Genomic DNA, 248,774 nt, shown 5'->3' on the forward strand with positions numbered 1-248,774 from the left:
AACAAAATTAATTTACATTTTGCTTTAAAATAAGTGCTTGTGTCTACAGTAGAACAGATTGATACCTAATAGTCTAAGAATTAGTTCTAAAGAAATAATGAAGCCACTCTGTAGAAAAGCGGTTGAGGGAGGCTGGAAAGCTATCCTAGATGCCTGCATCCAGTCCTTCCTCCCTGCACCCTACTCCGTGTTGAGAGAGGTCCTTTGGACTGTTACCAAGTAAGCATGTGATCATGCAGCCATCTGTTAAAACTGTCGTAGAGTAAGGAAATAGGCAAGGTTTCACAACCTTCCCAGGGCGTTGAAAGCTGTATTCAGAAGTGAATATGAGGGCTGGAGATGGGTCATCTAAGTCCTTGCCATTCAAAGTGTGGTCCATAGACCATTTGCACAGCCATCCCCGGGGAGCTTGTTAGCAATGAAGATCTCAGGCCCCACCCAGGCCTAACAGTGTTCCCCAGGTGATGTCTGTACCTATTAGAAATTGAAAAGAATGAGTCTATGTAGGATTAATTGACTACCAAATCAGAAATGAGGTTCTCTATAGATAAAGCCAGTTTCAAATATAGCCTAGTGTGAGCATGTTCTAGTGGGTGATGGTAACTGCAGTTATTGAAAGCTTTCCGTGTGTGCCCTCTGTTCTCGGCAGTCCACATGCATTAGCTCCTTCAGTCCTCAACAGACTACAAGGTCTATCTGCTATGAGGTGCTGTAATTACCTCCTATTTTATAGATAAGAGAACTGAGGCATAGAGAGGCTGTGGTTAGTGCCCTCTGCAAAAAACAACAAAACATACTCGTGACTGGATAAGGGGAAATTTTTGCCTTATTAGGTAGAGCCAAAAAAATAAAATGGGGTAAGAAACTAAGATCATTTTTAGTTCCTCAATAAAAATTATGAGAGGCAGCCGAACAAGAGGAAATTTCTTTTAATCTTGTGAACCTTACATGTTCTATTTTTAAAATATCACTTATAATCCATATCCCATATGTCCCAACTATAGGAAATACGTGATCTGAGTCAGTTATTTTAACCTGCCAATACCTGACTCCAAAAAGATGTCTGAAACTCTTTCGCGTGGAAATCAATTAAGTGAATGTGGACTTGATATGTAATTGGTCAACTCTAGAGATATGCTAAAAGCCAAGTTGCAATCTGTGGAGAAAAGTTTTGCTTGGAAAAATAAGTTTCTCCCTGTATTTCACCTGGTGTCTCCGCACTACAGCTCTTCCTGGGCTGCAGGGGAGGGGTTGGGAGTCTCTGGCTGCCAGGGCCAGCAAGGCAGCAGGGTCAGAGGGGAGCCGGCCTGGCAAAACCCTGGCCCACCTGGTTCATTCATGGCTATTGTTGTGTTGACTGTTGTCATTTTTTCATTTGGCAAACTAAGGGGAAAGAGATCAGTGCCCCTGACTAAATAGTCATGCATTTCCTGTCCTAAAAAGTTTTTGCAGCACACTAGTTGAAAATTGCTGGAATGTAATACTGTGTAGAGTTTAACTTAGAATCAACTTTGGTCATTTAAAAATATTGGCACCTCTTTTTTCTCCTTGGTAAATGCCACTTACATTTTTAAAAATTTACTTCGTATTATGTTATTTGAATAATAATTTGAGTTTCTTATTACAAAAATATGATCCAGTTTCATTGTAAAAAATCCATACACATACACACCCAAAAAAAGAAAGGAAAAAGAAGAAGGAAAGATGACCTATAATCCTACTGTTCAGAGAATAACTGATAAAAACACTTTGGTGGATATCTTTTATTTTTTCTAAACAGAATCACTTAAATATATTTTTCAAAAAAATTTGATATACATACAATATTATATTAGTTATAGGTGTACACCATAGTGATAAGACATTTATATACCTTACCAAGTGATTACCCCAATAAGCCTAGTACCCATCTGACTCCTTGTATAATTATTACAGTATTATTAACTCCAGGCTGTACTTTACATCTCCATGACTATTTTTATAACTGGAAATTTGTACTTCTTAATCACGCTGATCTTTTCACCCAATCCACAACCCCTTTGCCATCTAGCAACCATCAGTTTGTCTGACAGAGTCATTCTCTACCTAGAACTTTGTGACTTGTCTTCCCTATTAGTGTATAATATGTTACTGTTAAATGTTCTCTAGGAGAACATTTTAAAAAGTTGCATAATATTCTGTTTATGAATGGTACTACACATTACAGAAGTCACCTATCAGACATGTAGGATTTGTGTGGAGTGTGTGTGTGTGTGTTCATGTTGCCATTGAATATGTGATGAATATCCTGGGAGTTATTTTTTGGCATATATCCATAGTTCCTTGGAGTAACTTTCTAGAATTGTATTAATAATCTAGAGACAACAACAACATGAATATTAATGAGTGTTTACCATGTGCCAAGCACTGTGCAAAGTACATCCTCCAACAATCATGTGAAGTAGGAATTATTGTTATCCTTATTTTATAGACAGGAAACTGAGGCTCAGAGCGCTTGCTGTCGGGTCAGGGTTACAGCCATGGTACATGCTGGTTCCAGGGCTTGTGATCATATTCCACTTGCTCTCCAGCGTGGCTTTTATACTCTTAAGTCTTCTTTGTGCTCCTTTTCCATGTATTTTTTCCCTTGGTGGTGTCTTCCTCTGCCAACACCATATGCTCTGGCTTGGTTTTCATTCACACCATGTGTGAGTATTTTGCCCTTGTGTGCACCACAGCTTCCTCAGAACATCCATGGCCTTCCCACTTTTTCTCCTCAAGACTTGCCATTTCCTTCATTTCCCACTTCTTCTTCACCATCTGTTCAAAAAAGACTGGGCACCTTTCCTGTCTCCTGGTTTCTGTATTTAGCCTGTTCCTGATGCCTGCAGTCAGGGTGGATTCTCTCGTCTGCTTTTCTTGTGATCTGAAGTACTACATGGAAGCTAAGCAGATCTATACCCGGAGCTCTTCCTGCCTCACTTTTCTCCTGAACCAAGGACCCCGGGGTTTTCATTAGTCCACAGACCAGGACACTGCTCAGCCTGTCATCTTCATGAGCACAGTGCATGGGAGGGGCAGCAGCCACGACGGTCTGCATGTCAAGCCCCATCCCCCAAAACATAATCATCTGCAGTAAAAATGTAATCGGGATGAATGAAAAAGGAAGGGAAGACTTTCTGCCAGACCTCAGCTTCTGCTCTTCTCCAAGCTCTGGCTCTGCGCAGGTCCCACACTTTTCCGACTCCTTTGTTTACTGGGTCCTTGCCTCCTAAAACATCTTTATCCATCATTTCTTCTGGGTCAAGTCCCCCTTCGTCTTTAAGACCCATTAATACTGCTGCCTCTTCCAGAACATCTGCTTTCATTTCCATCTCTATACATTGGAAGTCATCGGCCCTTCCCAGAGCTATTATGCAGGTTCCTTACTCATCTCTTATCATTATGTACAAGTCTTCGGTCTTACTCTTAAAGTCAGAGGCCAGAATTCATGTCTCATTTATTATTGTGTTTTCCACAAGGCCTAACACGAATGTATTCATTGAGTAAATTAATGAATAAGTGAATAAATAATAAACTACAAAAGCTTGTCCTATTATATACAATAGTAGAAAAACATAAAATCATTTAACAAAATTGATATATAAAATTCATATATTTTTAAATAATTTAAGAACTGAGATATAAAATATTTGAGTAGAAGTATAACAACACGTAAGCTATTTGGGTGAATGGAAACACCATTTTTTAAAAAGCAAATTCTAAATAATCATTTCTTCAGATACAGTGAAAACAAAAATCATTCAGCAAACAACAAAACAGAACACAACCAATTAGGCCTAATTTTTTGGAAGGAGAACAATTTAGTAAGTAATTTTGGGGCTAGGACTTAACATGGTAATGGCTGAATCTCTTTTAAAGGAAACTGAGATACGAGATTATTCAGTGGGATTAGTAAGCCAAGGGACTTGGGTTCTCAATTAGCTGTCTAAACCTTGCATATACTTCCAAGAATGTGTTTACAAAGGAGGAGACCATGTTTCATGTAGGAGAGAATGAGAGAATCCACCTTATAAGTTTGTGGTGAGGAGTAAATGAGTTAATGCATGCAAAGCTTAGTGTCTGCAATATTGCAATCATTATAGAAAGGTTAGATGCTAGGTTTTTTCTCTTCCAATGGAGTGGCCCTCATCCTCCCTTCTGTAGTGGCAGGCAAAGGAAACATGTGCAGAGGTAAATCTGTAAGTCCTCACTTAGCATCATTGATAGGTTCTGTGACTTTAAGTGAAACGACCTACAACAAAGCCAATTGTACTATAGGCTAATTGATATAAACAAGAGTTAATCTAGTTCCCATGGCATCTCATCAACATTATAACAAAACTAGAGGCCTGGTGCATGAAATTCATGCATGGAGGGGGGGGGGGGGGTGTCCCTCAGCCCAGCCTGCACCCTCTCCAATCTGGGACTCCTCGAGGGATGTCCGACTGCCTGTTTAGGCCCGATCCCGGTAGGATCAGGCTTAAACGGGCAGTCGGACATCCCTCTCACAATCCAGGACTGCTTGCTCCCAACTGCTCACCTGCCTGCCTTCCTGATTGCCCCTAACTGCTCTGCCTGCCAGCCTGATCCAGTGGTTGGCAAACCGTGGTTTGCGAGCCACATGTGACTCTTTGGTCCCTTGAGTGTTCTAACACCACTTCTTCAAAATAGACTTGCCCAGGCCGAAAACCACCTTCTGCACATGGGCCATGAAGTTTCAATCGCACTGTACATGTGCACCCGCATGTGGTATTTTGTGGAAGAGCCACACTCAAGGGGCCAAAGAGCTGCATGTGGCTCGCAACCACTGCCCTAGCCACTCCCCTGCCAGCCTGATTGATGCCTAACTGCTCCTCTGCCAGCCTGATTGCCCCTAACTGCCCTCCCCTGCAGGCCTGATCACCCCTAACTGCCCTCCCCTGAAGGCCTGGTCACCCCTAATTGCCCTCCTCTGCAGGCCTGGTCCCCCCCAACTGCTCTCCCCTGCAGGCCTTTGTCTCCCCCCAACTGCCCTTTCCTGCAGGTCCAGTTGCCCCCAACTTCCCTCTTCTGCCAGCCTGATTGCCCCTAACTGCCTTCCCCTGAAGGCTTGATCACCCCCAACTGCCCTCCCTTGCAGGCCTGGTCCCTCCCAACTGCCCTCCCCTGCTGACCATCTTGTGGTGGCCATCTTGTGTCCACATGGGGGCAGCCATCTGGGGGCAGCCATCCTGTGTGTTGGAGTGATGGTCAATTTGCATATTACTCTTTTATTAGATAGGAAGACATTGAGTAAAAAGATGTTATTCGAGGACCTGCTGTATAATAAAAATTTTTCTTAGTGTCTTATTTATACCTAAAAATTACACTACTGTTTTCATAAAACCTCAAGGCAAATAGCCAAGCATTTGTTTTTTATCACAGAGGGCCAGTTTACTGAAAACAAGTGACTGAAGCTGCCAGTGTTTAAAGCATGTTAGTTGGGAAGAGAGTGGAGCATGCGAAGCTAAGAGAGCAGCATGAAATCAGTTCCACAATTTTAGAAGCCTGATTCTTGGCTCTTTCTTTTATCTGTAATTATATAGTGAAGAACAAATGACAAGTCACCTTTTTGCCTCCAAGTGATCCCATTCCTATTTATAAATGCTGAGTGATAGTTGAAGGGTTTAGAAATGTTTTAGATGAGGCAAACTCTAGAAGACTAAGACACTGATTTCTAACTTCCAAATAGAAGAAGACCCTGGGCCCCTCAACCTCTTTCAACCAGAATGCTCTTCTTATCTCACACTGGGTCTTTGTATGAGCTTTCCTTTGGGAAAAAGGTTTGAATGAATGAAAGTTGCCATTTTCTACAGTACAGATTCCATTTGCAATGAGGTTGGCTTGGGATTTAGGCCAGCAGGATGCTCTTCATTGCCACCAGAGCCCTAAGCAGCATGTGCAGATGTAGAAACTGTGTTTTCATACTTCCACACGCTCACGCAGTGCGCTGTGGGCTGCCGTGCTCTCTGACTTCTGCATACACTTGTGCAGACTGTGTACTGCACAGTTCAGAGGTCACCAGCCCCATCACACTTGCATTACAATAATGTTCAGTTAGGTGTTTTGAGGAAGAGAGCCCCCTTGGAGCTGCATACTTCCCCCCAGCTGTCCACTGCCTCACACCCACAGGCCTGGTCTGTCTCCTCTAAAATGTCTCCTCTGGCTTCTTCTCTCCCAACTTTTAAAATGAAAATAAAGTGTAAAATAAATCCATTTAGGTAGGAATGTCTGCTGGGGATTCAAGTTGCCAAGGGCTTTTGTGTTTTTAAAGAATGATTGATTAATCTAAGTTAATCTAACACAGAAGGCAGTGTATGCCTAGTGCCCTTTGTCCACTCTGAGCTGTCAGCCCCCCACTCAGTGGTCACATGTGAGGAAAACTCAGGCCGCAGCCAGCCCCCTTCTTGTAACAGACTGCCCAGCTTTCACCTCAGTAGGGTTCTAGACTCATCTGGTTGGGTTTGTGTCGGTAACACATTGAAAAGGTGACTTGTTCAATAGAAGGGACAGGAAGCAGGGACCGGGATTCCCACAGCAGTTATTCTTATTTAACTACAAGATTTTCATGTACTCTACCTCATACTCTAGTAATCTGTGTGTCTTCCTTATTCCAACTACACACTTGTAAGCTCCCTGAGAGCCTGGTGTCAGACTTGTACCTTCTCCAGAGCATGCTGAAGTTAGGCCCAGGTTGGGTAGAGGATTACTTAAAGTTGCATGACTTGTAAATGGAAGGGTCAGAAATATAACTCGAATTTCCTAAGGCCATATACCCATCTAGTGATCTGTCCATGCTACCACTTTTTCAGTTACCTGTTGCTGGACAACAAACCACTCCAGAAGTCCAGTCCTCAAACAGCTGCACTACTGCTTCTCCTAGGGTGATGGGTCCAGCATTTGGATAAGGCTCGGGTGGGCTGTTCTGTTCCACAGGATGTTGACTGAGTTGACTGGGTCACTCAGTGGCTGACTTTACATGGGTTGAGCAGAAAGGTCCAGTAAGACTTCATCCCCATGTCTAGAACTCAGAGCTTCTCTTGTGGCCTCTTTCTCTCCACATTTCCTCTCCTGTTTCAGTATTCTAGCCTGAACTTCCTTACAACATGGTAGCTATCTTCTTCCAGTGAGAGCGGAAGTTAGCAGGCCTCTTATACTAGTGCCAAACTGGCCCCTTTTGACTTCTGCTGTATTCCCTGGATTAAGGCAAGTCACAAGGTCAGCCAGGCTCAAGGGGAGGGAACAAGGTGTACAATGAGAGAAGGACTGCACGGTGGCCATCTTTGGGAGCTAACCACAGCCATCATTAACCAACCTGCAGTGTTCTCTCTCCTGCAGTGTCCTGATAGAACAGGGAAACTCAGCCAAAACAAAGGGAAAAAAGAACAATACCCTGAAACACTCATCCTTTTCCACCTAAAGCCCAGCCAAAGAGTCGGGAAGGTGGCACCAACCGTCCCACAGGCCCCTGTCATCATCCGTTGGCTGAGCTTCTTCTGGTGGCATTTGTCTGTACTCGGTGGGATATGTAAAGACATGGTTAGTGCTGGTGTTATCCTACAGTGGACTCTTCTCAATAATTTGTTTTTAAAGCTACTGCTCTATTTTCTGTGTCAAGCTTTCAAATACATATTCCTAAGGGCTTATTCTCCAGGCAGCAGTTAGAAACGGTACTTTTCAGTGCTGTATATGTGTGTTGCTAAAATGGAATACACCTACAAGTAACCTTTTCAACTGTTAATTTCCATCTATAAGTCAAATTATACGCAGTCACTAAGGAAAAGCAAAGCTCAGTAGGTTTCTTTTTCCTTCTTTTTAATGACACGGGATTTTTATGTGAAAGGACAAGCATCTAAAACTGAAAAATCAATTTTCTAGCCTGTTCCAGCTCCAGCAAAATATTTTCTTTGTATTATAGCTCACTTGGTTTAAAGTATCCTACCTAATGAGGATAATTCTCTTTCTCTGAAAAAAACTCCCTTAATCTTCTAAATATCCGGGGGAAATTTTTTACGTGTATCATTTTTCTTTAAAAAAAAAAAAAAAGGCAACAGACTTTTCCTTTTGTTATAGTTAGATTGTCTTTTACCATTTAGATAATTACTCAACCCAGAGTATTTTTCCTAGAAACAATCAAATAAATAAAATGCTCTAGTGTCATATCAAGAGAGGAAATGTAAGAGCAGCTATTTATGGGCTGCAGGGACAAAACTTTTCCAAGTGCTTTGGGGAAATCTCACTTTTTAAGAGATTATCATTGTCTGGAAAGTGATGAGATGTGTCTTATATAAATGGAAATCTTCAGTTTCCCAAATGTGTGTGAGAGAAAATGTAATTTTTTTGTACCAGCTGCCTGGGGAGTATGGCTCACTGAAATCCAATTTACTCTCCCGATTTGTGGGACTCAGTAGTTATAGAAAATATTTTATGTACTTTTCTATATGGGTAAACATTTACGCATGGCACAAAGCTAGCATTCAATTAGGAAAAGTCCAGATTTTTTCAGCCTCTATTTTACCCTTTTTCCATCTTATTGGTAGTGTCAGTAGTTCGTTTGCTCGTGTTTACTTGCTATTTTCTTATGCCTTATCTAGGATTAAAAAGACATTGTACTTCTTTAAAATAGTCCAGGTCATTGGAGAACTTTGAGGATTTTATTTGATTTTTACAAATTTTCCATATCTTTACTTGCTTCATTTTAGGAAGAAGAATTAGAAGCCCAAATTTCCTTCCTTCAAGGACAGTTGAATGACCTGGATGCCATGTGCAAATACTGTGCGAAGGTGATGGACACTCATCTTGGTGAGTGAACTGCTTTGGCCCTGGGAATGGTGATGGTCATAACAACAGAGCCACTAGGCCCTTTGTTAAGCTCTTCACATGAATTATCTCATGTAAACCTCATATCAGCCTATGGCAGATATACCGTTACTGTCCCGATTATACAGATGAGGAAACTGAAGTACAGAGAGATTAATAAAATGTCCCAAGCTTATATCTCTAGGAAGTGGAGTAGAAATTCAAAATCAAACAGGCTGACTATAGTTTTCAACTCTTCACTGCTACACTGCCCTTTGTAAGTATCTGTCTACCTCAAGCCAAAATAAAATGTTGCGCTTTCAAGATCAAACCGTCAGTCTTTTTGTGCCAACCTGGCTGTAATCACTAATGTGATTGTTTGGACAATGCTTTCTTTATTTTTTAAAATACATGTTTTAACCAGCTGCCTGAAATACATGTTAGGACCACATGACCTTTTCTAACTCTGACTGTGCTTAGAGTCTAAGAAATGTCCTAGTGTACACATGAGTCATATGTATGTCACATCAGAAAGTCTTTGGCCACTACTCTGTCTCCATTTGTAGAGGTCTGTGTTTTAAATGGTCTCATGTATGTATTAACATGAGCAACTCCACGTTGCTTGCAAAAGCTTTTATAATGCATAGTGTTACTGTTTATCAGCGCACTTATGGACATTCTTTCTTTCTCCACTCTGCAGTGTCTAGCATCTGTAGTTTGGGAACAAATTGGGAAAATGAGACATGTACTCTAATGGGAGTGGCCTGTATGCTTCTCTATGAGTATGGAGAATGGCAACACCAAGTATTGTAAGGAATCATGATGCATCCCACCTTTGAGGCTCCTTCCCTCCAACCCTGGGGCCATCATTGAGGGTGGACTCTCTACCTCAGACTCCACTGGTCTCTCAGCCTATTAGGTCACGAGTCCAGTGCATGTGGCCGGAAGGCTGTCACTTGGGCGTTGTCTGAACCATCCTTGCCTCTGGCACGTACTCTTAGGGATTTGGAGAGCTGCTGCCTTAGGTGGCTGACGGCCTGTCAATATCTGATTAGGCGGCAGGATGGGCCCTATTTTAGCCTCCGCCTTATTTCTACTCTCTTGACCACTCCTTCGGAGAAAGAGTTCAAGAAGAGGAAACAGCAGGAGAGACCCGGTCACATCTGATTCCACCCCTTCAAAACTCTGTTTATTCATGTGTTTCTTTATGACCATTTGTATATAGAACTAAGTTTACATGAATATCATAGCATCATACTTTAAAATGTATCCAAAAGAAGTAATGAAGAGATAGTTTGTATATAAATGACTGATATGTATTATATGACTAATTTTAGCTAATTAATTTGTCTTAATTCTAAAGTGTGTACATATGTGTGTATGTACACATGTGTTTTTGTTGTTGCTTTGTTTTGGTTTTTTTGCTTCTCTGGCTACATAGGTGACCTTTTCACTACTTGATTTTGCTTTTGACCAAAGTAGGAGAACAAAGAAGTAACTGAGAGAAAGATTTACTAAAACTCTAGAAAATCCTGCTAGGAAATTTCCAAGCTGTTTGGTCCACGTAGCAGCTATTAAAGCAGCTTGACTTAAGCCTCAGAATTTTCCATGGGAGGGGGAAACACTTTAATTATAAAGGAAAGCCCATACCAGCTGTGAGTTTTCAACTAACCACAAAACTAGATTTGTTTTTGTGTTTCACTTTCAGCCAGAATCCTGCACACAGCCGTGACTTCTGTTCACCATATAAATGTCCTGGCCATGCTTTTAAAGGGGGTTTCAGGGATGCTACAAAGAATTCCTGGCCCCAGGACCCACAGATAAATTTCCTTTCATCTGCATGTTATAACATTCGTTTATTAGAGGGTTTTTCTGTGTTGTAGGCAATTTTGATTCTAAGCAGAAATTTTAGGAAAACATCATTAATTAAGGCAAAGCTCTTGATTTACTTGACTTATTATAGTTACTTTAAAAATGGCTTTAACACCCTAGTGTTTTTTTCCATTTAATGTTTTCTATTTTTCCTGATTATTGAAGTATTCTAAAATTGGAACAACTGAAATATCCATTAGAAAGTGACTGAGTATAGTCATTTAGATATGCAATCTCTATAAAAATTAAAAATTCTAATAAATTTTATTTATTAACATAAGGAAATGTTCATGATATATTATTAAGTGAAGAGGGCAGGTGGCAGACTAGTGTGTATTGATATGAAAATAACTGGTAACAGTGGTTGCCTAGGTGAGGGAAGATTATAGAGGGACTTTCTAAGAGACAATCTTCTATGCTCGGAAAATGCAAGGCCGTCACTGGAAATCTGTAGACAGTTTAAGTGCATGTAACTAACACCTAGCAGGGGAGGTCAGTCTTTGTACTGCGGCAAGAGGCAGCTGTCAGAGCAGCTGAGTGTATCTGAGAAGCAGAGACGGCCTCCTGGCATCAGACAGACACCGGTTATACAGGCTCTGTCCCTTCTCAGCTCGGCCAGGTTGCAACTGTGTGCTCTTATATAAAATGGAGATAAAAGTATATATCTTGCCAGTTTGCTGCCAAGATAATATATTTTTAAAGTCCAGCACATGGCCCAGAGTGGGTATCAACACAAATCTTCTCCTTGTTCCCCTTAACTCCTAACTGCCCCTTCTCAGGGAAGACCCTGAGAGACCCATCCCGCCCGTGACCAGAGAGCTGAGTGACTGTCTAGTTTATGGAAGAGCTGGGGCCAGTGGCACATTGCCCAGCACCTAACTGACTGAATACTGCTTTTCAAATGGTGCGGAAAGATGGTGGGCTTGTGGATGTGCTGATTCTGAGATTGTGTGTGTGAGCTCTGTGATGAGAACGCTTTCTCAGAACTGAATGATGGATGTGCACGCATTGACATGGTCCAGACGCGCGTGGCCACAGTGCAAGCTGTGAGCACTGCCTCAGGAACTTCTTCTAACGACAATGGTCTGCACCGCGTTCCTTCCATTTCAAGGGAGTTCTGTATCACCCTATGTTTTCATCGGACATGCAGTAATATCTTAAAATGTCAGGTATGGCTCAAGGCTGTTATTATAGCTGATAGAACAAATATAGAGAGAAGCCTCTCCGTTAAAAGTTATAAAAAGGCATTTGTTCAGATTGTCCTTCAATTACAAAGGCAATAACATTGACAGGTTGGCAGTATTTCCTTATGAATCTGGAAGCCAAAACTGAAAGAGTATTTGTTTTATCAAAATTCTAATTTTATTACCGCCACAGAATTGAACTATTTGAATTCAAAGATTTAGAGACAGGAATTAAAAATAAGTGTTTTATTAAATCTAAACTTTTCCTGACAACTTCAGAAGACTTTCTTTATGTGTTCATTTTTCTGTTGCTATAGTTACTCCCCTTCTTGTCATCCTGACAGTTGAGTTGAAAGCCATTGACAGCGTGGTATAACCCCCGTGGCTGAGCTCAGGCTATTTTTAGATTTGCCATACTTCACATGTAATTGCACGTGGGCGAGCAGCCTGCACTTTTCTGATCTGTGAGCAGCTGGGCTGAGCGGCCAGCTGTTTACAGGGAGTCTGAGCCGCTCACCCTGCTGGCCTCTCATGCCCACACCTGCCTGCTCCCAGTGGAGGTGTTTCCATCGTTTGGTATTTAGACACTGGGTTCCATCAGCTTGGCCCTTTCATTGGTTGTTCATATAAACAATGGGAGGGTTAAATGCAATGGATTCAGAGAAATTAGGTTTCCTATGCTCTTTTTGAGAGCGCTGGAATAGGACCTTGGACTAGTAAAGATGTAGGAACCCTAAAAGCTATCTCAGCTACTCTTCATTCCCCAGACGAGGAAACCAAGGCAGGGAAGGATGAGTGCCATGCAGCTAGCGGGCACCAGGGGTCCAGACCATCCAGTCCCTGGCTTCTCGTTCACTGATGCTTCTGCCGAGGCCACACTTGAATCCGTTGCTGGATTTCAGACCTCCTGCTATTTTCTTGCACATGTCATTACTGATTTTACACTTGTCATAATATTTATGCAAGAATTAGCTGTAAGAGGAGGCCAGTTTTGAAAATTAGTTTATGTGCCTCTGTAAGAACTTTATAAATCTGATTTCTAATGTTTATAAAAACCACTTTCAATGGGTGTCTTTGAAAATGTTCAATAGGGCAATTAACTAATGACTTTTGAAGAACAGAGAGAAGATGTGATCACCAGACAGCTCTCTCCCTGTCAGCCACGCTGTGATAAAAGCTCTCCACAACCATTTTAAGAACTTGAAGTCCTGTGTTTAATTGTGTGATACTGCATTTCCTCCAAAGAAGGAAATAGACACTTTGCCGAGGATCCTGTGAGAGATGCGGATTCTGACTCAATGGGTCTGATGTGGGGCCCCAAGTTCTGCCTTTCTAACAGCCCCAGGTGACCTGATGTCACCAGCCCTTGACAGAGTAGAAGCAGCAAGGAGCAAGAGGGCTTAGAATTATTTGGGCTCAATTTAATGATGTGTTCCTAACCCCACACTTCAGGCAGGTGTGCAGCTAAAATCTGTGGGCAGAGGGCGCACAGCCTCCCTGACAATGGTTGTAGCCTTCAGCCATCGGAAATTCAGTTCTTTTTTCAGCCTTTCTGAAACTGTTCTATCCTAGGTGAAGTCCCCTCCCCCCGCTCCCGGTTTTATCATCGGAAGACTTGGAACTATTGGTCAGCATCTTCCTTGTGCCCACCCTGTGCCTATTTAGGAAAACTTAGCAAACCAAGCACCGTCGCCTCCCTTTCCAGACTAAGACACCACAACTCTGACCACATGACCTCAGTGCAGACTGTCCACCTTTCATCACTGTATTTTCACTTTCTGGCTCTCATTTCCCCACAGGCTTTTCCCCAGGAAGAACCCAGGTTTTCCATCTTTCTAACCTGTCTGACCACATGGTCTGTTTTCACCGCTCCATACTAGGCTGCCTCCCCATCTCTTCCAGTCCCTGTCCTCTCCAGCTAATGACTCAGTAAACAAAAGACGCGTCCACCCCATCTTTGTGGAAACAGGCTTGCTGTCAATTGCGTGAAAGCTCCAGGACTTTTGTGGCCACCCCAAGCATCTCAGGCTGAGCTTCACATCTTGTGAGGAGGCGGAGGAGAAGCCAGGATAAGAAGGCTGATGTTCATTGCCAAGGGCCATTTCTAAATCCCAGCTGAGGAGTGGCACTTAACTTTCACTAGATCCTTATATCAGCGAAAGCCGTATGGCCTGAAATTCACAGAAATATATCCATCTTAAACCCAACTCAAAGGGTCTCACTTGACTAAATGATGTAACTTTACAACTTATCCAAACTGCTGTCCTATCTCATTGCTCCAAAGTAAAGGGAATGATGGCAAAACCCCAGGATTTTCCTATTTATAAGACTCCCACTATGTTTCTTCTTTGATTTTATAAGTACATATTCTGGCAAAGGCATCTAACTGTTATTGGAGCTTAGAGCTTTTTAAGTTTATAAAATATACTTAAAGTCTCTTCTTCTGGTTGACCCTATGGTGCCAGCCATGTCCTAAATGTGATACATTTTTTTTCCTGTGAGGAGTGATTCTTCTGTCCCTCTGGCTGGCAGGATGGTAAGCCCTGCGAGAATAATACACCTTGAAGATCACAAGCTCTGTGCTAAGCACACTCAGTTTACTTAAGACAGTGGTGGGCAAACTGTGGCTCGCGAGCCACATGCGGCTCTTTGGCCCCTTGAGTGTGGCTCTTCCACAAAATACCACGGCCTGGGAGAGTCTATTTTAAAGAAGTGGCGTTAGAAGAAGTTGAAGTTTAAAAAATTTGACTCTCAAATTTCAATCGTTGTACTGTTGATATTTGGCTCTGTTGACTAATGAGTTTGCCGACCACTGACTTAAGAGAACTGTTTGTAGCCTGAAGACCATTCTTAAGTGTAGTGCACACATCTGCCTAGTCTCCCCTGGATTCTCCCAAGTGATCTTCTTTCCCAGCGCCGAGCTTTCCCAGTGCTGAGTTTAGGATTTTCAGCCATTCTGGCAGCTGGATACAAAATAGGACCCTTGATTAGATGTTCTGTGTAATCTGCTTTTTGCTTTTTAAGAAAAAAACTGAGCATGAAGTGCCTGACTCAGTACTCGGCTCTTAATAGACCACTAATGAATGCCGTTTCCCTTCACCTCCCCCTCCCACTTCTCAATTTAGGATCTGGTTGGTGATGTTAGTGTCACTTAATACTTTATCTGAGAAGTATCTCACCTACATCTGTTTCTCAGGAGATAAAAATCAGCCCTGATGCTGCTGGGAAAGCCTCCATTGGCCATTCAGCCAGTACTTACTAAGTATCTGTTCTCTGATATAAAAATAGGTTCTGGGAGGGAGAGGGGGGGGGTGAAGAGGAAGAGTGGTGATCTACAATTGAGCTCAGTGTTAGGAAAGGTGAGTAAAACTTCAAAGTAGGGAGAGAGAGAGCGAAAGAGAATATACCTCATCAGAAATACTGAAAGTGACACATATCTTCACAGGAAGCAAACCAAGGTCCTCCCAGAGCACTAGTCAGTGATCTCAGAAACACTGGTGGGGACAGGGGCGTGGAGCGGGGGACTCTAAAGTAATAGAGATATAGTGAGCAGAGCACCCCATTGGGATCCAGATGACCTTGGGTCCAGGATTTGCCATGTAGAACTGTGCAGTTTCAGGAAACTTTAGTCTTTGAGCCTCATCTGTGAATTATAGTTCCAAGAGTAAAAGATGAGAGTCCAGCAATAGATGCTTTCAGAGGGAAGACTGTTCACAGGAAGCTGATGCTTGGATACAGTTTTCAAAGTGGACTTTGAAAACAAGGAGGGGGGTGTGGTGTTAGGAGAAGAGGAAGGCCTTCTAGAAGGGGAAGGCATTTGCAGGGACACACAGAAGTACACACCTTGTGTTAAAAGGTGAGCTTGATGCCTACAGTCTTCTCCTAAGCCTGCCTTCTCCCAAACTCTGGACAAGTATGGACACACTCTGTGAACAGAAATCCCAGTGGCCCAGCCAAAGTCGGTAGTGACAAATGACAGGTCTGCCCCCCACTCCTTGTCTAATGGCCTCTGCAGCCACTACCACCCTGGGCATGCATGTGGCCCTCGGTCAGCCACATGTGAGCCCTCTGTTTGTAACAGCCTGCAAATTTCTTGTTTAGTCTGGGACAGTCCTTATGTGAGGTTGTCAGAGGTCAGAGGTCAGGATAACTAATCTCTACCAGAGATGAGAGAGCGTCAGAGAGCAGAGTCCACTTTCTGGGTATTTGAGATATTGGAGAAGGAAAAGGAAAACACATACTAAGCAGTAATAGTAATAGTGAGGCAGGATGTTAGAAGGGGGCCACTTTGATTATCTTGTCTGATCCTCCGAAACAGCCCTCTGATACAGGCACTCCACATCCTACTGCACACACATCGCAGCACAAAAGCGCCCGAGCTGATGGATGCAGTGCCCGTACCCCAGCAGGTCAGCCCCACCACCAAATAAAGGGCACTAACATCCCAAGGCAATCACATCAGTGTCAAGACCCCATCCTGTGCCTCTTCAGACCTCGGGCCCTCCATCATTGCCGTCAGGCCATTGTGGAAGGAGGGCCCGGATTCTGGTGACCGGGAATGGAATCCGAGCTTCACCACTTCCAGTGGTGAGACCTCAGGTGACAGACCTGGCGTGTCTGAGCCAGGCTGCCTTTTCCACTCCGGGATGGTGGCACTAATCCGGAGTGGTTGTTGGGAAACTCAGATGACATAATGTGTTCGTGTGGAAATGAAAGCTACTGCAGTGGGGCAGGTGCTATGCTCCTGTCTGTGCTCTTCCCAGCCGTCCTATGAGGGAGGTTCTGTTATTACCCATCAGGCACCACAAGGTTAAATAACTTGCCCAATTCCACCTCCACTATAATAGATGATAGTTCTGTTTTTGTTACCATTCCACTACCCCTCATAATGAATGCAGGCTTATGTTAACCTTCTGTGCCAGCCATTCCAATAACAAACGGAAACACTTTTCTTCTGGCATTGAAGAACATAGGATTTAAGAAAGGGAAAAAGTAGCCTGTGTGCCATTCCCACTACCCTCGGAGGCAGAGATCTAGTCTTGTGATGTCGACATTTCATCAAGATTAGTGGAATCGCCGTAGACTTTTGTGTAATTCCCACAGAAGTGGTTAGTCAAGTGAGGTTTTCCCTTCAGTTCCAATGTGCCAACATTTATAATATATAGCACTTAACTAGAATGAGATTATAAAGAAGGTAATCTTCCTGCTACACAGAGGTAAAATGAAAAGCCTTTACATCACGATTTATTCTGCTTTTTCCTATAAAGAAAAATGTGCATTACATTGGAAATTTAAACATTTCAGATTTCTGCCTGTAATATTTTAAAGCATGAAAAGACATCATTATGTTCTATTTTTACATGCAGCTGCAACTTACTTAAAGCAGATTTGTTGCTGAGAGGTTCTATATGGATGGAATGTTCATAAATGCTACCTTAAATCACTATGTAGTGGTACTGGTTAGGCAAAGGATTTACATGGACAGTACTTAGTAAAATGGAAATTCTTGCAATCAAAACGTTTAGCAGCCTCTGAAGATGCCCTTTTGTTTTCATTTGGATTTCTATACCCCGGATTTCTTGAAGTGAGACTAGTCAGCTTAGTTGGTTATAGCAGAGGTTTTCTCCCTTAAAATTAAGTGAACATTTTACATGTAGGTGGTTTTTCAGGGAGACAGTCCTGGTTTTCATGGGATCCTAAAAGGTGATCTTTGACCCCATCCAAAAAATAAGGCCTGAGATTGCTGGGTGAGGGTACATGCTGATGACACCAGGCTCTGGGCTCTTCTCCTGCCCCAGGCGTGCCCTCGGCCAGCCACATTGTGCGCGGCAGAGCCAGCCTGGACCTGAGTCACATTCTGTCTGCAAGAGGGGACTGGTGGGGCCGCCTCGGACCCCTTGCATCAGAGGAAGTGGGTGATGTTCATCTGTGTAACGTGCGATTTGGCTACTGTCTGTGTCCAGTAGTGTTCCCACCAAATTTGGGTCTACCTGGAACCTATAAGTGGGACCCTGTTTGAAAGTAGAATCTTTTAGAGGTATTCCCATTGAGATGAGGTCATACTGGGTAGACCCTAAGCCAATGACGGGTGTCCTTATGAAAAGAGGGAAATTTGGGCACAGACACAGGGAAGATGCATGTGGATGAAGGTAAAGCCAAGAGCAGCAAGGGTTGTGGAACCTCCCAAAGCTGACGGGCCCGTGAAGAATGCTTCCCTACCAACACCTTGACTTTGGACTTACAGCCTCCACAAATAAACCTGTGAATAGATTTTTGTTGTTTTAAACCATTCAGTTTGTAGTATCTTGAAACTAACATAGATGCTAATAACAGAATTTTTTTTAAAAAGTAAAATAAACAAAATTAGTAGGTTATTGCTTTCTAAAATAAAAGAAGCCAGAGGTAGGCAGTCTGAGCAGGTGTAACAGCTCCAGGATTTACCCAGTGCCCCAGGCTCCTGTGGCTCTCCACCCGCAATCCTGACGCTGCGGTCCTCCTCTGCATGTTTGCAAGGTGGCCCGTGGAGCCCCTGCCAGCACTTCAGCAGCAGAAGCGAGGAGTGCACAGGCCCCAAAGGTGCAAACCGAGTCAGGCCCCCATGAGAACTGGTCCAGTAGCTCCGGCGAGGGTCTTATCTCACACCTCATTGGCCAGAGCTATGTCACATGACCGACCTTGACTGAAAGGACAAGTGTGCGCAGCACTGCCCTGAATGAAATCTGGGACATGTTGGTGACAAAGGGGTGGAGGTGGAGTCAGGGTGCCCACCAGGAGCTCTGCCACCTCTTTAGACCCAAAAGACAGGGCAGCCGTGAGGATCTGGGCGTGTTGGCTGCTCATGCTCTCATCCAGAGAGAGCACACGGGGAGTGGCCTTCAGAACATGGAGCTTTATTCCTGCTTAGGCCTGTAGTGAAAGACAGCCCCGTTCCACTTCCCAGCACACTCAGACCTTCTGCCTTCCCCGCCTTTCAGCCTCCTCCTTCGAGCATCACCACACCTCTCTTGGCAGGCTCGCAGCTAAACAGGGCATCCAAGAGAGGATGGCTGGGGCAGCTTGGCTCAAGGAACTTTTAGGCAACATGGCCAGTATGGTGTTGTAAGATCTCAGGTAGACACTGAGACTTCTGTAATGGGGTAGTAAATCTATACACCTCAACGCAGGTGTGTGCAAATCTTGTTCTGAAGTTCCCTTCCAAGGCTTAAACTTGCCAATTAAAGGCAACTCCCTTTCTTACAGGTTAACTCTGCTCAGTTTCTCCACTCCGTCTCTTCTCCTTGCCAGATGGTGTCAATGTCAAGTTTCGGGGACGGCTCGCATGTGTTTGATGTTTGAGGAAGGCCTCTGAGTGCTCCGGGTCCTGCTGGCCTCTAGGAGAGCTCAGCTCCCATATATTCCTGGGCCTTTGTCCCCACTGGAGCTGCTGACTGCCCTATTGGCCTGTAGCCCATGACCCTCAATGCCTGTGGTCCTTGCTGCTGACCAGGAGCCCCACCACTGCTTTGGGGGGCGGGCACCAGGCAATTTGGCCAAATGCTTTGGCTTCCACAGCAGACCATCCAAGTGGCAGGCAGAGACATCACACTTGCTTTGTTTTTACTTTTGTTTGTCAGATTTGCTCTTTTCCTGCTCCCCGCTCCCAGTTTGCTGGGTCTAGCCTCCAGAGGCCTCCCCTCCATTAGTTCCTTGGACCCAGGAAGCCCCCGCGCTTCCTGCAGATGTGCTAGTCTGCCTGCATCCGTTGGTTGAGCTTCCTCTCAGGCTGGGAGCTGGGAAATCTGTCCCACCTTCAGCTCAGTGGGGCAGAGCCCACTCTACCCTTGGCCTCCGAGCTCTGCCTTAAACACCAGAGCAGCCATAAAAACAAAAGTAACCTTTGCAGTCCTCTCAAAGCCCACAGAACTGTTTCTTGTTAATTTTCTGCAGTTGGTTGTCATTAATGTCTTGTTGAGTGCATTTTGTGTGTTTTTTTATTGAGAGAGAACAAATTGTTACAGGCTTTTAAGGAAACCAAAAACATTTGCTCTCTAATTATATCTATTATTCCATTCCCATTCATCATGCTTTCTTGTTTTGGAGCAGGCCTTTCATGAGAAAGTACAGTCACGTTTTCTGAATAAAGAAAAGCTTCTGATTTTCTGCTACAGTGTGTGAGAGGGCTTGTCAGCATGGTTCAGACTTATTCTTATTGAAGATTCTAATAAATTGTCAGCCTGGACTTCTGTTGATATCAGTCCTTGCCTTGGCCCTTCCTGGAAATGCTTTGGGGAAATAGTTAGAATAGCAGTGTTTTGAAATGCAAGTCCCAGGAGTTTTCCTGCATGTTTGTTCATTCATCCAGTCAGTCAGTCAATACTCATTGTGTACTTGAACACACCAGGCATTATTCTAAAGGCCGGGGGTTTATGTTCTATTGGGGGAGACAGACAACAAATAAACCAGCAATCAGATGGCGACAAGTGCTTACTATCAGTATAGTGAAAGAGGTGATTCTGTAGAGAGCAGAGGGGGGCCTGGGCTGCTTCAGTTGGATGGGCAGGAAGACTGCTCCAAGGAGGCAATGCTGGAGCAGAGAACTGAGCCAGGAGGAGAGGCCAGTCTGCATGGATTTGGGGACAGGGCCTCCAGGCCAGGGAGCAGTGTGCTGGCTCTGCCTCTCCCACTGGCGGGCAGAGAGCAAGCCAGGAGTGATACACAGCTCGCTTCACTGTCAGGGGCACTCACGGAACTAAGGAGGCCAGAGCAGAGGATGGGACAACTTCAGAGGGAGTGGCTAAGAATGTGGCATGTAAGGTCTTATGAACAGGGCATGTTTTAAGGCCACAAACACTAAGAGAGCAGTTTGGCAGAACATCCTTGGTGGGAATCGTTGCTGCGAAATTTGGCAAAACAAGCTTGTCCGAAGTTAGAGTATGGCAGCAGATAAGTTACACTCAGAGCATTAGTTATAAAATGTCATTCTTCTATTTTCAGTAAATATTCAAGATGTGATATTACAAGAAAATTTGGAAAAAGAAGATCAAATTCTGGTTTCCCTGGCAGGATTAAAACAGGTATGTCCACAGATCTGACTTTGTGTCCCACAGGCGTCCGTTTTAATTTCTGTTGGGGAGGGCACCCTCGGGCATGGAGTGCCATGACATTAGAGCCGTGTCACCCCAGCCCCTCACTTCCTCCCAGACAGAGCCCCTCCTGGATCTCCACCTCCTGTGCCTCTCACTCCTCCTGGTGATCCTGTCAGATTAGCCTGAAGCCCAAACTGACTTTCCATTTCCCATCCCAGCCCCTTCCTCACCAGAGCTGTGCGTGTGGTCCAGCATCACATTCAGTCACATCCATAAATACCAATGCCCTTGGAGCACAAGTCTTACTCACTCCCTGCAACAGGCCTCAGACCTCTAAGGGCTACAGTTCAGTGACCCTTAGGACCCGTACAGGGCTACAGGGAATGTAAATGTCAACGAAATCTGTGCTGCTCTCAAATGTCAGCTGGAGTGGAGCCCGTGAGGGGCCGAGGGCTGTTCAGTGGGGCTCGGTGTGCAGGCAACTGGTGCTTCCCGCCTTGAGTTAACCGCCAAGGAGGTGACACCCAGGCCTGACCCTGTGAGGACCTGGCCACTGAGACACTTCCATTTTCCTTGGTCATTAATAAGTCGATGGCTGTGATAGAATTGGATTTTTCTCTGCTACTTCTTTCTGATGGAAATACATTCATATCCATACTATAAAAAATTGTCAGTGACAAGTCTGGTTTCAATGTATCAGAGATTTAGCGAGCATTTAAAAACAAACTAATTTATCTTTCTCATTTATTTTCTTCTTCTCTGAAAATAGATCAAAGACATTCTCAAAGGTTCCCTGCGTTTCAACCAGAGCCAGCTGGAAGCCGAGGAGAATGAGCAGATCACCATCTCAGACGACCACTACAGCGGTCAGGGCCAAGGCCAGGGCCAGAGTGGCCAGCTGCCCGGGGCCACCAAGCAGGTACAGAGCTCTGACAAATGGTGTCACATCGAGGGGGCACAGTCACCTAAGTTCTTCAAAGCTATGAATTATAAAATCCCTACTGAAGTCCCATGTGCGAAGTTCACCTGGGCAATACCACAGATGGCCTGGGCCCAGGTTGCTGTATACAACCTTGCAGGCTGTACACTCTGGTGCCCTCGGGCGGTGCCAGTCACAGTGACAGCAGTTAGGCTCGTGCCTCCCGGAGCTGTGCAGTGCACCCCACACACCTTTACGCAGCAGCCTTGGCCGGGCGCCTGCCGATCCCATGGTGTGGGGCTGGAACGCCAGGTCTCTGCCTCCGTCATTGGCCAGGTGATGCCTCAAGACGTGCTGCCCATGCCTTCCTAAAGCTGTCCTGGTGTTTCACTCGGCAGAACCCTTTTTGCCGTCATGGGGAAGGACTTTGCATTAACGTCCACCCTCTGAGGCAGAGAGGTCGGCAAACTTTTTCTGTAAAGGGCCAGATAGTAAGTATTTTAGGATTTGCAGGCCACATAGGGTCTCTGTCATATGTTTGGTTTTGTATTTGGTGTGTTTGTTTGTTTGTTTCTACAACCCTTTAAAAAATGTATAAGCCATTCACAGCTTGAGCTGTGCAAAAACAGGTTGCAGGTGGGATTTGGCCTGTAGGCTGTAACGTGCTCTCAGGTGTCTACATTGTGTATGAGTTATTCTAACATAAAGTCACAGAATTTTCCAGTTAGAAGAGATCGAAGAGATTCCTCATGCACTTAGTACTGCCTGCTTGTTTTTCCAGTGAGAAAATGAGGCTTAAGAGGCCCATGGCTCACCAGACATTATGTTTGCAGAACTTGTCCCAGTGCAATAAGCTTCCTACTCCGCCATGCTGCCTCACTGTCATCATCCGACAGGACTGAAATCCCTAATAATACTCTTTTCAAATGGCTTACAAAGTTTCAGCTTAAAAAATGAACATTAGCAAAATCTCATCTAAGTTACTTTCTCAAAAACTAGCATCCAGATGCTTGTAAATTATTTATTTTTTATGATTTTAAAAAAGCAAAATGATACATTAGAACAGGAGTTTTTTAGTTTTAAGAGTACTCTTCAAGAAGAGAGAACCCTGTGTGGTTAATTTCACCAGCTCTACGGGAAGTTTTCATGGAGCATTTTGAGTTTGCATTGTAGCCACATGAATACATTAAAATTGCAAGTTTAACTTGATTAGTTCCTCCTAATTCTCTTTCCCTGCACAGATGTTTAGTTTTTCAATAATAATTTATTTATTCAAATTTTGTTGAGCCCCAACCAATTTTAATTGGCCATTTTATTGAAAAACTTAGTGTGGTTCTTTTAGTTGAATGTGTAAAAATACTACAGAAAAAGACCTTTCAAACACAGTCATGAATTTGCTACATTGAAAACTTCATTATACTTTGCAGTTGTCATTCCTGGTTTTCATATTTGTAAGAACCTACCTGTTACCAGCACAAGTTTTCTGTTTACAGTGCAGGACAATGGTCATACGAACAAAGTGTCCCCACGTGGGAGCCTGGAGGTCAAGGTTCAGGTCCATGTGCACACGTGTGGGAGGACAAGCCCCACTCAGACATCCCTCCTAGCGACACAGCCCTGAGCAGGGGCACCTTGCAGAGGGACAGTAATGGGATGAAAGGACAGTCTTTCTCTACCGACTGCCCTAGTGCCATATGTGGTCACATTACATCTACCAGAGTGCCGGGTGCTGTGCTCTCTTCCATTTTGAAAGAATTAATATGTTGATGGAATAAAAACAGCTTCAAGAACCTCAAGGCCTGTTCTTCCAACACTGTAATTTTAAGGGCAAATCCTGTTTCTGTCCTCCAATTCAGTATCTTATAGGTAGACAAATGTCAGGGGAGCCACCAGAACCATTATTTAGCCACTCACCCTGCACCCACCCATGTCACCAAGGAGAACAGGAGATTCAGAGAGGGGCATGTCAGTTAGCCCAGATTCCCCTTAGAAGCGTTGCTGGCTACCTGTCCGGGCTCTGCCCACAGCTCACAGGTGGCCTTGGCCATGCCAGTCTTGAGGCCAGAGGACCCAGAGGAGCCCTTCTAGCCAAGGGGCTCTACATCTATTAGACTTCAGCCCCCTGTGCCAGTCCCTCCACACTGTGGGGCATGGGCAGGCCGGTGGGAGAGCAGGTGTGGGCACCACATAAGCTCCCATCAGCACCGGGGTAGGTGCGCTTTCTGCCAGGTTGGCTTTGGAACATGTTTGATTAGACTACGGCTCTCCTTCCTTCTCTGGTCTTAGCTCAAAACATTTACTGATGTTCATGAATGTCTTCTTTAGCTAAAAAACTAAACGCTAGTCATAATTGCTTAGAAAGAAAGGAAAACAATTGCAAAGCAATCCCATCTCTATGCTTTTGGGGGTTTGCTTTGCAATTCCACGCCCGTTTTTCATGTTTGTAGAACCTACCAGTTACCACACTGTCCCAGGGCCCCCCGGTGCATTCCCAGGAGGCGCTGGCTGAGACCAAGTGCCCTGGGCCCTCCTAGGGCTGTCCTCAAGCAGGTAGTCGTCCCTCCGGACCTGGGCTTAGTTAGGGAGCCAGTCCTGTGTGATTCACATCCCGGCACGCCATCTCCCAGCTCTGTGACCACACCCTGGGAACAAGATGCCGTCCTTGTCCCCACTCACAGGTGAGGGGTTAAAGCTGAGGAGGATGAGTGACTTGCATGGCAGGTGCCACGAGAAGCTGATAGGGATCTGCCTGTAGCCTGCTGGCTGCTTCCCGAACTGCCCCTCCCAACAGCCTCTGAATCAGCAGGTCCACTCTGTTCCCCCGGGAACCAGCATTCAGCGTCAGAGGGAGAGCACCGGGTTTCCAAGGAATAGCACAGGGCGAGGGGGGCAGTTTCCTGAGGAGCGCACCCCAGCTCCTGGGCCCCACTCAGCTCTCTCGTCCGCTGGTGTCTGCTCTCACCCCTGTGCTCCTGACTGTGCTCCACAGGCCTCTTCGGAAGTGCCCGGGCACGCGGATGAAGGCAGCTCGGAGGACTTCATCCTGGTTTCCAAAGAGGACGGGGGAGGCAGTGCCAGGGCGCCCCTCTCCAGCCAGGCCCAGCCGCTCCGCACCCTCAGAAGCACATCTGGGAAGGGCGAGAGCCTGGCCCGCTTCCCGCTGGTGTTCTCCGACCCTCTGATGGGCCCGGCCTCGGCCTCCTCCAGCAACCCCAGCTCCAGCCCCGACGACGACAGCAGCAGCAACAGCAAGGACTCCGGCTTCACCATTGTGAGCCCCCTGGACATCTGACACAGAGCCCCGCCGTCCCCCTCAGCAGCCTCAAGGCCCAGCTGAGGCCCCCCCAGTGGAGACCCCTCTGAAACCAGCGCTTCTTTCCCAGCATGCAATGTGGCATCGAAGCCACCATTCAGAACCTTCAGAGAAAAGCAAATGATGCCACAGAGCATACAGACTGATGGTCACCAAGACGCAGACAGGGCTTTAGGCTCTTCCCTAACCCCTGCCATCCCCCTCCCTGAGGTAGAGCTGGGTTAAGGGTCCAGTTCCACACTGTTCTGTGCTCCCCAGCTATGGTGTGGCAACTCCACCTGTTATAACTGGAAGGAAGAAGAGTTGGTTTCCAGTCTCCCCTCCCTCAGAGCATCCGGGAGAGAAAGAGGTTGATAGCAAGGACACACTCTCTCTGGAAAGCTGTCTCGGCCGAGTTCCTTTCTCCTTTGGGCAGTCATACAACAAAGCCCGATGCAACAGAAAGGACCGGGGTTCCTGGGCTGGAAGAAAACATTACTCACCTCTCAGTAGTTCTGGTGATCTTTAGAAACTGGGTCTGAACTTAGGGCTCAGTTAGGTGCGGTGAGTTTAGGTTTTTTCATTGTTAAAGGATGCATTTCCAGGCCTTAGTCCAGATCCCTCTGGCCATCCCTGCCCCTCCCCAAACAATCATGCTTCACCCATGAAAACAAGGTCGCTGAGCCCCCTGGACATCTGACACAGAGCCCCGCCATCCCCCTCAGCAGCCTCGGAAGACGCTGAGCAGCCTGCCGGGGGGACTGGCTCTTCGGGCGTCTCCTCTGAGGTGGCGAGGCCTCTGGCAGTGGGTGCTTTCCTGGCAACAGGTGACGAGCTGCGTATGAACGAACAGACACCCTCTCCATCCCGCCACTGCGACCATGGTTCCTCTACACCAGTGTGATGGCAGGCCCTCCCACTCCTGCTCCAGAACATGGTGGTGACTCGGGAGTCAGAGGGGCTCCTGATTGGCTCTGCAGTTAGTTCTTAAACTCTAGCAGGGCCATCTCCTAACACATCAGCCTGCAGGGTGAGTGGTACTCCAGGTCTGAGAGGCGCTGGTGAACGCGGCCCGGCCCTGCGTGGTCCGCTCAACCCCTGTGCGGGGGACTCGCTGAGCAGGTTGCTGCCAGTGTGTCCCCTTGACACTTCCTGAGCTCGGAGGTCCCTCGGGGAGGGCCTGGCAGCTGTGCAGGGCCTGGCTAGGGAAGGTTCTAGAGTGCAGCGCTGTCCTCGCTGGGCCCATGGAGCTGGCTGTCTCCTAGCGGCAGAGCAGGGTCGTCTGCTTACTCTCAGCCTTTCTTCTGCCTGAGAGCAGAGTGTCACTGGCCCCACAGTGGCCACCAGACACCACCCCTCCGAGGGGCTCTGGGCTGGTTCCTGCGTCAGGGTCCCTGAGACCTCAGCCCTGCCCGCATGCAGGCGGGTCCTCCATTCTGGGCTTCCATGTCGGTGCCACCCGAGAGCCATTGGGGACCCTCAGAGGCATTGCTCCTGTGGCCCCAGCAAACTGCTCACACCTCAGAGGAAGGAAACCCTTGGGGAGGGGAGGTGCAGACAACAGCCACCCTCTAACTCCCATAGGGTTATGGGGTCTGAGACTCGAATTACTCTTATCTTTTTTAAGTGACTTGTTTTTATTCTTCATAATTGAGCATTGTTTGCATTTTTATTAGTTGCAGTGCTGTTAAAGAATTTATGTTCCTTTTTATTCTTTTATCAGGTACTTACGTGTAATGGCACAATTTTAAAATCCCGAATATATTTTTTTTTCTTTAACAAATGTGATAATCATTGGAACCCTCTTGTGTTTTGATTATCAGCAGTTAAATTTTATATACGTAAAGCTTAGATTAATTCTCATTGTCATCTACCTTTTTTATACATGCCCCTCCCTGTGTTCATGCATTCCTCTCTGATCAGTGTGGAAATCTGAGTGAGATTATATGTGTACCTTACCTGTGGAGTTTCAGCTTAGAGAAAGGAAGTCCTGATGACCTTGCCTCACCTTGTGTGGCTGCCAAGGGGTCATACAGCACTCTGAACTCTTAGTTATACTGGATTCTCCCAGAGACGGCCTCCTGCGAGTATCCTCCGCTAAGGGCAGTGGTGAGAACGAAGGTGACTGACAGTAAACCCAGCCTCCCCTGCATACCACTGAGTAGGATCTCATACATCATTGCGGGCAGTGGGGAGGGGGGGGGGGGGGGAATTGTTCGCCATTAACAAGAACTAGATGGCAAACAGTTATAAAATTCTGTGGCAGTTCTGTTGTCTCCTAATGATAACCTGCCAGAATTGACCCAAATTTATTCTTTTTGTTTCTATTGTATTGTTTCTTTAAAAAGCCACCCCAGGGATCATTACAGAACAAGAGTGGATGGAGGACTTATTCCCCCACGCGGAGTGGCTGTCCTGTGGAGCCCACCACGCAGCCGCGCCATCCTCCTCCCGCTGATGTGCATCTGCCCTGGCCCCGCACAGGGCCCAGGGTCCGTGGGGCGGGAGAGGCGGCCGGGATGAACTGGGGCTGCAGCTGGCAAGCCAGGCTTCCTTCTCTCAGGCCAAAACCCTTCCTCAGTATTCCTTTCAGAAGCTCTCTTTTTATAGTGTTAGAGTGAAATATAAGGTTCCTATAAACAGGCTTGAACCACTTTGATGTAAAAGTTGTCATAATAATTTTCTCACAATGGCACAATTCGTTTGATTTATGGGTACTCAGCCGTGCCATTTATATCTATTGCTTTTTTCTCATTCATCTTTATGCTATAACTCATACTGACTTAAGAAATGACTTATCCTGTTGGCAGAGTGATCCCATTCACTACGGTTATAATAAAAGGCTAATGTGGAATGAGAACGCAGCTTGACTTGTTCCAGGCGGGGGTTGGGGGCACAGGGTGCTGGCCTGGCCTCACCCAGTGGTGCTGTGGGTGCCAAGCAGGGGATGGGGGCGTGGCGCCCACCCCAACTCACAGGGCCAGGGGTACCCAGGCCTGACTCCGGGCTCGCTCCCAGCGCTACCATCCCTTTCTCTCCAAGTGAGGCAAGTTGCTTAACCTCTGGGGCCCCAGCCTCTTGATCTGCAAACGCTAATCCTAAATCGCCTACTTCATAGGGTGCGCTGAGGATTAAATAGGGCAACTCGCTTAAAGCACGCAGAGCAGAGACACGTGGCGAAGGGCAGGACAGTGTCACAGGTGATGCTCACTCCCAGAGAGCCCCGGAGGCCGTGCAGCCCCACCTCCCACTGACCTGGGCCCCGGAGGCCTGGCCATGGAGCCCAGGGGCCCACCCTGCAGCAGCTCTGCTCAGCCTGCTGGTCCAAGAGGCCATTAGGGGGTGGCCCGACAGGTTCCACCTCCCCACACTCCCCTCAGCACCAAGGTTGTCCTGGGTGTGGGCCTCACTGACACCAACTAACGGGGGTTTTGGAAAGAGGCCGGCAGGGGGGGGGGAGGCTGGTGCACTCCAGGCCATACGTGACAAACTGGGAAGGTACGGGGCAGCCTGGCAGCTTCCGCAGAGCCGGGGAGCCAGCGGCTCCTTCCACAGAAGCTGTGCTCGGGCCCATCCCTAACGGGCCTCTGTCCCAGGCCCAGCCCAGGGGCCTGCCCTCCCATGGGTCACCCCACCCCCACCCCAAGGGACTTTCTTAACCAGAGGCTCTGCCATGGAAAGGCGGAGCCGGCACACGTCTCTGATGGCTCGTGCTGCTTCCCTGACCGGTGCCCACATGGGCACACCCCACTGGCACAGGCCGGGAGCAGAGGCCTGTACAAGCCTGTGTGCCTTGAGAAGACACCTCGGGCCACCCTCCCGGAGCCTCTACCTGAGACCCCACCCCCATCCCCCACCAGCCCCAGAAAGCTGCTCCGCTGCCAGGAAGTGGCGGGAATGACACCTCTGGGAGCAGCTCCGACCACGGCTGACCTTGCCTCCCCTGGCTCCCTTCCCCACCTGCTACTGCTCTGCCCTCCCCCCACCTCACAGCCACGCTGGGGTCTCTCAGGGCTGGCACTCGCACTGACACCTCCGCCCTGGCCCCTGGTCAGCAGAGGGAGGTGTGACCGGCCCGGCTTGTTCCCAGGCCCCCGCGTGGCCAGCTCCTACAGGGGAGGATCTGATGGTGCGGTTGGAGGAGCTGTGGGCGGCTTCGTTTCCCTGTAACTGGTCTCACAGCCAGCAAGGATGTGCACGGCACCCGAGATGTCTGCTCTCTGAGAGGCACGCCTGCTGGTGAGGAGGGACGGGGCGGGGGGGACGGGGGGGATGGCGGGGGTCGCCCAGAGAATTCGTCCAACGTTGGTTCACTTGTTCCTTCAGCAGATCCAGCGGAACCCCTCAGAGGGAGGCTACGTGGTGCAAATGCCCCTCGATTTGCCAGGAAAGGATGGAAAGAGCCATGAAAGGGTTTAAACTCAAAGCGAGCCCAGAGGGAGTCCTCCCTGCAGCCTGGGAGGCCCCGAGGCCCAGAGGTGAGCCTGGTGGGCAGCGCCGGGGGGTCAGCCAGGCCTCCCTGCGGCGAAGTGAGGGCTCCACCTCCTGCTCCTCGGATGCTGGCGTCTGAGTGCGGCCCAGCCAGCTGCCTGTCCCGCGGGCGCGGGCTGTGACGGGCCGGCCCCGCACTAAGGCCTCGGTGCCGCCCGTCATTCAGGGCCAGCCAGAAAGCGTGCCCAGCGGGGGCACCCCAGAGGCTTCCCGGGCCTGACCTCAGACTCGGAATGGAGGGATATGTCACCAGGCACCACCGCAGGGGTGACGGCCGCAGGGGATGCCCCCTCCCTCCCCTGGGCTCCTCCAGGGGAAGGACAGCCGGCGAAGGCCAAGCCACAAAGAGGAGGGCACCGTCCACAGCCCTTCCAGCGACGTGCTCCCCTCAGCACGGAATCCCCACCTCCTGCCCCTCGACCTCTGACCCCGGGCCCGCATCCATCCAGCTGTCCAGACACCACTGGTCCCCACACAGCCTCCGGTCCTCGTCCCACAGCTGGACAGACCCTTTCCCCACTTCCCACCACAGCGGAGGCCTCGTCCCCACGTGGGCCTGGCCAGTGGCCCCGCTCCTCTGACCGCCCGTCCCACCCCATCAGGAAGCAGATCTGACCAAGGGCCGTCCTCCGAGTCCTCAGATGGAGGGAGGCTCCCTGGACCGCCCCATGCCAACCCCACAGGGCTGTGCCCCAGCCCCCCTGGCCGCCTCCTGCTGGTCCCTTTCCCAGCTCAAGGCAGCGCCCAGCCTGTGTCCTCTGTCCCAAGCGCCCTCGCCGCTCTCCGACTTGCACCTGGTGAACGCCGCCTTCAGTGGCCAGGCTGCTCTGGGGAGGTTCCACCTGCCCCCTCGGCCATGGCACCGCTGTCGGAGGTCCTACTGTTAGATTTCACGCGGCCCACGGTGCCAGTTACTGGGGCTGCACTTCAAATTGCCCACAACGTGGTGGCACAAGCAATCACTATGCTCAGGGGCCGTGTGGGTCGGGAACACAGAGAACACGGTTGGGACGGTTTATCACGGGGCCTCCGGTGTCCGGGGCCTCAGCTGGAAGACTCCAGGGCCAAACCCACTGCAGCAAGCACGGAGGCTGGGTCCCTGGGTGTGCGCCTGTGGGCGTGTGGCTCACCGAGGGCTCCTGTGGCATGGGCAAGGCTGCTGCTGGCTTCTCAGAATCCGATGCCTCAGAGAATTCAGAGAAACTCAGACTTTCAGAGGAAGGCTGGAGGGGTGCTGCAGAGATGTTAACCACAGAGCCGAGCGGGGCAGGTGAGAGCTGGTTCAGCAGGGCCAGGAGGAGGTCACCCTTCCTGCCCCAGCTGTGGGTGGAGGCCCCCCAGCAGAGCCGATGTCAGATCTACGCCCGAGGTGCGTGCGGAGGTCGGAGGAGCACTGGACCACGCGTCCGCAGCCCGGCGGTCATCTCTGCCCCGTCTCTGTGCACAAAGCCTGCCAAGACCTCACGGCCTTGGCCCTCCTGCTCAGGCAGGGTTTGGCCCCAGCTCATTCAGGAGACTTTGGGGAGCCCCTCACCCTCTTTGACACTCGGTTTCTCCATCTAAAAAACAAGATGGTTAGATTAGATCAGGTGCTTTTTTCAAACTTTGACCATACCCACGTTAAGAAATACATTTCTCAGTGCTATAATTCACAGGTCCCAAGACTTAGTGGCTTAACAAGGGAAGTTCATTTCTCACACACCTGCAGTGCGAGGTCTCCTGGTTTGTGGGTGGCTCTCCTCCATGTGGTGATTCAGGGACCCAGCCACCTTGACCCAAAAGTAAATGTCACTTTCAACCACATTAGCAGAAGCCAGTCACCCAGGAGACCACTCTAGGGACCCAGCTATGCAATAGGAGGAGCCAGCTACCTGCGCCACACCCTGGACACACACACACACACACACACACGCACACACACACACACACACAGAAGTTTCATGAAACAAACTTGCTCATAGTATGTGGGATGCTTTCTGGTTCTAATTCCTTCTACCTTACTTTATTAGCACTGGATTCCTTAGAGAAGTGACCACAATATTATTCAACTCTGTAGTGTGTGAAGTTCAGTGGCCACGTCTTGAAGGACTTTTTCAGTCAAGAAGGAGAGTTGCTTGAAGCCATAGCTGTCACTCAGAGGCAGATGCAATGCAGGCAAAGTGGCTTTTAACCCACAGTAGATTCGGATGTCCTCCGAGTCCATGCAAAGAAGTCAGGCCTGGTGAGGTGTCCAGGCCAGGAGGTGGCCCTAAGGGCCCAGGAGGATGGTTTCTGAAGCAAATAACAACCAGGTTTGGAGGTGGGACATGCTGGCGCCAAGCCTCCTTCTGAGAGATGTGGTTAAGTGCTTTTCCCAGAATGCAGTTGACTTTGGACAAAATTCCAAGTAGGTGGCAATGGTGAGTCACCATTAGCACCTGCCATGAAACTTCCTGGTGTTCCTACAGATCACCCCATTCCCCCCCTGCTGCCCTCACCCCTGGAAAGGTCTGGTCTACCCACCTCATTGCTGATGTTCCCTCAGATGTGCCAGGTCTGCAACACATCCTAAAAGCTGGTGCTCTTCTCTCAGAAACACCTGGGAAAGTGCCCCACATCTGTCCGGGACTCAGTTCGTGACGTATGACCCAACGTGACACAGGCCCTTTTCTTGGAACAGACAAATCAGACTTCAATGAGTGACCCAGAGTTTCCTATATAGATCTGACTTTAAATGTTCCACCTGGTTTTGCTCCATATGCCGCAATTTGCAACTCTCTGTGATGCACCCAGAGCAAGGAGCTCTCCTGGGAAAGGTAGGCGACAGCAGGAAGGTGGGTTCAAGAAGGGCCTCTCCACACAAGCTGTGTGCCCTTGAGAACTTGCACAACCTCTCTGAACCTCCATTTTCTTACCTGGAAACCAGATACATCGCCTGCCTCTTGGGACACACGTGAGGAGCAGATGAGTTAAAGAAAGCAAAGGGTCTGGCTCATGGAGAGTGTCCCTGCCCGCCACCCCTCCCCCCCTGCACGAGGAGGGGCTGCATAAACATGTATACTGAGGGTGTAGACATCACTGCCCTCCAACACGTGGTGACAGGCCACACCAGCCTTTACCGGGAGTCCACAGGCGGTGACTGCGGTGTGTCCTGAGAGCAGCCCAGCCCAGGGACTGTCCCAGAGGAACTTGCCACCGTGGAGCCCCTGGGAAGTCTGAGTGAGACGATTTGTGAGTCTGGGAAAGGTGGGCTCAGGAGTGGAGGAGGGACATGATCCGCCCTAGTCTAGGAGGAAGGGGTACAAACAGGTTTCCCCAGGAAAGTGAAGTCTTCAGCTGAAACTTGGAGTTGACAGCGGGCGGGGGTGGGGGTGGGGTGGGGGGGAGGCAGTGTGTCCCAGGAATCGGATTGGGGTTGTCTGGGGAGAGGCCTATGGAAGCATCTGCATTACAATAAATACCCTCCTCTCCCCCCATCCTCCCTGTCCCTTGACCTCTCCCTCCTCCCTCCCTTCCCCTCTTTCTCTTTCCATAAAACTGTGTTCACATATAGTTGGTAGGATCCAGGAAAAGGACACTTGCATATCTTATGGTCCATGGACACACCCTTCTGGGCCCGCTGACATGCGCGCAACAAATGTGTACTGAGCGTTTCAGACGCTGTGCTAGGCCCTGGGGAAGCGGCGGGAAAAACAGCGCAGAACTGCCTATGGACACCACAGGCCAGTGTCTGCATTCCTGCCAGCGCCCTCCCCCCCCCCCCCGCCATCCTGGCCTCCCCTGAGGTGCTGTAAATCTGGGTCCCTGGTTTAAGTAAATGAAAGACTTCAGATAAAGTCATGATGAATAACAATTATTTTTATAATTAAAACAATAATGGGGAAAAAACAGAAAAGAGAACTCCGGGGCGGGGATGATGTTAAAGGCATATGAAATCATATTGCAACGTTATACATACACGGAAAACTGACAATTGGAGGGAAAGATGGCAGAGATCATGAGAACACAAGGTAAGTCAGAAATGGTTTCAAGTGGATTTCTTACACAGACTTAAAAAAAAAAAGAAATTTAACTTTTTATTTTGAAGTAATTTTACACTCACATAGAAGTTGCAAAAATAGTGTACAGAGTTCCTTCCTACCCTCTCCCGGCTTCCTCCAATGATAGCGTCTGACTTACCCAGAGGACCGTTATCGAGACCAGGAAGTGGATGTCTGTACATTATTATCAACTCAACTGCAGGCCCTACTCGGGCTTCACCCCTTTCTCTGTGCACTCTCTCTCTCTCTCTCTCTCTCTCTCTCTCTCTCTGTTTTGTGTGTGTGGATGGTTCTGTATAGATTCGCGTAGCTACTGCCACGGTCAGGGCAAGAGCTCCCTGTTTCCGCCTCCACGGCCGCAGCCGCCTCTTACCACCATTCTCTCATTCGGGTGTGTTACATACATGAAATCAGTATGCATCCTTTTAGGGACTGCTCTTTCGTGTGTGTGTGTGTGTGTGTGTGTGTGTGTGTGTGTGTGTGTGTGTGTTTCCACTCAGCTAATGCTCTTGCAGTGCATCCAAGGGGTACTTTTCAATAATGCGTTCCCTTTTGTTGCTACGTAGTATTCCACGCGGTGGATGTGCCCCCGTTTGTTATCCACTTACCAGCTGAAGGACATCTGGCTGCTTGTAGTTTGGGGCCGTTACCACTAAAGCTGCTAGTTACATTTACGCGCAGGTTCTTAACTAGCCTTCGATGCATGAACTTTATTTTTTCTGCTCGCCTCCAGCCAGCAGATCTTCCTCCTATGACTCCATCCTGTGCAAACCATCGCTTAGCTGGCTGTGGTCCATGCAGCAGCTCAAATGTCTGGAACACAACTTTTGGGAGGTGGGACGAAAGCAGACAAGACACAGAGGAGCAATAACAGTGTCAACGTCACAGAGTCCCCGCAGAAGGTCCATCAGCCACCGCCCAAGTGTTTAACGCATATTCACGCACACATAAAAGGTCTGGCCGTCTCGTCGTCTCCTCGCCTACAGCAGTGCGGGGCGTGGGGACGGCTCTGACAGCAGCTGGCCTTCCAGAGGATACTGTAAGGGGGGAGGGGGTTGAGGCTGAAAAGCATCCCACGGAGCTGGAAACGGGGGCCCTTGAGTGCAGAGTGAATAGTCCAGTACATGTCAGGAGTCCAGGGGGACACCCGTGTCGCCTTCACCACAGTTCCCAGAGTCCTCCAGGGAAGACGGAACTATGTATGCCCTTCAACAAGGCAACATGCATTTGAGAGTCGTTTTCACCTCAAACCATTGACAATGACAGAATGGAAATGCCTCAAGAGGTAAGCTTAGCAAGTTGACTTGAAGGTGGAATACCACCTTCCCTGATGCCAGATAAAGCATCGTTTTATTCATTTGAATGAACACATCCCAACAGAAGATGGGCCAGGAGCCCCGCAGATGATTTATGCCTGTAGCCAGGGCAGAGGCAAGAGCTGGGTCGAGCTTTCCCCACAGAGCATGGCCCGCAGTCACACAACCTGGATGCGATTCTCAGCAGAGCGACCTTGGTCGAGGCGTTTAATCTCACTGAGCCTGGGTTTCGCCGTCACTAAATGCGAGTGGCAGTCCCGGCCTGCTGGGTCCCAGTGGAATGGAGCAGGAGGAGGTCTGTGGCACGTCAGGGTCCCTGAGGCTGTTCATGTGAGAAACAAATTTCACATGAGAAGCAACTTTCCCCTGAAGTAGTTCCAACTCTCCGAGCTCCTCGTGGTGTGAAGAAGCAGGTGGTGGCGGCAGTGGGGTCTCTGTTCTCAGCCTCGTCCTGACTTGGCTCACTGTCCCCCACCCCCTTACACTCTCCTCCCCCCTGCCCCCCACTGCCAACCCCAAAGGCTCTGAGTGTCATCGGACTCACACACTGGGGAGAAGCTGGCTGGCCTGGCGAGGAATCTGACCCAGGATGCCTCTCCACGCCCCCTCTCTCCATTGCAAGCACCACCCTCCTCTCTGCAGAGCTGAGGGCGGCATCTGTAAAGACCGCAGCCCCTTCTGTGAAATGCTCGCCCATCACCTGTCAACTTTTCAACCTCCCAATGGCAGTCCTTCCACTCCAGACACAACCACCTAGGAAGATTCACTGGGGAAAATGTTTTCCTGAGTCTGGTTCCCCGCCTCAGCGGGGACATGTGGAACCTTCATGCCTCCTGGAGGGGATGGGTTTTGTCCTGGGGAGTGTGGTTCCGAGACAAACTCTTGTCTGGGGAGAAGCTCAAATCCCAAGCTCTGATCTCAGACAAGAGGCAAGGGTCCTGGTGCCGCCGTCCAACAGGACGATTGGGGTGGGGGCCTCCGTTTCTTCATCTGCAAAACGGGATGGCAAGACCCTCTCCTAAGATAGTGGCAGGAATTAAAGATATAATTTCTGTGAGGCGCTTTCCACCGTCACCGTCCCCGGACCAGCCAGCAGGAAGCAGGGGCACGTTCTCCTCGCGGGGAGGGCAGGCCTGCTGTGCGCTTCCATCACATCTCGGGCTTCCATCACATTGCCGGCTCCACACCTGCTGACAGCAGAGCAAGTCACCTGGCCACGCCCCGTGTGAGAAGCAGGAAGTACGCCACCCCTGGGACGAGGGAGGAAAGCGCTAGAACGAGTCTCCAGTTGGCCACAGGTGTACCTCGTGGAGCTGGGATTTGCACCCACGTTCTCTTTGAGGGCGAAGCCTCCACACAGTTCACCTGCAGTGACTCGAACTGAGAAAGAATGCGCACTCTTTCTACTTACAGGAAAGGGAGTCTCTATTACCATCCAGCTGTCATTGGCCTTAAATTGCTTTCTCAGTGGGGAAAGGCCTGCTGAGGGAGCATTCATGGGCTAGGACAGTGCGTACTTTGCATGTACTAACTCCTGTTAACCCGGTGAGGTGCTATTAGTGCTGTCCTTCCTTTGTGACCACCTAGGGGCAGATGAGCACTAATCGATCGGGTGTCCTGAGGCCAGACCTCGGCGTTCTGGGCAGACAGGAGACGTCTAACCCTGCGTGTGTGTCTCAGGCGCCTGGGGCGGGGAGGCGGGGCGTGAACCAGGTGTGCTGGAGTCAGACCTCCCCTCTCGGCCTCTGAACTGCCGCGTGGGGCCCTCTCTCTCTGGGGCCCCGTGGCTGCTCCCCAGTGGGCATGATGGTCCCCACACCTAAACGCACAGGTAAGTGCGAAGGCCACCTTTGCTCAAATGTAAGTGACCCCAAAATATAAAGTGTTCCCAAGAAGATCTCTTGAGTTGTTTTATGACCATCTAGACATTAGGGATGGAGCTAACCTGCTCAAGTGTCCTGCATAATAAATAGTGTATTAATTGGTTGCACGTGAATCTAAGCATCTCCCGAAACTGGAATGTCTTGTGCCCCTTTCTCCCCTGTGACGTCTGGCTCAGGCTTGGGAGTCGGCTGCTTTGTGTCCCAGGGCAGCCCCATGATACGGGGGGGAGGGTTGTGCTGTGGCAGCTGGGACTGAAGTTCCCCAGAGGGGCCCAAAGGGCGGGTGAGGCCAGGCCCTGGACAGCATGTGTGCCCAGGTTTCTCCCCAAAACGTAAACTGATCGCTTCCCTTCAGATGGACCAGCCCCGCCTGCTTTCCCTGTGGTCTCCAGTTGCAGCCACCTTGACTCACCCGTGTCCCCTGCCAAGGACTCTAGACTGGGCCAGAGCGAGACTGGAAGACAGAAGCAGAGAAAGACAGAGACAGAGACACAGAGAAAGAGAGAGAGACAGAGACAGAAACAGAGAGAGACAGAGACAGAGACATAGAGACGGAGATACAGAGAGAGACAGAGATAAGCAGAAACTCACAGACTGAGACAGCCAGACCACAAAGGAGAAAGCGGCCCTGGCCGGGTGCTCAGCTGGTTAGAGCGTTGCCCCGATACACCAAGGTTTGGGTTCAGCCTCTGGTCAGGGCACATACAAGAAGCAAGCAGTGATGCATAAATAAGTGGACAACAAACCCATGTCTTTTTATTTTCTCTCTCTCCCTCTCAAAGAGACACACGGGGGGAAAAAACCATAATGAGCCCCCGAGGCCGATACAGAGATGGAGGGGAGAGGAAACCGCTAAAGAGAGAAAGAGAGGGTAAGGCACTTGACATCTGCCAAGGGGTGAAAACAAACAAGACAGAAAGTCCTTGGCTTTGCCCAGGGAGCTAATCACCAGGGCTCATCTGGCCTTTCTGTCTGGCGACCTCGAATTGCTGCAGGATCAAAGGCAAGCAGCCCTTCCTGAGACCAATGACCTTTTCACCCCACCGCAGAGCCTGGCCCCAGAGTGCTTGCTGGGAAAGCGCTTTGAGAAACTCAGTTAAAGGTCTGGCGGTGAGGGCCGGGGACACCCGCCCCCACCCCGAGGCAGAATAAGGCCACGTGGCTGGTCCCCAGCCGCCTCCCGTAAGGTAACACGGCTGAGGCCACGTGGAGCGACGACGACTAAAAGCTGCCCACAGACACCACACGCTGAGTCTCCAGGGAAACAATCTGATGCCCCAGAAACCGCCCCTGGTTGGGGGGAGGGCATGTCTGGGCCACAAGGAATGCCAAGACCCTCGAGCTGTGCCTGCCACCTCTGCCCCCGGTGGTCCCCGCCCGCAGCCCAGCCCCGGGCTCCATCGCCACGGCAAAGACACGGAGAGGGACGACAGGGGTCATGGTGCCAACCGGGGCATGGCTGCACTGTGTCTCTGTCCACAGCAGTCCCCTGGGAGGAGGGAAAAAAGGGACACACACGCCTCCAAAGGGTGGGTATAAATAAACCGTGGGTTCAAGCCGGGAGAGGCGGGAGGGAGCTATTTCAGGATTAGAACAAAATCTGGCCCCCCCCAGGCAAGAGAAATTCCGCCACCGGCACCCAGCACGTCCCTGCAGCCGGGGGATTAAGTGTTTTTCTCCAAGTCCAAGGCAAGCCAAAGCGGGCTGTGCTGGCCCGGGGCAGGGCCCACAGACGCCCAAGTGACACCGCGGTCCAGAGGGCTGTGGGCCCACGGATCCTCCCACCTCATCAGCAAGGGGACACTTCTGTGATTGGCTGACCAACCATGCCAACAGATGCACCAACAGCCCCTGAAAATAGATCCCAGTTGCTGTGCCTTTGCAAGAATAAATAATCAAAAACGTTACAAAAGGCTGCCCAGCCATGTGAACGCACTTAAGGCCACAGAGCTGAACCTCTAAAAATGGGTGAAGTTGTACATTTCATTATGTATACTTTACATTTTTTACAATAAAAATATTTACAAATTTTGACAATTTTTAAAAAATATATTTTTATTGATTTCAGAAAGGTAGGGAGAGGGAGAGAGAGATAGAAACATCAGTGATGAGAGAGAATCATTGATCGGCTGCCTCCTACACCATCCACACTGGGGCTACAGCCTACAACCCGGGCATGTGCACTGACCAGGAATTGAACCGTGACCTTCTGGTTCATAGGTCAACGCTCAACCACTGAGCCACGCCGCCAGGTGACAACAATTTTTTAAATGAGGGTTTTAAACAACACCACCAGGACCTCTCACGTGGGCTTCATTGGAGAGCAGTTTCTCCCCACCCGGAGGGGAAATGCCAGGCCACCTGGTCGAGCGCAGCAGTGCGCACACAGGGGGATTGCTCCCCACCCACCACACCAGCCAAATCCTCAGCCTCTCAGGCCACGTGCTGCCCAGGACCCTGTCCTGTAGCCAGTGGCCTGGACGCGGCGATGGGCCAAGTTTGGCTCAAACCGCCCTGATGTCCATTCTCCCGCTGATGACTGCTCCTGCCCGCTGACGTCCTGGGGAATCCTGTCCGCACAGCAGCCTCGGGAAGAGGGGGTAGGCAAACCAGCAGCAGCTGGGGGAGGTTCGCCCACAGCAGCCAGCCCTGTCCCGTCCCACCCTCCACCCCTCCACCCCTCCAGTGTTTCCTGGGGTCACCTTCTAAGTGAACTCCTTGCCCTTGAATCCTTGTCTCTGAGTGGGCTTTCGGGGAACCCAAACCAGACAGAGCTCCAGGGCTGCTGGGAGAGAGAGAGGGCAGTGGATCTTGGGAGGCAGACCTCTCCTTCCCTGCTCCCCCTCAGACGGGCTCAGCTCAGGGCTGGGGTACAGCTGGGGGGCAGGGGAACCAACCCCAGGCCCTGTCCTGTGTTTCCCCCTCCTCCCAACTAGCCCTCTGTGCCCCGGGGTGAGGTCCGCAGGAAGAGTTCCTGCTTTAAAAACAGGAGGGGGCCCTCCGGGTAGACTTTTAGACGCGCTCAACATCAGTCACCCACACGGCCACAGTGGACGTAAGCAGAAAATAATAATCAAGCAGAGATTGGGGCAGCGCACTGGTGCGGGGAGGGCCTGGGGGAGCGCACAGGGAAGCCACGCTGCAAATTGCTTCTTCAAAGTGGACCTGTCACTCCAGAGCCAGTGACTCAGCCCCAAGTCACCTTTACTCTGAGCCCAGGTACCAGGGAAGGCGAATTAAGGGATCAGTGGCTCTGAGGAAATGGAATCTCCTCTTTTTTGTAACTGTGAGGATTTAAGGGGATTTCATGCGAGAAAGGATTCCTGATGACTTATTCGGAGCACGGAGAACTGGGACGGTCTGCTCTGCAGGCCCCTGCGCTGAGCCTTCTGCCCACGGGCTCAGTGTCTGCACTGTGGAACCCTCAGGGTGGAATCCTGCTGCTCCGGGCGAGGAGAGTAGGACCCGGCAGGCTCAAGGGTGTCCATACAAGCAACTCTGATTTATTGAGGGTTCATTGTCAGGACTGCCCCTCAGTGGAGTCTCACAGCAACCCCATGACCCCATTACACAGATGGAAAAACTGGCACAGCAAAGAATTTGTCCATGATCCAACAGCTGTGAATGGTAGAGCTGGGATTTGAACAACCCAGGTGATCTAGCTCCAGTGACCCCTTCATTGCTGTGGGATTCTGCTTCCGGGCATCAGGGAAGTCGCTGAGATGGAGGTAGGGATGGTAGAGACATACAGATAGAGGCGCACACACACTCGCACAGCACCCCAAGCTAGGTCCAGCCATTTGAAGGGACCTCTGGGTGGTTCTGCATGACCCTGGGGACACGCAGGCCAGCCTGGCACACTGGCTGGCCCCCCTCCTGGTTCCGGGACTTGCTGCTCTGCATCACCTGAGGGCAGGCACTTCCGCCCCGCCCCTCGCCTCAGGCCCACTCGTCACTTCCGGCCAGAGAATACCAGCCTTCCCAGCAGCACCACACAGCCAGCCGCAGCTCCTGCTCCCTGCATCCCCAGGAAAACTAGGCCCCTGCATGGGCACCGAGGGCAGTGCACAGAGCTCATCCATCGCATCCCAGGAGAGATGGAGGGTGGACCTGCTGGAAAACCGGGTAAGTGTGGCCGCAGAGCCGGTCACCCCACACAGCGTCCCCTCTTCCCCCGACGCAGCCAGGGTGCGGTTGACGAGGCCTGCTGTTCCCACAGGAGCGCACAGTACGAAGGGGTCTTTTGGGCCCCTCACATGCTGCACGCCCCCCCCCCCCCTCACTCTAAGGGTTTGGCCAAAGCATTCTAACACCTCCTTTCCCCTCTTCCCCCCAAGGCTGCATCATTTGGGGTGGAGGGTGGAGGGTTGAGGCAGGCCCTGTGAGGTCCACCCCAAGGACCTCTCCCTTCCCCTGATTTCAAAAACTTGGCTTATGCAAAACATCTCAAGTAGTTCCTCAGCAAACACTGCACTCTCTCTGCTCTGTCTCCAGGATTTTACCGTTATGGGTTGTCCTGGAGCCTATAGGGCAGGCGTCCTCAAACTACGGCCCGCGGGCCACATGCTGGTGTTTTTGCCGTTTTGTTTTTTTACTTCAAAATGAGATATGTGCAGTGTGCATAGGAATTTGTTCATCGTTTTTTTTTAAACTATAGTCCGGCCCTCCAACGGTCTGAGGGACAGTGAACTGGCCCCCTGTTTAAAAAGTTTGAGGACCCCTGCTATAGGGGCTGGTGGCAATGTTGCCATCAATCTATGCTCTACCACAGCACCCCTCCCTGCAAGGCAGTGTAACCCAGTAACTAGCTCCCCCCGCGGGCAGCGCCCTGAGGTAGGTGCTTCACCTGATGACCGGGTTTATTCCCCCCAGGTGTGTGGTGGGTGAGTGCTGCTCTAGTTAGAAGTGGATTCAGCTGTGAGTGACAGGCTCCTCTCCAATAGCAGTAGCTCCAACCTGTGCTTCTCAAACTTTGTTTTGCACACAAATCACCTGGGGGTCTTACTGAAATGCAGGCTCTGATTTAACAGGTCGGCGGTGGGGACGGAGATGCTGCATTTCTAACCAATTCCCAGGTGACACAAATGCCCCTGACCAAGCACCAGAAGCTTAGATGAGACAGTGGTTAATTTCCCTGCCAGGTACACGATATCCAAAGGGAAGGCGCTCTAGGCTGGCATATGTTTTGATGGTGTCGCTTTGCTCTGCCATCCTCAGTAGCGAGTGTCTCCCTCCTAGCACAAGGTGGCTGCCCACGAACCAGCTGTCACAGCCAGCAGGAGGGAGGAATCATTGAAGAAGGGCACCCTTGCTTCCTTGGGACACTCCCCAAAAGTCGCACATGACATTTCGGCGTGTATCCCTTTGCCCAGAACTTAGTCATATGCCTTCAGGAAGCCTGGGCAATGTACTCGTTATCCCAGGCAGCATGTGTGCAGCTGAAAATTGGTGATGGTGGAGGTTGGTGGAGCGGGGGGGGGGGGGGGGGCGTGGAGAGGAAGGCTGATCAGAAAGGAAGAGATGCAGAGCGGATGTTGGGAATCTCACCCCCATTTTCACAGAAAAGGAAATCAAAGGACAAGGAGCTTAAGTAATCTGAGCATTAAATGAGTTACTATACGAGCACATAGCCGTCACTAGCGGATGTTTCTCTCCATGAGTCTGTTTGTAGTGTTGAAAAATAGCCCGGCCGGCATGGCTCAGTGATCGAGTGTCAACCTATGAACCAGGAGGTCATGGTTCAATCCCCAGTCAGGGCATTTGCCCCAGTTGTGACCTCGATCCCCAATGTGGGGTGTGCAGGAGGCAGCTGATCAATGATTCTCTATCATCATTGATATTTCTATCTCTCCCTCTCTCTTCCTCTGTGAAATCAAAATATATTTTAAAAATAAATAAATAAAACAAGTCATAAGGGCATTGAGAAGCCAGAGAAATAGGCTCAACGGCCTGTCAGAGCAAGCATTTGGCGGAGGTGCCAGGAGGTCATAGGTTGCTCTGGTCACTGAAATGGGGAGCTGGGTGGTGGTGGTGGGGGGGTGGATGGATGACCTGCCTCAGCCCCTAGGCTTCCAAGTCCAAGCTGGGAGTTGCAGACCAAAGGGAACAGGAATGGGGGAAATGGGCTTTTTACTCTGACACGCTCCCATAAATGCCAGCTCATCTTGATATCATTCCTGCGTGCCAGACCCAGGGGGCCCAGCTTCCTGCCAGTGAGTTCTCTACCTCACTCAGCCAGGCCCCAAAGGATGGTCCAGCCATCTGACCTCACATAGAGAATGCCCTGCAGCCTGGCCGGAGACACCTGACAGGCTTGCTGAGAGCTGCTCCATACTCAACTCCTTCAACCCAAGGCAGCCGTTTCAGGAACACTTGTTCTATCCCTAAGTTACTTGACAATTTCAGAAATACAGGGTTGGAGGGTAACTCTGATAGCTTCTCTGAAACTAAGTTTTAAATAAAAGTTACTACAAGGCAAAGAGTCCTTAGAAGGTATCAGTCCTGGTTCCGAGTCCCCTAAGCTGAGTGCCCCTCCCAACCTCCCCGCGGTGCGAGGCAGCCCTGGTGGAGGGTCCGCCAGGGGAACCGGAGGGGAAGGGAAGTGGCCCTTTCCTGCCCTGGCTGGGAGGGCCAGTCACTCACTCCTGCTTTGTGGCTGGTGGAGTGTGGAGGCTGCAGCCGAGGAGTCCAAAGGCCCTAGCCTTTTGCACTCAGTTGTCCAGTGTGACTCGACACGGTTAGCATTAGAATAAAGGAATCAAGAAAAAAGCAAGCGAGTGCAAAGGGCTAGGCCCGTGGTCGGCAAACTGCGGCCCCTTGAGTGTGGCTCTTCCACAAAATACCACGTGCGGGCGCGCACGTACAGTGCGATTGAAACTTCGTGGCCCATGCGCAGAAGTTGGTTTTTGGCTCTCAAAAGAAATTTCAATCGTTGTACTGTTGATATTCGGCTCTGTTGACTAATGAGTTTGCCGAGCACTGTCCTAGGCGATTGTGGACCCAGGTAGCTTTCTCTGTTGGCCCCTCTGTGTGCCGTAGGCACTCATTGTCCCTGTACATACTGCTCTCAGCTCCTTACCCCAGGCCTGAGGGCTCTCACCGGCCACAGGGTCATTTCATGGGGCAGGCCCTCCACCGCTGGTGGGTAGGAGGTGGTGGATGACTCAGGCCTGTTCTAGGCTCCCAGGCCCCCAGTGGGATGGAGCCCAATTGCCCACAGCTCATCCACACCTCCTGGATGTGCCTCTTTTCTCTGCTTCACTCCTCCTCCCGCTCCCCGCCCCCCACAGGGCTTCCTGGGGTCCTTCAGGATCTGCTTCTGGGAAATGTAATCTACATCCCAACAGGAGATGGAAAGAGATTCCTTTCACCTCACACCTCACACGGGAAGGGCTGCCTGTGGACCCAAATGGGTGTGACAGGAGGGAGAAACGAACCTTTCCAGAAGGACCAGCGGTCTTTTCCTGAAAAGGGCACAGGCGTTATATTTTAGGCTTTGCAGTGCATAGGGACTCTGCTCCTACTGCTCAACTCTGCTGTCGGCACAAAAGGAGCCAGACACCGCACAAACATGAACGGGCGTGGCTGTGGCCCAATCAGACACTTTACACAATGGTTCCCAGTGGCATGGGCTGATCTCTGCCTTGGAGCAGGAAGCCACTCCAGAGAGAAGGGGTAACATGTTCCTCTGGTTGCTGCTCCCCTGCCCCCATGCCTGCCCCTTCAGTGGTCTCAGCACAGAGCTCTATGGGAGCCCACTCCTGGCTGCCCTCTTGGACAGCTCGGAGAACCCCGCTCTCTTAGATGGCCCACCTATAGCTCACGAGACACATAATGTAAATTCTTCACCTGTTCTTGGTGGTATTGCACGTTCCAAATCAGTCTCTGACTCCCTCCCTCTCTACCTGGTGACTGTTTGGGAGCCATATCAGCTCCTCTTAAAGGTTCTTAGTCATGTGCAAGAAATTAAATCCAATGTTCCCCCATACCCACGCCATTTTAAGCTCCCTGAGACTCTTGTAAAAATGACCACGATTCTCCACCCCCTCCCTGTGGCCACATGACTTTCCAAAGTGACTCTGATGATTCTCCCATCAAGAGGTGGAGATTATTTTTCCTTCCTTGAATCCGGGCTGATCTAGTGACTTGATTTGGCCAATACGATGCATAGAAACAAGAGTGAGCCTTTCCCAAGCCCAGACCTACTTGAAGAGACCTGGTACACTGTGCTCGCTCTCTCGTACCCCTGCTACTGTCTTGTGAACCTAGTCTGGTCTGCTGGGGGAAGAGAGACAACATGAGTCAAAACTGAGTCTACCAATTCACCCCAGACTCATGAGGGAGCTCAGACAAGATCAGCAGAACAGATTCGCTGACCCAACAGTTGACTACACATGCCTTAGTAGCATCACCCTCGACGAGCTGATCCCCAGCCAACCTGCATGTGAATTTGTTAACTTTCTGAGAAACTGCTACACAGTGTCCATAGGGGCTGCACCAATTTACATTCCTACCAACAGTGCCCCAGAGTTCCCTTCTCTCCACATCCTCACCAACACTTGCTATCTCTTGTCTTTTTGATGATAGACTTTATGACAGCCTCGAGGTGATATCTCATTGTGGTTTTGATTTGCATTTCCTTGATGATTAGTGATGTTGAGCACATTTTCATGTACCCAGTGGCCATTTGTGTGTTTTCTTTAGAGAAATGTCTACTCAGGTCCTTTGCCCATTTTTTTAAAATCCAGTTGTTGTTGTTGTGTGTGTGGCTGTTGAATCATTTGAGTTCCTTATATATTTTGGATATTAATCCCTTATGAGATGTATGGCTTGCAAATACTTTTCCCATTCCAGAGGTTGTTGCTTCACTCTGTTGGTTATTTCCTTTGCTGTGTAGAAGTTTTTAGTTTTTTTTTTATTTTTATTTTATTTTATTGATTTTTCACAGAGAGGAAGAGAGAGGGATAGAGAGTTAGAAACATCGATGAGAGAGAAACATCGATCAACTGCCTCTTGCACACCCCCCACTGGGGATGTGCCCGCAACCAAGGTACATGCCCTTGACTGGAATCGAACCTGGGACCCTTGAGTCCGCAGGCCGACGCTCTATCCACTGAGCCAAACCGGTTTCGGCGAGGTTTTTAGTTTGATACACCTCCATTTTTCTACTTTGTTGTTGTTGACTGTGCTCCTGGGGTCATTTTTTTAAAAAAATCATTGCCCAGACCAATGTCAAGAAGCTTTTCCCACATATTTTCTTTCAGTAGTTTTAGTTTCAGGTCTCTCACATGTGGGTTGATTTTTGTATGTGGTATGAGCTAGTGGTCCAACTTTTTCTGCAAGTGGATATCCAGTTTTCCCAGCACCATTTATTGAAGAGATTATTCTTTCTCCATTATGTGTTCTTGGTACCCTTGTCAAACATCAGTTGACAGTAAATGTGTGAATTTATTTCTGGGCTCCCTATTCTGTTCTATTGATCTATGTGTTTATGTCAATACCATACTGTTTCAATTATTATAGTTTTAGAATATATTTTAAAATCAGGAAGTGTGGTGCCTTTGCTTTGTTCTTCTTTCTCAAGATTTTGGCTATATGGGGTCTTTTGTGGTCCTATATGAATTTTATGTTTTATTTTCTATGAAAAATGCAATTGAAATTTTGATAGTGATTACATTGAATCTGTAGATTGAATCTTTATGATTTCATGGTTATTAAATTACTAGAGGCCCGGTGCACGAAATTTGTGCATGGGTAGGGTCCCTAGGCCTGGCTGGCGATCAAGGCCGATCTGTGGGGCCACCAGCGGGGTGATCAGGGGGCCCCCTCTGGCACCTGCCTTGGCCAGCCTGGTGCTGCCTTTCAGCCAGCCCCACCCCCAGATCGCCCTGCCACCACCAGTCACCTCCCTCTGTGGGGGAACCAGCGGGGTGATCACAGGGGGCCCTCACTGGCACCTGCCTTGAGGCCTGCGGGCTGGGGGCAGCTCCTGCATTGAGCATCTGTCCCCTGATGGTCTGTGCACATCATAGAGACCGGTTGTCCGCCATTTGGTCGATTTGCATATTAGGCTTTTATTATATAGGATGATGCCTTGGTCAAAATAACTTACATTGTTATATATCTAGAAATGTGTTTGTTGGCTTAACTTTTGCTTTCACTTAACTTATGATTGCCAATGCCTGACGGTTTCTGCCTCATTACTGTTCATGTAATTTATGAATCAGGTGTCTAGAATGACCATTAGAAGCCAGCAAAGTTACTCACTTATTGGAATGCCAAAAATCAACCTACGAAGCAAGTTTTGTCCCTTTCAAAGTATTTCATACCTAATACCAGGTCTGTGTGAAATGTATGCAGGGAAGCTATTCATACCCTTACTTAACAGATAAGAAAACAGGGGCATTAAAGGAATGAGTCCAGTTGGCCACGGTTAAAGTATAGGGCCTAAGTCTGTGGCTCCTGACTTCTGGCCAAATTGTTTCCTGCTTCCCTCTCATTTCACCCCATTCCAACTTTCTGGACATGGACTTTGTGACTTTGTACTCTCTTAATCAAGAGAATGCAATCAAAGATATAGACAGGTGCTTGGCTTGGGGCTTTGCTTACAAAATCTGGGCTGTCCCACGATTTAAACTCCCTCAAAGGCAAGGACCAGACATTCTCTTCAATAAACAGTAAACAAGCTGATGATAAAAAGAAAATTACAGTCGCATGGGGTTATACAGCCTAGTTATTTGGATTTCAGTTGTTGTTACAAGAATTTATGGTATATTTATCATCATGAAAAGCATTTATCTTTGGGCAACTAAAGCAATAAGAAAGCCGTAGCACTTAATTTTACCCACAATATTTCCTTTAATTCAATCTGACACCACAAAAAAAAAGAATCAGTTAGAATTTACTGGCTCAGGATAATTCCTAATTCTCGGATGGCAGCTGCCAGAAAAGCTAATTAATTCAGATTGACTGCTGGGATTCGTTTTTATTTGGACTTTAAAAAAATGAATGGGGGTAGCAGATCAATAGCATATGTGCAGCCTGGGCTCACATTCTGAGATGTTCTCTGCTGGTTGAGTTTGGTGCCCTTCTGAACTTTCTGGGAGGATGGGGCCTTTCAAATATTAGCAAGAGCCAAAGCCGTTGGGGCAGGGTTCTAGAGCAAGACAGCTGGAGAGAGTCTGAGCACTGAAGTGAGACAGGTCTGGTTTTGCTTTCTCACTTGCTGTGTGACTGTGGGCACCTTGATGCACCATTCTGATCTTCCATTTCCTCCGTAACAGGATATAATGCTACCTGCTGCACAGGCTGTGAAAGGGAATTCAGTTGCATAGCGCATCATTATCGGATAGTAAGAGCATTGCATACATGCCATCCCACTACAACAGGTCTTCTTTGTACAGTGTGGTCTATTAGAAAAGGTTCCTTCTTTCATTCATTTGTTTAACCAACATTTACTGAGCACCTCTAATGGGTTGTGGCATCGAGTGCTGGGGACATACCAGTGAACTAGATGGAGAAGTCCTGGTCGTGATGGTGTTAACTTTCTCATCGGGAGCGAGAACTGGTAGACAAATAAACAAAGCATCTTTGGAAGAAATCAATCAAGTCGATGAGCTGAAGGGTGAGGAGTGAGATCGCATGGCCAGGGAAGGCCTGGGGGATGTCAGTGTTGAGCCTGGAATGATGAGAAGGGGCCAGTTCTGTCCAGTGCGATGGGGAGCATTCTAGGCATAGAGATGGAGGGGGCGGGAGGGGCAGTGCATGTGGCTGCAGCACCTGAAAGGGAGACAGAACCCGGAGAGGAGGCTGGGCTGGGCAGGGGCCATATGTCTGGGACCTCCTGGTTAGGGGTTAGCAAACTTTTCCTATAAAGGGGTAGATCACAAATCGCAGGCTCTGTGAACCATATGACTTCTGTCACAGCAATGGTTGCAGCAGAAAGCAGGCATAGACAATATGTAAATATTGGGCGTGGCTTTGTCTCAATAAAACTTTATAGACAAAACCAGTGGATGAGCAGGATTTGGCCAGAGGCTGTGGTTTTCCAACCCTTGTTGAAAGTAAGGGCGGAGTCTGAAGTTTATTCCTAGCACAGTGGGCTGCTATTAGAAAGCGTTAAGCAGGGGTCTGATGTGGTTTGACCCATGTTTATGACTTTGATCTGGGCTTCACACCAATAATACAGTAAGTCCTCACCTAACATTCTCAATTGTTGTTTTGGAAATTGTGGCTTTAAGCAAAGTGATATATAACAAAGACAATTTTACCATCGGCTAATTGATTTAAACACAATTTAAGTTCTTATGGCATATTTCTGGTCACAAAAAAAATCACCAAACGTCTAAATGAAGACCCCAAACTTGTCTACCAGTAAACATGGAGATAAAGGTGAACTAGACATTCATTTAAGAAAATCATGCGTACATGGGGAGAACATGGAAACTCCAGACAGCGGCCCTGGCAAGAAATTGATTTTTGTTTTCTCATCGGTGTTGAAATGACACGGAACAAAACGATGTGGCTGGAGGCACCTGTCTGCTAAGTTACAGCCGGGCCCAGGTGCTGTGCAGACTCTCCGGAGAGTCCAGATGCTACTCAGGCCACCAGTGAGAGGAAGTAAAGGCTAAAGAGGGAGGAGGAGCAGGCGGGGAGTGAGAGGGAGAAAGGGAAGGGGTCTTCTTTGTGTTACTGAGAGTGGTCTTTGGGTCTGGCTCCTTTCAGGGTGCACCTTGAGATACCTAGTGTGGTGAGTTGTGGGATTTTGTTTATTATCATTGCTCTAAAGTATTCCGTTGTGTGGATATATTGCAATTTTTTCACTCATTCTCCGCTTGGCTACATAAAAAGGAGCATCTGGGTATGTAGGAAGTCTCAAAGGTTTAATTCAGCTGTCGGCACTCAGAGCTGGTCCCACAGGCAGCCCTGGGTCAGCATCCGGTTCTGTGGGTCCTAACAGAGGTGCAGAGGCCTGGCCCAACCCCTACTCTTGGAACCTGAGGGATTGACTTCAGATAAATGGGCCTCAACAGTTTGGATTTGTGCCCAAGGAGTGTACACGGGGGAGGTGGTGACGGAGGTGGGGTACCCTCAGTGTTTGGCTCCTTTGTCCCCATTGGGCGGAAGGGCAGCAGACACATACCGAATGGTCACACCTGGTGCTAGAATGTTGACGTGCTTCCATACGAGTGGGAAAACAGGCACTGCCATGAGGGTCCCCTGTACCTCCCTTCTCCCCACCACCCAGGCCAGAGCTGAGGCTCCCCTGGATGTGCACTAGCCTGCCAGCCTGTACCGCTCCTGTGCCCAGCCTCTGCCCCTCGGCCCAAGCAGGCCTGACCCTGGTGGGAGGACAGGGCACCTGGTACAGGGGTCACACCCTGGCCTGCAGACACCCACCAGTCCCCCGAGGTTGTGGATGTCTTGCATCACTGCAGTACCCATAGTGCGTTGTGTCAGTTGTTAAGCATTTGGAATATCACATCTGCCTCCTGAGACCTATTTTCTGCCTTGGACAGTTGGAATGAGAATTGCTTTGAAGGCTAACTTTGATCCTTGATGAAAGAGCTACAGTGAACGACAGTAATAGTCATTGTAATAAAGATAATGGGTAGGACAAGGCTATCCAACACTGACTCAGCTCGAACGATGTTCCAGGCATAGTTCTAAGCATGTTACAAGTGTGAGCTCATGAGATCCTGACATCACTCTGGGGTAGGTGCCCCAGAGATTTCTATTTCACAGATACAGAAACTTAGGGCAATGAAGTTGCCCAGGGCCTCACAGTTGGTCAACGGCCAACCTGGGCTTCAAACCCAGGCAATCTGACTCCAATACATAGAGCGTAAGAGGAAAGGGGAGAAAGTACGTGCAGTGTGTCCTCTGCATTGTTTCCCTGGTTCCCAGACAGTGGAAATGATGTATGGGGGAGACAGAGCTGTAACCGGAGTCGTGGTGGCATAAAATACCTTTCCTTACCTGCTTAGTTGTCTTTTATTATTTTACTAGAGGCCTGGTGCATGAATTCGTGTACCAGTGGGGTCCCTCCACCTGGCCTGTGGGATTGGGCCCAAACTGGCTCTCCAACATCCCCTGAGGGGTCCCAGATTGTGAGAGGGGACAGGCCAGGCTGAGAGACCCCACCAGTGCACAATCAGGGCTGGGGAGGGACGTGGGAGGTTGGCCAGCCAGGGAGGGACCGCGGGAGGGCTCCAGGGAGTGTCTGGCCCACCTTGCTTAGTCCCAATAGACCGGACCCCAGCAGCAAGCTAATCTACCAGTTGGAGCGTCTGCCCCCTGGTGGTCAGTGCACATCATAGTGAGCGGCTGAGCGGTCTTAGCATATCATTAGCATATTACACTTTAACTGGTTGAACAGATGACTGGACACTTAGCATATTAGGCTTTTATTATATAGGATCATGCATGTGTTCATATATTCATTCAACAGCCATCTATTAAGTTTGAAAATGGTGTTAAGTAGGAGGCATTCCAGGTTCAGGTGATAGCTTTATTTTTGGTGGGACTGAATGTCAGCCAAGAACAGACATGGAAGTGGAGATGTCCCAACCATGCTGGTGGCTCTGGGAGACTCAGGTGCAGGTGGGAAGTTTGCCCCCGCCCTACATGCTCTGGGAGACCCAGGTGCAGGTGGGAAGTTTGCCCTCCGCCCTACATGCTCTGGGAGACCCAGGTTCTGGTGGGAAGTTTGCCCCCGCCCTACATGCTCTGGGAGACCCAGGTGCAGGTGGGAAGTCTGTCCTCTGCTCTACATGCTCTGGGAGACCCAGGTATTGGTGGGAAGTTTGCCCCCGCCCTATATGCTCTGGGAAACCCAGGTGCAGGTGGAATATTTGCTCCCGGCCTTACCTGCTCTGGGAGTCCACCCATGCTCTCTTAGGCTATGGTTGAGCTGGCACCTTGCCAAGGGCATGTCCATGTGGGATTGAGCCCAGTCTAGGACACAGAGTGCTGCCCTTCTTGTAGGACTTGAACCCTGGCTGGCTGCTTTGAAATATGGCCACTGATTCTTTGACATCCCTCCCATGGAGAGGTTGGGTCCATGTCACTCTCCCGGCCTCGCCCCCCTGTGCCTGGCTGGGCCTGTGACTACTTCAAGGAGTGAATTATGCAGGAGCACTGCTCCAGACTGCTGGGCGAGGTTGTCACAGGCCATGCAGCGGCGGCCTTGTCGTTTGGGAAGGGTCCTATCGGAGCTTTGAGCAGTGCCAGCTCCCTGACCTCCGTGCAGACGGGGTCACCTGGAGGCGCTCCATGCGCGGTCCAGCCGGCCCCGCCTCCCTCCATCCAGCCCCGAGCCAGGGGGTGTGAGGAAGCGTCTCAGGGTTGGGTCCCCCAGGAATGGCTTTGGGCTTTATTTTATTGTGTTGATTTCATGGACACCCACACCTTCCCCTGCCTCTTTCCCTCAGCAAAGACGACGAGGAAAGGCGGTGAACAGCACAAGTGGAGCCAATAACACCCAGACGGTGAGTACCCCCGCTGCTCCCCGTCTCCAAGATGATGCACGTGGTTCTTCACAAGAAATATCTCGCATGCCGATTCCAAGTATGTGGGGCACACCTCTGGACGATCGATGAAAAACATTAGCACGAAAGAGAGGGACCTAGATAAACAGCCAAAGGAAATGATACAGGGACAAGCGATGCACTTAGGAAGTATCTATATAGGCTCCTTATCATAGCCACAGAGCAAGACCACATTACTCCGTAATTACTTAGAATAAGATCCAAGCTCCTTGCCGGGTCTGCAGCGTCCCTCCTGCTTGCCTCTCAGCCTCATCTCCTCTGATTTTAGCTTCACTCACGCGCTCTCCAGCCACCCTGGCTCATTTCTGTCCCCCACTGAGTGTGTTCCCACCTCGGTCCTTTGGGGCCAGGCTCCCTTTATTGTACGTTCTTTCCCAGATCGCCATGTGGCTCCTTCTCATGATTCAGGGCTCTGCTCCAAGGCCACCTTCCCAGAGAGGCCCCTGACACCCTCAGCGCAAGCACTCTTCATCCTGCCTCAGTTTATCATCACCCCCGTCCCTGTTCTATTTATCCTTAGTACTTGTCAGCATCTGAAGGGGTCTCATCTATTTTCTTGTTTATTATATTGCCTACTCCCCACACCTGAATGTAACCTCCACCAGCACAGGGAACTTACTGCTCTGAAGTAGAGCTGCTAGGGTTTCCTACAATCAATATTTATGAATGAATGAATGAACGAACTTACATATCACCACAACATGTTAGAACAGAAAAAGAGAATAAATCAAAAAAGTTCCCAGGAAAACAGGCTACCTGCAAAGGGATAGAATCAGAACAGTCTGCCTTCCCATCAGCAGTAGTGGCGCTAGAAGCAAATGCAGTGCGGCTTCCCTGTCTCAGAGAAAAGGGGTGGAGCCTAGAATTAGACACGCAGCCAAACTTTCAGTCAAACCCGAGAACAAGGTCAAGAATTGTTGAACATGGAAAGACTCAGAAAATTTGCCTTCCATAAACCCTCTCTGAAAGAATTACAGGCATCCTCAGCAAAAATATCAACAACAAAAACAACAAAACCAAAAAGAACGTAAGAAAGCAATAGATAGTAAAACTAAGTCGTCATTGTGATCAAATGATCCCAGAATTAAGTCTGAGCAGCAGACCAGAGAAGCAGTTAGTCCAAATTAAGAACAAAAAACTCAGAGGGATCAGAGAAAATAAAAGTATTCAAAATAGTCTGTAACCAATTATATCATTAAGAAACAGGAAAGATTTTACTGATAAGGGAAAAGCATGAAATAATAACAATATATCATGTTCCCTCTTCCCATTCCTACTCCCAATTGTTTTTCTCCTAGTGTTTAAGTTAGTCTTCTCTTTTGATCTATAATAATAAAAACAGAATATGCTAATTAGACTGGCCATCCTTCTGGGCGGCCGGAGGGAAGCTCAGGTCCTGGGTGCCGGAGGGAAACTGGTGTCAGCAGCCGGGGGAAGGAAGGCTTACTTTTGCACAAGTTGAATGCATCAGGCCTCTAGGTATAAAATAGAATTTGCTGAAGTATAATTTACATACAACGAACTGTAAGATTTCACATATGCAATTCAATGATTTTGACAAATGGCTAGGACATTGTAACTACAACCAGTGTAACTGCAGGTCAATCAAGAGACAGAGTGAGGTCTGTGCCACATGTACATCCCTGCAGGAAGTTCCCTTTGCAGTCACCTCCCACCATGGCCCTTTCTATCACTGGATCTTAGCTTTACCTATTCTAGAGCTCCCGATGAACGGAATCGCACAGTAGGTACTCTTGCGTGTCTGTCTTTATCACTCAGCTTGACGTTTTTCTAGTCAAGCACATTTGTTGCAGGTAACAGCAGTTTGTTCTTTTTATAGCTGAGAGATATTCAATTTCATGACTCTAACTCAATTATGTTTATTTTCCTTTTGATAGTCATTTGAAAAACGTTTTTGAATATTAGGAATAGAGCTACCGTCAACATTCTTGTGTGAGTCTTTATGGAGGGTATAAGTTTTCATTTCTCTTCAGAAAATTTAGGGTTGGAATTGCTAGTTCATAGATTAGGTGTATGTTTATTTACTTATTTTTTAATTCTTTGTTGTTGAAAGTATTACATATGTCTCTATTTCCCCCCACTAACCTTTCCCGTCCACTCCCACTCCCCAGCACAAGCCCCTCATCCCCCTTCTGTCTGTGTATATTGGTTATATTGGTTATGCTTATATGCATGCATACAAGTCCTTTGGTTCATCTCTTATCCCCACCTCCACTTTCCCTTACCCAACTCTGAGGTTTGACAGTCTGTTCGATGCTTCTGTGTCACTGGCTCTATTTTTGTTCATCACTTTATGTTGTTCATTATATTCCACAAATGAGTGAGATCATGTGATACTTTTCTTTCTCAGGCTGGCTTATTTTGCTTAGCATAATGCTCTCCAGGTCCATCCATGCTGTTACAAATGGTAAGAATTCCTTCTTTTTTATAGCAGCATAGTATTTCATTGTGTATATGCACCACAGTTTTTTAACCCACTCATCTGCTAATGGGCATTTAGGATGTTTCCATATTTCAGCTATTGTAAATTGTGCTGCTATGAACATAGGGGTGTGTATATTCTTTCTGATTGATGTTTCTGATTTCTTGGGATATATTCCTAGAAGTGGGATTACTGGGTCAAATGGGAGTTCCATTTTTTATTTTTTAAGGAAACTCCATACTGTTTTCCACAGTGGCTGCACCAGTCTGCATTCCCACCAGCAGTGTACAAAGGTTCCTTTTTCTCCACATCTTCGCCAGTACTTGTCATTTGTTGATTTGTTGATGATAGCCATTCTGACAGTTGAGATGGTATCTCATTGTCATTTTGATTTGCATCTCTCAGATTATTAATGACTTTGAGCATTTTTTCATTTGTCTCTTGGCCTTCTGTATGTCCTCTTTGGAGAAGTGTCTATTTAGATTCTTTGTCCATTTTTTTTTATTGGATTGTTTGTCTTCCTTTTAAGTTGTATGAATTTGTTATATATTTTGGATATTTACCCTTTATCAGATGTTTTCCCATACAGTGGGCTCCCTTTTCATTTTGTTGATAGTTTCTTTTGCTGTGCAGAAGCTTTTTATTTTGATGTAGTCCAGTGTGTTTATTTTCTCCTTTGTTTCCTTTGCCCTACGAGATGTATCCATAAATATATGCCTATTAGAGATGTCTAAGATTTTGCTGCTTATGGTTTCTACTAGGATTTTTATGATTTCACAACTTACATTTAAGTCTTCTATCCATTTTGAGTTTATTTTTGTGTATGGTATAAGTTGTTGATCTAGTTTCATTTTTTGCATGTATCTGTCCAATTTTCCCAGCACCATTTATTGAAGAGACTGTCTTGAGTCCATTGTAAGCTCTTGCCTCCTTTGTCAGATATTAATTGAGTATAATGGCTTGGGCTGATTTCTAGGGTCTCTGTTCTGTTCCATTGATTTAAATGCCTATTCTTGTACCAGTATCAGGCTATTTTGATTACGGTGGCTTTGTAGTATAACTTGATATCTGGTATTGTGATTCCTCCAACTTTGTTCTTCTTTCTCAAGATTGCTGTGGCTATTCAAGGTCTTCTTTTGGTTCCATATACATTTTGGAGTATTTGTTCCAGAACTGTGAAATATGCTGTTGGTATTTTAATAGGGATTGCATTAAATCTGTAGATTGCCTTGGGTAGTGTGGACATTTTAATGATGTTAATTCTACCAATCCGTGACCACGGTTTAATCTTCCACTTGTTTATGTCTTCCTCTATCTCTTTTTTCAATGCCTGTAGTCTTCCAAGTACAAGCCTTTTACCTCATTGGTTAGGTTTATTCCCAAGTATCTTAATTTTTGTTGTTGTTGTTGCAATGATAAATGGGATTGGTGTGTGTGTGTGTGTGTATGTGTGTGTGTGTGTGTGTTTAGTTTCTCTTTCTGAGAGTTCATTACTTGTGTATAAACATGCCATTGATTTCTGGAAGTTAATATTGTATCCTGCTACATTGCTGAATTCATTTATTAAACCTAGTCATTTTTTGGTTGCATCTTTAGGGTTTTTCTATGTATAATATCATGTAATCTTTATGCAATAATATTAGTATAAAGGTGGCTATTGGTTTAATTGTAGAACCAAAGATTGAAAACTTATAGCTACAGGACAGAATATTAATGCTACCCAGAGACATTGCCAATGTGACCAGCAGTGGTGTGGTGACTGGGAACTGGGGGGTGGGGAGGTGGGGGGAGATCGTAGAGAGAACATGGGGAACACTCACTGGCTGATCAAACGTGGTGGTGGATCCAAGTATTATAGTCAACAATTGATGTTTCAGGAAACAGTTTTAACCTTTTGCACTCGGATGTCAAGTGTGACTCGACACGGTTAGCATTAGAATAAAGGAATCGAGGAAAAAAGCAAGCGAGTGCAAAGGGTTAAATAGGTTACTAAAAGCTATAAAGGTAAACCAACAGAACTAAAATGAAAATACTCCAAGCAGGGCTTGGGAATGGAGTGGGGGGGGGGGTCAAAGGGAAGGAGCAGTGGAATGAGCCATGATTGCATTTTCCCCAGCGTGCAGTCACGGGTCTTTCTAAAGTGGGTCAGGCAGAGGCAGGGACCAGCCTGTCTGTAGCTGCTCTGACCGTTAGGGTAGCCACTAGCCACTTGCGGCTATTGAGTTATTGAAATGTGGCTAGTGTGACTGAGAAACTGAATTTTTAAATTAAAATTTTATTAATTAACTAGAGGCCCGATGCACGAAATTCATGCAGGGGAGGGGGTCCTTCAGCCCGGCCTGTGCCCTCTCGCAATCCATGACTCCTCGCTCCTAACCGCCCACCTGCTTACTCCTTACCACTTGGCTCGCGGCTCCTTAGTGCTGCCGTGGAGGTGGGAGAGGGTCCCGCCACTGCTGCTGTGCTCGCCAGCTGTGAGCCCAGTTTCTGGCTGAGCAGTGCTCCAGCTGTGGAAGCACACTGACCACCAGTGGGCAGCCCCTGCGTTGAGTGTCTGTCCCCTGGTGGTCAGTACACATCATAGCGAACGGTTGTTCTGCCGTCCAGTCGATTTGCATATTACCCTTTTATTATATAGTACTAGAGGCCCAGTGCATGAAATTCGTGCACAGAGGTGTGTGTCCCTCAGCCCAGCCTGCACCCTCTCCAATCTGAGACCCCTCGAGGGATGTCCCTGCCCGTTTAGGCCCGATAGGATCGGGCCTAAACGGGCAGTCGGACATCCCTCTCACAATCCAGGACTGCTGGCTCCCAACTGCTCGCCTGCCTATCTTCCTGATTGCCCCTAAATGCTTCTGCCTACCAGGCTGATCACCCCCTAACCACTCCCCTGCCAGCCTGATTGATGCCTAACTGCCCTCCCCTGCAGGCCTGGTCCCCCCCAACTGCTCTCCCCTGCAGGCCTGGGTCCCCCCCAATTGCCCTTCCCTGCAGGCCCGGTTGCCCCCAACTTCCCTCCTCTGTCGGCCTGGTCACCCCTAACTGCCCTCCCCTGCAGGCTTGATTGCCCCCAACTGCCATCCCTTGCAGGCCTGGGCCCTCCCAACTGCCCTCCCCTGCTGGCTGGCCATCTTGTGGCGGCCATCTTGTGTCCACATGGGGGCAGCCACCTTGTGTGTTGGAGTGATGGTCAATTTGCATATTACCCTTTTATTAGATAGGATATGCAAATTAAGAGTCAGTGTGCCTAGTGGCTATTGCATTGAATAGCACAGATATAGATGTTTCCTTCATCATCAGAAGTTCCACTGGACAGCGTTGGTCTACAGTTTGAGTGACAATTATCAGAAGAATCAAAACCAGAAATGATCCAGCATTAATTCTTGGCTGGGGAAAATGGAAGGGGGCTTTTACTCTTCCTATCATACCTCCTTTACACTTTGAGTATTTGTCATTGATATATTTTCATGTATGTTCAGAATGCTCATCTCAACCTGTCATCTCGATGGCCACAGCAGTCCATTTCCACAGGAGTTTTATTTTGTTTTGAGTAAAAAAAAATCTTTTTAAAGGAAAGATATTTGTTCTTGTAAATTCTAATAGTCATAGTTAAACAAATGTCATTGTTAATTCCTATTTTCTTCTGCCTAACATCCGTGGCTCTGATAAAACACCAAATTATTCTAGTTCATAAAATTGAATTGCTATTTGTCACCTTCCCGGCCACAGTTCTACTTCTTAAATACTCAATTATTTGATTCCTGTGATCCTTCAAGAGAGCTATGCCTTTTCTTGGAGAGAGGAGGGCAATGTTGGTGGCACCTGAACACGTTGGTGTGCAGAGGGGCTGCCCAAGCCACTTCCCAGGGGAGCGGGAGGGGCAGTGTGAGGGGCACTGGCACTTTTTAATTTACCTTCTTCAGCACTTGACCTTTTTGGCAACAAGGAGCATATATTCCTTTTGTAATTAAGTGAATCCAATAAAAAGTGGATTAGATATAATAAAACTAAATGTTTGGCACTAACCTTTTAGAAAAATGAGACCAAATCCTTGAGGAGGCAGCCAGCGCCCTCACCATCTCACTCCGCACCTCCCTCTTTCACTCAGCATTCCGGGCTCAGTGTGCTTCCTTTAGTCCTCAAGCAAGCCACCCTGCCTCCCACCATGGGCTTTGCAACCTGCTGGTTTCTCTGCCTAAATTGCCTCACTGGCTTCACCCTTCTTCACCATTTTTGCCTTCAGGTCTCAGCTAAAAGCCCACTTTCTCAGGGAAACCTCCATGGCTGATTGTATTTTCCAAAGGTGGTCTTAACAATATCTCCTATCCCGTATCCTATTCTGCAGCATGACTTTGCCACTCACCCATCAAGAGGAGGCGTCAAGTTCTCCACCCCCTTGAGCCTGGGTGGACTTAGTGACTTGCTTGAACAAAGGAATGCAGGAGAGGTGACCTGGGACTTCCGAGGAGAGGCTGGGGAAGACCTGCGGGTCCCTTATGGGCCATCTGGGATGCCGACTCCCTCTTGGAACCCAGTGCTGCTATAAGAAGGCCAAGCCACACGGAGACCACGTGCAGACACTCTGATCAACAGCCAGGGGAGGGAGCCATCTCACGTGTCCAGCCCAAGTGGACGACCGCGGTCCCTGCTGCCAGCAGCTGCACGACAGACCCAAGAAGAACCACGGAGGTGAGCCCAGCCCCACAGAACCCTGAGAGGCAATAAGTTACTGGTTTAAGTTTTGGGGGTTGTGTCTAGGAGCAAAAGGTATCTAGTCCATCTTCCCAGGAGGGTGGGGCCCCCATGACACTCTCATGGACCCCCCTTTCGAGAATAACGGGAATAATACAGTGCGTCGACTGTGAGCCAGGCACTGGGCCTAGTGCCTTACAGACACTATCTTATTCAGTCCCTCAAAAGGTCCCCTGAGGGAAAGAAGCACTTTCCAGTCCTTCTTAAGTGAGAGAGACAAGGCAGGTTGGGAACATTAAGATCACTTCCCCTCTCTGCTCCGCCAGGACGTGAACCCAAGTAGCCTCTTTGCAGCACTTCCCATGGTTTGTCCTGGTCCCTCTAGCTTTAGGATCGTTTGGATTAATGTCTCTTCCTTCCCAACTAAATTGTGAGCTCCGTGGGTGTTGAAAGCATGCTGTTTTTGTGTGTGGTGAATCTTTGGTGCCTAATATGTGTGCAATACAGTCAGAGTGAATACATTTCAGTGGCTTCCAGGGGGCTCGCGTTCAAGGTAAAAGAATAAAAGGCCAGCCCTAGCTGGTTTGGCTCGGGATAGAGCATCGGCCTGCGGACTGAAGGGTCCCAGGTTCGATTTCCAGTCAAGGGCACATGCCAGGTTGTGGGCTCGATCCCCAGTAGGGGGCGTGCAGGAGGCAGCCGATCAATGATTCTCTCTCATCATTGATGTTTCTATCTCCCTCGTCCTTCCTCTCTGAAATCAATAAAAAAATATATATATTTTAAAAAGAATAAAAGGCCACTTACCTCATTATTCCTTATGACCTCTACCCACCTTGTAGTTTAGATGGGAAATATGTATTTGGAATGCAGAGGAGTATGGATATAGTGCTTGGGAACATAGGCTTTGGAGCAGACAGATCTGGGTTCAACTTCTGACCTGAGCATTCTGTGACCTTGGCTAAAGTTATCATCTCGTCACCTGTAATATAGAGTACATACCGTGCTGGGTGTAGAGAGGATGAAATAATAAAATAACATGCAGAATGCCTTGAACACCGGGCTTGGCATGCGATCCCAACAGAGTCACACACAACAGATAGAAAATTCTTCCAAGTCATGGCACAAGTGAGGTCTGCTCACATCACACCTTAGCTCAGACTGAAATGGCGGAGAGATGCCTAGCTCAGGCATTCTCATTCCCTGGGTGGTATAGGGGAGCTACGCGGTGACTACACTGACATTTGCATTTATGGTTTTTTAAATCCTTGATTAAAGATTCAGCGAATTCAAAGTATTCAATATACGAAATTGGACCTCATCATGAAGACTACGAGCTGGACGACCTTCCAACTCCACGCAGATGGACAGCACCCTCTCTAGGCGGTAGGACATGTGGCCAGAGAGGAACTCTACCCGGCCCGGCTCCTGGGCCACACAGCCCTGAAATGGAGGAGGTGAGCATTTGGGGGGTTAGAGGCTTTCTGCCCCTCCATTCAGAAGCCATAGCGGCTAAAAGCAGAAAATAGGCCAACACCTGAAATATGGCTTAAGAGGCAGAGAGGGCGGAAGTCCTTCTGTGTCAGAGAGGCCTCAGGACTTGCCCCTGCATGGGGCCTGGGCACGGCTGCTGGAACCGGACAAGGTCTCCATTCACACGTTGCCCATGTCATTTCCCACTGCACTGAGCAGCTCTTCGCTGTAGTCTCCGTGCATTTTGCCCAACTCTTCGTTTTCCTGTGTTCTCGGCAGAGCTTTCCCAGTGTTTTTATTTTCTTTTTTTAAAGCCATCTTTTTCTTTCTTTTATTTGCAGGGGTGACATTGCTTAAAATTATATAGTTTTCAGGTGTACAATTCTATAATACACTAGAGGCCCAGTGCACGATATTCATGCACAGAGGGGGGTTGTCCCTCAGCCCAGCCTGTACCCTCTCCAATCTGGGACCCCTTGAGGGATGTCCGGTGGGATCGGGCCTAAACGGGCAGTCAGACATCCCTATCACAATCTAGGACTGCTGGCTCCCAACAGCTTGCCTGCCTGCCTTCCTGATTGCCCCTAACCGCTTCTGCCTGCCAGCCTGATCACCCCCTAACCACTCTGCTGCCAGCCTGTTTGCCCCCAACTTCCCTCCTTTGCCGGCCTGGTCACCCCTAACTGCCCTCCCTTGCAGGCTTGGTCCCTCTCAACTGCCCTCCCTTGCAGGCTTGGTCCCTCTCAACTGCCCTCCCTTGCAGGCTTGGTCCCTCTCAACTGCCCTCCCTTGCAGGCCGGGTGCCTCCCAACTGCCCTCTCCTGCTGGCCATCTTGTGGTGGCCATCTTGTGTCCACATGGGGGCAGCTATATTGTGTGTTGCAGTGATGATCAATCTGCATATTACTCTTTTATTAGATAGGATAGAGGCCTGGTACAGGGGTGGGGGCCAGCTGGTTTGCCCTGAAGGGTGTCCCAGATCAGGTGGGGGTTCCCTTGGGGCATGGGGCGGCCTGAGCGAGGGGCCTGTGGTGGTTTGCAGGCCGGCCATGCCCCCTGACAACCCAAGCAGAGGCCCTGGTATCTGGAATTTATTTTCCTTCTACAATTGAAACTTTGTAGCCTGGAGAGGAGCCAAGCCTGGGGCTCCCTCCGAGGCCGGCAGCCATTTGTGTTGGGGTTATAATTGAGATTTTGTTGCCTTAAGCGGGTGGGCCCGGCCAGGGTGTGCGGAAAGCTTTGCTTCCCCTGTTGCCGGCGGCAACCCTGGCCTGCTCTCTCAAGTTCCATTCTGCAGCCATTTGTTTGAATTTGTTTACCTTCTATAATTGAAATTTTGTAGCTTGAGTGGAGGCTTAGGCCTGGCCAGGGCAGGCGGAAAGCTTGGCTTCCTCTGTTACCTAGGAAACCATGCTCTCTGTGGCTGTAGCCATCTTGGTTTGGGTTAGTTTGCATACTTGCTCTGATTGGATGGTGGGCGTGGTTTGTGGGCATGGCTTGTTGACGTGGGTTGTGGTGTGTCGGAGGTATGGTCAATTTGCATATTTGTCTATTATTAGATAGGATTATCTATATATTGTATTGTGTTTACCACCCAAAGTCAAGTCTCCTCCCATCACCACTTCTTATCTCTTCTTTACCCTCTTCTACCTCCCCCAGCCCCCTTTTTCCTCTGGTAATCACCATACTCCTGTCTATGTCTGTAAGTTTGGGGTTTTGGCTTAATTCTTTCACCTTTTCACCCAGTGGTTTTCATGTACTTCCCATTAGACATTGGTCCTAATTAGGAGTGATGCACCATGTGTGCGTACGATGTGACATTGTACGGGGGCATTGTTTGTATTTACAGTAACTCACACCGGTGTTCCCCCATTTGAAGAATGTAATGACGGCAGGAAGCCAGCATGCTACCCCACGGTTACCACAATTTACGAACCCAGAGGTAGGTGTCTCACTTGTTTGACCAAGTAGGGGTTTTAAAGGCCTCTGCAGGTTCAATCCAGAGTGTGTCTACAATGTTTTCTTTGCAAGAGAGAACAGTTTGCAACCTTAACTCAAGCACATTAGAATGTAAAGGACAACTGAGTAAAGGAATGGTTTTTTAGGAGGATATTTAGGAGTTGGGCAGAAATAACTTAAGATATGTTCAGCCTAAGCATTCTCCTGATTGAGGAATGACTGAGATGCCAAGTTGAAGGTTTCAACACTTACCTGACCACATACCTGAACCATTGAAAAGAAAATGGGAAAATCAAAAAGGGGTTGTTGAAGATTTAGACACATCTTTTACTCTTCCAAAATCTGGAAGCCATTTTGATTTGGGAGAAGTGGTAATTAGGTTGCAGGGTTTGTTATTGTTTTTTTCAAAAATAGCACCAAGTTTCACTGATTTGAAAAATAAAAGCTTGGGTTAACAACCCAGCTGGCCTTAGGGAAGCTACATTTTCTCTGGCCTTGAAATTATCATTTGCACTATTTTAGGGCACACTCTCTCTGGTGTGAATTAAGAAGTGGAAGGGGGTGTCTCAGCCCACTTTGTAGTCAGGCAGTTGCCACTGTGTGACGTTGTGAGCACCTCAAGGTAAGCTAGTGTCAAGCCAGACAAGCAACCCATTTTTTGACAAAGCTGTTTACCAAGTAATGGCTTACTCTTAAGAGCGGAATATTTGAAACACAATTTTTAAAAGTTAAAATTTCATTAAATGCATGTACTGCTATTGGAGAAATATCATAAAACATCTTTTTTAATGTGAACACTACTTCATACAATGAAAAACTATTTACAATGTGTTGCTTCCAGATTGGTTGCTTTTACATTGTATATATTATACCCAGCACATGTCTCCAGCCGGGGAGCTTCAGTCCAATTGCACGTTCTCCTTGTATTGGATGGTGCTCCAAAGTCCCTGGGGATTCAGGGGATCTGTCCACTTACATTCTCCTTAGTAATTATGGCTCAGCAGGCATTCCACCAAAATCATCTATAACCCAGAGACTCTGGCAATCACACATGTAAAATGCGTAGATTACGTTTTTCTCCAATAAATACTAATTTGACAATACAATCCATTTCCATCGTAAGAAAGTATTTTCTTTCTCAATGGAACTAGAGTGAATAGTCGGTGGTTCACACTGGAACGGAGTGATGGTGTCTTTGTATACAAATATAGCATACTTTGGCCAGGAATATCATTTCTTGTTAAAGAGTTTATTTGCCTTCACACGCCGGATTGCTACATACATTCACAGTTTTAAGAGACTGTAATTAGCTATTCCAGTTGTGCTTTAAAATCCCAAATATTATTTTCATCAGTGAGTGCAAAGTGACTGCTCCACCTGACTACGGTTGGTCCAGAGCTATAACCTCCATGATGACGACGAGGAAGTGCCTCACTCTCCAGACTCATCGCTGGCTTTTTCAGGTATGACTTCCAGACTCCGGCGTGGCTTCACGTCGGAATTTTCTGTCCCTGGTTTATTCAGTCCACACGAAACAGCAGCATAATGGATTTGTTTCAAGTTCTCCAAAGTCTCGTTCTTAGCATATTTTAAAAGATCCGCTTGTCCCTGTAACAAAACATGCAATGAAACATGTTAGATATGACCTGGTTTATTGTCACGGTTTGACTACATAGGTCTTCTGCTGCAATAGAAATATTTTCATTCCTCCAAGGGGGCATGTGCATTTCTTACTGGCACAGCATTAGAATAGGTCAGTTTTAATAATGAGTTTACCAAGACTGTGCTGCCTTTTCAGTGCTTTCCATTTATAAATCTGAACAGAGGTGTATTACATCTAGTAATTTGGCCAATCTTGTTTTTCTTAACCTTTATATTCTGAAATACATATAAACTCACAGAAGGATGCAAATATAGTACAGATAGATCTTGTGTACCCATATTTCCCCCAATGCTTACATCTGTAGTACAGCAGTATCCAAGCCAGGGACTGACACTAATACCATGTGTATAGTTGTCCATCACTTTAGCCCACGTGTAGATTCATGTAACCACCACTGAAATCCACACACAGGGCTAACCCATCACCACGAGGATCTCCCTGGTGCTGACTCCACAGTCACACCATCCCCATCCCTCAACAACCACTAATCTTGTCGAGCTAGCCTGTGCCTCTGAGGGTACTCAGCAGCATCCCTAGAGAGTAGCAGCAATGACTCCGTTGAGACGATCAAAATGTCTGCAGACATTGCCTAATGTCCATACAGCCAATGATTTCAAGATGATGTGGTGCCAATTGCTCCATTGTTATAAATTTCAACACTCCCGCTTTAATGTTTTGTTCTGTTTTTCCTTCCTATATTTAATTGCTTCCCACCAACAGTTCTACTTATACTATTGTCTTTCCTTCTTTCTTAGTCTCTTTGCTCATGATTTCCCCCCTTTTCTCAGGCTCTAAATTTCTTCCATTACTCTGTGATTCCTCTGTAGTTTGAGTTTTCCTTTGCCATACTTACATCCTTAGTACCATCCCTTCTTTCTCCCTTTCTGCTTTTCATTTGTCTTCAACTGCCTCCCACTGTGCATCCTGCACAGATAAAACCCGGGGCCACCTGCAAAGGGTGACAAGGGCTGACTTTGGCAGACAACAGGCCTATAATCAAATCTCAGCCACTAGCGAGACCAAATGGCAATTTAAGTCACCATGAGGTGGGACTGCACAGAATGGTTTGCTGTTTACCACGTACTGTTCATGATTTTCCTGCTTTACGGAGATCTTTAATTAGTTACTATAAATAGGTGTTCCATTATTTAGTTTAACTGCACATCTCCCAGAGGCCTCAGGGGTACCCTCAGCGTCACTTTAAGATGACAGCACACGGTCTAGGGTTCCTCTGCAACCAAAACCAGAGAATGAACACAGGCTCACAGCCAGGAAACACAGCCTGTATCTAGACTGTTACTAGCAGGTGGCCACAAACACAGTGCCCTTTAGTAACTGTGTGTGATTAGTCATTGATTTGGGTGATGTGAGACTCACCTAGAAACTGAATACATTTCAAGCCAGTATTTCATAAGTTTTCAGCATCACAGGCCAAATGCACAAACCTCTTCTAAGAATGCTATGGAAACTATGTTGCATTCCTTAAAACTACAATTCAAATTAGCATAGAGGGCTATGAATGTAATTATAGTCCTAAATTTGAGACCACAGAGCCTACAATATGCCAAAAATCAGATATGCAGGAATGTATATCAGCAAAGCCTTCTGGAAACAATAGTTACTTATTGAGTGACTACTGTATACCAGGCACTGTCTAAGCTCTTCACAAAGATTATCTCATTGGAGGTTCAATTACTACCATACTTTAAAGAGAGGAAACTGAGTTTAGGGAGGTTAAAGGCCTCACCCAATGCAGAGACTACACAGCAAATTTTACTTAAACAAACACAACTTGAACAAATGGGACTACATCAAAATAAAAAGCTTCTGCACAGCAAAAGAAACCAACAAAATAACAAGAGAACCCGCTGCATGGGAAAACATATTTGCCAATGATATCCAGTAAGTGGTTAATCTCCATAATATATAGGGAACTCATACAACTTAACAAAAGGAAGACAAATAATCCAATTAAAAACTGGCAAAGGAGCTAAACAGACACTTCTCCAAAGTGGACATACAGAAGGCCAAGAAGCTTATGAAAACATGCTCAAAGTCACTAATCATCCAAGAGATGCAAATCAAAATGACAATGAGGTACCATCTCACACCTGGCTACCATCAACAAACAAGTGTTGGCGAGGAGGTTCAGAAAAGAAGACTGGGGCAGCCTTTGTTGAAAACAATATGGAGTTTCCTCATAATATTAAAAGTGGAACTGCCATTTGACCCAGTGATCCCACTTGTAGGAATATATCCCAAGAAATCAAACACCAATCAGAAAGGATATATGCACCCCTATGTTCTTAGCAGCACAATTTATAATAGCTAAGATCTGGAAACAGCCTAAATGTCCATCAGCAGATGAGTGGATTAAAAAGCTCTGGTACATCTACACACTGGAATACTACTCTGCTGTAAAAAAGAAAACTTACCATTTGCAATAGCATGGATGGACCTGGAGAGCATTATGCTAAGCGAAATAAGCCAGTCAGAGAAAGTTAAGTATCACATCATCTCACTCATTTGTGGAATATAATGAACAACATGAACAAAAAATAGATCCAGAGGCATAGAAGCATCGAACAGACTGTCAAACCTCAGAGGGGAGGGGTGGGGTGGAAAAAGATCAACCAATGAACTTGTATGGGTTATCTGCATAACCCATGAACACGGACAACAGGGGTTGAGGCGGGCTGGAAGAGGTCAATGAGGAATAAAGGGCACATCTTACCTTATAATAGACAAATATGCAAATTGACTGCACCTTCGCTATGCCCAAGCCCCGCCCACCAGGAAACCATTGCAGGGACGTTGGGGTGTGGCGGAGCCCAAGGCTGGGAAAGCCTCGGGCAGAGGTTTTCCTGGCCTTGGGCACCAGCGGGGAGCCTGCACGGATCACAGGCAACGACCAGGGGGTCGGCTCCTACGATCCGTAGCAGGGACACTGGGTGCGGCCGAGCCCAAGGCCAGGAAAGCCTTGGGCACCAGCGGGGAGCCTGCACGGATTGCAGGAAACCACTGGGGGTCGGCTCCTTCGATCCTTAGCAGGGATGTTGGGTGTGGCCGAGCCCAAGGCCAAGCCCCGACCCTGAAAGAAGGCAGAAGGCGGTGGCCACAGCCAAGGCCTGGGTCCCCGGTGCCGGCAGAAAACTGGTGCAGGCAGCCAGGTGAATGAAGGTCTATTGCACGAATCTTCGTGCAAACGGGCTACTAGTATGTAATACTTCCAACAATAATGATTAAAAAAAGTTAAGTAACATTTTAGAATATAAGATTCAATTTCATTCTCAGAAACAACTTCATGTTTTACTCAACAAAGATGGAGGTAGGGGCTCACAGGCAGCGCCGGCGAGGAGGGGGGTGGCTGAGCTGGGCCTGGACCGAGGGCAGGAGAAGATGTCAGCCGGCCGGCTGCGGGGGACACTGACCTCCACACGTGGCTCCAACAGGTGATGCCTCTGGGCCTCCGTTGTGTAGTAGTGCGGTTTCTATTCTACAAAGCTTTGTAAGTTCCCCCTGTGACGGCATCTCCCTGGGTTACAGACCTGGCCATAGGAAGGGTGAATCTTCACTCTGGCGGTGAGTGCACCCCTGCAGCAGCAGAGGGGCCTCTCCTGACAGAGGAGCTTGCTCTGGTGGCAGAAGTGGGGTGAGGTCGCGGGAGCAGCCCTCTCAGTCTCCAGATGGAGTGTCCTCAAAACCCAAGCACAGAGGGCAGGAGGTTGAGCCTGGGTTCCAGGCAGAGAGGAGGGGAGTGCAGCTCAGATGCACAGAGAGGAAGTGGAGGGCGCGGGTGCTGAGAGGAGCAGAGCCAGGACCACGAGTGAGCTCCTGCAAATGCAGTAAGCACCGTGCAGGCACAGGACTTCTTCCCCCTGTGAATCTTTTCAGCACACCTGTCCCTGGTCAAATGGTAGCCGAGGATCACAAATTCCACATTAGTGGGATCCGACTGTCTGAGGTTTTACTGTGCTCAGATGGATCAGAAAGTACAGTCTGTCTAATGACAAACACTATTGTAGTTTGAGTTTCTGAGCCATCTGAGCAGTTTTCACACACTAAACAGAAATGGCTTCCAGTCAATTACAGCTTTTCAGGAAAACAGGCAACATAATACATCACCTATAATAAAAAACATAATTAAAGGATACTGGCCTTAATAAAGGAAATAAGTTACACGTAGGCTACGGAAGTCATTTTCCGAAAGGAAACAAATGTAGGCTTCAGGTTGTCAAGGTAAGCACTGCACCTCAAGTAAAAGCAATTAAAATCAAGATTAATGTCTTACCAGGTGCAAAATCTGCCTGGTTTAATTATTTATTTTGTGGAAGTCTTCTGTTCCTACAGAGAACAAACCTTTAGTCACATGCAGGGTCTAGTTTTTAGTCTTATTTGGAGGGTGGGATGGCACAGGATGGGAAGGTCGCTTGGTAGCAATTCATCTGGAAAACATCTTGGGTTGCAAAAGGTTCATTTAAGTCCAGGACTCAAGTGCGATCCAATCCAACATAACTTTGGCCTCTATTAACAATAAGATAATTTTCAGGCTACGAGCAAAATCATACCGAGTCTCCCTCTGGGCTGCTGAGCCCAGCACATCTGAAGTATGGGGATAATTCTGGTCGCCCGTTTTATGAACACCGACACACCAGAGCCCTCAGAAGGCCCAGGGCCAGGCGGCAGGGACCACAGCCATCCCATCCCTCACGTCTGTGGGAGGATTGAGCATGTCTGAGCTGAGTCAGGCGGGCCTCAGAGAAGATGGGATCTTTCCCAGAGACGTGAAGGGGTGTCTGAGAAGAGAGAACAGAGGGATTCGGTGCTGCCTTAAGGGCATGACTATCACCAGGGGGTGGATTTATTTTTATAAATCTATGAGATTTTACCATCTTAGAAATGGTAATAAATAGAAATAGGAAAATTATCACCAGGGCAGTGAATATTTCAGCAAATGGAAAATAAAGGGAGAGGAAGGTCTTGATTAAGCTGGTGGGTTCAAAGTGCATTCCGGAACTTACTTCCCACATTCCTGATGAAATGAGCAAACACAGTAACAAACATAAAACCACAAACAGCAACCAAACAAAGAAAAGGATATACCAAGATGTAACCAACTTCTAAAAACTCACCGAATTCATACTGGCAAGTCATAAAAATCCTGAAAATTCTAACATCCAACCAAACTGGAGGGAAGCCAAGGGAGGGAGTGGGAGCGACGACCGGACTGAGGGTGCGATGAATCTCAGAAGCATGACACTCAGTGCAAGAAGCCAGGCACCAAGCAACATGGGAATTCGTCTTGGGATCCAATGGGACAATGTAAAAAGAGCACTCTGCCCAACTCCCTACCTAGACGTACTTGAGAGGACTCATATTCTCATCTTTCACAGCAGAAGGTCAACCAACAGAGCTTAGAACTGAAATGTGTAGCTTTAAAAAACCCAACAAGATGACTCCTACCAACATTTTTCATCTCTCTTGTTAACCTCAGAGAGATTTAGAAGAAATAAATACCCCTTACAGTAGACATTGTTCAGCAATTCATTTAGCTTCTCTATGGTTTACTTTTCTTCTGTTATATAAATTTAAAAAGAGCAATTAAGGCAGGATTCTATTTATTGATATACCTTATTTTTTTAATATCTGAGACACAGTGCTTATGAGACCTATCATTTTTATAGACTGCTAAGAAAGAAAAATCACCGCCAACTTAACTAGGATACAATGCACAGATGTCATGGACTATAGATACATACCATGTATCTATAGTCCAATCCAACATAACTTCAAAGATGTCAAGAATCAATAAAATGACTCTCCATGCACCCATCCACATGCACAATAAAAAGTGTCCTGGAGTGAGGTCACCTACATTTAATACTAGTTATTTCTTAGAGGGAAGATCTGAGGTCATTTTTTAACCTTTCTTTTCTAACATTAAAAACTTCTTTCTAATGAAGACATAAATGAATGATTGCTATTCAAAGAAAAAAATGACTGGGAGTAAGTATGCTGAGATGTTAACAGCGGGTCATTCTGGGTGGTGATCATGCATGACATTTCTTCTTTGTTCATTTCCATATTTTAAAGCAATTCTTAACACTGCAAAACTAAACAAAGCCAGTCAAGATTCATAACAACTGGGATGGCATCCTTAGATGAAAGGAGTTTGTGGCAGGTGCCTTGTCTCAGGAACTCGCTGTCCGGGGGTACCCAGGCCTGTCCCAGCTTTCACACTGGGAACCCACCTCCCAGGATGACTGGTCACCCTGCACCCTTTACTGTTCCAACCGGAGGGAAAGACACTTGATTTGACTCTGGAGACTTAATACTTGGTATTTTTTAGGAAGCCTCAGAATCCCCAGAGAAGTTGTTAAACAAGCAGATTCCTGTGTCCCGCCCCTGGAGATTCTGATGCAGGACCAGGAGGTCTGAGAGGGCCTCCGGAGGCTGCATTTTTAAGGACCCCAGGTAATTCCTATACACGGCTTCAAGCTTGCTCAGTAGGGCCGCCTCCTTCTCTCTCCACATCCAGTGTCCTCTGAACCCTTCCCCGGGCGTCTGTGCCACCCGCTGCCAACTGCACAGCACGCGGAGCCCACCTCCCCATTCACCGCGAAGAACAAGCCATGACAGAGCTCCTGCCAGGAAGAGGATAGCAGCTCAACTCACATCCAAATTCACATACAAGAGTCCAGGAGCACTGATTCTTCTAAAGAAAGTGTAAGCCGTGAAATACACAGGAAGTCCTCCTATTGCACGGAAGTGACACACAGATCTCTCCAATCCTTCTCCATTCCTCGCTTAGGTTCTACCATGCTCCACACCATCCACAGCAAATATTATCCTGGAAATTTGAAAACTATCTGTTACCTTATCCTGTACATTTCTTTCCATGTGAATATAAGTCTGGGGTGTTAATTCTCGCTCCTGGGCATAAGTCTGTGGACAAAAAGGATGGTATGGGGAGATCTGAAGGTGGTGGTGTAGGCAAACACCAGTACTTGCCGCCTCCCACAACTAAAATACAGAACCGCTGGAGAGCTGGCTGAATGGAAGTCCTACAACTAAAGAAGTAAAAAAGAAAGCACACTATGACTGGGAGGGGCCACTCGGGAGGAGCAAGGGGCCCCAGCCCAGGGTTCCAGAGCTGGGAAGAGAAGTCCCTGTAACTACAGGCTGTAAAAACCGGCGGGGATTGTGGTCGAGTGACAAGGAGGCTGCTGGAGACCCAGGTGTCCCTCTTAAAGGGCCGAGCACAAACCTATACGGATCAGCTTCTTCCGAGCTCCAGCACCAGGGGACCCAGACACATACAGGGAGGAACTGGATTGTCTGGTATTGGGGCAGGAACTCGGGGGTGGCTTTCTCCCAGACAGGGGTGTTCACAGGAGTCACTGTTCCCGTGCTGGGACCTTCCCCTGTCGCAGAGCTGACTGGCAGCCATATCCAGGTCTCAAGCAGCCTGGCCCACACTGTTTGCTCTGCCCTGGTGATTCCCTGAGGTCCCACCCCATCCAATTTGCAGCCCCACCCAACCTGTTTGCAGCAGCATTTCCATATGAATGACCTGCCTGGCTCAGGCTTCAGACTTTGGTAAAATCTCTCAAATAAGCTGCAGCTGGTGTCAGCCTGCCCCAAACCTATCAATAAAAGGCCCAAGACTAGGCACCAGCACCAGCCTGCCTTGCTTCACAGCAGCTCTCCCACTCTGTGCCAGCTGGTCCTCACAGCCAAGTGGCCTGGAGGTCAACTCCTCACAGAAATGCCAACAGCAATCAAGGCTCAATTATAAGACTGTGCACACAGCCCACACAGGAGTGCACCTAGAGTGCCCAGCTCGGGTGACTGGGGAGGCTGGGCCACTGGGCCTTACAGAACCACCTGCTACACAAGGCCACTCTACCAACTCCAGGAGACATAGCAGCTCTACCCAATACATAGAAACAAACACAGGAAAGCGGCCAAAATGTGGAGACAAAGAAACATGTTACACATGAAAGAAATGGAAGCAAGCAAACTACTAGATACAGAGTTCAAAACCATTGATATACGGTTATTCAAGGATCTTCATGAGACTTTCAAGGATTTTAGTGAGAATGTCAAAGACATGAAAAAGGACCAGTCAGAAATTAAGCATACACTAACTGAAATAAAGAACAATTTACAGGGATTCAACAGTAGAGGATTCTGAGAATCAAACCATTTGGAATATGAGGAAGCAAAAAAACACCCAATCAGAAGAGCCAAGAGAAAAAAGAATCCAAAAATAGGAAGAAAGTATGTGCTCCACCCTCAAGGGAGCACATAATTTGTTAACTATCCTGGAGCTTCTGGGACAACTTCAAGTGTACCAACATTTGCATTATGGGGGTGCCAAATGAGGAATCTCAGTGGGAAGGGGGAGGGAGGGCAGGAAGAGATTAACCAAAGGTCTTACCTATGGACACAGACAGTAGGGTGGTGAAGGCCTGGGGTGGGGCAGGAACCGGGTGGAGGGGGGCAATGTGGGGGAAAAAGGGAGACATCTGTAATACTCTCAACAATAAAGTTTTGTGTGTTTTTTTAAAGGGGTATGTATGAGTTCAGTGACCTAAGTAACATCATGGGGGTGGGGATGGGGTGATATGATCATAAATTCCTAACCGGGAAAGGCATGATGGGTAGTTACAGTCCTATTAACTTCTGTCCTAAAACGTTTAAGCAAGCCCTGTCCATTGTTCTTGTGCATCTAGGTAAACACACCGTTGGAATGCCAGAAGCAATCTTCTTTTACAGACAGACCCCTGGAAGGTGTAACACCCTCAAGGGAGCACAGAGTGTGTTCACTATCCTGGACCTGGTTTTCTCCCACCTTCATTTAATCTTCCTTACTTTCCCTCTTTCACTCTAAAGGCATAAAAGAAACTGCAAACCGTCATCTCCACAGCATCTGAGATCTTGCTTGCCAACAGTGTCATCAGTTTGGCTCAAATAAACTCACAAAAAAACCTCTATAGGTTGGACATTTCCTATGTAGACAAGTCAAAAGAAAATCTGTTACCTCACGGTAGCTATTTGGTTCAAGGACTTATTTCTAAATCCCGGTACAATCCTTATGTCACCTGGTTTTCATCAGTATGTGAGCCAGGCTCCAGTTTTGGTGCTTCTCAAACTTTGATGTACATAGGAATGCCCTGGAATCTTGTAAAAACAGAGCTTCTGATTGGCGGGTGTGGGGTGAGGCTGGGCGCCTGCAGGTTGAACAGGCTCCAGATGACGCCCAGATTGCTGGTGCCTGGACCACAAATGAGTGGCAAGGAGAGCTGACAGAGGGAAGTTGGCTCCCTAAGTCTATTTTTACTTATAATAAAAAGCCAAATGAGCATTTATTCCTATCACAGGGCTGTGAACCACTGTGCTATTTTTTCCTGAGATTTGCAGGAAATTTGTAGTGTAACCCCCACCTCTGGTGGGAGTGAGTTGGCAAGTAGTAAAGCCAAATTCCTTTTCATTGTACATTCTTATCTCTGCTGTTTACTGAACTGCAAGCAATCAGAGTTAAATACTAAGCAGAAGATCTAGAGATTTAAAAAAGTATGTGTGTAGGAAGGGGAGTGTTTGAAGAAGAAAATGATTTTAATTATAAAAACGAGTTAAATGTGAGAAACGCAAGCTGGCTAGCTTTGGAAGGGCAACTTTTGTTAAATCAACTCGGAAAACGGTCATCAGCTGCAGGGATGGATCCTTTAACTGGAAGGGGAGTGGGGAAATGAAAAGAGGCAGCATGAGAGTGCCTTTAGATTTGAACCCAGCTGAGCAGAAAGTTTGGCAGGTGAATACCAGAGTAATTGTACATTTTGCTGTCTAAGATCCAGAGTGAAATAATGTTTTCTGTGTTATTATTGAAGTTCCTAAAAATTCAGATGAAGAAAAGTGAAGATCACATTGAGATAAAATTCAAAAAATGTTTCACGATACATACAAAGCATTATTTTAAAAATCATGTCATATTATATATTATTAGAGTAAAATACTGGGAGAGAGTACAGCCCAGGGCCAATGGCATTGTCTCTGGACAGCAGGACTTTGTTTACCTTTGGTTATGATATTTTGACATTTTCTAAAAATTTTTATTTTTTATAATAAAAAATAAAAGTGCTTTTTAAAAAAATGGACAGGCTGAGATAGATGGAAGGAAAGGAGGGAAGAGAGAGAGGGAAGGAGGGAGAGAGTGAGAAAGGGAAAGGAAGGAGGGAAGGAAGGAGGGAAGGAAGGAAGGAAGGAAGGAAGGAAGGAAGGAAGGAAGGAAGGAGAGGAGGGAAGGAAGGAAGGAGAGGAGGGAAGAAAGGACTGAAGATGGCTTTTCCCTTGAAGGAAAATTTCTTTCCAATAGCAATTCCTTTACATATTTCTTTTGATTATGTCCTCAGAAGTGTCTCCTATGTTTTTCTGGGATCATATTAATATGAAGGCTGTCATTATTACTGAAAGTATTACATGTAATTCAAGTAACTAGAATCTTTAAAGTCCCAATCACTCTTCTGTAATCAATATGTTCTATTTCACACACAGCACCTGGCATTCATGAAGTTCACAATGCTTCAAGGATAAAATGCAAGGTCCTTTCACTTCCTACCAGAATCCACAATGTGCCAACCAACCGTTAAAGTCTCCACATTCTGCCTCTGAGCCGCGCCGCCCAGCCACGGTGCCTGCAGACTCTCGGAGGGCAGAGGGCACTGGATCCCTGTGAGCATGCAGTGGTGGATAATGGGCACGAAATGTCCCGGCAGAAAGAAACACGCTGAAAAAGTCTGCAAAACCACTAGCACCAGCACCAACCCGCTAGGTACCTTCAAGATGGTGATATTCCAGGTGAAGCTCTCCACAGCTTTCTGTAGTTTTCGCTCCTTCAGACCTTCCCTGGTGCCTATGCTGTGCAGGTGTTCGTGGAACTCCATGGCTGAAAGAGACAAAAGGCAAAGCAGATCACTTCTCCCTCCAGTCTGTGCTAACGAGCCAGCAGTGTTTCATTTTCTAGGTATTGCTATATGATTCCAGCGTCCGATGGAATTTCGTGAACATGCCTATTTAAGAATGTAACAGTGGGGGAAACACTCAGAATTCATGGTATCAGCCAGCCGGAAGGGATGCATGTGAGAAGTCTGTGGTTGTTCCACATGGTTTTGAAGGGCGAACAGGACACACGGGTTGGGTTCATTCTCCTCCTCGTTTCAGAGGTGAGGAATCTGGGCTCCGCACGGGGCAGAGCTTGATGCCTGTGGAGGGAGCAGGAGGAAGAGCTGGGACGAGAACCCAGGTTTTGGGAATCTCAGAGGACACAGTGTCAGCAACTGGGGATGAAATGAATGCAAAATGTATTTCCTGTCACAGGAGAGTCAATCTGAGATCAGCCACCAAGCCTGTTGTAAAGGGAAGAGGATGGGGTGAAAGACCATAAACTCTAACTGGACATTTATATTATGACTCTATAGAACTTACATAATCCGATTAGTATTCCCCGCTGTCATTCGGAATATAGAGGCTCCTCATACAGTGACACTGCAAGAAGGCGGGACTGGTATGATGGCCCTTTTACTGGTCTAATAAAATTAGGATTCATTGATTTTTTTTTTTGCATATTAAATTGCAATCAATTATCCCATCTCTGGCCAATGGGAATCCTTCAGACAGGTTTCTGTGTCCTTTTGAAATGACCAATTGGCCTTTGATATGTTCCTTGTTTTCTTGCACAAGATGTTCTAGAACTGCAGTCGCCAACCTTTCGGCCCTCACGGACCACCAGTGGTTGGCGACCGCGGTTAGACGACCAAGTCCACTCCCCACCTCACACTTGGAAGCAAGCACTTCTCTGGATCCTGTCAGGGGGGAATATTTAAAGGCCACATCTATCTTTTATTAAAGGAAAGAGTAAGATCTTGCTAAACTTCCAATTCAAATTTAAGTATACAGGATTTTCACATACTATATATATTTTTAAATTTATTCTTATTTCTTATCTGTTAGGGGGGAAGGTTTTAATTCCTAACCACCTCAACATTACTATTACTAGTAAAATTGCTGAATCTAATTTAAACTATTTTGGCCTTAGAATGTATCTTACTAAGAATGTTTGGTAAAAATATTGTATTCTAAGATCAGTCAGAATAATTCTTTTCTCTACTTGGTTATGTCACTCGCAAAGTACAACTAGATTCACTTGTTTCTTTTTCTTTTTTCATTTTTTTTTTCTGATGTAATCTGTGTTATAATTATCTCAAAACTTTATTCCAAAGTCAAATTATATACCAAGGTGTATTCAGATAAGTTTTGCTTCCATCCTGGTCTCCACTACCCTGACCCTTCCCTCCCCCTATACAGTTTTATTTTTTTATTTTTTTATTATATTGTTTCTCCTCGAAAATATAAGCAAATGTGTACATATATTCATAATGCTCCTTTCTTGTACAAACGTAGCATGCTATGTGCACTGTTCTGTACCTCGGCTTTGCTTTTTCCCCACGTGACTACACTGCTGGTGACCTGGCTCAGTGGGCCACATACCCTCTATCTAGTTCTGACTTTCACTGGATGTGCTTAACACACTGCAAAACAAACAGACAAAAACCAAGCCAACAAAATAACCATGGATAGGTGGCAATCTTTTAAAACCCAGGTTCTTTGCTAGAACATTAAACCACACACACACACACAATTTTTTCCCAGGTTACATGTTGGAGTCTCCCTGGTATGTGCTATACTTCTTAAAAAATGGCCAGGTGAGGTCCTAACGCTGAGACCCCAATGTGCTGGGGGGGGGGGGGGGGGTAAATTAAGAGTTAATACTGGACTTCAGCAAGACCTGGGTTTCAGGGCCTGAATCATTAATACTCATAGTGTTTATATTTCTGGCAGTCGGGAGGCACACGTATCACGGAGGTGTGGTAGACAGAGTCCATGACTGGAATACAGGAAGGAGAGATGCACAGAGTTGTGGGCAGGGGGTAACTCTCTGTAAACAAGAAGACATACGCCTGGATGGTCTTCGAGGTGCACAGGACGGGACATGGGGAGGGAATGGAAGTGATGTTACCACTACAATTGCCTGACCAGATGTGGGGTATAATGTTGCTTTTTTATTACAAATTTCAAAACTGGCGCAAAGGTGTGACACAACAATATGGGGGATTTTTCAACAACAAAGTTATCTGCGTGGAAGCCTCACTCCACTAGAGACGGACTGTTTGCCTTGCTGAACAGGTCATCACTGTAACTGGGTAGACACTTCCTTCCTTTAATATGGCCTTTCCCCTTTCTTTCCTTTGATTCAAGCTGGGCTCACCCAGGACCCTGCCTCACCTGCCTCCTTCTCCCTTGCACAACCACTCCCTTAAGCATGAAGCCCCCAGGACGAGATTCTGATCGGCATCAAATAATAACCTTTAGAACAAAGCCTCCGGTCTGCTGACCACAGAGACTAGAGATAACACTGAGGCCTCCAGGCCCGGAAAAGCAGTGAAACCAGACAGACAGATGCCACGGCTGACATCAGGACCAGATGATCAGCTTACCCTCTTCCCCAGCGCTGACCAATCAGTAGCAACCTGCACCCTGACCACAACCCCAGCTCCCTTAGTCACCATGACCAGGGATTTTCCCCCTGTATGGCCATCCCCAGGAAGCCATGCGAGCCAGGTCTGTGAGCATTAGCTAACTTGTCTCTGGGCGTGGGCCACATCCTAAAAATAAACCCATACTCTGCTGTAAGCTCCTGTTGGTGTCTTTTTGGGCTTTGATGAGCACAGGCAAATGGACCCCTTTAGTCCGATAACATCACCCGTAAGGTAATGGGCAGTGACAACAACTGCTCGCTGGGCTTCATTCCAACAAGGAAAACCCACAGATAATACAAGCACGGAAGAGCGGACCCGACGGAGGCAGCCCCGCTTTGACCAACGTCTATCCCAGATTTAAAGAAAGCAGCTCTCGGAAAGTTCAGAAGAACACAGGCCAGAGGCAGTAACCAGGCAGGCTGCTCTGAGAAGGACCGAGGACTCGAGGGGGAAACAGTCAAGATGGTGAAAATGATACCGATAAGGAAGAAATGGGAAATAAGCGTAGCTGTTTTAAAAAGCTCATATTTGACATGTTTATTAAAAAGACTAGAGAGTTCCCCTTTAGCTTCCCCCTCTTAAAATATCTCTGCAGTCCAATAAAAGTCTATAGGGAAGTGCAAAATGTATTATTAACAAAGCTCTTTAAAAATGGGGCAAAAAAGGCGATGAGTTGAAAACTGGAAAAGTTATGTTAAAAAGCTTAAAAAAAACACCCAATTTTTAAAGTGACCATTGTCATTGATTTCATTATGCTGCACAACAGATGTGTTTCTTTAAAAAATATTTTTATATTAACTTACAGACTGATCAGTGCAAACATGTTGCTCATCTGCTGATATGAAGCATATGCTGATTTTATTTTCATGGGAATAAAGGATTCTCACCGTGGCCCATGCAGCATGCTTGCTCCCTCACGCCTCCCCTGTCCCAGGCCAAGCCGAGGGCAAGGACTTAGGCACACAATGGCGGGGAGCAAGAGGCAGCTCCCGGGTGCTTTACATACATTGCAGAGGAGACAGAGAGGGGCACAGACCCTGCCCAAGGAAATGGTGAAGAAGGACTGGAATACTGGTTTGCCTGAGCTCAGTACCCCAAGACTTTCCAACTACCATGCATTATTTCTGAATGAGAGTCCCTGCCCTTATAGGAGCGTATGCTGTAGTTACGTGCATCAGATAATGATGCTGTGAGGAAAAACACTAAGGGCTATTGGAGCCAGTTCCAAGGGAATACAGAGGGAGCAGAATGAGATTATGCATTTGAACTGGGTCAGTCCCTATATAACAAGAAAATCTAATTATATATCTAAGATACAAACTGCATTATTCCCTTGATATTAAATTACCAGGAAACCTATTCTAACATCACAGGGGTCTTTTTGGTTCTTTACATCAACAGTGAGTATAAAGGACTTGTCTGGGGTAGATGTTAACTTTCTCCCTACTTCCCAAATTATTTTCAGCAAAGAAACATGAACCCAATGAAAAAGTCCTTATCTCATTAAGAATCTTAAAAGTATCTCTCTTCTCCTTCTGTGAGTCTTACCATACTGTCTAAAGAGCAGATGAAAGAGTAGCTGGTGAAAATCAGATACGGAAAAACTTTAAGACGAAGTTACCACCGTCCCATATCCCCCCCACAAAACCCCATGTTGTTTGTGCTTTAAAACTCCTGGTTCTACAGTTTCAGTTTGAGGTGGTGGGGTTAGGAGCTGGTGGAAGGTGAAGGGATCTGGAGCTCCCACTGTGGGGACCAGGATAGGACGTTGATCAGCTCTTGGGGGAGCCCAGGGTAGACAGGGAGCGCGTGTGAATCCAACTGCAGCTGGACAGCCAGAAGTGGGGGAGGCAGGGAGTTAGGAGGTTGCTCCAGTAATCCAGAGAACTTGAAGGCCTCTATTGTTTGAGAGAGCTTGGAGGAAAGGTAACTCAGCAAAGGATTTGGGGGAGGGAACCTATCAGGGGGTCCTGGGGGCAGGCTTCCCAGAGAGGGGATCTCAAACCTCAGTGTACAACGGAGTCCCTGGAGGTACCTGTTTAAAAGGGGTTTCTCCGCCTCTCCCCAGCACTCTGATGCCCAGACACGGACATTTCTAGCAAGCACCAGATTTCCAGGCCAGAGGGCTAGGGATCGCTCTGAGGAAAACCAGAACAGGAGGATGGGGAGATGGGACTGAGGCAGGAAGTCATGATGAAGATGCAGAGCAAGCCCAGGAGGTGTCAGAGGGCCACAGGAGCATTTCAGAGACCTTAGATTTATGACACAGCAACTGCCTATCCTGAAAAGGGGAAGGACAGAAAGGGGGGTGAGGAAGACAAGGCTCTTCCTTTTTTAAATGACTGGCCCAGCTCATGTGTACAAATATTTATTTCAAACTTATTTTATCTTAAATAAGATTTCTTTCTTTGTTTTCTAAGTTTCTTATTCATTAAAATGGACTCTAATGTGAAACATCAGGAATATCTACTTGAAAAGGTAAAACTGAACCATTACCCAAGAATTTCTTTATATGTGGATTTTTCAGAATAGATCTCCATTTCTGTAATTAGTAGTCAATCTCCATAATATTGAGGTACAAAAGGTTGCATCATTTTGGATAATGAAAGGAATTATTGATTCATGAAGTAATAACACTAATTGGTCAGCCAATAACAGCCATTGATCACACACCATGTGCAGGCCATTTGACCATATGCTGTGCTGAGTCCCATCTGTAAAAAGCTACTGATTTCTAGAAACACAGGGGAACAAGGCAGGTTAAGAGAACCAGTACTTCTATTATCAGCTCACTGACAATTCTTTCATAAAGAGATCTTTACAGTTTTGTTCTGGAATACAATGGCGGTGTTTAGAGGCATTCGTTTAGCAAATAGGGCAATAGCATTAAAATTATGACGTGAGATACATAACAATTGCTGCTTTTTAAAAATCAATGCCAAAATAAATTGTGTAGGTACACTATCAAGCCAGGATTTCTGTACTAGGAAAAAGAAACTATATATGGGAGATCTGGCAGGCATGTACGAACTATATACTATAATATGAAAGGTTACAAAATAAATTACAAACAACTGGTAATTTAGGGTTAGATTACCTAATCTCAAAAAAATACACTGAAAAGAATAAATTTCTGAAAACCTGAGGAAGTCGATCTTGCATTTTCACTTAAATGTCTAGATAGAACATGAGAAGGTAGCAAATACTCCTAATGTGCAGTAGATTGCCCTTGCACCTGTTATAAAAGTGTAAGCAATTATATTGGAAAGTTACATAACAAGGAAGATAAGGGCCATTTGGATATTTATAACATCATTCTCGGGACACAAAAATTTATCAATTGAAAAATTAGCCTGCTCCATTTGGTCAAACATTTAATTAACTCACTCCTAATGTCTTGGCAGGGCCAGGCCAAATGATTTTGTGGGCCTTTTACAGCTGGTGGGCCAGATGTTGCCCACCTCTGCATTAGGCGCTGAAATAGGGGCTTTCTAGTGCCAAAGCACAACTACTTTTCATTGATGAATTAATTATAGGTAAGAAAAATCTACAATCTTGAAAATAATGAGAACTTTAATGAAAATTTCTTTTGTGATGACTAGCTACAAAATCAATTATTTAAAAGTTTAAAAATTACAGATTTGAGCCAAAAAAGATTAAATGTTGTTACAGAATGTGGCTGTGAGCTTGCATGGCCCGACACTGCCTGGGGACTTACAGAGAGCTACGGCCAGGCACTGGTGCCAAACGAGAGGGAGGCAGGTTCTTGACTGAGTCGCTGCTGCTTAGTGACAAGAATTCCCACTGTGAAAACAATCTTCAGGTTCAGAAATAGAAACCAGGACAGTAATAATGAGGGAGTTAAGTGGGGTTGTTTTCTTTTTTCAGGAACAAGTTCTACTTCCCTGTATATTTCTAGGATCTTCATCATAAATGTGTATATTTTAGAGCCACGTGTAGATGTTACATTACCTTAAAGTTAGTTGTTTAACATAAATACTTGTATTTTTCTATTAGTTAATGGCCCAATCTAGTCTGTTTTGAACTAAATGGCATTATAAGAGCCTCAAATAAAGCATGGCCTTGCCCATGATTTTTAATGGTGAAACGTAACATTTTGGGTCAAATACCAGTATTAAGAGGTAGGGGTAGGGGAGGGAAGCAGGAGTCCTTGATTCTACTAAATCATTGCATCAAAGTAAGACATGAGGTAACAGTTAATTCTGGCCAAAGAAATGAAAATCTTTGTTAAGTTTTAGTAAACTTCATTTGAAAATCAATAATAATTAGGTAAATAGTCTTTTGAAAAGTGTGACATGTTATATAACTGTGATGTGCCATATTATTTAACAGTCAAAATATACAATGTGTTTAAGGGCATTAAAGTTGAAGGCTGTGAGCATACATCCACATCCAACGATGCACATGGGAACATGGCCTAAAGCTTGGGGTGAGTGATGTCCAGAAAGCAGAGAATGGTTATGTCTCACACACAGGCCTGGCTGGGCCTGGCTGAGGCTGCTCTTCTGCCAGAGGGTTCTCTCTGAGCCTTTCCTGCTCTGGGCCCAAACCCTACAATGACCCCATGACCCCAAGTCTCTGTTCCAAGTGAAAAAGCTGTGGGTTATTTTCCTTCTGGAATGTTAGCCAAGAAGAAAATCTGCTTAAATTCCTTTGTGGTAATGAACTTGAGAACTAAGTAGATAGACAGCAAACCATGAAACAGCAGGGAAAGGACAAATGGAAAATCTATACTCATGTGATTTCCACACGAGTTTAGCTCAGTCTGGTCTACAGGGAATGGAAGACACAGGCCATGGGACCAAAAAACAAGGCCTGGCAATGGGTCCACGGTGGGGATTGCACCAATCATTTAACCTTTTGGTTTAGTTATAATGTTAAATTTCACAAAAGTTTATTATTTCGCTTTTATGTAAAGAAGTATATTTTAGAAAGTTATTGCTTCTTTCCATGTCCTCTCTCAAAAATCTAAACAGCTCAGATTTTTTTATACTGGTATGTGTTGGTTTCATGTAATTTTTCAATTATTATTTTAAAATAGTTTATAACTTAAATATTGTAAAGGCTTTCCTTGGAGAGGCTTAATGACAAAACAATGAAATGTAATGCTGACACAAGTAACATGTTTTATAAAAATTAATAAATGAGTGTAAATTTTCTAAGATGATGTAATTAAGAATGTTAGTACAACTGCATAAAATGGAATGTAGTGAAGAGAAATTTCCACTTCTCATCAAATTTCCTGCTTCTCATCACAGATAAACTTAAATAAAAACCAAACAGCCATATCCTATCCTAACCCTAAAACTATTACTAGCACAAGAACAGGCATTTATATAAATGGAAAATAACAGAGACCCCAGATATCGACTTGCACCACAATGGTAATTAATATTTGACAAAGGAGGTCAGAGAATACAGGGAGTAAAAAAGTCTCTTCAATAAATTATGTTGAGAAAATTTGACAGGTACATTGCAAAAAAATGAAGCCAGACCACCAACTTACACCATACACAAGAATAAACTCAAAATCGGTAAAAAAAATTAAGTTTAAGTCACAAAATAATAAAAAATCCTTGAAGAAAATATATGCAGTAAACTCTCAGACATCTCACTGATACATCTCCTAGGGCAAAAAAAAAAAAAAAAAACAAGGAAAAAATAAACAAATGGGACTACATCAAATTAAAAAGTTTCTGTACAACAAAAGAAACCATCATCAAAATGAAAAGTGAGCCCACTGCATGAGAGAACATATTTGCCAATGAAACATCTGATAAAGGATTAATTTCCAAAATATATAAAGAACTCAAAGGAAGACAAACAATCCAATTTAAAAATGGGCAAAAGACCTGAATGGACACTTCTTCAAAGAAGACATACAGATGGCCAAGAGACATATGAAAAAATGCTCAAAGTCACTTATCATCACAGAGATGCAAATGAAAGCCACAATGAGGTGGAGGAGAACCAAGATGGTGGCTTAGGTAAACGCCTGTACTCGCTGCCTCCCACAACCACTTCAAAATTACAACCAAAATACAGAACAACCATCATTCAGCCTGAAAGTTGACTGAATGGAAATCCTACAACTAGAGAAGCAGAGAAGAAAGCACACTGAGACTGGTAGGAGGGGGGAGGCATGGAACAGGCTGGTCTGACACCCACGTGTGCTACTTTTTAATTGGGCGGGAGATGGTTTCTGCAGAGGCCGCCTGGAGGAGCAAGGGATCTCAGCCCCACACCAGACCCCCAGCCCAGGGTTCCAGAGCTGGGGAGAGAAGTCCCTGTAATTTGGGGCAGTAAAAACCAGCGGGGATTGTGGCTAAGAGACCCCGGTGTTCCACTTAAAGGGCTGGCGTGTGAATTTACCTGGACTCCCAGCACTGGGTGGCTTTGGGGGACCCAAAGATCTTACGTATAGACAGTAGGGTGATGAAGGCCTGGGGTGGGGAGGGAACCAGGTAGAGGTGGACAACGGGGGGAAAAGGGGACATCTGTAATACTCTCAATAATAAAGATTTTAGAACAGTAACAAAAAGTATAATGAGGGCCTGTCCGGCATGGTTCAGTGGTTGAACGTTGACCTATGAACCAGGAGGTCACGGTTCCATTCCCGGTCAGGGTCCATGCCTGGGTTGCAGGCTCGATCCCTAGTGTGGGGCGTGCAGGAGGTAGCTGATCAATGATTCTCTCTCATCATTGATATTTCTATCTCTCCTTCTCCCTTCCTCTCTGAAATCAATAAAAATATATATTTTTAAAAACTACAATGAAGTATCACCTCACACCTGCCAGAATGGCTACCATCAGTAAATCAACAAACAACAAGTGCTGGTGCAGCTACTATGCAAAAGAGTATGGAGTTTCCTCAAAAAATTAAAAATGGAACTGTGATTTGACCCAGTTATCCCACTTCTGCAAATATATCCTAAGCCTCCCGGAACACCAATCAGGATGAATATGTGCACCCCTGTGTTCAGACAGCCTGTGCCCATTAGTAGATGAGTGGATAAAAAAGCTATGGTACATTTACACAATGGAATACGATCTATAATAACACAAGCATAATATGCAAATCGACCGAAAGGCTGAACAGCAGAATGACCGCCTGGACGACCATGCTATGACATGCACTGGTGCCAGGCCAGCCAAGGCGGGTGTGATGTGATTGGTCGGGGGGGGGGCCCCCACCATTGCCCCATGATCACCCTGCAGAGGGAGGGCCAGGCCACCGGCTGGTGGGGCAATCAATGTGGGGGAGGGGGGAAGAAAAGGGGATGGCGGCAGACGCAGGTAGCGCCAGGCCAAGGTGGGTGTGGGTGGAGGGTGGGGCCAGCTGCTGGCAGCCAGGGGAAGCCTGCTCCCGGGTGCCAGAGGGAAGCTGGTGCCGGCAGCCAGGGGAAGGAAGGCCTACCCTTGCACAAATTTTGTGCATCGGGCCTCTAGTACAGATATAAAAAGGAAGAACTTCTTACCCTTTGGGACAACATGGATGGACCTGGAGATTATTATGCTAAGCAAAATAAGCCAATCAGAAAAAGACAAGTATCACGTGATCTCACTTATATGTGGAATCTAATGAACAAAATAAACTGACAAACAAAATAGGTCAAGAGGCATAGATGCATGGAACAGACTGACAGATCTCAGAGGGGAGGGGGCGAGGAGGACGGGAAGAGATTAACCAAAGAACTCCTATGCAATAGTGTGGTGAAGGCCTGGTGGGTGGGGCTGTGTTGAGGGAGGTAAAGGGGGAAAAATGGGAGACATCTGTGATACTGTCAACAATAAACAAAAAACATATGACCTATATAATACTAAGATATGAGAGAGGCTTTTGCTTTGAAGGGAAGGGGGTTTCAGTCAGAAACATGGCATCATTTCCTCTTCAATTGAAACGGATGCCATTTATTCTTGCCAAACATAAAGCAGATAACCTTTCAAACATTCTGGTTGGGATTTTCTCTACCAATATAAATGATATGAACCTAAAATATACCATGTAGCATTTGGCTAAAAATTTTTAGAAGTATAATTTTTAAATATACTCATAATATATATTTAAAATTTTAATTTATTTCAAATGTCCCTAATTGGTGTAGTGAGCTAGTTTCTGGAAAATGAAATATAACACAGGTCTATTTGGGATCTCATTCAAGAGGTCAGTTTATCAACAGTATCAAAAGTACTGCAATATAACATGGTCTGCATGTGTCTTGTGGCACAACATCAAAGTATCTTGAAAACAAAATATGGATATCTCATCATTTTTCCAACTAGTTTACATAAGTCCTTGTTAAAGTATTCATCCTCCGTAAATTATCCTTTGCCCCAGAATGCCAGCGGTTGAAGTTTGGGGTGCCGCGGAAACGTGGGTGTTTATACCATAATCCCATGGAACATGGAAATGCCTAATTAGTTTGCATATAGTTCCAGTTGGTAGTCTCTTTTTCTTGGCCTTCTTCCCAAACAATCTTGGCATTAACAAAAACCAAACTATTTTAAGATGGATTTTGAGCTGTTAAATCCCGTTCCACATGAGGTGGAAGAGATAAACCAGGTCTCTTAAATATATCCACGAAACCCAGATGGATGGCACGCTCCCTGAGACGCCACAGCCACAGCAGTGTAATTGTGAATGGATTATAGGGAGAATGTTCTACTTGCTCTGCCAGCAGGTTCCACCTGGGTAAGTCTAGGTAAGACGAAGTAGCATGACTTGTGGTCTTTTGTGGTATCTAATCACCACACCACCATTCCAAGCACATGGCCACGTGACTCACCTGATCACAGAGGAAGAGTGTTTTGCAGGACCCTCCTCACTTCATTTCACTGAGAAATAAAAAGGCTTCTTCACCCCCGTTACACTGTTAAATCGACTCCTCCTCGGCCAGTTGGGCATGGCCACCATCACCAAGACTCTCATGACCTCACTGTTCCTCATCTCCCTTTCTTTTTACACCTCTTCTTACCTTACGAAGACAGTATAATCATGTGGCTCAATACTTTGAAAAATAGAAACGGGTATACTTTTATTTTAATTATCTTTCTCTTCCCTATCTCTCCGTCTCCTTGCTCCCCTCCGGTCCGGCAACCATTATTCCCTCTTACATATCCTTTCAGAAAGGGAGGCACTGACAAGCACGCACCCAGGGCTCCGTTCTCTCACCTCTTACACCAAAAACTAGTAAAGAGCACACACTGCTTGCCTTGCCTTTTAAAACTACATCTTACGTATACACACAAGTAAGATATACATGTTTACTGTATATTTATATACTCTTTACTTGTATATATACTAAAGATCTGCCATATATCTGTATATATGTTGTGTGTAGGTGAATATATATACAGGGTGGGGCCAAAATAGGTTTGTAATTGTGAGTATGTGAAACACAGAGCTTATTCTTGTATTATTATTAATTATTGTATTATTTTCCATATGAACAACTGTAAACCTACTTTTGCCCTACCCCGTATTTCATTCTTTTTTTTATGGTAGCGTAATGTTCCATTCTATGCAGCTATCATAATGTATTTAACAAGGGCCTCCTACTGAACATTTAGGTTGTTCTAAGTGTTACAGGGAATCGTGTACATGTCTTTCCCCAAGTACATGATCATATCTGCATAAACTCTGAAAAATGGAATTGCTATTTCAAAGTGTCTATCATGTGCAATTCTGAAACTTACTGCCATATGGCCTTCCCTGGGTGTGAACCCAAAGTACAGCAATGTGCCAGTGTCGGTTTCTCCCATATTCTCACCAACCCGTCATGACCTGTGTGTGCTGGAGCTTTGGGGTCCTTGAGTCAAAAGTTTGGAACTGATGCATGAAAAAATGCTCAAAAAAGGCATCTCCTTGAAATACCTCATTTACTCAACTTCTGACAACCACCCAAGCTGCAGTCACTGTTCGGGGTGTGTGTGGGGGGGGTGTTGTACAAGACTCCTGCGGGGTCTTCCAGCATCTGCACTTGCCCAGACCCCCGCCCCATGCTGGCGTAGCCACTCCTCTGCTCAGACCGTCAGAATGACCTCTCATCTTCCTGAGCACAGGGCCAGCATCCTCACCAGGGTCTGGCCTCCCCGGCCACCTGGCCCTCCCCTCCTCACAGCACCGCAGCCTCACTGGCCTGCAGGTTCCTCCTGCACACCAAGTGCTCTCACCTCAAGGCCTCGCCTCAGTGGCCCCTCTTCCCGGGACAAGCCCTTTCCAGATGTTTGAAAAGCTTGCTCTCCACCTCCGATCACATCTCAGCACAAATGTCACTGGTTCACGGAGGTCTTTGTGGAGCACTTCATTTAAGAGGCCCATTCTGGCACCCTATCTCCTTATCTGCCTCACTGTTTTCAAAACACTCATCGCTGTCCGATACACGTCTCTGTATTTTTTTTTTTAATCTCCCACAACTAGATTTCAGCTCCATGAAGGCAGCAATTGAGGCTTTTTGTTCATAATTGTATTTATTTCCTATACCTGGGACAGGTTTGCATCTTTTAAAATGAGGCTGAACATCTTTTCATTTTGTTTAGAGTCTTTTGAATTTCCTTATCATGAACTGTGTTCCTATTCTTTGCAAAGAAAACGAACATTGGGGTTGTTGGCCTTTAGCTTACTGATTTTTGGAGTTTCTTACACATTAGGGATATTAGCCCTTTCTGGTATGTATTGTTAATAGTTTTCTCAGTTTTTTTTTTTTTTTTTTGAGACTTTGCTTGTGACAGTTCTGCCACCAAAATTCTTTTCATGCAGACTAAGACACACGGCTGCTGGCTCAATGTCATGTTAAAGCTTCTGGGTTTGTGCTGTTCCCTTGCCTGCACCTCCGACCTCATCGCTGCTCTTTATCACAGCTGCTACTAGCATGGGTCACGACTGGATGGCACCCTGAGCGGTGACAGTCTCCCACATGCTCACCTCCCACATCCACCCCCCGAGGGCAGGGAAGTGAAGTCCCCAGCTTCCGTCAGACTGAGAGTAAGGATCTAATAAATGTCTGGTGAATGAATGAATGAATAAATAAATGCAACATTTGATGTTCAATTCAATTCAAACTATATTTACTGAGTGCCAGCTTTGTGCCAGGCTAGCTTTCCTGGCATGTGGGACATGTTATGCATAAACTCAGATCCCTGCCCTTAAAGAGCTGACATTCTATTTGGAAGTAGATGCTCAATAAGCAACAGATGTAGGCAAACTACAGGGCAGGTTAGAAGGTAATGACTGCTTCCCCAGTCCCTCCCCCTAGCTGGCCAACCTCCCATGGTCCCTCCCTGGGCCAGCCAACCTCCTGTGGCCCCTCCCCCTCTGGCCAGCCTGGCCCCGATTGGGGACGGGCCAGCTGGCCAACCTCCCGTGGTCCCTCCCCACCAGCTGGCCCCGCCGGGCTGGCCAGGCTGAGGGACCCCACCCATGCACGAATTCGTGCACTCGGCCTCTAGTAGACTCATAATCATATCTCAGGATTTTCTCTATTTCCTCCAACCCTTTCCTCCTTGGAGAACTCATCCAATCAAGTGAGTTTTCATTTGGATGACACCAATTCTATCTCTGTCTGTAAGCCTGAATCCATCCCAAGCTTCATTAGAGTTGCCTCAACAACTTATTAGCTATTTCCATTTGACCACCTGCTATGTTCTGAATGTTTTTGTGCCTCCCCCTCCCCCCAATTCACATGTTACAATCCTAATGCTGAATGTGATGGTATTAGGAGGTGGGGCTTTGGGGAGGTGCTTAGGTCAAGAGGGTGGTGCCCTCATGAATGGGTTAGCGTTCTTGTAAAGGGAGCCCAGAGAGCTCCCTAGCACCTTCCACCAAGGAGGACGCGGCGAGATGTTGCCGTCTATGAACTAGGAAGTGGACCCTCACAAGCCACAACAGCAAACCTCCTGGCACCATGACCTTGGACTTCCCAGCCTCCAGACCTGTGAGAAATAAATTTCTGTTGTTTATAAGCTATCCAGTCTATAGTATTTTGTTATAGCAGCTAGCACGGACTAAGACACCATCCTCCTATGATCTCATACTCACCACACCTACATCAGACCTTCACAATCAACTTCTTCCTATTCTAACATTGCAGGCATCCATGTTCCATTGCTGGGAGAAGTATGTGAATAGGGAGGGTAAAGGAGACAGACAAGTCAATCAGTGAGTCTCCAAGCCTGTCCCTAACTCTTTAGTGGCCCCACTACCAATCAATCACTCAAGCGAGTGCATGTCTGAGCATGAACAATTACTTGTTCCCTTTGAGGGCAAAGAGCTCCCAGATGAGCATGAACCAGGAGAGGGCCTGCTGTGCTCCACCCTCTACAGAGAGGTTCTCAGCCTGAATGTGCTCATTCAAATGCATATTCCTGAGCTAGACCCCCAAAGATTCCATATTGGGGTGATACAAAAAAATTGCATTCCATAAGGAGAATTACTATTAGTAGGACAGCTGACTGGGGAATCTGGAAGCAGGATGGGTGATGGGCAGAGAAGGTGGTGGGGTGTGGGGAGACAGCGTGGGTTTCTAAAACCCTTTGCTTATTTTGAAGTTTTGCCCTGGATTGGCCTAGTTGTCACCTTTGTGACCATTCCCTCTACCCTCTCTTATGAGTGATGGAAGTTCCTTTGGGAGAATCCAGGGGGAAGACAGGCTGGCCAGCCCTGAAGACCTCCATGCTTCCTGGCTGCCCATGGCTTCACTAACTGTGTGCTAGGAGAGCACCTAGGGAAGGATGTGGTGACTCGGCACCTGGTCCTTAAGAACAGGGAAGATGCCGAGGGCTCCAAAGGAGTTACGGGCACCCGGCTTGGTCCTTAAGTCTTGCCTTCAGTGGTCACTCTCCACCTTCAAACTCAGGCATTAACTTTCCTCCTTGAAACTCATGTTGCTGGGCTGTAATTTATGTATCCCATGCCGCTGTATGGGCTCATTTCTTTAAGCTGGTGGTCTTTTTAAGTAACTGATGAAGCCATTCCAAAATTAGACATCAATCTCAGATCACTGCATTTTAGAGCCGATGGGGCCAGTAGGGAATCACAATCCCATGTCACCTGGAAGGAGGAAAATCAGGCAAGAGAGGAGTCAAATGACTAACCTAGTATCATACAGCAGGACATGGACGGCACAGAAGGCACAAGAACATGGGAAGAACCTCCTCTGGCTGTAAAATGGAGCTGAGAAACATCCCGACATAAATGAAAACAAAAGTTATAGGCTCCCAGGTCTCCTTTTGTAAACATTTTCAAACGGAACACTTGTGCAGTGCTCTCAGAACAAATCTTCCAGATGATTTATGTTTACTCTGTCGGGCAAGATAATGATGTGAGCAAACCAAGTGATATATGGTGACAGGTTGCTTATCTGGTAACCCCCGCTCCTAAAAACACACAGAGATCCAAGGAGTTTGCAAAATAAAAAAGGTCTCTGAGCAATCAAATCCAAGTCTCGTAGGTCTGCCCAACAGCCTGCTTCTTCTCCCCACAGGGGAAGGCGTCAAGCTCTCATCTGCTTTTAGGTAAAAGAAATCCATCAAGCCTGGTCACAGGGGAGATGCCAACTGCTCCGCAGACTAGAAGCAGTAAATTAGTAGGAAAAAAACAAGTGGAGTACAACAGACAGTCGGAAATGCAGTACCAATTAGCAGTAGGAAGTGAAATTTGAATGAGATGGAATTTAACTATTAACCCTGGGTATGGAATCTTAAGAGACAGAGCGAGGCCATTCATTGGCTGTGCAGGTTAAGGGTATCCCAAAATGTAAAGGCTCTCAGGGAAATGGCCACATAATAATAATAATAATAATAGATGCCCCTCAAGATGACCCAGAGTCATCGAAAACTCAAATTAGTTTTGGCAAAGCAAATTTAAGAAAGCAGGGATGTACGGAATCCATTATAGAAAAGTTCTCATTAAACTGATTAAAATGGAGGGTAATGAAAGCTTTCATTATTTGGAAAGTTGCCTTATATCCCACTTTCCTCCTCCTCCGTAATGATGCAACCCTGCCACGCATGAGACTGACTGCCTTAGAACTTCTAAAAAGAAGCTTCTATTTAAGTGGGTCGGGGGAGGGAAAAGCTGGGTTTTCTTTCATTTGACCTTGACTTTCCTTCCATCATTTGTGAAAGAATGAGAACCAATTCTCTGACCAGATGAGGAACCAGGCTCTCACCCTCATGGCACACAGACGTCCCCTGGGCACCGGGCCTGCCCACAAAGCTGGCGAGTCCAGCAGGGGTCCTGGGCAGTAACCTCGCCTAACACCCAACACTGTCCCGAAGCCCTGTGAGTACGGCCCCGGACTTCTCTGGGGACATCTTTAGTCAGGGATTCCTGTGGCAGCTTCTGTTTCCTGATTCCTTCCATCCTTTCTTAAATTTAGTAATTTAATTTTTATCCGAATTCTGCATCACATCGTTTAAAGAGCCAAATAATTGTCCTCATTCCCCATCTCCAGGAGCAGTTACATTCAACCCCTTTGGCTGAGTTTTGTTTCCTTCTTTAGTCTACATTTCTAAGTAACATGCTTATATTGTTTAGCTTTCTTTTCAAGTGTCACCTATTAAACTCGCATACGAAGGTTGAGAACTTTGCTATTTTTAACCTCCCTACTGGCAGGACACAGGCAGTCTCTCGGGGTCTCATTACTTCCTAACCCGGCCCTGGGACAGCTCTGGTATCCCCGCCTTTACCCTCAGAGGCACCTGGTGCCACGGAGCTCTGGGCTGGTGGGGGTGGTCTGCAGTGTGACTCACATCGCTGGTCAAACCCCATCCCCCCAGTGTGAGTCTCTTTCTAGATCATCTTCCTATCCTTTATGAAACAGATCAATAAAGTGACTAAAAAGCAAATTAAAATTCAATGATAGTCCACTTTTTTTGGTGAGAGAGAGCGAGCGAGAGAGAGAGAGATTGATTGAGATTAGAAAGTGGAAAAGACTTTTCTCCTGAGAGAATCTGGCTAATTTCTGATGCTTCTCCCGCTGCAGCTTCCTTATCGGCTGCCCTGCACATGCTCCCTTCTAGTCACCTGCTTTGCTATTCCTTGGAAGAACAGGCATTTGCTGGGTTTCGAGTGAGTGTGGGAGTGTATTTGACTGCGCTTGTTAATTTGTGTACACACTCTCGCATAGCCATGCCACTTATTACTTATTTGTCTCACTCATGCGGCGGCCCAGACCCACTCATCCTGCATCACCCTCGCCCCATCTAACTAGTCCCTTTACTGGCACCTCCGACCTCCGGCTGAACAAGGGCTCCCTCCCACACTCTCGTCCTGTCCTAGTTCCCTCCGTTACCTCCGCAGCCCGAGGCTGTATTCTAGGGCAGCAAGTACTTCCTTGTCCACCTTCTCAAAGGAAAGCACTCCTCTCGTCCTCGGAATCCCTCTGAACTATAGCTCTCCGCATTATCTGAGAGATAATGGTCCCTCTTCCTAAGGTCATGACTGTACTTGATGCCTGCCTCCTCGCTTTCTCCATCCTTCATGCCATCTCATCTTTTAATGTCTTCCTCTTCACCTCTTCACTGGATCTTTCCTGTTCCTGGGAACATGGTTCTCTTGAGCCCTCTGACCCTCTGCGCTGCCATATTCTCTTCTTAAGAGAGAGAGCTGCCGAGACTTCCCCAACTGCCCACCGCCTGGCGGTTCCCTCTGTCCTCCCTGCAGTCTGTCCCTCTGGGCCGTCTGCTGGAAGGGTCCTCGCCTGCCTGGGCTGGAGACCTCTTCTCTATCTTCCTCTCCTGCCTCACTCCCACTTCTCAGTAACACCAGCACACACGTTTCTATCTCCAAAAAAAATCAACTGCATAGTCCGGAGTCTGAACCTGTCCAAACCGGACACATTTTTTAACAGTGGACCTCTTTGTTTGTACTTAATTGTTTAAATGACGGTTAATCAGTAAGAATGAAAATTAGTGTTTGAAAGTTTGAAATGCTTCTGAAATAATCCTCTCTTGCAGCACTTTGGTGACCCATATCTTCATTTTGTCATTGCAAGATTAAAGTTATGCAAGCAGAACAGCAATTACTTACGAAAAGTAAAATCTTATGCAAATGATTTAAGCCCAACACAAATGAGCAATTCTTCATATGACTAATAACTGTATGCCCTATGATAACTGTAAATGTGAGAAACAAGAGATCAGGGCCTCTAAAATAAGCACTGGGATAGTACAAGGGCTGTGTAGGCGGTCAGCAGCAACTACGAAACCACAAGACCATCATTAAAGACGTGGTACAAGTATACAAGGGAACATTGCTCAGCCATAAGAAAAGATGAAATACTGTCATTTGCGACAATGTGGATGCAAAAAAAGCTAAGAACCATATGATTTCACTCATATGTGGGATATAAAACTGAAACTCATAGGCACAGACAACAGTATGGTGGTTACCAGAGGGAAGGGGGCGAGGGGTATAGTAAAGGGAAAAGGGAGCCAAGTATATGGTGTCGAAGATGATTTGACTTTGGGTGGTGGGAACACAATGAAATATGAAGATGATGTATCTTAGAATTATACTCTTGAAACCTATATAATCTTATTAACCAATGTCACCCCAATAAATTTAATTAGAAAATAAAATAATTGTTATATGCTTCTAAAGATCTTTAAACCCAGAGCAGCACAAACCATTACACACTGGTGATTCTCTGCCCTGCCCACCAAGAAAAAATCCTTCATAGATTTCAGTTTTTTAAATACAAGCAAATATATCCCTTACTGAAATCAAATAGAAGAACAACATAAAGCTGCTTTATGTTAGAAATTATCAAACTTCATACACCAATGAAGTTGCAAAGAATTGACATATCGTTAAATAAAGTTATTTTTTCTGATAAATGTAGTTTCAAATTCTAATAGTCCACACTTCTCATAGCATTAAATACATGCATTTAATAGAATCGAATACTTAATAAAAGTCAAATCACAGTCAGTTAATATTGGAGCAGAATGTGAGAACAGATGTCATGGGTAAAATCCGGAGGGTAACTCAATATGCAAACCTGGTGCCACAGGAGGTTACTATCCTATCTGGAAGGTGGAATACGTGAGTAGAATACACAATAACTGAAGAAGCTCTATCGGCTGAACAAAACCCTGTATTCATGTTTGAAGGGCTGAACAGAATGGTTAGGTAACATAATCCCGGACACATGAAAGGTCTCCTGGAAGACCGTTGAGACAAAAAGAAGCAAAGCACCACCAGGCAGAGAGGAGGGAGAGGGAAGTCCTACCAGAAGGGTGGCTCATGAAAATTCAACTAAACAGAAACACACAGGGAATGGAGAAGGGGTGGCAGCCAAAGGCCAGGCTGATGGGCACCATCACTTCCTTTCTTCCTCTCTGCTCCCAACCGCCTCCCCATCAGGCTCTGCCCACGAAAACGCTCTGCACACAGCTATGATGATCATCATCTTACAGCTCAATCTCTCTCCCATGCTGCTAGAAAAACAGACAGACAAAAACCAAAGGCTCCCACTGCCTCACAAACCGAGCTCAGACTCCCGAGGAAACAGTAAGTTCTCAGCACATTCAATTGTGTGTGACTCCTTTCATCCTGTCCAAATGGAAGGTTCTCGAAGGCAAAAACGAATCTTGTTCATTTTTTGATAAGCAAGTGCTCTTACAAGTACCTTAAAACATATTTATCAAATGAGCAGATGATTGAATGAATGACTTTTCTATAACATTGCCAAAATGGGTGGGTAGATGACCTTGTGTGGAAGTCAGAAGTTTAGATTTGATTCAACAGACTCTCCAGCAAGCTTCTAGATATTCTGTGTAGTGGAGTGGAATGATAAAAATACTGTTTGAAGTAACTTGTTTGAGTTGTGGCTGTAGGGAATATTACCCCAGAAGTAGAAAGATCATTTTGCTAATAATGTTTTGCTATAAAATGAGTAAAACGAGATGAGATTTTTGTCTGTTCATTAGTTGCTAATGTGTATATTCCTTCAAAAACACCAACAAAGAAAAATGTATCTTTAATGTATTTTAAATGAGTTCATTCTGATATGAGAGACATATTTTTCAGGCTAGGTGTTATATTTCTTAATTTTAAAGAACAGCAACCAAAAACCTTAGAAATTAAGGATGGATATTCTTATTTATGAACTAGAGGCCCGGTGCACAAAATTCGTGCGGGGGGGGGGGGGTGTCCCTCAGCCCAGTCTGCACCCTCTCCAATCTGGGACTCCAGGACTGCTGGCTCCCAACTGCTCGCCTGCCTGCCTTCCTGATTACCCCTAACTGCTTCTGCCTGCCAGCCTGATCACCCCCTAACCACTCCCCTGCCATCCTGATTGATGTCTAATTGCTCCCCTGCCAGCCTGTTTGCCCCCAACTTCCCTCCTCTGCCAGCCTGGTCACCCCTAACTGCTCTCCCCTAGAGGCTTGATTGCTCCCAACTGCCCTCCCTTGCAGGCCTGGTCCCTCCCAACTGCCCTCCCCTGGCTGGCCATCTTGTGGTGGCCATCTTGTGTCCACATGGGGGCAGGATCTTTGACCACATGGGGGCAGCCATCTTGTGTGTTGGAGTGATGGTCAATCTGCATATTACTCTTTTATTTGATAGGATTATAAATATTCTCCATACTAGAATCTTCCAAACTGACACTCAAACAAAATTTGTCTGTTCTTATTACAGTGCAGAACACTTGATTTTGGGGTTTTATCACAGCTAAAGGTAGATGGTTTATGTGAGTACGATTTTCTAGCTTAACACTTGGATGTTAAATTAATGAATTCATCAGCATTTGAAAATGTCAGTGCATTAAAAAGTGCTAAGAGGTTGTAACTGGTGCCTATTCTCCTTTCTAAGAACCCGTTCTACCCCTGCTCGAGCCTCACCCTCCCTACCATGTGCTAGACAGTCGGGATGACAGGAGGGGCTGGCAGCATGGGTACACAGGCGAAGAGATTAGTGCAGAGGTCCTCAATTTTGGCTGTTCATTAGAAAAATCTGGGAGCTCTGAACCATTATGACACCTTAAACCACACTCCAGGCCAATGTCAATACATTTTAAAAGGCCCTCCCCCTGCCCCACCAGATACTTTGTTATCCAGGCTTGAGAACCAGTGAATCAGAGGCAAAATATATGATGCTACTGATTTTATTTTTAAAGGGAAGACAAGCTTTCACTTACCTGCCTTCTGACAGTGCACAATCTTTTCATACACAGCATCTGCATTTTCAAGCAATGCCTTGAGGGACTGCATCATCTGCAAAGGGAACATCCAGACAGGAGTTACACCTGACAGCGACACACCAGTCTGCACATGTGCACGAGGCTCCTCCCCCAAAATCAGACCAAGGCTCTTTCCTCTGACTTCCCACTACTCAAGTTCAAATGTGTTTGCGAAAAATGATAAAATCACGCATCACTGTGAAATGGTTTAAGCAACCATTTCAGGTAAGTTTCAGGTATAGTTAGGCTTGTACAACACTGAACTTGAAACTGGAGCTAGTATTGAACTAAGGTCATTTCAGTGTGAAAAACTACAAATAAATGTGTGCACACAGTGTTTAAAATCATATTTTCAGTCATTCATTTAAACAAAATCCTCCACTCCATCTTACAGGCAGTTTCAACACCTACACACCTTACTCATTTCAGCCCAAATGCCTTCATCTGAAGATCAGTGTAAAACTTACGAGGATCAAAAAACAGCTTCTATTTGATGCATCACTAATGATGAATATTTTTAATGTTCCTATCAACGATTTTAAAATATCTAATCTTGAGTTCTTGTTCCAAATTGTATATGCTTGCTTTAGCTTTAAGAGCCAAGCTTGAATAAAAAAGGGATTGGGGCACAGCGGATCAATCATTTTACTCACCAAAGTTTTGGGGAAAGTAATCGTTTTGGCTCTAACATTACTATGGAAATGGGATAGCCAGATTCAGCTCTCCTGGCTCAAGTGGGTATAATTATTGATGCTTACCTTAAGGGTAGATTCTAACTTTTTGTACTTAAATATTTTGCGTTACAATATTACTCATCTATATTTCATGACATTCTAAATAACAAATACCAATCCATCATTCTTTATTCCTTTAAATTCTGCGTTGTTTTTCTTTATAGTATTTATCACTGGCTGACACAGTAATTGTTTCATAGAAACAAAATATAGGTTGGATTATTTGTATAACTCAAAGAACACCATATTTTGATTGATTGCACTTATTTAAACTAAAGCATAATCAATATGCCTCTCAAGAAGTGCACCAGATTCTTAAAGTCAGTCACACAGCATTTATCAACTTCCACTGTTGCAAGAAAATTATCGTGAGTACCCAAAGGTTTTCATACCGGCAGCCCTGAGGAGGAACTAGGGACACAGTGACCTACAGGACACAGACCATATTCAAGGAGTTCACAGCCCAGCGGTGGGGCTTGCACTTTGCAATTTAGCGCTTTCACATTCACTCTTCAAGATTTGAGTCATTTCTGTAAATTAAAATAGTCTATTTTACAGCTTGACATATTGAACAGGCAGTGATGAAAATGAATAGTCAAGAACTCAATTATACTGATATCAAGTCATTTGTACTATTACATAATTCGCATACTGAAAAGGTTCATCTCGTCACTGGTAACCTTTTCCAGCTTTGATGTCAAGCCAAATGAGAGATATAAAGAAGCAAGAACTTATTCAAGCAAGGATGGTGGCTGTCACAGCTCAGTATCAAAGAACTGGCAACTGTGCCTCCTTCATTCGACTAGAAGAAAATTAAAAAATAAACACAAGCGATGAAATGAACCTGGTCATGGCACAAATGGGCAGGAGAGGAGAGGTAACAGGGAGAGTGGAAGAAAACCAAGCAGCAGCACTAAGCACAGGCTCAGGCACACAACCTGTGGGGGAAAGGTGTTCAAAACAGATTTACACCCAGGGTGGAGCAGGGGCAGAGAGAGTCAAGATTTATACGTGTTCAAATCCTGGTTCTGCTATTCATCAGCTGTGTCATCTAGGACAAGATATTAAACATCACGGAGCCATAATTTCCTACCTGTAAAGTTGCGAGAATTAAATGAAATGATGCAAGGGACTGGCACAATGAAGACACTGTGACTGGTTAATGTCACAGCTGACTCCTCATTTACCCAGGGGTCTGGCAGAGCATTTTCTGGTAGCCCGATATGAGCTGGATGAGTATGACTTCCTTTCAGATGTTCACTGGCAATGCTTCAAACACACATCACTCATTTTAGTTTTACTTAAAAAGCCTGGTTGATGAAGCTCCAAAAAACAACCAAGTGCATTCTTCTTTTTATAATCCTCACCCGCGAATATTTTTTGATTTTAGAGAGAGAGAGAAAAATCTTGATCGGCTGCCTCCTGCACTCACTCCGACTGGGGATTGAACTCGAAATCTAGGTATGTGACCTGATTACGAATCAAACCCACAACCTTTTGGTTCATGAGACAATGCTCCAACCAACTGAGCCACCTGGCCAGGGCTGCACTATTATTTTTGAAAGCATCTTCCAGTTTAAATTACCACCAAAGGTTAAATAATTATGCACCTTTTAGCTGTAAAATACAGGCAAGGCTTAAGAAATGCACATCCATCAAGGGGCTGGACAGGGAAGTTCATGGCCTCCTGTGCTCTGTAATACTTGGAGGATCTGTCCTTTGTTCTTGGGACAATCATCTTCTGAGGCCGTGTAAGTGGGATGCTGAGCTAAGTGCCGAGAATAAATAAAGAGCTGCTGGCCCAGGACTATGAGCAACAATAGTCACTATAGCATGTGGCATTGTCATTGTCATTGACAACCATGGCAGGGTGGTGGGATATTTAATGGTGGTGACCTGGTGTCCATGGTGATGTTCCTTTTGTGGCTTGGACTTCAATACAGAAGCTCTTCTCCCAATAATGGGAGTGAAAAACATCCCCTCCTGCCCCATTCTTACTTATGAGTGACATATAAAATATGAAGATGGCTAATACACCAGGTGGAGAATGCACGCATAGTGAAAATCCAGTCCTCTCAGGTTTGTGAGTAAACAGCAGCAGGTATTGGCAGAGTATGTGTATGTGTGTGGGGGGGGGGAGGAGGGGGGAGGGGCGCGGGGGAAGCAGAGGTCTAGGGGAGAGTTCCAGAGGGAACCAGCCTAGGAGAAAGTAGGCACATAGCTAGCAAAGCTTAGACCAGGCAGGAAGAAACATCCAGACCTTAGCAAAAATGATTCCCTTTGCCACACCTGTTATTAAATGTTTTCACCACTTCCTTTGGGAGTAGGTACTGCCAATTTTTGTCTTTTTATAACTTTAGGGTATATATTTATAGTTAGGGTGCACACATAATTAAATGAATGTATGGCAGTTTGTAGTTCTTGTCCATTGCATGCATTCATGAAGCCTCAACTCTTGCATCATTTCTGTAAGTTCTTCCCGAGTGAAAGAGCCCCTCTAGCTATTCTTACGGGAGTTCTCTGGACTGTGAGCTCCTTCCTGCAAATGTGCTAGGTAGGTGAAGGGTCCAGCATGCTGAGTGGGCAGGGCCGGGCAGTGGACTCTCCTGCCTGCCAACCGGCTATGTCTTGCTTCATTCAGCTGACAATATGAATGAATGTAGAGCAGCACATAGTACTGAGGACAGCAGGAACATGATGGGGTGCCGTTAGATCTCGTGGGGACCAATCTCTGTCTGGGTCTGCTTCTTTATAACAAGTTATGATTACAAATAGTACAAGTGTTGGCTGAGTGAGTCAAAACGAAAGTAATTCAATGCCTCCTCTGCATCAGATACATACTTGCTGCATCTATTTCACTGAATGCTCACCAAATCCCTGGGAGGGGAGTTTGACCGACGTGAACACTGAAGACCTGAGACTTAAGCAACTTTCCCAAGGTCATCTGGCATTCAGGACAAAGGAACTGTAACTAATCAACAATGGAACTGGTATTCCCCTTGACCTCAAAGCCCCTGCTTTTCCCACAGCACCATGATAGACCTTGACATATGAGTGGCATCTGCACAAGGAGAGGGAAAGCACTGCAACCAGAAAGATGTGGGAAAGAAAGCTTAGTAACTTCCGATGGGTACTGTGGCCCCTGTGAAAGACCATACCTACTGAGAAGGGCTCCTGGTAACTAACGGGGCTCGAATTTTAAAGACAGAGCCTTGCAGCCATTTCTACGCAGGGGCCTCTCACACAAACTGCCCTTCAGAGAGAAGCCTGCACTAGGCTGCCTGCCTCCTGCCCTGAACTGCCTTCCTGCACTGTGTTTCTGCTACCTGAGCCAGCCCTTAAAGTAGTGCCTGGAATCCTATTTCAACCAAGAGGACTGAGACTTTCCCTAGCCACTTGTATGTAACTAACATCTTCCCCAACCAAGCAGAGCACCTCTATTCTGACCAATCAGGAGAGTGTCCTTGGGACCAATCAAACTGGGAGACTCTGGAGTCCTCATTTGCATGAGGGATCAGGGGTGGGGACTTCTGTCTTTATAAGTCAATTCCCCTCGGCTCAAAGAGCTCACTTTCCCTTTCCACCAAAGATTGGAGATTGTTTCCCCTGCTGGAGCTGAAACAGTGAAGATGAAACACTGAAGGTGTCTTGCCCAAGCAGTGCTGTCTAGCCATGCTGCTTCCCAGGAGATGTCACACTGCTGAGCTGTTCCACGGCCAGGCTGCCCTCACAGCCGTGCTGGATCACAGTTGAGCTGTGTGCACTGAATAAAGTTTCTTTCTTCATTGCAACCCCAAACTGGGGATTCCTGTTGGTGTTGAATTGACACCAGTGACCATGGGTTGACGGTACTATACAGTATGTTCGTGTCCTCTCAACTATTGACACTGTCCCAGAATTGTTTTTAAATAATATTTCTATGAAGCACTTGGGAAACCATTTTTTTAAAAATGACAACAATAAACAATTTGCTCTGGCTGGTGTGGCTCAGTTGATTGAGCATTGTCCAATGCACCAAAAGGTCGTAGGTTCGATTCCCGGTCAGGGCACACACCTAGGTCGCAGGTTTGATCCCAGTTTGGCAACCCATTGATGTTTTTCTCTCATATCAATGTTTCTCCCTCTCACTCTCTCTCTCTCTAAACATCAATAAACAAATAAATAAACAATGCACTTGGCTCAAGAATTCATTATTATAGCAGATAAATCATTTATATTTAATGTAAAACTACTAGAATAAGCATCTCAGACTAGACAAAAACAGACGTGGGGAAGGACATCAAAAGATGAGTCAAAGGGGAAACTGTTTTAAGTTATCTTATTTCCTCGGCATATATTACATTAATATGCCAATACCACGCAAGGCTCATTAGAGAGGTTGGTTTTATCAGCACAATTTGCATAATTGCAAATGGCTTAACTTCAACAATCCCCTTTAAATGCACAGGTATAACTCTTGGCATCACAATCAGGCATCCTGCTGCTTGCCCAGTAACTCACCATGTGGACACTCACACTGCTTATGAAGTACAAGATGCGTTTATGTAACTGTTGCTAATGGAGTTTATATTAGTGTCTAATTACTGTACCTCCCAAATTTCTGGAATAATGCATTAGAAAAAAAAATCTATGGATTTAACATAGATTTGATAAACTCTAACGTAAGATTTTAATGTAGGACTCAGCAGATCAAAAGCAGGAAGTAAAGGCAAATAAAAATTCCAATTCATATTTTACTAAGGTTGGAAAGAAACCAGAAATGCCTTTTATAAGAATGCTCTGCTTTGAAAATAACTCCCCATGTTAGTGTAAGGCAAACTTTTCTGCTTGGAGATGTTATGAGCAGGACAATTACTATATTAATATATTTCATATTACTGGATTTCTATAGACTGCATCTTTATTTTCTGTTTTGAAATTTGCATATCATTTTGGAAAATTCTGTTTTCTGAATCAGCAAGGCCATGGTTTCATGTAGGAACCTTATGTATGATTTTGGACAATACACTAAATCTCCTTTCATCCCAAGAACACAGATTTTGATAACTACAAAAGTAATTTGTCAATAATTTTAAGTCTTTGGGTGAAAGACATTTAATAATAACAGGAACAATATATTCTAAAGTCTATGTTTTCCCCCTTTGACCCTCATTTTCAGATAGAAAATGCCTCTCTCTCAAGACCTCCCTTTGCCTTTCCCCATCTTCACACCTGGATGCTGCTGCTACTCCAGTGCAGCTGTTTCTAAAGAAGCTACAAAGTCTGAGAGGTGCTGAAGTTGTTATAAAAGAGAACAGCTAGAGAGCAAAAAGGGCTTGTTCTTACATACAGGTTCTGTGACTGTGTGACACATAACAGGTAAATATCTTCCCCAACTCAAGTAAGTATCATTCTCAAACTTCCCAATAGACTTATAAAAAGGATTCGCCTGGTCCTCACTGAACACCCCCAGAGTGCCAAGTCCTGGGGATGCATGTAGGCCTTGGCTGACAGAGCATGACCAGGCAGCAGGCTGGCAGGTACGGCCTCAGGTACCACCGAGCTCAGGAAAGACCCTGGGAAGACCAAAGCTGGACCTGCCCCTCAGGGCTCCAGGGATGAATAACAAAACAGCAAATGTGAACCAAGGATGGAGGTCTTTAGAAGATGAACTAATTGAATTCAAAGCAGTATTCTACCTCCAACGAGAGGCAGTCATTGGAGGATTGTCACCCTTATGCTACACAACCTTACAAAGCAAGTTGGTTCACTAATGCTGAGAACAGGACAGAAAATAAGAACAAAATACCCTCAGGAATCTGTAAGCTTCGATGCTTTTTTCTGTGCTCCTGAAAGTAACATCTGAGTTAACAACATGACCTTCTTTTTAAAAATATATATTTTATTGATTTTTTAGAGAGAGGAAGGGAGAGGGATAGAGAGTTAGAAACATCGATGAGAGAGAAACATTGATCAGCTGCCTCCTGCACACCCTCTACTGGGGATGTGCCCGCAACCAAGGTACATGCCCTTGACTGGAATCGAACCTGGGACCCTTCAGTCCGCAGGCCGATGCTCTATCCACTGAGCCAAACCAGTTAGGGCTACCTTCATTTTTCTTAACACTCTGCAATAATAATTAGTATGTGAGTGAAGAACTTTAGAATCAAATGCAGAAACACCGAAATTCATAGGGGACATTTTCTTTCACTAAACCTTCCGAGTACATCAAAACCTCTCAAAGTTGAACTACTGGAAGAAAAACCATTTAAAGTTATTGATGAAAAATACAACATAGCTTTTAATACTTGAAAATAATATAAAAATCACACATTTGAACTGGGGTGCGTAAGTTATATGGCTGTGGGGGCTCTTTGCCCAGCTGCGTGCTATAATTAAGCCTAGCCCCCCTTCCCCATCCAAGGCAGCGGCCACAGTGCTGTACAGAGCCGGAGGTACGCCCAGTCATTGATCGCGGTCACCATCCCTTCCAGCAAGGTCACTATGAAAACACGTTTAAATAACAAACCGTTTCCCGAGTAACCTGTCCTAGTTATCTCACTTCTGCTTCCACATTTTCCACTATGCAAATTATAGAAAATTATAGAAAAAAACCCTACATAATGGAAAAATTACAGAAAGAACCCACAGCCCTGACAGATTAAAAAGCACTGTGGAATTACTAACAAACATGAAGAGAGGAGCATATTTTATGTGGGTGCTACCCCATATGGGAACCCACTGCGGCATGAGGAGGAGAGGCGGGATATGAACCAATGTAAAGTATCCTTAAGCTCTCTAGGCATTTCCATTCCCATTGGAGGAAAGTAGAAAAACATGTCCAATTCAACGGATTTCCAGTTTTAAGCAGAGATGCTCTGTGATCCAAGTGGAATTTCAGAAGGATGAACAGGGTGAGGGAAGAAATGAAGGTGGGGCCTGAAAGTGGGAAGGGAGCCCCTGCTCTACGAGGGACATGGGAGGCCGCAGAGGGACTGGGGACAAAAGGGTGGGATGGGGAATGTGCAGGAAGAAAGGGCGACAGAACAGGACTGGGTGGTTTATGTGCTGTGAGCACAGGGAAGAGCCAAAGACACAGAGGGTCAGCTGGGCAGATAAGGAAAACCAGAGCCCACCCACCAGCTGTAAAGCATCTCACAGTTTACAACGTGTCTGGAACACGTTAACAGCTCCAGGCGGTGGAGCTCCCCCTGAGATGAGCTGAACTGGTGGTTACAAGGGGGCAGCCTTGAGAAAAACCTGCAGCAGCAACCAGGGCCCGTGTGATGCTTGGTTCCGGCTTTGGAAACTGGGAATTCCTGCACCGGGGTTGCAGCTGAGATGAAAGGTCTCCATCTCCAAGGGAGGAATTGTAAAGAGAAGTGAGATTAAAATATCACAGAGGAGCTCCGGAGAATACTAGTGCAAGAGACAGGGAAGTGGTGCGAGAGGAAGGAACAGAACAAGGGTTTACTGGTGTGCAAGCAGGGTTTCTGGAAGGGGGTGGGTCTACAGTGTGAGGAGCTCTGGCGTTGGCCACTTGGTAATTGTGGAGAATGTAACTGTAGTCTCAACAGTTCTGCTATAATGTGACGAGCATACGGGTTCCTGAAAATCAGTGCGCTATAGAGAAATATGCAAGAAAACCCAGAAGGTTTGTGGGGGAAATGGGGTTAGGGGAACACCATTAAAAATTTTTGCAGTGGCATTAAACAAAGACAGGAACTGAATAACAGTGAGAGCACATAGGGCTGCATATATGTTAAACAGTTAAGGAATGCAAAAATTACTCCAATGAATGTGGCACTTGACCTTGAAGAAGACCTGAAATCTGCTTGTGGAAATGGGTGTCAGAAGTGTTGCAGCTTGTGAGTTACTGTGAAGTGGGAGGAGGACAGTGAGATCTGAAATCTGATGAAAAGTTGTAACACAAGACATGGATGGGCGTAGCTCCTGACACACTTGGTGAACTGAGTAGCTGGTAGGTGTCTGAGGTGTGAACGTGTACATCCAGTTCACCAAGGTGCTGTTTGCTGTGTCCACTAGTGTTTCTTGTGGTCAAAACTGTGCATAAGCACACACAACATTTGCCTCAGGCTAAAATTGTTCACTAACGTGTCATTCAAATAAATCTGCATTTTCAAAACAAGTGTTGTAGCAGAACTGACTATAAAAGGAAGAGTATTTCAAAATATTTATGAGGGTTGTTTTTTTTTTATTTTATTCTCCTATGCAATTATACTGGGAAGTATAAACTCTCAGTTCCAATCATATTCCACCTAAGTATGGTTTTGGCATCATATAAGCCTGCCTCAACACCGTCTCAACTATTTTAACAATTGTTTCTTGCCAAAGGAGAGATGCCAAGTGCTGTATGAATCTGGAGTGAATTATGAATTTTGAGTGACCCAGGTCCAGATCCATCCAGGAAGCCAAGAATTCTCTAGCTTTTCAAAATGCTCTAACTTCTCATAAAGTTCACTTCAGGGTGAGGGTGGTACATACCTATAGGATGCATGTGGTTCTCCAGGGACATCACTTTCATCTAAACACTGGTGCCATCTGAATCTTACGCACTATATTCCAGATAAAATCCTGTAAAGCAACATCCCATCTCATCTGTAGGTGTCTAGTTGAGTTTTCACAGGACCAAAAACCTCCTCTACCACAATCAATGTGTCCATCTATAATTTCTCACTCTAAGTTAATATACTGCCATATTTACACATGTGGAAAGGGCTGCATTTCACAGAGCAAATTTCAAGTTTAATTAAACTGCAATTTCTGAGGTGAATCACCATGAAAAGATAAAGACATTATGCAAATTATGTGCAGAGTAATAAGGCTCTCTCCTGTTCTCACCCAAATCACCACTTGGATACAATATAAAAGTCATAAAAATAAATAGAACCACGTAGTCAGGTTCTTACCCTCTACCAGCTGCACTGGCGCTCAGCGCATGTGGATGGACTGAAAGTTTACACTTATGGGTGCTTCTGAGAGGCACTTCCAGTGTCAGCCACTAGAAGTCCTTAGCAACACACAGTTGTTAGGCTGGAGGAGAGGAGAAAGGAGCAAAGAGAGAAAACACCACCAAGAGGAAATTTTGGGTGGGAGAGAGCACCAGGTGGGGGAATAAAAGAAAAAACAAGTGACAAAATCAGAGGCAGAACTTAGAATGCACCATGGACTTATCCAAAGATAAATTTTAAACCAGATAAGGCATTTTTATATCCTGCAGACAACTGAATAAGCTATAAGGCCATGACCAAACCCTTATTCACTCACATTTCTAGATTAATTGGAGTTTAGCATAACTAGACGTCTCCATATGTTCCCAAATATATTTAAACAGACCAGGGGCTGGAGCAGCTTCATTCTGTGCACCAGAGCTGGAGGGAAAGAGAAAAGTGCTCTGGAAAAAACAGGGGTTCCTGTTACCAAAAGATTAGTCATGAAGTCAGTGCACAGGTTTAAAATATTCATCCTCCTGTAAATCGTTGGCAAGGTGTTAAAACTTCTGAACAGTGTTAGTTTCACCAAGTACACAGAATTTCAAAAGGCCGAATAGAATTGTGGTTGATCCTGTACTATTTCTGGTCCCGTACAATACAATATTCAGAGAAAACATTTTTGTTTCCCGTGAAAATTGAAAAACAAAACAGAACCCAAACTACCCTAAAAAGGAACTCCAATGCAATTATAAAACTATCCAGAAAAATGATACAATAATTCCTACCAGCTCCTGTACAGGTATCTATATCATGTGCTTTTCTGTGTGGGGAGCATGAATACAGTAAGTTAATTATAATAACCCTGTTATTTCTCCTTTTTATGACCAACCTCATAGGATCGGACGTCTCCTTAGGGAAGCACGTGGGGTGCCATGTGTGTTTCTACATGATTACTGCGGGAGGCCTCACGCGACTCCCCCACACTCAACAGGTGACTTCGTGGCATGTGATGAGTTGTGCTCCATGGTTACCTGATGGATGTGGACACACACACACCCATCCTCTCTGGGGCCTTTGGCCATGTCGGCCTCCTAACATTGCAAAATGCTTCTCTGCTTTTCTAAACTGTAAGACCATGTACTTACATCACCTCTCATACCATCCCAGGTGGCACCTGTGCTCACGTATCCTCTCTGGTGACGGGCAGGGAGGGATAAGTGAGACTCTCAGCTACTTGGAAAGGAACTTTCAATGGGGCCTTTGGGCAGCCAGCCACTCACTCCTGCCTCCAGACACTCACTCCTGCCTCCAGCCACTCACTCCTGCCTCCAGCAAATGCCCGGGAAGAGGGAAGAAGGGCCAGGGCACTGCTGTGACTCCCAGGTCTTAGCGGATTTGAAGATAGTGAGTGCAGAAGCTACATCAAGGTGAGGCTGGAGCCTGCAAATACTGTGAGTTCCAAAGAACTGATGAGAGTGGCTGAAAACCTGGCCTGAGCCATCCCCGCAGGAAGAAAGGGGAACTTGAACTTGTTACCCCCAATTATTCAGTGAGCAAGCTACTTCTGGAAAGTAGATCAGGAACTTCAGGATGCTGCACTTACTCTTCCAAGTCACCAAGGACCATTTAGAGTTCTGACATGCTCGTGTAAAATGATTATTACTAAATTAATTGGATTTCAAAAGATGCAATTTGAATTAAACATAGCACCTCTTTTATTACTGTGTATTTATATCAAGCCTTTTCTCCAAGGGGATCAAGGTGATTTAGAAACTCCTAATTAACGGAAGGTAATTCAATCACAGTGTTACTGTAAGGTATCATTAGCTTCTCTCGGGTCTGTGATAACTAAGTATAGATGTTAGGTAAGAGAGAAAAGCAATTTGAGATTTTTCTGTAATGAAAAGTAATATTTTTTTAGCAAAACGAAGTGTCCACAGTATTCCAGGGATGACAGAGCTGGAGGACAAGAATGCACAGGCCAGCCACTACAGTATTTACAGTATGAGCCCAGGCATTGCTCCCAGCGTTGGCCACATAACTCACGTGTTCCTCTGTCTTCCCTTTTCAGAGCAGCGAGCTTAGCACAGTGATGTGAAACCACCTTCTGCTTTTCACTTTGTAACTTTAAACGTGCCTTTATGAAATGGAGTGACCATGCTCCCCACACGGCAAGGCTGCTGCTGCGAAGTCTGGAGTGATGTTAAAATATACACACGTAAAGGTCTTAAAGCTTCAAGAGCTACAGGTTTCTAGCTTTTGAAAAGTAATAATGATTAGGGTTTAGGGTTAGGGGAAAAAGTAATAATGACATGATAATGATACCATTTACTGAGACTTTGTTATGTTCCGGACTATTTATGTACTCTCATACCTTCTGAGGGGATGATACTATGCCCGCCCTTCAGATGAAGAAATGGTCTTGCCCACAGTCGCAGGACTCGCTTGTGACCAGGGCTCAATTCTTTGCTAGCACCACCCCCTGAACAGTCCCACTCACCTACTTCCTAGGGCAGCGATTTGCAACTGGTGTGCCCCAAGAATATTTACAACAACTGGCTATCTGGTCAGGGACACTGACCTCTTTTCCCTTAGGTTGTCAAATAAAAAAAAAGGCAACAGCCAACACAACACTAGCTGCCTAGTGTGAATGAATCGAAATTATGCCTATTTTTTTTTTTCAGATCAGTAAAAAACATATTTTGTGTTGTGCTGCCAAATTTTAACAATTAGTTTAGGTGTGCGTGAGAGGAGAGAGGTTGAAAATCACTGTCATAGGGTACAGGCAGGTCCCTCCTTCATCCCCCAACTTCTAGTCAGAGTGTCTTTGTATGAGAACAATCTTGTACACAGTATTTACACTCCATGCACACCTGCCTGGATGGATGGTCTGTGTGAATGCACAACTGAACTTATTGACATGGGCCTTGGCAAAACACACCAAGGCATGGCTTCTGTTGGGCACCAAGTGCCCTAGGAGTCAGCTCAGGATGGCCCATGAAATGAAGACAAGGATTTCTCAAGGCGAGGTTGGACCTGGCGGATGCTGTGTGGCTCAAGGTTTCTTCCCCCAGGAGCACAGGAGTGTGGCACGGCTCACTCAGCAGGGCCAGTTGAGAGTCAGAGATGGGGCGGGTATAACGATTGAGAGAAGGTCACTGTCTGGCACTCAAGGACTTCTCTGCTCAGCCCAGCAGGAGCCCGTGCCCACCTATTAGCTCACATGACAATCGGTTTATGAGCATGACTCAGAAATCATAAAACATTGCACATATGTGAGGGATGTTCCCATCCCCTGGTGGCTGCACTGAATCCGGCTCCTCTCCTGGCCAGGTGAACAAGCAGGAGCCTCACCTCTTCCTCCTCCTCTGCCCTCTGTTCCTCAACCTGCTCTGATTCCTTACTAGCACATATCCATCCTTAAACAGGAATTTCACACAGGGCAAAGGATTCCCTGGTAGAGGGTAGGGAGGTATCGAGGGCAGAGGTAAATGATCTGGGAACCTGGGATCCTCACGCCTGCCCTTCCTCCCACCTGTTCTAAGCCCAGCCCCCTCTGCCTCTGGCCCCACGTTCCCCACAGGTGTCTACGGATCTCAGGTGCCCTCCTCTTCCTGGACTGGCAAGGCCACCACTCAGTGCCTTCGGACAGGAGTGCGACCATCTAGGCTAAGACTCCACAAGCCACCTCCTCACCAGCCCCCAAACCTAACCCTTCCAAGGGCTATTTGTGATGACACAAATCAGTCCAGTTCAGGGACCTGTAGACACTCTAGGACAGAGATAGATGGTAGAAAGAACACCTGATACCAGCAGTGGAGATCAAGGTCACTTTCACTCATTCATGCATACACGTACTCTGAGTGCCTGCTCTGTGGTGAGAACCCAGTGGTGAACAGGACACACACTGTCCCTGCAGTCCTGGAGCTCAGATTTGGGGGAGGGGGAGGGAGGCACCTTACTAAAAGGAATCAAACCAATGAATGTATAGTTACAAGTTGCAGTGAGCGCAAGTAGGAAATGAACAGCATGAAGAGGGGCAGGGTGTGGGGATAATCCACAGAGGGGCCTCAGAGCAGCTTCTCCAACCGCTGGTGGGAGAGGACCTCACAGGTTTTGTCTCCGCCTCCAGCACCCTTTCTAATCCCTCCCCTCATAAGACAGCTTTAAATAGAATGTGGTCAGCATGGCCTGGATGCCATGATCTGAGAAAGCCCCCTCCTCCCTGTGAGGGAGGGTGAAAGGAAACTAGGGGTTTTTAGAGAAGACACAGAGCCTCCACCCAATTCCCCTTTCTCCACCCAACCCTTACCCTCCCCTAACAAGAACTACTTGATGCGACGGAGAAAAGGAGCCCCACTCAAACTTGTTTTTTTGGCTCGTTTTTTAACGCCTTCTTACCAAGCATGATTATGCATCTCACTAAATCCGAGTGAAGTTAGTTACAAACTGTATTGCATTATAACACAACTCTGCTGACAGAGCGTGCTCACCTGGGTACACGGTCAGAAATCAGAGCAACCTTTACTCTTCATGGCCTTCCTCTTCCAGTTTCCGCTGCAGGGTCTTTGGGCTCCTGGCCATCAAAATGCTAACAGCGAGTAAGACTGCTTTAGGGGCTCGCTGCCTAGCCCAGGACAGGAGCTTACAGCACTCTCCTCCTACTGGGCTAACAGGCAGACGGATGTTCGTATGGATCAAAATTCAAAATGCACTGAGTGCATAATTTTAGGGGGAAAATATTTAAAATCATAACCGAAGCTGGCAAAAGCAAATCAGTGCATCGAATGAACTACCTTAAGGCCCTTTTCTCCCGATCCTTTTTGTGGGGCCGGCAAACTTCTGCCTGCGAAGGAGCAGACAGCACATACCTCAGGCTTAGTTTCTGCTGCAACTGCTCAGCTCTGCCGCTGCAGTTGAATATGAAGGGATGAAACTTCATTTATGGACACTGAGGTTTGGATTTCACAGACTCACAAGAAAGATGGGGCTCAGTTTTAGGAAACCAACTAAAAAGTATTACGTCCCATTTACATTTAGCTAAATACTCAAGAGCCATTTGTACTAACAAGGATTGGTTTTTGTTTTGCTTTTGGCACAGATAACTGATTTAAAAGTTAAAATTATTTTGTGCCATATAATGATATAAATGAGGGTCTAACTCCATATGAGCACTCTCCAATATAGAATGGTAATGATTACAAAGAAAACTAGAAGTATCAACACTGTTTTCAAAATCTAATTATCAACCAAAATTGAATTAAATATTTTATAAGTAGATAAAGGATCTCACATATAAAATCTCCATATAAAAATCTGTAACATTTAGCGCTAATGATCTAATACTAAGTCTAGTAGGGAAATAAATATTTTAAACTACTTAACATGTGATCTTTAAATTAACTGATAATTAAGCTTGTAGAGTTAAATCTTAACACATCACATTGTCCACCCACTCAGTTTACTGTGAGAGTAATTTTTTATGGTTAAGAATTTAAAATGCCCTAATTAAGTTAGAATATACTTTAAAACCATTAAGTATTACTGTTATTTCTGATAAATCTGTGTGGTAGTAAAATCGGATTTCTGGTATTAAAGGTGGATATTTTAGTGGGGTGAGTGGCATTAATTATGTCACAGCAGTCTGGGGAATATAAGTGACGAGAATGAAAAACAGTAGCTGTTAAAATAGAAAACCAAGGGACAGTTCCTGCAGCCCCCACGGAGGGAAGGCACCACCCAGGCAGGAGCTGATTAAAGGCTTGGTGAGGGTGAGCCTTCCCATCTATGTGACAACAAGAAACAAGGAACCTGTGGGCAGTGCTGAATTTTTTCAGTCTTATGAACATGAGGCCAAATGTAACATATCAACAAAATAGGCTTCAAAGCTTACACCGCCCCAAATGTTATTTATAGGACTATGTCTAGCTGCAGAGAAAAATCACTGCCTCGTTACTCAATAGGCTGTGGCAAAACACCTTTACAATTTCTTTCCCCAGTTCATGATTAGGGACATAACAGAGAGGAAAGAAAGATCAGAAATCAGTATAGCCTACTGCTCATAAAAAAATGCCAGAAGGTAGCTCAAGTGCCTATAATTACATTTTCTCAAAAACAATTCTGAAATATATGATTTTTCATATAAACTGGTTATTTCAATAGCTTTATTTTATGAAGGTGATTCCATCCAAATGATCCTATTTCCTAGCGAGTTGTCTTCTAAAATGTGATTGTACATCCAAAGAATATGTATCCATGAAAATAGAAGAGCTCATCATTGCATTTACAAAATGATCGATTTATATACCATCACTAACAATTCTGTACATGTATCTAATGTAATTTCAATCTTTTTAATACAACTCCAAGTTGGACTTGCAGACTGGTGAATTTCTAAATGGAAAAGCATATGCCATTCTAAACCGCACAAGAATGGGTGGCAATAAATCAAGTTAAGCCCTAGCCAGTTTGGCTCAGTGGACAGAGCATCGGCCTCAGACGAAGAGTCCCGGGTTCAATTCTGGTCAAGGGCACGTACCTTGGTTGCAGGTTCCCCAGCCCTGGTCAGGGTGTGTGCAGGAGGCAACCAATTGATGTGTCTCTCTCACATCGATGTTTCTCTCTGCCTCTCCCTCTCCCTTCCATTCTCTCTACAAAGAAAAAAAAAAAATCAATGGGAAAAAATATCCTCAGGTGAGGATTAACAACAAAAAAATGAAATGAAAGGAAGGAAGGGAGGGAGGGAGGGAAGTTAATCTGTGATGAATGGGTCTTGCATGTATAAAATGATATAGAGAACATCAAGATCCTGAACAAAAAAATTACATTATCACTGCAATGTACATGCTTTCTAAACTTTAACTTCAATATGAGCAACAATGGAACGGGATGAAATAATAAACAATTCATCCTTTAATGAATCTTTAACAAAAAATACTTCGGAAAAGAAATTCACATTTGTGATTCTTACTGGCTAACTGTAGCCAGCACTTTAAAGCCAGCACAGTTAAAATAATCACTCAGGCAAATTATCTCCATTTAACTGGAGAGCCTTCAGAACCACACACGGAGCCAGACACCAGGGCAAACAGCAGGCTCAGATGGCAAAGCAGCCACCTTTGCAGGTGGAATGTAGAAACACTATAGGCTTCACATCCCCAACTCCCCATCTGGGCAGAAGTTGCCACCTTTAGGGAAACTAAGTTAAACAATGAAGGTGCATTATTGATGGGATGTTCCCAGAGAGTACCTGGGCTCCAAAGTGGAGCCCTACACTGGGGGGTTCCAGAGTTTTATCCCAGTCTCTGCAAGCTCTCAGCGATGGAGATAAATACAATGATTTCTCTTTCAAAGTAGCCACCAGTAGCTGGCACAGCCCCCTCTGTGCCAACCCGCACACAGGAGCAAGGAGAGACTTAGCTCTCCCGAGTCCAAGGCGAGCGGGAGCCAGAGGGCTGGCGCAAACAGTGGAGAAGCCGGCCGCATGTATTAGTGAGCTATGAAATGCGTGGTCTAGGTCAGCTCGTCTTCATTTTGGGGAATCTGAAACGATTTGGAACTCGGGCTGCATCAAGACATACTGGTTCAAGTTATCACACACTGAGAACCAATTAGGCTCTTTGTGTCTCTGATCATCACTTTTCTGTTTGAAATGGATTTCCACAAAGGAGGACAATCACATCCACAAAATGAGATGTAGAGATGATTCCACTAGACACTACAGAAATGATTTCAACCATTAACGTCAAACAATTCTGGATGCTGTCAAAACTTTGTATTTTTAAAAGGCGGTATAGTATTAATAGTGTTTGATGCATGTTTTGAGAGCAAATAAAAAAATTCTGATTCTGGAAAATATGAATTGCTAGAGGAATACAGGCATGAGGTTCATGTCCTTAAAGTTATTCCCACGCGCCCCCCCCCCTTTTTTTTTTCCCTTTCTTGGCAATTAGGCTTGACATACATTCTTTATCCATCCAAACCCACTGAAGGGAATGCCACTGTTCCAAAACGCTTCAAGAATATTACTCACCTAACAACAGTCAAGGTACTCTGCCTCTATTTGTCTTGATGATCACAATATAATCCCTTTAGCTGGTCTAGTTCTGAAAGTTGTCACATTTCATTGTACCTCTAACTCTACCTCCTGGCTCCCCTCTGAGACATCCAGGTCTTTCTCTAGGGGGAATTTTAGGAAGTTTGTCTTTACCACAATCCACAGGACAAATGCAGGGGGGAGGGAATGCCGTACTCTGGTGGCCACAGCAGTAACAAAGGTGTATGGGGATCGTGTAAAGCTATTTTCCCACATATGTTGCCATATTTTAGAAATCATTTTGCCCTGGGGGCTTTCCACCTATTCAAACAGCGAGTTTCAGAGCCTGGGTGAGGAGCAGCTACCTTGTAAAAACAAAGACACTTCTCAGATTTAAAGGTCAAATTAGATTTTCATTCAGGTTCCCACCAAAACGACAGGCGTGCAAGTGAGGCTCTGTCAAGGAGAAACAACTTTCTGAATTATTTTAACATATCAAACACCAACTGTGGAGCTTCGTCCTCTCGGGCGGGCAAAACAGCCCCTTCAGCTACCAAGGAGGCACCACGGGTTTGCAGCTCCAGAACGGAAGGGGGAAGGAGCAGGGCAGGAAAAGGGGGAGGCCACCTCTGGCATCCTGAGTGATTGGAGATGGAGCTGGGAACTTCCTCCACCACGTGGACCAAACTCAAGGTGAATGGGGAGTGAGAGGTGAGGACACAGAAAGGAGACAAACAGACGTCTGCACCTGTTCTCCTCCAGGCACCCAGAGGCCGCTTTGCAGAGGAGCAGAGGGAAAGAAAGTCTGAGAGACTGAGCATTTTCCCTAAAGAGCTAAGCATTTAGAGTCCAACGTGGACATTGTAAATTAATGCAACAGATCAAGTTTACCAAACTAAATGAAAATTTAGGAATACCCATCTCCCCCTATGAGAGACAGAAAAGCTACATTTCCTTTGCCATCTGAGTTAACTGTGAATTCTGAACTCAAACTGGTCCACACAGACCTAAGGCGATGAGAAGCTGAATTAGGATGATGGCCACAGAATGGAAAGCCAGCCAGCACTGCCTCGTCCGCTCAATTAAAGTTTATTTATTCAAAGTCTAATAGGGACAAGAAGTTAGTGAGTAAACTAGGATGAGGAAGCTAAGCGCTTCCTCACAGTTTTGAAAAGCCGCCAGTGCATATGGTGACTGACCGAAAGAACTGTGTAGAAAACAGAGAAAATACAGAATTTGAAAGATGTAAATGGTCCCTTTTTTTCATCTTCTCTAGGGGTCCTTGACAGAAAGAAGAACTTAGCAAACAACTCAAGGAAGTACCCTTAGCCACTGCAGAAACAATAACAACAACTAATACTTGCAGTCAAGCAGAGAACATATCAAAAATAAACTTTGAATGATATAAAAGCAAATCCAATATGGAGTTTGGTGGGAACACAGGAAGTGACTCCTCTGCTCTTACAGAGCAAGAAAAAAGGTTACAGCTCTGTAACGATCTTATTTTATCAAAGATGCAATAGTGTTCTTTTGCCTAACGCATAGGTTCAAAAATAAGTTCCCTAACTTTTCTGAAGCTTTAGGTTTCAGACATACTTTATACATATTTCCTACCAGATACAGGGAAATAAAGTGTTCTAAAAACAAGCAAGCTTGCTCAATCTCTTTAAAAAGCAATAGCAAAGCTCTAAACAGAAAAGTAAAACAGTGGAGACCCCAACAAACACTTGGCCCCAAACCACGTGGCCTTGGTTCAAATGAAGTCCACCCACAAGCTGAAGTGATGCCACCAGGAGGCGCCCACTTCTCATTCACCAGCAGCAGCACCTCGCTGTTATGTCTGGCTTACCAGGACTTAGAAAAGTTAAATCAGACTTCATATGACAGATGGCACCGTGGCTTGCTTACTACCATTTATCATCTCTTGTCTGAAGACAACATCGGACAACATGCTGATCCCCACTGAGGTTTTCGTCTCTGTCCTCCCAGAGATCTTAGAACTGGGTATCAAATTTAATGTGAAAAACAGCTGTATGATGACGTCTCTTTCCAGAGGCCAGCCAGCCCCAGATGCTCCTCTTCCCCCAAATGTTCACAGCATAGTATTGACACGCGCGTTTTGTGCGTGCGTGTGTGTGTGTGATGTGTGTGTGTGTGTGTGTGTGTGTGTGTAGATGTGTTTCTCATTGGTTTCCGTGGAGACATGTACACCTAGAAATCTGGATCAGAGACAAAGTCTTATAATCACCACCATGTGCTCACCCTGAAGGACTATCTTCCAAAATTTCCGCATCTCCCGCATCTGATTCCTGAGAGGCGGCCTACTACGCCTGATCTGATGATACACGCGATGCTATCATCACATTCCTTTGAGCATTCCTTTCCCTTTCCATTGGCTTGGCAGCTGTTCTGGAGCGGCTCCGCTGCATGGTTTTGATGACTCCAGAGAAATTGCTTTTGTTTTTTATTTGTTTGTTTGTTTCCATTGGAAAATATTTTGTATTGAGACCCCACCAGCTTCACAATCTGTTCCTGCCACTAGGCTCCTTCTTCCTTTGCAATCAGTCTTCCCTAAGTGGTCCCATGAATGCTCTCTTCCCCACCACTGTCTGGTAGCGGCCATGGCCAAACTTGGAGGTGCTCTACCCCTTTAAAAAGCAATAGCTGGAATAAGACTGAGCTAAAAAAAAAAGGGGGGGGGGCTATATCCTGCTATAGAGGGAAGAGCAGAATCCCAAAGGCTGTAGCTTAATTCGGTGAAAGGGGAGGTCCAGCCAGTGACGCTTCTATTTTGAAACGTCATTCCCTCCCGCCTCCCCGCTTTTTAGCTCAGTCTTATTTCCAGAGCATAACATTCTATCTTGCCTTTCATTTTATAGTTACAAAAGTTGGGAAAGTTGACACCTCCAATTAAAAGAAGCTTTAATGTCAGGTTCTGAGGCAGGAGAGTGATCAGAGGCGTCACAAAGGAGATGGAGAGCAACAGTAACCGTATGACAGATCATCTCTGGTTTGGTCCAGATGGGCAGACTCCATCAATTATGACGTATGATTTATTTCTCCACTGTATTAAGCAAGACAAAACACACAAAACCACAAGCGACAACATAAAGCAGAGTGTTCCTGATGTTGTATGCCGACTACCAACAAGTCTATCTAAGAAAAAATCCTTCATTTCGCATATTTGATTGAAAAAACCTTGCTTCTATTTAAGTAATATTTAAAGTTATGAGTTAGAAGGGACAGTAACTTATATAAAAAAAAAATCCACAAAGAGCAAATAACATCCTCTTAGACAAAGCATCTTGCTCCTTTTGAGATTAAAAAAAAAATACTGTTCTCTATTGGATAAGTAGATTTCCCCAGAGAACAAAGAAAGGAACTGCAATCATAGGAACGAATTCATGTATAATCTCTGAACAGATGGCAGCTGCCCGGGAGTCCACCACTGTGTAGAGGCACAACCAGACTGCCTAACAGAGGTGGGCATCATTTTCTTTCCCCCTCTCTCCTTTTCCCTCCCTACAACTGCATCTTCAATTCAATTATAATCACTAAAGCATATTACATGAAAATTATAGAAAATCAAGAAACAACTATTTTTCCTTTTAAAAAAGCCTTACAGAGATACGAATACAACATGAGCTCTACCCTCTTAACAAATTGTCAGTGTACAACACTGAATGGCTTTGTCACCTGCCTTCCTGAACTAGGTGCCAGGCCCACACCTCACCACTTCCAGGACCAAGAAGGTATCACAAATAGGGTAAGACCACCGTTGGGGCAGCTGTGAAGATCTGTTTGTTGATGGCAATCACAGGAGCCATTAGAACAATCGAGGGGCCACAGGAATGGTGTACATACAACTAATGATCTACATAGAGACACTTTTAAGAGCTAGAGGGAGAGTTATTAATAATGACCCTGGGACAGCAGGTGTTTTGACAGAGTCATCTCAGGAAAATTGGGATGTGTGGCACTCGCTGCCTGGGCATTCTTTCTAGTCTCCACACGGGCTTACACGTTCGCGTTTCCATCATCAATTCCTTCTCCGCAGTCTCTCTTCTCACAGACACTGGCGTATTCCCGATATACAAGCTTATTAATAAGAGTTTAGACTCTGAACAGTCATCACAACCTCAATAGCATTCGCACACATCTGTACCCCGAGGAGACACCGGCCCACCCTCACGGGAGGCGAGGCTTGAGCGTGCAGATGGCAGGGACAAGGAGCTCTGCAGGGGATTTCCTACGCTGCCCTCACTTCTCATTTGCAGTCTCCTAATTGCAGATGGGAAGTCAACAAAATGAAATAAGATCTTATTTCTAGGGTTAATTTTGGGTTAAGTTCAACACACCATTACAAAAATAAAGAGCTATAGTTAACGTTACAGGCTGTGCCAGACCATAGCACATTTCCCATCAATATTTAACCATTGTCACAAGGTGAGAGACCATTAAGTCACTAAAAAAGGACTGCAAAATATTGCAAGAGTTATAGCAAAATTCCACTTTTTAAAGTTGGAATCACAATAATTTGAATTCATTGTAAATATTTTATAGCTTAATTTATCAGATGGAATTAAAAACAGAGCAAATCGATAAAGCTAGGGGCACTAGGCAGCACAGCGATTTCGATTAGAGATCACATAAGAGTCATTTAACAATTTAAAAATTAAACAAGCTAATACCTTCTGTCTTATCACTTCTACAACAATGTACATTGTTAACATGATATGCAAATAAGAGTTACCTAATAAGTGTTATCAAGTACCAGTCCAGGAAGAGGAACCGAGGAACACTGAGCGATTCCTCTGCCCAGTAGTGTGGTGGGTGCCCTACGGAGGCGGTAACAGGGTAGACTGGACAAGGGTTAGTACCCAGGCCCAAGAACCTAGCGCCACCCTCCCGCTCCCGATCGGCACTCTGTCCCAGGACCAGGTCCTGGATAATGACCCTTTTCCAGTCTATCCTGTTATCACCTGTGTAGGGCAACCCCCACCCCACTCACAGGAAGCTCTCGTCAGGAAGGTTCCCATGAAGAAATGTCCCTGTGTGACTGCCACAGCAATCAGTGAAATGCCTAGGGCGGTAAGTCATGTCAGATTTGGGTCAGTGAAATAGGTCTGTAAAATGTCTCGTGGCTTAAGATTAAAAAGCATTTATAAATATAAAACTTAAAGAGTTGGGAACTAACTAGGTAGCCTGGGTCACAGCATGAAAGAGCTCTTCAAACTTTTCCACATTTACCTCTTTTCCCTATTACCCCCACCCCGTCCCTCATGCCCCCACCTCCCTACAACTGTGTCTTTAATTCAATTATAAGGAAAAAAACACCTTAGGTCAGCGTTTCCCACAGTGCGTTCTGAGGAATCTTGATTTTTTTAGGATGTTAGTAAATGTCACATGGGATCTAAGGAATCTTAGCATAAGCTTCCTGTGTTGATTTCACTCCCAGGGGCCTTTTCTACCTTCCAGTAGACCGGACGTTCCCTGAGGACAGGGCAGCACGCTGCTCCCCCAATGTTTATCAGGTACATGCCCCTGGCCTGCCCTCCACCTGCTGACTCTCAGAGGTTGGCTGACTCTCTGGAGTTTGCCTGCAGTGTGCAGTGTTCAGTCCTTTATAGCTCTTTTACGACCATGAACTTTAAGCTGGAAATAGCAGGGATAAAAAGCATCTGCTACGAAGTGTGGCTATTGTGTAAGAAAAAGATCAAATGAAAGAGGTCAAATACCACTTTTTTAAAGGTATGAACTGATAAGCTATTTAAAACATTCCATTCTTCTGACTTTTACTTCCAAGAAGTGAAGAAAATAAAGAACAAAAGTTCTTCGGAAATTTCGTGTTTGAATATAGTACCCCATGGTCAAGTCAATTTGTGAAATAGGGCATACTATGTCCATCACCCTCGCGGGAATGCATTGTAGCAGCAAATAAAAGCCCCTGAGAAGCCCTGCAATAAAGGCATCTGATTAATTTATTCAAACCAGTATTTCCCCAGATTGTTTCACCATGGAACCTTAGATCCCATGTGACATTTTCTAACATCCTAAAAAACCAAGGTTCCTCAGAACGCACTGTGGGAAACGCTGACCTAAGGTGTTTTTTCCTTTCCCTTGAATTGTACAAATCCCTCTGAATTGCAGCTTTCAGATCAATTTACAAAACACTTAAAACTGTTTTTGTTGAAGTACATGATGGCCATCTTGTTTTGGTTTTGACCGAGGCAGGCTACATGGGAAGAAGCCTAGTGCTCTGTGGACTTAGCTTGTGCATTCAGTGAGGAGGAGGGGAGGCCTCCTGCCGCTGAGCACCCTGAACAGCAAAAGCTGACAGCCCGGCCCACCTGGGCGGGACGGGCCAACACCAACCTTAGCCTTGACAGGCTGGCGAGCAGCTGCCAGCACTCATGAGTTCGGAGAGCTTCAACTACATGGTGAGCTTAAAATGGGTGTAGCTCACCCACTAAATTCTCCCTTTGAGTTACAATAAGTCAAAAAGTACAATAAGAGCAGGATGTAACTAAGAAAATGGCAGATTCACCGTAAGAGCAAATCTGTACTATCCCAGGTCTCCCGAGGACATCGCATTAATGTTCCGCTGGTTACAGACTATAGGTGTCTCGGAGCACCTGCTGTGCGAAAGAAAACCACTGCACCGGACAGAGCTTGTGACGGAAGCACCTGCCCCTTACGGCACTCAACATGTACTTTTTTAGGCATTAAATTTCTCACCTTTACCAGTTTGAAAAATGAAAACAAAACAAAATGTGTGAATCCATGGCTGGTTGCAGAGGAAGATAAAAAATACTCTTTACTATATGTATGTGGAAAATAGTGTATCCTTTAGAAATCTATTCAGATATTGTTACTAGAAAGCAATCTATCATCTAATCCAATTGAGGCAAAAGTCTCTGAATCCTGCTTTCTAAAACAACTCCAAAAGACTAAACTCCTTCCAATCCCGCAGGTCAGAGAATAGTTTTTCCAGCATAGGTCAATGAAGCATGAAATAGGAGAGCACACCTTAGCAAGAGCTCTTAATTATCTGGAGTATTAGCTTAAGACACCCCTCTCACGCAGGCTACGTGCAAGTACACAACGACTCACCGTGTCGTAAGTTGTTACGATCTTCTTTAAAACCTCAGGCACGATCCCCTGCAACTCCATCGTGGGGTACTGCTCGTTGAGATTCAGGACCACCAGGGGTGTGTTATCCGGCCCCAGAAAGCGGGGGGACACGGCCACCATGCACTGCATGAGGTTGGCCACGGAGGAGAGGCCACACAGCTCCTTGAAGGACACCACTGCATTCTGTTAAGCAGTAAGGAAGGAGGCACTTTGTAATTAATCAGCAGTTTTAATTTCTCATGGTTATACTTGATTATACTTGAAGTGCCTAGTACAACAGTTGTTAGCAATGCCGTGACAGAGTTGGCTATCGATTATTTCATCCTGCGAAAACTGGCTGTTTTCCAAAGTAAATACAGTTATAGATATCTATAATACCAATTTATCAAAATTACAGAAACTGCAAACAAGTTAAATTCTTCCCAAGGGCAAAGCCTCTTTTCTGATCAAAGTTCAGAGCAGTGCTGAGGCTGATATGCAATTACGAGGAAACAAAAAGAATGGCGTCTGCATTCAGACAAGGTACAGATTAAGAAAAAGAGTATCAGGCTTAAAATAAGTATCAAGCATGCCAGCCATTCAAGAAGGAAAGGTATTTGTGAGACAGGAGCTTGAATCTCTCTCACCTGTTTATACTGCTGGTTCCAAACCTACAGGAACTTGGAGGGTGCTGCAGTTCTTGTGAGGTCTGCCCAGCGGGGGACCTTGGTTACCCACGGCCTTCCCAGCTTAGTGCCTCCAGGGACCTCAATGCTTCTCCCCACTGCCCCTTCTCTTTTTCCTACTCATCAGAGGCAGGCCATTAACATACCCATTACAGAAAGCCCTGCAACACTGTCCAACGCCATGAGTTGGCAAGTTGGCAGTCTCTGGGCACTTATCCAGTGCAAGGCGATAGCAGGAGTATTTGCTACAAATCACCTCATTCACTCCTCTCAACAAGCCTGCTGTGGATGAGGAAACAGCCTCCGCTGTAGCCTCTGTTATTTGTCTAAGGCCACACAGCTGGTAAGTGAAAGAGTCAGTATTTTACTTAAAATCTGTTGATTTTAATCAGTATGCTATAAAAGCAGGTAAATTCTAATCAAAATGAGTCAGGCTATTATTCCAGGCCCACTGGGCATGGAGGCCAGTGGCGGGGGTGGGGGAGGGGGTGGGGAGAATCTGGGCCTGCCGACCCCTGTGCCTTCCTCTGTCCAATTCTCCGGTTCTTAGACCTGAGCGGCACACTTTAGTTTTATCTTTTAAAAATGTTTTTAAACGTTTTCTTTTTATTAATATTGCTTTAAACATGGACATCACACTATATGTCATCTGGCTCAAAAGCACTTCAGTGCTGACTGCTTACAGCAATAAATCACAATTGTCATGTCTGAGGGGAGTCTCTGCATCACCCTCACCTCCGTTTACTTTCTTCACGGCCCTTGCTGTGGCGGCAGTTGTCCTGCTTGTTTATTCATCTGCTAACAGTCTGGGTCCATTTCCGTTCCTGGCCCACCCCAGCTAAAGTCTCTGTGTGTTCACTGTGCATCCTCGAGCCTAGGCTGCGCGTGGTGTTCACGGCACATCACCACCAACTGCTCTGTCGGGTCCAGAGCAGACACAGGTTCTGGAAAGATGACGCCCCAGCTCTGCCAGGTCCCCACATGCACCACAGCAGCCTTCCGAGGGGCAGGGGACAATGTGGCTTGCTCAGAGCTCAGAGTGTACCAAGCCACTCTCACCCTCCGAAATAGGGGGAAACCCTTCCCATTTCTGGTATGCTTTTACTTTGAAAGAAAGAGAATAAAATTTCTCTATTGAGGGAAGGTCTCTTTATTAATGAAGTATCCATAGAATTGGTAGAAGAGTGAAATATATTGAATTTTCTGAGTTAGATTTTACTTGCTGATGGCATTCTTCTTATAATAGTTATATATAGGGTGGGGCAAAAGTAGGTTTGCAGTTGTTTGGATGGAAAATACAATAATTAATAAATAATAATACAAGAAGCAACTGTATTTCATGTACTCACAGCTGTACACCGACTTTTGCCCCACCCTGTATACACACACACACACACACACACACATATAATCAGCTAATATATTATATATGTTTATTAAATAAACGCACGCTGAGCAGCTGTCATGCTCATAGCACTTTGCACCCTGGGACGGATTAGGGCTGGTATCCCTGTGAGATGCCCTCGCTGCCCACTTCTGTGTCACTCATGGGTCCTAGTATACTGCTAGACATGTGGACGATCCTTACTTATATACATCATTCCTGATTGCTTTTAGCCATTATATAATTCATTAGACTTATAATTGATATACACACCACATGCCTTTTACTTAAACAATTAAATAGCTGTCCTCTACAATCAAGAGGAGGCTCAAAAGGCAAACACATTGGCTTATTTAAGTGCTTGCTATTTTCCCCACAGAACAGCTCCATAAAGAAGAACTGGAACACATCCCTTTTATTCTAATAGGTCATCAATGTGTGTCCCAGCTAAGGAATATCCAGAAAAAAGAGGTTCCCATGTACACTACCAGAAAAATAGGGGGTACTGTTAAGCATTAATTAAAAGGGACAGGGGTCCTCAAACTTTTTAAACAGGGGGCCAGTTCACTGTCCCTCAGACCGTTGGAGGGCCGGACTATAGTTTAAAAAAAAACTATGGACAAATTCCTATGCACACTGCACATATCTTATTTTGAAGTAAAAAAAAAAAAAAAATGGCAAGAACACCCGCATGTGGCCCGCGGGCCATAGTCTGAGGACACCTGGACTAAGATGTGGAGTGTTAGACAACAGGGAGACTGGTTGATTTGAACATGTTATCAATATTCTCAATACCAACTATGATTTTGAAATTTAAATGATAAAGCCCTCCAATATATTCATGAACTACGTGCATGCACTAAGAAGGAAAACCACTGGGTAAACACTGAAACACAAGCACGTACCTGCATGTTCTCTCTCAGATCTGTGGCATCCCGTATAGGGGGCTGGGCATTCTTGAATACCTCGTCTACAGTTTTAATCCACAGTGTTCTCAAAGATGCATATTCCCTGGATTTCTTCCCTTTCCTCACAGAAAGGCCCCTTTTATGAGGTTTCCCTCCTCCTCTTCGGTTAGTAATAGCCACGTGGACAAACAAAGAGGCATGAGCTAGGACCTCTCCAGTCAATGACTGCAGGGGGACGTGGCGGTAGCCCGTCTGTAAACATTCAAAGGGAATCGTGTACTGGCCGATAAATTCATCCCCAATGTAGTCATCATCTAGTACCACAAAGCGCACCATGGCCAGTTCCGGGAGGTTGATTTGAAATTCAAAGCTTTCATCAAAAATGGGAGTGTCTCCATTCTGGTGCACTGTTTTTGTCCTTTGTTCTGCACAGTCGGCAGGGATTCCATGAATTTCCACATAGACATAAGGATCCACCACGTCACCTTTGGCACCTGACCCCTTGGGTTTGGGAAAGTTCTGCCCGCTGATGATTTTGATGTGAAGAAGCTGAGGTGAGACGCCTGGGACCGAGTCTTTCGTGTTGGCGCTGAAGAAGGAGACTTCCTCCCTCATGATGGCTGGCCGAAGGACGTAGCCACAGTTCCCATTCTGACTGAACCAGCCGATGTTCAGATCCATCATCAGTCCCGGCGTCTGAAAGTTCATGGCTACGATCTGGCAACCACATTTCCAAAAATCTTGAGGGTTCATGTTGCTCGAGTCAATCCTCATGGGGCTGGGGAAAACCCGAGCGAGAAAACGCTTGTTGTAATTGACAAAGTCCCCCGGATTCTCGTTGGCGTACTTGCTGGCGAGCACTTCGTTAAATGAGCAGACTTCCCAGTACTTCTGAACCTGAAAGGACACCTGGAATTCTTTGAACTGGACTGACTTGCAGATGCTCACCAGCTCGGACAGTTCTTTGCAGAGCTGAAACCGCTTCACAGGCGCACTGCTGGGCTGCTCCACGTTCTCTTTTCCCATCCTCTGAGACATTTCCGCTCCTTCGTCTTCATCGGTCACGTCTCCTTCCGTTCCGGAGCAACTGGAGGACAGCTTCTTTGCTTTTATTAATATCTTCCCTTTCAGGACATCTGGGGATGGTAGATATGTTTCCTCCACATTGGGGGATGTTGTATAGAGCTTGTCCCCTAAAATTTTCTTCATGTGCTGGACCATTACCTTCTGCTGCTTAATGGAACAGTGGTTTTCTAAACACAAGATGAGCGGGTACTCTGAAGCGAAGAACGCGTACTTGTTGATAATGTCAATGACGCTGCGGAAGACTATCTGCGAGGTCATGGTGTGGCCCGTGTAGATGACAGGCTCGTTGTCTGGCCCATCCCATACGTCTAATTCGACACTCCGGCAACCCATTTTAAGAGCCCGGATGTACCCTGTGATATCAGAGGGGCCTCGGAACTGATCCTCTATTAAGTATGTATTATGAGATGAGTTTATAAAGTAATGAGACAAAGGCTGCTTCATATCCTGGCAGACCTTCTTATGTTCCGGGTCAAATATGTAACAGTCGGGTGACATAAGGTAGTTAGTGAACCCGTCTATGGAGAGCCAGCCCTTCTCCTGGCCCTCTTTGGATGGCTCGTATTTGTGAATAATTTCAAGGCTTATTTCCTCATTTATGTGTGCCACACCCTGCTCTGCCTCAAGAAACATCATAAGGTCCTTGGTATCAAGGAATTCTTTATTGCTTGAAAACTGAACTAAAAGGAAATAGATTTCGGGTCTAGTACAAAGCTCATGGAAAACCTCAACAAATTCTTCCCTTGTAACTTCAGTACCAGCTGTGTCCTTGGATTTGTGCAATTCTTTGAACTTAAGCTCAATTTTGCTGGTTTTTAAGCCAGGATTGAGGTTTCTGATACACTGCACCGCATTGCACAGAGTTATGTGTCCAAGGTTATCTACATCAATGTCACTAAACATTTGTGAAACCCAGGAAGTCCTCATGTTGTCTTGGCTACTTTCTAACATATCAAGTGTATGCTTTCCATAAGAAATTAGGTACCGCAGTCCCGTAACCCAGATGTTCGCAACATCTGCAGAGTTGGCAACCAAATCAAGTGACTCATAATTCTCGCCATATATGACGGAAAACGCACAATCTTCAGATATCTGGTCAGAAATGCCATTGCTGCGGAATATGTCTGTGTTCTTTCCTGTTCTCACTTCCTTGATGGATTTAATATCAATCTTGGCCTTCTCAGAATCCTTCTTTGATGGTTCCCACCTCAGGCTCTGCATGTCGGCATCCAATAAAAAATACCTATGGTAAATTCTAGAGTTGGAGCGAACCTTTTTGAGCTCTGAACCCTCAACCATTGAGTTGATACAATCACTCGCACTGCTGATCTTCTTCTCTGTTGGCATGCTGCTGAATGAGACTGTCTTTTTCCGTTCTCTCTTCTGTTTTGTGCCATCCTAGGAGAAAAAGGAATAGTGTATCAGAATAACATAAACATAGGCTTCTATGTTCAAGACTAGGAATAAATATTTGTCTTGAGAAAAAAATCATACTATTAGGATTTCCTGTCCTATGTCCTATGATGAATGATATTCATTGACTTCTAAAGTTTAGAAGTGGTCTTGGCATTTCAGCTGAACACAAACAGAGAAGAAATCATTATTGAATAATTGCAATTCATGGGTACCAAGAAACACAATTTCAGTAACACCCAATAAAATCTTGTATAGAGAGCTGGCTACATAATTTGCAGGCCTCAGGGAAAAATGGAAATGCAGGACTGCTTGTTCAAAAATTATTAGCAATTCAAGAAGCTGAGAGAAGAACAACAAGCCACGTGCAGGGCCCTTCCGAATGGGGGGCCTACGTTTGCACAGGTCAGACACCCAGGAAGCGGCCTGCCTGTACATACGTTTTCTACACTAATGTTTCTCAGAGGATTGTCACTAGACCACTTACCTCAGAACTACCTGGATAAAATGCAGATTCCCACGCTCATGGTGGTGCCAATCCCATGGCGGTGCCCAGGAATTTGCATTTTAGGCAACACTCTAGGTGATGGGGATGTACACTAAAGTTTGAAAACCACTTCCTGACCACTCTGACTCACTACAATGTCTGGGCTATTTCTGGAAACTATACAGAATGACCGGCAAACCAGCTCAGTACGAACCATGTAATAAATAAGTAGACACTGGGATTCCAGCAGAAATCCCTGGCCCTCCAGAATCTCATATTAGACTAACAGGTCCTAAATATGTTGATAGATATGGCTGCAGTTTTGTCAGTTTTGTTGAGTGGGACGCCTCGATTACAAGTGCAGCAGGAGGTGCCTCTAAAATTCCAGAGTTGATTTAATAAAACCGATTACCACGAACCAGGCTAATGCGCAGAATGTGTCAGCTAAGTACTTCCAATATTAACAGATTATTAACACTACCAAGTGAAAAATTACAGGCAGCATCTCTTTCTAAAGAAGTTTACACCACCAGTAACACCATCCTCAACTTTCCTACACAATGGACACCACATCTATGTGTGGATGTAAGTCCTTTCATGTAGGGATGCCTTTATTATCTATAATAAAAGCGTAATATGCTAATTAGACCGGACAGCCAAATGACCTTCTGGATGAAGCTGGGGCTGCAAGGGCTGAGGCAAGCTGCCACGGCTGTGAGGGCCGAGCCCCTTGCATGAATTTCATGCATCGGGCCTCTAGTTTAAAACATAATTGCTCAAATGACCTCACAACACCTTTCACAATTTGTTGTTGTTGTTAATCCTCACTCTAGCATATTTTTTCCATTAATTTTTAGAAAGAGTGGAAGGGAGGGGGAAAAAAGGAGAGAGAGGGAGAGGGAGAAAGAGATACATCAACTGGTCGCCTCCCGACTGTGCCCCCACCGGGGCAGGGATCAAACCTGCAACCCAGGCACATGCCTTTGACTTGGAATCGAACCCGAGACCCTTCAGTGCACGGGCTGATTCTCTAATCACTGAGTGATACTGGCCAGAGCAACACCTTTCACAATTCTAACCTGATACATGATACTGCCTTTAAGAATGGGCATGGAATTTGTGATAAAATTTCAGTAATTGATTATATCCATAAATAAAGAGGAAAGATGGAGATTGGGATTATATAACTCTCGTGGCAATAAAGAAAAGAGTATGGCCCTAGCCGGTTTGGCTCAGTGGATAAGAGCGTCAGCCTACGGACTGAAGGGTCCCAGGTTCGATTCTGGTCAAGAACATATGCCCAGGTTTCGGGCAAGGTCCCCAGTAGGAGGTGTGCAGGAGGCAGCCAATCAATGATTCTCTCTCATCATTGATGTTTCTATCTCTCTCTCCCTCTCCCTTCCTCTCTGAAATCAATAAAATCATATTTTTTTTAAAAAAGCAAGAAAATGTTATACAAAGGCAATGCTAACTTTCCTGCCCTGGGGAGAACATATTTTTAATAGAATCTCTAAAAAGCAATTATGCTATTCTCTATGTCTCAAATTTAAAACCACTTTTACTTTTTGACTACCTAGACTCCAAAAGCAATTTGCAGAAGGTAATTAAGCTTAAACTTTAAATCATATGGGTATCATTTCCCTCAAAGTTTCAAAATGAACCATAGAGGCTTTTGTGATTTGAATGCCAAGATAAAACATAAAAGCCACAAGGCGGAGTACTCCTTTACAACTGCAACCTCAGAACAATAAAGTGCAAAGACATAAAAACTGTGGTAATTACATCCATAAGATATATTGTATTATAACTGCTCCAAAACCTAATGCACAGATTTTATTCTACCTATTCAAGCAAGCTGGCATAAAATCTGTAACCAGCCAGGCATAAGGGCATGAAACAAATGTCTACATTTCCTATTTTCTGAATGAAGGCTGTCTTTATCTTTAAAACATGTACACAACACTTACCTTTAATAAGAGCAACATAATAATTAAGGAAATTTTATCTTTATAAATTATACCCCAAAAGTGCTACCAGAAAAATACGTTACAAAGATAAATGCTTATCTATTAAAATATAGATCTCATTTTCAACACTGTAATCTTTCATTCTGTTATTTTAAACATATTGACCAATATTCAACTACCACTTTCTAATTTATTACAAATGATGTATTGTAATTTCATAGGTCTCTTTGTTATTGAGAGGGAAAAAGCCAAATTGCAAAGTAGGTTAATAACATAACATACATGCTCACACACCCACATCCGTGGGGAGGGCAGTTGGCAGCTTAAACACCATGCTTGTAGCTTTAAAAACATTGCTTTGCTTTTCACAAGCCAGCCCAGGCCATGACCAGTGACTTCAGACCATTGGTTGCAGACACGTGAACATGCCGGTCACCCTAGCACATGCTGCTGCAATGACAGCAGGGTCTCCCCTTACCAGACACTTCCTATCTCTTCTTCCCCTCGGTCTGCTGTTGCCTAGAGCCACCCTGTCCTCTCCACAGCAGCGAGGCCTGAGCGAGGAGGTTTGTACCTCCTTGTTCGCTAGCAGATAAAGCTATCAGGAAACACTGCTAGAGGAGTGTGCTTGCTTAGAGACCAGAAAGAACTCATCATTGGATGGACCGGAATCACTGGGTGGAAGCAACAGTTGGGTGGGAAGGCAAGCTGGTCCTCACTGCCAAGAGGAAAGGGAAGAGAGGCAGAGGCAGTGGTGTGGGAGGGAAGGAGAATTGAGGTTCAACAGCAGGAGATCCAGGCCCTCAGAATCCTTATCCCACTCCTGCTCATCTGCCTGGCTTTCACTTTTTCACCCAGTGGTGATCGGCTAAGCAGCTGGTCAGTAGCAAAGCTGGGATCTATTTTCTATGTTGCCTCTTAATATTAGTTTAAATATAACAATGAAAAATGATTCAACTACATGTGCTCTACATGTAGTATTTTTAACTAAAAGAAAACTAAGTACATATAACTTATATGCATTAATCACTAAAACCAAAGGAAAAAATAACCCAAGTTTTTGCTAAGATGGAGGTGCTTCAAAATAATTATATAGGGTGTCCCCCCAAAAATGTATACACACTTTAATAGCTGATAGCGCAATTTTAAAAACGAAATGTATTTTAATAAACACTGCCTTTTATGAGTGGCTTGGGGGACACCCCATAGAAACAGTTTCAGAGCTGACTGTTATATTATAAGTACTTGCCACCTAAACCTTCTCAGTGGTGAGAACCACAAAATGTAAACTTGGTCCATGGGGGGCATTTCTGCTGCTCTGTTGGCGCTTACTACCGTCAACAGGTTCCGTCTGGACCAAAAGAACCCGCCTCCATAGCAACCCTGAAATTTTGAATTCTAGATCAAGATAATCATAACATTTTGCACTGGAAAGAGGTTTAACCTTTTGCACTCGGATGTCGAGTGTGACTCGACATGGTTAGCATTAGAATAAAGGAATCGAGAAAAAAGCAAGCAAGTGCAAAGGGTTAAAGATTCAGCTATACATTTAACCGACACTTATTTACAGAATAACAATTTTGTACCAGGAGTGACTTTATGAAACGAATGAGCTAGAAAGAGGCTGAGCAAACTTACCACAGCAAATTCATGAAGACTTAACATTTTACAGGACTTATATTTAACATCAGAAATGGAAGTAGCCATATTGAGCTCTATGGAGAAACATACATATTTCTAACAAGACTGCCCACTTTGTGTAATAGAAGCTTATCACTACCTTTTGGGCATTGAAACTGCCATCTGGGATAGTGAGAGGTAGTAGCAATTTCACAAATAGGTGTGGGCAATTTCATAGATTCTCACCCCGAAGTGAGGTAACCAATAGGTGCGCCTCGCTCCTTCTGCTGGGAACAATGTAGGTGGCACTGAGCCAAGGGATCCAGCTCATCCTGGAGCCGCGGAAACCTATCTGAGGGTGGAGCCTCGAGAATTACCTCCTGTATCCTACTGCTCTGCTCTTGCATTTCAAAACTGACTTGTTTCCATCTTCTGTGTCTTATTTCCCTGTAAACCTCATGAAAAATGATGAGTCAATATCCAGATTCAATGCATTGGCAAAAACAGTGGAGGAGTCCAGGCCCAAGTTCAGCAAGTAGTGCATGAGGGTGATCCTGGTGAGGGGTGGGGACCTAACAATGGGGAAGAGGAGGGGAAGGAGATGTGCTGTGGGAGCAGGAGTGTTTCTCCTGCTTTGTTTTGAGTCCAGTTATTTACTTTGATTTATAAATAGCATCAAAGAAGAGTATGAGATCTTTATGTTTATTGAAGGAGGTTTAGGATAAAAGAGACTGGAGAAACACTGGGTTAAGGAAATTTATATCCTTAACAAACAAACAAAACCAAACCAGAAATACTTGAGGCTCATTAAAGAAGCACAGCGAGGCCTGACCTTCCTTCAGCTCAATAACAGTAACTCTGAATTGAAAGAGTAAGTCATGCCGGGCACATCGGGGTTGCTTTGCAAGGTTTTTCACACATCTTAAAAACTCTGATGTGCTGTCCATGATGAGCAAAAAGGGGGAGCGGGAGATCTGGAGCAAAAGCAGTCTCTCTGAAGGTCATTTTATAAGATCTGATAAATTGAAAAAGAATAAAATAACTTGAAGAAAAGCTAGGTATGGTCCAATACTGCTTTCCACTCACGTGGAAGGGCCTTTACTGCAAATATCAGAAAGCCACTTGGCCCACGGATGCCTCTCCTTGGGGGTCTCCTCTTCCATGATGCCCTCTCCTGAATTCCAAAAGCTAACTCCTCCTCAGATGATGGCTTCCAACGCAGAAGGCCAACAGAAAACGTCACTCCCACGCCAACAAGAAAAAGCCAGACTACCTACAAGATCATCACTTTTCTTGTACCCAACAGAGAACTGTGGTCACAAGGCAACCAAGGGAACTGATTCCAGAATGATGAGCCCTTCTAAGCAGAGACAAGACAGAGAGACCATTCCACGTTTACCAGTAGCAGAGCATGGGAGGAAGGGGCCAGGTGGAAGCAGGTAAGAAAGACATTAGCTGAAATTTTTAGGAATTCCTAAAGGCCAATTGTGAACTAGCAGGGTTAAGTGATCAGTTATCAGGTTAACTGATAGTTTAGAGCAGTTGGTCCTCAAACTGCGGCCCGCCGAGGACATTTATCCGGCCCGCCGGGTGCTTTTGCCGCCGCTGCCTGTCCTGCTTAGCAGCCGACTTAGCAGTGTGCATAGGAATTTGTTCATAGTTTTTTTTTAAACTATAGTCCGGCCCTCCAACGGTCTGAGGGGCAGTGAACTGGCCCCCTGTTTAAAAAGTTTGAGGACCCCTGGTTTAGAGCAACTGGGCGCCCCAGACACAAGGAGAGTTCGTGCTTTTTTGTAAGTCTCCATGGGTGCTCCTGAGAAAGCTTGGGGACAGAGCAGATGGGAGAGGCCCTCTCTGGGCCCGGCCATGCAGCAGGTGATGCTGCCGCTGGGGAACAGCATGAAACTCTGCCTACTTCCCCAACCATCCTCTCATGTGGCAAAAGCCGAAGTCACTAGGGCAAGGACAGCAAGCCCTCTCTCTCCTGGGGTTACTAGGGGAAGGGTAGAGGCAAAATCCATCTACCTGTTGGACTCCAGGGCCTGCACCACACAAGCAGAGCTCTGCTACCACCAGGAGGGAGCCAGAATGCTGTCTCCTGCCCACACTCACCACAGATACAGGCAGAGCTAGGCTGCCTTGGGGAGCAGGGCAGGAATGCTCAGAAGGTCCCGCCCCTGAGGCCCAGGTGCACAGGGCAGCCTAAGACCGTAACTAGACCAGGAGGACCAATGGCCCCGGATTCCACCAGAAGCCTCGCACCAAGAAGCAAGCAGTGTACCTGGAAGAGGGGCGAGAGCGTGGAAGGAGATGCCTTTCTGACCCAGGCCTGCATATGAAAGCTGAGGGCAGGCCCCGACTGGTTTGGCTCCGTGGATAGAGCGTCAGCCTGCGGACTGAAGGGTCCCAGGTTCGATTCCGGTCAAGGGCATGTACCTTGGTTGCAGGCACATCCCCAGTAGGGGGTGTGCAGGAGGCAGCTGATCAATGTTTCTAACTCTCTATCCCTCTCCCTTCCTCTCTGTAAAAAATCAATAAAATATGTAAAAAAAAAAAAAAAAAAAAAAAAGCTGAGGGCAGCACAGAGACAATGAGTACTAGTAAACCCTTTCTTTTGCAGAAACACTTTCACTATGACTGAAGTATTTACTCAAAGTAAATTTATAAAGCCATAATGTACATCTGTGTCCAATGTAAACGGCAATAAAATCCATCAGTTTTCTCCAGTAATGAAAAAATGGTGAGCACTGAGCTCCTATAAACTACACTGGTGCTACTTTACATCCCAGTGAAAACGTTGATGCTAATGAATTTTAATTTATGATCTATAATAATGGTACTTAAGTGAGCCCCTTTAGTGTGAAAACTGTCAGTGCCCCTCCGCTGTGTATGTGGTAATTCCTCATCCAGCACGTTATAAAGCCCGCTGACTTCCTAGACTGCAGGGCTCTTTCCAGATGTGGTTACATAACTTTGTTAATAACCGTCTGGGAAATCAAACTTAACTTCACAAAAGGTATGCAAGTCAAATCGCATAATGTGAATTTTTAGCTACAAATATGATCAATTCTAAGAATAACTGCACAATCACAATCTTCCCTCCACCCCTCCCCCCAAATTGTACTGGTTCTTCACTATTTCAGGATGGCTTAGGAGGAAGAGTTTATTTTTTCTAATTTTTTATCTTTAAATCTTCCATTGCTTGGCACTGAGAGAAAATTATGACCACTCAGGGGCAGTCGGGCCTCAGAAAGACAGCTTGCAGAGAGATCTGTGCAGAGGCAAAGCTACTGCCTCAGGCCACATCCACCCCACAGAAAGAACAGTAGCTCCTTCAGTCAGAAATTTTAATATTTTCAAAATCATTCTAAAATTAAAAAATTGTGTGTGTGTGTGTGTGTGTGTGTGTGTGTGTGTAGGGAAGACAATGAAATAATACAAACAAAAAATAAACAAAATAATGAATCATACAAAGTGAAAACAGCTTTCTGCAAAATATTCTTTTAAGTTCCAAGCCATTCATGAGCCTGTACTAGTCCAGCCCTCAATTGCTGCCTCCCCTCCAAACTCACACAGTATTTATAGTCTCTACCATGTAATTTAACTCTTAATTATTGTCTTACTGAGTTCTCTAATTGTTTTAAGATAAAGTGAACTTTTTGAGGGAATGAGCCATGTCTTACTTGGCTGGACGATGCAGTCAGAACAGTAGCCCCTTTTGATGACCTGGTAATTTCAATGCTAAAGGGTTCAATCCAACAAGAGAATATAACATTTGTAAATACTGATGAACTCAACATAGGAACACCTAAATATATAAAGCAAATATTAAGGAACATAAAGAGAGAAATAGAAAGCAATACAAATAACAGTAGGGGACTTTACTACCCCGTTTCTATTGGTGGATAAATCGTCCAGAAAATCAACAAGGAAACATTGGCCTTAAATAACACAGTAGGCCAGATGGACTTAATAGATACATACACATTACATCCAAAGCAACAGAATACACATTCTTCTCAAGCGTGCATGAAACATTCTCCAGGATAGATCATATGTTAGGCCACAAAACAAATTCTAATAAATTTACAAGGACTGGAGTCTTACCAGTCATCTTTTCCAACCACAATCGTATGAAACTTATTAATTAACAAGAAGAAAATGAGAAAATTCACAAATGTGTGGAGGTTAAACAACATGCTACTAAACAACCAATAGGTCAAAGAAGACATCAAAAGAGAAATCAAATAATAACTTGAGACAAATGAAAATGGAAACACAATATACCAAAACTTACGGGATGTAGCAGAAGCAATTTTCAGAACAAAGTTCATAGCAATAAATGCCTACATTGAGTAACAAAAAAGATCTCAAATAAACAAGTTTATAACTTGATTAAACGGCACACAATAATGCCATTTATTTAGATGGAGAAGATTAAGCAATAGTTGTGTGGTGGAGGAAATCAATAGTTTTGTTTTGAACATGGTAAATTTGAGATGCCTCTAAATATCCAAGTGGAGATGTCAAGTAGGCAGTTGACTGTATGAATCCGGAAATGAGGAGAGAGGTCAAGCCTATAGATATAAATTTGGAAGCCACAGCACGTTGGTAGCCACATGAGATTACCTAGCCAAGAAGGAGAGAAGAGAAGATGGCCTAGGATCGAATCTAGTGCATTCTAACATTTTAGGTGAGGTAGAAAAAGAGGGACCAGCAGGAGGCAAGAAAGCTGAAGCCAAAGATGTGACGGTGACTCCCGAAGGCTGTGGTGTTACAGCCAAGAATAAAGTGTTTAAATACGAACAGACTAGCCAACATGCTTCTGAGAGCTCAGGTCAGAATTTAGCGTAGCCTCGCCAGCTCTCCTACAGTTGCTGTTTGTATGATCTATCTTTTCCCATCTTTTTGTTTCCAACCTATTTGTATCTTTGAACCAAAAGTGTAGACAGCATGTAGTTGGGTCTTTTTTATTTTTTTTAAATCCAGTCTGCCAATACCTGCCTTTGATTTGATTACCGAATCCGTTCATATAATATTATTAATATAGGGAATTCACATCTGCTACTTTACTTTTTCTTTTCTGTGTCCCATATCTTCTCATTCCTTTATTCCTTCCGCAATGACTTCTTTGATGTTAAGTTAGTGAGGTATGTTTGAGATTTGACAGCACAGAGTTCTCTGATGACGGTGGCAAGAGCAGTTTCAGGGTAGTAAACAGGGGCCTTCTGGAGTGAGCTGGAGAAGAAAAGGGAAATGAAGACTGGAGACAGTGAGTGAAGTGAAGGCTGTGAAGAGGGAGCCAGGGAAAGGAACTGGCAGAGAGGAAGACAGTGTTTCCTTGCATATTCATATTGGAGATATCAGAGCAGGTTTCTATGCTGAAGGAATGTGTCCAGTAAAAAGGGGGTAAATTAATGATGCACGAGAAAGAGAACACATCTGTGAAGGAGCAAAGTCCTTAGAAAAGCAGGGGAGGAAATCATCATTAACTTTCCCCAAAGGGTGACTTTGAACTGGATCCTGAGGGAAAATGAAAAGGAAGGGAAGGCTAATTAACCAGGGAACAGCATATGCAAAGACATGAGATAGGAAAGAGCCTGTAACATTTGAAGAAGCTCATGTGGTGGGGCAGGGTGAGGGAGGCAGGCAAGCGGAGGCTGTGGGCAACACGGTGGGGTGAGGCTGCCAGCCTCCGTGGGAGAAGAGCTGGCACCTCTTCTGAGAAGGCCTCCGCAGCCGTGGGGGGGGGCTCATGTTCCTGTGCCACAGGCAGAAGAAATACAAATATGTACAAAACTGATAATCATGTGCATTTTCCTGCGTGTGTAAATACACCTCACTGCCTGTTATGAAGGGTCAACAAATGGATAAGGTCTCATTTGTTTTATAATTTTAAAAATCACCAGCCATTCATGTAGGTATTTATTTTGTTTCTGCCTCAACAGTCTAATAACACTGAGCTAAAGGATATATCATGTTTAACTATTATACAGTTTACTGACACCTCCCCCCCCCCCGTAATGAATGAATGAACTCAAAGATTACTACTTGAAGGATCACCATTTCTAACATCAGAGAGAAACCTGAATACTTTAAAAATAACTTTTGAATAGTTATAATTATCTCCAAATGTTATAAAACACACTGTTAAAATCCAAAAATTTTAATTATTGAACAATTTAAAAATTATAGTAAATTATAAACCCTCGGCTTTTCTACTTAGAGGTGTTATACACAAATGAAAGATTTTCTAACACAAACATCACTGAAGTGGCAGACATATACCTTCCCAATCATTGTAGCTACTGGACTTACAGCAACTACATACGCTTTATGTCATACCCACGGGAAGCCCCATGTTTTTTTATTAAAAGCCACACTTGGGTTAAGAAATCAATAAAAATGCCAATGCCTACATGGCAGGAATCCATAAGACTCGAGTGATTATTCTAGAGCATTTACAAAATAGAGCAATGCCAATCTGGATTGCAGGAGGTCTGGGTCTGCCATTTTCCTGAATCATCATGTACCCTTTTAAAACCACAAGTCCCTTCAAATTAATTAGCTCATCAAACTGAAATGAAAAGCAGTTTTAAAAACCAGCACAATCTAATCATTAATGCATTTTAAATGGTCTAAGCTGCCAGTGACTAAAGCAATTTAACTGCCTCAGTGAAATCTTGTGTCACCATTTCCAGCCCTCATTGCTATAAACTTAACTACTGGGAGGAAAGTACAAGTAGCAAATGTACAATTAAATCCATGCAACAGGTACAAAACTCATTCTGAATACAGCTTCCTAAACCTGGCTCATGTTTTAAATAACACAGCACAGCAAGCACCATTAGTAATTGTATAGGACGTAAAACCAAGCAGCTCAGGCAATCCTACAAAGACATGCTGCACACTTTAGTTTTGAGAGCTAGATATAGATGGGCTTTTTATTAATATGCTTCAAGATACTGGTGTGAGAATGAACTATAGGCACTGACAAGGCATGGTAGGTTTTATAGAAAGGTATTATAATGTAAGCTTAAAATGACACATTTAATTTATACTGTATTTTATTTCATTAAAGTCATCCAGAAGCAAAAAAGGGGCTCATTCTACTTGCAAACTATTCACTAAAAGACCTTACAATGCAGGATGTTGTCCTTATTCCAAGAATTGGGCTTCTATAATAACAACCACTTTTAAACAGTGCTCTGATTTCTGAGAGATCTGAAACTGACTCTTCCGTCCATTTGTGTAACTCTGCACTGTCTTGCTAAGGCCCACATTTCTAACCAAGGAGATCTTCAGAGAGTCAGAGAGAGAGAGAGAGAGAGAGAGAGAGAGAGAGAGAGAGAGAGAGAACGAACTGGGGAATGAGGGAGGGATGGTGGGACCCACTACCAACTGGTAGACCATATTCCCCCAAGCAGAGTGACATCTAAATCGGGGCACTTTGGGGAATGAAGGTGGAGCTTATTAATAAAACCACCACAACAACAGGGACTTTTCTGGGTAAATTGAAACATATGGTCACCCTCCTTGAAAGTGACCGTATTAACAATGTGCAAAGCCATTACTAAGTGGCAGGCACTGGAGATAACCAAAGTCTAATCTCAGCTTCAGGGGTGTTTCCATGCTGAGTGGCAGGCAGGCCTCACCTGTCCCATGTCTACCTGCTTGTGAGGCCTGGATAGTCTTCTTGCCCTGAACCAGTGGCCTGGGCCTATAGCTACTTTATGTTTATTTCCCGAGGCTGCTCCAGTTCTCCCCACCATCTGCCTCTTTGTGGGATGGACCCTTGGCCCAATCCCGAGCCTGCCTGGCTAGAGCTGAGTTCTTGCCCAGCTCCCAGCGGCAGCTCCCCTTTGATCTGCATGGACCTTGTTGGGAACATGAAGAGACTACCTGTTTGGCTGTGCAGAGTCCTGCTCTCCTATGAGTCCCATGAGGTGAAGCCCTGCAGAAATCAGCCTGGGTCCACCAGGCACCCTTGGACATTGCAAAACAGGTTCCCCATTCTCAATTCCTGCCTCTCCCACCATCTGATCTTCCTGCAATGTCTGTGCAGCTCACAAAAGGAGAAGCGATACACACATAGGGGCTGTGATCTGCTGGATGTGATTAACAGAGGTGTGGGTGACACTGTGGAGAGCAGGCAATATGCCAGGAAGACCTTCACAGAGAAATACAGTTGTTAGAAGGGGATACCGAAGTGTGAGGTCTTGGAGCTGGAGCACGGAAGTGAGGTGCGAGGCAGGGTGAAGGAGCTGATGGAGATCAAATCATGCCCGCTCCCCACAAATATGCATGTGTATTTCAAATTTGAAAAAATGACATGTATTACACACATTATCACTATCATATGTGTCACCACTAACAATCTAGGACTCTGTCCCACAGTCACCTCAAAACTCAACTTTCCAAGTTTAGAAACCCTTCAGAAGGTTGCTGAATTGAGTTTGTGGCTCATAGCATTTAATGCATCTAAACTGTTTAATGCAGCAAACAGTTTCTCTTCTAATCTGATTTTATGCATCTCCCTTCCTTTCCCAACCTAAATATGATGTAAAGTTCATTTGAGTTTACAGGAAATTTTAATGGCAACACAGAAATCACATTTTGTCCTCTGAAACTTTTAGCTGAAGCGTGTCTATTCCAATTATAACGTTTTTCAAATAATTTCATTGTGCTCTTAAAAGCATTACTGTAGAACTTTTTTTTTTAACTTAATAAGACCAAAACTTGAGATAAAAGGCTTTCCAAAGTAAGATAGGACTGGGAATATGGGACAACCTACATGGCCTGTATGAGCTCCTTCTGAGCAGTCTTAGCTCTTATAGCCCATGACCCCAGGACAGCACGGGAAGTGTCCTTGACTTAGATAATGTAATGGATTTCTTTATAAATCGAGAAAGACGAAAATTCCAAAAAGGAATAAAGAGAATAAAGTGTGGAAGGGACTGGAATACTCCATGATTGCTCACAGTGCTCAGCAAGATGGTCAGGATGCCAGTTCTCAAGCTTTCTAGGCCACATGGTAACTACTGTCCACCTTAACTGCAGTTGTTCCCATGGAAAGGAGAGGTGGGCTAGCCTTTGTTAGGAACAGGCATTTTGTAAACATTATCTCTTTGAATTCCCAACTCTGTTAGGCAGGGCCTATCACCCCCCACCCCCCTTTCAGAGGTAAGAGTTTGACTAGGCAGATCAGTTCCTCTTGCAACCCTGTATCTGCTCTGTATGACCAGCGAGCTGGTCCTAGCAGCAGATTTCCTCTGATCCCAAGTCAGCTGGATGCCTGCTGGGTTACGCCCAGGAGGCTCTGGCAGAGGACTGGAAGTTGGGCAGGGGAAAGAGGGAATCTGGATGGTTTTTCCCTCCTCCTCTCTCTGCAGGGGAGAGGCTAGCAGGGGTTCATCCCCTTGGATATTCCCATGGCCACTGGGCTCCCTATCTCTCCATCCTGCAGGTAGGGATGTTTAACACAATTAAATTAGCTGCTGCTAATCTCTGATGGCATCACCAGTCCCCTGTTTGGCCTTGTGGGCTTCCAGCTGCTGTAACAATTCCCTAGATTTAATTCTCCAGGAAAATACTGTGGGGGTTTTTCTGGTTGGATTCAGTACTCAAAGTTATAGCTGCTAAGCGCAAAGCCAGGTCCTGAAAAGCTGGCTTGGCCTGGTCCCCCCACTGCCTGGTTGGCCCACTCTGCCAGCCAGAGCTGAGTTCTCCTAGATCCACGGTTACTGGCTGAGCAGTCTTGGGAAGGTTAATAAACCTCTTGAAACCTCCACCACTAATTGAGTTTCTGGCCTCATTTTATAAATGAGGAAAGTAATTACTTGCCCTTAATTACTTTAAAGGGCCCGGTAAAGCACGGATGAGGTAACAAATGTGAAAGCACTGTGGAGGGTGACTTAACTATGACTGCTACACTACATTATACGTCTTCAAGTCTTATTTACTGGGATTACTGGACAGTGATAAAGGAGTTCACCTGAAATTAACCCCCAAATTAATCTCACCGATCTAAATGGTTAAAGATTGCACAAAACTGCCATCTAAGAGCTCACTTCCAGCTACCAACACTTTGTTCTCTTGTAACAAAAGGGAAGTCCGTTGGCCGATGTTCTCCACGGCCTCCACAGCATGTCTGGCTGCAATAGCCGTGCCTGACTCGGCACCACCACTTCCTGTGTAGCTAACCCTGGCCTGATGCTACTGAAACATGGACTATGATGACAGTATGTCTTCTAGGGCCGTTGCATTAAACAAGATCATGTAGAAATGCCCACTGAAGTTCTTGATGCCCTTAATAAATGTCAAACATTCTAGTTAACATGGTTGATCTTATCACTATTCTTATTAGCGTCATAGTTCTCTCCTATAAAGAGCACTTTACAAGGGTTTAACCAGAGCTTTCTCTTCTGCCCACATCATTCCAAGACAAGTGGCAATCTCAGATATGCTTCCAGAACATCTTAACGTACTTCAAGCAGTCCTCGTTATGCATGGATGGCCCTCCCCGAGCCCGTTTCTTTCTTTTATTTCTATTCTAAGCACCTGGGAACCTAGATTTCAGTATTTTTTTTTTTTAATCACACTGTGAAAGAAAAATCTGTGCTATCTAGTCATTTATTTACATAATAATGGGCTAACTACAGGGTTAATAAATCATATATTCTGTTATACTTTGTTGTGGTTGTAAATGTGAGTATTTATGGGAAAAACACTGAATCATCTTCAGGAAGATGAGTCTTTTCCCTTAATGACAGCATTGGAAGGAAAGCAGAGATACAATCAGTGCTGCCCAAAAAAGTATGCGAGTCACATATATAATTTAAAATTTTCTAGCAGCCATCACAAAAAAATGTACAAAGAAACAGATGAAATAAATTTTAATAATTTATTTTACTTAACCCAAAATACTATTATTTCAACATGTGATCAATATAAAAATTATTAAGATATATTGTCTTATTTTCTTAGATACTAAGTCTTTGAAATTCAACCAGAGTGTACATGCGTAGCACATGTCAATTCCGATTAACCACACTGCAGTGCTCAGTAACTCCGGGAGTCCAACTAATGTACAGACAGTGGAGGTCTACATGACAAGCTGTTTAAGGGGAGGGACTTGTCATACTTTAATTCCAAACTCCTCCTGACATTTCTAGTGTGGTGCTTTGCCCAAAGCAAGCACTCAACAAATTTCACCATTGAACTTGGAAATGGAAAGAAGGGCTGACACATAAATGTAAGCAAGGGTAGTATAATGTTTTTGAAGAAATGACATTTTAAGGGTCTTACACTTGAAAAAATTACAAATGAATACGCTAAAATATTCCATGATGTTCACTCACCCTCATATCACCCCAAAAGCCATACTATCTGTAAAGAAAAAGCAAGGTTAACTGTTCTCCAAAAGAGGATAAAAAGGGGGAGAGAGAAATAAAAAAAAATGGCCCTAATTAGATCTCCATAATAAATAACCACAATGAATCATCAAATACTATTTAAATGACCTCATATGTCTGATATTATGTAAGAAGCTATAATGTATGCTACAACACCGATATATCTTGAAAAGGATTTAAAAACTAATGCTGCAACTAGGTAATTTATGACAATGTGTGTGTTTTTGTGTGTGTGTGTGTTACTAAAAGCATATTTTACTTGAAGTTTAGAGGCTCCACAAATGCAAATTAAGTTAATTTTCACCTAGTTGATACAAATCAACTTTCTCTAACCCAGGCGTCCTCAAACTACGGCCCGCGGGCCACATGCGCGTGTTTTTGCCGTTTTGTTTTTTTACTTCAAAATAAGGTATGTGCAGTGTGCATAGGAATTTGTTCATAGTTTTTTTTTTAAACTATAGTCCGGCCCTCCAACGGTCTGAGGGACAGTGAACTGGCCCCCTGTTTAAAAAGTTTGAGGACCCCTGCTCTAACCACAGAATTACACTATCTATACAGACATAGCCGAAGGAAAGATGGTGACTCCTTTCATCCTGTGGCACCGATGCCATCAATGTCAAGTTCCTTTTGACGACCAAGGCTGCCTGTCCACTGAAAGACGACCCACACTGCTGCCACTGTTGTCAGCAACAGCTTCTTCGCACAACTCAAGAGGCATTCCATCCGCCTCAAGAAAACGAAACGGTCAGCCTCAACGCAAGTTGTAGGAAACTGCAAACTACTTGGTGGATCTTCACTGACACTGTGAAATGAACTTCTAAGGAAAAGTCAACCAGCACTAAAGGCACTTCCTTGGGGGGCGGGGGGAGCTTTCTTCTTTACCGGGACAGGATTGGTTTCTGCTCGCTCTAAATCCACAATGAATGAAAAGGAAAAGGCATCTTGATGTATCTGGCTGTCTGGCTGTCCTAGTAGAGCTCCTACCTGCTGGGGGAGGGAGAAATGAGGTGTAGGGGGAAGCTCTAAGGCCGTAGCAGCTGCCTACCTCTAGTGAAATATCTTCGTTTAACTAAAACTTGACTTATTTAGCCAATTAGAATTCCCACCAGATCCCAGGCTCGATAAACCGTGGTCCTATGGTTACTAATAAAATGCCAGTTTAGCTAGCCCTTTACATTATCATCAAAATACTTATTAAACATACAGCTAATAGCTTCATTTATTTGGTCAAGAACTGGCATAATATTCACTTCCTAAATTTACTTCTAATTTTCAATCTGATTGAAAGTTGTGCTTTCCTTTACATGAAAATAAATAGTGTTCTTTAAAATCTCCATAATGTCAACATTGGAACATTTAAACTGTAGGGAAAAGAAATGGAGAATGCATGAATCAGAATTTATGTCATTACTTTTTAAAAGATATTTTTAGGCTTATCAGTTTACTTTCTTCCAGAGCCAGCGTGTGCCTCTTTAGTCATGTAAAAAATTGTTGACATCTTTTGAATTTTATTTTGTGTCAGTTTTTTCACGCATTGTCTAATTCCAAACACAGATCTTTTAAATGACTGCAAAGCCATTTGAATGGCGTCTGTGTTAATAAATGTCACATATTTTTCGGTAATTCAGTAATGTTGATGACAAATTTCATATTGCTGACAACCTGCCACTTGCTGAAATACTTAGTTTTCTACCTTCACTTGTGACTTTCCTTCACTCAGTAAATATTTACGGAGAGTCTGCCAGGGGCCAGCCGTTGCTGGGCCCTGGGTTTACCAGCAGGACCCCAGCCTTCCAAGAGCCCACAGCCTTCCAGGTGCCCCCAGTGCTGTCTTTGAAACCTCTCCTTCCAAGCAGTTGTTCTGCATTTCAGCAAATGTCGGAGGTTAAAGAAGCACTGGTATTATCACCTGGCAAACCTGGGTCTAAATTCTGGCTCTGCCTACTAGTAGCTGATGACCTGAGGCCACTAGATTTGTCCTGTCTTGGCCCCGATCTCCTCATCCATTACACAGGGATAATCATTTATTCTACAGGGTTGTTGTGAGAGTCAAATGAAATAATGGAGGTAAAGGGGAGGCAGAATCTGGCACTCAGAGGGCCCATAAATGTCAGACACCTTCCTCCAATTCCCCTTAAGAACACACAGGTTTCTATGCTAAATGCACACTATTTTTAAAGCAAAGAGATAGATGAACTGTAAATCTTAAATATGCACTGCTATATCAAATATTGTACGTTAATAACGGCTCTGGGTAACCTGAGAGTCTATCATCAGCCTGATTCCCATCCAGAGTTTCTCTGACAGGTGACCCTTTTTGGGAAAATTGTTAGATTATCATTTGCTCTTTAAAAACAGTTCTACCATGTCCAAAACAGGAGCTAAGGAACCCCTAGAGGTGTGGCCCTTCATCTCTAGGATGATTCACACTAGAACTGTATGGTAAGGAAGGAACTAAACAGTTACAGCATGCCAGGGAAGTGCTACTACCCTACTTTAAACCCCACAACCACTCTAAGACACAGATATTATCTTTTACCTTCCAGGCAGAAACCCAATACTCAGGGAGGCTAGGAAAGTTGTCCATAGAGACCAAGATACAAGTCGCCCAACATCGTTTCTCATAGCTTCTCTTCTGACTTGCAGGATAGCATCATTAAACTCCTCAGCTAGGTAGCGATCTAGCTGGCTCCTCCCTACAGCTCCTCCTGCCTGTTCTTATTGGTTGGACAAGATCTCCTCCCACAGATTAGAATTCCGCGTCTTAACATCGCCCAGGTGGCTCAGACTCACGGACAGCTCATGATGTCATGGTTCCATGGATCACCTTATTTTTTTTGTTGTTGTTCTCCTCCTCCCGGTATCTCCAAGGGGCTTCCAGGAATACTGAGAGCTGTACCTCCACGTTGATGATCAACTCTTTTGTAAATCCCTTCGAAGTTGCCATTGGGAACAAACATACACTCTCCCAGGCCTAACTCCCAGGTGCTCTTACTATGGGGGATGCAGCCTGCCTATGCCTCCTTTCTCAGGTGAGTTAATAGAAAGTGCAAGCGGCCTTCCAGGGCACCGCACAGTGGTTGTTGTCACTCCTCTTGGCAGTGCCCAAGCACAGGTCATAGAGGCAACAGCCCCAAATGCTTTCATGTTTTCCCTTTGTGGAGACAAAAGCACATGGAGTATACAAATTAAGCATAGACACAGCCACATGACTCTTAGTCCCCTAGGGAAATACTCTAAAAATGACACTAAATTAGAATACTAAGCCAAAGTCACCCTCACCTTTACTCTCCAATGTTTTGATACATATAATAATGGAATATTACACTCACCAATTATACTGTTAACTTCAAGCATAAGATAGGCCATTTTTATGCTTTCTATTTTGGCTTTCAATTTAATTAAATTCAATAAACAATTATTAAGCATCGTGAGCCAAATACTGTGGAAGTACTAAAAAGCCTATATAGCACTCTATCACGGAGATGGCAGAAATAACCATTTCAAAGCATGTTAATCACGCAGAAGCATGCCAGGGAGCTACACCACCAGAGTAGAGCCACCACTCCCAGCCTAAGGTTTCAGAGGCGGCTTTCCAGGACTTCTGAGCCTTAAAATAACTAAACACATAGAAGTCAAGTTCCTATCTCCTTTATTGAGGACAAGAATTAAAGAAATTTCATTGAAAAGTTCTCTTTGCAAATGACATGAAAATCAGGAATTTCTGAAGATCAGGAACGAACCACTTGCACTTGTACTTCAGGAAAGCAATCAGTCACAGCTTCTTTTAAGTAGTCAATTTATGGCTGAAATCGCTAAGAATGGGTTAAAATCATAACCCTTTTTTTTCTATTGGTAATATCCTCTCCTTTCCTTCCATGTCAATTATGCGTTACCATTATTCTCATTTCCGACTGTCTGAAGATCAGAAGCCAAGTATATTACCCAAAGAGGTAAACCCTAAAAGATTCATATAGAAAAACAAACTCTAACGCTCCTGCCACACACAAAGCCTTATAATCAAAGAAGCGGGGAAATTATTTATTTAATAAAATCTTATTTCCCCCCAAATTCCAGAACTTTACAACCAATTACAGCAAAGCCAATAAGTGAAATAGAAAGGAAGATTCAAGAAAAATAGCTAGTGTTATATTATTGTTATTCTTAAAATTATTAGATCCTTATTTCTTCTTTTTTTAAAAATCGCAACCTTAAAAAACACTATCTGTTATGATTCCTCATTTATTTTAAAAACAGGTATCAACAACACCTGTCGGTGGGGCCTTACTATTTAAGCTCTGCATATCAGAAAAGAAATACCCTCCACATATTCACGGATGAAAATACATACTAACATGCTTTTGGCAGAAACCTTAGAATTATTCCATTTTCTGTCTTGGTTGTAAATAACAATTCATTTAAATGGATGAAAATAAATAGCTTTCCTATTTTGACTAAATACCACAATATACAGAAAAAAATGTAGTTTGCTGCTGACCACATGAGGTAGAGAATCATTACATTTGAAAATGTGACTGAAAATGCAATGGAAGCCTTAGAAACACTTGACGCTAATTAAGAAATAAGAACTTGCTCAAATGATATCATCTATGTTTCGGAATAGTTGTCTGGATAAAACAGAAAAATTCTTTACAATGAGAAGTTCTTTGTTCCAGTTAAAATCACCTGAGTTTAAATTAGTCATTACTAGCAGTATAAAATGCATTAGTCAGTGGTGGTAATTCTGGCCGCCTCATTTGGTTAGAGGGCAGTTCTAAAGACACTGAAGCTCTTATCCCATATAGGCCATTTTCCCCCACAGGAGTCAATTAGCTCTGCTTTGAACCATGGCCACAAATCACAGACTTTTAAACTTGGTTGAGCATTTCATAAATCCAAAGGAGAGTAAATTAGAGACTGTGGCTGGATCATGACAAGTTAGACCCTGAACAAACAAAAAGCATCCTTTAATAACAGCTATGCTATATATGTGTAAAACCTGAAGGCAATATACATTAGCAAAAATAGCTGTGTGAAAGGAATGTGACGTAGAGAAATTTTTCTCCTCAAATATATGCTTTTTATCATCTTTAAATTAAAAAAAATTAAAGTCATATAAAAATGTGCCACCATCATGAATAAAAACCCAACTCAAAGCAAAGGCCCACTGACAGTAGATTAACAGATTCATATTCACATAGAATACAGATAGATATGAGTGAAGACACAGTTATAGAGAAATAAAAATATACTCAAGGATGAAAATAAGTTTATTTTTGTCATTAAATAGGGAAGAATAGATTTCATTTTTAGAACGTTTTTATTTTATGGTAAGAAACTATGCATGTCTCCTCTGAGGAAAGGAGGGGAGAAAGCGTGCAGTGGAGCAGGAGAGTCACCGCTGCTCAAAAAGGAAGCCAGCCCCCCTGCGCCCGGGGCTCATAGCCACAGGGGAAAGAGAGGACACAATTGCTAGGACTAAACACGAAATCAAACCAGGCAGCTCCGGACAACATCCTGTGCCGGGCTCTGCTTCTGACACTTGCTTTTCAATTCAAAGTGGCTGAAAAACCCTCTGCCCCGAAGTGTGCATTTCTGTCTTGGCTTTGGGCCACATTCCTGCATTTTGATAAATGTGGTCGGTGCCAACTGCTGCGTGTATGATGATAAACACCAGCCCCTCCCTCCACCCTGAAAACACATATACCTCAAAGCAGGAAGAGCGAGAGAGAGAAAAAAAGAAAAAAAGGCTCACTGTGGCTCAGAAGCTCTCACGGAATTGTCAGGGGCCTAAGCAACCGTTACTAAAAACGTGCAAACGCCTAAATCAACTGGCCAAATGAAAAAGAGGACAGAGGCTGGGTGAAGGGAAAGGCGCCAGTGGGGAACAGGTCTTCATTTCACAGTTGTGGGGAGGTACACGCGGTATACTCTTCAATTCCACGGAGAGCTGCGGAGGCCTCCCAGGTGCCACGCACTCTCCAATGACTCCAGGTTTCGGACATGAAGCAAATGCATTCTCTGCCTCGGGCGTCCCTCCCCTGCACCTCTTTATAGGGATGAAACTATTAACCAGGAGACATACTTTTAGAAGCACGTATCCTGCCTGTTTACAAAGACTCTGAGGTGACATGTGGTTACAGCATGATATAAAAGAGGATAATTTGGGGTGAAAAAAACAGAACATCCAAAAGAAGCTTCAAGATAAGATGTCACTGCACACACACCTGGGGTAGACAGACTGCTAGGGTTAGATACTAAATCTTTGTGACAGAAAATCCCAAGTGGAAGTACACAGGGTTATACAAATTTCAATGTCCAACAACATTAAGCAAACAAAAGTCCTTGCTGAGACTAACGTTCAGGAACTAAGTTCAAAATGCAATTCATCATATGGTTCTTTTATATAAAGAGCATTTTGAAATAAAGTGCTCTACTAATACTGAAACTGCTCATTTCTCAGTAAAAATGAAAATGGATTAACAATTTTAGTCATGGGATTATTGTTGGTTTTCTTTTTCTAAACCATCAATATCAAACTTTAAAGTGTTATTATTTTTAAAAATCTAACTGAATACAAAATTTGCTTAAATTAAAAAGGAAAGTAAACTGGGAAAACATACTTTTTTCATTTTTGCTACCTGATCAGTACTTTATCGACATAATATTATTTAAATAAACCTATTTCCAGCAAATACAAAATATAACAATTGTAGTTAAGAGTGGTTTGATAAATTTTACTTTTGCAAGGTGGTAGTTCAAATTAAGTCAAATTGCAAATGGAGTTCATATATCTAAAATACCTGGAGGGAGAGGGGAACATATCCATCAGAATTGAAAGAAACAGGAGTTCATGCCTTCCACTTAATTTAGGCTCTTAATCACAGAATAAATGTGGCTTGTGCCCCCTATAATGTATAAGTCACATCATCAGGCCGTTTTAAAATGTCAGTCAAATTTAAGAGATTCCTATTTGGGCTTAAAATGGTCCAGAGGCATACCACCCAAAAGCAAATAAGGCGACAACAAAACAAATTGCTGATGCTGTAAAAGAGTAAACACTCCAAAAACAATTCTCTTCTCTTGATAGATACTCTTTGGGCAAGTATCTCTGCATCAGCTGAAAGTTCCAAAAGAGGTGACCCAAAGAAAAACTGCATGAGTTTTCCTACCCTTTGACAAAGCAGTTTTCCTGCTTTCCTCTCTGCCAACTCCACTTGCTAATGTGAAGAGAGTCATTTTCAATAAGTTTCCAACATTTAGAATTGTTGCTAGGATTCTGGACTTGTTGCATTGACACATGTCGTCTGGCATTTGAGTGTGCCAATGCCTCTATGGCAAGAAAACTAATGAGCTTATCAGAAGCCCTTACATCATTACATCCCCAAGAACATGCTGGCTGCCAGGGCTTCCCCACAGTTAAACATTCCTCTCTGTCAGTGCTAATATCTAGGCTAGACCCAAACTCACTGAACTGTGAAAGAAAGGAAGGTGGCTCCTGCCCACCCCTTTTCTATATCCTATAATACCCTTTTCCTTCCTCTCTCCTCTCATTTTTTTGGACTAAGAGTTCCTAAGTGGCAGCTAATGTGAGTAATAATAATAATAATAATAATAATAATGAAAAGAACTTTCAGATTGCTATCACTGGCCCCCAGAGCAAAGCATCAATACCCAGTTTGTGAGTGTTGATGAAAATGAGGCCCTCTGATAAAGAGGTCACAAATACTTTTTAACTTGTCTTGCAGCCATTCATTTTAAACCTTCGAATGATCGTGTGTTTTTTATTAACTACCCTCTTATCAGCAATAAAAGGGCTAGGAAGGATCTTAATTTCTTCTTTAAATTCTGGCCACATTCCAAATATACAAAGAAAGGTAAAGTTTCAGACTGTCCAGAAACCGGATGATCAGCTCAAAATAATGGAGTGGCTGAACAGATTTCTAACACATGAATCAAACAGAACGCAAGGACTGCTGGAGGCTCCAGTGAATTCTGCCTCATTAACACTCGCAAGGTACTGAAACAATATGGAATAAGACTTGGACCCTGTCCTCCAAAGCTTTCAATATAGAGGCTGAAAGAAATCAATACAAATAAAATACAAAACAACCATCATTCAGAACCGCCTGAAAGCTGGCTGAAGGGAAGTTCTACACTTAGAGAAGTACAGAAGAAAGTACATTGACACTGATAGGAGGGATGGAAGTACCGAACGGGCTGGTCCAACACCTTTTGGCCTCCAAAGAACCTCTGAAGAGAGAAAAAGGCTCTTCTTGGGACCACATGGCATCCAACAGCAATCCTCCAAAAGTCCTTCCAAACTGCTAAGAGCAGCTATGTTTTTGTTTGTTTTGTTAATCTTTACCCACGTGTGCCATTTTTTAAGAGGGAGATCGTGTATGCAGAGGCTCCCCGAGAGGAGCAAGGGGCCCCAGCCCTACACCAGCCCCCAGCCCAGGGTTCCAGAGCTGGGAAGAGAAGTTCCTGCAACTACAGGCTGTAAGAACCAGTGGGGATTGTGGCTGAGTGACACAGAGGCTGTGGTGTTCCATTTAAAGGGCTAACACACGAACTTACCTGGACTCCCAGCACTGGGAAGCTTTGGGAGATACAGACACATAAGAAGAGGAACTGGATTGTCTGCCGTCTGGGCAGGAACTTGGGGGCAGCTTTCTTTCAGACAGGGGTGCTCCCAGGGGTTATGTTCCTGTGCTGGGACCTCCCCTGAAACAGGGCTGACTGACAGCCATATCCTAGTCTCCATCAGCGTGGTCCACACTGTTTGTTCTGGCCTGGTGACTCCCTGAGACCCCGCCCCATCCTATCTGCAGCCCCACAGCAGCTTTTCCATATGAATGGCCTCAAACTTTGGCATCAGGCTTTGCTAAAATCTCTCAAACAAGCTGCATCTGGTGGCATCATGCCCCAAATATATCAATAAAAGACCCAAGACCCAGCACTAGCACCAGCCTGCCTTACTTCACAGCTGGGCTTCGCCTCCTGAACAGCAGCTCTCCCACTGTAGCCGCAGCTGGTCCTCACAGGCAATTGGCCTAGAGGTCAACTCTTCTCAGAGATGCCAAAAGCAATCAAGGCTCAAATACAAGACTATACACAACCCATACAGGAGTTCACCTAGAGTGCCCAGCTCAGGTGACTGTGGAGGCTGAGCCACTGGGCTCTACAGGACACCTACTACACAAGGCCACTCTACCAATTCCAGAAGACACAGTAATTCTACCTAATCCATAGAAACAAACACAGGGAAGCAGAAACAAAGAAACATGTCACAAATGAAAGAAATGGAAGCAAGCAAACTACTGGATACAGAGTTCAGAACCATGGTTACTCAAGGATCTTGATGAGATTTTCAAGAACCTTAGTGAGAACATTAAAGACATGAAAAAGGACCAGTCAGAAATTAAGCATACACCAACAGAAATAAAGAACAAGTTACAGGGATTCAACAGTAAAGTAGAGGATTCTGAGGATCAAAACAATGATTTAGAGTACAAGGAAGCAAAAAACAATCAAAAGAGCAAAAAGAAAAAGCAATCCAAAAATATGAAGAAAGTGTAAGGAGCCTCTGGGACAACTTTAAGTGTACCAACATTCCCATTACAGGGGTGCCAGAAGGAGATGAGAGAGAGCAAGATATTGAAAACCTATTTGAAGAAATAAGGACAGCAAACTTCCCCTACTTGGTGAAAGAAATAAACTTACAAGTCCAGGAAGCACAGAGAGTTCCAAACACAAGGAACCCAGAGGCCCACACTAAGATACATCATAATTAAAATGCCAAGGTTTAAAGACAAAGAATCTTAAAAACAGCAAGAAAAAGGCAGTTAGTTACCTAGAAGGGAGTGCCCATACAACTGTGAACTGATTTCTCAACAAAAATTTTGCAGGCCAGAGGGAGTGTCAAGAAATATTCAAAGGACCTACAACCAAGATTACTCTACCTAGCAAAGCTCTTATTTAGACTTGAGGGTCAGATAAAAAGCTTCACAAACAAGAAAAAGCTAAAGGAGTTCATCACCACCAAACCAGTATTATATGAAATGTTGGAGGTTATTATTGAAGAAGAGGAAGGAGGAAGAGAAAGAGGAAGAAGAGGAGGAGGAGGAAGAAGAAGAAATTAAAAATATGAACAATAAAATGGCAACAAATACATAACTATCAATAATCGAATCTAAAAATCAAAATAAATAAACAAGAAATCTAATGAACAAAAACTGGTGAATAAAAGAGAATCAAGGCATGGAAGCATGGAACAGACTGACAAATCTCAGAGGGAAGTGGGGAGAGAGTATGGGAAGAGATTAACCAAAGATCTTACTTATGGACACAGACAGTAGGGTGATAAAGGCCTGGGGGTGGGGTGGGAATTGGGTGGAGAGGGGCAATGGGGGGAAACAAAGGGGACATTTGTAATACTCTCAAAAATAAACATTTTTAAAAAATCAGTACAGAAGTAGTAAGTATATTAAGAGAAGCTATGAAAGGGCTGTGATGTTCTGAATATAGGGAGCATGGGATCCTGGGTAGGCACCTGAGCTTGTCATCTACTGAATAATGAATCTGAATGGGTAAAAACTGCAAGAAAGGGCTTTTCGGGTGAAAGGAAGATCATAAGCATGGAAATGCTCTGGGGGTGACTGTGAAGGGCATCTCGCTTGGCGTGGACTGAGTGCAAGCTATGGGAGGGGAAGAGTAAGAGCTAAAGCTACAAAGGCAAACTGAGGCAAATCACAGACACTGAGAATGCCGAGGAGTAAGTACTATAGGACCTATGTTTTAGGATGTGCTAGTTTAAAATCATCTCGCTCTGATTTAATCAGGGGAGAAAGAAAATACTATGTAAAGTGATATGAAATAATTCACTCAATAAATACACAGTCAACGGCTATTCCATTGGAGAGTGTGAAGGAAGAAATAGATGTTCATATCGGCTGGTGGTAGTAGTATTACTCACCTATGATGGGCAGGTTAGCTACATGTGTTTAAATTTTGAATACTTGTATTCTGTGACCCAAAGAGATTCCTGCAATAAGGCAAGCACAGTGCCTTGAACTTGGAAGACTTCAATATTTTTTAAATGAATAATGTCTATTATGTATGAGGCTTAGTACTAAAATACTAGACACTGTGGGGCTACTAAGCTAAACAAACATGGGCTTTACCCTTAGGGGTCTTCCAACTAGATGATTAGTGGCTTGACTACAGTGCTGTTTAGAAAGCGTCATAGGCCTGGGAGGCATTCACGGTCAGAAGGCCAGGCTAGGTGAGATGGACCAAGGTGGTGGCACTGTGCTGGGTGAAGTGACATAATCAGCACACAGCTCCACGGAGGATAACAGGATGCGGTGAGTTAAGAGAAACTTGTAGACTTGACTAGTAATCAGCTAAATTACTAGTCAAGGTGGTGCCACTGAAGAAGTCAGAATAATGATCATGCTTTGTTGAAACAAAGAATTTTTATAAAATTAACTAGCTTTATGAGAAGATGACTTTCTTTGTACCCAAAGAATCACAGATTTTCAAGCTGAAAAGGACATTGTAATGGGACATCTACCTGAGAAAGTTCTGAACACAGGCGGGATACAGTATGGAGAGCCTGGTAAGTATTCAACGAAAGGACTATGCTGAAGAAGCCATTGGCAAGAGGTGCTATCTGCTGCTTATGACAGCTCTCCCGGGGAGAAATCGTGGACAGAGTGTGGACCTGAGGCAGAGCTGTAATGAATGCCCACTGTCAGACAACAGAAGGAAGGTAAGCAGCAAAGCAATCTGGGAAGAGCCCGCTATACAGGTAGAATTCTGATGGATAATGTGAGGAGAAAAAAACAGGAGAAAAAAAAGTCTCATGAAAGGCCAAAGCAAGAAATAATGAACAGGAGACCTTTGGATTTTGCAATATAAACATCAAAGGTAGCGCCTAAGAAAGAAGTTGTTGAGTAGATTGGTGGAAATAAAAATCAGTTTGGAGAATCTGGGAGATGGCAGGCATGAACTGCTCATCAATGTTTCATAGTAAAAAGGAGCAAAAGAAAACAGGAGTCAAAAGGCATAAGATCTTATGATGGAGAGGTGAGGTGTGTGGTTGAGTTCAGAGGGATGGAAGATCCTGGGGAGAGGGAGGATAAACGTGGAGGTAAGAGCTGACGTGGACAGGAGTGACGCCATCAGGTACAGGTGCAGGGGTCAACCCAGGAGAGGACTGGAGAGACCCCTTTCTCTGAACTTGAATGGGAAGTGGGAAGAGATATATAAAGCCAAAGATGGTCTGAGGCTGACGAGACAAATATAGAGATAAGCTTTCATAGTGAAAATCAGAGTACAAAGATATCTAATCCCAATAAAGGGGGGAGTTAGGAGGAAAGGTCTACAGTAGCCATAGTATCTATTGATGGCAGATGGGGGTGGGGGAACTAGGCACAAAGCTAAAGGGAACAGAAGTCTCATCCTGCAGTTCCCAAAACCTATCTTTCAGCATTGCTCCTGACACAGGTGTGCATTCTGAACAAATACTGAAAACAAATTACCAGCTTAGGTAGAGCTTAGAGATGCAGAATAGAGTAAGATAAAACCTAATGCATGAGCTTATAAGTGATTAAAAGTAGAAGTCTTGCACAACTACCCAGTGACTTTACTTTTTATATAAAAGAATTTGACATCATTATTTTAGGCCAGTAGCTTTTTTCTTCATCTTTATAATCTTTGTATCAGGAATTTAACGCAACATTCAATATATCACTCATTTCAATTGATCCTAAAGATAACAATGGCTTACCCTATCAAGTAAGTTTCAGGGAATAAACTGCAAACAGAATTATTTTTGCAACTACTGCTTGCATTTTTAATTTGCTTTATTACAGTTTTACTTTGAACACTGCACCCACATTTACTATACACAAAGGACATTTTCAGATACCAGAAATAAAGCATAAAAACATTCAGATACTTGAGTATGTAAGCTGTGTTAATGTGACATTTTTACATTGTTTTAAAATGTAGCTTCATAATTACCTACAATTAGTGGCTTATTGCTCATTATTTTCTAAGGTTGGCTTGGAAAGCCACACATTTAAAGGGATGACAGTACTGCTCAAGAAATAAAAATGCCACTGAGTGAAAATTATTGCTTAATCCTGTGTGAATTAACAGGCATTTTAAAGTTCATCAGGTACATTGCAATAAAGGAAAATGGGAAATCAACTCAAAATTTAAATATTTGCTAGGATCTTTTTAATTTTCTATGATACTTATGACCCATAAATTTAAAATCATCTGAAGAACTATTTGCCGCCTCCATAGACTTATATTATGTCTAGTATGAAAAATACAATGGTGTAAACATATGAGTTTTATTATATTTCACAGGAACTTCTATGGTTTTGTTTTAAGTTTGCACTAATGTTACTAATTTTACCCACCTAATTCATTTCTCAGACAAGTTAAATATCCATCTTGGGATTACCTGAATAGTGTAGGATAAATGTCCATGAAATTGGCACTAGTTCACTGAAGTAAAAAATTCCTAAATTGTTATGTATGGTGACAAATATTAACTGGACTATTGTGGTGATCATTTCACAATGTATACAAATATCAAATCGCTACATTGTACACTTGAAACTAATGTGATATTTTACATCAACTATATACCTCAAAATGTTTTTTTTAATTACTAAATTGGAAGTTATTTGATTTCTAGCAAATTAATTATCATGTTATTCCCCATTAAAAATAATTATATGAACCTTGTTTACCTGTGAAAAAGAATTTCACAGGACAAGCCTCCAGGGCAGTGATTCCATTTCACATGCTAATTACACCTCTAGGTTACTGCCACACACAGAAAGGAAATACATAAGTAGTATCTGATTACAGCGATATCATGTTTTACTTTATGAAATTTATTTTTATCAAAATTTATTTAAAATAATTCATGTTTATTATAAAAATCCAAATTATAGCAATATATGAAGTGAAGCTGCCCGGTTCTGCATTTGGCTCACAGGTAGGTACTGTTAACTATCATACATATTTCTCCAAAAATAATTTTAATGTATGTACATATATATGTGTGCATGTGTATAAATGTGTACACACACACCCCTTTTCAAAAAAATGAGATCACTTATACATAGTATTTTGCAAAGAGTTTCATTAACTTAAAAATGTACCTTGGGCATTTTTCAATGTCATTTAGATAAATGGCTTATATAATAGTTCCTTGTTTAGATATAGCACAATTTATTTGACCAGTTCCATACTGATGGATATTAGAATTTTTTTCTTCCAAATTTTTCACTATTATAAATAGTTCTCAGTGAAATCCTTCTTTACTTTTATAATTGCTGTAGGCTTACCTCTTTGGGTCGAAGAATATAAGTATTCAAAATTTAGACACATGTAGCTAACCTGCCCATCATAGTTGTGTAACACTACTACCACCAGCAGATAAGAACATCTATTTCCTCCGTCACACTCTCCAACATAAAATATGTCTTTTTACTCTTTATCCATTAGATATTATTTAATTTAAACTTCATTGAGTATATTTTAGATTAAATTTGCCATAATCACTGAAAGCACTTCTGCCTTTAAAACTAGATATTCTAATTAATACTCACCTGATTTTAGATTACATACATACTAGACCAAAAAAAAATATTTGATGAAAGATGTCTCCAAAGACACATATTTTATTATTAAATAAATTATCACTGTAATTTTTGAAAACATAGCCAATATAATGAATAAAATATAACTATGCATACCATCATTCACGAGCATCTGCCTCCTGGTGGACAGTGTGCATCATAGCGATCGGTTGTTCCACTGTTCAGTCGATTTGCATATTACCCTTTTATTATATAGGATTATGCAGAAAAGCATCTTTGTCCCTCTGAGAATTCAGTTAGGTTGGAGAGAGTCCTGAGGGTGGTTAGAACATGTTCTTTATTTTATAACTAGAGGCCTGGTGCATGAATTTATGCACGGGTGTGATTCCTCGGTGTGGCCTATGGGGATCGGGCCGAAACCAGCAGTCCAACACCGCCTCCCACTCCTGCCTGCCACTCCCACTCATCCTGGCCCCACTGCACCTGCCATGGGCTCACACCCAGTCAGTCCTGATCGGGAGAGGCTTGCGCCCAGCAGCGGTGCTCGCCAGCCATGAGCCCTACATCTGGACCTGCCCTGAAAGGGGTGGGGGAGGAGCTGGGACGTGATTGGCCCTCCAGGTGGGCGGTGGGATGCCCTTACCGGCCCAGGATCCAGATCCATCCCACTGACATTTGTGCTGGCTGTCAGGAGCCACCTAGCAGCCACTTTTATATCATTTCTTCCGTGAGGAGCATCTAGGGAGGGGAAACAGCCATGGTGCCCGAGGCAGACTTCCAGGAAGCTGGTGGCGCTGTCGGGATCATGCCAGTGGCCCTGGTCCATCAGTATCTGGCCCATTCTCCAGAGATTGGACCTGCAGGACTACTGAGGGAGTGAGTGGCTGCTGCCGGGCTGGTGGGCTGCTGGGACGGGTCGGTCAGCTGAGCAGCACTCCTACTGTGGGAGTGCACTGACCACCAGGGAGCAGCTCCTGCATTGAGCATCTGCTCCCTGATGGTCAGTGTGCATCATAGCAACTGGTCGACCAGTCATTCAGTCATCCGATCGCTTAGGCTTTTATATATAGATATATAATAAATGAGATTTTTGCAATATCAAGTCCTTAGGTATCTATCATCTGTTAAACACAGCCTCATCTAGGTAGGTGACTTTTCACTTCTTTAGGATTTGACAGGCACCGAGGTTAGACTGAACTTTATACTTATAAAACTAGAAATGTGTCCTTTCTTATTTTTTGCAAAATTGTTCCTGACCTTGAATACCAGCATATTTGATTAACAAAGCAGTAATCCTGGAGAGACTTTTACCATATTTTTCTCAGCAGAAATCATCAAACCAAGGACAGAAAACTAGGGATGAGAGTATCGGAATACAAATTCAGCAAGGGTTAGTCTTTAATATACTCACAAAAAGTGATCTTGAATTAGACCACCAGGAGCATTTAAAAACATTACCCAAACAGGAATATACAGGGCAAATAATCGGACAGATTTGCATAACCAAAAGAATCTTACACATGTAGAAATTTTAGAACACATTTCCAAAAACCTTATTAGGATAAAAACAAACAAACCACAAATCAAAATGGAAATCCCCAACTGTTTGAAAATGAATCATAAGAACTCTGGGCTGCTGAAAAAGTGGCACTTAGGAAAATGTATACAGCCTTAGATGCCAGTGTAGAAAATATGAGCAATAAAAAATGAGTGGCTTAAATTTTAAATTCAAGAAGATAGAAAAAGAGAAACAATAAACATATAGAAAAGAGCAGTTAATAAAGATATAAGAAGAGACAGATGAATGACAAATCAAGAATTCTCTTGATTTGGTAATTTTCAAGGACAAATAAAATGAATACTTGGCAAAATAAATTTGGAAAAGGAAAGAACAGATTTTTTAAAAATTTAGGTAATATAAAATCAATATATATATATATATGTATTACATATAATATATAATCAATATGGATAAATTAGAAAATATAAACAAAATAGCCAATTTCCCAGGAAATTTTAAGAGAAAATTCTATAAAGACAATTACTGTATTAACAGATTAAAAGAGAAAAATCATATGATTGTGTTATTACATAGAAAATAATTAATAAAATAAAAAACACAAATGGTAAGACTCTTAATAAACTAGAAATAGAAATTTTCCTTAACCTGAAAATGGGAATATATTTTATGTAATGATGAAATTCTAGAAGCATCTCAATTGAAGATTTACTTGTATACCAGTCAAACTGGTATCTCAAGAAAAAAAAGATATACATATTTGTAAAAATGACAAAAAATTGTCATTATTTGCAGATTTTTAAAACTGTCAAACTAAAAGAGCCAACTAGCAAACTGTTAGATCTATCAGGATGTCAGCAAGGTCAAATAAAAAGATGAAAACCAGCAATTATTGGCTTTTATATAGATTAGTAACAATCAATTAGAGAAACTTAGAAATAAATCCCATTCAAAATGACAATTTGAAAATTCCTGACATGCAAGACTGTTATGAAAAAACACATAAAACTTTACTGAAAGACAAAGTAATCAAAGAAGAGCTATATCTTGTCACTGGATGAGAGGACTTAATATTATAAAGATTTCATTTTTCTCCAAATTAATTTATAAATTGAATGTAATCCCTAACAAAATACCAAATGGAATCTGCAAGGAATTGGACATGCTGATACAAAAAATTGAAGCAAATGCATAAAAGTACAAGACAGTTGAGACAATCTTAAAAAGAAAGAACAAAGGTCTTGCACTACAAGATATCAATAAAGAACATTGTGAAGATACACTATTTAAAACAAGATGATACTGGTGCAGAAATAGATAATCATATTCACAGAACAGAACACAGACTCCAGAGAGAGTCCAATGAATAAAACAGAATTCAAAATATAATACAAGTGGCATTTCATTAACTACTCAACAAATGGTATTGAAATAATTGGCCGTCCATTGGGACAAAGCATAAAATAAAAAATAAAATCTCTTCTTCACAGTTGCTTACAGACAGAAAAAGTCCAGAGTAATTAAAGAACTAAACCTAAAATAACATAAAAGCAGGACTGACTACATAATTTGTGGGGCCCAGTGCAAAATGAAAATGTAAGACTTTCAAGATGGCAACAGTAGAGAATTAAAGTGAGCAGGAAGATGGAGGGGCTTCTGAGCACAAAAAGAGATCAATTTGACTACATCTAAATTTAAAACTTCTGCCTGACAAAAGAGACCATAAACAGTTTTAAGACAGGCCACGGAAGAAGAAATGATTTACAACACATATGAGACAGACCATTAATATCTAAAATATATAAAAAATGTCTACCAATCAATAAGAAAAATATAAAGTATCCAATATTTAAATATTAGATAAAGGCTACACAAGAATAATTTGCATAAGAGGATGTTAAAGAGCCATTAAACATGAAAATCTGTTCAACCTCATGAATACTCATGAAAATGCAAATTGAAACAAGAAGATTTTTTTTAACCACAAATAAAGTTTGATGATGTCAAGTGTTGGCAAGTGCACAAGGAAACTGCTGGTGGGAGGGTACATGGGTACCTCTGAGGGGAAAACTTGGCAGTATTGAAATGGAAAATCGGCATACCTTCCACCTGGCAATTCTTTCTCCTGTTTACTCCCCTAGAGAAGGGCTTCCCACATGCATGTTCATAGAAAGTCATAGGCTGGGATTTTATTGCTAAATCGCAATAAAATTCATAATAGCAAAAATTAGGAAAAAACTTAAACGATCATCAATAGGAGATAGTTAAATAAATTATAGTATCTACATGCTTTTTGTTGTACATGCATATAACAAATGCTCTGCAGCAGATAAAAAGTGTAGAACTCTATGCCTACAGACATAAAAAGCTCTCCAATACATGTTTTTTAAAAGGATAAATTGCTATTATTATGTTGTTGGATTTTTTTAAAGAAACCATACATCCTTACTATATATTTCTATAGGAACATATATGTACATATGAAACACAGAGAAAAAGACCTCGAAGTCCAAGAACAAGATCTACCAAATCAATAACAATAGTTTCCTCTCTGGAGAGAAATGGGATTGATAGGGTGGTGGTCAAAGGCAATTTTAGCTGAATCTGTGATGTGTGAATATTTTCTAAAAATATTTTTTAAATATTCACAAATTATTTAATAATTAAAAGTAAAATGTTTCAGGATAAACACTGTCAACTTTGAAGATGGGTGTTACCTAATACAGGCCTCCTGGACAACACTAAACAATTTCAAATCCCCTATGCCAAGAATGTTTCTTCCATCTCAAAGAGGAAGAAAGACCAAATATTTTCTTGAGCGCTCTTGCAGCATACTGATTTCTCATTTCCCCTTCAAACACCAAAGTTAATTAGTAAAATGACTTAACTTCCCAAATCCACATAACAATTGCATTGCCTGAACTGCCTGCCTTTTATAGTTTATAGCAAACTACCATATTACAAGTGGCCTGGAGAAACTGCATAGCAAGGTCACCTCTAAAACCAAGAGCAAAAATACTTTAAGTACCTTCAGGAAACTAAGCAGATTATTTCAAATAGTCATTCGGACTTAAAAAAAAAAATGTCAGCACATGCAAACTGTGAGATCTGCTCCCCAAGATATTTTCAAATTCATGAAATCGGAAATTTGTTCTTTATTCATTCTCACCTGAACAGAGTCTCAAAGAGATGTTGAGAATCTTCCTCAGTGGATAGTAAACTCATTTACTCACCATGCATTATATTTATCTATCTAACTATACATGCTATGCAAATTAAAACAAGAAGATTTTTTTTAGTGGAGATATAATTCACATATCTTACAATTCATCTATGTAAAGTTTACAATTCACTGACTTTTAGGATAATCACAGAGTTGTGCAACCATCACCATAATTGACTTTAGAACATTTTCACCACTCTAAAAAGGAAAATCTCGCACCCATTAGCAATCAATCTCCTTGCCCTCCAAAAACCAGCCCCAAATGTAGGCAATCACAAATCTACTTTCTGTTACCACAAATTTGTCCGTCTTGACATTTCATATAAGTGGACATATAAATATGTGGCCTTTTGTGACTGGTTTCTTTCACTTAGCATATAATACTTTCAAAGTTGTCCCATGTTGTAGCACGTATCAGTACTTTCTCTCTATTGCCAATCAGTATTACATGGTATGGATGTACCATATCTTATTTACCCATTCATCAGTTAATGGATATTTGGGTTGTTTAGAATTTTAGAGTGTTATGAATAATGGTTATATAAACATTAGTATATAAGTCAAAATGGTGTGTTTTTTTTTTAAAAAAAAAGCTGAGCAATTCTACGTAAATGTGTGCTGGGTGACTTAGAAAGTAAAACAATTAAAATGCATGCATTTATTTATCCATCATAACAAGTAATCATTAATGAATCAAATAATCCATTTTATAAAAATAAGGAAACAATTATTGATATCATACTAACCATAATTAACTACCAAATTAACCTCCTCTTAGATGCCAAATTTTAAGAAATGAGTTTTTTGTAATTGGAGAAATACCCTTGACCAGCAATTAATTTATTGATTAGAATTTTCTGAAGAGAAAGAAATGAAAGGGCTTTCGGGAGTGTGTGTGTATGTGTGTGGGGGGGGGCGGGGGGGCGGCACAGGGTTTTTTCATCTTGCCAGTCACTGGGGTAACTGAACATTTTGATGGCAAAAATCCTTTGCACGCTGACTTGGAATTAATTTTTATAATTATTTGGAATAATTTAAAAAACTGGAGATAAAAACCATTTAAAAGCAGAAGATACCTTGTTTTAAAAAATACTTCTTCCCCATGGATGTAATGAATTGCCCTTCAAAGGTCAAAAGTACCAGACAGGAAATATGTAGCCATCCAAAAGCTTTGCAGGTGGCCCTTGCTCTGGCTGCCTGGGTATAAACAGTGATTGCTTCAGCACCATTGATGAGTGGGGTTCTAGGGACAAAGACACCAACCCTTCTCCTATGGAACTCACATCGTAAGTGGTCCAATACCACAAAAGTGAGAGTTTAAGAAAATATTTATTTACTGCTCTTTTAGCAATTTTGTTTAAGCTCCTATACAAAATAATGATGATCCATAAGGATAAATATCTAATCTTATATTCATTTATTCCTCTAATATCGGAAAATGAATATTAAAAAACCCTCTACTTCACTATTATGTGATTTAAAGACAGAGAATAAACAACTAGTAATCAGTTTTAAATATTAGTATATAGTTAGTTAAAATAAAATTATTGATGACAGGACTTACAACTTCTTTTTAACTTTTTGATCTGCTGCATAGAGTAAATATAGAATTAATAAGAAAAGCCACAATGGATTCCACTTATGGACTAGACCAGTGGTCGGCAAACCGCGGCTCGCGAGCCACATGAAGCTCATGAGCCGTGGTTTGCCGCTCTGTTGACTAATGAGTTTGCTGACCACTGGGCTAGACAAATTGTGAAACCAAAACTAAAAACCAAAAAATAAAATTTAAATCTTGTTGTCTGACCTCAACAAGAAATTTAAATCAGTCCACCACTAAGTTGTATTCCCAAAGTTTCTATGTAAATCAGTTGTCTGCAACTCCAAATTCATTCTCCCACATACCTACCATGTAAACAGTGCTTAGCTCTCAGACCAACCCAGAGGCGCCTAGTTAGTCCATAATGCAGCTGAAATAATGTACACATGAATGTTTTAGAAATGGGGAAATTACTGTTGAAATGCTAGTAATTAAACCAAACAGAAAAGAATTTAAATTCCATAAAAATAATTTTATAAACTTTTATTTTGATCCTCCTACGCAATCTAGTACATGAAGAAAAGCAGTGTTAACTGAAGGGGAATGGACAAGAGACAGCCTCTTCTGCTGAAATTCTGATGGGCCCTCTAGGCCCACGGAGGAGCTGGGAAAGCTGGGGAACAAGATGTGGGCTCTCTGCCTCCTTTTGCTTTTCATTTCCCACTACTGCAACCACCTTTCCCCTCCTCTTCTATCCCAATCCTGCCAACTTTCAATCTTTAATTCAAATCTTTCTATTTCCACTAAAGCAATCTGAGTCTGAAAGTATCTCAACCTAGACAAGAAACTAGCTGCTCCTATAAATGTACACGGTTCCTCTGGCAACTAACATTTATGGACCAGCGCTGCTCCTGCTTTTGTTACTCAGTGAGAGTTATCTGATGGCTAACAAAGGGATCCAATGTGAGGATGGAAGAATGAAACGCTTTTGAGACACCTCGGGAAGAGCTCTGAGAGACAGAGAAAGGAGGGAAAGGTGGAGCAGAGGAAGGGAAGCCATGGGTAAATAGTAATGGATCAGAAAGGTCCCTACCTCATTCATAAAGTGGAACCCTGAGCTCAAGGTCTGTAAGTTTGCATTGTACAGGAAGCAAAAGGGGAACGGGATGACTATATAAGTACTCCTGATGTTGGTATCTACACATATCCATTAACTGTTTATTGAGCACCTAGTATACAGGGCATACCACTGGATACACTAATCTTGGGTGGTTAACACCAATATCTGAATTTTGGGGAGACACAATTCATCCCATAACAAGTGTCAAGAATGACTCAGGTTTTTGACCTGATCCAGTGGAAAGATAGAGAGCCATCTGAGCTCACCATTGAATGATGGGTAGGCTTCTGATACATGGAGAAAGGCATTAGAAGTAGAAATCATCATAGTAAAAAGACCAACTAACATGTATTGAGTGCTTATTACACGTAAGGCACCAGGCTGAGCACTTACATGCATTACTTTATTTAATCTTCCCAACACTATAATGTCAAGATCATCATCTCTGTTTACAAATTAGGAAGCAGAAACGTAAGAAGGTTAACAACATGCCCAAAGTCACATAGCTATTAAGTGGAATAAAGGAATTAAGATCCAAGCACTCTGATTATAGCAGTCATGCCCTTAACCACTGTCTATAGCTCCTCTGCCACAGAAGCCATGAGTTGAAGGCATAAAACCATAAAGATAATAAAAACTAACCTTAAGTATGATACTCAAGAGATCATCAAGTTCAATACTACCCTTTTATAGTAGCCATGAATTCAAAAGGTGATTAACTTATTTGTCTAATACAAGCTACCTAGAGCAGACCTTAAGTAGAATAATCTTTATTTTATAATACTAAAAAGAAAGAAAGAAAGAAAGAAAGAAAGAAAGAAAGAAAGAAAGAAAGAAAGGTACCTAAATGTAGTTGGTTGAAAATTATGGAATAACTGTACAATAGGATACCATGCAACCACTAAAACAATTATGTAGATCTACACAGATTACATGGATAGATATCTGGTATTATATTAAGTTTTTTTTCAAGCAGGTAATAAAATAACATTTTAGAATAATCTATTAAAAATATTATATATATTCTATGTATGTGCAAAAGTCTAGATAAAAGTACACTAAAAAGGAGAGAGCTAAGAAAGCGGATAATTTTCATTTTCTTTTTTAAACCTTCCTACTACGTCAGATTTTTCTACAATAAATGTACACTGTTTGTAAAATCAGAAAAACAATAATGCTATTGCCAATCTAGAAAGATTTTTTAAATGATTTCCTTTATACTTTGCTACCCACACTCCTGTGAAGCTTGGGGCTCTCAGGATAGGCTCGCATCAGGCCCTCTGGGAGCGACTTCTCTTAGCTGGCTTTCCTTGCACCCAATGCACCCTGGGGAGGTAATCTGTCAATGGAAGCATTTTAGACCTGGCACAGAGGACAACTGCACTCACAGTTAATAACTCATTAAGCCTTAGAGAATCAACTTTGCACAAAGGAAGTGTCTGACCTCAACAAGCGCAAGCATATTATTCAGCTGGTATTTTATTATTCAGCTGGTATTTTTAGTAATATCAAATCTGCCAAGACTGTCATTTCTGTCAAAGTCATTTATGTCAGGATTATAAAACAAAGTACCAATAATAATATTTGAAAGAAGCAGGCAGATCGGGGCATGAAAGAGAGAACAGGGAAATGCTTAGGGGCAAATCAACCAAAAAGTAGTTGTAGCATCATACTTAATACTTATTAATTCAGCAAACTATTACTGAGCTCTCCATTCTCTGCCTGGCACCATGCTGCCCTGCGAAGATAGAGATAAGTAAGGCCCTTCAGGACCACTGTCATTTTTTAATATGTGGCCAATGGTACTAAAACAAAATTCCTTTCCACTTATTAAGTAGAGGTGCCCAAGTAAAGTGGAGGTCATCTGATGACACTGCTTTTTTACAGGTTTTGTTTAGTTGCTTTTGTTCTTTGCTTGTGAGGAGATGAAAGTGAGGGATGGGATAAAATGAGAAAGATAAGCGCACAGAGAGAAGACAGGTGATGAAAATGAGAGGAAGCGGTAGAAGTACTGAGAATAAATACTGAATTTGGAAGAAAAGGTGCCTGAAAAAGATAGAACAAGCCAGAAGGATGGAAAAGTGGCACGTGAGACAAAGCCACGTCCGGCTCCCTGCCAGGATGAGAAAGGCAATGAGAGGGGACAGGAGGGCAGCGTGGGACCCCTGAGCAGGCACCCTGCAGCTCCAGCTCCAGCTCCAGCACCCTGCAGCTCACTGGCATTCTGAGGACAAGCTCCATGGGCCCCCGGGAGGGAAGGATGCACTCTTCCTCCAGGGCGTGTTTTCTGGTCTGTCCGCAGGAAAATGTAAGGAAAGACTACATGGAACCATTCACCTACCGCCCCTTCCTTCCTCTCCCGCCCTGGCTGCAGGAAAGCCATTTCACAAGCTGCTGTGATAGGAGCTCAGCTTCTGTAAAGAAATGAGAGCTGCTTCTCCTCCTAAAGAATCACAGCAGCTGCTCAGGTGCACTTGGACCAAAGAGAACAAGGTCCTCTCCTTGGCCGATTCTCACTTAAATTTCCGACATACGATTCCACTGGTACACAGGACAGGAGGCTCATTTCGACCCAGAGAAGCAACTTTGCACACCGTCACTTCGTTCTTCCTGGGAATTCATGTCATCTATTGTTTTCCCTCGCCGCTACTTCTATGAGAATTAGCAAGCTTTTTACTTGAGCACATACTTTGCTAAACATTAGGGCAAATGGACAAGAACAGTCCTTGCTTTTAAGGGGTTTCCAGTCCATGAGGAAACCCAAGCCTAATTTCAGTAGAGCATGGCAAACCTGTGCTGGACCCTGAATAAAACCTCCAGTCTCTACAGAAACCCTGTGTGCACTTACACACAAACATGTGAAACAGCGTTTTCTTTTAGTCCAGTCTATACAGTTTCACTTAATTTTTTTAAAAATGGGTCATAATTACAGCCAAAGATATAGACGGGGTCCTATGGGAGGACAGAGGGGCCCTCAGCCCAGCCAGGAATCAGAGAGGGCCCACGGAGATGAAGTCTGTGCTGAGGATAACCTAAGTGAAGTAAGTATTCCAAGCAGGGCAAACATCATGAAGCTTGGAGGCAAAAAAATGTGCAGCCTGTTCAGTGGACCTACTGACACTGGGTATGATCAGAGCGTGTACTGTGACGTGGGGAGGGACAATGAGTGGGATGCGGAACAGAGGGCAGGTGGAAGCAAGGGGGCCTTGGGTGTCATGGTGGCAAATACTCTGATTTGCCTTTTTCAGTAATCATTCTGCCTAGGTGGCAACTACATTTAAGAAAAACAGAAGAAAGAAAAAAAAAATACTTAAGAGGCAACAGTGGAATTGAGAGGTGATGAGTTTGTTTTTAATCCTCACCCAAGGATATTTTTATTGATTTGAGAGAGAGAGAGAGAGAGAGAGAGAGAGAGAGAGAACCATTGATGTGAAAGAGAAGCATCGATCGGTTGCCTCCCATATGTGCCCTGATTGGGGATGGAACTTGCAACCTTGTGGTGTCCGGGACCACACTCCAACCAACTGAGCCACCTGGCCAGGACTGATGGGTTTAACATGCTGTGAGTGAAGGGGACCCAGGGCATCCCAGTGATAATGTCAGCAGGCATTTGAGCATAGAGCATAGAGCAGGAAATCACAACTGTGATAATGGACAGCAAAGTGGTGGAAAGAACAAGAGGCCAAGGACTGAACGTTGGCCGGCCCTTCCTCTCGGTAGTGGGAAAAGGCCAAGGAGGCTGAACACTGCAGGCCGGGTCAGAAACAAACCTACAGTGTACAACGTGGAAGCCAAGGGGTCAGAGCACAAGGAGGACCACGGGCCTACAAAAGCAAAAGCCGTCGCTGGTCTAGTGGCAGTAACTGCACCGGCTATTGTCCAGAAGTGGGAGCAGCAGCTACCCACCGTGGGCTGGCACCATGCATTGCATACTTTGTTATATATACAATTTTCTTTACATCGGTCTTTATCATAAAAGAAACTATGATCATCCCATTTTATGCTGCAAGGCTCAGAGAGGTCGAATAACTTGTCTGATGTCACTCGATTAGTTTCCAGTAGACCCCTACCTCAGGCTAAGTAAGGCCTTTTTTAAAAGGCCGAAATTTTACAACATAGAACTTAATTGTAGCTTTTGCAAAAGCAAACGTGAGATTATGCAGTTGTGGGGGACCCTGGGAGAGAGATGGTAGAAGGGAGAGTTGATTTCTCATAATGAAACTGACAAGGAGGGAAACCAAACAGAGGACGGGGGCCCTAGGGTGTGGTGTAGGATGTGAGAGGTGGGCATGTTCAGAGGCTGCAGGAAAAGTCAGTCTAGAGAAAGCTCTTGAAGATGAGGCAAGGGCCATGAGATGATGCGGATGGGGGGTGCGGGGTCAGCAGAGGGACATCTCACCCCCTGGGTGGGGAGGGCGGAGGAGGGTGCTGCCCGGTGCTGTGCACAGGGAGGTAATCCAGCCGTTCCCTATCTTCCTGTCATGTAATGAACCCTTTTCTCATCCTCCACAGTTTCCCTCAAATCACACTCATTCCAGATTTTGAATGCCACTGTCTCTATTAGGAATGTTGTGTTTTGATAGTATGAATCTTTCTGTTCTGACCTGAAGGCCTCAGGTACCACCCACCACTCACAAGTTTGGGTATTCCTTCTGCTCCCCCTGGTCCTGCAAATGGAAAAGTCACTCAGTTTCTTCTCCTTCCATAGTGTCTGGAAACAAACATTTTTCTGAGGTTTTCTAAAATATGTTACTTTGCAGGGAAACAGATGGAGTGGAAATAACAAAAGTGTCACCCCAGCAAAAGCTGTCCCCAATATCCTGTGTGGTGTAAACAGACCCTGGACTTTTGTATTCAGAGGCTCTACAATTCTATCATCAGTTTTCTCCCACGGAGGCCTAATCCATCTTAATTGGTTTTATTCTAGAATAACTACCTTCTGGTTGCTTCATCCAATTTCAATGATGTGCATGTACTTATCTGATAGTTTTCTCATTTATTTATGTGTCTGTGATCTGTCTTACTTACTGCTGTTTGTCCAGGACAACAGACACAAATATCTGTAGAATAAAAAGCTGCTCTCTTTGGACCTGGCCCCTGAAGTCCACCTCGTTAGAGACAATGAAATACAGGTGGGGCAAAAGTAGGTTTAGATTGTGTGTATACAAAACACAGAGCTTATTCTTGTGTTATTATTTATAATTACTGATTTGTATTATTTATAATTATTGATTTGTATTATTAATTTGTAAACTCACTTTTGCCCAACTCTGTATAATCATGGAATTTGGCAAAGCTAAGAAAGAACTAGATACAGAGCTCAAACTCATGACTTTAGCCTCATTAGTCCATGCCCCAATAAACCCAACCAACAGACCTTTCATAAGCATTTAAAATTAAAAATCCACAGGCCAAAGATTTATATTTGTTTCTAAGTCAACAAACCTAGAAATTCTGAAAGACTAAACACCAGTAGTTTAAATCTATCCAAATGTCAACAGCTCTCAGACTACTGCCCTAAAAGAAAACATGTGCAATCTACAGTGAGAACTGTATCTTCAACATTTGCACAAGCATGAATGGGCCTTAGTTCATTTTCAGGAAGATAAAACATCAAACATGGATTCACATAAAATTCATAATTTTCTGTTTAGACAGAGACAAGGCAAGATGCTTCAAACAAACTATATAGCTAGCTGCTAATAAGTTTTAAAATTGAATAAAAGCTAGAGACAGGACTAATATCCTCCCTCAAACACTTGTATACAATTTCCTTCATATTGCCGAATTCTTCGGCTCTAATTTTCAGTGACAGTGTTGGCTGTCATTGTTTCAGGAACAAATATGAGAGAAGTAAAGTGAACGTAAACACTGCCATCAAGAACTCAGGTCTGTTCCATTAATCTGTATGTCTGTTCTTGTGCCAGTACCAGGCTGTTTTGAGAACAGTGGCTTTGTAATATAGCTTGACATCTGGTATTGAGATCCCACCTACTTTGTTCTTCTTTCTCAGGACTGCTGCAGCTATTCGGGGTCTTTTTTTATCCCAGATGAATTTTTGGAAAGTTCGTTCTAGGTCTGCGAGATATGCCATTGGTATTTTAAGGGGGAATGCATTGAATCTATAGATTGCTTTGGGTAGTATGGACATTTTAATGATGTTGATTCTACCAATCCATGAACACGGTATGTTCCTCCATCTGTTTATGTCTTCCTCTATCTCTTTTTTCAGTGTCCTCTAGCTTTCTGCTTATAGGTCTTTTGATCCCAGAAATCAACCCAAGCCACTATGCTCAATTAATATTCGACAAAGGAGGCATGAACATACAATGGAGTCAAGACAGTCTCTTCAATAAATGGTTTTGGGAAAATTGGACAGATACATGCAAAAAAATGAAACTAGACCACCAACTTACACCATACACAAAAAATAAACTCAAAATGGATAAAGGACTTAAACATAAGATGATAAACCATAAAAATACTAGGGGAATACATAGGCAGCAAAATCTCAGACATATGCCGAAGCAATTTCTTCACTGATACTGCTCCTAGGGCAGTGGTCGCCAAACCGCAGCTCGCAAGCCACATGTGGCTCTTTGGCCCCTTGAGTGTGGCTCTTCCACAAAATACCAAGTGCGATTGAAACTTCGTGGCCCATGAGCAGAAGTTGGTTTTCGGCTCTCAAAAGAAATTTCAATCGTTGTACTGTTGATATTTGGCTCTGTTGACTAATGAGTTTGCCAACCACTGTCGGGCAATGGAAACTAAAGAGAAAATAAACAAATGGGACTACATCAAAATAAAAAGCTTTTTCACAGCAAAAGAAACCATCAACAAAACAAGAAAGCCCACTGCAGGGGAGAACATATTTGCCAATATTATCACCGATAGGGGCTTAATCTCTAACATTTACAGGGAACTCATACAACTTAACAAAAAGAAGATAAACAACCCAATCAAAAAATGGGCAATGGACCTAAACAGATACTTTTCGAAAGAAGACAGAAGGAAGGCTAAGAGGCATATGAAAACATGCTCAAAGTCACTAATCACCGGAGAGATGCAAACCAAAACGACAATGAGGTACCATCTCACACCTGTCAGAATGGCTATCATCACTAAATCAACAAACGACAAGTGTTGGCGAGGATGTGGAGAAAAAGGAGCCCTTGTGCACTGCTGGTGGGAATGCAGACTGGTACAGCCACTGTGGAGAACAGTATGGAGTTTCCTCAAAAAACTAAAAATGGAACTCCCATTTGACCCAGTAATCCCACTTCTAGGAATATATCCCAAGAAACTAGAAACACCAATTAGAAAGGACATATGCACCCCTATGTTCATAGCAGCACAATTTACAATAGCTAAGATTTGGAAACAGCCTAAGTGCCCAACAGCAGATGAGCGGATTAAAAAAACTGTAGTACATCTACACAAGGGAATACTATGCTGCAGTAAAAAAGGAGTTCTTACATTTGCAACAGCATGGATGGAACTGGAGAGCATTATGCTAAGTGAAATAAGTCAGGCAGAGAAAGATAAATATCACATGATCTCACTCATTTATGGAATATAATGAACAACATAAACTGATGAACAAAAATAGATCCAGAGACAGAGAAACATTGATCAGACCATCAAACCTCAGAGGGAAGGTAGGGGAAAGTGGGGACAAGGGGGAAAGATCAACCAAAGGACTTGTATGCATGTATATAAGCCTAACCAATGGACACAGACAACAGGGGGGTGAGGGCATGTCGGGGGGGGGAGGGTAGGGAGGGTAATGGGGGAATAAGGACACACATGTAACACCGTAATCAATAAAGAAATTAAATAAATAAATAGAAAGAACTCAGGTCTGGGTGAGGCATTAACAAAGGGAGAAGAGGTGCAGGGAAAAGATGCCCTGAAGACATCTTCTGCTCCAGGTGTTTTCAAGGACGAATCCAGCCTCCTGCCACCAATCTCATTAACCTGCTTCAAAGGGTGACCTTTGCACTATGTATGCAACAAAAAATGGGCTACTATTTCCTGGTTTTATACAGAAATACATTCAGACAAGGGCCAATCAAAATCTGCTAGGAAAAAGATGTTAACACACAGTCTTCCACAAGTAGATTGCTTTCTCCGAGGCCGTGGCTTCCCATTCTACTGGCCAGTCACCTCCCACTGTAGCTGGCATGTTAAGGCTGGGCAGAGAGAGAATTCAGAAGGCTAGGCTTCTTGTGTTTCTTTCCAAATGCTTTCTTGTTTTTTAGAATACCTCTTATGCCCTCGATTGGCAATAATCACTGAAAGTTGACTATAATTCTAAGTTCTAATTATTATTTTATAGTCCTTTAAAATGCATTAAAAGGCATTTTTTATACAGTGCAGAACCAGTTCATCTTCATCTAATTAACCAGAAGCTTTGTAAAATCATCAAAACTTAAAAAAACACACACCTAGATCCAAACATGATTAACTGCTTGCCTAACATAAAGCAAAGCAATGCTTCTGGCAGGAGATTTATAACTCACTCCACTTAAGTAATTAATAAAAATATATTTAACATTGAATCGATACAATCACATTATAGGCAGTTATGCTTGAAAGCAGTCCTAAAAATGATGTAAGACAAGTAAGTCCATCTTAATGTGGGAACATCCAATTACACATCAGTTGCCACCTTTCAGACCAATTTTTCATTTAAAAATCCAATAAAAAACTGCAACCTGTTATCCAAAATTAATGCAAGTATAACATTTTCGGCTAGAAACCGAGTCTGTGACATGGCCTTTTGTCTTGTCTGTACTGTAGGGTTCATAAAATGGAAGAGGCATCTCTACAAATCAGCAACGGTGAGAGGGAAACTGAACCATATGTGAGGAAAACACACGCCACTAATGTCCTTAAGTGTGTCCCTTGTAGTCATTAAAACACGAAGTCAAGTGAGGGTTTTGTTACAGGCTTTGGTTGATTTTCCAGATTTTCCACAGCAGGTGGGTGTTTCGTCTGAATAGGTCAACCATCCACAGAAGGCCACAGTCTGCAAATCCTGCATAGCCGGCAAGCCTAGAAGGCCAGGCGGATGTTTTTGGAAAGAAGCCTTCTGTTCTTTGATTTATGTCATTAGCACAGCAAATAACTAAATCTAACAGCCATAACTGATTCGCCATAGAAGTACCATAGGATTCCTGCCCTTCGCCCGGAATCAATTGAGACCTACATCAGATAAGTCTCCCTAGATTGGCCTAGAAGACAACCTCCCACGTTCTCAAGCCCGTCTTCAATCTCAGTTCACTGATTTCATTTTCAATATAACAAATTTAGTTAGTGACTTTCAGTGCTATGAAATTTGATTGTATTTCCACTGCAGTTTACTTACAGGGTTCCTTCCAACAGCCTGTTAGTGCCCTGGAGACAACTACCTGACCTGAAAGTAGACGACAGATGAATCAAATATAAATCCTGATCCAGCCCGGCTGGTGTGGCTCAATGGTTGAGCATCGACTTATGAACCAGGAAGTCATGGTTCCATTCCTGGTCAGGGCACATGCCTGGGTTGCAGGTTCAATCCCCAGCAGAGGGCTTGCAGGAGGCAGCCGATCGATGATTCTCTCTCATCACTGATGCTTCTCTCTCCCTCTCCCTTCCTCTCTGAAAGCAATAAAAGTATATTTAAATATAAAAATAATCCTGATCCAACCAATTCTATCTTCTCTGCACTGATGATTCCAGTGGCTCTCAACCAGGGGTTATGGGCTCCCAAGGCGACACTTCTCAGTGTCAGGGAACACATTTAAATTGTCATGGCTGGGGGTGGGGGAGGGGAGGTGCAACTGTCATCTAGTGAATACAGACCAGGGATGCTGCTAAACATCCTACAATACAAAGGCCAGCCCCTATACAGCAAAGAATTATCCCACCCAAAATGTCAATAGTGCTAAGACTGGAAACCTGGAACCATAAAGATAAGGTTTAAGGGATAATGTCAGAAAATCTGTGCCATAAAAATAAAAAAAAATTAGAAGAACAACTTCCCATAAAAAGAAAAAAGGATGACCTCCAACACTTATTCTTTTCCAGATCTCTGATACACAAAGGAGAATCAAGTATAGCCTTGCTTTTTCAAAAGATATTGCTTAACCTGGTTAAAAAAAATGTATGTATGAAGTCATATTTATTTTCACAGTTAATATTCTTAGCCTTAGCCTTAAAAAAAAACAACAAAAAATCTAATCACTTAAAAAAAAAAATCTCAGGAAAACAACCTTTTGTTCTTTCAGGAATGCAATTACACTTAGATTGCCCACGAACTCATGTAAATGATAAACATTTAACGTATCACCCTTGTTTGCTGGCATGCTTTTCTTCTTTTTGAAAAACAAATTTGCAAGAACAAAGAGAGGAGACAAACCACAGAGTTTATCAAACAGATACACATGACACTCTGGGTGGCCTAAAAGCCACAGAACCCTACCTCACCCTCTTGCAAACAGCATTTACTGGGCAAGCAAGGCTTCCCTGGAGAGCCAATGCTACAGGTCAACGCACAGTGCACAGCCCTGAGCCAGGCCCGCACACACAGTCCCGTCACCAGGCTTGTCTATGAAGATCTCCTAAAGAGGCAGAACGGGGCAGTGCTTTCTTCCAGTCAAAACCAACGGCGCTTCACAATTAAAAGTTTAAAAAGTTCGACTTCCATTAGACACCTAAATTATTTCTAAAAGTTTAGGAAATGTTCATCTTGCTGCCAAAATGTTAAATGTCAGGGACTGTGGTATTTTATGTCCTAAGATTCCTTGAGTCATTTTGAGGCTTTGCTTTATTTAGTGCTGCGGGTCAAGACTTGACAATCTTGGGTGGTCTTCTGATTTCCTCTACCACAGTCAAGACAATGGGTTCTCTTGGACATGCTGTGTAGAAAGGAACCTATGAACTTGCAAAGATTAGAGCCACCATCTACCTCAAAATTCATTTTGGTGTTAATCTTTCAAAGAGGAAAGATAACTTTGAACTTCAAGTGAAATGCAAGCACATAAACCATATTTTATGACCTGAACTTTCCCATACACTCCTGATTTCAAACATTCCACTCTTTTGACCACATCAAGTGCCTCAGAAATTCCAGTATTTCTACATCTAATCTCTGAGACTGCCTCCCCACACAAATTGCATAAAAATTCTTTGTTAGACTACGTGTCCTGATTTTTGGTTTCAGAAAGAATTTTTTATTTAACTTTGGGAACTAAAAAGGTAGGTTCCTACAATACATTTTACACCAGAAAATCTTGATTAATTAAAAATATAAAAATAGAAAATGACAATAAAAGTGAATATTTATACAAATACCACTACTTCTATAACCCAGGATTAAAGAAGGCCTTTCTTAACACCAAAGGCAGAAATTATGAACAAAAACATTTTATTACATTAAAAGAAAAACTTTCTGATCAACCAAACAACATAAACAAGAGTAAACACAATAACAGACTAGAAGGATGTTATAACAAACTAGGGAAATACTAGTTTCAACAACAAAAAAGGCAAAGGGGTAAGTAACTAAAATATTTGTAGGGCTCTTAGAAATAAGACAGACAAATGGTTGAAGAGAAAAGTAAGCAAAAACATGAATATGCAATTAGTAGAAATATAATTAGTAAACAAATTAAAACAAAGATACGTATTTTCTGACTATTAGACTGGTACAGATTTGCAGCAATGATAGTACCCAGTGAAGTTGAAGCTATGGGGAGATGGCAGCATCCTAACTGCTAGTGGATCTACTACACTGGTAAAGCCTTTATGGAGGCAATTTGACTACTTTATCGAAAGATTTTAAAATCTTGTTTCTTTTCACTCAACAATTCCACTCCAGGGTTTATCCACAAGAAACAATACAGAAAGTTCCTAGAAATGCATATATTAAATGCAGAGTTGATAACATTTTTTTAAGTGAACAACAACCAGAGGGCTGGGTGTCTCTGCCTCTATAGCCACGTTCAGCAACTGCTAACTCCCACTGATTCCACTGAGTAAAGAGCTCTCCAATGCCTGCTTCGTTCTACCTGCACCATCATCACCTAGTTCAGGCCATCAGCACTCCTCACTGGGATTACTGCAACAGCTTCCTAAAGAGAATCCTATCCCTGTCCTGGTCATTCTCCGCCTGGCAGTTAGAATGAGATTTCAAAAATATAAACCAGGTAATTTATACTCCTGGTAAAAGGCCTCTGGTAGCCTAAATCCAAGTCCTTAACACTTATAGAGAGCTGTGGCCACCCTGTCCCGATTACCTTGCCAGCCTCCTCTCCCTACCCCTGCACAGCCACACTTCCAAGTTTCTCCAATGGGCCATGCTGGGCTCGGTGCATGCTGCTGCTTCCTCTCCTAGAACATGGGGCCCACACTAGCCCGTCGCTCAGCTAACCTATATTCTTCCAACGTACTCTTCAGGGCTCAGTTTGGCAGGCACTTCCTCTGGGTAAAGCTCTCCTGTCTCCCCCCGGTGAGTTAGATGGAGTGCCCAAGCACATACTACCCACAGCGACCTACACTTACCCGGTCATAGCACTGACCACACTGGACTGGGATTATGGGTTTAACCAGGAGTCACTTAGTCTGCAGGCATCTCGTATCACCTTTATCACTGCTTGGCCTTTTCAGCAAAGAAAGTCTTTGCATCCCAAAAGCCCCCTCCCTTATTCACACACCACGTTCTTCGAGGCCCACAACACCCAACATCGTCTCTTTTACACGTGCTCAACTATTCCATAATGCATACCCCTGGGGGAGGTGCTGAGGCAGCAAGACACTGGACAGCTGTACTGAAGCTGCCCATTTTATAGATCATCTGTGTGGTTCGTGAGTCCTCCCTGCTTCTCCTTTAAGCCTTATCAGATGTGATTTTTGTTGTTTTGGAAACAGATCTTTCATAGTTCCTTTTTCTACAACAAATTACCAATCATATCAACAGAGCGCATTACATTAGGACAGCGTTCACACACTAAGAGGAGAACTCTCAAAACAGTTACTTCTTCCCCACACCTTTGGTAATAAGCAAAGATAAAAAGCAACCCAAATGTCCCTCAAGAGGAAACCAATTAAATAAATTATACATCAATCCAATGGAGCACTGTGCAGGCCTAAGCATGAGAAACTCTTCATATACTCACTTGGAAAACATTAGGAAATAGTGTAAGATGAAAAAAGCAAAGTGATGAACAATATGAAAATAAGCTGCTGTGTGTCTAAAAAGGGCAGACACGTGCTGGTGTGTCCATCAGGTATCTCCGGGAGAACACGCTGTGGGGAGGGAAACTGAGTTGCAGGGCCGGGATGGGGAGAGCTTTCCCTGTCTAATCTTTTACTGTTCATCCTTATCAGTATACTACATATTTCAACGATCCCTTACTTTGGATTTTCATTTAATTAAATAGATATGAATATTTGATGAACCTCTTTATATAGGAAGCACAAAGGCTAATTTTAACATCTCCCCACACACACAAAAATACCTTCCACTATCAAGTGCTCTTGAACAAGGCCGTTAGGAGACAGCAGTAGCACCATCTTCCCCTTACATTTAAAGTAAGCCTCAGTGGAGGGCCGCTGCCTACTCTTGGGTCTGCTCTGCTCCTTTCTCAGTCCTTCACTCTAAAATGGGCTGAGCAGCAGCCACTGTCAAATACCCACACTAACAATACCTGGCTACACTCCATTTCCTTGGAGGCAGTGTGAAACTAGGATGGTTTCTTCCCAGAAAGTGGTGTTGAAATCAGCCTTAAAGGAAAAGCAAAACTATGAAGTTGTACAGCCCAACAGCACTAACTACAAATTCTGCTTTGTGGCCCATATAAAATATGAATGGGTTGACAAAAACAAAACAAAACACACAAAAAAGAAAACAAGAGAGGAAGGAAAATGCGATAGGGAGAAAAACCTTTCACTCCAATGGGTTTTTCCTTTCCCTTTGACCTGACCCAGCCAACATGGCAGGACATACAGGGTGGGCAGATTTCCGCTTCACTAGTATCAGGTTATGGACTCTGTCTACAACTCATAAATTATAATTCATGCCTTAGATTTATTTTTCCTACGCCTTAAAGGTATGTACAAGAGAGTAATATGCTCTCGGTCTCATATTCCTAGTGCCACCCAGGTCTCACGCTCCCCCCATCTGGAGCAGCATATGTCAGAGAGAGAGGGCCCTTTCCCAAAGGGCAATTGCAATGGAGAAAAAATTCAGCAGAAATTCCAAACAAAATAATGCTAACCATGGAACATCTTACTTCTTGTCTTCATACCAAAACAAAAATAAACTCCCAAACAAAACTGCTAAAAGTAATGATCAAGTTATTAAAAAACACACCATTAACTCAATTATATCCAAAACATGGGAGAGAAACATGAATATTCCAAAAAATTCTTAAACCAGAAGAAAAAATTCAACCCAGTTGTCTTATGAAACCATCAGTTGAAATAATACTCATACATTATTATTATTACCAAAAAGGATGTTGCTAGCCTGAATTAAAGATAGGTTTTGAAAACAGTCCTTGAGACATCACATACACTCAGAGCTGGTACTAAATAAACAAACTACTAGGATGATTATCAAATCCAGGCCTAATAAATATACATAAATCCATATGCAACTAAAAATTAAGTGGGAACTTATTCTATGTCAGAACTTAATGTCTTACACTATACAAGATGCTTCCATATCTAGTATCTCATCATAACTTGTCAGGAAGGTATTTTTCTTCTCATTTTGCAAAGAAGAAAACTTAACCTAAAATACAGTGAAGCCCTGACTCAGTGGTTCAGTTGGTTAGAGTGTCATTCCATGCACCAAAAGGTTGCCCATTCGATTCACGGGCAGGGCACGTTGGGATACATATAGGAGGCAACCCATCAATGTTGGTGATGTTTGTCTCTCACATTTATGTTTCTCTCTCTCCCTTCCTCGCTCTCTAAAATCAATAAAAAACATATCTTCGGGTGAGGAATTAAAAATAAATAAATAAGCAGCGGAGATTTGCCTGGGGTGGTTTTCTTTTCTATTCCTTAATGTTAACAGATGTTGATTATGCTGCATTCTGGAAGAGCTCTGATAATGCAACCAGGTTATTCCATTTGCTGATAAAGTCTGTATTCAAGCTGTTTTTTACAGAAATAGAAATTTTATGTGTTTTTCTCCTCCTAAGTGAGGAGGGAAAAGGAAAACAGACTCAAATGGGATCAAACAAGAAATAATAAGCATCATTTAAAGGTTCCTCTTCTACTCCATATCTTTTTCAAATTTAATAAATTTAGCCTTTAGTGTTTGTGCTGACATAACACTAACCCTCAAAGATGCCATCATCTAGCAGAAGAGTCAGTCCTGCAAATGAAAAATTACCACATAATTTCATGAGTATTAGAGTAAAGGAAGTGGTAATCCAGAGAAAGCAGGGAATGCAACCTCCTGGGAAGGGTGCTCAGGGAGGAATATCTCTGCTGAGGATGTGACTTCTGGGCAAAGGAGCGTGAACTGGCCAGGAGTATGAGAATTTTGAGGAGAAGCATCAATGTAAAGATACAGCCCTATGTTACCATCAGCATTAATAGAAGAAAAATACAGGCTGACCTGACTAGAGTATACATCTCAGAAAAGGGAGTAATCAAATGTACACTGGAGGTAAGCCAAGAAGGAGATAAAGATGGCTCCAAGGTGTCTTGCTTGGATCATAAATAAAATGCCATTAATGACATAGGAACTATTGGAAGAGAGGCAGACTTAAGGAGAAATTTATGAATAATATTTGGGACACGCTGAACTTCATGTACCTGTACGAGAGGTCCACAAGGCATAAGAAAATAAGTGACTCAAGTTTAGAAGAGATGATGGGGTTCACAAATCTGAGAAGTAGTTCCTCAGGGATTTTATAAAAGCATCACTTGTTGCCCAGGCCAGTGTGGCTCAATTCATTAGGCCTCCTCCTGTGCACCACCGCAAGGCTGCCAGCTCAATTCCCCATCAGGGCACATGCCCAGGTTGTGTGCTTGTTCCCTGGTAAGGGGCATGCAGGAGGCAGTCAATCGATGTTTTGCGCTCGCTCACTCTCTCTCTCTCTCTCTCTTCTCTCTCTCTCCCTCTCCCTTCCTCTCTCTCTGAAAATCAATAAAAAATCTTTTTTCAAAAAAGCATCACTTGTTTATTACTCTAGGTTCAATTTCTTAGAAATGAACAGAGGCTGAAGAAGGCTTTTTTTTTTTTTCAAAAAAAGAAAAGGACTGAATTGTGGTAAAAAGCCGTAGAAGTTTAAGAAAACAGTACACCACAGCTCTTATTTAGAGCAGTTCTGATCAAAACAAAGAGATATGATCAGCAAAGGTCCTATTCATACATTTGTTGAACTACAGATCTACAGATAGAATAAATAACAATTAGGAGACTTTTAAACACAGCTGTTCCCAATCCTGGCTCTTCCCTGCAGTAGTGGAGGGAGGGCCATTGTTTTCTCGCCGCTGCAAGCATTTATGCACTTGGAGCGCTCCCTCAAATTTGGGTGTTCTTCCATCTACTCGTGAAATCGTGCCTGTCTTCAAAATGAGGGAAATAAAAATAGGAACCCATGAGGTTATGTCCTCAAGTTAAACGGAGAAATACTCAAAACCATACTCTTAACCCACATTCAATATTTTTAGACTATAAAAGGGGGGGGGGTAAATTAGGGGCATTTACCACAGAAGAACAGGGCTCTAGGTTCTGAGAGGGCAGACAAAGCTGGCAAAGTCTGTCTGGAAGACCATAACTACATGAAGAGTCCTGTGGCTCTGCTTTTCCCGAGGCGCCACCTCCTGTGAAATTTCTCCATCTGGAAAGAGAGGCCTCCACTATCCTGGGCGTCTATCAGCGCCTCATGGAAGTGACGTGCAGGCCTCACTTGGAGTCCAGGGCGAAGGGTGGGAACAAAGCCCAGGGCCTTGGGGTGACCTCTAGGCCCCACACAGGAGTCTAAGTACACAGCGGTGGCCCACGTGCTCCTGTGAGTATGCTCCTCCCACTCAAGCAGTTCCCCTGTCGGAAGTAGAGAGCATCCTCCTCTCTGGCCTTCCCCAGTCCTCCCGGGCTCGGGGGGAGGGAGAGCTGCTCCTGCCTCGTCAGGACACCGGGAAGGCAGAGGGCTTGCTCTTCCTGGTCAGAAAAACAACACGTCAATGGCTGCAGAGGAGAAGGAGACGTTGGCAGATGCATCTGTGCACAGAGAAGTCAGGAGGACAAGAGCCAGGGGCTGCCGTTGAAAAGAGTGAGATTTGAGAGGCTTTTTAAAAGTTAAGAATGACTGCAAAGTGAGTCTGCGTTCTCAGGCGACTCCCAGGGCGTCTGACTTTACCAAGATGCTCTCTTTCCTATCTTCTTAGAAGCCTTCTCAGGATTTGAAAACATGTTATCTTTATGAAGAAAACACCACAAGGGTACACTGGACCCTGACGTTCAGGAATCTATAAATCTCAATTCCAGCAGTATCTAACGCTCTGAGGCAAGTCCCGGGGAAGGGCAGTTTCTCTCCTGGTCCCTGGCTCCCACCCCTCTGCCTTCCTAAGCCCCTCGCTTTCCTAGCAATCCTCCTCCACCCCCTGCTTAGCTTCACCATCCACCTGGCCTGGCCTCTTACCCTCAGCCTTTAAATGTGCTCAAGCCTCTACCATCTTTTTCATTTAAACTGGTCCTCAAAATCCGACTCTCTCCAGCAAACAACTCTCCCCCAAACCGTTCACCACTAACGTTGAGAAAATTTCTAAACTCATAGCCTCTACTTTTTCACCCCCTCAATCTACAAACTGTCACTCCAGTGAAATGGGTTTTTGTCAAGGTCATCCACAATCTCCTTGATACTAAATGCAATGGATGTGCTTGAGTCCTCGTCTTATCTATATATATCTATATCTATATCTATATCTATATCTATATCTATATCTATTTATCTATCTATCTATATAAAAGGCTAATATGCAAAGTGTCCCCTCAGGAGTTCAACTGAGAGATCAGGAGTTCAATTGCTCACTATGACGCATGCTGACCACCAGGGGGCAGCGTGGAATGAAGGAAGGCCCCAGCTGGCAGCCAGGGAAGGAGGTCCCAGCTGGCAACAGAGGGAGGCCCTGGCTGGCAGCCAGAAGGCCCCAATCAGCCCTGATCGCCCGCCAGACCTAGGGACCCCCTACCTGTGCACAATTTCGTGCACTGGGCCTCTAGTTGCATAATAGTAATGGTGATACTGCGCAATGTTTACTGAGCACTTCTTATGTGCCAAGTATGATATTCTGCACTATGTTTTCACTACAAGTTGATGAACTAGGCTTTACAATTATACTCCTTTTATAAACTGAACCTTTGAGAAGTAAAGTAACATATTCCCACTGGCACACAAACTGTGAGCAAGGCAGTTAGGACACAAAACACAAGCTCAGCTCTGAGCCCAAGCTCTCAGCCACTACACTTGCTGCTTCCTCTCTGCAGCGCAGGCTGCAGCCCTTTGTCTCCACGCTTCCTCCTACCTCCCTCTTGGTCTCCATCTGGGGCTGTTCTTTGTTCCTAAACCCTTAAACACTGGTGTCCCAGGGTTCCATCCTTGGCTAGTGGGGTGTTCTCATCTAGTCCCTGGCCTCAATTATTATGCCTGGGAATCAAAATCTGTCTCTCCAGCCAATCTACTGACTGGTTTCTCCAACTGGTCTATAGTCACCCCCACAGATGCCTCCATTCAATGCACTCAGCTCGCACTAACCACCCTGCGGTACCTGGTCTGTCTGCCTATTCTATGTATTGTTGTCTCCGCAGTGCCTAACACTGGAGTTACATGTGAGAGGTGCTCACTCAGCAATGATGAGAATTCATGCATAACCTTTGGCTGGTCAAATAACCCCCCTTGACCTCAGTTTCCTCACCTGGAAAATGACAGAGTTGGAGCAGAAGAACGGAAGTGTGTTACACGCTGCAAGCTGCCCTTCAATAAAGGGTCAATAGTCTATTAAGTGGAGACATGCGGCAGTCTCTCCTCTTGGCAATTCCCATTAGATAGCTCTGACGATCTCCTGTGGTGGCTGCCTAGCGGAGGGTCTCCCAAACTTATGTGACCACAGAATCTCCTTTTTCTGGAGTATCCCAGACCCTCCACAGTGAGTGGTGCTCCATGGGGTGCACACTTCGGCAAACACTAGAGCAGTGATTCCCAATGGGGGGCAATGTTGCCCCCAGAGGACATTTGGCAAAGTTTGGAGACACTTTTAGTTGTCACAAAGGAGTAGAGGGGCAGGGGGGAGGTGCTGACATCTGCTGGGTAGAGATGAGGGATGCTGTTCAACATCCTGCAATGCACAGGACAGTCCCCACAACAAAGAACCACCAGCCCAAAATGTCAATAGCACCTGGGTGAGAAGTGCTGAGCTAGACTGGTCTTTATTACCAAGGTTCCTTCCAGCTCCAAAACTGCTGATGCTACCAAGTGACAAGAACTTACCAAGATGCTCCGGATGTAGATAATGGGACATCCTATTTAGAACAGAGACTGAGCAAAGATGCATTCCTTTTAAACTAACAAAGAGGGTTTGATCAGAATGATCAAATTAACCATTCTTGGCCGTTTTCAGTTTTGCTTCAATTGTTTATTTCATGCATTTATTTTTAATTCTTGCATTTTGTCAATATTTTACTTGTACTATATTTGTAGCATTACATTATGCGGCAATAACTGGAAAAATCACTTTGCTGGTTACTTACTATAACAAAGCAAAATTAAATGGAAATGTGGCAGGGTTTCATTTGTTCTTTCTCAAAGAATAACATTAGAGCTAAAAGCGGTGACTTTAACATTTCATTTTAGCTATAAATTTTTTTTCTGCATCCAAATTTCATTTGCTTCAGGAAAGAAGGAAAAGAAAACCAAATTGCTTTAATTTTATGTACATTAAGGATAAAACGATAATAACTACCAAGGAGCAATTTCAAATTGATTTTAAAGGCCTCCCCCCATTATTCCCTCACCTTAGGAAGTCTTTGATTATAAATTATTTTGTTTGCTAGAATGAAAATCTGATCTGATTACTACAGTAAAACAAGTTTCATCTCTAAGCAGTTTCAGGGAATATTTTAAAACATTCTTTAAATTACTCTTCCAAAGAACATCTTTGCCATTAAGTAAGGATTATAACGGTAATAGTAAGGTTAAGCATAATTAACACTGACAGTGCTTGGGAAATGCCAAGCAAGTGTTTTTCATACAGACTTCATTCTAATAGTTACAGGAACACCTAGAAGTAGATCCTAGTATTAGTCCCATTATACAGAGGAGAAAACTGAGATTTAAGAAAGGGAATTATTCCCCAAGTGGCAATGCTAAGAACCTAATAGCAGAGCCATCCCTCATCTCTATCTGATTCTAGAATATTTAATGTTATCAGTAAGAGACATTTTTTATTGGATTGTGGCTAAGATAAGTATGTATACGATAGGATTTTGGAATTTTAAGTGGACATGTTGATTAACCATAATGACTTTGCTCATTCACACTAAAAAATGAAAACCAAAACCTGTATTCTATAGATTTAAAGTCCATATACATGAAGTAAAGCTGAAAGGAATCTGAAATTATGGCCTAGAGGTATCTTCTAATACCTCATATCACAGTTACTCCCAGGCACTGACTTATACTGAACAATGCTGGTAAGCTCTCTTCCACCGCACTGCTATTCCTTACAGAGGGGGGGCGGGGGGTTAGGGGGGGGTTCTATTATCTTCCATTTCTTGTGCCAATATCCCATAACTGCCACAGACAAGAGGTTGACTGTAGGTTGTAGAAAAGATAACTTGCTCACACAGCTGACAGTTCTAACACCTGGAATTCTAAAATCTTAGCCTTCTAATTTGAATTTCACTCTTTTGTAAAAGATGCTATATGACTTAAGACAGTGGTCGGCAAACTCATTAGTTAACAGAGCCAAATATCAACAGTACAACGATTGAAATTTCTTTTGAGAGCCAAATTTTTGAAACTTAAACTTCTTCTAACGCCACTTCTTCAAAATAGACTCGCCCAGGCCGTGGTATTTTGTGGAAGAGCCATACTCAAGGGGCCAAAGAGCCGCATGTGGCTCGCGAGCCGCAGCTTGCCGACCACGGACTTAAGAGTATCTTATATTCATTTAAATATAAGGAAAAATTTTTGTCCTGATTGGTCCAAATGGAAGGTTTGCAAGGATGAGTCCATTCTAAATAAGCCTCAGAAACTAAGGGTAAAACCAAGGAAGCTTTCCTGTAACTCTATTATTTTACTAGCTAATTCAAGTCTTAGACATTCACTCCACAGTCTTAATCTAACAGCCCCTGGGTTCATTCATTCTACAAATGTTTCTTGATTGCCTACTTACTATGTGCCAGATACCATGCCTGGTGCTAAGGGTACACAGTAAGAACAGAGATTGTCTCTACATTAGAGGGTTCTTAACTCAGTGGGCCAGACAGTCGTCAATCAAATAATGACACATATAAATGTGTGCAATGAACACTATTTATTTGAAAGTTAGATAAATTCTGGGAACAATGAGTCTTGTAGCAACTCTTAGGATTCTCCAAGCTTTATCTTATTTATTGTCATGAAAGGGAATCTTACTTTATTAAAATAAAATATTAGACTTAAACTTTTATCACATTAACTCGGTAAAATCAATAAAATTGCTCTGGATATGCTTATAGACTCTAGAGAGTTCTGAAAAGTAGAGTATTAAGAAAAGCAAATGTTGCAATATCAAATGCATAAGTAATATAGAGTACATTTATTCACATATTTCAGTAAAAAAGATTTATTGAGACAGGTTGAGAGTTAGATGAATAGTTAATAGCAGTCTATAAACCAAGGCCAGATGATAAAGTAACATTAGTGAAAATGGCAGGGTAGGACACTCCAAAATTCTGTTCCTTCAAAAAAGCATCGAATAAAGTGGCAAAACTGTCACCATCAACTTTTTTGGAACTGTGCTAACAACCAAAAGATTGCAGCAACCAGGAGAACACTTAATCCATAAAAATAGCTGAGTCTCACTAGGAATTGCCAGCTTTGTATGCGGTGAAATTTCCCTGGTCCCATCCCCCATGCCTAGCTCCGTGGGGGCCTTGAAGACAACAGCCTTCATTCCCAGTACAGACACCATCACCAGAGGGAGCAGAACAGAGTTTACTGGGGAAGAGCTGTGATGGTTTGTTTTCATCTGCTGAGTGGCTCAGCTCAAAGGGCTTGGTGTAATCTCTCCTAACCTGGAACTGACTTGAATTGAGGTGGCTATCCAGGGAACTTTTGTCAAAAACACTTAAAAGCAAATATATCCATCCCTGCTGTCTAGGTCAATGGGTAAAAGTTGAGGTAAACAATGAGCTAACCAAAAAGCTTGGGAGGAAGGCTGGGAAATGAGATGTTTTAGCAAATAAGGACTTTGAAAAGATCAGACATATTCCTGGGGATCTAGACAATCACGTACATTCACAGGGCTAAATACATGTTCAGGAAAGCCCTGAGATCGCTCTAAACTCTCATCTCTGGCTGACCTTGAGCTTCTGGGCAAGCAGGAAGTGAAGGCAAAGGCAGAATTGTACATTTCTGTCCAATCACTAGCTGACCACTAAGCTAACAGAATAGAGATGTTAATGGCCACACATTACAAGGAATACATACAGACTTTACAAAAATAGTACAGAAAAGTCACTAAACAAAAAACAGCAACTACAACAGGCACAACAAACCCTGGAGAGTGGAGAGAATCTGTTCACAGAGTTGTCTCACTATAACATTAAAATGTCTAGTTTTCAACAACAACAACAAAAACACAGCATGTAAAGAAACTAGAAAGTATGGCCCATATACAGGAAAAAAGGCAATAGAAACTGTCCCTTAGGGACTCCTCACATGGGACTCACTAGGCAAAGACTTTAAATCAACTAATAAATATGCTCAAAAACTAAATGGAATCATGTACAAAGAGCTAAAGGAAACCATAAGAATAACGTCTCATCAAATAGAGTATCAACAAATAAATAAAAATGATTTTTTTGTTGTTAATCCTCACCTGAGGTTATTTTTCCCACTTATTTTCAGAGTGTGGAGGAGGGATTGGGGAGACAGACAGAGAGAGAGACATTGATGTGAGAGAGAGACATGAATTGGTTGCCTCCCACAAGGGCCCCAACCAGGGCCGGGAAAAAACTGCAACCCAGGTACACTCCCCTGACAGATAGAACCCATGACCCTTCCATGTGAGGCCAGACACTCTAACCACGGTCTGAGCTATAAATTTATTAAATATTTTTACTGATAGAAATATACCTGCAAGATTTATTTCAATAGCACTTAACACTATAGTTTCTAAGCCCTCTCTTAAACATATTATACTATTAACAATACATGCCCAGAAAGATCACTTCCCAAATGTATCCTCCTCCATAGGTAAATTTGGTGGAATTATGAGATCTTATGAATGGTGTCTTTTGACAGAGGCAGTAATCTTTTAAGAGAGTTAAGAAACACAATGCATTATCAGGTAATTTCCATCCAGTTAGAAAAGTACGAAGCCATTTCAAATCTTTTAGTTATCATTTTTAGATTATTTTAAATTTTCAGAATTCTTTCAAAGGTTTAAGGGGGTTATCTGCTTAACCCCCTTAAAACTGGCCTTCGCATTTATTTCTATTACACACTTTAAATTGCAGGGCTGAATTCTGAATACTAAATTTCTGAATAAGCATTAACACAACAAAAACTGCAAAGCCAAATTCTCAGTAATGATTCTTCACAGAAATGAATTTTAAAAGTTTATAACTCTTAAAAAGCATCAATTTCCTTCCACTAAGCCATAGATTAAAAATAGCTTTTGTTGTATCACATTCTTTTTAAATAGTTGCATGCAACTCTCTCTTTTTTTGTCCTACTAAAAATATGTATAATTCAAGCAATCTACTAAAATCAAAGCACCTTCAACTATGTTTTTCCCACAGCTGCCAGTGTCTTGGATGAGATTCTTCCACAGCTCTCTTAGAAATTCTTGTGTCCTTACTTCAATAGACAATAGTTCTATGTGGACTCTGCATAATCAAATGCTTCCTAGGTGATTGCTGATTAATAGAAAGGGACAATGGTAAAGATCATGGTCAAATGATTTGCACCTGTCCTTAGAAAACATTTCTGCACTTGTACACAAAAATGAATAGTGACACTCTGGGAATTGAGAACCTCGTTCTTTCTAGGTCTGCCATACTACTGTTTCACATTTTTCTGAAATACTGGCAGCAGTGCAGCTCCTGTTTTTCTCATCCACATCCTCACGCAGTTTTTGAAGAATTATGAAAGCATGGTGAAAAAGGATCTCCTCTTAGAGAAATCCGGATGCCGTTTCCTCAAAAGATTGTTCTCAGCTCATGTGTTTAATGATCTTACCATTATTAGGTATTTTGTCAGTTTGCCAAGAATGGATGAGTCATCAATTCATAGTCTCCGTTAAGCAGGTAAATCACATTTCCAATATATCAGCCCTTTTGACCCCTTCCTTGGTCACTGTATTTAAAGCTTTCTTATATGATTGACATATGATTAAATTAAAAATAAAACAATATGCTTGGTACTGATTAAGATGAACTAAAAAAATAACTTTATTCTGGAATTGTCCATTATAAAAGATATGATTGAAATAACTGAGAGCATCTTATTACCTACCAGGTAGAGGGTATTTGTGGCCATAAATGTACACATAAAAAGCAGAGGACCTGACCCCTGGAAAAACTTACTATATAGGCTAGATCCACAAATAAAATAAAACAGGTTATGCTTAAAAGATGCTTTTAAGTCAAAATGTTGAGCATCTTTTTTTATGGTTTTGATCTATTCTGTTCTTCTGGATGAAATTCCTAATTCAAACTTTAAAAGAAAGTGAGACAATAATTTTAACCCTTTGCACTCGCTTGCTTTTTTCTCGAGCTGCTACTGATGCTAACCGTGTCGAGTCACACTCGACATCCGAGTGCAAAAGGTTAATGGCAGTTAACACACTAAATTTCTTCCAAATAGCAAGGATAACGGAAAACTATAAACTTGGAATAATCCTATATAATAAAAGGCTAATATGCAAATTCTGCCCCCGGGAGTTCAACCGGGAGACTGGGAGTTCAATCGCTCACTATTGACATGCGCTGACCACCAGGGGGCGGCATGGAAAATGGCAGGTGACTGGCAGTGGTGGCTGGGCACTGAAGGAGCGAGGAAAGGAGGCGGCGAGGGCTGGGAGGCGGGAACCTGATCAGCTCTGATTCCTGGCCAAGCCTAGGGACCCTACCTGTGCACGAATTTCATGCACTGGGCCTCTAGTAGAATATGTTTATAGATTACTAGTGGCCCTGTGCATGAATTCGTGCACATTGGAAGGAAATTAATTAGAAGAAATATTTTAATATCGCTATTCACCCTTTCTTTATAACAGAAGTGTCAGCCAAATTCACAATCGACAATGACAGATCAAAAAACATGCCAGCAAGAGCTTTATATGTAATGCACATGCGTGAGTCAACTTAGCCTTTTATATATATAGAACAAACTTGCTTAATTAGACCTGCTTTCTGATTTAGCTAACCTTTTACCAGCCCAGTGAAGCACCCCAACTTCTCTTTCAGGTAACTGTCAGCAACACAGCAGTAAATATCAACACGAAGCAGATTATTATTGTAGATCACGCAGGGAGAACAAAGGGTAAAATATTTAACTGCAGCAGTGTTTGACTATATTCAGAGCAGTGAGAAAACCTGAAGTCATTTTCAAGGTCCACCATTTCTTAGTTCTTTTCAGTCGGGTCAAGTTTCTAAGCTTTCTAAACCTCCATTTTCCGGCTAATGAAAAGAAAATAGGATTTCACCGAGTCTCCTATCTACCCACTCCAGGACTTCTGTGAGATTCAAATGAGATGAAGCACAGGAAAACGCTTCACAGACATTTGGTTACAGTGTAAAGTGTTTCCACCTGGGTATAAAGCAAATTGTGTTCCTGGGCTGAAGAAACTGCAAGAGGCTAGTTGTTGCTAGGGAGAGGAAGCCAAGTGTTGCTACTTGACGTCATAACCCGGATGGAGGGAAGGACACTTAGCATATTAGCTTTTTATATAAATAGACTAGAGGTCCAGTGCATGAAATTCGTGCAAGGGGCTCAACCCTCACAGCCCGGCTGCCTTGGCCCTCGCAGACCTGGCTTTGTCTGGAAGGTCGCCCGGATGGTCTTCCAGAAGGTTGTCCAGATGGTCGTTCTGATATTCAGTCTAATTAGCATATTAGCTCTTTATTATATAGGATGATGATTTGGTGCTGAGAAATTAATATTCAAAATGTTATATCGTATTCTCATTTAGTAGTGGTGATCAATACAGTAAATTATTTATCCATAGTATTTGAGGAACTGGGTGGCCTCCAGTTAAATAAAAAGTCAATCTATTTTTAAAATAAATAAAAATGCCACACAAACTCTTCTACTCTGCAATCTATGAGCAGGTCCTACCTAGAAGGAGGATGGCCCTCTATATCTGAACCAATAGCCAAGCCAGCGTGCAAGAGCCACATATAGGACTCAAAGCACTTGCTTGCTTGCGTTCTCTCTCTCTCTCTCTAATTTACATACCTGCTTTTTAATTTGCAGTTGTTCAGATTCTCAATAAACAGAAACTTATTATATAATAAAATTAAATAGTAAAATTAATTTAAATTTATTTGGAAAACCCTAGGAGTTAATACAATGCTATGTCTCATATCATCTATAAAATAAAACCACACAAAGATTAATATTATATCTAATAAATGCAGTTGAAAAAAGTTAAATGATATTATAAAGCCAAGAAGTAATACCTTCACTGGCCTTCAAAACAACAAGCCTTCTGGAATCCAGAATCCATATTAAGTGGCTCAAGTAGCTGTTGTCACATTTACATGCTACAGACGGGAGATTTTTTACAGATACTAAAGTAACTAAACTTCAAACAGTACATAAACAAAACATTATGGACAAATTATTTAAAAACACACAGGCTCTTTGCCTCACTGATTTTTCACCCTTAGAGGCAGTGAGGGGAAAACAAATTGGGTTGGTAAGAGCATATTATGGTGATTAGATGCGATATATGTGGCACATTTATGGGTATTAGTTATTTTATATTCTGCCTGAATGAATTGTCAAATGCTTTGCTCATTCTTACACCACAGCTTCCAGAAAATGAAGTCCATATTTAAAGAATCTTAGTGAAGAGGATTCCCAGGAGAGAACATTTATTCACACATGCTCCCTGAGGTTAACCCTTCCTCACTCTGAGGGAAGCACTTCCAGGAAACCGGCGCTCAGACACCCAGACTCCAAAAAAGGTCAGTCATAAAAACCATATATTTTCTGTAAGCCAACTATACATGCCACAGAATTAATACCCTGAAGGAAGGCTAAATATTACAGAGATAAGCATACAACTTAAGTAGTCACAAAAATAGCAAAAAGAATAAACCCAAAGAAAAGAAATAATAAGGATAAAAGCAGAAATTACTGAAACAGAAAAGGGATACAATAGAGCAATAGAGAAGATCCACAAAGCCACAAGTTGGCTTTTTTTTTTTTTTAAACAAACTGTTAAACCACAGGCAAGCGTGATAAAAATAAAAAGAAAGAAAAAGAACAAATAAACATTTCCAATAATGAAAGGGACATAATTACATAGTCAGTGGATTGTCTAAAGGTGAGAGAATATGATGAACATTATTTCAATAAATTTGAAAACTTAGGCACAACAAGCCCCAGAACCTCAACTTCAGTATTTCCTATTAAATTGTTATTTAGTCATTTAAATTCTGGCTCCAAATATGTGAGTTCAGGTTTTTGGTTCAAAAGAACAAAACTAAAACTTCAATTGCACTGTTTCCTATTAAATTGCTAACAGCTTCACACGAGTAAGTTCAGTTTTTTTTCATGATTTATAACTGCTCTAAATTTAAAAAGAGTGTCCATATCTTTTTAAATAATTTATTCAATCCAGAGTTTTCCTATAGTATGTCTGTTTAATTTGAGGGATTAGTTCAAACAAGTTTATGTTGCTAAGTATGAAGTGACTAGAATTTAATAACTTTCTGAAACTTAACTGAATGACCCTTGTACATCTATATTTAATATTAACTTTGCTGCCATATATAACTGTCTTTTTCCAGGACTAGGTAAATGTGAGAACAATAAAGTCAAAACATTATATAGTTAGGATAGTTTTTAACCCCTTTACAGAAAAGAAAACTGAGATTCAATGAGGTAAGTAACTTTCCCAGGTTTTTATATTCCTTTAGTCTTTTTCCTTCAACTCAGAAAGTCATGCTAGTTCTATACTCTGTGGAACATAATTCTGTCTGTTGCCTTCACTATTAAGATATTAGGAAGCTATTGCTAAAATCCCAACTTGCATCTCTGTGGCATACTATTTAGATTCATCAGCATAACCCTTGGTGTTTAATTTTCATACATTACCTAAAAAGATTATTTTCTGCACAAAAATTTCCATTGTTTTACCATTTCTCTCCTTTCATCTTCCTGGTTTAAATGCCTTGTTAGCCCTAACCGATTTGGCTCAGTGGATAGAGCATCGGCCTGTGGACTGAAGTGTCCCAGGTTCGATTCCGGTCAAGGGCATGTATCTTGGTTGTGGGCACATACCCAGTAGGGAGTGTGCAGGAGGCAACTGATCGATGTTTCTAACTCTCTATCCCTCTCCCTTCCTCTCTGTGAAAAAACCAATAACATATATTTTTAAAAAATAAAAAAGTAAATGCCTTAATTATAAAGTTCGTGGTAACAATTTGCTCATTTTTACAATTAATCTGGCACAATGTTATAGTCTTATTTAGCTTCCCAGATTAAAGGTATGAATGAAGACTGTGCTGAACAGTCCTCCTTTGAATCTGCAGTAATACAAAAGTTATATAAAAAGTCAGAGAGCAATACAAGTAAGGAGAATATTCAGGCAATCATCCACATTTTTTGGTATATACTAAATTTTCAAATTATGAGACATTGAATGATTCACATAAGGAAACAGAAATTAGCATTATGGAACCAAAACACCAAACACAATGTCCCTCAGGCTACATGCTCTTCTTCAGTGTGACCTAGCTCCTCCCCACTTCCCTAGCAAAAGCTACTCCTCCCTCCCCCTCCCCCCATCAAAAAGTGGTGTCTCATTCCCCTCGCCTTGAATCTGGGCTGCCCTATGATTCACTTGAAACTAAAAGAATGTGGCAAAGTGGCTCAGTGTGACATCTGAGGCTAGCTTCCACCTGGTTCTCTAGGCAGGCTTGCTCTGGGGGACATTCACCTACCTGAGACTATCATGTTGAAAGGTCACACACAGGCACTCAGCGGAACCCAGCCTTCCCATTATCCCCACGGAAGTGCTCAACATGTGAGTGAGGAGCCATCTTGGAAGTGGATGCTCCAGCCCCAGCCCACGTCTGAGTCACCCGGGCCATTCCAATCTTCCCAGTTGAGGCCCAGACCAAGGAGCAAAGACTAGCCACCCCTGATGTGTCTTGTCCAAACTGCTGACCCAAAGAACCCATGATCATAATAAAATGGTTTACTGCTCCATGACAGTAAGGTAGTTTGTTATACAGTTATAGATAACCAGAAGAGTGTGTTTTGGCCAAAAACAAAAAACCTAAAACTCTACACTACTGCTGAGACTAGTTATAGGATTAACTCTGATATTTATTGGCTAGCTAGCCAGACAGACCAGAAGGCACTTCAGACCTGACCCTAACTAAAAGGAAGAGCAATCCCCTGGCATGCAGAGGATGCATGTCCTTAACAAAATGGGACCGTATTATATGCACATCCGGATTGTGAAGGACGGAGAAGGGCTAAGTACCAGGAAAAGGCTGGGCCAGGGAAGGAAGAGCCTTTTATAGCATAGCTATCTCATTCTCCAGTCACTGCCAGGCAACCTACTAAGGAAACTGTGAGTCTCCAAGGGGCTCATAAGACAAAGAGCACAGGCAAGGGGAGAGGGGGGAGATACAGAACACACGAGTTGTTCCTTTATTCTTTGAGGTACAAGATGACACATGGCTAATGTATGACCACAAAAGAGAGAAGAGAGCCCAAGATATAATTTATCATGCAGACTGGAACACCGAAGAGGAAAAAATCAAGTATTTCATCTATCTTTACCTTTTATCCTTCAAAATTGTTGGCAATATATTTATGTTTTAAATCTCTTTAAGTGATTGGTGTAAAAATAATTCCAAACATTCATCATCAACTATTTGGATTTTTCCTCTAAGTAAAAAGATGAGAGAGTTATATGAAGTACATTCATTTGGTACCACAATACCATGGACTCTTTTATAGGGATACTATTAGTTTTCTTTTAGAAATAACATATTGTATACTCTTGGTGGTAAATTATTCCTGAAGTTTTGGCAATAAAAAATTCAAATACCAAGTTGCAGAATATATTTTTCATCAGAAATACTTCTGGAAGAGACTACTTCCCTCTTGACCATTTCTCCACTCTATGGACCATTTTCTTATTTCCCTTCTTCAATGTTTCAGGAAAGATACCCTCAGTTGATGCAGAAATTAGTTTGCTATAGAAACCCATCAGGTTCAGCAAAACCTAGAACCCAACACGAAATATTAACATTTTCTTGATCAAAACAATTCAGAAACAACTAGTTGAAAAAGACAAATATTTGGTTACTCATTGTTTTAAAAGGTGAATAATCTTTTATTCCATGGTCCTCATCCTTCCTCAAATCTGTCCGCTCTCTGGTATGATAGGTTTAATGAGCCAGTGCTGCCCGTTCATTCTGGTGCTGTGGTGTTAAAGTAGGCTATATTGAGATTATAATCTGCAAAGAAATAAAACACAAAAACCTTTCACAGATAAAAATGCGAAATGCTTTTCAAGATTATAAGCATGCTTTGATTTAATTAAAAATATTGGCAACCTTAGCAGACTATTTTAGATGCACAAGACTGAGGTCTAAAGCAAGGTGGGCCTGGATTTTCTCCATATTTATTCCATCCCATGCTTCTAAACGTAAACCAAATGGGGTGTCCCTCTTTTTTCTCTCTTACCTTCCCTCTTCTCTCCCTTTCACAAAACTGTGAGTGGTAGATTGGTGGGCACAGGACAGGCATTGTCCTGTCCCCTACATCAAACCTGGCTTGGCCCAAACAATGTCAAAAGAACCTTTCTAAAAATAATCAGTTCCCATCGTTCAAATGATGAATTTGAAAGGAAAAATGAAACAGCACAAACAAAATAAATCAATGAGAAGTAATTTTCTAAAGACAGAGGTGAAATACTACCTGAATAAAAAGAAGAAAAGGTGATAAAATTAAAGGAAAAAATATTAGAGCAGCAAAGAAACATACCTACCTGTACAACCTGACAATACATATACCTAAACCACAGGGAAGTAATTTTCTATGCCATGAAAACTCATGAATTGTGGAACATGGATAACTCTAACCTGAAATAAGTACTGAAATATTTCAGTGATTCTAATAGCAAATGCATGCTGAGTTTCTCTATGTCAGGATTTGGCTAAATATTAACATAAAGCTATGTGGATATTAAAATGCAGAACTCTCACATCTATATATATAACAGGCTAAGTCAGTGGTCAGCAAACTGCGGCTCGCAAGCCACATGCGGCTCTTTGGCCCCTTGAGTGTGGCTCTTCCACAAAATACCACTGCCTGGGCGAGTCTATTTTAAAGAAGTGGCGTTAGAAGAAGTTTAAGTTTAAAAAATTTGGCTCTCCAAAGAAATTTCAATCTTTGTACTGTTGATATTTGGCTCTGCTGACTAATGAGTTTGCCAACCACTGGGTGACCGTCCGACCGTCCAGTAGGTATGATGCACACTGACCACCAGGGGGCAGACGCTCAACGCAGGAACTGCCGAGCTGAGGTGACTTGACAGCGGGGTTCTCGTGGGATGTCGGAGAGCCGGTTTCAGCCCGATCCCCACAGGCCACGCCGAGGGACCCCACCTGCCAGAGGGACTCCGCTCACTCTGCAGATGCCCTTCGAGCCATGGCACCACCCCAGGTGCAGCCAGCCAGGGAAGGACCGTGGTAGGTTGGCTCCAGGACATGTCCGGCCCGTCTCGCCCAGTCCTGCCCTGTCGGCCACCTTCTAATTAATTTCTTTTCAATGTGCACAAATCTGTGCACCAGGCCACTAGTTAAAAATAAAAAAGGCAAGGTGAGAATAAACATGAGAATTTCAATGAAGTCTTAAGCACTACTTCTAGGCCTGAATCAAAAGCATCAACCTCAAAGAGAAGAATGTGCACTGATGTTATGCACTGTTTGGTTTATATTCATTTTCTCTTCACATTATAAAAGACTAGAGTCCCAGTGCATGAAATTCATGCATGGGTAGGGTCCCTAGAGGCTGCCGGCTGCTGGCCAGGACCTCCCTTCCCCTGGCTGCCTACTGCTGCCGCCGGCCAGGGCCTCCCTTCCTGCAGTTGGCCAGCTGGCCCCGCCCCCTGTTCGGACTCCTGGTCAAGGGGACAATTTGATTATTAGGCTTTTATTATATAGGATATGCTTTAATTGATTTATTCTAGTACTCACTAATACAGCTTTACTAGTATATGCAGGTGAAATCTTTGTTCCCCTAAGTTGAAAATATTATTTTACAATTTTAAGTGATATTTTATGAAGTAATCTTTAAGTCATACATAATCTCTAAATCCTGTAACAGTTAGACTCTCTAACAAACTCTAAGAATTTTTTATCATTCATTTCTACTATAGTATAATTTCAAAAAAACTAAGATTTACCAAATTCTATTAAAAAATTAAAAATACCCACATATTTTAATAGAGAAACTAGACCATCAAGGGAAAAAAAGAAACTTGAAAATTCAAATTTAATTGATCATGAAAGGACACTAATATTTTAATAAGCTCACAATTAAATTCAACAATTCTGATAATGGATGAACTTAAGAAATATATCTTTTGAAAACTCATCTTTCTGCCAGATAACATTAGTGTTTGAGAAAATTAAATTAAATGAGTATGCTTCTCCCTAATTCTTCCCCTTACTATTATATACACTTTTTCATATACAAAATGTACTTTATTATCCTCATGAAAACCTGATGGACTACATGAAGATCTACGCTAGAGTTACTTTGTCTCTCCAACTAGTTTCTTTACAACTCACAACTAAAACAGTTTCTCTTAAGTAATGGCATACACCAAAAGCTCCACATTAAACAATAAGAAAAATATAAATGTTGATGAAATACCATTGTAGTTACTAAATTAAAACATCCTATATAATACAAGGCTAATATGCAAATAGACCAATGGTGGAACAACAAGAAAAACCAACCAACCAAACCAACCGGTTGTTATGATGTGCGCTGACCACTAGGGGGCATGCGTGGAACATGGCAGGCATCAGCTGCGGTGGGATGGTGGAGCAGGTGAGCAGGGGCACCAGATCAAGGCAGGGCACCGGTTGCTGTCATCAGGGCAAGCCTCTGGTGGTTACTGAAAATTCTTTGCTCCCGAGTGCTGCAGTCCCTTCCGATGCTCTCACCTGCTGCCCGCACCAGCCCTGCTCACACCCGCTGCCAGCACCGGAGCCACTGCTCACACCCACTGCCCATGCCTGGCCCCAATCGCTCGGTGCCATCAGCAGGTATGAGCTGCGACTGCTGGCCTCGATCACCCCTCAGGGCTTCTCCACCTCCCCCGCTCCTGAGAGGAGATCGGGGCCGGTAGCCACCTCTCACATCCGCTGCCAGCGATGGCCCCGCTCGCACCGGCTGCCAGTGCCGGAGCCGCTGCTTGCACCCACTGCCAATGCCAGCCCCGCTCACACCTGCAGCCGGAGCCGCTGCTCACACCCGCTGCTGGTGCCCAGCTCTGGTCCTGATCGCTTGGCACCATCAGCAGGTGCGAGCAGTGGCTGCCAGCCCTGATCACCCCTGAGGGCTTTTCCACCTCCCCCTGCTCCTGAGGGGCGATCGGGGCAGCAGCTGCCACTTGCACCCGCTGACAGTGCTGGCCCTACTCACACCCACTGCTGGTGCCAGGACACAATCGTCCCATGCCGTCAAAGGGGGCAAGTGGGGCCGGCACCGTTGGCGCGTGGGAGCAGCGGTGGCAGGAGCGGGGCTGCCAGCAGACAGGGGACTAGGGGCTGCGGTGGGAGGGGCTGGGTGGGGGTGCGGAGGATGGGCCAAGACCTGCCCCTGTGTCTACTGCAGCCTCGTGGCCCACAGTGCCTTTCAAGGTGCACAAATTCGTGCACTGGGCCCCTAGTTATGACAATAAATACCAAGGTTGCAGAAGATTCCTGGTGTCAGAGGAATCTGGCCAGTCATACATCAGAGGGTATCAAAAACAATTTTTTTAAAAAAAGAAAAACACTATGGTGGGTGCGACATTTATGCCATAGCCTCTATATTTCAATAATCCGGAAGAAAAATCTTTTATGTGTTTACAACAGGCACAAAATATACAGGCAGATCTTTTCTACTTCCACACCATGAATCTAAATCAGCACCTCAAGCATTCTATTCAAAATGATTATGAACCCTGTATTGTTTTTTATGAACGTGCTATTATAAAAATGACTTCATAAAAGGTAAATTACATACATATATACAGCATATTTATGTATTTATATTCTATTAAGTGATTGGATTTAATTTCCCTTTCTCAAAGCAAAGTCACTTTACATTTCACAAAATCTTTGACTAAATTTAAATGTTTGTTTTCTTTACGGCCAACTTTAAGATGATATTATTTAAAATAAATGTATCAGAAAGCAGGAAACCATTAAATTATTAATTTATTTTTTTCTAATTATCACAGAATTCCAGCAATAATTTGATGATATGACTAAGAAAAAATTTACACCACATCCCATACTAGGCAGGGATCCTACTCTCTAAGTGAAGACATTAGTAAGCCCACAGAAAAATCTTAGAAGCTAAAGGACATATATATAACACACCCTACAATCAAAATTTCAACCAATGAATAAGAAGTGGCCCAAAAGAAGGGCTGGGATTGCTAACCAAAAGGAAAGGAACAACATTTCTGGAATAGGGCACAGAATAGGAAACTAGAATAAGGACTTGGCAAGAAGCAGAAAAGGATCCTGGAGAAACACCAAGGACAGATGGAGAGTGTCCTGAAAACCAAGAGGAAGCTCAGGGCACCAGCCTAAAAACAAAAGGCATCATAGAATTGTTGAGTGAAGAATTTTACACAGTAGTGTTTATAGGAGTATTAATCTGCAAACTTTCTGAGAAAGGGTTTACGGGGAAAGGGAGAAGAACAGGTGGAACAGAGAGTAATTCTTGTGATGATCCAAGAGCCTGGTACCAGCATCAGAAACTATGGGACAGATATGGGGGACAATGAGAACACAGTCAGCTAGGAGGAGGAGGCATCTTCTAACAACAGCGTGTCAAGAAGGGTTTTGTTTGCTGGGATGGTTGATTTGCTTTTGTTAGGAAGTACCTTTTTATGGACCTAAGATTCATCTCACAGTCCTTAGTTATTCTGTATTTCGTGTGGATTTTTTTCTTAAGCAAAGAAAGCAGAATAGCTCAGTGGAGAGCACCTGGTCTCACAGTCAGGAACCCACAAACCTATTTTTGGGTTTTGAGCAATGTTGCTCATCACCTTGTACAACCAAATCGGTCTCAGTTCCCTTCAAAGAAAAATGATCTCTTACCCTTTGAGACAACATGGAGGGACCTGGAGAATATTATGCTAAGCGAAATAAGTCTGTCAAAAGAAAGTCAAATATCACATGATCTCACTTGTATGTGAAATCTAATGAATAAAATAAACTGATGTATAAAATAGAACCAGAGGCATGGAAACATGGAACAGACTGTGGAATCTCAGAGGGGAGAGGGGTGAGGGAGACACGAAGAGATTAGCCAAAGAACTTATATGCATTGCCCATGGACACAGACAACAGGGTGGGGAAGGCCTGGGGTGGGCAGGAACTGGGTGGAGAGGGATATTGGGGAAAATAGAGGGGGACATCTGTAATACTCTCAACAACAAAGATTTAAAAATAATTAAATAAATAAGAAAAATGGTAGAGCAGCTGATACAACTCATAACGTGTTATGGGGGTGGGTAGCAAACAAAATAAAGTGCTTGGGACTAGCACTTAAATAACATACTTAAAACAAAAATAATTTAACAGTTGCACTAAACCACTGGGCAGGTTGTCTATGAGGCAAGGCATCCATATAATAATTCTGAATGGTCTACTTCTCTCGATTAACTATGACTTTTTTTTAAAAAAAAGTATACAAATATAAAATTAAAAATAGTTAAGACTCTGGAGCCTGATGGACCTGGGTTCAAATCAGGGCTATTACTAACTCTATAATGGGGATAATACCTCCACCACATTCTGAGATTCTAGATATATTCTGAAGGCACAGCCAAATGATTGGTTGACAGATTAGACGTGGTGTATGAGAGAAAGAGGAATCAAGAGACCCTGAGGCCTGAGCAACTAGGAAGAGCCGTCAAAGTGAGACTGGGAAGGCGATGAAAAAGAAGGAGTTCTGTTTGAGACACGATACATGGAGAGATATAGTAGGAAGTTGGATATGTGAGCCTGTAGTACAGAAGAGATATTGGGTTGGAAATATAAATTTGGGAGTAGTTGACACTGAAAGCCATGGAGCAGGATGAGACCATCAAAGGAATGTAGGCAGATAGAAAAGAACAGATAGAAAAGGACTGAGATCATTACAACATTTTGAGATCAAAGAGAAGAGGAGAACTCAGCAAAGGGGACTAAAAGACTGATTAGTGAGATAGGAGGAAAAGGGGAAGAGCAGGGAGTCACAGAAACCAAGTGAAGTAAGCATATCGAGATGGGGAATAAGCAGCCATGCCATATGCTACTGACAGGTAAAGTAAAAAAAGGATTGAGAACTGACTAATAATTTAAGAACTTGGTAACCTTGACAAAAGCATCTCTAGTGAATAATGAAGGTAAGAACCTAAATGGAGTGGGTTTAAGGAAAAGTAAGAGTAAGGAATTGGAGACACTGAGCATATACAATTCTTCAAGTTGTTTTGCTGCATAAAGAGAGAAAGAAATTGGGCAGCAGCCAGCAGGGAAGTGGCATCAAGAGAATCTGGAAGAAATATCAGCATGTTCGATAAGCTGAAAGGGAGTGATCCAGTAGAGTGAAAACTGACACTCCGGGAGGAGGAAGAGCTGCTGTATGAATAAACTGAGTACTCAAGAGGAGTTGAGATCTTCCACCTGAATGGAGAGACCCAGGCTAGGTCACCTTGATAACTAGGGAAGGCAGATGTGGATGCTATGCTGGTAAATGGGTAGAGATCAGAGTGGGCCATGACCAAATAACAATAAAGTTATCGGTCAGACCAATTCCACTCTTTCTTAGGAATAGGAAGGGAAGAGCTCTTAAAGAGGAAAGAAACTATTCTAAACTTTAAATTTCCTAATTGTCAAAAGAGATAGCATTTAACCTAATATAGGCTATTTTAAACCAAAATAGGCAAAGTTATTTTTGACAAACTGCCTTTTGCTGACAGAAATGGGGACTCCAGACCAATATTAAATCAGTTATAGAATATAAAGGAAATTACAAAATATAAAAAAGCATATCTAAGTGGTAGTGTACAAATTTCAACCCCAGAGGGCATAAAAGTTAATATTCTTGTTCCTAATCCTCTTCACTAGTCATTGCCTGCTTAGTGCACCTTAACTCAATGATCCCAAAATATATTTGATAAGAAAACAGTAACAGCAAGAATAAAAATAATGAAATAATAAGTAAAGCATTGCATGCTTTGGTGTGCCTAATCCTGTGCTAAATGCTGTAACACACCCATTCTCTATGGAAGAATTATTATTGTTATTGTTATTATTATCATTGTTACTGCCTTTTCAAAGATGAGGAAGCTATGCATAGAGAAGTTCTGTAACTTGCTCAACAATAAGTGTCAGAGTTAGAATTGAAACCCAGGACCTTGCTATCAAGAAATGTTAAGAGTATACATTTCAAGTTATCACATCAAGAAGGCCAAGAACATCAGCATGGATAACAACTGTTTAAAGATATTACACAAAAACATAGAAGTAGTGATCTCTTCAGTTGGCAAAACATTACTACTTTTACCCAAATTCAGCACGTGGATAACACAAGCCCTTATAGATACTCCTGGAACTCCACAATAACCATGGTCTGCCCTTTTGGATGTTATCATATATTAATATTAATATTTTATAATAAAAGGAAAAATACAAAGAAGGTTAAAACAAATGTTGTTCCAAATATCTAGATAATTTAGATTCCACAATGCTTACCAAACATTACCATAATTTTCCAATTTAGAAATGATTAGAAAATGAATGTTAAGTTGATAACCTATATATAGGGTATCCCAAAAAATGTATACACTTTGAATAATTATAAAGGCAGTGTTTATTAAAATACATTTCATTTTCAAAATTGAGCTATCATCTGTTAAAGTGTGTATACATGTTTTGAGACACCTGGTATTTCCAAGTTTTGCTACCATCATATTTTTATTAATTTCATCATCATCTGAAAAAAACAAGCTATTTTTATGCTCAGCATAAAAAAATGTATAATAAGCCACAACCTGGGATACATTTTAATCCCCGGTATCTCTTCCCTGAGGCTGCCTGCCTCCAGGACAGCCAACGTTTATCATCCCACCAAACATGCTGTGCTATACCATTCACCCATCTTTCCTCCCTCTGCCTCGAAGTTCTCCTCCACCAAGTAGTAGATGCCGCTGGTGCCCTGCCCCACTGGTGCCTTGCTCTGAGTGTTAGCTGCTAATAGCTCTCAGCTCATCCTGAAATGTCAGGTCTCCTGCCCACAGGCAATGACTGACTGACATGAGGGATGATAAAAAGAGATGTAAGAGACACATCAACCAATTACAATGTGTAGGATCTGATCTGGACCCTGAATTAAACAAACTATATACTTTTAAAGACAACTGGATATCTGAACACTGACTGGATATTTGATATTAAGGAATTATTGTTAATTCTAAGGTATAATAAAGATATTGTGGCTTGTATAAATATACTTATGAATAATATGGTATCAAGGGTTTGTTTTAAAATAATGCGGGATGAGAATAAGTGGGAAGGAGTACAGAGGAAACAAGACTGGCCCTAGCAGGGTGATTGGCTGGAGTGTTGTCCATACGCCGAAAGGTTGCAGGTTCAATCCCTAGTCGGGATGCCTATGAGAGGCAACTGATGAATCCTTCTCCCTCCCCTCTCCTTCTCTCCCCTCCCCTCTTCTCCCCTCCCTTCTCCTCTCCTCTCCTACCTCCCCCAATCTGCTATCTAAAAAAGAAAAATCAACAGAAATAGAAACATATCCTTACGGGAGGATTTTTTAAAAAAGAAAAAGATTGCCCATGAGCTGAGCTGTTAACTGTTGAAGGTGGACAATGGGTACATACGGGTTCACTATATCATTCTCTGTAACAGAGAGAACCCACAAAGGGGAGAGAGGAAATTAAAATATACAATAGGAATCACAACCTGTTAGTGCCAAATAGGCCCACAAAATTAAGTATTCACTTATATTTGCTTAAAAATTATTTGGAACAAAAACTAGAATTAATAGATATGGTTAAAATAAAAAATGTAGTGATAACCCATTAAATGTGTTTTGAAATGAATGGAATTGAAATAGATTGAGTGAATTGATACTCATTTCTTTCATGCAGTCATTATGAAGACAGGTAAAGAAACTGAAGGGCACGACACCTCAAATGTTAAGTTCGGACTCCTGCTGTTCTATGCCAGCACAACAGCAGTCACTAACACTCATTGACAGCCGTGCTTTACATGTACGGCCTCACGGTAATCCAATGAAGCCCATCCCGTTATTATACCTATTTTAGAGATGAGGAAACTAAGGCTAGCAGATGACCCAACCTGGACTCACACCCAAGCCAGCTCACTCCAAAGCCAAAGCCATGAGCAACTCCTTGCAAAGCAGGGCTCTGTGGGACTGGCGCCATCAATGACCTAAGGCCTTGCCGTCAAGTTAACAAAGCAACAGCATTTGGGCTAAAGGTTCCAAATGTGGAACATGCTTCAAGCACCAGACGGGAACCACCAGGCTGCCTGTCTGGAAGTCAGAGAAGTCATAGCGCTACATTAAGCTGTACGTGCTCTTAAAAAACAAACGGTGCACTTCTCCAGGATGCTCATGACCCATGACACCAATGACAGGCTTCTCTAGTTAATATTCAGTCTTACGAAGGTATGCCTTTCCTAGGTGAAAAGCCTATGCAAGAACTAAATTCATAATCTAGGCCCTTTTAACCAAGTAAGTAGCCATCTTTTCAGACTATCATGAAAAGAAAACACACACACACACACACACACACACACACACACACAAAATCAACAACAGGAAAACTTAAAATTACAAACTGACAAATTTTGAAAGTATAATCAATAGTAAAACTAAAAATTTCAAAATTTCCGTTCATGGCACAGAGCTTGGATAAAATCTATAAATAGAAAGGAGAATGAACCAAACACTAAACTAATTGGTCAAACTCATTTTCAGATAACAGCATGTGCAAATAATTCATCGGAGCTGCCAAAGAAAGGAAGCAGGACTCAGAAGTTAAAAGGATGATCTCTTCCTTCAACTCAGCAACAGGGGGAAAAACACCCTCCAAGTCACCACCAGCCTCCCCCTAGCCTGCAGCCACACGGCTTGTGTTTCAGACTGGGTGGAGCAGAGAGTAAATAAACACAGTTTCTATTTTTAACATGCTTTTCCTGGCCACTCTGAAATGTCCAAGTCACAAAATTATTGCCTGTTATCTTTTAAAGTGGATTTTTATTCAGAGAATTTGGAGAAAATGAAGATTTGGGAGAAAACATAGAAGTTCCTATCTGAAACTAATTTAGTTTAGAAAACAAATTATATAGAAAGTATTGTATATTCACAAAATAAGCTAGAAAGAATGCTTAAAATATTCCCCATTGCATATACTCAAAATAGTAAATCCTCTCAAACTCTGTAGAATATGAATTACTGATGTTAACATAGTAAAATTTTAATTTCAAAAACTCAAACTTTATTAAAATTTTGAAAATGAATTTCTTGGCAAAAATTAACAATACAATAAATATAAACTGAAGGTACAAGTTACATATTAACTGATGAAAAATTCTCTCCAAAATTTAAATTCACAGTATGCTCAATGACTTCTCTCAACTTTACTAAGAATAATAGATTGGAAGTAAAAATAACGTATTTATTTGTATATTCCACTTCCTCCTCATACATTTAAGAAAGAAAATCAGGGATAGTCTGCATTCATCAAGGCCAACTAATCCATTGGACAGGAGGCACACAATGCTAGGCCCACAATATTTTTAGGGGCTCACAAACTTTCTTTTCAAATCAGAAGGAAAAAAGGAGCCTTTAGGTTGAATAACATGTTTTAATCTGTAATATTAGATTTGTCCTTACACTAACACAGTTGTAAAATGTAATTTTTAATTTTTTATTTAAATAGAGGAAGAAACCTACAAGGAGAAAAGGCCCATGAAAGTAAAAATGCAGGCCTGCGACCTTAAGTCCTGCCTGTCCCGGAAGCCTCTGCAGGTGGATCTGGACTGTGTTCCTCAAAGCAGATGATGGTTAGTGGTGCCCTGGCTGGACCTGGAGAGTGATGGGCACCTGTCAGCAACTACTCCTCCATTTGCAGGGACCCCTCCCCTCTCGGCTTCCTCCCTCCAGTCTCCCCTAGAGATGGGGGCACAGCACTAATAAGATCGGTGTATGTTGTCGATATTCTGAGGAGGCTTAAACAATAAGCTAGAGCTACTGCCACAGCACAGTCTTGCTCTGAATAAATGATGGGTTGTTTTTTAAATTTCCGATGTCGTTGGAAATCTGAAGAAAACTTCCCAGAAGCATATGCACATGCCCACAAAATTGTGCACACAATTAATGCCATCACTGGAAATTCACTTCCTTCACATAGAAGATTTTTAAATTTTATAAATAATACTTCCCAATTTCATTTCAAATGCAAAAATTAACTGGCTGCTTTTGAAAAAAAATTTGAAATAAATCTAAACAGTGCAGGTAAAACAGAAGGATACCATATACTAAAAGAAAATTTCAATTAGAAGGCAGTTACTTTACTTTGATACAGAAGTTAAAGTTGGGTCCTGGCGTATGACAGTCAATCAGCTTCGACTTCCAGTTTTGTTTTGATAAAAGGCGGGTGGTGCCAAGTAGAACCCCGGCCCTCTTCGCCAGCAGGCTAGGGTGGGTGTGTGAACAAGTGTAGCGGTCCCATAAACCTCTTCCAGTCCCATTCACCGTCCATCACTCCCTCTGCCCACACCCCCCCAGACCTTCTGTAGCAAGGATAGCACCACTGATGCTGTGTGTGTCATGGAGAGGACTCAGTCTGCATTCAATGTAGAGTTGTCAGGACGAAGATAACCTTCAGTAGTTTTTCCTGGAGTCTACAGGCTTCTACCTGCAAAGAGGCTGCCACGGCTGTGTCACTACCCCTGCCCAGGAGATGTACTTGGTTATCTGCTTCCAGGCAATGTTTCCAGGGTAGCATCTGGGCAAAAGCACTCCTGGTTTTTCAGCAGCATCCATCAGGGTGATGGGCAAAGCCTTGAACTGTAAGATGGACCTCACTCAAAAGGCCAGATCACCACCAAATAAGCCATCCCATCAGGAAAGTCCTCTTGGTTCAAACAGGGTTATCCCTTTCTTAAAACACACAAACACTTCTCACACACACTCTTCTCACATCTGTCCTCAATGTTAACCAAATGAAATCCATAGTCTGCTCCCTTTTTTTTTTTTGCAAATCTCTTTCAATGGTTAAGGAGTGAAAGTCATGGCCATGGTTCTTACCAAATTGCCCAATGTCTTTTAGGATTACTGGCTGGCAGCCTTGACAAAACTGAACAGGGACACAGAAAGGGACACCTTCTCAGGACACATGGGACTTCTAGCACCTCGGCACTGACGCCAGATTAGCTGCCCCCATCCAGAAGAAGGGATCAGGGTTTTCTTCCACTCACAGTTCTGTGTTTCAAAGACATCAGTGACCACTCCACTCTGCATAAAGAGATCACAAAAAATTAAGTCTCTGAAAATGCACACACAACAGATGAAAACCATCGGGTGGTTGTGATGAATTCCAACAGCTCACCCAGGTGCAGGCTGAAAGGACTTATCCTGCCAAAATGTGCTTTGAAATATTAGAAGAAATGTCAGCAACCTTGAGTGCGCAGTGCCATGTTAAATAAACTCCTTCAATTCTTTCCTTCTATACTCAGCCACAGAACCAACCTGACCACGTGCCAGAAATAAAGCTTCCCCAGGTCTCCGGCATCTCCCACCTGGACGTGTGATACACAGCCTGACTCTTCACAGCTCTGGCCTTTCACACAGCTTGAGAACCCGCTGCTGGGCACACCAGAACCCTACTGAGTCTACACTTTCATTGGCAAGGACCTTGCTGTACAAGCACATAGGGGTTTTGTGTCTCACCATATTCAGCGACAAAAGTAAAATAAAAGGGCTGGAGTTCCAATGTACTTTGCTGCCTTTAGCATTTTCCAATATAGGAAGAGCTGGCTGTGACCATGTGACACAACGGGCCTGCTTTAGTGCCTGTCAAAGGGGAACTAAATTAATTCCGTAACGTGAAGGTCGCTCCAAAAGTGACTTCCACACCATGCATGCTATCATTCCATCGCACCTGATACTCACCTTTAGCAAGACGGCTAAGGAATATCCTTGGCATAAAAAAATAATATTTTTTCACAAAAATATTCCAAAACAACAAAAAAGAAATCAATGAGGAAAATGTTATAAATCACAGATCCCAGAGTAAGAACAACTGCCCTAGTCTAAAAGCTGATTAGACTGCAAACTGAAAACTTAGAAGAAAACAGATTCTTCATGTAGACATTACCCTTTTTCAAAATGTTTAAAAGTTATCCCTTTCTGGCTCACAAATGTGGCTTTTCCTAACACTTTCCCTATAAGAAGCAAATGTTTTTGAGCCAGATACCAATTAAATTTTGCTTTGCAATTTTAAGTGAACCAATGCATGGCAAATAATAAGAGACTCTGAAACATTAGTGGAGGTTGAGAATAGAGGCGTATGAATACCTAGTTACTTGTATGATTCCCTCTAAACCACTTTAGACTGAAAACTACAGAGAAAGTTACACTTAAAGAGCTAAATCATTTTAATTCGAGTCAGCCCATGTTCTTGCTCCAGAAATCATGCACTTACCTAATTTTATAGCAACGTATATCAGAACTGACCTCTTTAAAAAAAAATAAGTGCAAACATTTTTCTAATGAAAGAAGAGCTTGCAATAATTTCCTAAGCTTCCCAACTCCTTTAAAAGAAACACTCTCTCTTTCAGTCCAACTGATTCTTTGACCGGAAAGAAAGCAGAATGGATGGTGCCGTGTGCCAAGCTAAATAGCTCCAGAAAAGGACCAGATGGAAGTGGGAGCCGGATAAGAAGAGGAAGGTTGGATTTGAACACACTTCAGTGGAATGTGCAGTGACATGCTAGAGGAATGCTGAGTAGACAGCTGTCTCTTGGACTCAGAGGGCAAATCTGAGCTGGAGACATCCATGTAAGACTCATCAGTGAATGCCTAGTTAATTGCAGCTATGGCTATGGAAAAGCTGCCCAAGATCAGGCCTGGAATAAGGGAAGGAGGCTTATTAACTCTATGGCACGGTGAGCCCTGATGACCTTCATGGTGGGGGAAGGTGGAGGAGAAAATATAAGGAAAGGAAATGGAGCAGATCACGGCCGCTCTCAAGATACAGCTGAAGAGAGAGCTGAAGAGGAAGGAGGAAAGGTTACTGCTAGCTTTCTTGTTTTTTAAGAACCTGAGCAAGCTTATATGATGATGGGAGAGACATATGCACAAGAGTAGAAGTTAAAGATACAGGAGGATGAGTATGGGATCTGAAGCACAGGGACAGTGGACTGGCTGACATGTCTCAAGGCAAAGGCTGAGGTTTCTCTAAGAAGCAAGACATAGCCCAGCCGGCATAGCTCAGTGGTTGAGCATCTACCTATGAACCAGGAGGTCAAGGTTCCATTCCTGGTCAGGGCACATGCCCGGGTTGCGGGCTTAATCCCCAGTGTGGGGCATGCAGGAGGCAGCCAATCAATGATTCTCTCTCATCATTGATGTTTCTATCTCTCTCTCCCTCTCCCTTCCTCTCTGAAATCAATAAGAATATATATATTTTAAAAAACAACACAGAAGCAAGAGATAAAACTGTATGCTAAGAATGGTGAGGGGGTGACAGGATGCACAGCCACAGATTTCCAGAGTCAGGGATGCAGCCTTGGACCAGAGAGTGGAGTCTTTCTCTCTGCAAAGCTCCCTGGCTCAGAGGAGGAGTCTGTGACCCTGTCCTCAGCAGCCCCAGCTTCACCCTGAGCCACACGGCCATGGTGAAAGGACTGCCCCAGCACAGCTGGCTCGACACAGCCCCCACATTCTGAAGGGTCCTTAGTCATCCCCAGCAGCACCTTGCAAGCAACAGGTGGCCTCAGAATGGCAGGCAGCAATACTGTTGCTTTCTTGGAATGACAAATATGTCTGACTTGCTAAATAAATTTTGTGCAAAAATACAATTTTTTTTTAACTTCAAGGACATGCAGATGGTCTGTCTTATCAGCATAAGCAGCAAAGCAGTTAATTTTCCTAAGTAATAGGAGGCCAGAGGCGAATGTTCAAGGCTTTAAACATCAGCTCCTTTCACAGCAGAAAAACAACTCTTAGGTTTCTCAACTAGCTAAACACTTCACCACCTCAAACGAGTACTGCCCTAAGATTATCCTTTGATGATGCTGGGTTTCTATTTTTGTGTCTCGTTAATTAAGTGGGTGAAGAATGAAGTGCCACCTTCCCAATTTACACATCTAAAATGTGTGAAGATACCTGAGGAGCAGGGAGAGTGACAGGAGCCCTGGGTCCAGAGCTCCACCTTGCTAATGTTTTGTATGACCGTGTGTAGTTTTGTACACGTGGCCCTCAACCTTTTCACCTATAAAACGGGGCCACTGGTGATGTCTACAGCACAAAATAGCTGTGAGAGTAAACTGAGTTGTTAAAAGTCCCTTGTAGAGATTTAAGAACTGTGCAAATATGATGCATGGTTATCATACAAAGGAATTGTTTTGGTTATGAGTACTGTTACCACCATCTTTTGTTTTCATAACACATTGGTTTAGGAGTTTTAAACTGCTTTCGAAACATTAGGATCATTATCCTAATAAAATGAGTAGATCAACATATAGCTTTATTTCAATTGACAGAGAATACAGTAAGCTATAAAGAGTTTAATCAATAGTCTTACAAGTCAAAATACAAGCTAGACATAAAGTTCAGATCTGTCTTCAACTGAATATCCTATGGGGGGAAAAAGTGATTTCATTAAATATGTTATCTTTTTTAAGTCACTGAAAAAATATTAAGAATACACAAATAACGATATGTAAATTATTTCCTTAAGAGACTTCCTGAGTTCTTCTCTGAATTTTTACCTTCGTCCAGGAGAAAATGAAGGTTATCTGCTTTAATATCACAGTCCGCTAACAGAACCCTTCAAGGTGCTGAGAGTAAGACCTAGGTGGCTCTATCCTAGTGGTAACTAAAACAATCATGCCAAGCGACCAGCTCACAATGCTGAGAAATAATGAAAACTGTGGGCTGGGGGAGAAAGTGCAGGGCCCAGGGTTAAGCATTTCAATTAGAAATGGAGTGTCATGTCAAAGCTGAAGTGTACCGAATAAAAATATGAAACCAAAACATGATATTCAAATAAGGTGGAGCAGGGAGTACTGAAAACATTTTCAATTATGAATGCTAAGAGAGGGGGGAAATATTAAATGTGACCTTTAAAATAAGATCGTTTTTTTTAGGGTTCTTTGGAGAAGACAGGGAGTAATTTAACAGATTTATGAGCAACCCTGCAGGAACAGCACAGATCTTTCTCATGTAAAGAATCAAATCAACAGTAAAATAGCAGAAACTGAATCAATTAGACAAACAGATCAGCCCAAGATCTATGTAAGTTTCACTTAGCACATCTGTTATGCAAAAAGTACTCACCCACATGCCCAAAAGATACAAGAAATATGGCAGACAAGCATTCACGTACTTCTTAAATCAAAAAGAGGAGAAAGCAGTGACCTCTCAAAATTTAACAATTCAATCAAGCAGAGGCACAAACCCTAAATCAGAGCCCAAAACTCTTGACTTGCAGCTTCCGGTCTCCACAAGCCAGCTCCCTGACCAGTGGACTGGAGTCCACATCTTGGGTTCGAACCTCTGCAGAGAAACTCAGGGAAGTCGGCCTCCCGGCCTACTCGGGACTCTTTTGTCGTTGGTTTTGAACATGGCCCCACCAGTCCGCTCTGTTCAGATAGAGCAGAAAAGCCTAAGGCTAGATTAACAGTCCTCTCGACATATGAAATCGGCCCTCCGTGAAGGTAGTGCTTGACTGTACCCCTCGCTCTTGATGTGTTCCATTCTGTTCGGTTCTCACCTCCATATGCCAGGCTGACTTTTGTGTGCTGTTGTTTGCACAGTGGCAACAGCTCCATGGCATGTCTTGGGGCCAAGCTTCAATCCACCACTAAAATGAATTTGCCACTGGAATTGTGTTATGGAAGTCATCACCTTAAACAGCAAGAGATGCAGAGTACTCCCAAGCAACTGTACCTTTCCTTACACCTCTGCGCTCCTCTTCACCACCTTTAAAGCACAGCCTCCTAACCAGTGTGCCCCAGTGGATTGCAAACTGGCTCAGATACTGATCCCCACAGCCCACACCTTCCATCCCTACCCTGGCCATAGTAGGTGAGGACTCTAGGCACAATCAGTCTCTTCCATCTCAGCTGTATTCTATCATTTTCGACCTGTAGCTTGATGTGGGAAATGTTGAAAGAGCTCTTTTGCGGCATAATTTATGGATCAAATGGCCCCTGGTGTTCCTAGGAATGGCAGGCCTCAGAGTTGCCAAATTCCATCTGGGGACAGGTGCTTTTTCATGCCCTGTTACTTTGGTGACATCTTCTAAGCCATCTTCCTCCTTGTTTCACCTTGCAACCAGTAATGAGGAGGCTGGCAGTATAAATGCACTGAGATCAGGAACTGCCCATGGAACGCTATGTGTCCTATTTCTACCACTTGGTTTCACTTTCTTGCTGCTAGACCCCTCAGAGGAGCATTCATCAGTGGCAGCCATTCTTTAGGACAAAGGGCTATTTACCTATTTAAAAATATTTTTCAACAATACTTTCTTCCCTAACAAAGAAGATGGGTAAGAAGATCTGGCTAATTATGCTGTGGAAAAGGAAACCTCTCTGATTCTTTGCTTGGTCCATATCACTGAGTACTAAATTTTCACAAAAATGATGCAGAATTTCTCCCCTAAAGAATATTAAAATTAATCTCCACCATGCCTCACAATGACAAATCAATTAATTAAACTACCTATTAAGATTATGCATTAACGTAAGAGTCCCAATCACAATCAGGAAGATTAAGAACACTTCCTGCTGATAAAATGTGGGTACTCCTTCAGTCTCTAGAGATCAGAGACTCCAAAGATGCAGCCTGCCCACCAGACCATGTACCTTCCTTGGCACCAACCTAGAATAAGTGGACAAGCTTCTCTGCTGGAAGAACCCTCCATGTTAATTTGGAAGAGAAAAAAAATTGACCTGAAAGAATAAATGTGAACATTGATGATCTGGTAACAGAGCAACCAAGTTGAGGGGAAAAGCGTACACACCAAGTATCTAAGACTAGAAACAAGCAACACTGATATTTTCATGGTATTGCTTTGCAGCCAATAAAATATTTTTATAGATGCTTTGGGAATTCAATGGTCATTCCTCCTGACCGCAAAGGTCTGTGTGGCAAGAGGAAAGTGCTGTACAGCATTCAGAAAGTAGACATTCATTCACCCTAAGGTCATGGCATACCAACCCAGACTGTCAGCCCACCATAGCGTGGTGCACTGATACATCATGCATTGGTCCTCTTCCTCCCAGAATAAATTACTTGTACAAATAGATGTGTGTCTGGCAAGTGTCGATTTATAACCTTTCATGAATAAATAGCATTTCTGCTACATGCTGCCACCTGAGCACAGATGAGGTGGTTAAAAGAAATGTAAGGACTCGATTCAGCCAAGTTTGAAATGTACAATCACCTCTTTCTAGAAAGTGTGCTCATGCCTCAGTAAAACTAGTTCTTTCTATAATATACTCCTCCTGGGAAAGTTCTCCCTCCATGATGTATAACGTGAGGGGCAGACAGATGTCTTTTCTCTATCAGGGATGGAAAAGAGCCAAGAGATGGACCAGGAGATAGTGACTGCACAGTGATAATTAATCTAGGTAGGTTAAGGCTCAGGATTACCAACCCAAGGCCTTTTTGATAACTGGCATGACTTATTCCTTTACCTGGATCAAAAATACATTCTTATGATACCATGATTAATACACAGGGCAGACCATCATCTTCACATATAAAATTTGTTTCTCCAAATTTGACTGTGAAATTTTTCCTCTTCAGTATTTTCTATCCCCTTAGGAAAAGGGCAACTCAGCTACCCCTTGAAGGAAAAGTCCCACTGAGGCAGCTAAAGGTTTAACCCAACCCCCTGCACCCCACCAGCCACAGGATCACCAACTGTCACGTGCAGGATTTGGAAGCTGCTTGTTCCGTGTTATTTGACAGAGCTGAAGGGGCAGTCAAAGATCCACCATGTGAGAAAGGCTTCATAGCTGTTATTAATCCTGGCTACACCTTAAACTCTGAGGGTTAGGAAGCCCTTGAAAGTTCTGATTTAATTAGCCTGGAGCAGATCTGCACATTAGTAAGTTTTCGCAGCCAGGCAATTCCAGTGTGTCCTGAAATGCCCCATTTGAAGACTTGCTGTTTTCCCCACAAGGTGAGTGCTGAGTAGAGCTAAAACGCTATACTGACCTCCTGGGATCCTAGGTAGACTGCTAGTCAGCAGTAATCAAATAACTCTTTTGTCTACAGACCGGGATAACTGGTTTCTGCTTTTGAGACCAAAAAGCACTATCTAGAAAGCTGTCATGCAGAGAACAGGTGCTCCACAAATGAGTGTTCTCAAAGTTTTGTGTGAGCAGCACACTTTTTAGTATTAAACCCTTTGAGAGCACCTGCAAGGATTAAATCTCTCAAAATTACACCAAAACCAATCATAACAACTCCCCGCAGAATCACAACAGCGTAAGATGACTTCAATGACCAAGACATCCTTCATTACTGTGTCCACTTCCCACCCAGGTCCAGCTCCTATGTGTTTTCAAAATAGACCAGGAAAGACACTGTCCATGCTACTCCAGCCAGCTGCCCCTCTCTCCACCCACTCCATCGCTCGGCTCGGGACTCAGTCAGGTCTCTCCACGGACAGGTGCTCCAATGCAGCAAAACGGTGTTTCACGTGTTTGTGAAAGTTTCATCAGTTTGCCTGTTTTTGAACTTCATGTAAATCATACAATATGAGAGACCATAAAAGAATTGCTGATAATATAGATTTCAATAAAATTAAGAACTTTTGGTCATTAAAAGATGTCATTTAACATACCAGAAAATGTAAATAAGTCCTACAAATCAATTTAAAATAAATAAAAACCCAACTATTTAAAATAGGCAAAAGAGCCCGGCCAGTTTGGCTCAGTGGTTGAGCATTGACCTATAAACCAGGAGGTCATGGTTCGATTCCCACTCAGGGCACATGCCTGGGTTGCCAGGTTGATTTGTAGCGGGGGCCATGCAAGAGGCAGCCAATCAATGATTCTCTCTCATCATTGATTTTTCTAGCTCTCTCTCCCTTTCCCTTCCTCTCTGAAATCAATTAAAAAATATATATTTAAAAAATAAATAAATAAAATGTGCAAAAGGCTTGAACAGACATTTTACAAAGAAGAATATCCAAATGACCAAGAAAACATATGAAAAAGTGCTCAACATCATTAATCTTCAGGGCAATGCAACCTAAAAGCCACAGTAAGGTATCAGTACATAACCATCACAAATGGTTACACCTAAAAAACAATACCAAGCATTAGTAAGCATTAGAGGACTTAGAACCCATATAACCAGGTGGCTGTGTAAACTGTTTTAACCAGTTAGAAAAACCACATGATAATATTTACTAAAGCTCAATATACACAAATTCTATAACATAGCAATTCTAATATTATTTTTAACATATAGAAAAACATCTCTGGGAATATACATAAACCAGAGATAGCTTTGTAGTAGCATACAGATCTCTTCCAACAAATCATCAAAAATTCCAAAAACAAACACACCCTTAAAACTGGTATTAGATCAGGAATTCTATTAATTCTAATATGAAAACACCTGAAAAATTCTACTAGTATCTAATATTATCTATTAGCAAGGATTAATAGAAAGAAAAACCCAAGCTATTTCCTTCAAGAATAAACATTAAGCCATATTAACTATCTGAAAAATTACATCTACTATATCCACAGGACATCGGAGCTGAGAAGGAAGATGGAAAATAAAAGGTATCAGGAAACCATATGGAGGGAATCATACAGCTGTGATTCTAATGGTAGCTGCAAACGAGGTCACTTATCCCTCTGTGGCCACACTAATTGGTTGAGAGCAACAGTGGCTTCATCAGTGATGCTCATAAAAAGCAGCCTAGCCCTTCCTGGGCATTTTCAATTTAGAGAGGAGACACCTGCTACCCATCAGTCTTACGAGACAGGACCCGTGTCAACCTTCCACTACATTATTTGATTTGCTTTTAATCTTTACTATTTATAAACAGGGTCTTCAGAGTATATGAATGCACAAGTATAGCACATGTACACATGCAGCTATCTATAGCAAAAAACAAGATCTCAAATATAGCTGTTTAGAAGACCACATCTTGTTCTATAAATACTCACATACTGCAGTATTACATAACTATTTTTTTTCAATTCTGTTACGCTAATATGCAAATAAATGAACTCAACCATAGCTAGGAGCTAAACGTACTCATCAGTATGGTTCTGTGTATATTTAATTACAAAAGAATTTTACATGATCCCTTTCACTTCTAAAAATCCCATAATTTACATTATTAATCACTTTTAAATCCAGCTGCTTAGTTTCTGGGGTGTTGTTAATATCTGCTATTTCCAAATCAGTATCTTACTTTAATCCAGGAAGATACCTGAATACGAATTTCATAGTAATCTGTTGTAAATATTAACATATTTTATAATGTTACTAGAGGCCCGGTACAAGAAATCTGTGCATTCAGGGTGGTCCCTCAGCCCGGTCTGCACCCACTCGCAGTCCAGGAGCCCTCAGGGGAAATCTGACTGACAGCTTAGCACTGCTGTGGAGGCAGGAGAGGCTCCCGCCACAGACACTGCGCTCGCCAGCTATGAGCCCAGCTTCTGTCTGAGTGGTGCTCCCCCTGTGGGAGCGCACTGATCACCAGGGGGCAGCTCCTGCATCAAGCGTCTGCCCCCTGGTGGTCAGTGCGCGTCATAGCAACTGGTCGTTCAGTCATTCGGTCAATTTGCATATTATCCTTTTATTATATAGGATAATTACTTTATAATTCCAAAACAATAATAAGGATGGATGTTACACATAAAAGCTCACCTAAAAACAAATTATTACTATTTTCTGTTTTAGCTTCCAGGAACCTAAAATGTATATAACTGTAAATCAAGTTTTTGCTAAAAAAGAAACAAAAATGAAAAATGACCCCGCCCCTCCTAAAAAGTTTTCAAATCAATCAAATAAGAATGGAGAGGTAAAGGACAAAATGGATTTTTGTTGATTAGGAACATGTTGGCTTCATCCCAAGATTCAGCCGCAAAAGGCTAACCTTTCCTAATTAAAAATCAGTCATCTATTTTAGGACTGGTAGAAACTGCTAAGATCAAGGAACCAGAATGGCTTGGGCAAGTAGGAGAAAAAGGAAAAAGTCAGAGATACATTTCAGAAGATGAAGTAGAAAGAGGTAATGGAGCATTTCAAAGTGTGGGCTTTCAAGTTAAACTTGGTCTGAATGCTGGCTCTGCCTCCTACAAGCTCTGTGACCTTGTGTGGAAATACCCAAACCTTGGAAGAGTGAGTTTCCTTGTCTGTAAAAAGAGAATGATGATGGCTCCTTGCAGATGGTGGTGAGACTTGCATGAGATGATGCAAACAAAGCATTTCTTAGTAACTCTTCCACACCCAATCCTTAAATTGCAATAAGAGGTAGAATTTCTACCATTATATTGCAAAATGTGTTTAGGGATTAAAGATCCTACTTCTGCAACTCCACCTATACTCCTTACTTATTTTCTTTTTTATTATTAACTAGAGGCCTGATGCACGAAAATTCATGCAAGAGTAGGCCTTCCTTCCCCTGGCTGCCGGCACCGGCTTCCCTCCAGCCCTGGCTTTGTCAGGAAGGATGTCCAGAATGACGTCTGGAAGATGTCCAGTCTAATTAGCATATTACCCTTTTATTATTATAGAGAAGATTCTAAAGCACTCCCAATGAATATCTTTTGACAATACAACGTTAATGACAATGCAAATTTAAGTAATTCAGTTCCTTAAAAAGAAAACAAAACGAGCAGAAACTATAATCACTTAAAGAAACCGAATACTAGAAAATAGATTAAATGCTTTAACAAACAGTAAAGGTCTCTTGCCATGCTTTTTAAACTTTGATAGAACATAAATCAAAAGAAATTTTCAAAGGTCTACTCTTATTTCAGGGGCACCAAAGGGAACAGATCATTTATATTAACATCTTGCAAAACAATTCTGGAACCAACCAAATTCCTGGATCCAACTTTAAATGAAGGTATTTCCTTCCCTTTGATTGTTTCCAAAATTATGTACATGAAATAAATTTCTTCTTTGAAGTTCATAGCCCATTGAGTTTTAAATTCCAATCAAAACCAGTGGGAGTTAAGTCTAAATAACACCATCAAACTCCTAAAATAAATTTTATCATTCATGCCCTCTTATTTATCCATTGCACATTTGTTCAACAAGTACCTACTTACATACATGCTTTCTGCAAGACATTAAACTGGGCGTTTCCATAAACGGAAGGTGAATAAGAATAAGTTACCTATGTGGCAGAAGGAAATGGGGCTGTACAGAGATACACGCAGGGTGTGGTGGTTGGAAGGCAGAGAAAGAAACAATTCATTCTGAGAGGTGGTTAACTGAGAAAGACCTTGAAGGTGACTGAGAGAGGAGGAAAGCGTTGGAAGCTGAGAAAAGGAAGAAATAAACGCCAGGCTAAGTTTAGGCATAGAGAGCAGTCTCCTGGGGTTCCCACACAGGCTGTAACAGAGTTTGTAAAAAGCAGATAAGTAGGGTGGCCATATAATTTATCATCCAAACCAGGATGCCTTTGAGAGTGAAAGAAGGCGCTATTAATAATTTTGTCAGGAGGAAAGGTATAAATCTGGATGGCCTGGGCAAATCAAGACACATGGGTGCTTGCTTGGCTTAATGAGACTGACGGTCAACAGCCTTTGACCATTTAGCTGAGGCTATTTAGATACGTGTACAGTTGTCGGAGGCTTCAGATTTAGGAAGACACCAAAACAAATCATTCTTGCGAGCATCTTTAGAATGTGTCTGGGAAATTTCTCTGGGTACCTTCCGCATATTTCAAAAGACAAAGCTTCCAGAGCGGGCATGGCAATGTTCATGATCTCCAACTCAACCGGAGCTAAGTGAGTTCGCTCATCTCAGGTAAACTCTAAATAAGAGAAACTGGGGAAAATAATAATAGGTACTGCTTATTGAGTTTATCACGTGCCACACACTGCTCTGAATATTTCACTCATATCATCTCACTTCATCCTCACAAAATGCTCTGAGGCAGGATTTTATTCTCTCTGTTTTAGAGATGGGGCACAGACTTAAATATCTTGCCCCCAAGGCCACGCAGAAAGGAAGAGAGGGAGCCAGACTCGGATCCACGCTCCTAACTCCACATCCTCTATTTTTCCCACCAGTCTTCTGCCTCCTGACTAACGCAGACAGGCAACATGTGGGCTGAGTGCGGCTAAGACCCCAGAGGACAGCCCAGCTGAGTTTATTAGTTAGGATACATTCTGCCTAGTTATTCCTGCCATGTGACCAAGCACTGATGGCCAGCAGGGCACCTAGCCACCTGCCCTCCTCTGCCACTTGGAAATAGGCGGGTGCCAAGTGTCTAGCCTGCAAGCTGGACCATTCGCACACTTGTCCCTGGTGTCCAGTTTCATCCGCTATCCACTTTGAGAACCCTGAAGCCATAGAATTATTCTGACACGAGGAAAACAGGTACTGCTGAGACTTCCCTGGGGGCTCTGACTTGAATTTGAGTCACTACTAATACTCTTATGCCAAGCACAACCCTCTCAATTCATCATTATTACCAGTAGGAACACAGTTTCAGATCCTGTGGCCCACGGGTAAAAATAATTGAATATCCTCTGCACTACAGAACCCTAACAATATAAAATAAAAAGGTAGTTAAATTAATCCAGGGGTCTGGTACATGAGTAAGTAATGACAACCCAAACTTAATAAGCAACAGAGTATCTGTTCTTGGACATACATGCATAAAACAAAGTCTGGAGAGAAAATATGAATGTTCACACTTCATTTACATCTGCATTTAGGCTGTAAATTACATTGCCCTACTGTGTTCAATACTGATGCGTGGTTAACTGAAGCATTCAAACAAGAAAGGAAAAGAATAAAAGAGCAGTCTAGTTTAGACCCCTTGCAGAGCGCACAGACCTATAAAAGGAACCAAACAGATTCTGGGAGAGAGCTTGCTAAGAAAATAGCTGAGTGGCCGAGATCAGCAATAAAAAAAATAATAATAATAACTTCCTGTCAGTTGTCTATTTGGATTTGATGAAAAACAACACAAGTCAAACATAACTGTTTGGAGGAAAGGCTGGGAGACTAGGAAGGGAAAAAGCAAAAGGGGACAAGTATGAACATTTTCGGGTATGAACATTCATATCCTCGGAGTACTTCTGAAAACTGAACTCTGAATTGTGACCGAAGCTCTCTGGGTGGCTGAGAGATGCAACCAGACTCCGGCCTTTCAACAGTCACCCTGTGTGGCCTCAAGTGCATCCGTACAAAGTGAAGCTGAGAGCTGCTGATTGGTCATTAGAATTGTCTGACCTCGTCGATCCAGGCTCGTATCAATCCAGACAAATTCACTTTGTGGTCCTGTTACTGTTTGTTTAATATTTATGATAGGCCCACAAGTTTTCTGGGCATGCAGTTGTCTTTTCCCAATTATTAAAAAAAAAAAAATGTCTGAAGTCAAATGCAGATAGTATATTTGAGATCCAATTAAAAGTATAGTTACTGAGTGTTTTGTTATCTGTGCAGAACTGATAAATACAGCCCAGCTTTTGCCTGCGAGGAGTCTAGTTTATTTAAACCATGGGCCAATATAATATCCATACTCGCGTTTTTCTTATTTTGTATAAATATGTATAATAAATTCAAAAAGCTCACTTATTGCCCACCTTGGGGTGCTCAGCATCAAAACAGAGGGATATACGTTGGCATAAAGTAATGAAGGTGTTTCTCCTACATAGCATGATACTATGATAATGACAATAATGATATTAAGAAAGATAAGAGCTGCCACCTCGGGCAAAGTCAAACCACTGGTCCCAGTGAATCTGACAAGTCTGGTCAAGCAGCAACAACAGGTGATTAAACAGCTGCCTGGTTATACTATCTGTCAACCTCTTCTGCCAGCAGAAATAGAGATTCTTTTTCCCCCTCCAATGTCCCCTGCATTTAAAGAGGAAAATCAAATCCAGTGTTCCAAATTACCAAGGCTACCTTAATTATATAGAAAATTTAAAACAGCCAGTGTAATTTGGGGGCCAGCAGAGTACAGCTGTACCCAATTGGGGTATATCAACCAGCTCCAACACCCTGGCCAAGTGGTTAACCTCTCTGACCTCTGTTTTTCTTCAGCCTACGTGATTGCTACGGGACCAAGTCAGAAATTTACGTTAAGTACTTTTCATGTGTTTTGCATGCGGTAAGTGTTTAATAAGTGGCAGTGGCTGTTATTACTTTTAAATACCAAAATAGTGAATAGCTATACTTCCAACCTATTAAAAAAATACCTAAGATCAAAGGTTGCCATGATCAGGAGGGTGGAGGAGAAGACTACAAAGGGACTGGGGGAATTTTTTTCAGGTGATGGAACTGTTCTGTATCTTGATTGTGGTGGCAATTACATGACTGTGTGTTTGTCAAATCTCAAAGAACTGAACACCAACAGAAGTGAATTTTACTTTATGCAAATCATACCACACTTTAAATAGTACCAACTAAAATATTCAACTAGTTTTGATTAAAATAAACAACTTGAATATATAGAAACTTTAACTTCATTTATTCGGAAAATTAAAAAAAAAAATTCTAAGGCCTAAAATGCTACTTCATATTTTTAGAACAAACTCCCAACTTAAAGGATTCAGCTATCTGTAAAAAATGGATGTTATCTGAACAATTAACCAAATTAACTGTTTCAAAATAAAGTGTGCATTGTATTGAATGGTGTGATGAGATGAAATATTGAAAGAGAAAATGAAAGTGATGTTTTCGTTTACTAGATTACTTAAGACAAACATAATGGCTCCTTCCCTAAAAATCTAGTCATGGGCCTTTGTAAATAATCGAAAAGGTGTAACACTATTTTCAATAAGCTAAGGAAAAGTAGAAAAGTACGGTGACAAGGTCCATGATTTATTGATCTTCTCACGGTTCTGTAAAAGGTTCTACAAGGCTCCTTACTCTGAATTTTCATCAACACAGTTACCAAAACCAAGGAGCTCTTTTTGGATAAGATCTGTGCATCTACTTTGGCAGAAATGTAGTTTGACAACAATCTCTTACTCAACACCACATTCACAAACCAGATGGAGTTCAAAAGAATTGGTTTTAAATGAAGATTATAGTTCTGGTCAGCCCACAATGTGTTTCTGCGCATATTCTGCGCCTCAGCAATAGTCCCCTTGCCCACTGCATATCACATTTAGGCTGTTAGTTCTCCCTTTGATTTGAGGATCCCCACCTGAGAGGGCTGTCAAGGGTGTAATGAAGATGGACGCTAGGAAACACGCATAGCTCACAAGCTGGACATTTCAGCTAATGCAACCCCGTAAATTCTGGTCTCTGTTCCTTAGCTAGCATTTACTCCTGCCATTTTCTCACGCCCAATTATCACCTTGCTTACTAATCTACTTCCGCCTCTACTATTCTATCACCTGACTGCATCCATCCCTTATATTCAAAAGCGACATAAGAAAACCCAGGAAGGATGTTGCTATTTCCTTTTTACATGGACATTCGCTAAGCTTTTTATTATTTTTTAACAAAAGTGAAATATGTCTGCCATTCATGTGACAAAAATGTGTGTGCATTATTCATTGCTTTATAAAAGCCGATGTTAAAGTAAAAGATCTCTTTATTTCTGCTAGTATATTGTCTTGATGCTATTATGCTTTTCGAAAATACCACACTAAAAATCTTGATTCTTCAAGACACCAATTCAAGGGGAAACATACCAACTAGTCACCTACTTAATTAAAGCATAATTCTTTCCTAAATTCAGGCTTGATCAACTTCAAACACTATTTCCATAGTTTTAAGGGGTGATTTAAAAAAAATGCAAGGTGAAAATAGATGCAAGAAAAAGGAGTCAATCGAGTCATCTTAGGAGGTGCGAGTCAATGAATAAAATATGAGACAAGTAAATTCAAAATAGCCCATTTTAGAAATTAAGAGAACTTAACAGAGGAAACATGTACTTCCTTATCATTCCTCCATTTATTCAGGACGCAATCTAGTGAGGCCTTACTATACCCCTGTCAATGTGTATCTAGGAATACAATTGTGAACAAGAAGCCAAACTGCCTTCATTAGCAAGAAGAAAAATGACAAAGAAATCTTTGAAAGTTTAACATTTCAAAACCCAGTGATTTCTTCATAATTAATCATTTCCCCACGTTCTTCTAGACTCTTCAATGAAGAAATGACATCTACTGATGAGTTCTCAATTCCACATATCAGAAATATTTGGCAAACCGTCCTTCCCAATCCTGCAAAAATGTAAAATTAAAACACCTACTATTTTAATTAAGTTACACTATGAATTCCCACTATAAACACCAATAAAGTTTGAATTATTTTAAAATATAAAAACATGTCCCTCCAGAAAATTGGGGGTGAGGAGTTTAAATTAAGTAGGCTGGTATCTCTTTGGAATTTCCCCCCTCAAATTTCATTAATGCCATAGTGCAAAATCACCACAAATTTCTGGTCACCAATAAAAAAAAAAACACAGATATGACACATAACTCTATCAATAGGATTGGTTATCATGCACAGTTGAAAGCAACTTACATGGAAACATAAGGTACAGAGTAAAGGAAAATATGAGTCACTAAAAGCTAGGTATGCACAAAAATATATTTTACTGTCCTTAGTTAAACTCGAAACGCCTGCTGCAGATAGTGAGTACACCTGAGCTTTAAGCCCTTCAAATTGTGCCCTTGCCCAGACATAAATTGTGCAAACAGATGACAAAGCGAAAAGCAGTTTCACAACTGCCTGTTACACAGAGTAGCAAGGTGGTATATTTCACTAGATTACCGCATGAGTTGATAACACCATCTTACACTGTACTTAGGAGATTTCTGCAGGTCCAGTTACATTTCAAATACCACCGGCGCCAACGCTTTTCACTGTGGCCCATCCTGTCCTCCTTCCCACCCGTCATCAGCCATGGGAAGGGTGGGTGCAGCCCTGTCACTGTGCTTTGCGGCTGCTCACTGTCCTGGTAACCCCTTGCTTTTCAGTAAGCAACATTTTCTTATTTGCTCCAAACTTGAGTGAAACGAGCTAGTCTTACCTAAGGCTCTGCTCTTCTTAGCTCATCAACTTTTTTTTTTTTTCTCCTTCACTTCACGTCACAAGAAATATTTTTACACTGCAGACCGAAATGTAATATAAGAAGGAAGCCACCACAGACTCAGGAGTTCCTAATATTACGTCTGGAGCTTAAAATACACAGGACCATCGCTGACTTTTTCCGCTAAACATCACAGTGCGAAAGATATCAAAACCAAGCAAACGGCCCAAAAGAACTTCCACAGAACGGAAGGCCAGCCGCCTGCAGCAGGGAAAAGACGAAATCGTGCAGAACTAGAATCTCTCAGAGCTTTTGAGCCTGAGAAAGCGGAAATCTGCATAGATGTTCAGAACCAATGTCTCCCGGTGACTGGGCGATCAGGGACTTTGCAGCCTCCAACTAGAACCGTTTGCAAAAGGCAACTACACACAGGTCAGAAGGAACCTATTAAATAATCTGTTCAACCGCCTAGGATTTTTAAGAAAAATGTCTTCACATAATCACTAACTGTCTAGAACACCAATAGAAAACCATACAGGGAGTCTGTTACCAGCCAAGGCTGCCCCAGAGGAACATGCCCTGCCCTGCCAGGTGCAGGCCATAATCCCAGGCCAGTCCTGGGAGAGGTGACAGTCCCAAGTTCAACGGGGAAGGTCTGAGCACCGCTCCCCCTGCACATGAAGGAACACCTCGCCAATTTCCCCAAAGGCATTTGCATCCAATCCCTGCTCAACCATCCCGAGCACCCGTGCACCGGCGGCTCCCGTTAGCCACGGGCTCCTCCAACCACCCCCTCCTTCCAGCACCACTTCCCTCCTCTCGGAGAAACGGACCCCAAGGACGGCTGCGGTGGGCGACGGGCGCCCCTCTCCCACCTACCTTGATGATGCTGCTCCGGCGGGGCAGGCCGCCCGGTTTGTTTTCCCGGGGGAGGGGGCAGGCGGCCGAGGCGGGGGTCGGGGCGAGCGCCCCGCCGTGGGGTCCCCGGGCCGGGCTGGCCCGAGCTTCGTCCCCGGACACGCCGAGGCTGCAGTCTCCGTTGGAAACCCCGCCGCTGTCACAGCGCGCCAGTCCATGGCCGAGGCGACCTCCCCCGCCGCCGCCGCCGCCTTCCCCGGCTCCGGCTTTCAGGGCGCCCTTGGTGCCTAGGGCCGGGCCCGGGGAGGTGGGCAGGGCCCCGCCGGCGGCGCCCCCCCGGCCGCACTCCGCCATGGGCGCCCCGCGACCCGCCAGCACAAAGCCGCGTCCCCGCGTCCCCGCCGCCGCCGCCGCCTCGGGCCGCCGTGCGCGGCCCCTCCTCCTCGCCGCCTCCTCGCCTCCTCCCGCCGCCGCCGCCTCGGCCGCTTCTTCCGCTTTTTTTTTTTTTTTTTTAATTTAGATGTGATGTTTGTTTGGAGCTCGCCTCGCGCGCGATGTTAGTCGTGGCGGCGGAATGGTCGCAAGATTCCTGCAGGGAGAGAAAAAGGAGACGCGAGTCAGCCCGCGGCGGAGCCCGGCTCCCGGCACCTGGGGGAGAAAACACGCCCCGGCACACGCGCCGCCGCGGGCGCCAAAAATAACCCGCGCGGGCTGGGCGCCCACCCCGGGCTCCGGGCACCCATCCCAAGGTAACGGGGCGCCCAGCTCTGGGGCTCGGGCGCCTCCCCGGGGGGCTCAGAGCACCCAGCCCGGGGGCCGGAGCGCCCACCACGCGGGAGCCAGGCGCCCTGCCCCGGGTCGGAGTGCCCACCTCGGGCTCGATGCAAGGGGAAGCCGCGGGCGCCCCGATGCGCCCTGGCCACGCGGACGCGCCTCCTGAGGTCTCGCCGCCCCGCGCGAGCGAGAGGCGACGCGGGTCTCCCGGATCCCAACTCCCCAACGGCCGTCGCGCGCCGGCCCTGCCACGTCCCCCCCGGGTCCCGCCGGGGCCTGAAGCGCCGACGGGAAGCGCACGGCGGGCAGGGCAGTCGGGCAGTGACAGCCGCGGTGTGGCCGGGGTAGCCCAGACCCCCCCCCCCCCCCGCCCCCCGCCTCCTCCGGGGCGCGGCACTGCCCCCTACAGGCCGCGGGGACCCTCCCGGTCGCCCGGACCCACCTCGAGCCGCCCCGGGCTCCCGCTGGAGGTCGCCGCCGTCGCGGTGGGGCTAGGTCATCGGGCCGCGGGGACCTCGCAGCCAAGCGGACGGCGACCGACGGGAGGCAGCGACGGGTCCTGGATAACCCCAGCCCCACTGGAGCCGCGGCAACGGCCGATCACCCAGGCGCCCCGAGGGGCAGCGACGCGCAGGCCCCGAGGTCAGGAGCCAAGTCTCGGGTCTCCAGGGCCGCTGCGCCCCCCTCCAGCCCCCAGCCCCCAGCCCCACGCGCCGGACGCGTTCCCCTCCCACCCAGCTTGGGACTAGCCACCCGGACGTTCCCCGCTGGGCTTCCCCAGTGGGTCAGATCCAAGTCACGTGCAGAAACCAATTCTGTTCCCTTAGGCTCCCTGAACTGTAAATTGATTCAGCTGGTTTCAAGGGTGCCAGGGAGGGGAGAGGACGGCGAGAGATGAGCTTAGCTGAGCTTGCTCTGTGCCGAGTCGCCCTGCAGGGATTTATCACCCAAGTCCCTCCCTCCTAGGGTCCTTCCGGATCCCAGTGCCAGAGATGTCAACCAGTCCACCCTTCTGAGGTCCCCTCCCTAGGTCAGGCTCTTCTTTGGGGGGGCAGGATATCACACTTGGATCACCACAGCCGGTCCCTCCTCTCTCTGGTCCTCCCAGGTTACCCCCGGCCCCAACTCTTCAGGTAGAGTAACCTGCCTAAAAATCAACCTTGATCACGTAGCTCCGGCACAAACACCTCCCTGGGAATCTTCATCCCTCCTGCCAGACAGGGCCAAACTCAAAGCTTGGTACCCGAGGCCCCACCCAGCCTGGCCCCACCCACCTCTCCATCCCAGGCTCCCAGGCTCCCAGGCTCCCAGGCTCCAGCCCTCCTGCCCTCCTTGAGCATCCCAGCTCTTCTCTAAGGAGTGAGAGACCTTGTCTAGGAATGCGGCTTTCCAGCAGGGCTGAAGGAGAAACTGATAGTCCCCTGGGGGCTGAACTTGAAGACCTTGCTTTCATTAGCATGGTGTTGTAGCAAACTGCCAAGTAAGCCTCTGAGGAAACGGGCTTTACATACATGTATACATACCGGGCCCCTACCTCTGACGCAACTTCCAGTACCTTGATGTTATTCTTGGGGGCGTTTTAATTCTGATATTCTGGATTCACGTTTTTGTAACCAATCAGACAGGCTTTTATCCATCTCTTGCCAACCAGGGTCTACATGCTCACAGAAATATTTTTTACATCAACGGACAACAATGTTTTAATATTAGATTCAGTCCCATCCCCGTTCCTCTAGTTTTAGTTTTAAAAGAAATTTTTTTTTGTCTTGTGATAGTTTTTGCAGAAAAATATGTTCAAATAATTCAAACCAGACTCTTAATCTACCTCTAGAATTTGTTGTCATAATATCCTCCGAGTATGCTGTGGGGGAGGAAAGGAAGGATGCTGGGCCTTTATTCCTAAAATTCTTGAACTGTGGAACTCTGAATCAAGGCCTGGGGGTATCGCTGCCTTTCCTGCATTTACCAATCACTAGTAAAATGCTGTGAGAGTCCCATATCTTGCAACTTGTACCATGAGTCTCCCCTGGTGAGTGGGGATATATAGAGATGTAAACCTCCAGGATGCTTTTTATAAAACCACCATCTAATTTGCCTGATGTTCCCCAAAATGAGCACCTATCCATCTCACTCTGGACTCCCAACAGGTCAAACCAGGGAGAGTTCGTTGAAATATACTTGGCATTTAAATTAAAACGTTTCCCCAAGTATCTTGGCAGACCTGTAACTAATGATGCCAGAAGCCCAAGGCCTGTGCCAGGTTCCTTTTCATCCCCCTAAGTGCTTGTCTCCCACAAGCCGCTGGTCACACGCCTGCTGATGTTATAGCTGTGCTTCTTCCTCACGCAAACAGCCAGACTGTAGGTACCATTTCTCCTATGTGGTGATGGGAAGCAGCATGTTCCTCTGACATGTGCAATTTTCAGGAGGCTTTTTAATAGCTAACCTCAGATAGTCCTCATCACAAGCAGCATAGTAAGTGGCTGTTCTTCCGCCTTCCTTCTTGTTTCTCGGCAGTTACTAAGTGATTGCTTTCCATTTCTCCTATTCCATGAGCAGTGTCATTGAAGGAACTGTAAGTAAATATTTTGCCAAAATTCTTGCTGAAGTGTTTTCATGGCATTGTAAAAATCATAGAAGTTACAGTGAAAAAAAAAAAAAAGATCTAAACTATCATAGTCATTCCTCAGCAAATACTATCTAACGGTTCCTTCAGACTAATTTTTCAGAGCAGGGCAATCAGAGATAGGCAAGGCATTAATAAAATGCTCATTCTGGATAACTCCAGGGTGTTTATGCCAATTTATTATATGTATATCATAATGGTTAGATTCTGATGAATAATTTGTTCATAATGTTTAAAGTCATAGATACGGTTGAAAATCTCATTATCTCATCATGCCAGCAATACATAGCCTTATCTCTTTTAAATTTTCTTCATATTTCAGTCCGTCTCAACTTTTACTCATTGTTGTCACCCTTCACCAGACTGCCTTGTGTTTGTCTGTGTCTTTAATTTGATGCCTAGAACAATAGCTATTCAGGCTGCTTGGTCCATAATAAACTTCCTTCACCTCCCAGGATAACACTGACGCTGTCGACTGACTTCTTGCCGTCGTTTAGGCCCTTGCAGATTATGAATTCATATCTAGTTTCCAGTTCGCAGGCTCTAACAATTATGAGTAAATTTTTTCTGACTCACTGAATACTTGGCCTTCAGATTATTTTCACCCTGAATGTATTTTGACAATTTTCTTTTCCAAATCTCAATCTCATTTTATTTCCTGTATTTCTCTAAAGATTGAACCTCTGAACCTTCATATTTGACTGTTCCCCATATGCTTAATGTGGGAGCTTACTAGAGCAGAAAGTAGAAGACCCAAATGCTTTAAGGAAATAATCGATCACATCAATGTACTGGACCACAATGGCTACCCATTTGCTTCCTGAGTTCATCCAAGATGTTGATTTTAATCTATTATGCTCCTAAGGCTTGGATCATGTTTATTCTTCTCGTGATTCTCAGCAAGAAATATGCAGTGATTACCTGTCTTCCTAGGCACCAGTGAAACAAGTCAGACTTGCCAAAAGCTTTCATTTGCATGTTCTGACTCTAAAGATTCTTCACGCATTTTCCTTGAATCCACCTTCTTCACGTGTATATGGCTGCCAACAAGTAAGGCACTCGGAGTTATATTGACGCTTTCCAGCCACTGAGGAACCACTACCTGAATTCATTCAATTGTTGCTGGTGGCTATTGAGTTAGGTAGCACTTTGAGGGAATCTATTAATTACTGGGGACTTGATGGAATTATTCTATCAGCAAAAGTAACAGGATGATTTGCTCTAAAAATTACTGTTGCTTATCATGCTACTTTTGTAAACTCTCAACTATTTGATTGCATTTCTACTCTTATTTTATTACAGGAGTCATTGCACACTCAAGTGCCTATAGGATCCAGGCAAAGAATGCAGTGAGTGAAACTGGGAGGATTTGTTTCATAAGAGCAGCATGATTTACAGCTTTTCAAGTGATATATTTGCGCATCAAATGCAGAGGGATACTCTTCCTGAGTCATCTTTGGTTTTCCAACTTTGAGAGAGCCTTGACTATAAGAAATATTTCCTTTTCCTTTTAACTCTAAGAAAAGACAGTGTGAACATAATGATAAATGGCAACTGACACTCAGCCAAGTGTGGGGCAGTGATCTGGAGTGGTAGGGAATCAGATAACTTGGTGAGGAATCTTCTTGCTGCCAGGATCATATTATTTTTCCAGAGAAGTAAAAAAAAAAAAAAAAAAACTGGAATATAAAATTCGCTAATGTATTAGTTCATTCTGTTAATAGAAGGACACCCAGGAAGTGAGGTCTCCATATACTGTATTATTCTATAGAATGTCTACAGGGAGGCCTATGTTTTTCTTATCCTACCTCCTAATTGCATGATAAGCAAAGCAGAACAAATACCTTCCAAATTTTGCATTTATTTGGTTCTTATCTGATTTTCAAGGGCAGATTTACATTAATGAATTTAAGAAGTCCAAGTCTGATGACCATATCATTTTACACATCTCAGTGTGTGATGCATGGCTCCCAAAACAACTTCCTTTCATCTACCCGCTACCACTTCCCTGACATCTAAAGCTCAGGAAAGCCACTGTCTAGCCAAAAACTCTGCCCTTTCATCAGTCCCATCCCCAAGCCTATCTCCTTAGTAAGACCACCCCATCCCATGCTCAGTCTACCAGCTCTCAGGTTTATATTTTATATCCCCATACCCAGCCTGGGCATCATGGCCAAGACTTTCAACCACATTCTCACCAGCACCCTAGACCCCTCACATCACTGTCCTTAGATTGTGCCTACCTTGCCCATCTACAGCTTTGCATAATTCCTCTGCTAGAGAAAAAACTCATATAACCAGGCTGACTAGCCAAGTGAATGATTTCTGTGTCCAGCGGGGCCTTTGGTGCTCTTAGGCAGTACTTAACCCTTTGCTAATTGTCTCTAATGTCCATTCTCCAAACTATTCCTCTCCAAATCCAAATCCCAACTTACTCACTGCCCTTCTTCTCATCAGTAGTCCTAGGACTCTACTTCACACAGACAGTAAAGCATATCAAAAAATAAACTGTTTGCCTGGCCAGTGTGGCTTGGTGGTTGAGTGTCGATCTCTGAACCAGGAAGTCATGGTTCAATTCCCAGTCAGGGAACATGTCCATGAGAGGGGCTTGATCCCCAGTGGGGGCCGTGCAGGGGGTGGCTGATGGATGATTCTCTCTCATCATTGATGTTTCTGTCTCTCCCTATCCCCTCCTCTCTGAAATTAATAAAAATATATTTTTTAAAGAAATAAACTGCTTCAACTTTTCCTGCATCTTATTGATCCTTACCTCACCCCTCACCTACCACCCCTGCGAATCCTAAGCGAATCTAACATCAGAAACCCTCTATGAATGTCTTATATGATTATGAAACTCTTCTGTCCTGATGTGATTACTCTTTCTTTGGGGACCACAGGGTTCTGTCATCCTATGTGGGTAGAAGGTAGAGTGGAGTCTTCCCTGAAGTAGTGGTCGGTATCAATGTCAATCCTACAGGGATAAGAATAAAGAGTTTGAAAGGCAGCCTTACATCAAAGAGAGAAGTGCTTTCCTCCTCCCCGGCCGCCTTCTTTTGGGCCTGGCCTCTCAGGTCCCTGGGGGAGCTCCAGAGCAGTGAGGAGAAGAGCAGGGCCTCCAGGAGCCAGGACTGGAAGGAGCTGCCTTCATTAGAAACCCCGTAAGGCGAGGCCTGTGCGCTCTAAGGATAGGAACATTTATGTGGCCAGTATATGTTCTTTTGTTGTTGTTTTTATTGATTTAGAGAGAGAGAGAGGAAGGTAGAGGGAGAGAGAGATAGAAACATTGATGAGAAAGAACTATTGATTGTCTGCCTCCTGCATGCCCCCCACTGGGGATTAAGCCTGCAACCTGGGCATGTGCCTTGACTGGGAATCGAACTGGTGGTAACCTCTTGGTGCATGAGATGACATTCAACCAACTGAGCCATACTGGCCAGGCTCAGGTGGCCATTTTAAAGTTGCTCTTTACCCAAGCTGTCAGGAGAACGAAGGAGGAGTTAGGTATTCTAGCACCTCTCAGGTGCACCATTGTGGATAAGGGGATACGTGATCTGTGAAGGAAAAAGGAGCCCCTTTCTCCACTGCCACAGCCAGCAAGATTTTGGGGGCAAGTATATCCCTGAGGTGTTGCCACAGGGACTGTCCCTTTCCTTTACAAACCTGGCAGAACTGGGGCAGTTCTCCTTGCTAGTCACATCTCTTCACTTCTCTCTCTATTAGCTGCTTTCCTTCCACACATAAATATATTCTAGACATGCTTTGCTAAAAGATTTTTCAGTTACCAGCTTATTGTAGCTGGTTTCCTTCCTCTTCTACTGAAACTACCCTCCCAGAGGTCATGGTTGGCATCCTCATTAACAAACCCAATGGCTACGTTTTCATCGTCATCTTCCTTGACCTTTTTGGAATATGGGATATTACTAATTCTACTTGCATCATTGAAACTCATTCCCTGTGGAGATTCTTGGCCTGATTGTGCCACAGAAATCTCAGACTAACAAGCCGTAGGTTTAATTCACCAAATATGTGCTCCATATGTCTATTCTCCTACACTCCGTAATTATTTTAGCAGTACTGTACCCACAAAGTAGCCTTACTGAAGACTTCGGCATCAGCCTTCATTCCCTGCACCCCTTCCTGTTCCAGTCAATGATTAAAGCATGGTTAATCTTGTAAATCAACCTAGGAACTTCTCTCAAACCCCTTCCCACCAGAGTGGCCTGGATTACTGTCTCATCACTTGGCATGGGTTATTGGATTGTTGGATTATCCTGCCTAACTCTAGTCCCTCCCTGCTTCAATCTATATCTCAAACCACCATTAGAATTGTCCCGGCAAAAGGGGTGGGGGACCATTTCTCAACCTAAGTCTCTAACAGTTCCACTTCAGGACAACATTCATGCTCCTTAAAGACACACACAGTCCATCATAACCTGGGCTCCAGCTTCCCTTCTAGCATCATCTCCTACCCAGATATGCTTCCTACATGCCAGTCACACCTGTTTCCCCGAAAAGGTTGTGCATGCTCACCCTCATGGTATTTGCTAGGTGTAGAATTCCTGTCTCCCTCTCTCCTTTGCAAGAACGTAGAAGCATCCTTCAAGAAACCACAAATGTTCCCTCCTTTGATAAGCTGTTCCTGACTCCAGAAAACATAATGAGTTGCTTCTAGGCTCTTAAGGCACTTAGTAAAATTTATAAGCCCTTTCTCCATAATAATTGAACTTACCAGAGTTTGACACTACACAGGATTCACCTTCAAACTTCACCAGACCAGGACCTGACATATAATAAATCCTTAATAACGTTTTTAATTTTAATTAATAAGCCTTTTTGAAAATCAATCATTGTCCCTCATATGCTTATAAAATGCTTTCTTATTTCATAAGGCCTCTTTCTTTGAAATGCTGAATATGTTTTATTCCATGCCTTTCAATTTTCTCGCTATTTTTCCTTATTATCTGATACAAATAAATTCATTCATATAGCTAGCATCTGTTAAGTATATGCGTACTTTGTGGGAAAGACTATATTTGATGCCATGGGGGACGGTGACTGGGAGTCTGAGGTTGGAGAGAGGTTTATTTTACATTGTGCATGCATTGCCGTTCCAATTTTGTAATTAAAAATAACAAATTAAGGAGCAATTCCAGCCCTGCCATGGGTCAGTAAAAATCCTGACTTAGCTTTTAGAGGTAGGATGTAGTGAAACCTGACCAGACCAAAAACATTACCCCTCCAGCTTGGCCCACGGCCCATCCCTTTCTTAATTAGTTAGAAATTCCCACAAGTAGCAATACACAACACAAGAGGACGACATCTCCAGAAGGCTGCTGTTAAGATGTACAAATTACCTAGAAAAAGGAAGCTTCCCTAGATAGCTCTCAATTATGCACATTAGCAAAACATTAGCCAAATGTCACCTTGTCCCTTTTGGCAGAGACATATGGGGGCCACATGAGACAGAAGACAGGTTAATCTCATTACCTAGAAGGTGGAGGACAAGGCTCAGGACACTAGCCACCCCTACACACACACACACACACACACACACACACACACACACACACACACACGGCTGGGGGCAAGTGAAGAGAGACTGGGAACCATGTGTTGTGGCTTTATAATCTGGCTCTGTGTCTGCCTCTGGTATAGAGTAACACCTAAGATGGGGGCTTGGGAAGGGAGTGAACTTAGGCTTTGAAGGAAGCCATGGAGGTGGCTTGCTGAACACGGTCAGAAGGTCATTCTGGGGAAGCCAGAGAGCCCAAGCCAAGATACATCCAAGTGCCTCTCCTTGTGGAGCGAGCCTTAAATGATCTTTTAAAATCATGTGATCATATAAATAGAGGATCTTGAGCTGAAGTGGGACTAGCAGAAGGACAAGAGGAAGTAGATAGGCTGCGACCAGGGGATTTTAGGCTCCACAGAGAGGAAATCTTCCTTGTGCTGCCTTTCAGGCACTGGTATGCATTATCCAAGGGGCCTTGGAATTTCCTTTTCACAGGAACCTTAAGAACAGGACAGGCAATTATCTACCAGGATGGTCTCAGCCGTTCCAGCCTGGAGGCAAAGTTCATAATGAATCACTCCTTTGACCTGCTGATTCCAGTGGTTTAGGCACAGATTTTTAAAAACTTTTTTTTTTTAAAGTCAAATAAGATGTTAGGGTTTTATTTTGTTTTCCAGTTCTTGGTAATCTTTATTTTAAGCCCCCTTCTCTGCCGTGGTGTGTAAACACTTTTTTTCCAAAGGCTACTGTTCTCACTCTTATTTGGAGGGAAATTCAAATCTTCTGTCTAATTTGGGGTATTTGGAAGCAGCGTGGCTATGTGACTCCGCCCCAGACCTGAGATGCTCTGGCTGGGAGTATAGATCAGAACGCTTGCCTGACAGAAGACAAATCCTTTAAACCTTGGGGATTTCATTTTCCTCCTTAGTCACACAGGGATAAAAACACGGACCTGCCTCCCCAGATGGATGCAGACCAACATCTGCAGACATTAAAAAATGGTATAAATGTTGATTGAAAAGGTAGCAACTTGAGCTCACAAGTAATTGCCCCAAAAGGTCAATTAGACCCACAGGAAGTCTCGGCCTCCTGTCTGTTTAACATACTGCCCTTCTCATTGGTCACCGTGAAGGTGATTTTAGGGCTTAACAAATATTTCACAGTAAAAATTTCCAAGCCCTCAAATTCCAGAGCCCCAATCAGTGGCCCCCATATATTCATTTTGAGTAAAACAAAATGTTCAATCCCAGAAAATGCGTATTTGTTGGAGCATACAGGCTACATTTCCTTTGTAATGCTGTTGGCAACTGATTCCTGTACATTATGTTGACTTGGGGGTTGCCTGACTGCTTACTAACTCACATAGCACATCATCAACCTTTTTAGTCTTTCTAGTGCATCGCGTGAGCTAATAATTCTGAAAGAGAAAGAAACATGAAACAGTGAGAGGATAGAAACCGTGTCCCTCAAACATAAAGCAATGAGAGGAAGAGAAAGAAACATAAAACAATGAGAGGATAGAAACCGTGTCCCTCAAAATTGTGATTCATCAAAAGAGAGAGGCTAGCCCAGCAGCCAGAGACTGCAATGGGGAAAACAATTCACCAATCCAGAAAGGTGGACCAGGAATGGGGCTTACAGGTTGGGAACAGGACTATGCCTAAGTATCAAATTGAAAGAAAGCATTAGTGTAATTGGAGCGTTCCTTCTGCGGCCGGTTCAAGAGCCCTGCTTGTCTCCGGCATGCGTGGAGTAGGGGGCAGGAACCAAGTACTCATCAGTTAGCTTCTCTGGGCAAGTCCCTATCATACCCAGCCACAGGGCAGGGCATGGGGGCATCTTGGAACGAGCATCTGAGAAGTGGCCTCACATCCCTATTCAGGCCTGAATGCAGGCCCTGCAGGGATGAGTACACAGGGGCCCTGCTTTCAGAGTCAAGCTTTATGGATTTATTTCATCAGGACTCTGGAACCTGGAGGCGAGAGTGGATTGCAGCCTGGGGCAACAGCTACACTAAAAAATAAACAAACAAACAAACACATAAATAAATAAATAGGATGTAAATTTGAGGAAAGAACGGAGGGAGGCAGAGCAAATCAGGGTCTATAAGCAACACAGAGCATGTTTTTCTCCTTCTGAGCCAATGGCCTCCCTCAGTGAGTGAGAGGGAAGAGGGAATGCCATGGTGAGACCAGGGAGCAGGGCCGGTTGGACACATTTATTCCCACGATACAGATGTGGCTATAGAGACACTTCCAAAGTTGGTAATTTGTCCAGGACCAAGTATGGCTTTAAAAAGTCTATCAACTTCACCAGTATGCAATTCTGAGGGAGAGGAAAAAGCACAGTCCAGCCCAAGAGGAATGTGTAGCTTTGGGGACACACTATATTTCTGTATCATTTCAACAGATTGAGACCCAGTTCTAGCATCCTGATTGGCTATTCCTTTACTAGGGTCCCACACACCTGGAGAATTCCCATGCCCCCATCCTTCCTGAGGTCACTGTACAAAGAGACAAAGAACACCTTAGCATGTCCAACCAGAACCACCATCTTGGTGTAGCCTGGAGGGCCAACCAGGCAGCTCAGTGGAGAATCAGTGAGCAGTTATTATGCACCGTGCACCATTTCAAGGGCTTCTCATGCCTCACCTCACTTAGCCCTCCAGAAACTCTCACAAGTAACTACTGTTGTTTCATCCACTTCACAAACGGGAGGACCGCAGAAGGCTCAGAAAGGTGAAGCATCCTCCTTAAGGTCAAACCACAGGTGAGAGTCAAGCCGATGTCAAATTCAAATCTTCAGGAACGCTCCGATGGCTTTTAACCCTGCCCGGCCCTGTGGCAGCTGTTTCCCCAGGATGCAGACAGTTAAGCTTCCTCCTTCACTGCTAAAAAGAAGGGCTGTGTTGGAAGGCTGGTGACTTTGCACCTCCAGGATGTTGTACGCTAAGGCAGAGAGCGTGGCAAGAAACAATCACGGGCATGAAACCCCAAATGCAAGGGGGCAAGACCAGTCTTCTTTGTGTTAGGAGTTTGCAGAAGATGAGGATTCTGTGCCTGTGCAGAAGGGAGGTTAGAGGCAGAACTCACTTTTCTCCTGCTGCTGCTCCCAGTGAAAGCCCAGGTGGGGCAGAGCTGAGTCCCATCTGTTGGACACCTGACCACAAGCTCCTCTGGAAGTAATAAGAGAACACTTCACATTAAGTGAAGGCGACACAAGGAGAGGAGTTTCACAGTGACTTCACCCTCGGGGAGAGTAAGAACTAACCAGAGGACTTCCCCAAAGCTGCCTGGCCAAAAGAGCATCTTAATTAGATGACGCCATGGCTTATCTAGAAAATCCAACAAATCATCCCCAATCAGCTTGTGATTAAAAAAAAATAAATAAGTTCAACAAAATTGCAGAATACACGGAACAAGCAGGACCAGCTACACAATTTGAGGCAGCCCTTTGCAAAATGAAAATGCAGAGCATTTTTTGCTCAGAAATTACTAAGAATTTCAAGACAGTGACAGGAGAGCATAAAGCAAGCACAGGGACCCTCTGAGAGCAGGACCCTGTGTGGTCCCATGGGTTGAAATACCGATGGAAGCCAGTCTTTGATGAAGGCATAGAGAGAAGTTTGCCAAGTGCAAAAAGAAATTCATAGAAAAATAATTATAATAGAAGACCTCAGGACTAAAGAAATATGGCAGAATCTGTGGACAAATGGAAGAGAAACAATATAGCTGAAATATATAAGGAACAAAATAGAGCTAACAGACATATGGAAAGTATTGGATCACCAACAAGGGATTATAAAGATTCTAATTATACAAATTAATCATATACTGGGACAGAAAAATGTACTTATTTAATGCAAAAAATAATAGCATGAAATCTGTGAAACCATATTCTCACATCACAGCATGATACAATAATAATAGGGAAAACAGAATTCCACAAAAGCAAGTCACATAAAAATTAAAATTCAAAATACCATAGTAACTTGCATAGAGGAAAGCTACAGTAAAATATTTTTTTAAAACAAGCATATAAGTACAACACATAAAAATTAATGAGATGTTGAAAGAAGTGTACTGAGAAGAAAATTTATCTCTCTAGGTATATATTAATAATAAAATGAGAATAGAAACACCATGAATTAATTCTATACCTAAAGAACTTCAAAGTTGAATAATGTAATGGACCAAACAGAGTAGGAAATACAACAAAATATTTAAAGTAAAGGAATTATAATAGAAATAAACTAACAGGACAGTTATTTACATTTTAACAAAATAGACAAAATTAATAAACCATTGGCCCAACAAACAGAAGAAATTACAAATTAATATAATCAGGGAAAGACAAAATAGCACAGATTTTGTTAAATTTTAAAGAGCATTGCTCTTAGCTATAAGTGTATGGCAAATTTATTTAACAATCATACTTATATTATTTCTCACAAATATGTAATAAAAACATATGCAACAAGAAATAGAAAACATTATTAATTCATGGTATATAAATAGGAAAAATTAGATATTATGGCCCTGGTGACTTAACTGGAGAATTTTCCAAGCTTTTAAAGAATAAATAACCCCCTCATGCTACTTGAGTTGCTTCCAAAATATATTCTTTAAAGTATAAAATATTTCCTTAGGGGATAATACTTCTTAAGTAAATTTTTGAGCCTTTGTTGTTGGGCTAGAAAAATCACATTAATGAAACAAAGATACAAAACCTTAAGCAAAATCTTAGCCAAAAAAAGTAATAAATGAAAAATTTGTCCAATATGAAAAAAGCAGGATTTACTCCAAGAATGTAAAGTTGATATATTATTGCAAAATGTTTAATAAAATTAATCATAAAAAATAAACTACCACTGAATCACTGACTTATTATAATAAAGCATAGATACTTTAATAGTAAAAGCTAAATACAAATGCTAGTACAACGTATTCCAGGAGAAAAAACAGATAAATGCAGGGAAGAATGAATTTTAAAATTCTGGTTTTGCAAGTTAATGCAGCTATATCCAGAAACTAGAAATAAACAAGCCACAAAGCATCTATATATATAAAAGCCTAAGTGACCATTGCAACCAAACAGACGACCAAACAGGCTGCATGGGGCGACCAGGCCGGCAGGGCGTCAGTGAGGGGTGACAAAATGACCGAGCAGCAAGCTGTGTGGGGTGACCAGGCCCACAGTGGGGGGGACAATTGGGGGCGACCAGGCCAGCAATGGGGGGCAGAGAGGGGTGACCAGGCCGGCAGAGGGGGGCAGAGAGGGGTGACCAGGCCAGCGGGGAGGGGACAGTTGGGGGCGACCACGCTGGCAGGGGGGGCAGTTGGGGGCAACTAGGCCAGCAGAGGGGGGCAGTTGGGGATGACCAGGCCAGCGGGGGGGGGGGGGCAGTTAGGGATGATCAGGCAGGCAGGCATGTGAGCGGTTAGGAGCCAGTGGTCCCAGATTGTGAGAGGGACTTAAACTGGCAGTCGGACATCCCCCGAGGGGTCCCAGATTGGAGAGGGTGCAGGCTGGGCTGAGGGCCCCCGCCATACATGAATTTCGTGCACCAGGCCTCTAGTCCTATATAATAAAAATCTAATATGCAAATCAACCAAAAGGTGGAACCACCAGTCGCTATGACATGCACTGACCACCAGGGGGAAGATGCTCAATGCAGGAGCTGCCCCCTGGTGGTCAGTGTGCCAGAAGCTGGGCTCACAGCTGGCAAACGCAGTGATGGTGGCAGGAGTCTATCCCGCCTCTGCGGCAGTGCTAATGATGTCCGACTGCGGGGAGCAGGCCTAAGCTATCAGTCAAACAACCCCCAAGGGCTCCTGGACTCCAAGAGGGCACAGGCTGGGCTGAGGGACCCCTCCTGAGTGCACAAATTTTGTGCACCAGGCCTCTCATTAAAGATAATTAAGAAAAGATCAAAGGCATTAAGTGTCACAAAATTCAATGGCATTCCCTTTTACAGATGATGCACCACTAGAATATACAGAGTTCCTATACAAAAATTAAAAAAAGGTTAATGATGTCAGCTCAGATTACATTGGTTTAAAAAAATTGTAAAACCCAGATGGAAAAATAAAGGAATATATGATACATAAAGCAAAAATCAGGCAGTTGGGAAGCTTAAAACTGGAAAAAATGGCAATATTTTTAATAATTAATAAAAAGATTTAGTGCCCTACAAATCAAAGTTGCCATAATCTATATATATAAAAGCCTAAGCGACCATTTAACTGTTTGACCATTTGACCAATAGCTATGACACGCACTGACCACCAGGGGTAAGACGCTCAACACACAGGCATGGAAACATGGAACAGACTGATGAATCTCAGAGGGAACCGATGCACAGATTCGTGCACTGGTGGGGTCCCTTGGCCTGGCCTGTGGGTATTGGGCCAAAACTGGCAGTCCAACATCTCCCACAGGGTCCTGGATTGTGAGAGGACGCAGGCCAAGCCAAGGAACCCAACCGGTGCACAAATTCGTGCACCGGCCTCTAGTATAATATATAAATCTTTATAAATTGATGGTGCACATCTTCTGGACACATTTTATACTAGGGCATACCAAATACTATTTAGAAATATGTTATACTCATGATATATTTCAAGTATATTTTTAACAATTTAAATAATTATCAAAAACACAGGAATTAGGTGTGAACAATTTGAAAAATTAGTTATTTTGAAAATATAGACATAAATCCCAGGCATTGGCATTAGACCAGGACTGTTCAAAAGAAATACAATGTAAGCTGTATATGTAATTTAAAGTTTTCTAATAGCCATATTTTTAAAAGTACTAAGAGACAGGTGAAATTAATTTTAATAATGTTAAATCCAGTATGTCAAAAACATTGTTCAACATGTAATTAATATGAAAAGTATTAATGATATACTTTACATTTTTTGTTCACAGTAATCTTTGAGATACAGTGTATATTTTACACCTAGAGCACATATCGATTCAGACTATCCATAATTCATGTGGTTAGTGGCTATCACATTGGACAAAATAACAGATAATAATATTTGATTAAATGTTTATCTATAAATATTTATTATATCTTTTTAATATATATGAATGGCTCTAATGAAAAAAAATGAATGCAAGTTTCTTACTCCATTCAAGATGCTATAACAAAAGAGCACAGATTGGGTAGCTTATAAACAATAGAAATTTACTTTACACAGTTCTGGAGGCTGGGAAGTCCAAGGTCAAAGTGCCAGCATGGACACTTTCTGGTGAGAACCCTCTTCCTGGTTCATAACCAGCACTTCCCATGGTAGAAGCAGATAGGGAGATCTCTGGGGTTTCTTTTATAAGAATACTAGAGGCCTGATGCATGAAATTAGTGCAAGAGTAGGCCTTTGTAGCCACGGCAGCTGCCTCGATCCCTCCCTCACAGCCGTGGCAGCTGCCTCGATCCTGCAGCCCTGGCTTCGTCTGGGAGGTCATCCAGAAGGACGTCAGGAAGGACATCCGGATGGCTGTTCAGTCGATTTGCATATTATGCTTTTATTATTATAGATTAATCCCAATCATGAGGCCTCTATACTCTCATGACTTAATTACTTCCCAAAGGCCCTGCTCCCTAACACATTACTCAAAACATTAGAATTTCCACATGCCAGTTTGGGGGAGGTATAAACATTCAATCCTAAGCAATAAGTATTACCATCGTAGCATTATTTATATCAGCACATTGGAAACATCCAAATGGCACTAACTAGGTGCCAGGCTAAGAAAACAGTGCGAAAACAACAAAATAAAACATTCTCTAACAAGTTTATAAATACTGTCAACGCATACAAAAATGGGATTGTAATATTGTGTGAAGTGAGCAATGGCCAAACAAAGCACCAATATTAAAAAGCAATTTTATGCAATGACAAAGAAAATACCTGAATTGTAAGGAATGCAATATTAATACTGCCATAATAGTATAGTGTGACCATATTCAAAGCAGTTTTACATTAATCATATTTCAATGGATGTAAGGCCTCTTTCCTTATACAGGAAAGAAAGGAAATGCTATGCATATTGCAACATGACCACAATAGTTACCAAATTGTGGTTACACAGTGCAATTGCACCACATGTTTGACTGGGGATATTCTATATACTCACACCTCTCTTCCATCTAATTTTTTAAAATCCTCACCAAAGATGCTCTTGTAAAATTGATTTTTAGAGACAGAGAGAGGAAGAGAAAGAGAAATATCCACGTGAGAGAAAAACATCGATCGGCCACCTCCAGTACATGCCTGACCAAGGATCAAACCTGAAACCCAGGTCTGTTGTGCCCTGACCAGGGATCAACCCTGCAACCTTTTCTTTTTGTGTATGGGATGATGCTCTAACCAAATGAGCCACCCAGCCAGGGCCCATGTAACTTAAAATGCTGCCAAATTATGTTTTTCCTTTCTCACCTGAGGTTCCAGGAGAGAAGTAAGTCCCAATGTCCTAGGATATTCATTCATAGTAAGTAATGGATTTGCTTATATCTGGAATAGTGTTTGCTCATCACCCTCAGTCATCGCGCCAACAAACCAGTAGTAGTCCATTTATGGCACTACAATTGTTTGATAAAGCTCAATTATGCCTCTGCCTTCTGATATTCTTTCTCTCCCTCTAAATATGGCACCTCTGGGGGCTTTAACAGGATAAAGGTTGTCAGAAGACAGGATGATACAAGAACTTCTGAAAAATTCTGCTTATATCAGTGAACGGGCCAAGGCCACCATCAGCCCTGAAGGCTTTCCCAGGAAAATTAATGATCATTCAAAATCAAATGGAAACAAACCATGGCCAGCGAGCAGGAAATCAAGACCCAAATGAACACACTGAAAATTCAGCCTTGGATCTTACATCAAACAGTATTCAGTGTTTTGAAAAACATTAGAAAACTAGGAGGGTGGGAGGATTGACAGCATCACTTCATGGAAAGGATTTCATTCACATCAAGCTCAAGTGAAATGGAAATGCCCACTACAAAGTTGAGTGCAGAAGTATTTATCAAAGCTGTTCATAGCTGAGGACCCCTCATTCTATGTTCTACAAAATTCTATCAGAAAGAAAATGAATTCTCACTCATATGGTCATTCCCTAGGGAAACTGACTCTCAATAGTGATTGAATGCATAGAAGGATTATCAGGAGTACTGTCAGGAACAACACCTATAAAAAGGAAGGGAAAGAAAGCAGGATGGGGCAGAGGGAGAGGTTGGGTTGTGCTGTAGTCACAGCAGAGATTTCAGCCACCCCCATGGGAAGTTCTGAAGCTGGGATGGCTGTTCAGAGTTGATGTGTGTTGGTCAAGCTAGGAGACGAGGCTTTGTACCCTTCCACTAGCCAGTTATTAGATGTGGGCTGCCCTTGGGTGAGGAAACTCTTTCCAGCCATGGGCAATTCTGAAGAGGGATGAGGGCCTTCTGCAGATAGTGCTCCCAACAGCTAGGGAAATGGGTCCTTCAGCCCTGAAGGTAGATCTGGGTGATACATGACAGCAGCTACTACATTCCTTTAACAAGTATTTGTTGAGCATCAGCTATGTGCCAGGCACTAGGCTAGGGGTCTGTGGAGACATGATTAGGAACAAGACATGTGTAGTTCTTGTCCTTGAAGATTTTCCCTTGTTCAAAATAAGAAATCTTCATTCCATAATAAGGGTAAATTGAAAATCTTTGACTTAGAAGGCAGTAAGAGCGAGCCTGTTTTTTGTTTGACATCGAAACCAGTTTGTTTTTTCCTTTCTCCATTTTGGAGCAGAATTTCAAGAGTTCCTTTAAAAGTTCATTTAGTTGGCTTGACTCTGTATTGGGATCAAAGAATCATGGAATTTTAGATCTAGATGAGATATTAGAGGTCACGAGCTGTAACCTGCCTCCAAAAATTAGAGCCATCCTTCCTATAACATCTCAGACACATGATTCAGCTCCCCGTAGATACCCCCAAGGATAGAAAACTCCCTATCCAGAGAGTAAGCCTGTTTCATTGTTGGATAACTTCAGTTGTTACTAATGACCTCTACTCATTGATTCTAGATTTGTTATCCTGAGCAACATCAAATATCGATATTCCTTCAGGTATCAGGAGACACCCACTCATCTTACTCTTCTCTACTCCAGGTTAAAAGTACCCCGTTCCTATGATGGTATTTCATTAAATTATATCTTTTAGGTATTTTCCTAGTTTTCCCCACTGTGTCCATTTCCCTAAGATGGCTTGCTTTATTTCAGGACTTAGCCTTACATTGTTGATTCCAACAGGTCCTGAATTGCCCTCCCAAGAATCCATTATATTACAGGCCAAAACCATATTTTTTTAAAACACAAATCTACTAGTCACTCCCCCCTACACACACTACAGTTTGTTTGAAGCCAAGATCCCAATCTCTAACATAGCACAGAAGGCCCTTCAAGATGGTTTGGGCCTCAACTCCCACTACCTCCAGTGTGCACCCTATGATTAAACACCCTCTCCTCTTTGTACATGATTTTCTCCCTCCTTGCTGTGGTTGTTCTCTTCTGTCTTTCTAGCCAACTCCTATTTAATCCTCAAAATCTAGTTCAAAAGTCAGCCCCTCTGTGAAGGTAATCCCAGAGAGATTGTTTCCATCTCTAGACTTCTGCAGAACTGCTCAACCCGCTCTTTTACCTTTATCACATTGTTCAGTAATTATCAGTTGTGAGCCTACCTTCTCAATTAGAATGTAAGAGAGCCAGGAATTCTGGTCTATTCTTGGCATACTAAAATCAAGTACCTGAGTAAATTAATGAATGAAAGAGTGAGTGTATAAAAAAATTACTTTTTAAAACCTTCATCAGCATAATGATGCCCCATTAAATTGTTAATATTTATCTTAACCAACCTAGGACAGCTTCTCCCTTTGAGTGTGCAATTAAGTTTTTGAACCTGAAGACAGAGATTTACATTTCTCCCTATAAAGTTCTATCTGTAGATTTCTTGTCTGTCATAATGAAGTCTAATCTTAATTCCATTACCTGTTATGCTAGCTAGCCCTATCTCAGTTTTGTACCATTTTGTACCATTTTATACCAGAAAAGGGATCCATGTTATGTCTTCAAATAAATTACTGACAAAATTGATAACCAGAGTTGGGCTAACAATTCATAACTTTCCTCTACCAGTCTCCTTCCAGACACCAGAACAACAAGCTACATCTCTGTGGTGCTGTTGTAGAAAATCCAATGATCTCATCTTGGCATCACTGAAAACCTACCCAATCCATGCATTCTTTCTTCATGATAGAACAGTGGGTCTTTGATTAAAGGTCTGTATTTGTTATAAAGAAGAGGTTCTAAGGTGATTAGAAATATAAATCAGGGAGAATTTTCTTGGATTTTCAAAAAGTATACTTCAAAATCTTATCTTTATTCTTGATCCCATGTTAAAGCCACACTGGTGATGTGAGTCATATCTTAAACGAATGAAAGGAAGAGAAAACTATAATTTATTAATGTTTTACTGATTCTTTTCTAAAGCCAAAATGCAGCCCCGGTCCCATTTTAGCATTAATAAGCTACGCATTTGGAGGAAAGCACTTTGTCCTTAACGTTACTTTACATAGATCTTTGTGTCATTTAGTCTCTCCCTTTAACAAAATGATATAGTTATGTTTTAGATTAAATCTTGCCCTATTATGCAATTTAGAGTGTGTCTCTTACTCTAACATGTAAAATCTTGTTGTCTTTTAGCAGCTTAATAGTGGGGTCCCTCAGAAAAGATTCGGATCATTCTTTTCATTGTTAAGTGTATACCAGGACCACTGTACTAAAGTCTGGGAGTGTCAGATGGGAAGTCAAGGTTCATTTGTAAGATCTAAGAGTTAATAGGGACAAAAAGATAGATGATTTTGCTCACTTTCTAACTCCAGTACTGGAAATACAGATGATGCTCTGAAAAAATTACTGAGGAATTAAGATAGTATGGCTCTACTGGCTTAAAACATGGAACCTCAACACAATCTTGGGCCTTTTAAATAATTCCTTGATTAATTCATAATGAGAGCCTAAGCAGTGATGGCGAACCTATGACCCGCGTGTCAGCACTGACAGGCGTAGCCATTTCTGATGACACGCGGCCGCATGCCGAGGATGAAACATTTGCTGCTCCTGAGGATGAAACATTTGTGACTAGAGTCTTGGAGTTAGTTTTTTCCTCAAAGTGACACACTACCTGAGTTATGCTCAGTTTTTTGGCGAAGTTTGACACACCAAGCTCAAAAGGTTGCCCATCACTGGCCTAAAGTATCATACAAAGTAGGGGAAAAGTGGGAATGAGGATGAACACAGAAAGGAATTAAATTTAGAGGTTTCCAAATCCCATTAGAATGTGTAAATTAAGACATAAAATTCACCACCATCATGAGCCTTGTGAATATTTTTCATTAACATTCTCATCACGATTAAGTTTTGAAATACACAAATAAAGTTGAAATGTCAACAAACCATTTAATATATTTTCATGCATATTCTGACTATGAATAAGTCAATCTAACCTGTTTACTATTTGCTAAAGAATCTTGTTGACCTATTCTAAGGTTATTGTAGCCCTCGGCCTCCAATAGTCATTTCTACCCAGTTGAAATGAGATTAAAGTATTATTCACTGAATTAGAACATTTTAAGAAAACTCAGTGCTAAATTTAGAAGACACCAGTTGTTCAAATTATATTCAAGTTTTTTTCTATTTGGAATCTGAGGGTGAGGTAGCAACTCATCGCCTTACTGAAAAAACTAGATGATGTTCCTTCAGCAGTAAAACATCCATAAAGGTCCACAGCACAGTATTACTCATTCCCCACTTCTGACTCATGCACATTTTCAGAAATAATCCTCCTTTGAATGTTTCTGCAATGGAAAACATGAAGAGCAAAGTTGTTTTGGCACAACTTCACTCTTGTTTTGTTGAGTTATGTACTGTGTTTAGTTTCACGCTTTTGATTTTGTGCATTCTGGATGATATATTTGCACACACAACATCTCTATATACATTAGAAATAGACATGCTATGACACCTCCTATGATTTAAAAATTCTCTATGCAGCTACTCGCAGAAATTTTTATAGTAATCTATTACTTTCCACCATGAAAATACTTAATGTCATTAAAGTAAATTTCACATAATATATTGTAATACTGTTTATTTAAGAGTATGATGTTATAGTTATGCAAAAGAAAAAGTTGATAAGTAAATGTTTACATATAGTTAACTTTACTTTTGGAAATAAAAAGGGAAAATGGATTTATACAGTATATTTCAACTAGAGGCCCGGTGCACAACATTCGTGCACTTGGGGGTGGGGGTCCTCAGCCTTGCCTGCACCCTCCCACAATGCAGGACCCCTCGGGAGATGTCCAACTACCGGCTTAGGCCCTAAGCCAGCAGTTGGATATCCTTAGCGCTGCTGCAGAGGTGGGAGAGGCTCCCGCCACCATAGCTGCGCTCACCAGCGTGAGCCCAGCTTCTGGCTGAGTGGCGCTCCTCCTTTGGGAGTGAACTAACCACCAGGGACAG

General features: G+C 43.6%; 2 protein-coding genes across 3 annotated transcripts in view; one reads left to right on the plus strand and one right to left on the minus strand.

Annotated features, from left to right (window-relative positions):
• The window catches only part of TBC1D5 (TBC1 domain family member 5), a 463,678-nt gene extending 435,648 nt beyond the window's left edge, over nt 1-28,030 (plus strand). Inside the window, exons 21-24 of the mRNA XM_028129701.2 lie at nt 8,742-8,841; nt 20,868-20,947; nt 21,729-21,878; nt 24,868-28,030. Of these exons, the coding sequence (XP_027985502.2) occupies nt 8,742-8,841; nt 20,868-20,947; nt 21,729-21,878; nt 24,868-25,170 (633 nt within the window). The 3' untranslated portion in view covers nt 25,171-28,030. The remainder of the gene's footprint in view (nt 1-8,741; nt 8,842-20,867; nt 20,948-21,728; nt 21,879-24,867) is intronic.
• A 36,194-nt stretch (nt 28,031-64,224) lies between these two features.
• On the minus strand, nt 64,225-227,670 carry PLCL2 (phospholipase C like 2). Of its 2 annotated transcripts, none has more exons than XM_008153400.3 (7): nt 227,524-227,670; nt 226,329-226,896; nt 125,254-127,740; nt 122,279-122,482; nt 97,422-97,497; nt 75,496-75,605; nt 64,225-64,602 (listed from the first exon to the last, which is right to left on the minus strand). In XM_008153400.3, the coding sequence occupies exons 2-7, from the start codon at nt 226,659-226,661 to the stop codon at nt 64,426-64,428; spliced, it is 3,387 nt and encodes a 1,128-aa protein (XP_008151622.2). In that variant the 5' UTR covers nt 226,662-226,896; nt 227,524-227,670; the 3' UTR covers nt 64,225-64,425. The 2 variants fall into 2 exon arrangements, with proteins under 2 accessions (XP_008151622.2, XP_054585745.1); XM_054729770.1 differs by lacking the exon at nt 227,524-227,670 and adding an exon at nt 227,179-227,411.
• Between the last annotated feature and the right edge of the window lie 21,104 nt (nt 227,671-248,774).

This window comes from Eptesicus fuscus, chromosome 18 (genome assembly GCF_027574615.1).
Source record: "Eptesicus fuscus isolate TK198812 chromosome 18, DD_ASM_mEF_20220401, whole genome shotgun sequence".
Classification (NCBI taxonomy): domain Eukaryota; kingdom Metazoa; phylum Chordata; class Mammalia; order Chiroptera; family Vespertilionidae; genus Eptesicus; species Eptesicus fuscus.

Excerpts from the sequence above, each read along its gene's own strand:
- PLCL2 (XM_008153400.3), bottom strand. The coding sequence starts at position 226,661 with ATGGCGGAGTGCGGCCGGGGGGGCGCCGCCGGCGGGGCCCTGCCCACC. Across the intron at positions 75,606-97,421 it reads TGTGCACTGTCAGAAGGCAG|CCATGGAGTTCCACGAACAC; the intron begins GTAAGTGAAAGC and ends TGTCTCTTTCAG. Across the intron at positions 64,603-75,495 it reads GGAATATCACCATCTTGAAG|GGACAAGCGGATCTTTTAAA; the intron begins GTACCTAGCGGG and ends GTTTTGTTACAG.